At 34.4% G+C, this 236,907-nt stretch overlaps 12 protein-coding genes across 15 annotated transcripts; 5 read left to right on the top strand and 7 right to left on the bottom strand.

The window, feature by feature from the left end:
* Positions 1 to 16,245: 16,245 nt before the first annotated feature.
* On the top strand, positions 16,246 to 27,410 carry LOC142976595 (uncharacterized). 2 transcript variants are annotated; one of them, XM_076120032.1, is made up of 11 exons: positions 16,246 to 16,471; positions 18,228 to 18,315; positions 18,600 to 18,683; positions 18,962 to 19,256; positions 21,247 to 21,333; positions 21,669 to 21,998; positions 23,901 to 24,041; positions 24,425 to 24,518; positions 24,627 to 24,676; positions 25,107 to 25,243; positions 27,290 to 27,410. In XM_076120032.1, exons 1-11 carry the CDS (start codon positions 16,387 to 16,389, stop codon positions 27,396 to 27,398), a joined length of 1,500 nt encoding a protein of 499 aa, XP_075976147.1. In that variant the 5' UTR covers positions 16,246 to 16,386; the 3' UTR covers positions 27,399 to 27,410. The 2 variants fall into 2 exon arrangements, with proteins under 2 accessions (XP_075976147.1, XP_075976146.1); XM_076120031.1 differs by having other exon boundaries at positions 16,247 to 16,471; positions 18,225 to 18,315.
* Positions 27,411 to 91,765: 64,355 nt separating this feature from the next.
* Positions 91,766 to 96,284, bottom strand: LOC142976708 (uncharacterized). 2 transcript variants are annotated; one of them, XM_076120217.1, is made up of 6 exons: positions 96,080 to 96,284; positions 94,865 to 94,924; positions 93,968 to 94,057; positions 93,735 to 93,846; positions 92,489 to 92,537; positions 91,791 to 91,934 (listed from the first exon to the last, which is right to left on the bottom strand). In XM_076120217.1, exons 1-5 carry the CDS (start codon positions 96,174 to 96,176, stop codon positions 92,492 to 92,494), a joined length of 405 nt encoding a protein of 134 aa, XP_075976332.1. In that variant the 5' UTR covers positions 96,177 to 96,284; the 3' UTR covers positions 91,791 to 91,934; positions 92,489 to 92,491. The 2 variants fall into 2 exon arrangements, with proteins under 2 accessions (XP_075976333.1, XP_075976332.1); XM_076120218.1 differs by lacking the exon at positions 92,489 to 92,537 and having other exon boundaries at positions 91,766 to 91,934; positions 96,080 to 96,283.
* Positions 96,285 to 105,192: 8,908 nt separating this feature from the next.
* Positions 105,193 to 118,473, bottom strand: Tsp26A (Tetraspanin 26A). Its single transcript, XM_076119889.1, has 8 exons — positions 118,231 to 118,473; positions 117,325 to 117,445; positions 114,992 to 115,065; positions 113,357 to 113,431; positions 113,033 to 113,131; positions 111,397 to 111,576; positions 109,900 to 110,016; positions 105,193 to 109,478 (listed from the first exon to the last, which is right to left on the bottom strand). The coding sequence occupies exons 1-8, from the start codon at positions 118,318 to 118,320 to the stop codon at positions 109,410 to 109,412; spliced, it is 825 nt and encodes a 274-aa protein (XP_075976004.1). The 5' UTR covers positions 118,321 to 118,473; the 3' UTR covers positions 105,193 to 109,409.
* A 622-nt stretch (positions 118,474 to 119,095) lies between these two features.
* On the bottom strand, positions 119,096 to 126,517 carry LOC142976372 (prostasin-like). The gene is made up of 13 exons (XM_076119658.1): positions 125,922 to 126,517; positions 125,794 to 125,827; positions 125,164 to 125,329; positions 124,592 to 124,797; positions 124,201 to 124,403; positions 124,045 to 124,111; positions 123,914 to 123,958; positions 121,671 to 121,836; positions 121,271 to 121,479; positions 120,581 to 120,774; positions 120,226 to 120,283; positions 119,899 to 119,943; positions 119,096 to 119,241 (listed from the first exon to the last, which is right to left on the bottom strand). The coding sequence occupies exons 1-13, from the start codon at positions 125,961 to 125,963 to the stop codon at positions 119,165 to 119,167; spliced, it is 1,512 nt and encodes a 503-aa protein (XP_075975773.1). The 5' UTR covers positions 125,964 to 126,517; the 3' UTR covers positions 119,096 to 119,164.
* A 133-nt stretch (positions 126,518 to 126,650) lies between these two features.
* Positions 126,651 to 129,745, top strand: LOC142976371 (acyl-CoA Delta-9 desaturase-like). Its single transcript, XM_076119657.1, has 6 exons — positions 126,651 to 127,028; positions 127,318 to 127,448; positions 127,842 to 128,047; positions 128,424 to 128,609; positions 128,868 to 129,063; positions 129,346 to 129,745. The coding sequence occupies exons 1-6, from the start codon at positions 126,779 to 126,781 to the stop codon at positions 129,574 to 129,576; spliced, it is 1,200 nt and encodes a 399-aa protein (XP_075975772.1). The 5' UTR covers positions 126,651 to 126,778; the 3' UTR covers positions 129,577 to 129,745.
* A 2,012-nt stretch (positions 129,746 to 131,757) lies between these two features.
* Positions 131,758 to 145,546, bottom strand: LOC142976817 (transmembrane protease serine 9-like). The gene is made up of 14 exons (XM_076120385.1): positions 145,231 to 145,546; positions 144,704 to 144,785; positions 142,734 to 142,896; positions 141,827 to 142,032; positions 140,442 to 140,653; positions 139,827 to 139,884; positions 139,536 to 139,654; positions 138,490 to 138,561; positions 138,117 to 138,225; positions 136,377 to 136,539; positions 135,822 to 136,027; positions 133,312 to 133,517; positions 132,747 to 132,804; positions 131,758 to 131,964 (listed from the first exon to the last, which is right to left on the bottom strand). Exons 1-14 carry the CDS (start codon positions 145,297 to 145,299, stop codon positions 131,843 to 131,845), a joined length of 1,845 nt encoding a protein of 614 aa, XP_075976500.1. The 5' UTR covers positions 145,300 to 145,546; the 3' UTR covers positions 131,758 to 131,842.
* Positions 145,547 to 149,565: 4,019 nt separating this feature from the next.
* Positions 149,566 to 183,165, bottom strand: LOC142976816 (transmembrane protease serine 9-like). Its single transcript, XM_076120384.1, has 15 exons — positions 182,842 to 183,165; positions 174,345 to 174,471; positions 173,318 to 173,353; positions 170,324 to 170,486; positions 167,249 to 167,457; positions 166,731 to 166,891; positions 166,262 to 166,352; positions 165,716 to 165,834; positions 161,427 to 161,546; positions 159,854 to 159,968; positions 156,116 to 156,278; positions 152,235 to 152,440; positions 151,508 to 151,713; positions 150,982 to 151,042; positions 149,566 to 150,176 (listed from the first exon to the last, which is right to left on the bottom strand). Exons 1-15 carry the CDS (start codon positions 182,941 to 182,943, stop codon positions 150,055 to 150,057), a joined length of 2,001 nt encoding a protein of 666 aa, XP_075976499.1. The 5' UTR covers positions 182,944 to 183,165; the 3' UTR covers positions 149,566 to 150,054.
* A 6,612-nt stretch (positions 183,166 to 189,777) lies between these two features.
* LOC142976794 (heterogeneous nuclear ribonucleoprotein A1-like) lies at positions 189,778 to 192,692 on the bottom strand. Its single transcript, XM_076120363.1, has 6 exons — positions 192,499 to 192,692; positions 192,043 to 192,266; positions 191,542 to 191,786; positions 191,169 to 191,294; positions 190,780 to 191,086; positions 189,778 to 190,499 (listed from the first exon to the last, which is right to left on the bottom strand). The coding sequence occupies exons 1-5, from the start codon at positions 192,529 to 192,531 to the stop codon at positions 190,782 to 190,784; spliced, it is 933 nt and encodes a 310-aa protein (XP_075976478.1). The 5' UTR covers positions 192,532 to 192,692; the 3' UTR covers positions 189,778 to 190,499; positions 190,780 to 190,781.
* A 1,243-nt stretch (positions 192,693 to 193,935) lies between these two features.
* On the top strand, positions 193,936 to 198,593 carry LOC142976459 (heterogeneous nuclear ribonucleoprotein A1, A2/B1 homolog). 2 transcript variants are annotated; one of them, XM_076119837.1, is made up of 7 exons: positions 193,936 to 194,168; positions 194,873 to 195,096; positions 195,184 to 195,428; positions 195,706 to 195,891; positions 196,279 to 196,503; positions 196,932 to 197,064; positions 197,598 to 198,593. In XM_076119837.1, exons 1-6 carry the CDS (start codon positions 194,139 to 194,141, stop codon positions 197,045 to 197,047), a joined length of 1,026 nt encoding a protein of 341 aa, XP_075975952.1. In that variant the 5' UTR covers positions 193,936 to 194,138; the 3' UTR covers positions 197,048 to 197,064; positions 197,598 to 198,593. The 2 variants fall into 2 exon arrangements, with proteins under 2 accessions (XP_075975952.1, XP_075975951.1); XM_076119836.1 differs by having other exon boundaries at positions 193,937 to 194,168; positions 196,920 to 197,064.
* Positions 198,594 to 199,487: 894 nt separating this feature from the next.
* Positions 199,488 to 212,052, bottom strand: LOC142976432 (homeobox protein rough-like). The gene is made up of 4 exons (XM_076119789.1): positions 211,127 to 212,052; positions 200,844 to 200,964; positions 200,331 to 200,444; positions 199,488 to 199,963 (listed from the first exon to the last, which is right to left on the bottom strand). Exons 1-4 carry the CDS (start codon positions 211,503 to 211,505, stop codon positions 199,852 to 199,854), a joined length of 726 nt encoding a protein of 241 aa, XP_075975904.1. The 5' UTR covers positions 211,506 to 212,052; the 3' UTR covers positions 199,488 to 199,851.
* A 197-nt stretch (positions 212,053 to 212,249) lies between these two features.
* LOC142976433 (uncharacterized) lies at positions 212,250 to 213,600 on the top strand. The gene is made up of 2 exons (XM_076119790.1): positions 212,250 to 212,565; positions 212,974 to 213,600. The coding sequence occupies exons 1-2, from the start codon at positions 212,418 to 212,420 to the stop codon at positions 213,453 to 213,455; spliced, it is 630 nt and encodes a 209-aa protein (XP_075975905.1). The 5' UTR covers positions 212,250 to 212,417; the 3' UTR covers positions 213,456 to 213,600.
* A 370-nt stretch (positions 213,601 to 213,970) lies between these two features.
* On the top strand, positions 213,971 to 222,101 carry Mpi (mannose phosphate isomerase). Its single transcript, XM_076119991.1, has 7 exons — positions 213,971 to 214,251; positions 214,363 to 214,692; positions 215,584 to 215,725; positions 216,314 to 216,490; positions 216,860 to 217,027; positions 219,779 to 219,981; positions 221,044 to 222,101. The coding sequence occupies exons 2-7, from the start codon at positions 214,375 to 214,377 to the stop codon at positions 221,245 to 221,247; spliced, it is 1,212 nt and encodes a 403-aa protein (XP_075976106.1). The 5' UTR covers positions 213,971 to 214,251; positions 214,363 to 214,374; the 3' UTR covers positions 221,248 to 222,101.
* The last annotated feature ends 14,806 nt before the right edge of the window (positions 222,102 to 236,907 follow it).

Genomic DNA, 236,907 nt, shown 5'->3' with positions numbered 1-236,907 from the left:
CTTATACAATACATGACATGTAAGATAATAACAGTAAAAAATCTTAGTATTTCTTAAAGATTTAGTATTAGTTAGAATTCCTTATAACGTTAAGAGGTCTATGACTTTTGGTGATTCTCGAAACTTCGTCTGCCGAATGCGTATCATCTCTGGCTTGTATAGGTAAAATGTAACGAAGTGTTGATTCATAAAAGGAATGAGGCATTTTTGAATATAATATTTCATTCTCCCGAATATTTTGACATTAGCAGATTTTCATGTTTATTCGATCGATCAAAAAGGGTTTTCAAAGGGGTAAGTTCTGCTTATCAAGACGAAACAAACAATTGGAAACACATTATAATCAAGTACACTACAAATAATGCCAATTTGAAACTGTCATGATATACTATAATATTATATTAAATTGTGCCTTCAAAATAAATAAAAATACCCAACCATTCGTACCCAAAACAAAACAAGAAACCAATAATAAACTCGGTCAGTCCAAAGTCCTTAAAAAGGAGGGCATAAAAGTCTATAAATCGTTGGGCCATCAATTTACATGCTAATACAGTGTCGGGCTGGCCCAGACAAGTGAGTGACAAGGCCACAACTTTACTACCGTTGGGTCACATAAAAGGACCTACGGGTATTAAGACGTTTTATCTTTTTTCGCCAAACCATCTTCTTTAGCAATGCGATGCATCATTCAGAGGGATATTCACGTCACGTCATTTTGTGGTGGATGTTCTTATTGATGTTTTTATACAGTAAGTTAAGATATAAAAATAATATATGATAAATTTTCGAGGTATATGTATGTAATAATTTTCAGAATATGCATCTTCTTATACTTTCAATAAAGCTGTGCGTCCACTGCGCCCGAATCCGAGCATACTGACTTGACGGTTTGTATTAGTTTTTATAGCACTGCTTCCACTGGATTGGCATTTTAGAGTCATAGAAATTAATGCAAAGTAACAAGTGGCAAGTACGCTCCGTACGGTACGATTCTAACCCATAAGACGCGTAACTTTAATTGATTATTGATGCAAATGGCAGTTAATTACTAACCAGAACTACAACAATAATGCTTTAAAGAATATATAAGTCGTTTTGGTAACCACTTATATATCTAAATGTTTCCATCTTCGGTATTATGATTTAATTTTGCACATCCATAACCAAAATACTAAAGAATACCAAAACAAAATTATACAGTGGAGCCGCCGTAATCCAAAAGCTAAAATGCTTGCTCCCGTAACACTTAAACCCTTTCAGGCTGATCCTGTGAAGGGACGAGTGCCGAAGAACTTCACAATTTTGTACATTTATATTTCATCACGTTTCGAAAACTTCAACGTGAATTACAATCATTTGTCTGTTTAAAAGTTTGTACAAATTACGGTTATGTTTCACGGTTTCAGATAAATGTTATTGTGGCTTGTTTCGATCAGAAACATTTTAATGTTCGCGGAATGAGATTGGAATTTTAAAGGCATTTAAATTGGTTTTGTAACTTCGTGTTGAATAATTTCAGATATAAATATGTCGTTTAAAACATGATATTTACGCATATAATTGGTTTATTAATCACTGCAATTAAATACCTCAGTATGTTTGTATGTGTACACCCACACGAGTACTGGATTGATCTTAAATTCTTACAAACAATGGTCAATGTCGCTTTGGTTGTTTAATCAAATTTATACAAAACTGTGCTGTGAGACTCTCACTTTAATTTTGGTTCAAAATTAAAAAGTCGTAAGTATGTAGAAAACTTGCTTTATCTTTGTCCCTTTGGACGTAAAACAATGTTGATGTCGATGAGTTCGTTGTTATAAAGTTTGCGGATTATGATTCACACAGAGGTGCGATAGGTCAAAAACTTGTCTCAACAAGTTTGATGTAAGCTTGCACTTTGTTTATAGTTCCATCAGAATACGACAAATACATTGTGTCATACGAGGTTGTTATTTCATATGCTATTAATTATTTATTATTTTATAAATTTTTATCCTCTGTATTCAATCTATCGACTGGCAACCGGCTAGCTATCGAAAACAAATTAATCACAATCGGTTATGCGCCTCTAGCGGGCGAGGTAAACACTATCATAACTTTTAAACTCTCGCGTTGCATGTTTAATGTATAATAGAATACGGGAATTAACGCGAACACGCATTTTACCTTAAAATGCCTAACGTTTCGGCGCCGTGGTCCCAGGCAGACTGAGTCTGCCTGGGACCACGGCGAGTGCAACCTGCGCCGAAACGTTAGGCATTTTAAGGTAAAATGCGTGTTCGAGGTAAACACTATTTATGCAGTACGTTTTTAATGTCAAATCAAACTCTCGATACTCGAAAGTACCGATTGTACAGAATCGAGTTACAGATCTTTTCATCTGGGATCTTTAGCCCCACAATCGAAGGAAACCGCAATGCAGGTAGATATATGAAATTCTGACTCTGATCTTAAAACAAGTACTTAAACAAGTACCCGAAGTAAATGAAGTCGTAAACATAAAATAAAATATCTGTGAACATTTAATTAAGAAATGAATTCGTTGTTAAGTCACGTATGAGCAGTCGCAACACCAAGATTATGACAGTGCAGCTCTTCTAGAATAATCCTTTGCATTTCGTTTAATTAATTTAACGGGTCCTTGGACTGAAAAGTACTCGTTACAGTCGCTGAGTGAATTACGTACCGTCAGTGCGCGAGTAATGTGCGGTACACTCCGTACCAAGAAACTACGACGTATGTTCTAGGATTTCCTTTTTACAGCTGCAAATTCAAAGGAAACCCTGCTTTTGATGGGATTAAAGTTGCTTTTTTGTGACTTTTAGTGCCAGTTTTCTAGTTGCGTATTTGAAATTATATGATTACGTGTTTAGTGCTAAAAGCAAACATTTTTTGTGCGAGTGATCAGTAGCTCGCTTCTCTACAACTATCGACTACCGATAATCGGCTAGCTATCGATATATTTTAAACAAAAATCTGTTTAGCGCCTCTATCGGGCCCCCTAAGAACTATTTTGTTAGTACATTTTAAATGTCAAACTCTTGATACTCGATAACACCGATTGTAGAGAATCGGGCTGCAGAAAACTTTACCTATGTTTTCTGTCTCTCAAAGAACAGCGGTGTAAATTTACATGTTGTACTTATTCTTAGTCATGCAAAATAAAAAATGGCGTCGTTTAATTTCGTTTATAAGCACATTTTTGTGACACAAAATAAATCACAACACACAACCGAGAATATATTGTTCCCTTCATAAAACTTGAGCGTTTTAAAAAGATTTGTTTACATTTAATTTTAAAGGGGTCCTTGGCTTTAATTTTTCATTGTTTACTGAATATTGCCGGCTGAGTGTACCGAGCGGGAGTCACGTACTCTTGAGAATTTCACTTTCTTAACCCTTGCACATTTCTGCATAAATTTGTCGTCGTTGTGAACCAACTAAACACACTTCTACGGCTTGACACGACGGTACGTGACATGGGTACGGACTTGTATTTGCATTATTTGATTTGTCATAGTTCCCGGTCGGATATAGCCGGACGCTAGTTTTGCTGTAATCATTTCAAAGGAGAATTTCCTGTTTTAGGTGTAATAGAATTTTGTTGAGGGTTGAAAGTGAGGTTCGTGAATTGATACAATTTATAGCTTTGTTGGCTATTCAATTTGTATTACTTGAGGACAACCAGAGATTTTTTGTGAACTGTAACAATTTTTGTAGACATACGTATACATCCGTCTTAATTGCCAATCGTAACAAAAATAGTTTGCTTAGTTCTACAATTAAGTATGCGGTTTAGCCAGCGGATAAAATCAAGCTTTACCCAAATGAAATAAATGCCTATTCCAAAGAGGTAGACCACTAACCATACGATAGGAAGAAGAATAGATAAAGTCTCCCACATAGTTCTAAAGTGACTATAAAAATTATACAATAATTTACAATAACCTGTTCGTTATAAAAACTGCAGTAAAACGATAAGTGCATATTAATTATAACAAACTTACGCTATTAAGTACAGCCCCGAGGAAAGTTGTGAATACTTTCGTTTATTAAGAGTTCGCTATGAAATATGTTAACGAACAACTTTTATACAATTTATGGTATAAGTTTATTGAACAAGACTTAATGAAATCACATTAGCGTGTTATTTCCGCACGAGCGAGGAGGAAATAAATAAGAATTGTAATTATTACGCTGAGTATTTTTTAAACAACATCGTGATGAAAGAATGTTCATTTCATTCTTGCTATGCTTGTTATGTCTGCTGCTATATTATTTTTTTATACTTTTGACAGCTGAGAACTTTTTAAACTATTATTGATATTTGTTTTTTAAAAGAATTAATCACTTTTTATATCACCGACCGTTAGCGGCGCTAGCCCTAACTATAGCCACCTTTACACACACATTCTGTCGCGCATGAAACAACAATCGAATTCAAGGATGTTTAATAGGACAATTAAAAGGACAGAAAGACGAGACTTTGTTTTATGTACTAAAAATGCAAATATAAACAAGTAATCAAACTTTCCACCTATAACAATTAATGCAGCGTTCCTTATCGAGCTCATAATATGCTAATATCGAGCTGTTTGCACTGGCTCTGCGGGGACGAAGCCAACGTATAATTACACACCGGCTGTTTATTATTATGATCTGTTTGTATTAGATTTAGCACGTTTGCACTATAGTAAATATCGCTTCATTGATTCACGATATATAACATTGTTCGAGAACACGTTTCAGTCAAAATACTACTATAATGTAATTTAACATTCAAATCGCTTCATTGTTTAAGCCAAACAAATTATATTTATATATGGAAGTGTTTATGTTGCATGTTTTGTATAAGTTATTTTGCGACTAGAGTCAACTGGGTGTAGAGCGATTCTCTACAACTATCGATTATCGGCTAGCTATCGAGAAATGTTGTATTAAAATCTGATCAGCGCCTCTAACGGGCGTCGTGGGTACTATTTTGACAGCACATTCTTATTGTCACACTCTCAATACTCGAAAGTAACGACTTTACAGAATCGTTCTACTAATCAGCGCTTCCGGGGGCGCTATAAGAACTATTTTTGCAGTACATTTTAAATATCAAACGTTGATCGATACTCGCAATACCAACTGTAGAGAATCGCGCTACCTAAACGTACTTCTATAATATAATATGGGTTTTAGAACGGTCTCCTTGTTTTATTTAAATTAGTATCATAGTTTCTGTGTCACCGAATATACGTAACAATTACGTACAGTAGAAAATACTTAGAAGTAAGGTATTAACTACTAGGCGGTTGCTATGACATTTATAGTTAGGAGAAACTTTTGGGAGAGTTTTAAACTTATAGTCCACATAACTCGCCTAACGGGCTATCTTTAAAACTGAGAAATGTCCATAATAATATGTATCAAAATGTATCTTATGACTACGTCCTACCCAAAGGCAAACTGCAGTAAAATATAATGGACACTCGTATCAATCGTATAAATTGCTAATGCTTAACATTAATGTACTGAAACAAACAGTAAATATAGAAATATTGTTCGTACTAGTTTTACTTGCGTCTTCGCCCGCCAATCGCCAGGCGGGCGTAAGTCGTGAGAGGATTATTATTATGTTTTTAATGTTTGATTTTAGTACAAGAAACAAGTTGTGCTTAATACAATGGTTTTTACAATATAATTTACTGATACTTTCACTACTGAAGTTTTAAATTTACACCTGATGAATAGTTTATTGCTGTTTATTTAATGGTAATTTTGAAAAATAGAATAGATTGAGACGATTCATGGTATAACTAAAAAAACTGATTTACATATTCAAATAGTTCACACTTCTTTTAAATTTGCATTCAACTTATAATTGTAATTACACAGACCAATTAATTATCCTACGCTATTAGAAAATATCGCCATCTTAACTCGTATCACAAAATACCAACAGAAACATTCAAGAATGAAGCACAACCACTAAAATTTAACGCCAAGTCGATAAGCAGTAACTTGGTTTCAAGGATAACAAAAGCTTTTAACATAAATCCCTTAAATTTAACCATTGTACCAACCAACTCGGTACAAAGTATTCGAGATTCTAATAGGAAAGTTTCAATAACTTAACCGCGTAAAATTTAAACGGACGCCTCTAAATACATAAAGAAAATGTATTTTAAGATCAATTATAATTTAAAATCGTATTTAGGTGGTTTTGATCTGTTTAAGAATAGCTGAAACTAAATCATGACCTTACTTGTTTACATTTTTAATCAGAGTCTTAATTCAGAATATACCTACGTAGTTAGGAAAAGGTTATTAATAAGACTTACTACTGTGGGAAGAAAAACCAGCAGAAATTACTGAGTATCTTTTCGGAACATTTGAAACGAAAATAAAAAGAAACAAGAAAACAAAAACAGTTTTACAGCACTCAGTCAATAATCAACAGAAAACACAAAGAAACTTTCCATTCAAATAGCGGTAACAGAATTTCTATTTCCCGTCCCTGTATAATACAATAACACGAAAACTATTAAATTCAATATGAAAACTTTTCCTCGATCTTAAAAAGATACAGGAATTTTTCCCGTGTTATCTTTTTTGGGGTAGTCAAATATTTTTTTGCTGGGAACCCTTTAGAACGGCAATCGAATTCGGCACCCTCATATATTTTGCTTTATGCTGATCATGTCGGGTACTGTAAATACAGTCAATGATTTCACATGAAATGAAGAGGTGTGTCTTATGTACATTGTGCTATTATTTTGTTGCTTTTCTTAAAGAGGGTTGGCATTCATGGTTATAGAAAGTGTATTAAAGTGCGAATATAATAGCTTGAAAGAGATAGAGAGAAATACTTGATGGCTTTTAAGAGCAGTTTTATAAGTTTCTATAAACAATTTAAGCCCATTGCTACCCCACGGCGGGAAACGATCTATTACAAAAATGGAGTCTAACTACCGTCAAGGGTCATCTCCAAGTATTAGGGGGAGCCACCTTGAGTCAACCACGCTGCACAAGTAAGAGACACGTATTAGAAAAAACCTTACGAAGGAAATCTCATTTAACATATTCATTCAAGAGCGATACTATTGAGCTTCACATTAAGGCTCTCGATAATAATACGTCGGTTCTCGGAAACCTTATAGTTTAGTTTGTTATAATTATGGCCGATACAATTCGGACAAAGTATCGCCGCAAACACGTGTGATTTTGACATTCATTCTTGGAATAGGACACGTGTATCGTCTTTAGATTGTATTGAGAAGGTTTTGTCATCAATATTACAAATATTTTTTCCTTATAATAAGAGTCTGTTAGCATGACTTTGAAGCATTCTTTGGTTACGAATATTAAGCAGCCGGAATTTATATGATATCATTACCGTTTAAATGAAATGCACATTACATAAGACTGTTTTTCTAGATCTAAAGCCACTTAAAACTCGCAAAAAGAAATTAGTGTTAATGTCTTCGATATGTTTTCCTTGGCAGATTTACCTGAGCTCCTTATCATAACACAACCGCTTTTCTAATCATCTAAGTTAATATTGCAGTAGCCTACTTTTCTCTCTAAACCGTCTTATATAAACTTGGTCTCATCTCCTTATAAAAGTTGCAAATAGAATGACTGTATTGGGAGCAATGCAAAACTTCGACAAAATTATATAGCAGAGTTTCTGTTGTGGAATTACAAGTGCTATAAATTTGAATTGCCAAACACGTAACAAATTTTAATTATGAAAAACTTGAGAGTTGACACGAAGTTCCAACGATTTTACCTTGCGGAGAAATTTTAATTATAAGGGGCCGGGGAGCAGACCTATTTCTTTGAGTTTTGTGTTCCGAAGTTCATTGAGGAAATATATTAAAAAGAAATCGCACAAAATAATCAAAGTCCTTCATTTAATTATGTTTATCCTGTTTTATTAATAAATCTTTATTTCTTGTGTCCGTGGTGAATTTTGCGGAAGGTAATATAATATTTGAGATATTCTACGTGGCATTGAGCCAGTCTTCTGTATTATGACGCTGTATTTTAATATTTTGTTGTGTATTTTTCGTTTGTATATCAACGTATAGTAAGCTTTAGGAGATTTTTTCTTAGTGGTGGTTTTAAGACTGGTATAGATTTATCTCAAAATGCTTGCCTAAACAACTTTGACCTAGATTATATTTGAATAACTAAGAAGCAGCTAAAATAAACTAAATTCGGATTTTAAAGTCAGATTTATTCAATGGACGAAGAAACAATCGGTTTAGAAATAAACCTTCCCAAAATACTATTCCTAAATAAAGCTTCAATTCAACTTGTATAATTATTTAAACTGAAGTGTAGAGAATCGATTTAAAACACCTTTTACAGAGTCGATTGTCCCGATAATTACGTCTGGCCAAATTAATGGGTACCAAATTACAACATTGTTGTCAACTGATTGGATATTGGCTTACACAAAATAATGTATTTATGTAGATTGTTTAATACGTTTCGATACCTATTTGAGGAATGCGTTATAAAATTTTAACGGGTTATTCATTCATTAAAATGTTTAACGCGTGTGAGGGCGAATAAATACCTAGAATAATTATTTATAAGTGAATGCATCTCGTAATTTGATTATATTATGGGTCAGGTTCTCGGCTTATGGTTAAGTGTCGGATTTTCTATCTGATAGACAAAGTGACAGCAAGTGTATGAAAATAAAACTGCCATTGTATTATTTGCTAAGTTAACCAATGGATGGTTTTATATCCAGTTCCATAAAGGGATTTCTACGATGCAGTGATTATGTAAGCACTTTCAGGGCTGTTGATTTCGTTTTAGTAGTACAATGATATCTATATATCGTTGCTTATAAAAAATATATTTTTAAATCATAGGAATTAAAAGCCAATGGGATGTATTTCGACGATGATTTTTATTTCTTAACTACTGACTAGCCAGTATTGCATAAATGCAGTTTACCCGTAGGTACGTCCTCGCAAAAAAAAAGTTAATCGTTCCTTAATGCAGCCTGGAAAAAAATCCACCATCGTATCAAATAATCCCATTCTTGTACATTTCCACGAGATTTCACTCTGACCACATGTATTTTACACGTGGTCAAAGTTTCAAGGCGTTTTCAAGGGTTTCTGGTAAGGTGAATAATTAATTGCACGTGGCGATGAAGCAATTACACACTTAGTAGTACCAATTAAAGTTAACTTTTAATGGTGTTGGGGATACAATATGAATGATGATTTATTAATATAGCTTACATACTAGTTCCGTGATGCGGTTGCGCTAGCGTTACTTTGGAAAATAATCGTTGAAGCGGTTAAGTCGTGATGAAGTGACAAACGGACAAACAAACTAGAAAAAATCATAGTTATAATATTAGTATGGAAGCATAGATAGTTAGGAAGTATATTAGAATGGGTTTTGAGATTTTTTCCATGCTTCTAATTGAGGTTTACTTTAATTCAAAGAAAAACAATGTTCGATTAAATTTTGTACTTCTTCACGCAAGTCCATTGGCCTAGAAATTTCGTGAGAAGTAGAATAAAATACCGTAAGGCCATAAACAAACATTTTCGTTTGTTTACGATTTCACCACACTTCTTTTGTAAGAACTCTTGTTCTAGTATCGTAAAAATCTAGGTAAATCTTATTAAGAAAGTATTTTATTGGTAACTGACTATTCCACAGGCTTTTTATGGTTCCGTGCCCAAATGGTAAAATGGGACCCTGTTACTATGCCTCCGCTGTCTGTCTGTCTGTATGTCCCCAGACTGTATCTCATAAACCGTTATAACTAGAAAGCTGAAATTTTCACAAATGTTGTATTTCCATTGCCGCTATAACAACAAATACAAAAAAAATAAAAAGTATGTAATAAACGTGTCTTTTTCGTATTTTTTGACACGGAACCCTTCGAGCCCGGGTCCACCTCGCCTTTTGGCGGTTTTTTTACTATCTTGCTAGTATAATACCTGGTAATAAACTGCACCTAACACATCATTATTGGAACGCTATAAAACTTTTAACGTCTTTTTTACGTAGTTGTAAGTCTTCAATTACTTAGCGGATTACGACTGTGTTGGGTTTTCAATTAACACGAGTGAATTACTTCAATGGCTCTCCAGTTTTATACCCTTATTAATAGGAAATTCTTCTTACAAGTTATTATTGAACTAGCTGACCCGCGCAACTTCGCTTGCGTCACATAAGAGAGAATGGGTCAAAATTTTCCCCGTTTTTGTAACATTTTTCATTGCTACTCCGCTCCTATTGATCATATCGTGATGAAATATAGCCTATAGCCTTCCTCGATAAATGGACTATCTAACAGTGAAAGAATTTTTCAAATCAGACCAGTAGTTCCCGAGATTAGCGCGTTCAAACAAACAAACAATCAAACAAACAAACTCTTCAGCTTTATAATATTTTATTATTGAATTAGTTTCTGAGTGCGACCATGCATATACATATGAAGTAAGATTTTCCAGAGTCTCTTACGTTAAGCACCTTTACTATAATCAATTTAACCCATTAATATCCCACTGCTGGGCAAGGGTCTCCTCCCGCAATAAGAGAGGGGTTACGCTTTGTGCCAGCATAACCTTTAACACCGGATATTTTTCTTTTTTCGCAAAATTATTAAGGTTTTGATTTCTATGTGGGCCACATTGAAAACCTATCAGTGGTTTTGAAGATTGCAGTATAGAAAAGAGCTACACAAATCCACGCACTTATTTGTAGGAATATAGTTTAACTTTCGTATTTATAAAGTTACTGAAATACACGGTTTTGAAAAATCATATATCTAATGACATTGTAATGTGAGAAGATCCTTTTTAAAAGTTAAATACTCTATAACACTATATACTAAATCGTCTAGAAAAAAGCTTAATTCAATTTATTTGAATGTCTAAGTTAATTTAAATATGTCTGTCTAATGACTGAGATTAAAGGAATGAAATTAAAAGTTCCAAAAGTCATTTTAGTTTAAAATTTTTATGTTGAGTTAAAAGAAATGTGGCAGGCTTTATGAGAGTTTTGAAACTGCAGTCGTTTATTTGAAGTTGATTGCATTTATGGTCAAGTTAATGGAGCATCGCGATTTCTTTGAGTATTTTTCTTCAGTACTTGTTTGTCTTGTGAAAGTAAAAATGGGATTATCAAACCCTCAATTCATTTGCGTTAAGTACTATATACTAATTCATGAAGTAAATACTGATTTTCAAGAACGTTATAAGTAGTTTACCTCTAATTCGGAAGGTAGGGCTTATACTAGAAATACTCGAGAATACCTGGCAAAAAATTCTTGGCCAGTTTTATGAAAAAATTAAATTATGCTAGAGAAATAACACAATTTAAATCAGAACGTATTCTATTCTATAAAGTACAGTATTGTATGAGTCTTAAGCTGCTTAAAATACTCTCCGATAAATCTCACATAAAATAAATTATCTCGATCTAAACTAATCCAAACCATTTTGTAGCACATGCAACTCCTTTCCAATCTAATTTACTAAATGGTAACATAATCTAGCCGAAACCATATTAGAAAATTAAACCAAGCTAACTAAACCGAGCTCTTTTAACACAAAAACTAAAAACCACACTTCGTTCGCCAACATCTCGAGCCAAACTCATTTTAATTTACTCAAGCAAAAGAACAAATTACAAGTCGTATTTTAAGTTATATGGTGGCGTAAATGGCATGTGAATATTTCTGCGCTACATACGATCCTTTATAAGTGGAAACTTAATTAAATGCAATAAATTGTGAAGCTTACAAAGTACTACAATAGAGTTCACCATCAGGAAAGTGGTGGAATCGCCTTGAGAGGGCAATGAACTTGGTGAATGAGTTTTTAAAAATGCTTATTTAGGTCGTAATTTTTCTTCTACGGAAAATTAATTTGACTCTGCATTATAACAGCATTTGCTACTTAAGATTAACGATTTTAAACTCTCGTGACTTGTACACATAATATTATAATGTCTTAACGGGTTTTAGACTCAATTGAAATTATAGGAAAGGATACCTTACTTTAGATAACCCGAAGTTTCGATCAAATTGCATCGACCGTGGTCATGGGCTGATTTTATGTGGCTGCTAAGCGTCGTCTCCTTGTGGCGTGAGTTTCTACGCCTAACCATACTTGATTTGCGCTGAGTTTACTTCAAGAGTTAGCGTCAAGTAAATTAAATAATTTATTTTTTAATGGTCAATGAAAGTATAGTCAATGAGCTAAAACTTTTTATTTCAGTCTAAAGTCAAAATATTAACAAATATTTTAAGTTGAACACGGCTTACCAAGTTCGACGTTCTAAAAAATAAATTTCAAATGAACCATCTTAGACAAAATATATTTTCAAGCGACGATATCTCTTAGTTACATTATGTTATGTCTATCAGTTCTTGGAAAAACATCATTCATAACACAAACATGTAAGATCATAACCAGTTTGGCAGCTGAGGAAAAATAGCAATTTCTTTAATGGCACTAAAAGGCATTATAGTCGAAGAGCTTCCCTCACGAGACGACGTAACAAAGATTTGATTGATTACTGACATACGGGGAGTATAACTCTCTACCTATGTACAATTATGAGCAAAAATATGTACACACTCCCATTTTCAATCTCTTTATTAACATTATTTGTTTATATTTCACTTTTTATAGGAGTCATTCCTTTGTGATGAATGATTAACTATTCGTGAAACGGTAAAATAATTCCTAGTTTTTGTCTCCAAAACGATATCAGTACTGTTGTGTTATCATAGTTTAATTGTATGAACAATTCTTAAGAATTTTTGAACATGAGAGTACGTTTTTAAATGTAATATTGTACGCGTATTTATGCACGTGGCTGTACTTATACACGATACAGGGTGTTTCAGGAAACGCTATAGAGTATCAGATCAAAAGGAACCCTTCCGGTAAGGGCAGGGGTCGTGTCTTTGCGTCAATTATTTTGTTAACTGAATTGATTGGTTTAAGGGCTTTTGGGAGTACTGAAGGTTATTGAAGCTTTGCAAGAGGTTGACGAAGCTAGCACTCTTTTGATTTCAAACTAGTTAGAACTTCGTTATACAATAATGTTCCTTTTCAATTCTCTGATGAATCGTTGTGAGATTGAAGAGAAAAATCTTAGTAATGAAAAACTATCTTCAATTTACATCTAATGCGTCTGGTCTCCTTTCGTCAATTTGATTGTATGGGAATATAACAGAAAAAATGTATGATTATCAAAGGGAAATGGAATGTTTATTGTGCTTTCACGTTTTTATAAAGTATATTTAATAATCTACTCAGATGGCTCATATAAATTTTTCATATTTTCCATTGCTGACCAAAGGCCAAACTTCGCGGTCCAGAGCGATCTTTTTATCTTGTGGTATATGGCTTTCATTATAAGAAAAAAAAACCATTTCTTAATTCTAGTTTTTTGTGAAAGTACTAATATTCCTTTTATTTATTTATTTAAAATACCTAATGTATTACGTTACACATTGAGTAGAGAACTATTCGAAGACAGATAACAGTAAGCCAAGTTATTCAACGTAGTAGCGGGGGAAGTGTCAAAACTTTACGTATGACGATAAGCACCAACATTGTTCTGAACTTAAGCTAGCATTCCGACACATCGTGGGCGTTAACCTGACGAACAAAAACGAGTAACTGCAAGCCAAGTTTGAAGTTGCATCAACATTTCGCACTACATTGTTGAAACGTGTACAACGCGTAGACTATCTCAAGTTTGTTGTTACTTCGGGCTATTCGTTCAATTTTAAACATGAATAATGTTGTGCCGTTTTACGTCAAAAATTTATAAAAGCTGTGAAGTAAAGCTAAGTTTACGCGAAATCAATGAATAAATGATAAATAAAAAAACATACGCAGAACATATTGGTGGTGTCTAGCAAAAAAGGAATGGGCAAAAGAAGAAAAGTTCTGAGGTGCCTACTTACCCCTATTAGGAAACGGTGCGATTCATCGCATTATATCGTTCGGCCGTAGTCCGGAATCTAGCTTCCAGACTATGGTCGAAATTAGTAGCAGAATAATAACCAATTTTAGGTCCTGAAAACGTATGCTTACGTTCACTCTTGCCCCTAAAATATTTACAACCAAAACTAGAACAAGCATTCACATTTGCGTGCATCTTTCAAACAATACGCACAATACTCGAAAGACTTTGTGAGCACGTTCTCCTTAAAAACTACAACCGAACATTGTGGGACAGGCTGCTTAAAATTCCACAATGCGCTACGTACAATAAATTCAACTCGAGACTCTCGGGCGCAGTAAATTTCGTGCTTATTTTCTATAAATTATTTTAGTTAAGCGCACAGCCTCGTAGACGGGGAACAACGGCCATAGTTTTTATGTTTCGTTGTTTTAATGCGGAATTGTTCAAACGCTAAGCTGTTATGATGCATGGCTGGATTTTAAGTGTGATTGTGCATTTTTATTTATTTATTTTTATTTAATTCCGCCCATATTTACATTGTGCTATGTAAGAACGGACCGAAAACGTCCAGTTGCTCTGTTATTATTATCACGATTGTTCATTTGAGTAACTTAAAAATATAAATTGCCCTCATAGATCGAATCTTTTAATGTATGTTATTACCGTTGTAAATAGTTATAAATAAATATAACGAAATTATGGTTGTAATAATATATTTTTTTAATACATGTAAGGAAACAGTCTGTAAATTAGAGTCAAAGAATTGTGACACGACAAAATGAAAACACCTACAAGTTATAGCAGAAAACTAATGAAATTAACGGGGAATTATGGGAATACCACCTACAAAGAAATGGTCGTTTCTATGACCAATTATTTCCCTCACCACTGTGTTAATCGCCGCAGTCGACCACAGTGAAACAGAAACGCGAAATTTTTCAAAAATTTCCAGTAAATAAAATTTGTGATACAGTAGCGCTTCACAATTTTCTCTTTTTGTAAAATTATCCCCGAACGAATGATAAAGCATGACCTCTGACCGCTTAACAAAGGGGTTCCGTATAAATGATATATTCGTAAAGACATTAAGCAATTTTTATACATTTTCCTGGTGCGTGTGTGGTTATTACAAATTTATTTCACTCGAAAACAGAAAATTTATGGCTTCCCTTATCAATTGAGGGAATTGTATCCGGTGATCAAAGTATTATTTCTCATAATTTATACACGTTAAAAAATAAAAATACATTTGTTTTTATTTATTTCTGCGCGTTGGTGATAAGTCAGTAGGTTGAAAATAAATAGCCACTAATTTTATTTGGCCGTCCATTAATATGATTAAAAAAATAAGTCGTAAACATTCAAATTTGTATTAGAATCCTGACCTGACGGCTTCCATAGCACAGTGGTTAAGGTGATTGCCACGCCACTACCAGTGCGTCGAGGGATTCGATTCCTACACGGAACAAATTTACGATCCTCAAATGGTTGTTTGTACCTTGTGTCGATTGATCATACCACCGTATACAGAACTTATCTTTGAAAAAAACCAATCGCATTGACAGTAAACGCCTAATGTTATATCAATCCATATAAAGAGAAATATTCAAATAATATTCTAGCTACAATAGCATGTGAAAATACTAAGTACTACAAAATACTAGTTACGTACGTATCTGTGACGTAAGTATCTGTGAACACAAAATGCCGTCTAGTAATTCCAGCAATATTTCGCGGACGCACTCGACCGAGTCTCCAAGCTACTTCAGTGGCTCCCTCTAGCTTATTTGACTTGGGAAGGCTGCATTGTGACTCGAGCATAAAGGTTCCACAACTTCTTTCATTTAAAACATGCGCATTAAGTTTCTAGGAAAGTTTTTTATCAGATTATACCTACTTTTTTACTACGGTTTTATAAAATGTTGACTGGTCTTTTTATGTTTTATGTAAGAATTACTGATTAGATTGTAATGAGAATGAGATATTATTTATTAAAATGTTTTTCTTAATTAATGGTATTAGCAATTATCAAATAAACTGGATTTTTGGCACTACTAAAAGTATGAGTAAGACAACAACACTAGCAACATATGACTAAAATTCGACTATAAAAAACTTTGAATGTTCGAGCTATAACCATAGACATAGACGTAGGCATATTTTTCATTTTCAATACCAAAGTAAAGCTTACTTGCTCGTAAATATTAATTACATAACTGAAATAATTGTTTTTAAAATTACAAAGATAAGAACATTTACGCAGAAGTGAACAGCCATACCTACACAACGAAGCGTAGTATTCACACAAATTATGTATTACGAAGTCACAGATTTCTTATTCAAGTTCAACAAGGCGTGTCGGCTTATCGATTTAATTAAACGTAAGAGTAATATCGATATGAAAGTAACATCGGGATGATTTTTGCGCATATTGTGCTGGTCGTGCACGCGTTAGTGAAATTCAATTATGTTTATTTCATACAAGCGCAAGAGGAGGAAGGTAAGATAATATAATCAAAGAAGTAGGTAAGATAATAAAAGAAAGCATATATGCTTAATATCTGGTATTATCAAGTTTCGAAATTATTTATATACTTGCTTGTATTGTCGTTATCGAATATTGTAAATTGGTTTGCTTGATGTTTTCGCGCAGGTTAGCCTGACCGTACTGTGTATTCGGCGTTAAAAAGTGAAACAATCTGGAAAGCAATTGGCCACTTTAATTCCAGTATATTAGGTGCTTCAATGGGGAAACAGTCCGTGTTTCTATCAACACTTTCTATTAGCTGCAGTGAAGCAAATCTTAAGCGAATATTTTAAAAATTATAAGTATTTTTACAAATATGAAAAGCCATTTAACATTGCTTAAAGTCAAGGTTGAGTCCCAGTGTGTCTGATTCCCACGAAGTTAATATTGCATGATCCACTGATGGTTGTTTCCGAGTGCTTGTGATTGATGTCCGTGATTTGAGTTTGTAAAGTCCCCAGCGACATAAGATTCACACGCTACATATACATACACGAGTACTTTGTAGAAATTGCCTTTACGCCTTATTCCCATGGGTACAGACCGTGGATACCAGAAAACGGGACTTGCTATCGCTGCAAATGTATTTTGCATCATTCACATTTATTCACCTTGTCATACTTACATTCTGAACATCACCGGTATGATCTGTGTACGTTTCATTATGATGGGGAGAGCCGCTCATAGCCAGTCATGCTCACCGGTCGGTAAACGATCTGTGGGTTAAGCAACCGGTGGCGCGGTCATTTTATAGATGGGTGACCGCATAGTGGTATTTGAGCTGGGCGTCTCCGTGTTTCGGAGGGCACGTAAAAAGTCGGTCCCGGATGTTGCCAGTTAAGATAACAGTCGTTAAGCCTCGTCAAAGGCCTTTCGGGCAGCTTGAACAACTTTGACACTAGGTTGAACACTAACCATACGATAGATAGATTGGCACTCATAGCCGATAGCTGCTTTGCCAGTCGGTAAGCTATCAGTGATTTAAGCAGCTCTTGATGGCAGCACGGGTATCCTATGGCATACACATAGCATCCCATATCATATGACAGTTGGATAGACGTTTGGTGACATATAGATTGGGACAAAAAAATTGGTCCCGGTTGTAATATGAAAACAGAAGTGAGGTCATGTCAAAAATCTTTGCATGACTTGAACAACTTGGACACAAGGTTAACCACTAACCATGCTTTCATGGTATGCAGAAATATGTACCCATTCAACTAAAATAACGGTATTAGTACAGCAAACTACTAAATAGATGCATAATTAGGTATTTTGTATTCTGGTATCTATCGGTATGAGTTGGTCAATTTATCATAATCAGCTCGGCCGCTCGATCGTACGAACGTACACTTTCATAGAGAGCGAATATCACACTGATGATAATGATATTCATTACGCGTTCGTTACCGTTCGGTATAACACTTTGCAGACAAGTACCTTTACCCTATTTACCGTGATGTTGAATAATAATGACTTTACGGACGTTATTTTACTATTTTTCTGAGATATTATTATTAACAGAAAATTCATTCCATTTGCATCTTCCTCCAGAAGATAAATATCGTGATGTAAAGTGCATACCTGAGAACTCTTCAAGATTAATCTTTTAGAGAAACCAAAATAACAGCTCACGTTGTGGACTAAGGAACTAATCTTAATATTTTATTACGGGAGAAGACTCTTACCCACAGCAATGTCTTGTTACGTGTTTGTTTTCCTCCAGTAGATCTTCCAATAGCGGTGGCAGTGGAAAAATCGGGCGCAGCAACTTTACCACCACGGAAAGATGTCCAGCAGAGAATTGCTTTAATTGAGTAAGTACTGTTCAAACATCTAATAACAACTGTCAGAGTTCCTCTTGATTAAGCTATCTTACACTTATTTAGTAGCACAAATCTCTACTGCCGGTATTGTATCGAAAATAGTTCTTACGGAGCCCGCAAGAGGCGCTGATCATATTTTCGTGCAAAATTGCTCAATACCCAGCCTTACCCAGCCCTTGTCAGTGGGCGATAGTAGTAGAGAATCGAACTACAGTAGGAGAGAGAGATGTCATATGATTTACGTTATTTAATATTTCAATGTTACATTTTTGCAGCGTCTCTTTCACAGACGGTACTAAAAGAATATGTACGGGTGCAATTATTCACGATGTCGCAGTTCTCACAGCTGGACATTGTTTGTAAGTATTCTTACATAATAATATCATAGGACTGTTAAAAATAAAAGAATAAAGATTTGATCCCATAAGAGCTAATAAAGAAATATTCTTATATAGATAATAGAAGCTCGTAAAATGCGGTACGATGGTTACCTAAATATTGAATCCTAGTAAAAAAAGTATAGTGTTGAAAACTGCAAATAGATTGCAAATCGGGTTCTTGAATTACCGGTACCTAAAGAAATTGATATTCAATCACAAATATGTAACGATTTGAAATCAATTGATTTTTCTTTCAGTTTAACAGTCGGCCATTCCCATATACTACCAGAAATGACGACAACCTTCGTAGTGGTAGGCACCAGACAGATGTTCGAATCAGGCTACGAGCAATACTTACCTATTGAGAGAATCGTGACTCATCCAGACCTCAGTGGTTGGAGAGCCGATCTCGCAATAGTTCATACATTTGCCAGTATGGTGGTTGACAATGTGGGTGCTGTGCTACCAATGGCTACTGAAGGAATAGCATCTACCGTGGAAACCAATGTGACAATCTTCAGTTGGGGTACTATGGAAAATACTGATTATTATGTAAGTCACCTTTTAATATTACACACGGAAGAGTGATGTTTATCACTTGGATATATAACCTTGTTATTGGCCTATCTCTTGCAAACATTTATTACTGATATCAAATAGCGTTTTGTTTTTTGCCTATCATCAACTTACTATATCGATGGTTCTTAAAATTAGAGTCAGTAATTTGCATTCACTTATCGATGATGGACGATCAGTTTAACAACTTTGTGGAATCAGTTCTTGTATGATAATTACGAGTTGTGTTTGAACTGAACGTCTTCGTAATTCAAAGGGCATGGACTAAGTCGGTCTAGGATATGTCCAAAGAAACCTTCGTATTGCTTAAACTACTTTTATTTAAATCCACTAAGCACACTTCTTACTAGTCCATTCAAAACTTTTTAATATTCGCGTTGCATGTTTCTAACATAATGCTTGACGTTTCGAGGCAGTCAGTTAGCCTGCAGCCACGGCCAGTGTAACTTGTCCATCCTTGGGACTTATTGTCCATTCAAAACTTTTACATTTTCGCGTTGCATGTTTCTTATATAATGCTCAACGTTTCGAGGCAGTCAGTCATCCTGCAGCCACGGCCAGTGTAACATGTCCATCCTTCGATCTCGTACTCTATCACAACATACTTTCATTACAAAGTTCTTGACTTGTCACTGACCAGAGTTATCTTAGCAAGTTAACTGTTAACGACATGCCGTTACTTGTTCAACGTTACAGTGTAGAAATCGTTAAATATTTTATTGTAGTCACTAAAGTAGTGTCACTATAATCTGAAACTACTTCACTGGTATAAAAATATAATAGATTTTTGACCTAGCATACTTTGTAATAGGAGAAAAATTATAGACGAATCTATTTCGAGTATTCATTTAGAATAGAGACAATGTAATTAATATTTTCTACGTCTGCACACATCATTGGCGTGATAAATAAATTAAAGAATCTACTAAAACGTTAATGACGTTTAGTCTCTGCCTATCCCTATGTGAAAAAGGCGTGATTTTACTTATGTACACATGAATAAGAAACATTCAGATTTTGACGGGACTTTCACAAGTGATATGTTAATGAATGTAAACTGCGGAACAGCTAGTTGTCATCATAAAAAGATTATGACTTTAAAGCGAAACGTTTCCGCATAATTGTGTATAGTTACGAAGCAACTAAAACATTAAGCTAATAATTATTAATTAGTTTCAAAAAAATAATTTCTTTCATTTCATATGAAATTTTATAAAGTTCCACCCAGTATGCCAAATACAATATGTATCGTTTAAAGCCACATAACAAGTGGGGCTTAAGATCACAATAGGGAGCAGGTCGTGACAGGCCGCTTAGCCTCCGATAGCTAACCCATTTCATCCGCTTGACAAATAGAACCTTCTTACAAAGAAAATAAAAGTAGATACATGAGTTAGCTTGTTATTGTATACCATTTATGTTTTGCAAATTGTACTAAAAACATTTAAAGGTCCAGACATATGATCATTTGCAGGTTCTTATTCCCTTTAAAAATGAAACTAAATAATTTATTCATTCAGGTCAAATATTGACTTATGATAGTTGTTACAACTACTAAAACTACCTTTAGCTTGAATAGAGGTAAATTTTTATGACTTGCAAGATAGCTTTAAACTATTATACTCTATAGGAACAAAGTTTTAATGTATGCTGGCTAAGAACCCGTTGAATGCACAGACATACATAAGATAATTTAGAAAAAAATATACACTGATTACCTCATAAATAACTGTGTCTGGCTAGGCGGTCGGCTTTACTGTAGCACTGACAGTCATATTTTTGAGATCCACAGGAAAATTTACCTTACCTGATAGAATTTAACATCGCGAATTTTATTCTTAATCGAAGATATATCTAAAACTAAAATTTCTATTAATTTCCATCCATATTAAATTTATTGTCTCGTCTATTTTCACAATAATTTAGTTTTTGATGTCAAATTCTGAGAGAGAACTTTTATTTTAAGAGCACTTCCAAAAAGCCTTATGGTAAGGAAAAACCAAGATATGACAGCGGAGAGATTCTTCCCAAATTCGAAGAAAAAGAAGAAACGGTAAGAATTTTCATACATTTGTGTATTTCCATATTCTTATCCCTACATTTATTTTCTTCGTCCTACCTTGAATCTGCCTCTACTATTCTCTACAAATAGATAATGGAGTGTACACCAATGTGTAATTTGGTTTCAAAGGCGCTAATTCAACGACATGATACTTTTGAAATAAAAAGTTTATAAAATTCTTTTTACACGCAAAAATCGCATTTGCTACAAGCACTGCAACTGTTATCTTAAATACTATCCTTTGTAGCCGTAGGTAAGTAAATAAGTTTAGTATAAAATCATAATAAATCGGTTGCGAAACTATCTTAACTAACATTTTTTTTCAGTCATCACCTGACCGATTTCACCCTCTTTTATCGGACGACGACGATGATGATGACGAAGACTTTAGCAAGCCAAAATCAAAGCACGGAACCACCCACAGAGCAAAACGCATGAAAAAACGGCCTCACAAGGCATTTGAAAGTCGAGGCGCCACTAAAAGGATACTAATGAAGGGTCGGTATAAAGAAGTAAATTCCTTTGAGGAGGAACTCGAAGACACGGAAAAACCTCAGGAGTTGTACCGATACCCTGTGCCTGTGTACCATTCGAGGTCAGAAACGAAAAGCAAGTTAAAGAGCAGATACTTGGCGAAAGCGAAGAAACCACAAGTGGTGAGTATTGACAAAGAATTTCAAGCAAGGTTCTGTAACGCGATTCTCGACAGTCTGCGCTATCGAGTATCGAGAGTTTGACGTTTTATTCATCGCAAAAATAGTTACTGCGGCGCCCACAGGAGGCGCTGATCAGATTTTCATAGAGAATTTTTCGATAGTTAGGCGGTTGTCGACAGTCGATGATATGAAGTTGTTCAGCTACTTTTGGAGCTGACTGTACTAAGGCATTCTGAACATTTCTTAAGACTAATTGATCAACGTAAACTCGGGATGCTTGTAATTTTGTAATGGACTATAGGTACTCGTTAGTTGGTACCATATTGGTAGCAAACAATAAAATAAAAGGTATCATATTCTCATCTTCGAAATAACATCGGCTCATTGTTGTAAGTTATGATAACCACAAAATTTCAAATCAAAGTAGTATTTAACCTAGCTTTTATATATGTTAGCGTAATATCAGCTATTAGTCCCTTTATAGGAGTAACGTGTTCAGTATCAGTTTCTGATTTAAACTCTAAACACATGAAAGGTCTATGAATAAATTAATACACGTCTAGACTGCTTAACTAGTCTAGCCATATGACCATGAATTTGAAATTGTAAATTCAATTTTTACTTACAAACAGGGACACAGTAAAATAACGAACAAAATCTTGGTGATTGGATTAACTATAAAAGTGTTGGATAACTCTAATCACAGTCAAGTGATAGATGCAATTATATTTATCGAAAATAACGCTCGTTTAGCTAATAAATATTTATAACGTCACACTTTATAGTATACTTTTCATAACAAACAAGATATTAAAAGTATTTTTGTAGGAAATGTGGAATCGATGATTAAAAATCTGATAGCTGGTACTAAAAAAAAAAAAAAAATAATAACAATTTTGAAAACTTTAAGGGCTTATATCAATAGTAGTGTAGCTGTAACACATCGTAATACTAAAGTCTAGTTTCACGGCCTAAGTGTCAAGCAATTTATTTAGTGTTAAATCAGCTTTTTGTAAAAGCAAAATAATTTGAAAAGCAATTGCTGAACAGCAGCGCAACCCAATTGTTAGTAGGTGATTTTAAAAGGCCGTCAGCAATATCGTGCTTCAATCGCGAAATAAAAACGGCCGTGGCGTGATAAAAACTCATGACAATAACACGACACTAATTGGATCTTTCTCGTTATAGTTATTACTACAATTCATTGTTTTTTTCTCTCTTTTTTCCCTTAATTGCTGTTTCAATTAGTTGATATTGTTCGAATTGCGGCCGCGAAGTGCTATGTTGCGTTTTTTCTATCAGAACAACACTTGTTGGGTGGAAAAAATGCGCTGACGTTTATTGGAGTGTTAGAGTGTTGTACAGGCATCTGTTGTTTTAACAATTGGTAAAAATATCAAATAAAGCAATATTTTTTTTTTTTTAAAAGACAACTCCCGCACTAAGAATTGCTCTTGTGTCGCGGGGACTTTTACAAACATACAAACAACGGACACAAAGCACAACCAGACCCGAAACAACTATTTGTGGATCGCACAAATAATTGCTCCGTGTGGGAATCGAACCCACGACCTCCCGACGCAGTAGTGTTGGCGTGGTGACCTAAACCACTGCGCCACGGAGGCAGTCAATTACTTTAACAAACGGTAGACGCTGAGAGGCGATTTCCTACCACTATCGAATTCTGATCAGCGCCCAGCGTGTTACGGAAGAACAATGTTTTCAAGTGCGTTTTAAATATCAAACTCGAGATACTATGAACAATTCGACCCCAGTGTGATAAAGCTTAAATAGCTAGCCAATAATACAATAAAGAATCAAGTTTTTTATAGTTTAATAAGACAACAATGCTTCATTGCATAAAATCATAATTTAAATAAATATCCACATTTCCTTTCGCAGGGCAACTTTTCGAAAACGATTAGCGTAATACATGAAACGCCTGAAAAAAGTCCTGGTAACAATTCAAAACGATGCGCCAAGCACGAGACAACTGCAAGAGTGAAGTTCTTTGGTATTTGGCGTAGACAACTCGGAGGAAAGGTATATTTACTCTTTATCTTAGAAATATGGCTACAGAATATAAATCAATTTTAAATAACGCCTAAAATATTTTTGTCGCTACGATACATGTTATACCAGACCATGTTATAGACCAAGACCGCTATACTTGATCGGAATTTATTACATCTCACTTGAACCGAAAGAAATAAAAAAAAATATATACAAAATTTATACCTAGACCCGAATTGTTTGGATTCTATCATCTATTACTGAATCCTACCTATATTTGTTGCGCACAGTAATTGAACTTTAACCACTGCACTACGGTCATAGTAGACGGCTGGCACAGGAACTTGATAAAGCAGAATTTTCTACTATATAGATCTATTAAACTTTAATACTTAAATATCAGAAAATTTCAGCCAGCAAATAAACTGACCGTCGAGAAATTCACACTAGTGAACTCCCTTACGTGCAAAAGAGTTATTGAAAAAGTTCACGGCGGAGTTGAAATAAGTAAGTACCTTAATGTAATGTTACTTTAGCATACATTTTAGTTATGAGACCTACAAAAAAGTAGCTCTCGGAATAGTCCCAATTTTGGTATTTTCTTCTCTTTTTCAGACAGCAAAGAGATTATTTGCTTCATCAGCGAAATGCATTACGTTACTGAGGTAAGTTCCAACACATTAATGTATTTTCTTCCATTTCTATTAAAATCAGCAAACTTATGGAACCTTCTGATATAAGGAACTGAAACTAAAATATTTATCTATGAATTACACAAATTTCCATCCGCATCGCTAGGAAATCGCCAGATAAAACACTTATTACCAATGTTGGCTTAACTCACTCTTAAAACGAGTGATCTTGAACTTGCGATGCATATATTTATTTATTTAATAAATCAGAAAATCTATCTTAACATCTTTCTTTTGTATATAGTTAAATAATAAATGTAAATTAAAAATAATAATAATGAAAAATGAAGATGTAAATATTTTAAATTATGGTAAAAAAACAACATGTTGATCACTTAGAAACACTAACATATTAAGTAATTGATCTATTTCATATTAATAATACTGCACTATTACTTGACAGTCAGACATAGGAGCTCCAGCGGTTCTTCGCGGACACTTAGTGGGAATAACAGTGGGCAGTTTTGTACACGAGAGTGATCATATTGCCGTCGCTGTGAAAGTCAGCCACTACTGCGACTGGATATTGGAGAATATACTGTAAGTACAGTTTGTAGACAGTACACATTTTTGTCTTTCTACCAGCTTTTTGAAGATGGATTAAATTAGATCTCGTTTCTAAACTTCCCAAATATTATAGTAAGCAATTAATTTTATAACATCTACACCACAATCTTCGATAGAAATACTACACAGTTTGAATTACTACATAAAAGCTTTATCCAGTTACGAACTCAATCAAAGAGCTAATTTGATAAACAACATGCACGATAATGTCGTCTGACCAGAATTTGCGTATTTGTAGTCATGCAGTTAAATTTCTATTTCCCATCCCTATAAAAGAAGCTTAGACTTCAATGTAGGTTGAAACATGAATATACCGAAATATACAACAAGATAAATCTAGTGAAGCCTATTTCACCCTAGGGTTTGGATAAAACCTAAAAGATATCTTAATCCGTTCTAGAGTACCCAAGAGCATATTTTCTCGAGTAGCACTGAAGAGCTATCGCAAATCTAGACCCATTTTATATATATCCGACAGTTTAAATGTATAAATAACAACACATCTTGGTTATAAGTATGAATGTGCATGAAAGTTTTTTGCAGATAGGTTTTCTTGCAAATTAATATTTCACAGACCTTCTTTCTCTTCCTATTTTTTTATGATTTTAACGTTATAAATTGAAAGAAAAACATGACAAATAGGAATGTCGAAATCGAGATTATAAGTCGCTGTTTTTATTATATTCCCTCTCGCTTAGCAACAAGGTATGACTTTATGTATGTGCATATGCATGCACCAACGTATACAGTTCCACTTTTCGCATTTCGTTAGCTAGTCTAACGCAAATCCGTGCCACATACGACTAACGGTACAGTGAAAGCAAATTGCATAGCCGAACGTTTCAAAGAAACAGTTATCAACACTATAAACACATTCAGAGCCGTACAAAAAGCACTACCCTCTACAAACATTACTATTTGCACAATCCCGTCAACATAACAAAATAAACGGCACTAAAAAGAAGATCGTTTCAAAGTGACTCGCTGTTTACCGTCACATAATTTTATTTCCGCCTCCCCTGTAGCGTGTTTTCATGAAAAATGTCGGGGCATAGCATTCGACGTCATAGTTACCGGCAAAAGCTGGATTTACCATGACATGAGCGGATGAATCGACCCAACCGTGCTGAGTAACGTCGATAGAACGACCGTATTTCGAATGATCCGAGCAAATGTTGCGATTTTTTCGGATTCTATCCTTATCTGTCAATAAAACGGAGATTGTACCAATCGATAAATGTATTTCAGCTTACAAAACGTGATTGCTACAGCAATACATTGCAGAATCACTGAGAGCTAAAGTCGAAAATGTTCACTGCTTTAATAGGTCTCTCTACCTCTACTATGTACTTACTTTAGCGTTACTTAGGTATATTTAGACACTGTAAGTGTCCCATATTAATAAAGGAGTAATAACTTGTTCTTAAGTCATTGCTCACTAAAAAACATCCCACGAGTGTTAGAGTATCTATCTACGTTTTGTATTGCATAATACATAAACACTACATAAAAGAACGACGATCACATCCTTTGTCGAACATTTGTTTACAAGTCTCTCGTTCATGCATTTCGGCAACGTTACGCTCCACTTTTTAAAATTTTAAACGACGTAACAGCATGTTATTCTGTCACATATTTCCGATGGAAAATGGGCACTGAAAAGCAAAAATACGCTCCCCAATGTAGTTACTGACTACAATAGTGCCGGTGGTTATCACGGAGACGCTGTCAATTACAGGTATTGTATATTGTTCCACTTTCAAGCTATTATGCTTTAAAAATTCTCCTAATTCTGAGGTGAAATTCGACCTGTTTTCGTATACTCCGGTATAATAGCTCGTTGGAAAGATTAAGGGCAGTATGAGAGTAGAGAATTGTTATGTATATATGTTTAGAACTACAGCTTTTACATTGTTGTTTTTTTTATTACTTTCCATTTACGTGTCTTTGCGACCAAGTTGAAACACTATGCTCAATATTTAAGTTCCAATTTTAATATTACTTGTTTTTTATCCACAGGCCTTTAAACCCAAATTTCGTCTGTGTGTCAAAAGATCCCCTTCGTGCTGGCAGCATCGAAAATCTAAACCCGTTAAGAAGTAAGAGGAAAAGAAAGAGATTATTATAATTTTTTCATAAATTTGTCTTTTATTATTTAAATTCCCTCTTTGAGACAATTTGCTTTGGGATTATTAGCTTTATATCCACATTTTTGGTAGTTGCTAAGACTGAAAGATTCCTTGTGCCCACAACTAGTATGAATATCATGTATCTAAGTTTACAACAAGTGTGCATCAAATTGATGGTCTTTACTCAGTAAACAATTATGGTGATTATTATCAAACCATAAACTTTTCCAGAACTACTACTTGTTATGTGCTAATGTAGTCTAAACAGCATTTTTTTAGTTTTCCATAACGATTTATACCTCTAGCTAGGTAGTGCGATCAATGATTCACAAGTACACTGCTATAGTTTAAATTTTCGATTGAACAATTAGCTCAACGTAATAGGTGAGCCATTTTAGCCAGGTTTAGTTTCATCATAGCCAATTTGCTTTAAGTGCACACTGTTCAGTGTCCCACTATCCAATATAACCATGCAAATAAGCTCCCGTAATAAGATTTATTGCGACAAGCTAATCCATTAAAATCCGATTTGTATGTTCAGAGAATAAAAAGCTTGATAAAATTCGCCTCGTAAAATGTACGAACATCGGCTCAATGTATTTTGTAAAAATAATTCCCAAATAAGTTTGTTACTGAAAATCGAAATTTTGTTTACCGGAGGGGCGATATCCTATCGCTACCGAGGAGCATGTAGTTATCGTAAAACCTTATGTAAAATACTGATCAGCGCCCCTGGCGTATTCCGCAAGAACTAAAGCTTTCAAGTCATTTTGAATCGCCCTTCACATTCGCTACTTGATAGTACTGAATGTAGGATATTGAGAACTTTTATGATACATAATGATACCTGTCGAATAGGTGTCGAGAAAATAAAAAGAATATCAGCATCAGTGTATCGTACAAGGACTCAATCATGTAATGCAATATTTTAATAACTACTCGATGCAATACAAATGCGAATGAGACTTCCGATTTTTGTAAATCAAAATTGATAAGTTTCACTTGAGACCTAATGAGAAAGTATAACTGTAAATACTTAAAAACTATAGTATAACTCTAAAACAATATTAACCTTTAGTTAAATAATGTAGAATCTACTGTATTCATGTTCTGTATTGTAAAGAAACAATAGCAAATATAAAATGTTGTTAAAGCATTTTAAACAATAACAGCTTCCTAGAATTAGGAGGTTGACATATTTTTGGTTCAATGAACCAGTGTAGTAAAAACGCTTTTGTTGAAAACAGTAGGGTTAAATTGGTAGCAAAATAAATGATAAAAGGGTTTCCCTTTTTGCCTAACCTATAATTCAGGTCAGATCAGAAATAAAATGATTTTTCTTTTACCGCTGGCATAACACAGATGTTTTTAATATGATCGAGTAACGAACACACTACTGTGTTCGTTACTCGATCATATTAAAAACATGAATTTGAACAATACAAATAACATCCCACAAATAAACTGTTACTCTCTAGGATCCATGACAGGAATATCATAAACAGCTAGTATGACTATTGATTATACAGAGACGATATTTTATACATTATTTCAACAATCAAAATCATTGAAAGAAACCAGTATAGTGAGTTTCATTACAGATGTTATCGAGTAATGATAGTTTGCCATTTAGAAACTTTTAAAATTATCGTTTGTACTGCCTCCACTAGGTGTGCTTATCAGTTTTTCATATATTTGTCGATAGCAAGCCGATTGTCAACAGACAATTATACCAATAAATCGATCAGAATTACCTTTTTACTCCAACAATTATTTAATAAAGTTGTAAAAAAGTAAATGCAAGCAAACTCCGGGGTACAAACAGGTCGTATTCGTATGTTGTAAACACAGCAGTACGTGTCGTGATGTGGAGCTATTCCAAGTCCTATGTCATTTCCTGTCTAGACCGATACATGGCGGATCGATACTGAGCCTTTTCTACGCTTCAGGCGTTACACACGACTCCTGTTCGTGCTATCTTGGATTTATGTGGTAGGCGTATTTCTATCAAGCATGAAGTGCGAAGGAATTTATGGAGAAAGACAATGTATGCGTTCATTGAACGAAAACTTGATTTTAGTTTCCTACTAATATTTTAAATGTGAAAGTTTGTGAGGATGGATGGATGTATGTTTGTTACTTTTTCACGAAGATACTACTGGACAGATTTGGATGATATTTACTTCAAATATAGTTTGTAACCTGGATTAAAACAAAGGATAATTTTTACCCCCGGAAATCTTTTCACGCGGACGAAGTCGCGGGTAGAATCTAGTTCATAATATATGTGACATGGCATAACGCAGAATTTACTAAAATTTATTAGATGTACATAATATTATTTTGATAATTTAAATAACTCTTTATTTATCTCTATATTTCTGTCTCAGAAATTAGATAAAAGGTAATTTGCGAATACAAAAAAGCGCCTGTAACTATTTACTTGATTAAAAACAAAGATTACTTTTAAAAACGAAATGGCTCAAAGAAATTATCTTATTTTTAAAATTTAAACCAACCAATGGAATGAGACCTTTGGGATCTAAAAAGAAACTCATAAATGTATAAACAGTTCTTAGACTTCTTAATAATATTACAATACCTAAGATCTAAGAAAACGCATAAGCGTCTTTACGAATAGCTTTTTTATTCAAGTATCTCTCTAGTGCCTAATTCTTAGAAATCGAGATTAAAGAAAAATGGAATGGTTACTATTTGAAAACAGACCTCGACTAAGCGCTATACAATAAATCGATAGTTTAGTGCGGGGAGCCGTATCGGCAGTATCACTAATACCGCAGTATTGTGGTCGGATAATAATCGTTGCATTGTCGCCGACCGGGGCTATGATCTCGGATTACCAGAGCAATTCCCGGCGCTGAACCCGAGCTCATCTCCAGAGCTCCATACGCTGTATAAACTCTATACAATTACATCGTCGTATATCGATGGCCGCTCGCTAATCTGTTAAGCTGCGATCGTGAGAGATACACCTAATATGGGGTATTTACAGTATAATTAGTGGACTCGCCTCCCGCCTGATTAGGTGGAAATAGATTGATGTAGAGAATAAACCAATTCAACACATAGCTAGCGAGGGATTATCGATATCTACGAGTATTAATGGCACCGATTTGGGGTGGGCGTAACATTTTATTGGTGTTTTTCGTACGTTCGTTTCCTTCTGTTTTCCTAGTTGGGTATATGTGAATTTATTTCCGTGTTAGTTATGTGAGTTATATGTACTGTCTTTATTTTGGTAGTATATTTACGTGGGCTTATTATACTAATATAAATATTAGTTACATACAATAAATTTTCCGTTATGAGGGATAAAGAAGTCTCTTTCAAATTACAATATACCTATTTATTTTATTGTAATTTCGAGTAGGTTTGATAGATTTCTAAACTTTTATTTTCACAGCTATAACAGTTATGTTGTTATATCGAACAGTAACTAGTTCAATATAACAACATAAGCAAGAATAAACATGTACTACTCACATAGGTACAACAGAATATTCGCAATATAGAACAAAATATGAAGCATGTACGTGAATGTACAGTCGATAACAGCAAATAACCTGTCCGGCCTAGAGCGATATCTACTTAAGGCGTGTTCCAGGCAAAGCGTCCGCCAGGTACAGACAAGCACAAAAATATTCACCAGAGCGTGTGTATATAGTTTTCTTTGAAAACGGTGAAAGGCGTTAGAAAATTGTTGAATATTTCTAAGCTCAGTGCACAAAGTAGAATGTTAAAATTTCAGTGGCGTTATTATTTTTGTATGTTATGTGTGTAATGAATTCGTTGTATATTTTAGTTGGTTGGCGTGTTTTAAATCAAAAGATAAACGAGGGTTGGGGTAAAAGATAGGTAAACTTTTTTAGGGAAAAAATATTTTTGTACTTGATAAATTCTTACGTATAGTTATGCGCCACTAATTCCTTCGACACGTTAATTTACGTTCTCTAGTCTCTACCTGCCCCTATGAAACAATGGCGTGATTTTATGCACATAATATGTATGTTCATTAATGTATGTTTGAGTAGACACACCTACTTATTTGCCCTATTTTAAAAACCTAAATATTCCACTCAAAAACCAACAAGCCTTTTATACAAGTTAGATAAAACTAATTGATTTGTTTAGATGTATTTCACGGAATACATTAAAACTACACGAATTAGATCAGTACTGAACTCGGGGGATCAAACGTGAAAGTTCAAGTAACTAATTTACTCTATCCCAACAAAAGTTGTGTATCGACCTTCGATTATCGGTTGCAGTACTTCAAAGCGTATATTTTTCTAGTTGTGTTGGAGCGGGAAAATGCTCCCCTATTAGGCCCTTGCGCTGTGAACGAAAGATTAGGATCACATATCTACTGACAGTCGGATAGACCGGCAAAGGTTTGACGTAGATGGCTAGAAAATGCTATATCGCTGAAAAAGCATAGGAGCGTAAGATCTTTAAATGTTAAAAATACGCTTTCTGATAAGCATTTTACACGTAGGCACGTCTCAGAGCAAAACTTTAACATAAATATATAATTACCTATATATTTTTGGGCTTTGGTTTGGCCATGTTACATTCGGCACCCAATTTTAATCAATGTGGATTAAGATTAATATTAAATCAATTTTGCATTGGGATCATTAAACAAAACTAAAAAACGTTATAAATAATTTTGAATATAATTAGACAAAAATACCATCACAATAAAACATTGCAAAAGGAAGTCTTTAGATTTAACCAACACGTTCCGAATTATCGGATATAATTCGGAACGTGTTGGTTAAATCTAAAGACTTAGATTTAACCAACACGTTCCGAATTATCGCAGTAAGTACAATTACATTTAATTCGTTACATCGTCATGAGTCTATGGTCAAGCCATTAGTTTCCAAGGATGTTTGCACCCGCTCGCTAATGGTTCGGTTTACTTGCAATATATAGCAAGGCTAGCTTTTATTGCGCGCTGGGATTATTTAAACAGGCGGCGGCGGAGGGCCTCATAATTTGATCTCCAGCGCATTCGCTATGTAACGAGATGTTGGACTGGATCTAAGCTGTGATTTAAATTGTCCTTATTTAACCAAAAAAGTTATTGGAGCTGAATATTATTCTCTGGGCGGGGATAGCAGAGTGGTGTGTGCTTCCACGCAAATTGTTAAGGGAAGGACAACATCATTATAAACTTTTGCGTGCCTTAGATTTTACTTCATAGATCTTGAAGGGATACAAAGCCTCTAATGCGCATTCAGGCAGCATGGTGCACTCAAGACCTAACTCGTCCCACATTCCAAGAAAAGACCCTACGCTCAGCATGGGGCTACTACTAACTAGAATATATATTCAATTTTCATCATACCTACATTATTCTTTGAACTTGTATATTAGCATTCATATTCCCAACTTCCAGAAAGCCATAAGGAAATATAAAATTCGCGCCATAAAACTCAATCATGAACTATTAAACATCATTTCCGCCATAAAGAGCCATATTCAAACGCAAAAACGACATCACAGTATAAAAATATATCATATTAACACAAACTTTTCCTATTTAATACAGCCTCGGGCGAGTTGCGAACTCCCTCCATTTACTTGCTCTTGAATTACCATTTGTGAGACAATACTCCAAAATATGGTGGAACTTTTATTTAAACGTCAGAGGCAAGCGTCTGAGCTGATCTTTGTTAAGATTACATGGCTGACAAACTTCTTGTACGGACTTTAATTTGTACATCCGCTTTGTTTATTACTTTCTTAGTTTGGAAAATAAGCGGATTAATACTGAACAAGGCTTTTTTACCAAATGTAATTGAAGAATACGGGCAGTGTTATTAGCTAACTCTATTAGCAGCTAGCTGCATGGCTCATTGTTATATAGCCTATATCACGTTGCAGTTAAAAGCACGGGTATTATGTGTTATTCTGGTTAGGTAGCAAAGTTTCATAAAAATCTGTTTAGTAGGTTTGACGCTATTGAGTAAAATACATGCGAAACTTCCGCATTAATAATAATATTATGTATCGGAGTATTTTAGAAATAAAAGAACTAAGCTTTAACTTAAGCTTTCTTTAAAATAAAAACGTAACAGTCTAGGGAATAATCCTAGCACTATGTCACCCACTCTCAGTACTATTTCTAAGATTCAACTAGAATTTCAGCGTTCTAACGTCTCGAGGGTTAGAATAACTTTTTAAAGAATACAAGGAAAGTCAATTATGGGAAGACGGAGTAGCGCTCTCCACAAACAAGCCGCTGCGACTTACCATCGAACCTTCGAGAAAATACTTCTAAACACTGGAACTTTTAGAACACTTTTAACAAAAACAAAACAGTAAAAAATGCCTAAGCTCTGTAATAAGGAGTTTGGAACTTTTTGAATATTTTTTAGTTGAAAACTTTAGGTAAACATTTAACACTTTTTGTCTAAAGTATGGTGGATCTAATACTTTTATTTTTTCGTATCTACAATACAAACAAGCCATGAAATACTGAGCGTTCGTTATTAAAAATTCTTGGAAAAAGTTTATGAAACACGTAATAGGCACTGATCAAAATTCTGCATAAAACCGCTGTATAGTTTTTCAGTTGCTTGTCCATATTTAGTATGTTCTATTTTAATGTATGTTAACTAATATGTTTTTGCTGAATCTGCATTTAATTGTATAATCGCGATTTTCTACAGTCGTTGGTACTGTAGAGAACAGACTGTCGGGCCTGACATTTAATATGTACTAAAGAAATAGTTTCTACTACGCACGCTAGAGGCGCTCATCAGATTTTTAAACAATCTCTCGATAGCTAGCCGGTTGCTGAAAATCGATAATGGTAGAAAATCGCGGTACTGAGTACTAATTTAATATTCAATAACATCCAGTCACAGATATTTCATAACAGAACTAAATAATACAAATAGTCCACCACAACTGCAGCAGATTCAATTCCGATTAAAAACACTCGCGTGTCGTCCTCTCCGTCGGGTTAATCTTTCTCTGCCACTGAAAAGTAACATTACTAGTAGAAGCAGATAGTTAAACCTATTATTCCCGCGGCGAACGCGTTCATTTCCCATCTCTGGCTCCGATAAAATAAATTGACCTCTGCTTTAAAGATCTAGTTAATTACTTTTCTATTAAATGCAATTGGTGGCGCTGAATCTGCGGGCTATTATACCAATTTAGATTTTGTTCATTTAATACGTGTGGTGGAAAATTATGTTATTTAATCGGTTGGTATATTAATAAGTAGCGGACGCCCGCGACTTCGGCAGAGTGGTAGTTCTCCCGTTCTTCAAAAAATATTTAAGTATAGCTATATATGTATCGCCTAGACTTACTAGCTATATAATACGTATGTTATGTATATAATAGCACTATCTGTAAGTGTGAGTCTATGTTGTATGATTGCTTTTTTAAGAACAATGGTAAATACAGCTCGCAGAAACGTGGACACGCCCATTTTTCTTTGCCTCTGAGCATATCATAAGTATTTTTTGTAACATTTCTCGTTGCTACTCCGTTCCAATTGGTCGCAGCGTGATGATATATAGCCTATAGCCTTTCTCAATAAATAGGCTATCTAACACTGAAAGAATTTTTCAAATCGGATCAGTAGTTACTGAGATTAGCGCGTTCAAACAAATAAACTCTTCAGCTTTATAATATTAGTATAGATTATAATGCTAAAGCTGTTCGATCAATTAACGCTGTAAATAAACTATCATTGACCCAGATTCAAACCAATTTCATATGCGAAAGGTTATCAAGGTGATAGTAAACCCGCTCCATGTATTTAAAACTCATGAAAGGGTGGTTTCATTTCATTCTGGTCCGTTGAAGCTTGTCATTAATAAATTGGTAAACTGTGTACGTTTCAATTTTCTGCTCCGATACCTCACTGTGGTTTGCGTGTAGGAAAATATCGTGTTAATTTAATGAAGGTATAATCTGCTGCGGTTCAATAATTGAAGTGAAGTCTTATCGACCAATCAGATTGCAATGTTTTGTACCCAATAATTTACTGTCTTTGGGACAATTTGAAGTAAATATTATTTAGAATTTTAAATTTATAAGCTGACTTGTGCGTGAAACGTTGTCCCAGCGAAATTGATACCGAAATTTGAGTGTAATACTATTTATTCTGCACAGCAGTGCGTGGGCACGAATGATAAGTAGCACGATTATATACTACTATCGAATGTCGACAACCGGTTAGCTATCAAGAAATTTTGATTGAAATTCTGATCAGTGCCTCTAGCGGCCGCCGTAGGTACTATTTTTGCAGAACATTTTAAACGTCAAAGCCTGGATACTCGATTGTAAAGAATCGCGCTTACATTCAATTCCACTACTACTACAGCTATTTACATCTATACTTATTACTTATTACTTATAATATTATAAAGCTGAAGAGTTTGTTTGTTTGATTGTTTGTTTGTTTGTTTGTTTGTTTGAACGCGCTAATCTCAGGAACTACTGGTCCGATTTGAAAAATTTTTTCAGTGTTAGATAGCCTATTTATCGAGGAAGGCTATAGGCTATATAACATCACGCTACAGTCATTAGGAGTGGAGTAGCAACGAAAAATGTTACAAAAACGGGGAAAATGTTGACCCATTCTCTTAAGTGACGCAAGCGAAGTTGCGCGGGTCAGCTAGTATAATATATACGGATACCTAGGTACTATAATGCATACTAGTTTAAAACTACATATAAAGTTAAAACGTTACATAACACAAAGAAACCACATTGCAACAGAACCTTTGACAAGAGTCACGCCTAAATAAAAACCGACTCATACCAGAAAGATCTGACACGTAAAGAAAACATTTCGCTGAACGATACCGACTGGGGATGCTGGGAAAGTGTGTCACAATTGTATCACAGATATAGAGACATACACCGAAATATAACAAATATCAAAGTCATTTTCATAAGAATATTCTGATAGTAGTAGTAACATTGGCAATGACATACGCACAGTGAGAATAATCTAGTTGATATCAATTCAATTAAAACGATTTTTTTTCCACGTTTTTAAAGCATGTTCAAGTATAAAATAGTCGCAATATACAGTTTATGTTATTTGGGTTATGAACATTAAACTTTATTTCAGGGATATTTTGGATGTCATTGCCTTTTAAGTTCGCAATAACGCAGAAAGAAAATCAGTCGATAGTATTGAGCCCCGAGAATTTGACATTTAAAATGTATTTTAAGAAATGTTCATAAGGCACCGGCTAGAGGCGCTAATCAAATTCTCATACAAAAAGATTCGATAGCTAGCCGGTTGCCAATAGACGATAATGGTAGATAATCGAGCTACAGCAGTGAACTTTTACATTGCCCGGTAGATTATCGAAGTTCTACCGATAGGAACCATCAAAAATTATCTTATATTTTAGCATAATATTACCTTATATTGTCAACTTTGGATATTTTTCCACTGTTCATATTATTTGCAGTATCCAGCTGCCTCAATATCATTGTTACCCCCAGAGGCGGAAACAAATACGTAGCACTAGAACAAAGGTTGAAGGTAAAATCAAAACGTGGCGCGAGTTCTCAGTCACGCGCGTACCATTGCGCCGTTTAAAACGTCAGGAGACAGACGTGGACTCGTTAATCAATCCCAGATGCATTGCAGCAGAAAATATCGATACTTATTTACGAAGAGTTAGAATAAAGCTGGAAGCTGGAAACCCGAGGTGTTAAATCCTTTGTTTTCGAGTGCAGATTTTGGAGCAGGTTATAGAGGTTGATGGATATATTTTATGACTGTTATAAGAGAGTAAGATCCCAGAGCTGCCAGACCTACGTCATTTTAGCAAAGCTGAAACTTTGAGGATTGTTAGTATAAAGGGTCTGTTAAGAGGTATGCACATCCACTACCTTGAAAGCGGGGCCGTTTCTGAGGTAGCGCGGAGTGAAGGTGCGTAAAAAACGACCCAACCCACGTTATAGTAGCAAAGTTGGTTTTCAGATATGTTATTAATGATATTATGTAGAATTAAAATTGACTATTGCCAGACCGTTTCCCGGGGCCATTACTTCTGCCAGACGCCTTAAATGTTATAAAAAAATGAGGTCAACTACGTCATAGTAGCAAGCCTAAATTTTATAGATGTTATTAAAGGTACAATTTTAAGACCCCCTGTATGCGGACAGACCATTCCGCAGGGCCCTTCGTCCCCTAGACGCCATTAAACTTTCCCTATGAGTGCGAGAGTAAGAGCCTTATTCATACGCATAAATGAAAAACAATTGAATTAAAAAAATAAAAATTGAAAAATTATTGAATACTAACTGACCCGCGCATCTTTGCTTGCGTCACTTAAGAGAAATAGGTCAAAATGTTACATAAACGGGTTATGTAACATTTTTCACTGGTACTCTGCTCCTATTGGTCGTAGCGTGATGATATATAGCTTATAGCTTTTCTCAATAAATAGGCTATCCAACAGTAAAATATTTTTTTATTCGCACCAGTAGTTCCTGAGATTAGCGCGTTCCCACAAACAAACAAACTTCTCAGCTTTATAAAATTAGTATAGATTAAAAGTACTTGGAATGTTTAGGAAGATAAGTAACATTATTTTGGGAATTATTTTAAAAATAGATATGGTTTACACTATTCACAAAAATTATGAAAAAAAAATTGTAGTCATTCATCATCATCATCATTATCTGAGCTCTTACTTCCCTCATCAAATTGAATATTTAAATCATCTCCACCATCGTCTTCATTGTTACTTGAATTCTCTGTAAAAAAAAATGTAGGTAATGATGTTGAAAACAGTTACAAGTAGGTATATTGAAATAATTTATAGTTAAAATAAAATACCTAATTCGTTTTCAAGTGATTCGCTTACGAAACTTGGCAATTGGTCACCATCAAACCACTTAAAATGATAATGGTTATCCTTTAGAACCCACCCTTTATTTGCTGGGCTTAAAATGCTAGGACGCTTTATATGAGCATAACCGTGCCCAGTAACGGGATTACTCCAGACACCCGCAATATAATTTGCTCGTCGAAATTGTTGAAGCAATTCAGATTTACAAGGAGGTAAATTACTTGCGTCGAATTTTTTAACATTTGCCGGTGGAATTTCTCATTCACATCGCCGACTGTATACGTGTTAATGAAAAGTTGTAGCCGTGCAGCATCTACATCAATTAATCCGGGAACATTATATAACTCGCAGATAAATTTTTGAATTACATCAAATATATTTTGTTCCTTCGCTTTATCAATAGATAATTCAACTTCTCCGAATTGAACAAAAGCTTCTTGATATTCTGGCGATTTCTTTAAGATTTTAAATGGTCTGAGCTGAATTGATGTAGATGCTGCACGGCTACAACTTTTCATTAACAGTCTGGAGTAATGCTCATATAAAGCGTCCTAGCATTTTAAGCCCAGCAAATAAAGGGTGGGTTCTAAAGGATAACCATTATCATTTTAAGTGGTTTGATGGTGACCAATTGCCAAGTTTCGTAAGCGAATCACTTGAAAACGAATTAGGTATTTTATTTTAACTATAAATTATTTCAATATACCTACTTGTAACTGTTTTCAACATCATTACCTACATTTTTTTTTACAGAGAATTCAAGTAACAATGAAGACGATGGTGGAGATGATTTAAATATTCAATTTGATGAGGGAAGTAAGAGCTCAGATAATGATGATGATGATGAATGACTACAATTTTTTTTTCATAATTTTTGTGAATAGTGTAAACCATATCTATTTTTAAAATAATTCCCAAAATAATGTTACTTATCTTCCTAAACATTCCAAGTACTTTTAATCTATACTAATTTTATAAAGCTGAGAAGTTTGTTTGTTTGTGTGAACGCGCTAATCTCAGGAACTACTGGTGCGAATAAAAAAATATTTTACTGTTGGATAGCCTATTTATTGAGAAAAGCTATAAGCTATATATCATCACGCTACGACCAATAGGAGCAGAGTACCAGTGAAAAATGTTACATAACCCGTTTATGTAACATTTTGACCTATTTCTCTTAAGTGACGCAAGCAAAGATGCGCGGGTCAGTTAGTATTCAATAATTTTTCAATTTTTATTTTTTTAATTCAATTGTTTTTCATTTATCTATACTAATATTATAAAGCTGAAGAGTTTGTTTGTTTGTTTGTTTGTTTGTTTGTTTGTTTGTTTGAACGCGCTAATCTCAGGAACTACTGGTCCAATTTGAAAAATTCTTTCAGTGTTAGATAGCCCATTTATCGAGGAAGGTTATAGGCTATATATCATCACGGTACGACCAATAGGAGCAGAGAAGCAATAAAAAATGTTACAAAAACAGGGAAAATTTTGACCCATTCTCTTATGTGACGCAAGCGAAGCTGCGCGGGTCAGCTAGTGCGTATGAATAAGGCTCTTACTCTCGCACTCATAGGGAAAGTTTAATGGCGTCTAGGGGACGAAGGGCCCTGCGGAATGGTCTGTCCGCATACAGGGGGTCTTAAAATTGTACCTTTAATAACATCTATAAAATTTAGGCTTGCTACTATGACGTAGCTGACCTCATTTTTTTATAACATTTAAGGCGTCTGGCAGAAGTAATGGCCCCGGGAAACGGTCTGGCAATAGTCAATTTTAATTCTACATAATATCATTAATAACATATCTGAAAACCAACTTTGCTACTATAACGTGGGTTGGGTCGTTTTTTACGCACCTTCACTCCGCGCTACCTCAGAAACGGCCCCGCTTTCAAGGTAGTGGATGTGCATACCTCTTAACAGACCCTTTATACTAACAATCCTCAAAGTTTCAGCTTTGCTAAAATGACGTAGGTCTGGCAGCTCTGGGATCTTGGTCCATTAGTGATGACATAATCTTAGAACTGTTTTTTTGTTATGGCGGAGGTTTTTCTTGATACATTTAATTATAAGAATGATTATGAGGTTAAGTAAATGTCTAACTTTTTAAGAAGAAGGCAGAGGGATTTTAAAACTTACTAACTTAATACGGCAATAGTTAAGAAAAAATACAGCTATCGATTTAGGTTCAATACTGAAGGCATGACATGAATAACAAAATACTGATGTTTTAATAACACGTGCAAAAAGAACACACACAAAAATACTTCGAAAAACCAAACTTTTCAATTCTTGGAACACAACATCCATTCCAATAAATCTACGATAATATTAAAATGAAAACACCAAACTCGTATCCAATCGGCACCAGAAATAAACCAATTGCTTTCATACACCTACATCATACATCCTCACGTACTTCAATATGATGACTAGCAAGCCGACGATCACTTTTAAACGGATTTTATTCTTTTAAAAAGACAACTCCCGCACTAAGAATTGCCCTTGCCCTTGCCTACACACAACAGACACAAAGCACAACCAGACCCGAAACAATTAGTTGTGCGATCTACAAATAATTGTGGGAATCGAAACCAACGACCTCTCGACGCAATGGTATTGGCGTGGTGACCTAAACCACTGCGCCACGGACGCAGTCATATAGAAATAAACCAATCGCTTTCAACCTACATCATACAACCTTATGTACTTCAATATGATCACAAGCGAGCCGACGGACACCTTTATACGGAATATGTAAGCAAAGCGCGATATCCTTGCACCTACATATAGGCCGGATATTGAAGAGAGAGTGCACCACATACATCTCCGCTAGTAGAAGGATCTTGGAAATTGCCAACCTCACGTGCCGGATATGTACAACAGATTTAGAAAAGGAATATGTGAGACATATTTTTGCAGAGACATCGCATCTTGTAGTTTTCTTTTTATAGCTATATTTTCCATCCAATAATCATTAGCATCGAAAATATAGCGGTATGGCGAATTTTAATTCGCGAAATATAGAAGTTAGGTAAGAATAAACAATTATTTTACTATTCCATCTAATTTGATAAGATTGAACAGTAAAATCATTGTTTATTCTTACCTAACTCCTAACTACAATATTCCATCTCCTTCCTATCCCGTGACTATATTGCATATTTTTCGGAAAAATCGCGTGGAGCTTTCAATAAACGGAGGTTTTAACTTTCATTTATCAAAGTGTGTTATGTACTACACTGGTATGCGACAATCTCTACAACAGAAGGTAATATCAAAGCAACTAAAACCACATTCGTAACGTGACCTAACAACAATCTTGGAAAATCGAAAATGTGAGTGTATTTTCTAATCGGAACGGAAAACAAAAAACTAGAACGTACTTCCTGACCCAGTAGCTTAGCGCTACGTCGACTAAATAAAGAATCATACTTTTGCTGAACACCGAATTTTTGCGAAAGCCCAATTTTTCCCCGATATAGAAAATGTTCAGTTAACAAACGTACGGAAACGTGAAATCTCTTCGTTTTTCTAATTCTTCCAATTGAGGGAGCAGCAAGCCGAATGTTTTTCAAATTAAAAACGCACTAGATTGGTTAGCTGTAGATACGAGTTCGTGTATCGCAAATTGGAGCGACACAAGCTTCGCAAAATGTTTGCACTGTCACAGGCAAACAGTTCACAGAGGGTGTATAATAAAAATGTAAATTGGCAAAGCAAAGCGGTCTGGAATAGCACGTTCAATGCACGCCGGGGCTCTGTAAATCTATTCATAAATTACCGCAGTACCGCTTATCTGCACGCAATATATTTGGATAGAAAAGTTCGTAACTTCACCGTATTTAAATAATTATGGTTTTACCTGCAGCCATAAAGAAGTATAAATTGTTTGTACTATGTTTTTAAATAAGTCTACTTTTTGTTTGCGTGTCTATTGCTGTTTCTTGTTTTATGCGAGGTACGTGCCACTGCGAAACGAGTTTATGAGATAAGTAGCTAGTTTTTTCACTAAACATTGCTGTAAATAGATACCTTCGCAAAGTAACGATTGAAAAAGGTTTACTTTTATTTGTGCCTTTACATAATTAAAACGTTTCAAAGAGAAAGCATTAACTGTTTAGGATTTATTGCAGAGGTTGGCATCGTTTTTTATTTACAGTTTTATAATTTTAACCCTCTTCATAGAACGGACAGAAAGAAGCAATTTTATTACGTATACATTATTTATATTTATTTAACAGCTGTTACTTTAATTATGAACACTAGGGTCGAATTTTTAATGTAATAATTGCATCTTAGTTCCCAACTAGCACTTGGCTAGCGTAATGGACTCATTACTTGTCCAGCCATGAGACAGTATGGGGTTATATTTTTTTTATTAATTGCATCTGTCTATCTTACTTCTACAAAATGTTCCGTTGATTATGACTTCTAAACAAAAACTTCAAGCAACTCTTTAAGTAAGAAACAAGACATAGAAGAGCTTCATATGTAACAGACGTTCGGGAACAAAGTTAATAGTGATGAGCAACAAGAATATATTGGCACAGTTTGATACACAAAGTACTAGAAACTTGTACAGCTACTAAGTTCTTAAGATATCAAGCAAAGCATTTGGCTTGCTTTCTTTCTTCGTGACCTTCACTCAAACAACGCTGTAAGATTATTAATATTAAGCAGTGACAGCCGACTGGTATAAGTTGGCACCTTCCACACAAATGGTCGACGGCTTGAGCCCGAGGCAACACACTTAAGACTTTTCGAAGTTATGTGTATATTGAAAATAATTATCATTTGCTCTAACGGTGAAAGAAAACCTCGTGATGAAATCTTGTATGGCCAAGTGCGGGCTGGCGACTTGACATGCCCTCAATAAATGTATTAAACAAATTTTAGGCATGCATGGCTTCATCACAACGTTTTCCTTCACTGTTAGAGCAAGCAATCATTATTTCTAATACACACTTAACTGCGAAAAGCCTTCTTGGTGTACTGCCTCGGATTCGAGTTATCGACCACTTGCTTGGGAGGTTCCTAAATTAAAATATTTTCAAAGTGCAATAACATGTTTCCGTCAATTTACTAGCAATGAAAGAAAAAGTTCGCGAGGTCGAGAAAGTTGAGAACCTTTTTCTGTGTACCAGAATTTCTAAAACATAGCCTTTGTGCAAAGTTTCAGATCAGTAAGTTAACCTCTTTTTAACTACTTCGCTAACTTTGATAGCCATGTTTCATAGAATATTTTGTTCGTATTTTTTATAGGAGATTGATAGTACTGAAAATAAAAAATATTTTTCACTTGATCAAGTTCATTTAGTAGGTACCTACTACTTACTGTATATTGTATAGACAGCGGCGAAATTGTAAGTAGATCTTGCAACGTTCTAGGTACAAGATTCCACATTCGAATCCCAGATATTATTGCTCGGTAACAGAGAAACACACAATAGCATAATATTTGGTTGTTATTATTACCTACAAATCAAAATATGGGTGTATTAAAACACTCTGTCTACTCCTTCAGGAAAAACAAGCACGAAATTATAACAAAAGCAATCAAAAATATGACAAAAACATAATTTCACAATCCTTTAATCCGTCCTACGGGTGTTTAAAATCTCAGCTAAATTAGAAAATAGCCAATCAGATTTTTTTAAATTACCCTCCAAATTTTCTTGTCTCGCTAAAATTAATTTTCGTAACACGGAAAACGTCGGCCCCGACTAATCAATGTCATATTAAAATACAATTTTGGAAACATTGAGGTGCCTTTTGTAACGGTCGGCGTAATTTTGTTAAATCTTAGGCTTGCTACACACATATTCGGTTCGGCACGTTCGGTTAGGCAATGTTTACCGAACCACAAAACCGACTCGAAGCAGTTACTGCACTTGTTCGGTTTCTGCTGATCGGATAGTTCCTTTAAGTCCAATTGTCACAATGTAGCTTAATCATTCAGTCGCGGCGATATCAAGCCGCATTTTTCCCGAACATTCATCTTCATATATTTGGTTTTGCCGCCCAGCTAGACCAATTGGTCCCGAACCGAATATGTGTAAAGCAAGCCTTATGATTGCGTTAAAATAACCATTTGGTAGACTCTCTGTATTCGATTCATATCGACGAAACAACTTTATTTTAGTTGGTAATAAAGTTAAGTGAAATGAATGAATTCAATATTGATGTTTTTTGTGAATTACTTGTATTCGTTCGTTTGGTGAATGGTATATTTTATTTGATCTTTTATTTGAAGTGTTGTTTATTGAAATATATATGAAGCTTTACAATAGTCGTAGATATTTACTTTATAAAAGTAAATGAATGAAATGTTTCGCCAACTCCTGATAAGTAAAATGATCTTGTTTTTTTTGCAGGTAAAACAATTCAAGACTACTTTAACTAACTACTACGTTAGTATAATAAAGCATGTTTTTAAGATTTCTTCTTTTTCTAGATAGAATAAGACGATTGCCAATAAAAAAAATGCCAAGTTATTTCCGTTGCCTGCATCATTCTACTGCTGAGCAAAAGCCCACGTAAACTATAACTCGTCCAATTTATTTTACACATCAAAGCTTACAAAAAGTAATATGAAACTGTGTAAAGCTCGTCATATGCAAATTGTAACAGTAAGCCTAGCGCGATGGGATAAACCCGACCGCACTGCAACGTTATAGAGCGTGCATTACTCGTGTACCGCATAAATTCAATTGTTATTCAACGATACAACACGTACTGCGATTCTAGATGAATAACAATATTCTTCTGTTTCAATTTGACTGATAACTTATGTGACTGTGAATTTTCTGTTTACGCTCAGAACCTTTCAGAGTCGTGGTTTCGAATAGCTATTAAGAAACTTTGTATGACAAACTGAATTTATTTGTTAAATATCTTTTGTTGGTTATGACAAAAGTCATTAGGCAATGTCAAAGGCATTTCAGGTGATTAGCAACTTTGACACTAGTTTAACCACTGGGTATTCGAGAAAATAAATACGTATGAACAGAAAATAAAGTTATCATATTTTCTTCCCACGAACCTGTTTTGGCCACTAAAAGAAATATCCGTAAATGCCAATAAAGGGCCACAGAGTGTCGTTACACCATGATAAATGAGGCATTCAATTGGCCAGCAAAACGTCAATCTGAACCGGGTCCAACTGGCCAGCGATCCCTTTTCAATTATACGACATACTCGCCTTTTAGCGACAAAACTGTTAGAGACGCGAGTGCGAAGATCCATGTGAATACAGGTACCTACTTATATGTTTTTATTATAGACCATAAGATATATTTATTTATATTTAATTTCTTAGGCAACTGCTCTATTAAAAACCAAGTAAATGATTGACATAAGTTTTAAGTAGAAATCAACTTTTAAAATATTTCCATCCAAGTTCGATGATCTTGATTCAAGATTTTCATGTAACAATAAAACGATAGAGCCAACAACAATATTCTCGTACTTCAGACTGCTATAAAACGAAGAGAATAAAATGTAACTCGTATAAAAATGTCCTGTCTATCAATATTCGCGACTGTATGGATTTACATAAATCATTGTAAATTGAGAAAGCGTATATTCCTTTCAAATAAAATTCTGAGTATTGAAGCCTATGAAATAATTTCGAAGATCTCGGCTTGTTTATATTTTCTAATTTCATTTCTTTGAAGTATCTTCTTACATTGAATCAATAAATATAATATCAAGGAGATTGGTAATCAACGTAGACGCGTAATGCGATACTTTATAATTTTAGGGAGGTTTTCCATAACATCAATTTGGTATCTTACCTACGCGTAAAGGGAAGGCGTATCGACGTAAGAATCAAAAGTGCCTACACATTTTAGAAGAAAATGGTTGCTTTCATATAAAGTCAGAAAAACTTTGTCCTAATTTATGGGCAACAGTGTTTTTTGGGCTGTTATTAATAATTTATTTTAAAGTAAATTACGTGCTTATCCACCTCAAACGAAATTTGGTCTCCAAAATTAGCAAATAGATATGAATTTTGCTCAGGAAACGCATATTTTTCATATGAAATATACAAATTTCGATTAGTGTGCAAGAAGCGGAAAATGGTCTCGTCTCCCGTTAGTTTGGCATGCAACGCGTTGGCAGGTAAACTCAGGTAATATAAATGTAAATTTACTAAAAGAAACGCAGCCAGAGGTGGCAACGCCAATCGTACTGGCAACGTGCAGCGCATCAGATTCTCTACCTAGACTTCCCTTGAATAAAAATACTGTAGGAATATTAAAAATCAAAAATTTATTGTAACGTAACATTTTTAGAAGAAAATCAGAAAATACTTCGGATTGTATGTGCGTGATCTGAGTGACGTAATTGAAATGCATTTTAGTATACCTTCTTAAAATATTTACTGCTCTTCGATCGTGTAGTTTTGATTCAGCAAACCTAAATAGATTTGAATCAAACTTAGTTCAATAATCCATTTCCATATAATTATAGACAGGTACGAAACACTCTTTCTCTTGTCCCCGTTTGATTTCTGGATGTACAGTTATCTATTCGTAGTGAAATATCACTGAACATTGTTAATTCTGTTCGCAACAATGCTGTGAGATTACAGATGACAAATAAAGAAATATATTATACACTATATTGTATTCGAACTAGCCTTTCTTGTTGCAATACACAACATAGTTAGTTTGTTCGACACGTGCGCACGTCTCGCGGGCGTAAACTTTAATAAGCTGGACAGATATGGTGCATTAGTTTCAGTTAGAGCGGCAAATGGACTCGGACTGTCCTGATGTACCAAGGACATACTGATTGTGACTACATCACGATGTTTAACAAAGCTAGAATGATTACATAGAAGATGATGGCTTTCACTGCCCGTAGAAAAACTGCTTTCCTTCCTCGGAAAAAGCCTGGTCTAAGAAGATGTGGAATGGATGATATACCGGCAGTTAATCAGCTCCATTAGTTAGTCACTTTGTTACCATATCCAAAATAGTTTGACGGAAAAACATTGTTCTTATAAACATACTTATTTTCTTCTAACCGTCATGTTAATAGCTAATGTTATAGCATATAATATATATGTGTGCTTTAAAAACTAGAAATATTTCTATATATACCACAACCATGTCAACGCACAAGGCCACAGGCATAACTATGTAACCAAACGTCAACGAAGAAAAATCTTTCTTAGAGAAACGTAACCAAACTCACAATATCAAACACAAGACTTCACTACCTGATTGTTCACAATTAATAAGAAATAAGATCCTTTGACTTGGCATCCCTAAAGCCGGCCCTTAAAGTAAGGTTTCTGTAACTTGACGAGTTGATCATTAGTGGTAGTGACCCAATTATAGATGTTTCGTGCTTACACCTGTTATTTAGGTCAGCGTTTTCTTTTGATAAACTTAAATAGCACTGCGCCACGGCGGTGATGAACTGAGCCACGAACGAAGTGCTTTAAATCTACATGACGCAAACTTAATCATATGCAATATATATAAATATAGGCCAATGATGATGATGAACTTATATAAATAAATATATCATTGACCAACTCGCACACGGTTATTTCTTTCCAACCTAAGCAGAGCTTGAACTATCGCGCTATCAAGTATTTTCTGAGACAAATATAAAATGACGAGGGCTTCATAACAATATTTTCTACCCAAAATCTCTGGATTTGGAGTCCAAAGGGACTATTTCTATGTCAGGTGACTAATTTTACTCAATCATTTTAAAACTAGCACTCAATTTAATAATAGCTTTTGTAGTTATGTACAGATAATTACTTCGTTTTTTTTTATAAAAGCCTTACAAAGCCTGCGTCCCACATTTTATATTTATAGGAGAGGTCATATTTCTCAAAAATTCTGATTACACTCTTAAACTTATAAGTGCTCCTCATCCTACGCGGTTTATTTATAAAAATAAAATAAGTTATCAAATTCGTAATGTGATCCAAAACTGAAAGATATTTTTTCCAAAGATTATTTTTATTTTTGAACGCACATCCCACTTGTTGACAAAACTTTGGTAATCCAATTGATCATCCCACACAAATAAGTCATAATTAGATAAAAAGCTTTCGGACATTTTAAAAGTAAATCACCTTGTCAAATAGCAATTATATCTTGTAAAATTTTCTCTATCATTTTTATATTTATCCCTATCAATTCTTGAAGCATTTCAAATAATTTCTTGAGACAGTGGGTTTATAAAAACAAAAGGCTCTTAATCTGTGCGGCGTTTAAAAGTATTATTAGAAGCGTTATATCAACTTTCTAATCCATCATATATAGAGCCACAGTAGGCCACAACATGGCGCTGCGTAAACGCATCGCTAACAATCTTGCAGTATAGTAGCTCGATTCTCTACCACTATTCGACTACCGACAACTGGCTAGCTATAAAAAAAAATCATTTGAATATCATAGACGCGGGAAGTGAATTTACTTTATACTATGTAGTGATGCGTTTTGAACAGAAATAGAGAGAAAGGGAAAACCGCGATACATATTTTCATCATAAATGACTGTAAGATCCACCACAGCGACAGCATGTCTTAGAAAGCACAACCAGTCACTACAGATTTGCAAAACAAATTCAAAGGGTACACGTACAAAGGGCCGAGACATAAATCATTCTGACCCGATGACGTTGACGACTAACGAGCTATTAACGCGACAGTATCTGAACACAATTAATTTGCTGTGTACAAGTTTTTCCAACGTTTTAGAAAGCTTGCCGAGTTTGTAATTTGTTGATGTCCCTTGAGGTGGAAGTAAATGTTGTTTTATGTTTCACTAATATGTAAATGGACCCTCCATATATTATGGTTTGGTAATTAATAATGTTTTGGGTTAAATATTTCTACTGCCCTTTCTCTTTGTACACAGTAATTGCCTTCTACGGATTTGTTAAGGAGCCTAAACAACGCACTAATGGCTGCTTGAAGTTATGTGTACGTTACAAAATAATGACTACCTGTTTTATTGGTAAAAATATCTTGCTTAGTTCTTGAAACAGTTCCTTGGATGGAGGATGTAAGCTAAGTCTACAACCGATTTTCAGGTTGGTGGCTTCTCCTCTCTTTGGGATCCCCATCCAGCATTGGAACAGTTGTGGACTAAATAAACCTTGTCGATCACTAAAATAAGTGACAATAATAACATTTCATTGCGACGTTTCCAAGTATCGTAATTTCTCCGAAAGAAACATTAGTGTTGTATTTTTCATTAGTCTTAATAAACTGATCACAAAATGCGGGAGGCATTAATATCAATTCTTCGTTGCTCGCCGTGGCCCCTTTCGCGGAAACCTCGGACCTCGGGAAATACAAATTGAAATCGGTAGACAGGTAAAAAAACAGTAGGCCCCGTTTTACCACTTCTGATTAAGTAACGGTTAGTTTATTAGTTGGAATTTTGACAGTTGTTATCACACAGTTTATGTTATTTATCATTTTTAGCAAAAGTCATCCGAAACTGGCTCTAATTTTTATACCTTAACTGCAAATGTAATGCAACGATTCGAATTTAGACGTCACATTCCATTTAACAAACATGCTTATTTTGTACCTTAGAACAACAGTTTATGTTAATAGGTGATAATATATAGGCCTTCAAGAAGTCTATCACGCTAAATTTCTTCTAAATAACCCTAAATATCATACAAACCATCTGTGTTTCATCATACCGATAAAAACTTACAGCCTTCATTATTTATTTTCTACTTTCCCCCGAGCTCTCATAGCGAACAAATAATAATATGTAACATAATTATAAATTTAAATAACTCATGTATGAATGAGTCCGACTCGTGTTCATCATAATTTTATTTGCATCACGCAAACATAATTATTTGGCGCGGAAATCCCGTGTGACAGAGTTTGACACTTCAATATTTTTGAATAAAGAATGTTTTGCTTGTTTTTCTATAGGCCGCGTTTACAAAGGTTGTTTGTATAGGTTGTAAAAATATGTATTTTATTGTTTATTTTAGAATTAACACGTGTCGTTATAAGTAAATAAGAGTTATTTAGTATTATTTCAATGTGAAATTGTGTTCTATACGAGTTTTATAGAATGTAAATTGTGTATTCAATCAAAATCAAAATCAAATCATTTATTCATATAGGTCAAATGCTGACACTTATGATAGTCAATGATACAAAGAGTGAATTTACCGCCAGTTCGGAAGGTAAGGCCAATGAGAAGAGCTGGCAAGAAACTCCTGGCCACTATTTTAAGAATATAATTATGTCTGGTATAAATCATTGATTACGTAAGGAGCCGCTACCAACACGACCGAAAACACTTTGATCATAACATAAATTAAATTAAATCAATATATTCAGGTGCTAGTAAGCACGATAACAAGTGTATTGGAAGCATGATGGGAGCATCTACCTACACAATGATAGTATTGCAATCATAAGAGGCATCTCAAGAGCATACTATGGCACAATGAATTATGTTGATTTATATGTATTTTCTTAAACATTTTGGCAAACTCGCCATAACCAGGACGTCCAGTCACCCCAAGCAGCACCCGTTCACGAGTATGACGCATGGACCAGCCATCACCCCCTTCGCACATATTAGAGGGAAGAAGGTGACCCGGCACACGATATTTTTATTTTAATAATAGGCCCGCAACCATTGAACATTGTTAATGATAAAACGCGGGTGTATTTCATATATCTCTGCCTTCACCTTCTGCCTAATATAATGTATAATGTAAGAGTACGATATTTATGTATGTATGTATTTTTTTTAAGTATTTGACTGCCTCCGTGGCGCAGTGGTTTAGGTCACCACGCCGATACCACTGCGTCGGGAGGTCGTGGGTTCGATTCCCAAACGGAGCAATTATTTGTGCGATCCACAAATAATTGCTTCGGGTCTGGTTGTGCTTTGTGTCCGTTGTTTGTATGTTTGTAAAAGTCCCCGCGACACAAGAGCAATTCTTAGTGCGGGAGTTGTCTTTTAAAAAAAAAAAAAAAAAAAAAAAAAAAAAAAAAAAAAAAAAAAAATGACCCTGATAGAGTAGGCTTATATTTAATCTGTTACAGTGCAATAAAACGAAATTCAATCAACCTAGTTACTTAGTCCTAAATCTAGTTAAGAGTAAGTAGAAAGAGTAAAGAAAAAAAATCTAGGCACCACGTCCACAGATACACTCTCAATGTTGGAAATAAGTTAAACTTATTACTCTTAGTTTAGAACTCCATATTTACCCGTTAGTTACTCATACGCTCATATTTTAATTAATACGAACGAACAACTTAACCCAATATTTTATACGTTACGGCTACATTCTCATCTTTGCATTTAATTAACAACTCGAGGTAAACAGAATTGCAAACGATTTATAACGCCCTCTGTTGACGTATAACAAAACTATAATTATGTTTGTGAAACTAATTCAATTGGAAACAGAATGAGGTTTTATTTATGCATCATTTATGGCGCAGTGCCGATAAAAGTCGAATGAAACAGCCCCGAGAGAACGATTTTTAACAAGAATAAGAATATCGAAGTTGTATTTTATTCAATGTCTATTACTAAAATATAATTTAAAACTTAAAGTGCAATGTCCTGGCTAAATCGATACCTAAGAGGCTCTATAATTTTCTTCTATGTTACACCAATTTATATTTCGTGCGATCCACATGTAGTTATTTTCAAACAAAGTTTGCTTCTATAAGAATGGCCTTTGAGCTTCAAAAATCTTTTTTTAAAAGCTAATTAATTGTTGTTTAAAGAAACAGTTAGTGTATTAGCTAAAATTGTATATTATTGAAGATTAATTACTACCACACAGCACAATAAAAAAGATAAGGCTCCGTTTCAGCTTAGAATGAATTATTTCGATAGTATCAGCATATTTTAAAAACGAAGCTTTCCACAGTATACCTAAGTGATGTTTTTGATAACGCACATAAGTTACTAAAAATATAAAACTAAAATGTGATATGTTATTTTCTTCGACGCAATCCTTTCGGAGATAATGTGAAGCTTTTTACTAACAAAATATACTTAATATATCTATACTAATAAACGTACTTATTATTGGCATGAAAGTTAGTGAGGTTGTATGTACATATTTTTGTTATTCAATTGCGTCGTAACTTCTCAACAGATGTTGGTGTAATTTGGTACACAGATAGTTTTTATACCCTAGATTAACAGTTAACACTTAGGATATTTTTACCCCGGGAAATCTATCCACGGCGATGAAGTCGCGGACAGAAAGCTAGTATTAAAAAAACACGAAATTTCGTATGTTTTTATTTACTGACGTTTGTTACTCAATCAAACCACACTACAGGTGGTGGTGGGTGACAATTTACAGCATTGATTAACACATAAGATAGCTTTTACCCTGAAAAATCTTTTCACACAAATAAAGTCGTGGACAGAAGCTTATCTATCATATCATCGAACTGAACTAGATAAAATATATACCTATTAAAACTTTTATATCAAGCCATTTCGATACTACACAGCTCCTGCAAAGAATTACTGTCAGAGGTCGTAAAAATGACTTTGATACTTGTTTGAAATAGAAAATCCCTTTTATGTTTAATTGTTGCTAAAATACGATGTTATTCTACTGTCTAGACTTTCACTTTAGTCTGTTTTCTAGGCCTTGGGATTTGAATTGTATATACAGGTAATATTATTTGGTATGAAAATAAATTTAAAACAATTTTTTACTTTAAACTATTTTTTAAAGTGATTACCTCCGTACCGCCGTCGACAGTGTAACCGACTGCTGATCATTAAGTCTCAGCTTCGATTCCCAGTTCGGGCAAAAAGTACTATTGGCTTTTTCTATTTGATATTAGAACAATATTATTTCTTAACAAATATCACTATTACCTAACAACTACTACTACTGTATATCTATTTAAAACATCAAACATCATTTGCTTGTTCATACACGTACGTATGTACGTGTATGAAACTGTGCCAAGAGACGTTCGATATTACAAGAAAGCAATACAGTTTCACTTAACCATACTTCAAAATTCAACTCAGTTTCTCAAAGGTGCTAGCGGCGGAGTGTTGAGATGCCTTGAATATCGCACACAGCAATCTAGAACAATGCATAAAATATGTATTACCGCGGTCTAAAACAACTGCAGACTTTATTCCACTACACTTATGCACAAACTTGTACGATAAAAGAAAATTATGTTTAGTACATGGCCCATTCGGAAGTATTCGGAACTGTTCGTTTATGCATTCAGACTAAGACAATGTTATAAACTTTAGAGAGCTCGTTGAGCACTTTCACGGAGTTAAGCGGAATGAACGCGAACACTATTTGATTTCAACGGAATTGAAAATTTTGTTCGCAATTGTACTTTGCTTTGCTGTATAATACAAAGAGTAATTAAAAGTTAACCGTTCGATTGTATTGAATAACCGAATTGGAGTTCACAGGGAACAATTTAGATCTATTTAACAATAGTTCGGCGAGATGAAGTCGCCGATAGTAGAAAGCAAATAAATTTGCAATCACTGTTTTAGTAAGTCACGCAATCATAACGTGTTCTCGTCTACGTAAAATATGTTTAGACAAAAATATGAGATGTAAAACTTCCTTTTTTTATAATTGCGATAATCGCAAATCCACTTTTAAATAAGCCTATACCTAAGATTGTTATTACTTAATATTATTTCTTGATCGAAAATATTAATTCCTTCTTCTTAAATCTTTGAGACTTAGTACATTTTATGTATACGTGCAGTAGTCTGACACTGACCATGCGGTAGGGATTCTATAAATTCACCTAAATAACCCAGTCAAAAGGCAACTGAATTAGCGTATGAAAACCAGGCAATCAAGGCTTCACACTCGACATGTTCTGCTTTTCATTCGTGCCTGAAGTGTCCTTTCATAGTGCCACTGGTTTAATATTATCATAGCAAGGATGCCAGGCCACATCGAATTGAAATATTTTACTTGCTTAACCTTTAAGAGTTGATTTCATTTGAACAGATTTTTGTTTCAGAGATGATATAGCAAAATGCATGTGGTTTTAAAAAGTATATTGAAGAAGAGCTCGAATTAAAGTCTTGTGACTGTCTTTAAATATTTCGATAATCAGCATGACATTTGACGATTACAACTACCATGAAGACGCTGTAAAGAAGAAAGCATATATTTACAGTTTTAATAATATTAGTAAGACGGTCAAACCGAATCACCAAACATATAGTCAGTACATTTTGTGTATGAAATAAAACAATAATATAACGATAACAATCATTACGAAAGTATATTTTGAAATTTTCCTATTTCCACTAACAATAACTTTGATTACACTCCAGAATTTTACAACTTCCAACAGACACTCGAACAGTATCTTCAACAATATTCCAATTCGCGATGCAAAAAACTTTCAGATGAAAAACAACAGAGGTTTTTCGAACGGTAAAAGTTGGCATCTTGTTAGGAAGCTTAATCAGTTTCGATAGGATAATATCGTGAGTGCCTTGTTGAAGTCAGACCACGTTATTCCGTGCTGGATATTTAGCAGACACTGTCAGTACCGATATTTCTGGCTATTCACTTAAGGTTTTTTGGTTCTTTGAAAGGAATCGATTGTTTATCTGGTGTTATGTGAGGCATTATACACGAATATGGGCACATCTAAGTATATTCAAAGGGTCTGTTTCTCTTGTAAGAGCCAGTTTATGATGAAGACACAGTGTACATGTCAACATTAAGAGCAAGGTACATGACTTACGTTGATCGCGCGTTTACAATTGCATATAAAACACATTCAAACCAAACTATAGCGAATTAGAATGTCCTACACATACTAACTTACTATAGTTTTAGTCGATTGATAGAAAAACTGTCTCTTAATCGTGGCATCTTCTTAATAAGCTTGATAAGTTTCGATAGGATAATATCGTGAGTGCCTTGTTGAAGTCAGACCACGTTATTCCGTGCCGGAGGTTTCGCAGACACTGTCAGTACGGATATTTCTGGCTATTCACTTAAGGTTTTTTGGCTTCTCACTCTATAAAATTCCTAGTAATTCATTGTTTAGCTGGTGTGATGTTGGTCATTCTAAACGAATATGAGTTAATATATGATGTGTATATCCAAAAGGTCTGTTACTAATGTGAGTAAAGACCAGCTATGTGATGTTTTTAAGTCGCTGTGTAGGTGACAACATTAAGAGCCCGTTCACATGACTAGCGTTGAACGCGCGTTAACAATTACATATATTTTAACTAAACTAACGCTAGTTAGCATGTTTACGGCCTGAATAAAAGGCTTGTAGTTGTATATTATATTGTGCCAAAACTCGCGTTCAACGCTTGTCATTTAAACGGGCTAATTATAATAGCCGACGATAGAAAAACTGGCTTTTAATCGTGGCATCTTGTTAGGAAGCTTAATCAGTTTCGATAGGATAATATCGTGAGTGCCTTGTTGAAGTCAGACCACGTTATTCCGTGCCGGAGGTTTCGCAGACTCTGTCAGTACGGATATTTCTGGCTATTCACTTAACGTTTTTTGGCTTCTAACTCTATAAAGTTGCTAGTAATTCATTTTTTAGCTGGTGTGATGTAGGTCATTCTAAACGAATATGTGTTAATATATGATGTGTATATCCAAAAGGTATGTTACTAATGTGAGTAAAGACCAGCTATGTGATGTTTTTTAAGTCGCTGTGTAGGTGACAACATTAAGACGCCGGAACACGACTAGCGTTTTTACAATTACATACATTTTAACTACATATACTAACGCATGTTAGCATGTGTACGGCCTGAATAAAATGTTTGTAGTTGTAAATGAATATTATAATGAATGTTGCCAAAGCTTGCGTTCAACACTTGTCATTTAGGGCTCTAACAGTTTAGCCGACGATAAAAAAACTGTCTTTTAATCATAACATCTTGTTAGGAAGCTTAATCAGTTTCGATAGGATAATATCGTGAGTGCCTTGTTGAAACCAGACTATTGTATTCCGTGCCGGAGGTTTCGCAGACACTGTCAGTATGAATATTTCTGGCTATTCGCTTAGGTTTTTTGGCTCCTCATGTTACGAAGTTGAAAGTAATTGATTGTTTAGCTAGCGTTTTGTTTGCAGGTGTTTGCAGTTGTTTGCAGGTGTTATTTAAGTGTTTTATGTTAGTATAACGGAATTGTCTTGTTGTCAATTTTATCTAAGCGCTAATTACGTGGTGATTTAAAAGTCACAGTAAAAATGACCACATTAATTATTCTGAAGTATGATAGAAAAACTGGTTTTTAAACTTGGTATATTTTCATCATTCATTTTCATACACAAAAATATATGATTGCCTGTCAATATGTGGGGGTTGACTTTTCTAGCAATGTAAAGATTGACTTCTGCGTGTAAACCACCGTTAGTAAAGACTCAGGTGCTCAAATGTTGTGGATAGCGTTTTCGTATGACGTAGTTGTTTGAACTACCATTAAAATAATTAAAAAGTTCGATTTAATTATAAATAGCATACCTAATATTTGTATTAGTAATTGAAATGAGCATGAATGCATATAGCATGCGTTCACCAAAAAGGCATTAATTTAGCTTAATACGTATCGGAACAGATTAAACTCATTTGATGAACTATTTTCTGTCGGAATATTTTAATTAAAACAGAATAAAACATAAAATTTAACTCGCTTTAGGCTGTGGAGGTGAGGAAAGCTTTGTTACTACGTACGGTAAACATAAAAGTATCTATCTATCCTATTACATTAGGGTTTATAGAACATAGCAATATCGTTATCCTAAATCAACGAATAAAAAGAACATTATAATTATAAGTATCTCTCCCAAACGAAATTGAAACTTAGTCTCGGCAAATAATTTCTCTAATTTGATTCTATTTCGTTGAAAATTAATAAGGGACGTGCGTCGGCTACAAATTTCCTCCGGCAGCATGACGACTCCCTCAATTTGTTCACCAGTTCCAAATTATTGCGCCTTATTAATTATCGCGGTTAAATAATTATAACGTGCCGCCAGAAACTTTCCTACCAAATTACAAGACTCGGCCAAGAAATGAAATAATTAGACTCAGATAAATTAACCACACGATGTCAGCCACTACAGTTTCGCCAGAGTTAAGTAAATAGTTGGCCGCCCACCGTCCAGTATCTTTATTAGACCAAAATAACGGAAAAGTGCCATTCACGGACGCGGCTCACGTTCTTAGTATTAATTTTGGGTTTATTGAATAATACGTGACCCACATAAGCAATCTGTACACACTACACTTGATAGAGGTTCCACAAAATTGCGTCCACTCAAGTGGATTGGGTCACTTATTCCTAATAGAAGGTGTTTCCCGACCTGAAGACCTTTTTTCGAAGGTCTAGTTACATAATCACTGTCCGTTTTAAGTGTCGACGTACTGGAATTATATCAGTTGAGCAATCGGGGAATCAATAAACTAACAATGATAGCGGTGTCTGACCCCTTTAAGGAGACAGAGAGTACGTCCAAAACAACTCAGTGTAATGTAAAAAATTCCAATGAGGGTCTTCGAACTTCGCCCGTCGTGTTCTTAATGACGTTAAGCGTCCTCAAACGCGACAGGGTTAAAAGCTTGTTTCGTGAAAGCGTACCTAATGTCAAATAACAACGAGGGCTCTTCGTGAGAGATGAAAAAGTAAATTGTGAGGCTGGTGGCGGCGGCGCCCATTTACTGTACAACTTGTGAAAACTCGCAGCAAACGGCGGGACAAGCGGCTTTTAACGACGTCTGACGATCGACAAGCGTCGCTCGCACCCCACGCCCCCTTCACACCCCTTCTCACCCTACAGTTTATAATACTAATTTTATCACGTTTATTTACCATAACAACTAAACCATAATTATTGTCACTACCAATATTACGTCATATTCAATTACCTTTATGTTAAAATTTTAAATGAAAATTGATACAGTATGGCTGTTGTATTAATTAAAATGAAACCCACATTTAGTCTAATAACAAACAAATAAAGCTCGGAATTTGAATGCCTCACTAATTATATTAATTGCACACATTCAATCAGTACTGTTGATTGAATACTGAATAGTGCTCTTTAAACCAATACCTATATTATTATTTCAATTAATATGCGTGAAGTGTCTAATTTAGTATTCAGTTTTACTGAAATAATATCGTATTTCGACCATATGTTAAACCAATGATAAATTGATAAATTTTATATGATAATATGCTATAAAACAGAAAATTAAGCCACTTGAATAATACTTGAACAAAAATCACTGTCATAATTGTCAAAAATAAATGTATTACTGACCCGGACCACTGCACACAGTCTTTATCAGAATTCTTAAAATAAACAATTCACCTGAAATCCCATTTTGTAACAAATAGTAAAGATTAATTCTATCTATTTGTATGAGTAGCACAACCCACTTGAAATCAATTTTCCCAACGACAAGGTCACATCATAATGTCATTTACAAAATAGTTCTTTATCACTTGGCCCTTAAATTCTCTTTACTCATTCTGTGTACGGAACCCAAAATGAGCGTCATCGAATTGAGTGGCTCACGTTCCCTGTATCAATTTGTAGGTACGTGCTCGAGATGGCAATAGTGGTGGCATTCGGTCCCAAATTAGAGCCGTATTCTTTCGACTTACAGTAATGATCGCCATTTAATTAAACTAATGAGGTGTGTGTAAAGGTTTTATTAATTTTGGTTAGAACCCACTAATAGGGGGTCCTTAATTGACGGTTTGCTGTTTGTAACTTCGATATATTGGAGTGATTTCACCTCGATTGTGCTATAAAATACTTGTGAATTGAATTGGGGAAATGTTTGTTAATGTACTTTATTGGGAGCGATTGGGATCATGGGGAAATTGGTCAATTAGGAAAGGAGGGAAATATTTATGGTGTTGTATTTAAGCCATTAAAGGCATTTGAGTAACACAATCGCCAATGGAAAATCTGTGAAAAACAAGAATTTTTGTTAATAATGGGGCTTATTCTATTTTTGATTCGAATTAAAAATGTTGGTATGTTTGTTTATTTTCAATATTGACTGGTAAATAAAGTCCAAGCAATAGTCAGTTATCAGCATTTATAATCAAAGAAATCTACAGCAAAACATCTTACAAATCGGTTGAACTTCTAAAGGTCTGACGTTAAGCAAAGTTATTCGATAATAATCTCGCATTCTTGAACCTGGAACAATGCTGGAACCTTACAAGGAAGATAAGGAACTTTCCAGCCTCTGATATAAACTTTAAAAGCTATGATTCAAAGAAAATGGCCGCGGCCACAAAGACAGCGCAATAAACATGAATCTTGATAATATTATGGCGAATGGTGACTCGGTAGTAATGCGACCTTAAATTTGAATTAAGATAGCTTTTTGTTTTTTTTTTTACTGTAGGGCGATTTTTTGAGTAGGTAAAATTAATTATCAAAAGTTATGATTAATACAAAATTGATCGATAGTTAGCTGGTTGTCAATAGTCGGCACGATATTGCACCTCTGTGGCACGATTTTATATGTGGAATCGGTCTTATCGGCTTTTGATATATTTTTTTTCTTTATTTAGAAGGTAGCTTACATCTAAATACATATTAAACTCGCCAAACATACATATTATGTTTATAGCCAAATTGTTGTTGTAGTCGAATAAAAAAACGTTCCCCTGAAAAAGTACCTAATGCTAAGGTGTAATGTGCTAGTTGAACCATAAGTTTACTCTTCGTAGTTACAATCTCACTAGAATGTTTTTAACTTTTCAGAGTACAAACATTAACTTGCGATCCAAACTCCCTTAAGAAAAATCGATTAAACTGTCTATAGGGAAAAGATGGATAAACATTCTCTAGACGTCTGGTATACTTCCTGCGAGACGAGGGCTCAATCGACTTATCTTCGGTATTATTCCCCGAATTACCAGTATATACCTATTAATACTACATAAGGCTGATTTCCATAAAATAATCCGGTAAATAGATACCTGAAATTTAAAAAAATACATAGTAAAGCTTCCACAGATTTGTTAAGCCTTTAAAAAATATGAAGCAAATAAAAAACTAGAATAAATTTGCCTTTAAGATACTCTAGTACAAATAACTCTAATCACACAACACCCACTTAACTTAAACGTCAGAAAATAAAGATTTCACAAACAAACGTTTCTTACATAGAATACGTCGCGACGTGATATTTAATGTAACAAAACGTAGAATGAACAGTGAACAGTCTGTCGTAATAATCTGTCACGAGACGGACTTAAAATGCATGAGATTCAGCTGTGCAGACAGCGGTCATGCATGCAAATTTGCAACTGCTAATATTATAAAGGACTGTTTTAATTCATAAATGTTATGTGACTTTTATGATGGCTGTGGAGTTTTGTACAGTATTTGTAGTAGTAAAGCGTCACAAATAGAGAATGTTTTAGGCGATATGATTTTTATCTGAAAATATAAATTGAGTACGAGCGCTTACATGCACTTTGAGTAAAAAAAATGCTTGATTTTCTAAAAATAAGTACCCTTCGTTTCATTCTAGGTCTTTAAGTATATCGATGCACAATTTCTCAAAATCGGTTTGTATTTAGCTTAGAAATATATTTCCCGTACATTTTTAGAAAAGTCTAAAACCAAATCTTTCTCTGTACGAGCATCATTGGTACGAATGATAAGTCAGTCTAGGGAACCCAATAAAATATAATTCACACCCACCAAGTGTACCCCACCCTTTAACTTAAGTATGTACATAACAGTACAGCAAACGCTAATTAATCAAGCGGCTATCTCCGTATGTGAAAGTTTCAGATATTAATGTCGTAATTACCGTTAGATGGCGCTGCAGTTCGCGGCCTAAATGTGAATATCTGGTTGAACGAGGTGGCAATTAATATTGCTTTCTGACATTATTCACATTAATTTAACTTAACAGTACAGAGAGGCTAAATGGCGGGAAGAAGCCTCTTAAGGGCTTGCGCGAACTGGCACAGTTCGTAACGCTGCCGCTGTGATTTTAGGGACGCTAGCCAAATTGTAGTTGAATTATTCAAAGTTCTGTCATTTGCGTAGGGAAAATTGGCTCGTGGTACAAGGGGTGACATGTGAAAAGATACATGCTTGAGAAATTACTATCTGCTATAGTTTTATAGTCTTTATTCTTATACATACATACACACAATCTCGCCTTTTTTGCATAAGGGTCAGCAGAAACAAAAAAAACGCCATTTGGGTTGATCGTCACAAACTTCCTTTGCTTCACATCTATACATATATTCTCATACAGTCATTATAAGATCAACATTGTTGTAAAATATCTATGTATGTACAGATAAAACAAGGCAAAGCCAAATAACTACTCGAAATAGGAATAATCGTTGACAATAAATATAAAGATATAAACCGAAAAATTAACTCTGTTTAATAAAAGTAAGAGCGAATATTATTTGTCATTTCGGAGACTTCGTGAAGCGCATTTCAAATAACAGTACTCAAGAGGAATGTAACAATTATTGGTTCCAGTAAACTCTATCAAGCGAATCAGAATATTGAGCAAGTTCGACCACCTCAATGTACCCAAAGCTTTAACCAAGGAGGCAGGATGTGATTAATCGTTGTCTCATTCTAAACGTGATTCCGGTTATAATGGGCAGCCATATTGAGAAACATAACAGCAACGGCAGACTTCAACATGATTAAATACAGAACATTTTGTGTTTAACAAGTATTTACTAAGCACGAATATTGTAGAACTAATTTGTTGAAAATACTGACTATTTACCCTACCTGTTACAGTAGTAATTAGTCAGTTGAATAATTAGCATGTTTTTGGTTTATTTAGTAGTTATTTTATCAGTGAATAGAATAATATAATGTTGTTTTACATTCAATGTACAAGGCTGATTAGTGTTCATGTAATTTTAGCTTGGATTAGTTTTAGTGTTCAATGAACAGATACGAAACAGTAAAAAAAAGATTTTTTAATTAGTCGATGATTGTATTTGAAGGATACTCTAGAATAACAGCAATTAAGCTTTCTTTAAAAGGCCGAAATTAAAATATCCTAGGTGGTGCTAGATGGTGAGGATTGTTTTATAGTCCAACAACATATGTAGAAGAGAGCCTTGTATGCAGATTGCGGCTGGCAATCTAATCCGACGAAGGATTTAGCAAATACTCAGAACTCTTTCAAAAACTTTTTAAAATGTGATGAATTTATCTTGATTAACCGTGCATACCAAAGATCTCTAACTTAATTGTTGAATGTAATTGACTATAATGTTACCAGTTGTATAAAAAATAATGAACTTAAGTCTTAAAACATTTTCGCAAGTTTTTTAAAGCTAAAGCAAACCATTGAGTAGTGTGCCATTTTGGATTCAAATAGGTAAAAACCATAATCCAAATATAGCTAAATCTAATATGAAACCTAATGTCATTAGTGCTCATTTATAGTTCAGCCACAAATTTGCTAAAACTGTTAGCGGTGGCAAAGAGTTTTTGTCGTACAAAATGCGAAGTACGATTGAACTGAAATCAACGTTCCTATTTTAATGAGTCGCTGTCTGACGGCCATTTTGCGAATTAATTAAAAACAGCGGTTTCGCTAGTTGCGACGTTTTAGTTTCGAAACTTCATATGGCGTGGCTTCATTTAACTGTTGTGGAATAGTGTTCGGAAAGTTTTCTTTGCGGTTTTAGTATTTATTTAATTTTTAATTTGATGCTTTTAAATAAAGGTTTATTTCTCGTTCATTTGCTGTCGGTGCTTTTTTCCGGATTGATAAATTGTTGCATATGTAAATAATAAGTAATTAAGTACTCTTATCGGAAAAAGGCGAGATATATTATGTATGTATGTATAAATAAGTGAATTTGATTTGCCAATACTTGTTTAAATTCATAGCACAATGTTTGTTAAATTTATCTGTAAAATTGTTTTTAGAATTAATTTAATAGTTTTGGAAGTTTTCATTTTCTTCATGAAAAGTGCAGTCCCACAAAAGTTTATTTCTTGCATACATCAATAAAGCTGTCTCCTTTGCTACTGCACTGCATTAAAAATAACGCTTTGTGTTACAATCACTTCTAAAAAACATCTATTTACCTATTTACCTTTTTTCAACTTACGATGAAAAAACCCGTAAGGCCTAATCTAGTAGGCATCTAAACTCGGTCACTGTTGGCGAGCAAACTTTATAGTACTTTATACACTAAGCTAACATTAGCTCGCACAAAGTTGGCTAACGATAACAAATTCAACTCACCGCTCAGTATCGGGACTGAGGCTTTGAATGTGCTCTGTCATTTATCTGTTCTATACTACAGATATAGGTACCTTTATCAGAATGAGAACGAGTGCCTTTACCTGAACTGTGCTGGAGATTGCGTGTATCTGCTTAAATACATATTTTACTGTAATTAAAAAAATTCAAAAAAAATATTATGTCTGTTTGGCAGTTCTAATAGTCTTTACAAATAGCTTGACTAATGCATCTTTTTGGCTCAATTGTATATTATATTATTAAATAAAATAAAATAGTTTGACTTGACCTAGGCAAAAATCGTATCCAAATACTTAAGTTAAAATAAATAAATTTTAATGTCAGAAACACTACAAAAAACAAATCCAAAATAAGGAATCGCTATTACTAAACAAACTATTTCAAATGTCAGCGTCCAATTCTAAAAATAAACAACCCATTTTTATCAAAAGCACTTACCATAAAACCTACGTCAGAAATGTATTCAAAACATTCAATAACTGGCAGGAAGTGACGTCATCACGAATAAAAAGGTGCACGAAACGTTGACCTATAAAAATCCGTGTCAAAGTTTTCCTCAAAACATTTACGCAAGACAAACAAACATCCATTATGCCGTGACAGAGCATGTTGAATAATTTCATCGTTTTCAAAAACTATAAAGTTGTGGACAGACTGCACGAACATAGTTGCATGTGTAAAGATTGTTCCGCACTGAGGAACACGAGCTTACGAAGTTAGTGTTTGTTTATCACATTTTCAATATCTGAAAAAGCCAGAAAGCTTATATTATTACCCTTTTATTCATTAAAACATATGAAGTTATGAAAGGCTTATAAATAATTTTGTTTCTTTCACTCCTTAGCAAAATGAAAAAAAGAAAACATACCGTGGTATATGTTTTCTTTTTTTCATTTTGCAGTTTCTTAACTAAAATAGGTTTATAGTGTGTTTATGAATAAGAGGGCTAGGTTTTAATAAAAATTAAGCTTGCTCCTTTACACATATCACATCTTTAGTTAGTTTTAACGCGATCACAAGGGTATCTACCCCTCATACGCTGAAAAATAATGTTGATATTTGTAATGTACGATTGTCAATTCTACATTTTAAATCACTGATACTGAAAATTTGGCTCATAAAAAAATGCTTAATGTATCTTATCGCTAATTCGTAATCAAATAATGTGTTTTACAAAAAAGTGGAAACCTAAGAGGATGAGAAAGAATGAAAAATTGTAAAAGAATAAAGCCGCGCGAGTCCACCAGTATTTTATATACTAAACTAGGTAAATATTCAACAGCTAGTTTCCAAGAATATATAAGTATTTTAACATATTCTAAACGTGTTTGTTTACATTAAACAAACAAAATAATGAGTCTAAAGTCATAGTGTAACACAAAAGAGGCAAAATTTCTGCTCTGCTAAGCTCTACGACATTTGACACCAATTTCGCGGAAGAGGTTATTTTACTAGGATAAAAGTACAGTTTGAAAATTATTTTCTTTACACTTTGGAAAGGAAAAACTGTTCAGGTGTAATATTTGCTAAGTATTTATTGACACTGCCTAAAGGTTAAACAATTATAATATTCTCTTTTTTTTTCAGTAGACGCCTCTGCTTAGTTTCATTCGAGAAGTAGTTTCTTGTGGTTAGCTTAACAACAAGTCGGGCTATGATTTTAAGTAATCTCAGCAAATATTTTTGAATTAATTATTTTTCACGTTTTTAGTGTTAGATATTAGTGTCACACCTAATTGTTATTACAACGAATCGTAATACAACTATTGTATTAGAACTTATTGTAATTCAAAAAATTATCATTTTCAAATATATTATGTCGTCAGTATTAAAATACTTAAAAACTACATCCCTATTTTAGAATTATCTACATGCCTTCCTTTTTATACAATTTATCAAGCTGCAACATTTTGTCGTAAAATACAAAATTTCTGTAATATATTTAAATAATATAAAATCCGGTAAGTTGGGTAAACAGATTGAATGCATTGGTTACTGTTGTGTTCTCGTGGGAAATCTGCGCGATCCGATCGTCTATACCCCGACTCATATTTCTGCATTACGTGCCTATGCGTTATTTGCGAAATTCGACTAATGCACATATAAACTAAACTTTCATACTTTACGAGCTTTGCTAGTTAATTTCCATTTTGATTTACTGCTTAACTTTATTATAGGGATGTTATGGAGTAACCGAAACTATCGGATATCCTATATTATTTTACATCCGTATCCGTCTTGATAGCAGTATAATGTATTAATATATCCGTATTCTTACCCGTATTCGGAGTTTCGTTTTCATAACATCCCTTACTTATACCAGTATAGAAAGTGTTGTACAAATACGGTACGCCCAAAAAAACAGTGAACAAAGAATTTTTTAGTTATGTATTTTAGATGCAAGTGCACACAACCATAGCATAACAATATTAAATGCTGGTATGAAAAAAACTTCCTAATAGATATTACTTTAAATTGGAAATGCTTACAATCTCGGTAAATAACATACCTTCATATGTTATGATAGTCTACTTCTTCTCAAAGGTTTTTGAGTTAAGCTTAACTTCGAGGTAAAACCATGCTTTTCTTTTACTATATCAATAACGCAAAGAAAAATATACTATAAAACAACTTAACAGCATAAAATTATGGACATTATTGAACAATAAAGCTGAATTAAATCAACGAAAATCGTCAATTATCAGGTTTTAATAACGACAACAGTACTTCCACTGATTCAATTCCCAACACGACCGAAATGCAAGTTATCTCAATAATATTTATTACGATTGTTAACTGCGTGATTCAATTCGGCAGCGTTAATTTAATCCATACTTCCATACTGATATCACAAATATGAACGTGAAAGTTTGTCCGTCTGTCACGGTTATACGGCTAATCCACTGCACACATTTTGATACAATTTATCATTGATGCTAATCTTATAAATTCATTTTCTTGCTAACTAACGTCAAGAGTTCTTATTATTTGTACAGTGTTTTGTCTTTAACCCTCATATACAGTTTCCAAATTGATTGAAAATGACATAACACTGTATAACTAATCACAGCTTACACGATCTTTATTAGTTAAACATTAGTATTAGTATTTTTATTGGAGAGCTGAAGTCAAACATATGCAAGACTATTTTCAAGTATTACCTTTTATAAAGCAGGCATAGGAGATATAAGTTCGCAAATAGGCGAAACCAGATAAATCATTTAGTATAATAACATGTTAATGGAACACTACCCCGAGGCCCACGTCATTATTTTGCTTTGAAAATACCGAATGTTGCGACAGACGGTTTTAGCAAACATATCGTAATTATGTTCGTGGAAACCCACGTATCAAAGGATTGCGATTATAGCTACTAATAGGGTACTTGAACTAACAAATATTTGTATAACTTTCAGGCATTTCCTAGAACGATTAAGCGATTTAGATACATTTATAATGAACTCTAACGATACTTCCTTGTTCCTTCATATACAGACTATATACACGTGTAATACAAGTGATTTTGTTTTTCTGGTTACAGATGTACGTTTTCGACGAATTTGGCTACGTGCTAATGTTATACTGCGAAAGAAATGTTTAAATTAAAAATTGCTAACATGCATTTCATTCATTACATTACATATTTGTTTTTTTTTTTTTTTCTTTTTTGAAATGCTATCACATTGACATAAGTCATCCAAATCATTTCAGCAATTGCTGTGACAAAACGGTATTGATTTCACATCCAACATTAGTATTGATTGTGCCATTTTTTTCTTTTAATCTTAACGATATTTTTAGCCAAATTCAACTCAAAACATAAGTAATCTAATGCTCTGGATGCTCCCACTAACCCTTCCTGCCAAAGACAGTGGGACGTGCCGCTCTGCACCAAGGTAAGGCAGTCCCTTCTGGACAGCACTTCCACTGCCGCAGAGCGCGCGCGCCTTCTGGCTGTGGGTGAGTGGGAATCGGGTTTATGGCTGCAGGCTCTCCCGTCGTCCAATGTAGGGACTATGTTGGACGACGCCACCTTCCGACTTGCTGCCTGCCTCCGTGTAGGGGCACCTTGTGTATCTCCGCACCGCTGTCATTGCGGTGTACTAGTTGACAACCTCGGACATCACGGCCTCTCCTGTAGTAGGAGCGCCGGCCGCATTTCACGTCATTGCAGCTTAAATGACATAATTCGTCGTGCTCTTGTCACCGCCGGCGTGCCAGCTGTTCTTGAACCTAATGGGCTGGCACGTGACGATGGCAAGAGACCTGATGGTATGTCGTTGCTACCTTGGAAGATGGGTAGGCCTTTGGTATGGGACGCAACTTGCGTCGATACCCTTGCGCCATCACATCTTCCTAGCACGTCGATTTGCTCCGGCGCTGCTGCTGCAGCTGCAGAGTCCCTCAAACGGCGCAAATATGCAAATCTTATTGGTGATTGCATATTTGAGCCGTTCGGAGTTGAGACGATGGGGTCGTGGGGTCCGAGTGCAAAAAAAAAATTCTTTGATATCTCTCGCCGAATAGTCAGCACGACACGTGACCAGAGGGCTGGCCTTTAATTAGGGCAAAGAATAAGCATTGCCATTCAACGTGGCAATGCTGCCAGCCTTCTGGGCACGTTACCCGGGGACGGCGATGCGGAGATATTTTATGATGCCTTATTTTAGTTTTATTTATGTTTAGTTCCTTTATTATTATTTTTTTTTTTCGTTTGTACATATAAAATTAAATTTAATGTATTAATTTAATGTTTAGTTTCAGTTTATTTATAACAAAATAAAAAATAAGTAATCTAATCCCACATATCACAAACATGATGACATTAAAATTCCTGCATATCCGTACACATGAAATAGTAAATTGTTGCTACAATTTCATCCTGCCACGTTACACGTTAGAACACAATACACTATACAGCCAGTATTCATGTAATGATGTTTCTGTTATCTATGCATACCTTATATGTGTACATGTTATTTAAGCTAGGTTACTATGTTTACACATATGTATAATCAGTTTGTGTTTGTAAAACAGATTATGCTGCTAAAAGGATATTTACAGAACTATTCCATCCTATTGTTACTCGTTATACTTACTTTTTATTCGATACTTCTTCATAATTAAATAAACTGCTTTTTATTTACGATAGTTTGAAGTAATATAACTACCAAAAGAATATTTAAAATGGTTTTAGCTGTTTTATAGATTCACCCCGTACAAACTAATAAGTCAAGTTCTCTATAATATTAGTACCAATAGCAGTAAATATTAAGTAGTAACAAGAAAATATTTATCACAGGAATTTCTAATGACCTATTATTTATAATAGACCATCTCCAGTTTAATTAGTTGCGTTTCTATTGAATCGGATAATTGTAACTAACAGTAGATGTATAATAACCAAACCTCAGTAAACCCATATTTTCGTAGCAAAAGATGAATCAAAGACAAACTGGCTCTACACAGGAAAAGTAGGGAACAGGAGTTAGTATAAAAGATACGTATAATCTGACTTGAAGTAATGTCGAACATAGTATACTTGAGATCCTAGCTGGAATATTCTCTTCACTTAATGAATGTTTATTTAAGACTGTAATAATAGTGTGGGAGACCGAGACGGTTGGACTCAGTACCGTTACAAGTACAGGTAGATCTTACATAATATACCTACGTCATGTAGTAGGTAACTTATGTATTTTGAGGTGTGTACTGTAACATCTTTTGTACAAAACTTGGAATTAAAGTATTATCAAATTGATAAAGTATTCTACGGTTTTATGCGGTTAAATTATAATATTTATCAAATTTTACCATTACACTGTCATTATTACGATTTTTGGAAGTCATATTTTTCTTCAAGACGAATTTAATAAACTTTTGTATATAACATATTTATTCGTTTAAGCACAAAAAATATTTTGTTAATATTGTAAACGTTATTTTAGTTAATACCTCAATACACACAGAAAAAGACGTATTCGTGAGTTGCTTTACGTAGCTTAATTATGTTTAACTAGCATTACAAAAATTCCATGAAACATCTACCTTTAGGCAGCCGCTTCATATTTAAAACATAATATTTTCATAGTATATTTCATCACGTACTCCCCGAAATATCCCAAGTTTGACCGAATAATTCACAATTCGCCCGTGTGCCGGTGCATGAGATATTTTTAAATTACATTTTCGCAGACGTGCATCTCGTTTGTGCATCTTGAACGAACTTCCTAGTTGTTTGTATTCATTTTGAAAAGTTTCACGAGCATTATTGCATGTCTGGTAAAGAAAAACAATGCTTTTATCATAAACAGTCGCGTTTCATTTAAGTTTTAGCCATTAACATGACAATGTGGATGGTTGTTGCGTGTTCTTTATTTTATGCCGCAACTTAGTGGCTATGTACGAGAAGCGTTTGCGTGGTGGCGGTGGACGCAATGTTTGGTCACAGATTGCACACAGCTAAGTATTTTTATATAACTCCTTCACGAGTCATGGGCGCAGAAAAGAACTTTTCTGTTGATATTTCTATCAGGAATTTTGTATTATTAAAATAGATGTACTTTAAGTGAAAACTTTAAAAGTCATAGCACGGATGAATCCCAAAATCTTAATCACTTTATTGGTTATCAGCGAAAACCACATAAATACCTTTTGATTTTCGCTTTGACATAAAATCAAACACAGGTTTTAAACGGCATCAGATCCTAAGAAACCACATTACCATAATTTACATACTAAAACAAACAAAAGCAAGTACCAGCATTATCTAAAAAAAGCTCAAAATTAATTTCCTTGGACGTCCACGTCGCAGCGTCACGTGCACCAACAAAATTTGGAACTGTAATGAGAATAATAAATTTTGAGCCAAAAATAAATCATTGTAAGTATTATGAAGAAAAAATGCCGGTGTGAAAATGTCCGGGCACTGTTTATGGCATAACCCTCTGTGTGTCGGAAAAGTAATTCTATTTACATAAAAATGCGTGGAAACGGTACTTTTGTTACGGTAACGTTGTTTAGGGGTTAATTACTATTGTTTTGTAGGCGTGTTGATTAGTGTTGTAGAGGCGTGTTCTGGATATGTTACAAATTATGATGTGTAACCGATTTTTTTTGTACTCGTACAAAAGTCTGCCATTAATACGGTACAAGCTATTGCCTCCGGCATATGTGTTTCTTTTAGCAAAAGTTACCTACGTCTTTTCAAAGGAATTCGGATAAAGTTGTAGTTCATTTCCTGGATTGAAATGTTCTGCCTAATTTGGTTTTCATTGGGTTAATAGTTTAGCCGTGAAAACGTTACAGATAGGCAATATTCCTTTCGCATTCATGGAAAAGCGTTTCAGATACTTGTGTAACGCGATTCTCTACCGTTCGTTCTATCGAGTAAGAGTTTGACATTTAAATGTTCTACTAAATAGTACCTACGGCACCCGCTGGAGGCGCTGATCAGTTAACACAATATATTATATGAAACCTTTCGACAGCTAGCCGGTTGTCTATAGAATCGTGGTACTGAATTTGGAATGTTAGTATGAATGGATGAACATGAACATAATGGCATTCATGTTTTAACTTAACGTACTGGCAACAAACCAAGATTGTGTATAGCCTAGATTATGTTAGTAGTTGCACATAACATGCCTCCATCTCAAATCTATTTCTATTGTTGTGTGTACGCGAACAAAACTAAGAGAGCTGATATTAGAAGCACACAATAGGTTGTAAGATGTGGCGGACAAAACACTACGGCGGCGCGGCTACAACTGTACGTGTTCCACTCAGTTTAAAGTGTCCGAACAAAGGCTTACAAGTTGTTAGTTTTAAAAGTAAGTAACTTGGTCGACGTTGTTCAATGGTCGTGTAGAAATATTGTGAAGAAAGGAGTATTGAAGATATTATAGAAACGGGATGGTTGAAAAGAACAATATTTAGATGAGAATTTGTATTTTTGTTTCGGTTTGCTTGACATTTTTGTATGCATACTGTCACTACTAAAAATAAGAGAGTGAACATTTTCCTAACAACACTTTCACAAACATATAATGTATTGCGTAATTAAAATTAATCTGGTAATTAGCTCATAATAATATAGTTTTGGGTACAAATGAAAAACCAGTTCATATTAGACTAGAAAAATATAATTCATCAACCTGAAAAACGAACTTAAATTTTTTACACTATTATCAGACGGAATAATCCCAAAAACAAAAGGAAAAATAATAATATAGCCTCATAACTTGGGACTGTAAAGTAAGCCTACACTACTGGGAAGGACCTAGACTGTTGATCCACTAATATTATAGTAGGAACTTTGAATAAATTACTTGTATTCCGGGAAAATTATCCTAAACAAATTCTCAGATACCTTAGTAAGAAGAAATATGGTGGTCTCAGTTGTCTATTTACTCATTATTTCAAGTCCACGGCTTAAAGGAACAAACCTTTATTAATTACACTCATAAGATTACTTTACAGTCACGCACCTAAGTAAATAATACGGATAGTGTTGAGAATGAAGAAATTCTAAATTGTTTAATACATTCAATGATTCTTGTCTTCTTATATTTTATAATTATAACAAATTGATATTACTAAGAAAATATTTCTACATAATAAGGACCTCTCCCACGATTGGAAGGAGGCCCTTGCCCAGCGGTGGGACAGAAAGGGTTTCTAAAAAACCCTTGACAAGGAATTCAGAAAAAAAAACTTAATTTAATGAACATTACATAAACTTCATTGTACCATTTTCATCACGACCGTAAACTCTCAAAATAATTTAAAAATTTAATTCAATAATAGTTACCTACTTAACAAATATAGCAAAATGAATTTAATAAGAAACGTACCAAATACTACAAAAACTGCAACTTCTTCAATCGCGTTGTTTGAATTCGAAAACATTTTACAAAAAATATTTGTAGCGAAGCGGAGGTCCTCTCTCCTCAATCCACTCTGATTGAGTAACGAGCCAGGAACAGAGTACAGTTCAATCAAATAAAGTTTGTGTCGCGGTAGCCAAGATGGTAGTGAATTTCTAAAAAAAAGTCGAATATTTGAAAAAGAATAACCTTGCGCGTTGCTCGACTGTTATTAAAATTTGACACTAGTTTAGGCATAAAAAAAATAACTTAGAATAAGTAGTAAAACATATTCGGTGGCCTTACCATAAGAGTACCATTAAGGAATTCATTATTTTATTTTGACGTAATAAAAGGACGAACAAATAAACACACTTGCATGATAAAATTAATATTATAGTTAATAGGGAAGTATGGTTTGCTTGACATTTTGACACTGGTTGCGAATGTCGTGGTCACAAGCTGTCTGTAATCAATAACGAAACTTTAATTGGCTTAAAATAAAAAAACATGAATCGCTTTAATTCTAGTGATATATTTAATAACATTTTAAACAAATATTTCTAAGATTTTTTAACTACATTTGATAGAAATAACAAAAATAGACTAGACAATGGAAACTAGATCATTTCTGCCGTTTATTTTTCCAAGAATAATTTATCTAAAATAGATCTACAGACATCGAAACGGGACAGACTGTACTTCATTTTAGCGAAAAAAAGGTTCAATGAAGGTTCTATCTAGGTTCTATCGAGCTCTTTAATTCAATTTCCCTTAATTTGCCAGTTACGTCTGACAAACGTTATCAGTTTAGTCCAGTTTATTGAGGGCAAGGGAAGAATTCGCTAGCGTTTCGTGTTGTTCGATATGTACCTGTACCGCTGATGGTAAAGGACATAAGTATATTATTTTGTTCTATTTAAAAAAATGCTTAATAAAGTTTGTGTTGGCAAATACTTAAGCTATTAAAATAACGATGTTCTCTGTGTAAAAAAGCGCGACTGTGCTAAAATAGTATGAAAAGTTTTTAACGAATTCATAACAATTCTGGGCAAATGCCGAAAGGGCCCCCATATCTCTACTTTGTTATATACTAATATCTTAAACTCTCTAGATAGAACTTTAGCATTAAAATCACCAATTTCGAGCATAAAAACAATAAAATAAATTATTAGTAAGCCATGGGCTCATTCTATGAGCATCAAAGGATTTAAACACTTTGAAACCCTTAATCAAATCTTACGCCTCCTCAAAAATACACTTTTGAACATAAACCGTTTTCCCACTAAAACCTAAACCCACCGTTATTGTGTTACGTCGGTAGTAACGCTACTGGCGTGTTACCTATCACGTTGTTATCATATTAATGAGGATGACGCCTCATATTTCGTGATAGACCCGCCATTACGTGACGCAGGCTGCTTATAATGGGCTATACACCTTCATATATTCTGCTCTAAATAACTGAAGATCTACGGTCTATGGTACCGGTGTCACAGTTTCTGAGATAATTCATTATGTGTTTATAGAATTCTATAAGGTAATACTAGGTTTACATAATTTGGACGTGGACTAATTTCAGTTGATTCATTTCGTTCATATCATGTTATGATTTTCTAGACTTAAGAGACTCATTATTATAATATTTTCCGAACAAAATGCACGTTCTTATTTTGCTATAACCATAGAGAAACTAGAATCGAATTGACTCCTTGTAGCTGTATCTATTTGAACTTACTATTTCCCTTTAAAGATCAATTACTTTGTAAGCGTTAGTTAACTCTACGTAGCAATCAATTTATCGGCAAGAATCAGTAATTTTTTCGACTTTTAGTTATTTAACAATGGACGTTTTATATATTCTTTGATTGTATTACCTAATAAATCGAAGTAACTTCAAAAATATTCCCAAAGGAGTTCTAATAAAGTTACACGCAAGGTACGAGAAAGTTGCGAGTATTTTTTAAATTAAATTTTTCCCGTACATAAGTCTGGGCGGATGTACGACGCAGGGAAATCCCAGCGCGCCGTGTTCCGTGGATCCCAGGTCTCTCGGCCTGCATGATACGCCCCTACGCTCACGGAATTTCATTTAATACTTCTACTTTTTTACTGAGCTCTTTTAAACAAGAGATCAGATCGGGATTCTTTGTAAAATAGTCTCTAATGAAATCCTGAAGTATTAGCTACTTTCGAAGAACTCGAACTTGTTGTTACAAAGTGTAATAATGAATTCTTGTAAATTGTACGTGATAAGATATTTTTGATAAATTGCGAAATTGTGTGTTTCGCGAATTCTTAGAAGAAAATAAGTACTGACTTTAGAAAACGATTTATTTGGACACTTGATTAATAACTTGTTATAAGCCATTTCTTAATCGGCTTTTGATCTCCCGTTTTTGCTTATAGTAATATCGTACGTTAATACTAATTCACCGTAAAAGCAAACAGCTCGCAGTACTTTGCCATCAGCACAAATTGCCACATGATTTAATGACAAGTAAGCCCTTCTCCCATTACGATACGCCCGCGCGACTCTAGTCTCGGAGACTAGTCGCCACGAAGTATCTCACATACATTTGTATGGAGACTACCAGTATCGTAATGTGAGAGTCTCCATACAAATGTATGTGAGATACTTCGTGGCGACTAGTCTCCGAGACTAGAGTCGCGCGGGTGTATCGTAATGGGAGAAGGGCTTTAGCGTGTAATTATCATATAGAAAACTCCCTGAAATAATAAATTCGCAATATCCACGTTTTACAACAGTTTTATTTTGAAATTATACATTTACATAAACTGAAACAATTTAATATCTTACGTTTCATTCAAGAAAACAATTTGAGAGCGCAACCGACATCCAAGTCGACATTTTAATATCAAGATTTTAGAATAAACTTTACATCTGTCCATAAACATGATGGCGTCTTCAGCGTTTTATGAGTAGCTACATTTTAGTATTTGGCGAAGGATACTCTTTCCATTTATTTTGTCCAGATTTCGTGAAGCATTAAATTGGGTTTGCGGATGGCCGCAGATGTCTTCGAGAGAATTTCCCGGGCTCCGGAAACATATGCCCGACCCTCGCGGATTTGAATAGGCCTCCGCCCCTCCACCCCCCACCCCGCTGGCTCTCGAGACGGTTTTGTCTATTATAAAATTGCGATGCATGAAATATTTTCGTCGTGAATGTCTCGCTGTGTGATTTCGGGAGTCAACACATTGTTTAACAAGGTTGAAATATGTTCCCGGGATTTTTAGAAAGAATGGAACACATTTATTTTTTTTAGGGTTATGGAAGAACATTACTTGCATGGAAACTTTCATTGAAATTGACACATATAAGAATGCTTGGATATAATTTAAACTTTCTAAAGCTAGCATAAAGAGGGTTTTTAACACACATACACCAGGTATATACAGAACTAATAGTCAATTAGTTTAAGTTCTAATAACCAAGCTACTTTCCCACTACCTCTCAATCCTAAGCTTCTTTCCTCAATCTTTAAATTACACAAAGCCTTTTATAAAAACCTAAAACATTTAACTGTAAAAAGCATGTTGTTAAATCACATTACAGTTCTAGCATTTACAAACTCTTAGCAAGCGTCCCTTCATTAACAGCATTTGTTGTTCTCATTAATACGCTAGTTACAGCTCCTGCTTGCAACTGTCTGCAATTCTCTCTCATAATTACCTACTTTGCCTGCTTTGTAGGCGCGAATTAAAAGTAAGTCTCAACTATTGTCTTTAAGCTGTGTCTTTGAAGTTTTGTGATGTTTTCGTTTCTAATTAGAGAATGCAGTTTAAGTAAAGTCTTAAATAAGAATAGGTAAAACGGTAAATATTATTTAGTGAGCAAATGTTATGGAACATACTTTCTAAATCTTCTCCTACTAAAAAGTTGAAAATGAGGACTTGAATAGTAGTGCAATTCTGTATAGTCTGTACTGTCGAGTATCGAGAGTTTGTCATATAAAATGTACTGTCAAAATAGTTCTTACGGAGCCCGGTAGAGGCGCTTAACAGATTTACGCGGGAAATTTCTCCATAGCTAGCCGGTTGTTGGTAGACTATAGCAGTAGGAACGAGCTACGGTATCTTGAATTAATTTTACAAACATAACTAACTTTAAACAAACAAACATCACCTGCCCCTCATTACGTCACCACACCAAAGACGTTATTCTCTCAATTAACCCGCCTATCTCAGTTATAGTTCAGTTCGGTCAGACGTCTGCCGCGACCGCTAATCTTGTACATTTCGTACTTGTAATGGAACATTTGGGGCACTCAGTCCTTCACCGCGAACAGGTAATACGACCACAACTGTCGTCTGCTGAATTGCATGGTTTGTATTTAGAGGTCGACTATCTGTTTCGTTAGTACAGTTCGTTAGGCTTGTGGTGTTTCAGCAGACAACATAAATTACTTTTGTTATTGTCTGAATTAATTATATTATTCAAATTCTGAAATTATTAGGAAAAATACTCATTCATACATCATATTATTATTATCACGCCTGTTATACCCGAAGTGTAAAAATCAGTCAGTCTAACACAATCCATGCCTATTATTTTCCAATAACACCTTCCTGTGACGCATGAATTAATAATTTTCTTTCTTTCTTCTTTCTGATAATTAGTGATTTACGATGTATTTAAATATAAACAATTCTGCGTATGAAAAATAAAACTACGGCACCGTCGTAACTAAATAATATTAATTTTATCTGTAAATACACCACTATACTGAATCAAACACACGAACCTATACTAATATAATGGAATTAAGAAAACCTGATATGATTAGCGGATACAATAAAAAAGATACCCAATTCCTAATTAATTATATTATCAATCATTACTCCGATCCGCAAACTACACAAACATCACACAAGCCACTCAATAAGTCAGATCAATCCGCCATTACAAGTTTGTTCTCAAACACCAAGAGAATGGAACAAAGCAAGTATTTCAACCACGTCTTATGTCCGAGACACTCGCATTGTTTCTCCACTCAAATCATTGTTAACTAACTCCGTTGAATACCGATTTGAAGCAATAGAGTACGGGTGAAGCCGGTATTGTTTAGATATTGAAGTTGTTTGTTTATTTTAACGTGTGCTTTTGATAAATTTACTTGTTAGATAAAAATTAAGCTGCACTAAACGTAAAATTCATAAGAACTGTTTTAATTTTTGTGTGGTTGGCCTCTTTCTCTCTCTCCTTCTCTATCTTTCTCTATCTCTCCTTCTCCCTTTCTCTCTCTATCTCTCTTTCTCGCTCTCTCTCTCTCTCTGTCACTTCTTCTGGCTATTCGTCTCCCATGGTGGGATCAGCCTTCCTTATGCCTCTGCCTCTACAACACCATATCCTTGACCTCATTCTCCTCAATCTATAAAAGTCATCATATTTGAACACTAAATAATTTAAAAAATATTATAATTATTAATCTGAGGTGTATCCTTATAATCGACAACTAGTACCTACTAATAAATCACATTTATAAAATCTACAAAACAATGAAAGTTGCTATCAATGTTTTAGTTGCTGAAAACACGAAAGAATATTGAATAATATGCCTCTTACAAATGCAAATACGCAAGCAGAATTTAACTTAACGCGTTGGTTTAATTCATATAAACTAAATTAAAACAAACCGCATTAACGAAATAAAAACAGTCAATAGATTTCAATAAACGTTTCTCTACTTATCATTAAAGTCTTTCAAAATAATATACTCTTTATTTTAAAATACTTTACATATAAAACCGCTTTAGAATTTCATTAAAATTCCAATGAAATAAAAAAATAACGTAACCAATTCACTTAAACTTTAGATAAATAGATCTAATTCGATTAAAATGGATTCATTTTATTACAATCTTGATTTTAGTCTTTGATTTCATTATGAAACTGCTATAACTTGGATTATCTTGAAAGTTTCAGTTCGAATCTGATTATATAATAAGATAGGTCAATTATAAAGTTTTAACAGACGGCATATAACCTATATTACTAGGTATATATTATTAAGTATGCGGTTACGTACAGAAAAGTGTAACCTTCAACATTATTCATCATTATATATAAGGACTTTGCTTGATATTTCGGCGCGGGCGTGGTCACCAAAGGATTGTCTCGGAGATGACAGTGACTTTTGCACGTAAAGTCTTATCTGTAGACTATATAACTCGTGCATTTTTAATATAAAATAAAATAATCACAGTAACTTTAAACTTTCTGTCATCATCAACTAATGCTAGCCTTTTATAACTCGATTATAAACGCTTATTTACAGTAACAACACGGTCAAACACCGCCCACGACTTTAAAAAAACCCAGACATTTCAAAAAACTTCGTATCGAGACTTTTTATTAGCATCGTAAAGACAAAAGTATTTACCATTTTAATGTAAGTACAGACATCTCTCCCATCTCATTCAGCACTTAAAGGCTGAAATAATTTCAGGCTAAATTCGACTTCAGTGCGGGTACAAAACCTCATTTATTAAAGGATTTTGATATCCAGAATTCCAGATGTGCGCTTCGCTTGCAGCCTAAAGGCAACATCGGGTTACTTTACCCTCAAAAGGAATATTTCGTTAGTTTGCCCAGAACGGTATTATTCTCTCGGGGCAAAAGTGTTTCATTCGACTTTCATCGGGCCCTCTAATGCTTAAATAAAACCTCTCTGTGTTTCGAATTGAATTGGTCTCACAAACATAATTATAGTTTTGTTATACGTCAACAGAGGGCATTATAAATCGTTGGTAATTCTGTTTACCTCGAGTTGTTAATTAAATACAAAGATGAGAATGTAGCCGTAACGTATGAGATATTGGGCTGTTAAGGTTTTCAGTGAAAATACTGAATATAAGAGAGACCACATTTAGTACTGAATTTTAGACCAACAAATAAAAAACATAGGATTGGAGAGATAATTTTAAAGACAATATTTTTTCGAACAATTTTCCATCTATATACATAAGTGTACTATGTATGTGATAAGCAGGACTGAGACACCACAACATTTTCGCCATAAAGCTCTTTAAATTAAAAGAATTCCTACAGCATCTTTTAAATATATCATAAAATTCTTCAAAAAAGCAAGAACCGAACATGCTCTTTACACAAAGACAAGAACATTCTAGAAATCTAGCGCAAGTATGTGCTCGCATGTTTTGTTTGGAGCCGTGACGGCGCGTCGCTTTGACGTTAATTCTTTGAACAACACAAAGCGTGTTTGTTGGGTGATAGAATCAAAGGGTTTCATGCTATAATATGTATGTTTACTTTGCTATAGTTTGTTGAAGTTATATAACTTAATCATGTGTGTTATTAGGACAATTTTGAAACATTGTTGAGGAGGTTATATTTAGAATTTAATGGAGGGTTTGATGCAAGATTGCGCAATGTTAAAGTGTTAGATTATTACTATTATGTCTCGTTATAAAATACTAGATCCGGTGTTAGTAATTGCATCATCATTTGGATTATATTAAGGTATCAAAGTGTGTTATGATTTGATCCCAATGATGTGTTATAGGCAATGAAAAATTTAAAATATCGTAAAATTCTGGGAGTAAAACCTAATTTTGAATCTAATACAAAGTTTAAACTTAATTCGTTTTTATTAATGAAATCAATATTCGTGCACATTGTAACTGTAGTTGTTGTTAACTGTAGTATTTCTTATTTTAATTTTTATTCACTTGCTTTACAAAGCATTTAAAGGTTTTAACAATATTTTATTAACCTGAGGTCTGTAAATAACTTTGGTGGCAACACAACCGAACATTGGAAGGTAATTTTATCACATAACCACAATATAATATGATTGTGTTGAAGATTACGTGAAGCAAGCAGGTAAAATCAAAGCAAATACACTCACTGTTTGGCTCGACTGTGGTTTTCTATAGGGCTGCCAAATAAAGGTGAAGCAAAGTGAAAATTATAATACACAGCATTTTGACCGCGTGAAAAGAATTGCCGGGGTATTCCCGTGTTCAACCCGGTTGTAAACTAACTACATACAAATATTACTAAAATCTGGATGTTAGAGTACTTTTGGTGTGACTGACTAACAAACATTCATCCAAACATACAAACATTCCAAAATCCGCATTTGTAATATTAGCACAATATTAATCTCATGTTATTTCTACAAGCATGGTAAAAATATTATGCAAAATATAAAGTTTTCTCAGAAAAACATTAATCCTACAAACATTGACATTTAATTTGCAACCTATTAAACGCTTTGGTCTACACGTACACTATAAAATTTGCAAAGATGTTAAATCCAACAAAGATTGACAATAACAAGCCATTTTTCGACAATCGACAGTAGGATAAAATCACCTCTATATAGGAAGGTAACAGCCCTATTAGTAGTGGTATTTAAACACGTCTCGTTCCGTCTCTCAGCGCTAGTGTCCTTCACTGGGACACTAGCACATGTTTTCTTAAGGAAGTGTACACGTACCGCACATGTTAACCAAGCTTTGCATACAAACTCTGCTACAATTATTTATTCAATTCATTCTCGTAACGCTACTTTAGTATTTAAATGTTTGTAGTTTAATGTAAAATATATAATATAAGAAAATGGTATAAGGAAAAGGTTTTTGGGGCCCTTTACAATAATTCAAAATAACGAATACCATGTAACCAGTAGCCACAAAGTCAATTAATATTTTCATGTATAGGGATCAAACCGATGACCTCTGATCGCATTGGTAGCTGTATAGAGATCTCTTTAACCGTTACACCATAAATCTTGTCAACTTAAACTTTATTTTGTGCCCTAGTTAAAATACAAGAAAAATTAAAATATTGTATGGAAGAAAAACGTTTTATATAGTAATCAGTAATCGTCTGTCAAAATTACTTATTATTCATCAATACAACTTTGTAAAGTCCTAAACAGATTTTTAATATGTTTTTTTAATTAACAACAATACAATAAATAACAAAAATAATTCATAAATATCTCCACTTTACTTCATTATCTAAGCTCCAAAATTAGAACGAAGAGAATATATAACATTTTGGGTATAAAAATATAATTCCCGAGAACATGCAAGCACTAGATTTGCACTATGGTGATTTTAACCTTCAGCCTGTTATTGCAGCGTGTGTTTTTAGGCTTCACGTGGGAGTTAGAAGTTTACTAAAATAATACCTTCTATTTGACAGCCTCTAGTTTGAAACGCTGCGGGATTTTAAATGACGCATGAGATGTATATTTTTTTATATTTGACACACGTATTACATTTACATTATGCTACTTTTATGAAAAGATTATTTTTTACTTTGGTATAAATAACTGTCAAAATGTTTGTGATAAGTAAACGAAATTAAATAAATAAAATAATATTGGTATTATTATTGTCCAAAATGATCTCCTAAGTAAAGTAAAACCCGTTTTCTAAGAAATTTTGTCACCTTCACTTGACTCGATTACAACGGAGGTAACCTTAAAGATTATCTAATGGAATCCGCGAAATTTCTTAAACTTAATTTTATAATATTTTAGAATGTATGAGATAAATAACAGCCACAGCCTTCAGGCAAACGATTGAGATATAAAAGCCGGTACCATTTCATTATGTTTTGAGCACAAAACTAAGTTGGAACGACATTCGCCTAAAGCCTTATATGTCTTTCGCTGTTGTAAGTATCACGCGGTTTACACAATCGATCCCTAGATGCCTTAACTTCAACACTATCGCGTGCAAAAGCTGTAACAAACGTTGATAATGTTGTCCGCGCTCGCTCAGGGGAATGCACGGAATAGGCCATTTGCTAGGACGGCTTCGACAACGTGACAATATTCCCAAGAATGTGCCCAATAATGGGGAATCACGATGAGCCTCGACGTCGAGTATTGATTCCAGAATACGTGCCCCGCTTTATGTGAATGGCCGTCGAGTTAATTTCTATTTTCGCCGACGAAAATGCTTTTTGAACGTGACAGTGGTGGTTACTGGGAGTTTACGAGCGCAACAGAGCTTACGGTACTTTAGAGATGACCATTTTAATAAATTATCATTTAATAGCCGTAGTCTTGTTAAATTAATGTTATTTTGTACGAGCGTGACTCCCTAAATCCACGACGTACAAAATTGCAATATCAAATGTAACTTCTATTTTGGGTAAGTTTATTTGCGTTTCGAGAAATGCATTTCGTATTCATAGCTTAGTCGTACACTCTAGAAAATTGACATTTGAATATTCTGTTAGTAGATTATGACGTTGGTATTTTGGCTCAATTTATAAGAGAAAAATATATTATAGATTACTTTAAGTGACGATTTTAAAAGCAAGATTTGCTACGCGCCTAGGCTCTACGTCAATGCTACGACGCAGCTTCTACGAGGTGCTACGCTGTAATCATACGACACTAAACCATGACGTTAGCTTTAAAGACTTTAATATCACGGGCTGACCCCGTGGATACAATACTATATTGAGTCACAAAAAATGTCGTTTAACTTTAGTACGACTCCAGACACCCTAAAACGGGAGAGGCCACGATTTATTTGATGTCACGTCGTTATGTATTTTATAACGGAGATTTCGCGAATTTTAAGACCTCAACAGATGACCTAAAATTATGCCCACAGCAACGCTTATAAAACTGCCTGTCATTAAATTGTACGGCTGTGGAGATAGGGTTGGTACTCGCTTTTGGTATTATGAAAGTTAATTATAAGCTTGTACACTCGTTTTGAAATGTACATAAAATGTCACGTGTGATCGGTTACCATTAATTTGTTTTTGTGGTGTGGTAATATAATATTTATGGTAATTCATATTATTTATAATATTAATTTAGATTGTTTAAAGTTCCTCTTTTATCACTTTTTCTGATGGTGACAAAGATAAAACACAGATGTCTCTACATGCCGTAGCTATAACTGTAGTTAATTTAAATCCACACAATACCCAAACCAAAAAAAATACAATTTGGAAATTAATTATTTTCATCAAGGAAAAAATACATAATTGAGAATTAACGTACTTAACTTCCTTATAAACCACAAACACCCAAATTCAACACCATTTTCTAACTTGACAGCCCTACTTATAACAGCATGCTAGTGTGTGTAAAATGTATGTATGTGTGCGTAATGCGGGCGTATTTTAATTGAGGCACAATTATGTTTGGCGGTCTTTTGTACGAGGAGGCGAGAAGTCACGGCGCAGAACAATAGAAGAATCGTCCCGCTTATCATTTCACAGGCTGTTTTGTGAACCTTCTAAGAAGACAAGATTTACAAGAGGCTTGTTAAATGACTCTATACCCTATTTTGAGTGCTTCAGAGGTTTAATGTGCTTTATAATGTCGGTCGTCATGCTGCAGGCTTTGGTTTAAGAGTTAGTTTAAATTTTATGTGAATCGCTTCTGCTATTCGAAATTATAACTAGAGTAATTTCGACTTTCTTCATGCCATACTCTCGATTAGCGAGCATTTGTCATTTAAAATAACTTCAAAATAAATAGTTCTGGCAGAATACGCTAGGGGCACTGAAAAGCTTTACAAACAAAATTTCTCGATAGTTGATAGTGGCTAGAAATGTTCCTTTAGATGCTCGGACTGTATAATAAAGTGAAACGAACTAGGAATATCATAAAGGCTCAATATTAGAATTCTAGGAAGCCCTTGAAATGTTGATATTAGTTTATGGAGAGTGTTTGGGTAGAAAAGTATAGGTACTCTTGATTTATTTTCCATCGTGTTAGAATAAAAACAAATTATATAAAAATTAACAAAAAAAAACTATTTAATTGCTACCCTTCTGCTAGGCAACACAATGAAATAGAAAGGGTGAGATTTTAAGTCTACCAAGCTCCTTGCTAGCCAATCTGGGTTAGGGACTGAACCGATGTAAAATTCATATTTCGATACAAAAAGTTGCCTAAGTTTAATTGATCCTGGTATCAAGCCGGTAATACCTACGCATATTTTCATATTTTAAATATTGGGCTCTTAGCATTCAGGTTATTAATTGGCTGTCTATATCGCAACTTGAGCCTATTACCTTCCGAGAACTGAACCAACAAAATTTAAATTGCTTTTTAGATGATTCCGATACACCTCGTTTATTGCTTACAAAGTCAATATTTTACGTAGTTACTTTTTATATGCATACGTAGATATTTATTGCGGATATTATACCAATATTTTGGTAATCAGATAGATAAGGATTCCTTGTTTATGGGATTACATTTGTTTTCTTGTATGGTATAAGATTACGCTATGGGAAGGTAATAAGTTTTGGAGATTATCATCAAAGGCAAATATTTTCAAAGTACTTACTGAAATAGATTTATAGCGTATTTTTTTGTTTTGGATCACAATTTTTTCTCTTTTGTTACATGCTTGACAGTAAAAATCTTTAAAAAAATCTTTCAGTGGAACACGCAAGGGACGGGACTCAGTTTTCCATACAGCATTTGTCGAGACCCAATAGTGGTAAAAAGTTGTACCTCAATTAACAAATTAAGCTTTTCCAATTTCTTAAATTGATCATGTCATTGCTGCAAAGTTAAACAGAAACAAGACAAGAAAATAACGTTTCAGAGTTCCGTGTTCTGTAAAGCATAACATCAAGAAATGAGAAAAGTGAAACATGTACACTTCATGTACAAGATAGTAAACAGTTGCTGAAATTTATATATTTTGAGATAAGCATCAAATATTTACTCGTATCTAATTTTACTAGTTCAATCTCTAAAATTACATTATTTAAATCAATAAATAAAATAAAACTTTAAACTCAAATATCATAACTACATCAATATTCGTCTCGAGCATTTTGCATAGTATAACAATAACTCGGCTTCAACTGAATTATAAAACAGTTTATTTAAAGTCTAGATTCGAACTAAATTAATATTGAGGGCATTGAACTCATGGCAGTTCTGTTGAAAGTGTTAAAGACCTATACGAATACATTACAAAGCTCGTGATGTTGACGTGACGGGAAAATTAAAAAGTTGTAAAATGACGTGAAAACTAAAATGGGCAGGCAATGCATCTTGGTGTATTTTTTTTCAATGACGTCGTTGTTGTTACTCGACATAACTAATCATCTTGCTGATATTATAACGTAAAACTGTTCAGTAGTTGCAGGGGTTATCCCTTACTAATGGCAAAAAAACTGTTCCCTATTTATATACTCTTGTAAATGTAGATATTTTCTTTTTAGCTTGAGTTTCGTTTAAGTTCAATTTTTCAACTTAAGTTTCGAAATCGTTTTTTTAATCTATTATCGTTAAATTTGGTTAAAATAAAAGAAAAATCTAGTTTAAAACCCGAGGTTTTAGAGTTAAATCCAATAGTTTCACAACTGCGTCTGAATTCAACAATGTTGTTCGTTCAAACAGTTGCGAAATTGTGAATTGAAGTCTCACTATTCGCGCAATGTCTAACAAAGTCATTACCCTCGTTTCACAGAATTTTACTGTAGTGCTGTATGTACAAAAACAGAATGTAATTATAAAACGATTTGAACACTGGCGCAATTAAAACAAACATTTTGAAAACGAAATCCCGACTCTAAATGGGATTTAATTTTGAAACACTCAGATGTTTCACACATTAAATTCTCTCGTAAACTTTTAAATTATTTCATGTATTTTTTCATTACAGTGAACTTTGTAGCTTTATACTAAAGAAAGTCTTTAAAAATGGCTACAAAAAGGTTTTTTGAAGATCTACGGCTTAAAGCTGTCTCCTAATAATATCTTGGTACGATATAAAAAGAATTTGAAACTACAATATCGAAAACGAAGTTATTTATCGATAATAATGGCGTCTGGAATTACAAAGCAATATCAGTGAATGTAGATCTAAAGTAAAATATATTAAAGAAAAAGATCGTTTTTTAAATTTAAGAAATATGTAGGTACCAATTAAATGTCCTCTTGTAGCTTAATAGTTTGTAATAAAAATTAAAACAAGTTAGAAAATTCACGCGTTTAAAATACGTACAGTAAAAACTGTATCATAAGAAACCGTTAAGTAAAGTATTTTTTACACATACGCATATACACTTATTAGGTCGGGGAAAAAGTCTTTTCGCATTATAGTATGTATGAACTTGTAATAAAATCTCTTTGGCTTCAGGAATCACAAATGAGTAGGTACACGGTTCATTAGGTTTCGTTCAGTAAGCTCGTGAGGTAATATTATATTATTTGACAACAATCAACTTCCTCTTCAATAACAGCACCACTTTTTTCACCAAGTAAGTATATCTTTGGAGTTAAACGCTTGATACCGAAGGATGTTTCCTAAGTTTACATAAAAGATATATACATATGCAATTACCAGTTGAATGTAAACACTGGTATGCTACAGTTTGCTCGTGTTACGTTTATAGTCACAATAAAACGGCCAGCTATAAAACTTTAGGTTTACGCCGTTTGCTTCTGGTTTACAAGCGGTCCTTAACATAATGAGGTTTGTTTTCCATTGGGAGTTTAAGATACGTTAAGATTTTTATTTTATTTGTACTTTTGGGCGAAGGGTGTATTACTAATTATTTTGTTTGGTTCGACAGCTGTACATTCTTTCGACTCCGTAAAGAGATTTTTAGATAACAATACCGATATAAGGCTGCCCAGTAAATTATTATTGCTATCAAATAAATGATTTGAGAACTTCACAGTATTTAGCACTTTTGCATATACAAAAGAACTGTATAGTTTTCAGAAATTAGATGACAATGAGCTTTCAATCGATTCTGTTCTCTACTCAACGTCCCAAAAGTTACTTTTTTAATTGATAAAAATGATATTGGGGACTATTTATAAATGCTTATAAGGTCATCGCAAGAAGAGATCTAAAAGGACACGGTACAATTACACTTTTTAAAACTTTAAATATATATGTAGGTACCTACGTAATAATAAATGTACGTGCGAACTCAATAACACGAAGCTCACTATTCTAGGTAATATAAATACACACTATTCACAGTCTTGTAACCGTTTCGCTAGCGGTAACCTAATTATCGACGACAATATCAGGGAAGGAGAGTAGTTGGTATCAACCGTTTAATATTAATTATGTATTATCTGTTTGCAAAACCGATATCAGTGCGGTGAAAGCTGCATCTCTAACGACTATAACATATTTGAACATGATGCCTAAGCATCTTTCTATTATTATTGTGTAGGCAATTATCCCCAAATATTAGATACTTAGGTGAATTTAATGTTTATTATTTAAATCGAAGTTTTTGTAAAGATACCTTATCAAAGGAGTCAGATATCGACTGATCCTAATAAGTACGCCGTGGCCGACTTATAAGGTTTTTACACTGAATCGCTTTTTCTTTTCATTTTATAGGTCATTCGGCACATTGTTCGTATCTAACATCTTTATTTTCCTAAAGCGAATAGGTTTGCCGATATAATCTCGCACAATAGCTAAAAAAACACGTCTGGAACACAGACGGAACGCCGCAAAAACTTTCACAGACGGCTTTGCGCTAATATCGAGAACAAAACTAAACCTGTTGGCACTCACATATCTGAAACAAATAAGCGATATAACAGAAAAAAAACAAATGTGCACATATAACGAAATTGAATTTCATTGAAAAGATCCGGACAAAGATTTTGCAGATTCCCCGGGGCCGGATTTAGAGAAATGCTTAAAGTGGCTTACGGTCCGCGATTGCGTGCGATAGGCAAATCCCACGTTCGTCTTCGGAGCAATATAAAATGGCCCTAAATACGGACATATCGGCTGTTGTTACACGCCTGGGACCCGCGAAAGCGTCTGATTTTTATGTATTCAATTATGGATCCGCTGTGCCTTCCGCGCGGACCCGTGACGGGTTGGCGTCTGCGCACACCGTACGGTCCGAAAACTTTGAAGCTTTATAAAAAAAACTTTTCGATTGCTACTCCAGTTACTGAAGTCCCAAGGCGCTCATGATATGACTTGCTTAGGGCTGTCAACATGGTGAATATTAAGACGACATGTGGAAAAAGGACACGTTATAAAAATACTGCAAGCATCTAATTGGTCATGTAAGAACTAATGAATACACTTGTAAAAAATGTCTATCTTTTATAAATATCGCTTTATCCAGTACTGTAGTCAAACCCTTGGATTGACATCCGTTGAAACTAATTTCCATAACCCGTAGGTTTCAAGGATACGCGTTTCTTTACTCTCGAACGAAATCTCAGTCTGGATTTATTAAAAAACGTTTTACTTTCAAATAGATGTCTTGAAAAGGGTTCTCTCGCGTCAAGTGATGCTCATGTGTAATGCATAATGTTAAGAAGTCATATGAACGGATATTATATTTACATGTTCTGCTACAGATGAATACCAATCGAAGATTATTCATAGAATAACGTGTCTCATTTTAACTGTAATCAGTAGCAAATCTGTTGACTGTACTGTAACGCAACACTCTACCATAATCAGCTATCGAGAAGTTTTGTATCGCCTCAAACGGGCGTAGTAAGGTATTATTTTTGCAGCACGTTCTAAATGTCAAACTCTCGATACTCGATAGTACCGACTGTACTGGACTGAGAATCGCGATATAGTTAATATACGAAGACAATTTTTTGATAAAAATAACTAATCTTTAAGTCTGAGCTATAACTTTTCATCTTTAATTCTCCATTTAATAACTTTAATACATATCTTAGAACTCATCACGTGAACAACGAAGAATTGCAACGAGCAATAAAAACACAATGGAACATTAAATAGTTTCATTTCAGCACTCGTAAAAATAAAAAGGCGTACGAGTTACAAATTACGAGGACGAATTTTCTTGCGAGCTGCCATTAGCATTCTTCCCACATGACTTTAAGTTAAACGCTACCTAAAATTCCTTCATGTTTAAAGGAAATTCTTCAAAAGAATTAAAAGAGTTATGATGGCCATTAATCGTTGTAATACGTACGTGGCCTGAAATTAATTAATATTTAACCGTGTATGAAATAATTCTATGGCAGAGAATTTGCTATCGCTTTGTTCAGGTGGGTCCCACATAAATTACGGCTAAAATATTAATCGCTTTTGTGGTCTCAGCTATAAATAGGTTATCTCATAATTCTGTTACAGCCCTTGGTCCGTTGGCTGCATTTGAAGAATAAGATTATTCCGGTATTATTATCCTCTGAGCTTGGACTGTCTCGGATCGTTTGCGTGGGCACTGGATAAGATTGTGTTATGATTCCATTATAATTAGGCATACTGATGTTGTAAGAGGAAATTTGGTTATTATAAACGTATTTTTAGACGGTTTATTTATTATGTTTTAATGTTATTTATAGCAGGTAGTCTAGTTTCTTCTATGTACCTGTTCACAACACTTCTATGTGTGTGTTAAATTTACATAAACTTGGTCGTAATCTTAAATCTTTTGATTGCTTTTGTATCAGATACAATATAATACACGAACATATTGTGTTCTGTGATTCTGAAAGTATACGACGTAATGGGTTAAATTTTAAAATCCATCTATTCCTAGCATGGGGATTGCACATTAAAATAATTCTGCAACCAGAAACTCGTGTTGTCATTATCCTCTTTATTACTATACATAAAATTACTCTTCTCTAGTAAATTTAATATTAAAGAAGGCATGTGCTCATATCAAATCGTAAACTTTTTAATTCTAACTTCATGAGTCATGAGTGTCTAAGTCTGCAGCTTTTATGACTCAGGGTGTCAGTATTCTAGACCAAATAAACCAGGCTTTTATTAGAGCAGAGGATGTTAATATTATTATTGCTCTGATGTATTTTCATGGTAATTACTTTAGGAATAAATGAAGCATTGCCCACTATTATATCCTTATTTGTTTTATGTTCACATTTTCATACCATAAACACGAAAGTCTGTCTAACTGTGACGCTTTAACGGCTAAACGACTGAGCCGATTTTAGTGGAAGAAAGTTCAAAACCCGTCCAAACAAAGGCTAATTTTCTGTAATTGTATAATTAACATTTCATTTTTTGCATAAATAAGTAAAATGCACTGCTAGGCAGTTACAAACTCGGCCAGTTCACTGCTGAATATCAAAACCATTCTACCATCTTTGGCCTTTTAATCAGATATCAAAAACATAATGATAAATCCATTTCAATACAAGAAATAAAAGAAACAAATCAAAATCATATCTCAAGGAAATAATGAGCAGAATGATTACAGGCTGAATCAGAACTCAATGATTGAAAACAATATCTTGAGCACTCGTTTTTACAAGCTTTCATCTCCCAACAGTTTTGTTTTTAATAGGAACCGACCAAGTGTAAGTCGGACCCGCGCACGATGTGTTCCGTAATATAATTTCTAATAGAAGATTATGTATGTTGTATATGAGCCTCCTTTAATATTTAATTTATTGTTACCTTAATAATAAAACAAGCAAATATTTTGTGAAAATTTTAACCGTTATCGCTATTTATACTAAGAAATCGTATTTTTTTTTTAATTTTCACTATTCTTTGTTGTGGCAGCAACGGAAATAAATAATTTCAGCTTCCTAGCTATAACTAACTAATAGGTTTATAAGATAAAAGCCGACAGCGGAGGCTTAGTAATAGGGTTCTAAGCTGCTTTTACCGCTTAGGTACGGAACCCTAAAATTGAGATCGAAATTAGTCTGAAGGGCGAAATTTTGATTGTTCCGTTATGTTCTTTAAGTTTCGTATTATTTGCTTCGAAGGAAATAACTTTTAGTATTAGATTGAAAGTAAACATCGTTATAAATTAGAAAATTCTGTTAACGATCGCTTAACTTTGTAGACGTTGTTTTCGTTAGTCTGTCGATTTGGCGAATGGAAATATGCCGTTTAGGTTCATCATTTTAATATAAAATATTATTATCATGCTTTATCGCTCTTAACCAAATTATTTGCCAAATAAGAAGTGAAACTAATGTCAGAAATACAGCTACTGATTGTTCAATTAAATGACAGTAGCCCGCTCCACAGCCGGTGTTTGCGTTTAAAATGTACTAAATGACTTAAGGTTAAGGCTAAGGTCACTGACCAGGTTTCATACCAAATTTTTCAGTAGCTAGCCGGTTGTAGGAGTATATTTTTTAACCTTTACGAAACTAAAAAGATTTACTTAATGCTTTTTTAAAACATGCCAGACTAAATTTCACGTTTGGATTACGCATTTACTAAACAGTTGCTGCTGTCTGAAATAAGTACTACCCAAACAAAAAGCCTTTTTATCTCTCGTATGTTCTCATTCTAAAGCTTTTCAATAAAGATTTAATTAAATTAGGACCGTACAAGAAAATAACTGCTAACAAAACCAACTTTTTATTCTTTCGAACATTTATTCACTTTACATCGTCGAAATAATCTGAGGCTACATTTACATGTTTTATAATAGGCATATACCTTTTGTCTAAGTTACAGATACATATATATACTGTTATATATTATTATTCCAGAGGCTCCACGTCGTCTCCCGAAGGGCTTTCAGTACTGAAACAAATAAATTATAACATTTTAGGTTGTATTTTTAGTAATACGACCTTGCTAACCTTGCCTGAATACGCTTTAAATAAATTAGGTATTTGTAGACCAGACTATCGTTTGATAAAGGATATTGTATTCTCATTAATGTTTGTTACATTACGCATGGAAAAACTAGGTCCTTAATTACAAATAAAAGTTATAAATACTACGTAATATATACTTATATATTTTCATATCTAAATTACTTTATTCCAGGAATAATTTCGCTGTTTTCTACAGATCTATTGTCTTTTATCTGTCAAATCGAGCTTATAATTCCTCGAAAAAATATATTTGATGACCAAAAACTAGTCTTTCTAATTTAAATACATAAATATTAGTATTGGATTAACATTAACCTCGAAATGAAATCATAAAAAAATGTAAATAAAAATCTTAAAAATATAATCAAATAAACCATATCTTAACGACACATACACATTCAACACGACATAAAAGCACAATAACAAACAAAAAGACACAAAATCATACATTTTAAAGGAGAAAAGTAACAAAATTACCTATCACCACCTTCCCCTTTTGCCGTACGGACAATAGTGTCCTTCATCCCTGCAATACATGATAACATGGTCTCATGAAACTATTGAATAATAAACTAACTTCAAAACTGGTTTAAGGAAAATTGTTTTTTTTTTCGGTAAATACAAGCAATGTGATGGTTATAGGATATAAACTATTATAGTATATGTAATTAACGTAAAAGAAACCTTTTTTTTAATATTGGCATGATAATGACTTATGTTATAAATTAAGACAGAAGGTCCTTTAAGTAGAGACTAAATAGATTAATCGACTTGATATTATAATATAATGATCTCACAACTTTTTACAGCAGAGAGACTAAACTGCGAGCCTTGGGATTTTTACAGAATGTTTTTGATGGCATTTCTTTTACGCTAAGCTTATGAATACTCATAAGCTTATCAACAAACAACCTTGAAAAAACATCCGATAAATGTGCTATCAAATATCAGTCTTGAAACCGGGCTTTTACCATGAGAACGCACTATTCGCGAAACAATTGATCGGTATTCAAGACTTTTAAATAGTTACACCTTAATAAAAAAAATATCAAGCTAACAAAAATGTTCATTCAAGATTCTACTCCATTTAACTAAAGATGAGACAAATCACAGTACAACCACAACAAGTCTTATCAACAAATCGAAACAGATACTGATAGCGCTCCAACTATCAAATGGGAGCTAAATATCGATGTAACAAGAGCGGTAAGTCGGTTGAGTGAGGACTGACTTGTTGAGTGCGATAACAATGCACTAGAACGGGAGACGCCGACCAACTTACTCCAGTCTGTTCGAACGCAAATACGTAGTGTAAGCACCCTATGCAAGGATTCACTGGAGCGGACTTGTATTTACATCATGAATTGGAAGTTTTCAATGAACCACTATTTTCAAAAAAGGGGGAAATTATAGATCACCTTTGTTATATAAGGCTTTTAATTGGTTCTCGCACAAAATTTCTATGATCACCCAATTCTTAAACTCTGCCAGTCTGCTAAATTTGCTATTAAGCGATTATCGTTAGTAAAGTTAACCGGACAGTATTTTTTTACAAGAATACCTACACATAAATATAACTACAATTGCCACTGTAAAATGACTGGAACTTAGAACGAAATGTACTATTTCGATAAGAACTATAAAAAATGGCGTTTGTTATAGTAAAACAGATATGCAATTATAAGTGTAACATTGTCATATTGTGATAGTTTTATATGCTTACGCGTAATAAGGGTGCTTTCCCTGCATGATGAGCGAGATGGCAGTCTTAGAGCTTCTCTTTCCTAACCCCTCACCGGCGTCGTCGGCCCAAAACTCTTTACTTAAGAGATGATCTGTGAACAATAATTAAATTAAGTTCGTTTCAACATTTTGAGCAAATTTTAGCATTCGTTTATGAAATAATTGTATTAAACAATCTTAGTCGGATATACGTGAATGGTTAATTTTCCTTACTCTTAAATGCGTTTCCTGTTCTTTTCCTGTACTCCTGCTCAACTGCGGGCAGCAGACCAGGGTATAACTGCAAGGGAGCTCGGTAGAAATCTGAAAATATTTTTTAAAAAGATACGTTACAGTATCTAAATAATTTTAGACAGACCTGTATAAGTTAATTTACCGTTTTCCTGTTTGTTAAGTAAAGCAGTTTCTTTACTCTAGTCAAAAATATGTATATATTTTTTTAAATAAACACGTTTCGTACCTATTAAACCTAATTCTTGTATCTAAATAACAAATACGTTGCCAACATGTTGATATAATATTTATTGCTAGCTTACAAAAATCTTTCATACATAACTTAATAATATATTTACAACCTTTTTATAACAGCCTCTTTGGTAAACACCATCTACACAAAAGCAAGCAAAACATTCTTTATTCAAATATTGAAGTGTCAAACTCGCTCTGTCACATGGGATTTACGCGGCAAATAACTGTGTGTGGTGCAAATAAAATTATAATCTTTTATGTACAGACTGAATAGGCTTATTTTGGGCATAAATTGTGGTTGCTATGCAAGTTGTAACTTTCAATCTCTTTACTAACGTAAAGTCTGTACTATCGTTTAAAAGTATTCGCTATTACGGCTTCGTTTTACCAAAAAGGTAGACATGTGAGTAGAAGACCTTTTTTTCTTTATACTAATGGATATAAGTACATGAAATTGATAAGACGTAGGTTATTCACAACATCCGATAAACTAAGCAGCTTTAATAATGTTTGTAAATATATGTACTTAGATCTTTTTTTTTTCGATGTTAGCATTCAAAATATTATGCCAATAAAGACTGTAAAAAAATAAAGCAAACCATAATATAACATAATAATAAATAAAATATGTTTTTTACTCACACAACAGACGCTCTGCTGATGCAGGATCTTCGACATCGTCGGAGCGCGCTCGCAGATAATCTATAATTACACAAACATCATTATTATAACAATAATATAACGAACAACAAAAAGCCTGTTCAGATAGAAGCATTATTGGCTACCACCTGTAGTAGCTAACTATTCCTACTGTTTACACCAAAGCATATCCTGCTAACGCTTACCCGAACGGTATCACATACATAGTAACGAAATCGCTCTAGTCACAGAACTTTTCGTCCGAGGTCTAAAGGATAACGCTTCTATTAGGCCATCATATCATACGGTATGTTCACACGGAGTGGTGTCTTACTATGTCGGACTTGATTTTTTGTAGGATCCAGGTCAGTGGCAATTGTATTTCTATGGAACATTCAGTTTTAGATTCGGTTTTAGGATCTTAAAACGTAAGACACGGTTTCGTAGCGATAAGTATCAAGTGCATAATTGCATACGTAGAAAAGTCACGACAGCGAAAAACGCTGAACTCTGAGTAGATCTTTGTTGCATATCTAGATATAATAGTAAGTTCTTTTCCACTGCCTACCTAAATATAAAGCTTGTATTTTCGAAAAATTAACGTGACTAATGTAATAGTCAATACTTTCAATGAATAAAAAGGTCAGACATGTATCCATCAAAGTAACACGTCTATGAAACATTTCACGCTATTCGCCTTAGGAATGAAATGAAGATATTAAAAATTCATAAATAAGAGTATTTTTTATTTCGAATTCTCTTTCACATTAAGATGGTAAAAGGCTATCTTTGAAAACAAAGTAAGCGTTCTTTCTTTCTTTATATTGAGAATTAAAGTTGGTAATCTAAATTAAGTTGAAAATGAAAACTGAAGGTCAAATATGAAAAAAATATATCATCCACTTGCTTTTTAAACGATTGATTGACATGAAAACGTCCAATACTGAAAGAAAATCTACACTCAGGTTTTTGATTATAATATTCACTCTTATTTTAATTACAACCAACAGCCAAGCTTAAAGTCTAAACTAAACTACCTTATATTCTGACTGAACACCGAACTACTAAAATGGAAGTAAATTCCTTTACTTATCTGCCCAAAAGTTCCTTAATACTACTTCTATCAAGTAAAAACACAGTAAAACTCCAAGAGAGATCAATACAAAAACCCATAATCTATCTAAATACATCAGCAGAACAAAATAAACAATATAATACCTTTGTACAAATTGAAGCCGTCTTTCCCGAGGTCCGAGGTTTTCGCTAAAGGGGCCACGGCGAGCAGCGCAAGAATTGATATTAATGCCTCCCGCATTTTTGTGATCGGTTTATTAAGACTAATGAGTTAGCTGGACATAAGGGCTCGATGGAGGCTTATGGACGATGCGGCGCAACTGCCTGGTTGTACCGAGTTTCCCCTTTTTATAATCTTTTTCCGATGTGGATAAGGGTTGATGTTCAGTGGTAAGAGTGGTGGAGAGAGGTGGTTCGATTCTGAGCTGTTTTTATTATATTCTGTATGTTTTTATCTAGCCCTAAACTTATTAGGGCGTCAAAGACAATTACATTGAATCAGAAAGCTACGTCAATGGGTCACAATTTCGCAAATAAAAGTTTACTTCAGTGATGAAGGAAAAGGCGAAATTTAACTTTTTGAATCTACTTTTAAACTATCTTTACAAAATTAGACTTCACCTAATAGTTGATTTTGTAAGCTTATTTCTCTACACTAATAGAAAGGTCAGTTATAATTTTCCGCGTATAAAAATTATATTCACCAACTATTTTACCAATGTGTAACTTTTATCAAAAGGAAATGTTATATTTAAAAGTAAAGCTACCTGAAAGAAAAATATCATTTATATAAAACTGGCAATGAAGTGTCGTGGAAAGGGCCAGTACCTGCCATATCATGCAACTGAATAACTTCTGTAAGCTGTCCCGTTTTCCCGGAGCTTTCAGTTGGTATTCATGTAAACCGGTACAGTGTTTATAAAACTCTATAAAACTTTATCAAGAGTAAACACTATATAAACGTGCTTTATAACTGTATGTTTTTATACAATTTTATGAACTGAAATTAATATATTTATAAGTTTTCCACCTATATAGATACACCAAAGCTTCGTAAGAAATAGAATATTGTATCCAAACAAAAGTTATCATATATTCCATGTCTAAATTCGTCAGAATTCCCGTCTTCGCAGATGATATATCAATTCCTTTGCAAGAGAAATACATACATCAAAACACGTCCCATTTACTCTCACTCAACATTATAAAGACATCAATGTAAAAGGCGATCAGGAAACATTCATGCAAGGCTCATAAATATTCACGTCCCGTATTCATATCCCGGGAGCGGCACATCCCTAGTGCGTCCGTCGACGGCACTGCGGGGCGTCGCGACCGACAATCTTATGCAAATGACGCTCGAGACAGAGCCCAGATATTTTTTATAATATAACAACGATTGTTGCGATTCTAAAAGCCTGCGAATGAAGGATACCAAAGGCTCTATTTACGCAAAAGGTTATCGTATAAAAATAGAACGCTTTACGAATAGTCGCTACTGATTCAATGGATTTACATACAGTTACATACAGTGTTTGTTGTTATGTTACGTTATGTAATATTTATGCGTCGATATGTTTGATAATAGGATGAATTTTAAGACTAACCCGATATTTGATTGGAAAACGCAAAGATAATAGTCAAAAATAAATAAGTAGCATTAGTCTTATTCTAATATTTAAGCTACTAGTAGAAATCCAAGGTTGTTTGCAAACGCACATTTACAATTATCTGTTTCGGGAAAAGTACAATAATATAATGGGATGACTAGGATTGTCCATCTTATCATTTCACGATCCTAGTTAGCTCGTCTTACTATGTACGTCGTCAAAATCCATTATCCATTTTTAGTAATACTTATAACTAACTAGTCAGTATAAATGTGGATTGCAACACTTTGGCTTCCATTTCCACGTCACCCCACTGCAACATAATACTGAAAATAAAGCCAAGAAATAAAGCGAACATCAAAAATAGGATATTATGAGCGAGTATTACTATACTGTTGAAAATTGCTCCAGCTCTGAACGTTTACATTTATTGTTATGATCACAAAATGTTGCGCTGCAACGAGCTAGTCGAATTTTTAATGAAATTCTATTCAAGTATAATCAAAATGGCGACTTATTCTGTGGTAAGACGGAGAAATAGAAACATATTCGTAAACATGGATATACATTTATTAATGCTATTCTTGTTTGCTTATTCTTCTGCTGCAACAAAACAAACCTATTCAGTTATTTTTACTTTAAGACAAATTAAGATCTATCCTGCACCACAGCTTAATTGGTCATACAGGTCCTTCTAGTACTCAAACAGATTCATGCCCGGTTTCTGGTTGCATTTAGCGGTAGTTTATCTATTCAATAACGTTTAAACTCATAACTAATTTAAAATCTGATGTTCGTAACTATCCATGTTAATGTTTATAACTAATTGTGTGAGAGATAAATAAGTTTTTGTATTTTCTTACACAAATAAACTATCCTAGCTTTGTTTGTGTAAGAAAATACAAAAACGGGCTATAACAAATAAAAAAATATAGTGTCTATCTATGTATAACTATATTTTCTACATCTCTCAAAGATAATTATAATTATGCTTGCGAACTACAGTCGTCTACGAAATACGTTTACAAATTATTACACCTTACTAAAGTAAACGTTATACCTATTTACGTTTAGAAATAAACAGGCACTTCAGCAATATTTTGCAAGCTATTTTACAAACAAGCCCGCAAAGCAACATTTCCATTTAAGCTTAGTGTTAACGAGGTTTTGAGCTTAAACCTCGCGCGTATACTGGCTCTGACCCAAGATTAGGCAAGAAGTAATGTGAGTTTTCCACTTTGAATTAGATATTCACAGTTAGTTATGTCTAAGTAGCTCGAGAAATAGGTACCCAATAACGTGGCTATTTGCATAATGTAGTATTTTTTTACCATCGAAGACGTACAATTGTGGACGATTTTTTCGTAAGATTATTCTAGGGTAAAAAACTACTTAGGCTTCCTAGACTAATGTTGTTAATGTAGTCATAATTCTAGTTGTTACTTTGCAAAGATGAACTGCTGAATCAGTTCAATATTTGGTAGAGTGATAGAAACTTAGACACGGATATGTGCTCAATGCTCATTATTTACCATAAATTAATAATTTAACTTATAAAATACAAAAAAGTTTCACTTCAAAAACCTGTACCTACAGACCGCCAAACTATTTCAATTTTCCAAAACTAAAAGTACCCAGGACTTACGGAATAACAACCTGTAATTAGTAAAATCGAACAAACATAAAATTATTTCGTCGTTATATTTCTGCTTGTCTCTAGAGAAAACCCCTGAACCATTTTCTAACTACCACCTAAATGAAAATATATTTACGTATTCTTCTGTGTAACAAACACATCGTTTTATTTCAATCCTAATAAGTTAGACAATGAAGCTTGTTTGAGTCGAACGTACCATAATACGAAGATATTCATAAAACAGAATTACGTGGGAAGCACAACACACCCTTATGTGCCATTCAAGTACTGAAACTTAGTCTTCTCGGTGTCAGACCCAATTACGAGTAAATTGGATAATGCAAACTAATCTCCGCATGACCCCGACTTTAGCAATCAGTTTCATCGACTTAGTAACCCGAGCCAAGTAAACTAACTAGATTTTTCCTATCTCCCCAGCTTTTGTTACAAAGTAATCGAATTATTGAATTTTACAGCGCATTCACTACACGAAAAGGTCTTGATCTTATTTTTGTAATGGCTTCAAGACGTCTCTCGAAATAAGAAACCCTAAATAATCTTGACAAAAAGAAACGTAGAGAGAAACCTTTTAGTACCCACATGTCTGCTGAATCGGGTATTTTTCCTCGCAATGGTATTTTGAGAACGAATAATTTCAAAACGTTTCATCTTTAAATAGCAAGACGGAACGAAAATGGCCGGATTTTTGTCGACACTTCAAGCAGAGGCTTTCAGCAAATGAGCGACGGCCTCCAGCGCTTCGAGCGACACGGACAAAGGAGCCCTTCTCGCGTCCTCAGGTCTTACACACAGACCAGCGCAACTTGAACCGCCGAGCTACGAACCCCTCATGCAAAACAACAACTCACTACATAAGGCCACGGCTCTGTATAAATTAGTCAGAAGTGAAGTAAAATTCTCGACGTTCCGTTGCACATTTCAGTTGAACTCAGTGTATCCCGTAATTGTACATACTTACTTAGTATTATGCTTATGTTGCTTAAACCATATTATGCATTATATTTTAGACGACGATTTACATTTTGCACTGTTTTAAAGTTAATATGTTCTACGTGAAGTGTCAAATCAATGTTGATATTGACAACAACGAGCCATGATCGGTGCACATTTAGTATTGTGCTTTTAAAATTAGGTTCAACAAAGTTCAACAAAGAAATATGTATTCAATTTCAGTTAAACGTCTGTTCAACCGATCATTAGTAAAACGTTATTTGTTTCCACCTCAAGGGACATCAACAAATTACAAACTCGGCAACTCTAAAACGTTGGAAAAACTTGTACACAGCAAATTAATTGTGTTCAGATACTGTCGCGTTAATAGCTCGTTAGTCGTCAACGTCATCGGGTCAGAATGATTTATGTCTCGGCCCTTTGTACGTGTACCCTTTGACGACAACGCCACCCATTTGTATAAGCTTTTGACTGGGATACGTTCCTCTTAGGCCGACTGTTTGCGGCTGAATATTGGCGACTCATTAAACGCAGATTCATTAAATTCGTTCTAGGCAAAAGATCTTTTTGTTTGCCGTAACGAATGATCTTGAATAAGTCAAATTCTTCTTCAATCTGTAGAAGATTGCAACAAGACTGACTATGAGAGGTTTACAAGGCAGATTTTCTGCTTGATGTCAACGTGCCTTTATTGCTTATTTATAGAATGATTGATTTCTTCAAAAATATTTATCAATCAAGTTTTTGTGTATGTTTTTAAGTAAATATAAAGAGATGTATTTTTAACACTCGCAATGATAAGTAAGTTCGTAAGTTTGTCTCTAAACATGAAGCCTTATAAGAAATGGATGGACAGACATTGTGAAGATACAGATTAATTGAAAGAGCTAAAATGGGCCCTTTCGAAATGGAAGATAAGAAAGAATGTTTGCTCTTTTGTCATTAGTGAAACAATTAATGGAACAGACTAAAGGGCAATTATCGATACAGTTGTACCACATCAACAACAACGAAAATGCAATACACAAAAAAATCAATAAATTATAATTTTATTGTCTTATTTATGTGAGCATACCTAGATAGAGCCTGAAAGACAAACAATACATAATCAATGTCTTATTCCACATACATAGTTACATCTAGAACTTTCCACATACTTACGTATACGTGTATACAGTCACGTAAATACGCAGGCTTGCGTGTACGTACATCGTACAAGTAACAAATGACGCGCGATGTGACACGTCACACGGCGCAACGTCAGCCTCACACGGAATCCGATACGACAAGCCGGTAATCGAATTTCGTGTGAGTGAAATCTCGTATTTTTATTGCAGTGTTTTTTGGTTTCCTTAATTGGATGCTTTGGATTGTTTCATCTTTTGAACAGATGTACAAAGTTTTTGACCATTTTGTAGTGAGTTTAATAACTTAGGCTTTGTACTACTTATCGTGCTGAACATTTAATAAGGTTTAATGAAGCCTACCTAGGTTTGTAGCTACCTAGAGGGCGAAAAGAGAGAAGAATAAAATAATTACTGATTTGTTACTACTAATAATACTCTGTGTTCAATTTATCCTAAACACTACTAAGAAAGCAAAAAAGAAGTATTTAGTTTAATTAAACGAAGCTACAGATTATCTCGATTCTAAGAAGACAGTCGACGTCCTGTCTCGACTCGTATAAGATAGATTACTTTCATAAAATCTAATAAAAAAATAAATTGAAAAGGTCCGATGAGAGTTCGCTGACGTTCACTAATTGGATGGTAAAGACTTAAAGACCCGAGAAACTGATGCGGTTTTCATTGATTCACTAAAGATGAAATTGCATTTGCAATGTTACTTTAGATTTAAGTAAATCTGCTGTTCTTACTTGGTTACTGTGTTATTTTTTATTGTTATGATAATAGGTTATTAAATAAGTATTTAGTAGAGACTGTTGTTTACTATCAGCCTACGTCGCGTCGCTTTACTGTTGAACAAAAGCTCTCCTCCCTTTAATTCTTGTCCGTTTAGCGTTGCTATTACAATAAGTACTAAATCAATAAAAGACCCTATATAAGTAATTGTTTTATAAATTTTACAAGCCACGTTAACTTTCCGAGATACCTACCTATTTGTCACAAGGAAAGTGACTAAGCAATACCATATTTTAAGGCACAATGACGGGTAGACTTACGACCGGTAAATCTTCTATTAGTGGACTACAATGAAGGAATTGTGCATAACGAAATAATACCGATTCTAACTACTTATTTTTATACGTAATATTTCACTTTGATATTACTCAGTATCAAAGTAAAACATATTTAATTAAACAACGTCTTCCATACTTTCTACTTCTAAAACTTGCATGAAAAGTTTTTAGTTCAGTTAGGGAAAGCGGCGACCCAAATAACTGATGTACGACGAAACATTTGTAATTGGGTCACTGCGAACTAATGATCAGGCCGACAACTTAAACCTTATTTTGAGGGACTCTAATCTATTTTGTTTAAGGTACGACTAATGTGGTATGTAGCATTCTACTTTGAAAAGTAAGTTAATAAAGAGTATTTTGAACCGAATTTTGAACACTTTTTCATAGTGACTTTATAGTTATCACGACTGAAGGGCTGATTTCATACATTTAATTTTATATGTTCTGCTACTCACTTAAATCACGTCAATCAAGTTATCCGAAATGTTTGCTGTTCCAGAGCCCACTTACGCACTTACTTCACAGTACCTAAAACCCTGTTTTCTTAAAAAAGAAGAATAAACAAAATACCATAATGAGTTTTAAAAACTGACTTCAAAACCTCTTAGATTCAGAACATTAAAGGCATTAAGTTTGGGTTCCAGACTAACCTAAGGCAGAAAGCGCGAGTTTGGTTTTGTTTCGAGCCCAGACGATAGTCTAGTTTCTATAAAAAGACATTACATAAGGTACCTGCGGGTATTAAGGCCTGTCGGGTAATAAGGCCTAAATAACAAAAAACGTACTTAAAACAGTAGTTGACGATCAAGATTACTGTCACACAAGCTCAGAGAGTATACGAGTCGCTGCAAAGTGGCGGACACACTCTTGCACCTCTCCCCCCGGAAATGTCATCGAAATCATTCAGAAGTGCGGTTCAGCAGCACGAATTATAAAAATTGACTCCAGTAAAACGTAAGTTGTTTAGAAAATATCATATTTACAAACCTGTATTGACTGTCCGCTTATTAATTAAGGTATGCTTGTCCGTAGATTACCGTTTTAAGCGACTTGTACTTTATAAAAATTATATTATTATTATTTTCTGTAAATAGGTGGTTGGCGGATATTAAGGCCTATAAAATTTTACAATAGGCCTTATTATACTCCTGCTTTTTTAACTGCTATATAAGTAGGAGCGTGTATTAAAAATGTTTGTTAGCGGGTAGTATATACGTGGTTTATATTTTAAAATTATTTATTATTGTTTTCAGTGCTTACAGTCACGATGCCTCCCAAACGATCATTGTGGTCAGAAGGCGATCTGACAAAAATTAATCACAAAAAAAAAATATCGCTACTGTCATGCCTGCAAAGAATATTGAATGGATGATACAATGAGGCAATGTTCGCGATGCTCCAAGTGGTACCACGAAGATTGTGTCGGTTTGACTGCAGAATATACTGATGATTTTCAATGTCCTGATGGATGCGAATAAGGACAATTTATTTCATTTATTAAGACTACTATGCTTTCTATTGCCTTATGTTAATGATTATTGATGTCAAGAATACTAATTTACTTAGTTTAAGTTGATTTTTGAATAGTTTATAGTATAGGCCTTTTTACCCTACCCTATTATAATAAGGCCTAAAGACAGCGTTTTTTTAAAAGTGATATAATGTTTTAGTTTTAAGCTTGAGAAGCCATTTTTTGTTTAAACTCGGTAGTAATATAAGTACATGACTGATTATTATAAAAACTGGTTGATTATATTGGATATTCTTCATTTTATTACAAATCTCCCTTAGCTAGGCCTTAATACCCGCGGGTACCTTACATCGTAAACATATCTTTAACGTGATGTAGTCACAATCAGTATGACCTTGGTAGATCAGGACGAGTCCGAGTCCATTTGCCGCTCTAACTGAAACAAATGCACCATATCTGTCCAGCTTATTAAAGTTTACGCCCGCGAGACGTGCGCACGTGTCGAACAAACTAACTATGTTGTGTATTGCAAGAAAGGTTGACTTTAACGGACAGTAAATTCTGATTACTTAGCGGTTGGGTCAAACCTAAAACAGCAATCAAGTTCAATTTAACTTTGGGTGTCTTTATACGGCCAGTTCAAGGGTATCTTGCTAGCAAATGTTTTGAACACGGTAGGAATTCTGAGAATATCGGTTGGGAAATTCTGTATGATGGAGTTCGTTTTCAAGGAAAAGGCTGGGGTATAACTACGTTGCCACTTGTAGTTTCAGTCTTAATTAATTGTTCCTATAACATTTCCAGGTGACACGTGTAGGCTGTTTGATTTCCTTGTCCCTTCTCATAATTCCTACTTATATTATAAATAGCTGACCCGCGCAACTTCGCTTGCGTCACATAAGAAAAAATTGGTCATAATTTTGCCGGTTTTTGTAACATTTTTCGTTGCTACTCTGCTGCTTACGGCCGTAGCGTGATGTTATATAGCCTATAGCCTTAACTAACTAATAGATTATAATATTAGTATAGATAGGTACGAAAGTTTGTGCGGATTGATGTTATGTGTGTTTGCTGCTCTTCCACACAAAACTAGTTTAGTACGCGGATTTACCCCGCAATCTAACTAGAATCATCGTGGTGTACCTACTTGGACGAAGCCAGAATCACAACTAAGTTTCAGGATTTTAGATATTCTGGCATTGCAACAAGTACCTATCCCTCGGATTTGAATAAATTTCCCTGAGTGAAAGTCTGGCATACTTGCGCAAGTAACTTGATACTCATAGTATGCATGCAATGTAGGTAGGTACTAAGAAATATAATGTAAATACGAAATAAATTTAAAGATAGGAAATTAAAAGAAAATTCCTTGTACATACTTATATTTCCATACAAAATATCAATTTTAAGTCATTTTATTTTAATATTACATAAACACTAATCTACTTAATAAATACAAGGACATTTTATATCTGGTGTCATAAACCCACACCAGACGCGTCAATACTTTAAACGTTTCATTACAAAATTTCAAAACGAATACTATCAATTTTATTATGTCAAATTTCTGAACGAATAAAAAAAATGTGTATACTTTTTTTTACAAAATAAATACATTAAGCACCTGACATTAAAACGCTGCCAGAATATTAAAAATAATACAATATTTTAAAAAAATGCGATGTTATTATGAATTTGTTAATAAAACAAAATTTGGACATAATTTCTTAAGGACTAGTTTTCTATACTGTAAATGAACAGACTTAAAATAAATGTGGCAACTTAAAAATAAGATTGGGCACATTATTGCATTATTAGATAACTTAAATACTATCTTAAACTATTACAATAGGTCGAATAAGTATTTACAAAGATTTTTTTTAAATAAAATAAAATTAGTCACATTTTTTACCAGATCAGAATAGCATAATGCTTAAAATATAATATAAAATAAAATAATACTTTTGCTTTCGGGTTAATATATAAAGCTAGTTTACTAAATAATCCGCTAGAGGCGCTGACCATTCTACACTTACCACAATCTTATGTTCATTTATTTATTCATGGTCTTATTTATGGCCAGATTACTTTATTCTTTCATATATTTGGGATTAATTTGTCAGATAGGTAACCCAATACTTATCAGCAAGTTCTAAGGGGGGGCATTTAATTTCAGATCAAAATATAGTAAAATAAAACATCTTTGTAAATACATATCCGATCAGCGCTATAAAAATATTAGTTAACATACGCAGTTACAATGTACTATAAGCACAAGCAGTTTGTTAAACGATTGTATAATTATAATTTCTATTCAATTTCTCTATATAAAGCAACAATTTTGTAAGGCAGTGATGTCTATGACTAATAAATAAATACAGGCTTTTTTTAATACTGATCTACAACTATAGTTCAAAGAATTACTTACTCTATGATCTAAAATCTGTCTCATATAAAAAAAATATCAAATATAAAAAGTTTCTTTATATTGTGATAAAAATGATATCGCGATTGTTCAGTTATCAATCTTTTGTCTAGCAACGAGACAGGCTAGAAAACCATACTGAAATGATTCATTAAAAGTTCAGACAAGACAGATCTTTGTAGTTGTAGAATAGTATACACATAATATAGTTATAAGTATTTAGTTATTTCAGGCACATAAACGCTTATATTCACGATTCGAATTCCATTACGACAAAATCTTAGCATAACCTCTTAGTACTATGAAAAAGTCAATACGGATTCTTGTTTCATTTAAGACAATGTTGGAGATTCTACGGCTAGTCGAGATCAATGACCTTTCTAAAACAAAATCTTTTTCGTTTATATAAAGCTTTAAATGTCCTGTCCACTGCAAAGGTATCGCCTATTTGGAATTAGAAAGAATAAGTTCAAAATTTTGCCGTAATGGAGTCCGTATCGCAACTTGTAAAGTGTAAATATAAAAGGAATGTTGATGATTCAGTTTCGAGATTACTATGTTTGCATGAGGAACATATACTTAATAACACTATAAAACCTACCCTACAGCTACAATATTAAATAAAATATATACTTCTGCATATCATTTGTGCATAATAAATCCTCAAAAAGACTTAACAAATACAAAGCTTCCATTACATAATAATATCTACTCTATAAAAGAAATACTTTTTAATAATGATTAAGTAAAATCATTTAATGTATAATAATATTTTTTTGTCTTCTAAATGAGTATTACTTATCACTAATTTGAGTTAATAGTAAAGTATTCTAATACAAATTACAATTTGAGGTGGGGTTGTGAAACAAGCGGTAACTGATCATAATGTTTAAAGCTTAAAACACAACGAGTATGATACAATGGCTCAAAGCAAACTTACACTTAAATCCTTATTATTAAAGTACTTCTATCATCGGAGTTTGATCATTTGTAAAGGTCATACAAAATGTTTACAAACTTTCAAAATTGTTATAGAACCGTCAAAATATTAAGATTAAATAAACAACATCTTTCACCGCTTGTTTCAACCTAACCTCAAAATATTGTCAGCCATTATTCTCCTGCTGCTTTCGCACAACCCTAACAGCGCTTACATGCCACTTAAAGCACACGTCGTCCTACACTTAATACAAATGTCCTACACAATAGGGTCGTCACTTCAGCACCATGTTAAAAAATAAAAGTTATTCAGATCTTTATGCATGACGACCCACAACAGTAAGGTATAACATTTTAAATAGCTGATTTCACGAACAAACTTATTAATCTTCTAATACTTGTATATTTCAATACTAAATTCATCTCACAGCTCCCAATAAGGCTAATTGGCCAATTTGAACACATCGCTTGAGAGTACAGTTAGCTTTAACGATATTAGCCTACATTTGACACAGTTTAAAACCACTTTCGAATATGATAATGGATTGCAAATACGGCGAACGATGATTCATGGATACGCCTTAAGTAGGCTTTGGCATTTGTTTTTAAAATATGAATGAATATTGTTGGAAAACAAAGCATTTTTATGGTAAAAGTGAAATTTTTTACTTTCATTTTTTTATTGTTTTGACGTTCAATTTTAGTCGCGCACTATAATGAATAGTACAAAATATTTTCTGTGACCAACATATTTAATCAATGTAGCGTATACTTTGTTACAATTAGTATGGTATAGTTAACAATTCCCCAAAATATATTACTTTTTCATATGAAATAATATTTGTTGACAAAATTAATCCTTTTTTTTGTTGTCTATAAGCCTATGATAGTTTTAGTGCTAATATGTCAAAGCTAACTGCATCAATTGGACATACACATTGGATAATTCTATAAAGTATCAACATCATTAATGTTATTTACAGGAAAGTTAGAAGGTTTGTTCAAATGAGTATTGAAGGTTGACAGAGTGCCAATAGATTTGAAGGAAGATTTCAAGCCAAAGGGATAGTAAGATGAGCACTTGTGGTGTATAACAGTGTATAAATAATATCTGCACGACATAAACGCTAATCTATATTGGAAGCCATACACGTTAAGATTTGAATGATAGTTTTAACCGTACACGCATAACCAACACAGGTACCAAGTTTCATACGCCGTCCATAGCCAGTTGCGCTCACCGGTCGGTGAACGATTTGTGAGTAACCGAACCTTGGCGCGGTAATTACATAGATGGGTAACATAGTGGTATTCGAACTGAGTGTCTTCGTGCTTCAGAGGGCACGTAAAAAGTCCCCATTGTTGTCAATTAAGATATCAGTCGTTAAGTCACTTCAAAGGCTTTCGGGCGACTTGAACAACTTTGAAACTAGGTTGACCACTAACCATCCGGTAAGAAAAAAATCGAGTTTTTATATATCATATAAACACTAAGGTTTGCTAGGCGGTTATGAATGAAAGGTTAACTATCATGCTAACTCTAACCTGTATGGCGTCTTTAATGCAAATAAATGCATTTTTGTATAGTTTATGTACTGATTTACTTTGACGGCCTGTTTCATCACTTATCCATAATTGAGGGTAGATTTTAATACTATTTATAGGTCAAATGTTTAGGATGTGTTGTAAGTGGTGAAACAGGCCTTTAATAATGAATACTGTATTTGATCTTAACAATGTTTGTATAATAGTTTAATATTGAATGTGTACAGTACAACTACTATTATATCTCTTCACTCGCTCTCGTTAGCAAAGGTTCAAAATCATAGAAAAATCTTGTAAAATATTAAGTTTTGTGATGTAAACGTATTGTGATTTTTTGTGTAGTATTATTTGTGATAAGACTTCGCTTAATATTATTTTCTTTCTACTCCAGTCATTGAAATCATTAAAAAATATTATCGCGTCAATAACTTCAGTTACCGATTCAGTTCGAATAAATTATAAAATTGCTTTGATATAATTTTACTTTAGTTATTTCAGTAGTTGTACTGTCAATAAAAATAAGAAATAATAAAGTAAATACTTGGTCTAGTGAGCGCGTAGAACCGTGTATACGTGGTGTGGGACGTTAGGTGCGTGTGCGTGTGCGTGCGCGTGTGTGCGGGCGGCGCGCGCGTGACGTCACACGTCACACGGCGGCAGGAGAGGCTGATTGTCAGTGCCACTTCGCCTTCTGCGCGAATATGTCCGCGCGCAAGTTCTGCGCGAAGCAGATGCCCAGGATCTGTTGGGAAAAAGCGTCATAATCACATTTTTTGTTTGGTTTTTATATTTACTGTTGTACCACAAGAATCAGCAAACTAGGATGTTGGAAGTCAATTTCACAGCTGCGTATGCATATACTTTAATGCTGATCTTTGATACACATTATCGTTAATAGATTACCTGTGTAATAGTATAGCAAAGGTGGAGTTGGCAATAATAATTAAGATTGGCTTGGTAAAGTCACTGTGAAAGTAAAATTTTAGTTATCTTTAACACTTTTAGGGAAGAGAACAAAATCTGAATTTGAGATAACTGATTCTTGTAGCTGTTTTCAAAAGTACAAAAAACACATGCAAATTATAAAGCATCGTTGAAATCAAACAAATACAATTAATTCACATACAGTAACAAATACAGTGCATCTACAAACAAAAACTTACTTGTGCAAAAGCGGTACAAACAGCGGACGTGGCTACGATCAATAGGTTGTGATCAAACCATTCCTCAGCTGCCTCTAAACACCCCTTGTCATATATTATCTTTGCTTTATCAAAATTCTAGAACAAAAAGAAACGAAAAACATCAACAATGCTACTACGTGCTTTGTAAGACTGTCGCACAACTTCATATTTTTAACGCCAACACCAACAAAAAAGAAAAAATAAGAGATTTTCTTTCGTTTGTTTGGTCGCTCTTGTCCCTTACCGTTACTGGAAGCGTTTAAACGAATTTCGAGTCAAATTCCTTACGAATTTGGCTACTAGGGTATTTAGAAGGTTTTTTAATATCACGCTATTTTCAAAAGCGTAGTAGGTAATCACTTTAGACAGAGTGAAACTGAATTTAGTTAATGATGAGTCGTTGATGTGTGCGGCAGTCTTTATTTATACACAATGGTGTCTTCACAAAATTACTGCTGGTGCAAATCTATCAATACACAATACAATCTATTGAGTAGGTATATGTAACTTAAATTTTATTGATTTCCAATCGGGTTTTACTTTATGTATCTGCTATTGAAAGGGCAGTAAATATGTTACTTACATATTTATTGCCCTGAATGGGGCATAACATATAGCACCCCTTTAGTACATAATAAGTGTGAACATAAAAACTTCGAATGTTCGAAAAACTGTCTCCCACAAATATACGCATTAATACGTGTTCAAAAAGAACCTTTTAAAGCTCACAGACACTCGCAAAACCGTGCAAGATTTTGTTTAATTATGCATCTGTGGTTTCAAACGTTTAAAAGATTCTATACAAATCACATATTTTGCCAGCACTCTGCCAGCAATCTATTGGAATTTTTAACTACGTTATAAGTTACATACACCCACTCATTTCAAAACACAATACAAAATACAGCGGCTATCATGTAAGTCGATGGACCTTCAAGGCTAAAGGTCCCAGCACGGCGGCAGCTACAGGCGTGAAGTGTCTCTGCAGCCAGTCCTCGGCCGCCGCCACGCACCCGCGCTCGTGGATCACGCGCTCGCTCAATTGCTATATTATTATACAATTCAATATATACTACGCATATTATTGGGCTTTAACTGCCCCTATGGGGCATCAGTAGTGCACACACTGCCGCGCAAATAATCGGGTTCGAAACCCGTGATGTACTAAAAGGTTATGTTTCAAGAAATTCTCAGTAATTGCCCGGACTAATGTAGAAGAGGTAGCAGACTTCTGTACTTTAAAGGGCACTAAAGCCGTCGTTCCTGCGCCTGATTTCTCACGCACCCGTAACCCTTCCGATCGGGCTATGGTAGTAAACAAATAGAATATGTACCGGTGCACACATTGTGTAAGTTAGTTTCAATGCAACTGCACTGCTGGGCAAGGGACTCGTCCCGAACGTTGAAGGAGTTAAACCTATTATTTGCAAAAAAAACAGTCAGTACCATACTAACAAAAAGCAATTTTGTACTTACATAGGAAGGTTTCCTGACATCATATCCGCACTGCTTATTACGTATAATATCTTGCGGCTTGCTGCGACAACAGCTGAACGGTACACCGCAGGCTTCACGCGAGCCCACCGCGCCGCTCGAACAATTGAAGTACGCATTACGATCCCAGTCGCGAGGACCTTCTACACCACAACATTGTAACTGAAAAGAATAAAAAGGAGTTTAAGGGAACGTTCATATCTTATGATATCGATACAAATGCTTAAGTTTTGTAAACCAATCTTAATTGTAGCATCTAAGGTTTTGTAACTTTATTTAATATTCAAAAAGAACACTGTACTATTTAGCAATAAGTAATACGTGGAAACGTTGTGGGTTGTACATTCATTTATATTGTATCTAACTGTGCACACTGTATAACATTTAAGGTACAATTGTTTGTTTCCCAAATAAAATAAAATAAAATAAAATATCTGACGGAAGATGCGTCGGGCGTAACTTAATTTGTATGGGCTTCGCACCGTCGGCGACGCATCATCGGTTGAGTGTGAACGGTCGAGCGGTTTTCTAAATATTTGTCTGTTCTGGCGTTGCGCGACCGATAATACGCGACGTATGTTCAGTCAGATAGGTATGAACCTTTTCTAAATATATCAAAATGTTACATACTAAGGATATACTTTTTAGGAAGATACTAACGCATGTGTGCAAAAAGCATGAAATTTTTAATTATGCTCTAAAGTATTTATACGAGTCAAGAATACATAACAATGATAGAATTGCCAGTGGTCTACCGGCTCGCAAGCCTAACTTTAAGATAAGATAAGAATGTTGGGAGTTGCTAAAAGTTGTCAAAAGTTCACTATTTTCGGTACTAAACTGTGTACATATATACATCAAAACGTAATAAAATAAAGGGACTTCCCTTGCATTTTTAAGCAGTTAAAATCTTAGCTTACTTATCTAATATTCTAAGGTAGCCAAAATCTTTATCCGGCTAGTAAGGTTTAAAGCAATGTTTAAATTCGTGATAATAGGTATATTGGTTTTGTCTTTAAGCATAAGCAGTGATAAATAACCCCTTCCCTACACTACAATATTTACATGACATCAAAATTTAAAACGCTATTTTGAAATAAAAACAAAACAATGCCTACGCGTTTTCACCACATTTTTAACACAGATAAAAGCCCTGACTAAATAAATTCTGGACGGTATTATCTTATCAAGTTCAGTTGGCATTGACTCAATTATTTAGTTGGTTTAACCTTTAGAATACTATTTGAATTATTCACAGGTTTAAATAGAACGAGCAAATGCACTGAAAATGTGTCAAACAACCACTTTTTAGTGATTCACAATTCTTTAAACTTTCTGATGTTGTGTTTTAAAATCGTTGATTCATAAAATTTTTGGAATTCCCTTTGACTAATTTTTCCGAAACTTATTTAAGTGACTAGCAGACTGGGTTGACTTCGACCGGGTATAGTACGATTTTATCCTGTTCATTCCATATGAACGTCCCGTCAGTTACAAACATATTCAAAATAGAATTATCCAGTTTAATTATTTTAGTCTTAAGTTATGGACGTACATACTTTTCGATGATTAATTTTGATTAATATAAATGTGGAATAAGTTAAGAAATGTTATTTACCCAGTCTTCTTGTATCCAATCAATGAGATTCTGTTGATCGGGGTCCTCTCTGTAGTGTGTGATGAACGTTTGGAAGCCAGTAGTTGCTTGTTGTTTGATCTAAGAAACCAAACCAGTTTAATAGTAAATATTTACCCTCTTATTCATAAAAATATATGAAGTTATGAAAGGCTTATAAAGCTTTAACTAAAATAGGTTTATAGTGTGTTTATGAATAAGAGGGTTAGTGTTAGGAACAATAAAATTATGGACAAAAAATTAAAAAGTAGTAATTTAATTTTTTTAGAAAATGTAAGGATTTAGATAGTTGTGAATAATATTTACCCAGTCTTTAAAGACGAAGAACAGTATGCCCGTCGTCATTTCAGCCAGCAACAGCAAAGCAAGGAAAACTGCATACTGCAAAAATAAAAACAGTCTTTAATTAATACAATAAGTTTGCAATTAAGGAACATACTTAGTCAACTTTTACATGGTGCCTAAAGGGCGATTACGAAGCAACGGAAAGAAAACTTGAAAAATAAGAGAGTGTAGAGCAGTGGTTCCCAACCAGTGGTCTGCGGGAGTCATAATATGGTCCGCTAAAGATTTTAAAATTTAAAATTTTCAGGATGATTACCACACTTTATTTTTAATATACTTACATAGTGGTCCCCGCTAACAAGAATAATAAGTGGTCCCGGACTAGGAAAAGGTTGGGTACCCCTGGTGTAGAGTAATGTTGACAATAAGAAAAATACAGGCAAATTCATGCATTTTTCTTGCCAAGTTCCTTCCATACATATCTAGTAATCACCATAACTTACCATTCACCGTATATAACGAGTCTACCAGTCAGATACCATGTTAATTACGAGAACAAACATTAGACAATGTTAATGCTTTGTCGTAAAACAAACCAGCCGTGACAACTACGCTATGGCCTTGAATCAAACCCTACTGTCACAGATAATAACGGATATCATGGCACAAAACAATCATTTCACAAATTAGGTACTTCTTTGTTAGAATAATAGCAGTAAATATTGTTAATTGTTCTCTTTGTTAAACTTAAATTTACACCACTCGTATTTAACATGGGTAAATAAAAAAAAAGATTAGCTTGAACAGTTTTTATACTAGTTTTCAGCATCTAAATGCTGAAAACCTAAATGAAAAAAAAATGTTTAGGGACTGTACCTAAGCATTTTTTTTTTCATTTAGGTATAGTTTTGTTTCTTTTAACTCCCTATCTATAACTACTGTTTCCATGTCAAATTTGGTCATAATTGTCTCAGCGGTTTTGAAGTGAAAGCGTTTAAGTTTAGCGTTAGACATTTCAGAATAGTATAGATTCTCTTAAAAACTTCATTTTCAAATTATGTTTATGTATTTCCACTCCATTTTGTTAATGCTGTATAACATATCCTATCAAATTAATTTTATCTAAAAACCGCAGCGTACAGCACAATAATCTAAACAAGGAAACCATGGGACAAAATGTAAAGCTTTATAACTACGAAACAAATGGTAAATTTGTGATAACCCGATAACTTTTATCGATTCGAGGAAATTATTATAACTAACAAACCTGGCAAACACGATACTGTCCGAAATACTATAGTATTGATCATCATAATTCCAATAACTTAAAACCTCCATGAATTACACGCTTTAATAATTCAAAATGGATAATTGGCGCATAAAATCGTATAAATATTCGTAGTAGTTTCCGAGACTATCAAAAACAGATATTTCTATAGGCAGGCACAGCCGGGATCTTTGTTTGTTTACTATGTACTGCGATCCACCACAATATTCTTCCACCTTTATACCATACTTCGATAGTCTGGTTCGAATGAACAAAATTAGGTACATTCCTTATAAATAAAGTAATATTTCATGCTATATTTTAAAGGTTCTTTGTTCGGCTGAAATGTGGTTAGCTTGTACTAAATGATGCACAAAGGAAATACTTACGCATGCAAGCAGGCAAGTGTTCTCACGCAGTGCGCCCACGCATCCCGTGAAACCAATTATGAATGTGATCGTGCCTGCAATCAAACAAAACAAAATTATACCTTCATCTTCATCACTAATCCCCGGTTTCTTTAGGTAGGTACATTTAGCGGTAGGTTAACTATTCAATAGCGCTATATGAGTTAAACCGCCTACCGCTAAATGTACCTACTTACTTCCGAAACCGGGCAATAAGTCTTACTAATATTATATTTAGGTATGCGAAAGTTTGTGAGGTTGAACATGTTTGAAACTCTTTCACGTCGAAATTATGGTATATTCCCGGTGTCCACCCCCTGCTTGTCCACCCCGGGTGGACAGAGACACAAATCTTTTAAAAAGTTCTCAGTGTCCACCCCTGGGGGACAGTGAGAATTAATTTTAAATTACTCCCGCTGGCCACCCGGGGTGGACAAAGACACGAGTTTCATATTACTACTCTCGATGTTCACCGCCGGTGGACAAGCCACTGCTTCAATAAACATTCTCAATGTCCACGCTTGCTGGAATTGGGTGTAAATAATTATAACAAAATTGTCCCCAAAACAGTCCCCATTGATAAGTCCCATTCGCATGTCGTGAATAAAATGATCACTTAAAATATATATTTTTTACGTTTATTGTTATAACTTATACCTTGGTTTAATAAGTGCCGCAACTTAGGGTCAATCAACATTATATGGGAAAAGACACAATAGATATACTTCTATTTACCCTAGAGATGTTGATAATATGATTAAACTATATACCTACTTAATTAATTTTGTTATAATTATTTACACCCAATTCCAGCAAGCGTGGACATTGAGAATGTTTATTTAAGCAGTGGCTTTGTCCACCGGCGGTGAACATCGAGAGTGGTAATATAAAACTCGTGTCTTTGTCCACCCGGGGTGGCCAGCGGGAATAATTTAAAATTAATTCTCACTGTCCCCCAGGGGTGGACACTGAGAACTTTTTAAAAGATTTGTCTCTCTGTCCACCCAGGGTGGACAAGCAGGGGGTGGACACCGGGAATATACCGAAATTATTGATCTGATATAGATGAAATTTGGTACCACAGATAGTTTAGCACACACATGATGATTTAAGCCTCCGGAATACTTCGAAATCTACAAACATTTTAACGATCCATTATAATAATCTACGAATACAAATGAACTAGGTATTATTTATTCTATGATATGTAAGTGCCTATTTACTCGATAGTGTGTTTTTAAATGCAAACCTTCTGATTTAAAACCACCTATTATTCTGTTATCAAGCTGCTACCGATATTTTTTCACGGAAAATTGATTAACACTCGTGCTGGTATATTTTCCAATAGTAACTTAAAACAACCAAATTATAAACTACCTACTAATTACGCCTGCTTCTTTACATCTACCAAGTAGGTATATATAAAGTAGGATCAAATAAAAAAAAAACTGATTGGACCCGCTATTTTCGCATAATTTGTTCCAACATAATTATATAGGTACTATTTAAGTAAGTAGAATTGGCCGAAAAATACAAAGCTTTTCAACTGATGCTTAGTGTACATTTTTTTATGTTAAATGTGTAACAAAGAAATGTTCATGGTACATAAATCAGATGTTTTAAATAAAGATAAGCTTATTGTGACTTTTCATTCAACCACACTATACATGACATGGGATGGGTTAAGCATTTGTTTATAGAAAGACAGATTCATCTTTCACAGGGATAGATGCAATAAAAATTGTACATTACAGAGAGACCATAAAAATGTGAAATGACACACACATCCATAAGTATCAGTATATAAAAACTTAATACTTATTTTGTTTATCATTATAATAATAATATTTTATTTAATATCTAGTAATAAACTATATAAAAACTTATTATCTATCATTAGTCTATTCACAGCAATCTTTTATTTGTTTTTTTAATGAAAGCTAAAGGATGAATATGTTAAGTGTAAAGGATTGTAATAATGACTTACTGCAATTATAATTACTAGTTAATGCATCCCTCTAATGGCTTAATAGGTATTTTAATATTTCTAGCTAGTTTAGAGCATCAGCATCGGTTGAAATAATGAAGGCTAATTTTATTTTAATTAAATTAGGTAAATGTGTGTAATACTGCCAATTATTATCGTGATTGCATATAAAAATTGGTGATATCCGGTTATTAATACTTCAGGAAAACACTACCATTTTGTGGTACCTACTTACTATGCAGGTAGATAAAACTCTTAAGTCCTATAAAAATACAAAACTCAAGGATAATAATCTTTATTATCTAATGAGAATGACCATTATACTCACCCACACATATTAATATGAACGCTGGATCTAACGCAATGTTTGTGAGACGGGATAAATTGTTGAAGGTGTCCTTCTCTGTCCATGCCCATATGCCCACAGCTAACACAATTAGCCCGAGGAACTGCAACGTGAGAATAAACTTGTAAACCATAGTACATAGAACAATAACATTTTATGAAGAAATAATTGACGCAATAGTTTTATTGTCTTAAAACTTTGTGACCGATTTCCACCTTGACCTTAAAGTTTCTAGAAATATGTAATTGAGTATTAAAAAGTTATCAATAGGTATTTTTGTGAGTCATTTTCCTCTCAAATTTGTGTAGCGAATTTCGATTGCTTTATTTAATTGTGTGTTTTATCGTAACATTTGTATTTAAATATCAAAAATAATATAGCTCATCAAATCAAATAATTGCAAGTATGTAGCCATAATAATGAATGAAAAAACAAATTCATTAATTTTAAATTAGTCAAACAAGATAATAAAAACTTTATGTAAATAAACAAAGTATTGGTTTAAGTAGTTTGTATACTTGTGCGATGTTTCAAGGCTACTTTATTATTAGGCTATTATGATCGAATCTTAGCAACATTGAGCAGGATGTGGGCAGTTCTACACTACTGTTATAGTAATTATACCTCTAACTGGTATTGAAGCATAAGGTGACCCAAATTGCTCGACAGATGAGATGAAACCGATACTCAATGATTAATTGCAACTCTACAAGATGCATCGCGAGCACGTACAGTTCCTACGTGAGCTTTTACCAATACCCATATTGAACAATGCTAAACACGACAAAATAAAATATTTTACATCGTTCCAAACAAGTTTTAATGTCATTAATACAATCAATATGTAAATTATGAACTTATAAAGGCAATAAATTCGTCTTCACTTACCCAGAACAACACATTAACACCAAAAATAACATATTTTAAGCAACAGCTGACTTCGCTGGTGTCTCGTCGATATTTCCTAATACTAGGCATTTTCTTTGCTATCACATAATCATGTCACTGTAATAATAAACAAGGAGTGCACTACATTTATTCTATTCAAACTAAAATCTAATAAACCTAGCAACTAGGCCAAACATCGGCCAAATCAACGAGAGCGAGCGGAGTGAACGACCGTCAAACAAAAGAAAGGAATAATAGTGATATAAAATTAGATGTTGATTACAAAATGTTCAGAATGCGAATTCTAAACGTCAAAGTACGTAGAGAAACCACGTGTGTGAAAGAGGAAGCAACAACGTTGTGTCATGCATTAGTATTTGGTCGTATTATAGACGAAGGAATAACGTTCGGAAACGATAAGCTATAATGTAATTTGAATTAGGACTGACAAACAAAGAAATGAAGTTCATAAATTCACAAAATTTTGTTTAATATATATCTTATTTTCAAACCTTAAAGAATGCCCTTTCTTTACTTATTTGGAGTGCCACGTTTCAATTAATTGATTGGCGCGAAAATTCAAATGGAATGAATGCTGCTCGTATTTTTTTAAATATTTAACGCATGACTCTGCCACAGCTAAAATATTTCTACCTATTAATAATAGATAAATAATAAGTTCGTCAATTAATCTAGGCAAAGGTCATTAAGCTGTTGTTTGTTGCCAAAAAAAGAATTCTTTCTTTCTTCTTCTACCTTAATTCAGTGATTGGTTAGGTTTGTATATCTATATCTAACCGTTTTTTCTTTTTTAACAATATCAGACTTTCACAATTATTAGGAAAATAGGGAAATAAAACGACTGTTGTTACCTTAATGTTACAGTATTTATACACAATTTACTTAATACACAAATTAAATATCAACCACCATGTTAGTTCTTGCATCTGATTCCGTCGGCAGAGTGGCGCATGATCCAGTCGATGTAATTACTAACTTTCGTGTAAACTCCTGAAAAAAAACGAATTATTTAGTGGACTTTACATATTTTTACTAATTTATAGGTAGGCATATTGGGAATGGTATATAACAATACCGCGCTATAAAATATAAGTATTAGCAATGATCGAGTACCTAATTCAGGTCCTAAAAAATATGGGGGAGTAATAATAAATGGCATCTCTGAAGGTCATACTTTTTTAATACAAGGCCGGACTTTACTTAAAACCCAATTGATTCGGGATAATCTAGAGATTCTGGAGGACATAAAGCTATCCAAGAGAAGAGGTCATTGAGAAAAACGATATCACTTATTTACGCTTGATTTAGGGAATCGGTTGAAGTATAAGGGGAGGGAGCAGACCCCGACCATGGTCTAATTTAATTGAATAAACGTCTTTGACATTGTACCTAAGTAATTAAAACAATGAAAATTTATTCCGCAATTTAACCTAATTAAAAGGTCATTTGGGTTTTACAACTTTACTATTCAGCCGAATTATTTCAATAAAATAAATATTAAATCAAGGTTAGTGTGATTCATTCCTGAATTGAATGTGATTATATGTAAACAAACTCAGTTCATTGCTACTGCTATTATTATGTGCAATAGGCAGGAGCATTATGTAGATATGCTAATAGACAAGAATATAAAAGAGGATAACTTACCAGGATACCTGGGGTCAGCACATCCAATTCCCCACGAGACCACTCCTGTAAAATATCTTTTATTATTTTCTTATTTAGGTATTCGATGTTATTGGTGTTACTTTGGTCTACCTACATATCAACCGATTTTTTGTTTCACTGGTGTAAAAAAAAAAGATCAAGCAATGATTGATATTTAAAATAATCTGAATTACCTACTAAAATATTGTACAATATATGCTTCAGGTGTTTAAAGAAAAGGTTTTATAATTGTTTTACAATAAGAAAATCTAATTTCATTGACGCAACACGACTATAAAAACCTATTGAAGAAACATGACACTATACCTGCTTGTACATATTTTCCTTCAGGCTGCAATACTAATAATGGCCCTCCGCTGTCACCCTGTAGAAAGAAAAAAATGAGTTTTGATAAAAATGAACACAAAATATACGTGAAATAAAGTAACAAATATTTTTTACCAGGTTTGAGAAAAGGCATAATGGGTCTGGCATGTTCCGAACAAAAGTTTGGAACCTTTGAACTGAACTGCACTCGTGTTTTCAACACTACTTCTCTTTCGCTCTATGTAGAAATAACATATATTGAAGCAAACATTCTATGACAACAAACTTCCTATCTTAGTTCAGACTAACGCAATCCCTAAGCGTTAAACATAAAAATACATGTCACCAAAATTACCTGACACCCGTCTTTTCCTTTTGAGAAAGCACACATCATGGTAGGCTTCAAATGCTGCGATAACTGAGACTTCATACACTCTTCATCAGATAGGATTCCGAGACTGGCTTTGAGAAGAACTTTGGATGATGATTTCTCAACTCCAACGCGGCCCCATCCGACTATTGTTCCCACTCTACTAGTAAAATCTTCACCTGCAATGAAGCAAGAATTACATTTATATACTTCCATCAAATACACACGCTCCTCACGCTAAGTAGTTTAAAAATAAACATATTCTGTTTGATGCTTTGTTTGTCTTGTCCGTATCCCACGTTAAGTGGTAGTCTTTCTCAAAAATATGTTGTCAAAGGTATGTTTTTACTTGCACGATTGCATGACGTCAACTCTCCCTGGAAACTCTACTTGAAACTTTGTAATAAACTTCGTTTGGGGTTGCTAATTTATCCAATACTCATTCGTTCTAGCACGAAGCACGTAGTGATCCTAATGCAATTTACAGATACGTATTGATTCATTGGCACGTTTCCAAGATCTAGAGGTATAGACAGACATTATTCCGCCTTTCGAAAAACTAATCGATACACAGATCCAGGCCCTTTCTCTAAGAAAACTTTCAGCATCAAAATACTATGGGACATCGACGCTGAATTTTATGGTAAAAAACCTTATAAAATGGTACATACTTACCCACTTCAGGCAAACATATCGGCACAATAGTGTCACTGAACTTAACAGGGATGTTCAATGTAGCGATCGCGATATCATTCTCGTCTCTCACTGCAGTTGATGTGAAAGCCTCGTGGATTACAACCGATGATATGTTCCGTTTTTCTACGTTCTTCAAGTTGTCCATATTATCTAGTCCTATTAGTACCTCCATTACTTTGAAGTTGTCCCTGAAAACATATAATTCATAGAATAATGCCACACATAAGTTAAAAAAAATCTGGTTACAATAAGTACAAGCTCTGCTAACTTTTGATCCATATTACCATGTGTTGTCATTTGTCCAAAGATTTTACTCGTTATCGTTATAAAAATGCTCCATGAATTGGCTTTTACTTTTAAAAAAACTTCCACCTCTTACCATTTAAAACAATGTCCAGCACTAAGTATGTGCTTAGTGGTGATCATAGCTCCTCCACAATGCATCCGATCGTTTTTCAAGATGGCCACCGTCCATGGGAACGAATGTGGTACAGCTCGTCTTCCTCCTACTATCCTCATTGATACTGTTGTTGGTCGCCCACATTCTGCTCAACATTACAAAAGTTTTAATGCACAATATTCGATAACTATAGTAGGAGTCCCTCAGGGCAGTGATCGAAGACCTAAAATAGTCTTTAATTCTGAAACTTTAATTATAGCTCTTATTTTTAAACAAGACTGTCAATCTATTCGAATTTTTAACGTCATGTCAGAGCTGAGAGGGAACGTATGAAATGAAATCTCGAAAACATTTACGCCTCCAATTTGCGTTTGACAAATCTGTTACAGTACATAACACACATGCGCGCTAGTTCTGCTCGCGTTTTAATCATTCGCAACACATATTATTCGGAGATTTATGATCAATGATAGCAAATGACGTCACTAGTGTTACGCAATATCCGTACTTAAAGGGTAAGAAACTTATTTTATTCAAAACTATATATGCAAAAAGTGTGGCTGATGTATCTCCAGAATAATAAAGTAACTAAGCCTTGATTTATTTTATCGACTTTAATTATAAATGCATGTGTTGGGGTATTAAATGTTACTTGTACCAATAGTAATTAATAAAGAACTTGTTTATGCTTGCAGAATGCATGCAGGCAGAATTGCACATGCATGTAATTTAGCTATTGACAACCATAATAACTTAATTAAGGACTAAGTAGGTAATCTTAATTCGACATAGAGTCATAGAACAGGTTACTTTTTACTATAAGTATTTCAGATAAATAAACATCAAAAATATAAAACTGAACGAAAGAGTACTTTCGAGTACTTTTTAATGACCAATTTATTTGAACAAGTAATGTGAAAGCGATTCGAAAAGTGCAATAATTAAGAATATGTGAAACCCAGATCGGTCAGCAAGGTAACTGTACAACAATCAAAACGGGTTCGAGTGTCACACGTGCACAAGTCCTGGACACAACGGTGTTATCTGCACACGTGTTGCATGCAAGACGAAGCGCATCGACTATTCCTTACCTACGATTCATTTCCATACTGATTGTACGCCAAACGTTCACGATCTCGGCAACATGTCACACGGAAACATTATGACCATTTAGAATTACAATCTTGTCAACCGCATATAATCTATTCCAGCAATTTGTGTACGCTGAACGAAATTTAAATCGATTCGTTTCAGTTCTACATATTAGTTTTGTGATATCAACATTATATTTTCCCGTCATTCGTTTGTTTAGTTTTTTGTTTTGGTTAATTATATTATTTATCGGTTAATTTGTCTTTATAATAATTGGTAATAAGCAGTTCAACTTACGGCACTCGACTGTATTCTCCGTCACCACCTAAAACATTGTCACTCTGTGATAACGCGTTTTATGTAAACAGTAATTAATGATCGATAATTTGGTATCATTATACAGACCTGACCGATCCCAACTAACAAGTAAATAGTGCTTATTATGGTGAACATTTCAGTATGCATGTTCGGCACTGCACTCACTCATAGCCACTACCACACCACTGTTTTCCGCAACTGATGTTTGCTTATTTACGCTCTACACGGATTTAAAACGAAGAAATTATCCACGCGATAATATCCTTGTAAATTGAACACACTGAAGGCTGTAAATTCTTTCTTGCATGTTAGAATTACTGTATCTAGCATAATTAAACTAAAATGCCACCCATTACCGACAAGCTCTTGACAATTCTATTACAGCTGTGTGGTGATTTCATTGATTGGTATTTCAAACATCTTATCAAACATCGTAAATAATTTCAAGTTTGTAATATCCTCTCGTTTCAATTTATTTCTGCGACCAATTTACCTATTTTCTTATCGGTACACGTTTTGCTTACACAAAAAACGTGAAAATATTAAAGACATTAACGTGACAAAGTGTGGTAGCACAATAAATAGACAAGTATTTACTCCGTTTAATATACAGATTTTTCCAAATTTATTATTCATAAAAACAGTTTATTCTATAATTTACAAACAGTAGATTCCGCCTCTGGTTTGTTGCTTGATCCAACTTATGTATTTTGATACTATAGTGTAGACCCCTGCAGACGACAAAACTACTATTAGTAAAGTAATGATTTTCAAAGCAAGAGATAATAAAACTATTTTGGTTTTTGAATAACCTGGATAATCCGGCATCGCACAGTCTATACCCCAGGAAACAATACCTGAATAAACCAAAAACATTATTTTCGTTAACAATAAATAATAACATAACTCATAAACTTAGAAATATGAGTATTTTATTACGTACCAACTTGATACCATTTTTTATTGAAAGTTTTTCGGTGCGTAGAAAACAATGGTCCGCCGCTGTCACCCTGGAGAAAAGCAACGAAGATTTCATCAAAACAATGTTCACACACACGATTGGAGATTCAATGAGCAGTGATGAAAATTATCATTTTACCTGGCAAGCATCTTTCCCGAGACTATAAGCACACATCATAGTGTCTGGAACGAGGTTATCTCTGTAGATAGCTGATTTTCTACATCTATCACTGGTTACAATCTGCACTTTAGTTTCAAGCAAGTACCTTGAGGAGGTCAGCGCTCCTTGTCTAGTTTTACCCCAACCAGCCACAGTTAAAGGTATTGTTCTAAAATCGAAGTCTGAAAAATAAAACATTCATTCATTCATTATAAACAGCCATTGTATTTTTTATTAAAACTTTAAATGATTTATGTTTTTTTAAATATTAAAAAGGTAAACGAATTTGACAGCGCTAAGGTCGCGACTAAAAATCCTAGCGATCGATAAATACTTTGTATTCTTCTTTTCAAAAACGGAATACACTTACTGTTATCAGGCAGGCATATTGGTCGGACTTTGTCAGAAAACCGCAGTTTTTTATCCAGCGTCAGAACAGCTATGTCATTGATGTCTCTGACTGCATTAGACGTGAAGTGAGGATGTTTGATGCCGTTGGTCACTTTCATAGTCAAGTATGTGGAGTCCAAACGGTCATGCATACCCACGAGGACTGTCAGGTCACGGTAGTGGACGCTGAGGAATGTATTGAGATTAGTTTACATTACAGATATCTAAGGGCCATTGCTCGAACATGTTGATTATTTACTTGTCAATATTATACCATCAACTCGATTACTTTTGAGACACATTTCAGGATTTCAATTTATTATCAATAGCAAACTACAACATCATTGGAAAAAATATAGTGATGCTGAGCAATATGCATAGTGCAGGAGCACAACACTATATGGAATATTTTCTTTTTTTATCTGTTTTGTAGGACATCTACTAAATGACTGTTATAAAGATGTTTAATGAACCAATAAGTACCTTAAAAACAAATAATGGAACGAAAGAAAAGTAACGAAAAATGCGTAAAATCATAAAAAAATCACTGACCCAAAAGTAATACAATGTCCAGCAGTAAGTATATGCGCATCCGTGATTATAGCTCCACCGCAGTGCAGCTTAGGGCCCAGCATGAGGGACACGAGCCATGGGTACTGGTGAGGCTGTACCGTTGTACCGCCCACGATGCGCCGGTTGTACCCCGCGATACCGCATTCTGGGAACATCGACCTTGGACATGAATATTAGGGGACCACGAAGAGTAAAGCTTAAGTACCCCAAAAGAGTATGACTAGTTTCCATACAATACTTGGGTAAAATTCCAGGTATTTCCAATTTCAAACCTCCTAATCAAACGAATCATGATTTGATCATTAAAATTTTACTCAGTTACAATATTTTCAAGTTCTGTTCTTGTATTTTTATGAGCATATATTTTTTAAATAGGTACCTACAGAGTGAGTGACTATTTATGTTATGTAAAGTCATACACGTTATTATCAGCTGTTACCTAGCAGTGGAAATTTTCTGAGGATTTTGTTAACATTAAAAACAACTGTAGATTGCATTCCAATTATAAACAAACAAGATCTTTGGTCATAAAAAGTGCGATTGTGTTAGAAATGTAATTTAAATCAAATATCTAAAAGTTTAAATCGAATAAATAATTGAAATACTTGCCGCAGGAGGCATTTATAGTCTGCTCTCCATTAACCTGAAACAATCAAATTATTACATATTTCTGATATTTTTCTGAAAATGTCTGCCGCTAATACTCATGTTTATAGACAATATTTAAGGGCTCTTACCGAGATTATGACGATGCCAAGTACGAACCATATCTGTATCATTTTATGGGCGTACTTTGTTGGTAAAGAGATTTGGAAAATTCCATCATCATCGATATAGTAATGATTCGTTGCCAATAAATTTTGTTAGTATCGATACATAAGAAATTAATTAAATTTCAGTTTGTTCTAAGCTCAATCGTGCGTGGTTTATCGGAGGGACTTAATTGGGTTTACATTTTTCATTAAATATGCAAGTAGTCTTATGGAAAATACGCCAAAATTAAATTAAGATTAGCTACGAATTTCATCGACCATACTTTTGCTAAAATTACTTTTTAATAATAATATGTTAGGGTTTTGAACTTGAAAAATATACTGCTATTAAATCAATGATTTATGATTACTTGGATAACACAGATGTTAGTTATAATTTGATCGAGTACATAGAGTAAAAAAATTAAGTAATTGTAGAAGATCACAAAGCGTATCCAAAAATTTTAGTAAAAATGCTTGATTAATTTTCTGAATATTGACGAACATACGATTATGTATTACTTAAATTAATATTTATGCAAAACCCTTTTATAATTGTTTGCGTCTTTTTTATCCCGTAGATAATAAACAATAAAAAAAATATCAATATTGCGACAAGTAGCTGGTATTTCACATAACAATGATGTACCTATCACACATTTGTAAATGCCTCCTAAGATTACAAAACAATCAGAGTTCAATCTCCTTGAGTAGGTACGATACATTACCTAAATGCAGAGGACACCTTGACGCACCGCGTATAAAATAATGACGCCTCAAACTCGAACGATCATTACTGAAAACGCACCAGTCTAAGACAAAGTACAATTACTTCATAAAACATGACAGCCAGTGACACTCGGTACAAAGAGACTGGTGCAAGTGAAAAAATTAATAGAAAAATGGAAGAGTTTTGTGATATTAAAAAGAAAAAAGAAACGCTGGTCACTAAATATATAGGAACTGATTATTCTTATAAACATGAAGTAGTGTGGCAAAATGCTATAGGATTTTTGATTCTACATATTCTTGCTTTGTGGGGCTTTTATGTGTTGGTCACTGGAGGAGTGAGTCTCAAATCTTTTGTGTGGTGTAAGTACTTTCGTTATTTTTATTCTATCTTCCACATACTGATAAACCACGAGTCCCCATTCAAAATGTGCGAGGACTTAATCCACCACGCTGATCTTGTGCGGTTTGAAAACATCGTACCTATATTTGTCAGAAATATCTCCCAAATTTTTCCTGCAATATTCTTTTCCTTTGATGTTCATTATAGCAATTAATAAATTATTGTTTTTATGTACTTCATTAAATTAGATGAGGAGTGTTTTATATGTATAATAATTAAATGTTTTTAAACGTAATGTAATAATTTCAGCGTTACTCGTAATGTTGACTGCATCAGAAGGCATCACAATCGGTGCTCATCGATACTATACGCACAAATCTTTTAAAGCAACTCCACTCTTAAGAGCAATACTTTTAACTCTGCAGACAGTAGCTGGCCAGGTATAATATTTTAGTTTTTTTATTTGAAAGAAACCACGTTCTCGATTTTCTTTTTATTTTTCATCCGTGTTATAAAACAATCAATTTATTTAAATTAAACTATCAATTAAGGATGGATATTTGAGAACATCAAGTAATGTGAGAATAATTCAATTAAGTAATTATATTTAAGTACATGAATTTGTTTGGACAATTCTGATTCTGGTTCATAAAACGTATATTTAAAATTGTTCCTATTAACCCGTCCCCACCTTCTAAAGTGTTGAATCAAAACCATATTACACTTTTTATTATTTTCAATCTACTTTCATAACCAAATCAAAAATAACTTGTCCTTATAGTGCTGTACCAATAAAAAAACCTACAGTGAAATAACCTACATATTTTTACCAGAATTCAATGTTCATCTGGTGTCGGGACCACCGTCTGCACCATCGCTTCTCTGACACGGATGCTGACCCTCACAACGCTAAGCGTGGCTTCTTCTTCTCACATATCGGATGGCTCATGACGAGGAAACATCCCTACGTCATCGAACTCGGCAGAAGAATTGATCTGAGTGACTTACAAGCGGATTGGATGGTTATGTTCCAAAAGAAGTATGTGGAAACTACTTTAATACTATATTGAGAAGTCTGAATTTAATTTGTGCTGGACTTTTAACGTTTCTCTCTATTGAAAGATAGAAAGAAAACGTGTAATACTGATAAGCCCTTCATATAAAAATAGTGATTATTATCTTTTTGAAACCCGTTTTTTCTGAAACCTTTATTAGATTTTGTCATTGCCGTGGCTATAATGTCGTGCTCTGAACTTTTTGAACGAAAAACTGTTTTGAAGTTTGATTTCGTCCTAAGTTCAACAAAGCTCAGGTCTGATTGAGTTCCCATAAAAATATGATCAACTGTATTGGTGAAACCACTATTAAAACATTTAAATCTTAAGGATTAAGTACTAATTATCCATTTCTTTCAGATACTACTACCCTCTATATGTCCTCCTCGCTATTTTGATCCCTGTGTGGGTGCCAGTACATTTCTTCGGTGAAACCTGGTGGAACTCTCTACTGGTCTGCTACTTCGCTCGATACGTATTCCAGCTGAACGGAACTTGGCTAGTTAATAGTGCTGCTCATCTTTATGGAACTAGGCCTTACGACCAGTAAGTATACGTAAATAATACCATACTGGCATTTCATTCTGTATTAAAATATATTCTCTCTTTCTAAAGTCTCTTGTCAGAGAAATGTTTGAAAACCACAAAAACACTATCAAGTAAACTATATATGATTTCACTATCACGAATAAAATCAATGATAATAGAATGTCGTGTAGAGACACTACATAATGAACAGCCACTAAATGTATGTTTTACAAATTGATGTATGTTCCACATACTCACCTTTACTTATTTATTTAGAAACCTCCAGCCAGTGGAGTCATGGTTCGTATCGCTGCTGAGTTTGGGCGAGGGCTGGCACAACTACCATCACGCATTCCCCTGGGACTACAAGGCAGCTGAACTGTCCATGCACTTCAACCAATCCGCTACGATTATCAGATTCCTTGAGAGGATCGGACTTGCTTACGATCTGAAGGTTGCTTCACCAGAACTGGTAAGTTTACAGACTTCACAATTGCCTTAAAAGCCAGTTTAAAATCTAGTAAAATTGCGAAGTGTTTTCATTTTTTGCTTTTGGTAGACTTAATCTATAGTCATTATGAAAGCATAAAAATTGTAAAAAAATATATAAAACTGGAATTTGTCTGAAGTAAGTAAAAGTAGACTATCATTGTCAGAGGTAGCGCCCCAATTTGATCTGAGTAACCTAGAAATTACATTCATACTTAATTAGATTATTTGACATGCCCTTCTACTACTTACCACCATCTTAAAGGTCGCCAGTCGTATCAAAAGAACGGGAGACGGCAGTCATTACGCCATGGGTAATGATGAAGCACGTGCTGCAGTCACCGCTTCAATTGGTCCAGTACATCCTCTGAACCCGTTATACAACACCACACTTAAAGCTCCTGACGCCATCTTGAAACCTGGAGGACTTCCCCTCTACCATGAAAAAGATATTCTCAACGATGACGTCGCGAGAAGGAACACAAGTCAAGCTTAAATTGTTGTATTATTTTTTTAGTATCACGGTATGGTGTCTTCTAATGTAATGATGATGAACTGAGTGTAAAGAGATTTAGAGGTTAAGATTGTTGTTAAATTCGTCTGAATGACGGGATGTATTGTAAATATAGTCAATGTGATATTATTTAAGTGATAAATATAGACAATTCAATATATTATTATCTTTTCAATTTTATTCAATGCCTTCACCTAATTCTTTGCCTTCGCAGACCTACAATATTCTAAATCGTTGATATAACTTCTGCTTGTTATATTGTTTTATTTGTTCATAATCGTCATATTATTCTTTTAAATCTTTCCAATAATTAATTAAATGATTTCGATCAATGCCTCTGTAACAATGGAAGTGCATATAAAAGTTCAAGTTTACAATTACCCAAACACAGAATAAAATTACTCGGAACAATACGTGTTCCCTTCAGACTGTTGACCTGACGTCTCCGAATACTGACCATTTTAAGGACATATTTGTTAATCAACGTCTGATGTGTAAGGGGGTAAGGACTAGTGTGTCAATAGACTATTTGATTTTGAGTAACGCAACTAGCGCAGAAATCATTCATTTTTTTTCCATGAGGTCTGATTTTCTGTTTGAACAAAATTGTGATAAAACTGATGGACTCCAAATCCTGATATAGCCTTACCCTCAGCACGCATTTGTTATAAAACTGCTTGCCCTTTACAATAAACTAAACAATCAACTTTAAACCATCTTTAGCTCCACCTAATTGCAATCGAATCGAAATGCATTGCTACTTACAATCTCATCAAACTCAATATTGAAATTCAGAGACCTATTATGAGACCTTGACCTATTAGAATTCTACAAAAAATCAAGTTCATGAATGAACTAATAATTTCCTAATTAGCTTACAATAGTTTGTCAATTTAACTATTTCATACATACAGTTTAATACATTATTAACATACAAAAGGAAAGTTCAAGTTTGTTTAATTGCTTGGAAAACACCTTTTATTAGAACAATACACCTAAAAATAGTAGTAGTATTGCGAAAAATTTGAGTTCAAGGTCTTTGTTAAATATTTAATCGACGATATTTTGTTAAAATAAGTTTTTTTCTCAAGTTAAATTCCGTCCTACATAGATCACCTCAGCTCTCTTCTCAGAATAAAAGAAGAAATGCCGTAAGTCCAATACAAGTCCATTATAGCCAAATACGAGTGGCCTATAGACAGATGAATATGAAAAATACGTACCTTATTGTGAATTATTATGTCAGAGGAAGCTGCACTTTCGAAGATCCGTATTATTTTTTAGAGATAATAAATAATTGAGTACCAGATCTAAAAGTAAGGCGTGTCCTTAGTATTTAGATGTCTATACTGCCTATAGTATGCAATCTTAAACGCACATACTTGTGGTAAACCTTATTAAGACCATCGGAAAATGACTCAAAATAAAGATTTTGCCTTCAGTTATTCATACAGCTTTACCGCAACAGAGCAATTTCGCAAGAGTTATTTCATAATCTTACAAAATGATAGGTAGACGTTGCCCTTAAGAATTGTGGTTACCAACGTAGTTATCTTAGTCTAGAACTTGTAACGTTTTGGATTCACCAGATAATTTGTTTTTACAATTATTATTGTTTATACTTCACACTTATATGCTTCGAATAATTTATTATAGAAGTAATTATTGGCGGCAAAAGAAGGGCGGGGACGTTCAGCTGTACGCTTGGTAGAAGCTGATGATGACTTGCATAGTTGAGATTGGCACAGCCTACGAATTCACCTGTGGTGGGTGTCATAGTCACAGAAAATAATGTCATATTGGGCCATTTGGCTACGCAAAAATGACATTAAGTTATTTTTTTTACAATATATAAAACAGAACACTTAAGTCAGTGTTTGTAAATGAAGTGTGAGAAATATTTTTAGTAAGTTACGCCTAATGAAGTTTTAATTAAGCGAACGATGCATAGCTTACAACAAATAGCCTGTGAGACGAAATGATTTTAATAAACTATAATAATTACGGTTATTTAAAATTATTATACATGAACCGAGAGTATAAAACTAAAAATAAAAGTCTACATCCGGATGATTAGTTTTGAAATGAGAGCGTTTAAGAAAAACGTTTGATATGGAAATGATTATAACTATAAAAGGTTGTTCCATTACAAACAAAGAAGCATTCAATAAATAAATATATTTCTCAAAATAACATGAATCTGTCTTAATAATAATAGGGTATAAAATTCAATAAATTACATTTAAGTTTAGGCGGAACAAAAGCAGCCGGATTTTGTATTAGTTCGAATCCAGTCAAGATATTTAGTGACTCTGGTGTACACGCCCGGGTAGCCGACACGACCGCAGCCGATTCCCCAAGATACCACACCTGTAAAAAGGTTCAGACTTTTATTAGGAAGAAATACACATAGGTATAGGTCTCATCTATACTAATATAATAAAGCTGAAGAGTTTGTTTGTTTGTTTGTTTGTTTGTTTGTTTGAACGCGCTAATCTCAGGAACTACGTGTCCGATTTGAAAAATTCTTTCAGTGTTAGATAGTCCATTTATCTAGAAAGGCTATAGGCTATTTAACATCAAGCTACAGCAATTAGGAGCGGAGTACCAACGAAAAATGTTACAAAAACGGGGAGAATTATGAACCATTCTCTCTTCGGTGACGCAAGCGAAGTTGCGCGGGTCAGCTAGTTGTAAATAAAATCTGCATCGCATACCAGTACTTTGCAATTAAGTAGTCAAATTGAAAAACATCAGAACATGTTTTGTTACAAAACATTAGATAGTATGAAGTTAATCATTAAAACATAGGCATAATAGCTCCCAACCCACACTTGGCCAGCGTGGTGGACTCAAGGCCTAATCCCTCCCTCATTACGGGAGGAGACCCTTGCCCAGCAGTAGGTTTTTTTTTTTTTTTTTAATAACCATGAAACCTAATCTCACAGGGTCTAGACTAGACTTTAGAAAACCAAGAAACTGCTCTACCTATCTTTAATAGTTGTGCCTTACGATCTTTTCTGTTAGTCCCACATTAAAATTCTGCAGAGGTACCGCAAGACAACGCTCCCGTCTGTACCGTAATAACTACCTACTTGGTACATTTTCCTGTCAAAATATAGTATAGTAGTAAGTAAGTATTGTATACTGACCTAACTGTTCATGTCGTTTGTCACTTCGTTCCGCTGACAATGGGCCTCCACTGTCTCCCTGGAACATAACACAAACATAAGTTAATGTACTCACAACTTTACTTAAATAAAAGATAGTGATTGAAAGATCGTGTAATACATTTTATGTGAATTAAACAAATGGAGACTTACTATCTTCTATTGACTTAAACTCTGGAATATTTCTTTAATAGACTGAGTGAGACAGAGACTAATAATTCAAATAACCAAATCCACTATTGACATAGTGGATTTGGTTATTTGAAAAAAATATTCATCAGGAGCTAAACATCTTCTGGAACATGTTTATATCTTTGTCCATAAGAACTGCTAGATAGGGATCTAAAATATCTCTCAAAAGAACCGTCCATTTGACCTTCATTGCTTGTTGTAGGACAAGTATATATTGTCGTAGGACAAGCAATGATTAAGAATTAAAAACGAGACAAAGCCATGCAGGATGAGAACCAATACTCGTTAACGCCTCATTTCCCGAGACCCTGCTATATTTATTTTCTCTTAAACACTTCTTACTCGATCACTTTACCTGACAAGTATCTTTCTTCCCTTCACTCATATACCCGGCACAGAGCATGGTCTCGCTGATCATATTCGCGGTATACTTCCCCGACTTGCAAGCTTTGTTGCTTAAGACTGGCAGCTCGACTTCTCTCAGGTAACAGGAGTGGTTCTTCCCCTCGCCCATCGTGCCCCAGCCAGCTGCTATCGCGTGGACTCCTTCGTAGGTTTTATCTAAGAACATAATGCAAGCAAGACTGCGGGCTTATCATGTATCTCAGCGTTCAACTAGCGTACGTCAAATTGATAGCCACTATTCAATACATATCTTCTTCGACGTACCGTGTATATCACTATTAAAAAAGATAACAATGTAGTTTAGTGGCTTTGAAATAGTTGTCTACTGAGATACGTGATAGCCCTGGTCTCACTACGTGTTTACTCAGAAATATGTTAGCAGGTGTTTGAACAAGATCTCATACATTTGCTACCACTTTATTCAAATTGTTTAAATTGTCTTTATGTTAATCATAATATTAGTAAGATGCAGAAAATCAAACTATTTTAAAAAGATTATTCGGTTTGACAATTACGTATTATAATAATGTATTTGGTACAGATTTTACTTTTTCTAAATATGTAATACAGGCTAAGAAAATGTAATCAATTCGGAAAAGTCATGCTAAGAATACATCATATAAAAGGGGTACCGTTTAAAATGGACGTCAGTATTTTTGGTTTTGGATACAATTTAATAAATAATATATCATCACTACGCACTGCTGCGTTTTATCTTCGAAACATTTTATCTTAAAAAGTATCCTTCGCGTCTCGTGCAAAATGGCGTGACGGTCGGTTATTTTTAAAATCGTAAATATTAAAAAACAAAAATAACAATAACATCTCATACTCATTAATATTCACGTGACCTAATATTGGGTGAGCACTATAACAATACTGTATTGTAGTATTAAAAGTTCGCCCCTTAAGGGCCTCTGCGAGCAATAACCGGAGGAAGAATTTTTTTGTGTATTTTTCGGGAAAAATTAAATAATGAAAAATTGTGCATTATGTATTTTTTCATTAAAAATTCAAAACCCGTGACTGTTTTCAAACGTGGTTAAATATGTTTTCAGATAGTTATCAATTAACTCGAGCATAACGCATACTGAACTAAGTAATTTGAATTCATATATTAAAATTGACATTTAGTGTGTTCGTTTGTAGGACCTACTATAAAAAATGCTTGAACTGATTTTTATTCATTTTTTTATTAGAAAATGGATAAACCTGTTATCCATAATAAATACAGTCTGTTAAAGAAGGTAGTGGCAGAGAAATACAAGTTTTCACCAAGCCGCTGTCACTGAACGGGAAGAAGTTTGCTTCCCATATGGAACTATTTTATTAGTGTGATTCACGACTCGTTTTGTAACACCTTTTATTAGTTGTTAGTAACTGTCACATATCTCCAACCCGCACTTGGCCAGCGTGATGGACTCAAGTCTTTACCCCTCCCTCATTTGGGAGGAGACTCTTGCCCTGCAGTGGGACAGTAATGAGTTTAAAAAAAAAGAAATTCCTCTTACAAGACCAAATCGTAGTGCAGGAGCTGATTTCTTATAAGAGACACAAGCAAATTCGTGAACAATAACTAGTTAAGAATACATTTTTGAACACAAAAATTAACACTACCTACTCATTCAAATACATTATTATATTTTTAGTTAAATATTAAAATCATGAACTAACTGTTTTGGTAATTAGCACTTATACTCTAAATATTATCTATGCATACAGTACTTATTTAAAAAACAAATAAAACTAAAAGTCACTGGCCATTTGCATTGCATTATGAAGCTGGTAAGAAATACTTGAATTAAGAGTTCAACGTACGAAAAAAATGCATTCAACATATTTACCGTTTTAAGGGTACATTATTTATATGAACTACAGCAGAAAATTAATGCTCGATGAAACTGTCTGTCTACTGAAGCAAATTGAAGTAGATATGGGGTACCTAATATGACCCAAAGTAAGTGTCGAAAGTACTAATTATATTTATGTGCTCAGTTCAGGCTAATAACCCTAGATCAGTGAAATTAATTAGCACAAACACTGGATCGATAATCACAATATAGGCAGCTGTCCCATGAGAATAAAGCGCAGTCTAGAGGGGCTATTGTCTATCTCAGTTGAAAACTATATGAAAGCTACAACGCTATGCATTGCTCTTTTCCTGAAATTATAGTGATCAATACAATACGTTAATGCAGCAATGTACTACACAATAGTTATCAAATTGACGTACTTTGTCAACTGAGATACACAATACGCACAGTGTAGCGCAGTTCTGTACAGTCCATACTGTCGAGTATCGATAATTTGACATTTAAAATGTACTGCTAAAATAGTTCCTTGGACGACCTTCAGAGGCGCTGATCAGATTATCATACAAAATTTCTCGATGACAGGTCGGTTGTCGGTAGTCGATACTAGTAGTGAATTACTGGTCTTTACGGTTGGGAATAAACTTACGATCATTCGTCGGCAAGCACACAGGTTTAACAGTGTCCGTTATTGGTACCACGCTATTCATTTTTAGCACAGCTATGTCGTCGTTGAAGTTGGCGAAGGTAAAGTTCTTAGAGACAACTTGTATGATATAGCGCGTCACTGGACGATGGGTGTTATTGCAGCGGTTGTGCTCTCCCAAGGTTACTCGCACCATGAACCACATGAACCTGAGGAATTGAAAATTATATTATTTCAAGAGAAGAAGGGATAAGGATAAATACTTTAAAAATTACGAGAAATGATCTTTATTGGATAAACTTTGATTTGTTGCAGTGTGCGTTCTGATGGTCTATATTAATGAGAGGTCGTGAATGCTAGTATCGCGCGCGGTCGGTTCGGTCTATTATCTCGGCCTAGCAATCCCACAATCCCAGATCCAATCCCACATGCAGTTAACAAGCAAATCGGCAATTGACTTTTATTCAAATGTGTGAGACATTTGAATAAAAGTCAATTGCCGACTAATAAAATCGTCTCTAGTATTTTACAGATACTTAGTTACAGTTTCTAACTTACGTTTTAACACAGTGTGCAGCAGTGAGGACGTATCGATCATTGATGAGCGAACCCCCGCAGTAGAACTTGTTATGGTACGACAGTCTCGCTACCCAGGGAAACTCGTTCACAGCTGTCTCCACTCCACCCACGATACGGGACGCTTCGTTACGTTCACCACAACCTGGAAATCACACAGAAATTAGTATTTTGTGCACGTACTCTCCCATTACTGGACTAACAGTTGCACGATTCTGTACTATCGAGAGTTTGACTTCAAAAATCTACTCTAAAATAAGTCCTCACGGTGCCTGATAGAGACGTTGATCAGAATTTCATGCAACATTTTCTCATAGCTACCCTATTGTCGATAGTGGCAGAAAATCGCGCAACAGCTCGATAAAATAATAGAACAACTAATTGTTGGACTAATGCCTGAAGGATAGAAAAGAGCTATATATATATATATATATATATATACGCTGATCAAGTGCGATTTCAAGTGCCACACTAAGATTGTTTAAAGATATTCCTCATTTCCTTTCCTTTCCTTATATCGGGGATGAACCTTCAATGTCTTGCGTGGGATGCAGCTAACGGTAAAAACTCATTTATCACTAACTAACTAATCGAAATATTTTGTTAACATATTATACCGTTTAAATTATCATCAATAAGGATAAAAGTCTTTAAATATGTTTGAAAAGACAAAATGTTTTCGAATAATAAATGGGTTTTATTTAAACTGTTTTAAATGCTAAATATGAGGGGCATGTAGAGTAGAATTAGGTATATTAATCTTAATTAAGTAAAGAAAGCAAACACTTATTAATCTATGACAAATTATAGCTAAAAAATATTTATAGCCTTAATTAATTTCGGTAAAAGTTAATACTTATATCCTGCCCAGTTTTTAGTATTAATAGTAGAGTAACGCGCAAAAAATGACATAGCCATACATATAATTAAGACACTGTCAAATTTTCGATCTAATTTTTAGACTGTAGTTAATTTACTTGCAGCCGCTTTGTTATTATATTACGTGACATTAGCAAGTTTGAAAATGTGAGATTGAGATTTATGTTATATTTAATACGAGTACACAAACGCCAGTGTACAACCAAAAGCAAAAATATATACACATTGTCACACACAACAGTTTATTAACTTCTTATGTATTTACTTTTGTCTAATAAAATAATTAAATAAATATTTTTATACAAAAGAGGACTATTTAAAATCTGACATTCTATAAAAACATACTTTGCTCGTGACTGTACTCTACGTGTTCATCGGCTTATATAGGCTTGTTTTTTATTAAAACTTTAGTACCGTTACTACTTAGCGCTTTTGTTTGAACCCTGATCTCTGACGCATCATGTGACTCAACGAACAAAAGTTTTTACTGTTTCCAACGGGCTTCGGCAGTGGGTCGTGATGTTCGCACTTTAGAGCGGATCATAAAATCAATGATGATATGATCAATTTTATTACTAACTTACGCTATACCGCGAGTTTGATTATCATGAAAGTATGTGGGAATTCCTAAAACGTCTTGAGCAGAGCCAAAGATGATGTAAGGGTTTAAGTATTTTTAAACTGTTATCTTACGTTTCGACTTATTTAAAACCAAAAGGAAAAAAAAAATCGCGAGAAAAATAAAACAAGTTTCAGAAAGAGTGTCATTGTCTCAATAAAAGGCTTTACATTAGGGCTTCATAGGCTTAGACTACAGTAAAAAGATAAATTCTGTATACATACGGCAATTACACTTGCGGCTATAAAATTCACCATCATCAGGCATTGGCTCGGTAGCTGCTGCTTCTGTAGTTGACTCTGTCGTTGTTTCTGTACCATTTTGTACACCCTCCTTAAAATAAAGTATAGATTCACCGTCATTTGTCCAAATAACAAAATAATTCTTAAATAATAACTTTGACATTAAACGATTGTCTATTTTTCTATAGACAATCGCGTATTCGTGTTAAACTTTCAAGTTTTGCATCAAAAATTAGCATAAAAATAACAAAGTCTTCTTATTCATTAAAGCTACAATTTTCTTAACAAATCTGTCATAAAAGCTCGTGACAGAAAATCTTGCCGCAAAATCAAAATAGTATTAAATTAAACTTACCTCACAATTAACAATGTACACACTAATCACAATGACCAACACGATTTTCCACATGCTTTCCATCAATTTGCACTAACAAATCAATTCGTATACCACAGGTGCATCTAACCAGGTTAGGCGTGGACCGACAACGGGACACTGAGGGAGGAATGGGGACGTTGCACCCATACAACTGGCTTCATAAACTTGAACCACTACTATGTTGTACACTAACATTTACATCATACATAACACTACACTTACTAAGCTAGATCCTGGATCCCATTTCACTATTCATTGCTGAGAAACTAGGAGAATATTAATAATATTGTGTACCTGAAACGCAATGGACAGGTCAGCAAATAAAATTTGCATTTAGATAGGATGCGAATCAAAATTGCATTAGATAGGTATCGCAAACCAGATTTTCGTGTTAAACTATTAAGTTTAAGTAGCGAATAAAGCTTAATGAAAATATAATACTACCGTTACAAACTATACTAATATTTCCTTAGTCATGATTTATTTGATTACTTCCAAAATGAGCGAAAATAAAAACTTGATTAATTTAATATCCTAAAACCAATTTCAATATCAACACAGCGGGCTATCATTATAAAAAAATGATTGATACTTATTTAAAAGTTATAAAAACAAACTGCAGGTTTAGTAAAAAATATTATTTATTGCATTTCGTTCACATTCTTTGACTACGACGAAAAGCGAGGTATTAATGCCATAAAATTAATTGGTATATTATTGCTACTCGAATTAAATTCGGAGATGCCGCGACTTGAATACGCTACAACACTTGTATAAGTAATAATTATCACAAATGCTTAATATTATAAACTAATTTGTTTATCCGTCAACTACTCGATATCTTATAGAGAAAAGGCCAGTTTTACAGCTTATAAATACGTGTCAGGTAACCTCGGGATAAGATGACAACCAACGTATGAATACAACTCAAAATTCCATAATATGAAACTATGTGCTATTTATCCACTAGTGGTAGAACTTGGCTTCAGTGACGAATAAACTCAAGTTACAATGGCAAGATTTCAGTACTTGCAGTAACAGGCGTCGGCAGTGTTATCTTTGATCCAGTCCAGATATCTGGTAACTCTTGTGTACACTCCTGGATACCCTTTTCTTGCACAGCCGTAGCCCCATGACACGATGCCTGGAAAGACATATTATTATGTAGAGTATTAATATCTAATTAACAATTATACGTACAATATCGATGTTTTCTGATACATTTAGTAAGTTAAGACTCAAATTCATGAGCGAGAGAAAAATGGAGATCAAAATAACAACCTATTTGTTTTGAAATAGCCAATAAGGAGCCTTACCTATCAAGTCATACATATGCTCTTCATTCTCCGCAACCAAAGGACCGCCGCTGTCTCCCTGAAAAATAATGGCTGGTAAATAAATATAATTTCAAAAAAATATATATAGGGGTACCTATCTTATATTGATTCTATTGAATAATCCTGACATGAAAATCAATCAGCCAATTTTAATTACTGTTTGTGGACCAACTTTGACCTTTCATTTGGAGCGATTCTAAAATATATTCATATTAATTTTCATATTTTCGTGTTGCATATAATAATATCATATTATCTAAATTGCAAGTCAAAGGCCCCTGAATCGTTTAACTCTAGTAGTAGTGGTAAACTAGTCTAGCCACTAAACGAATGTAAGGAAAAAATAATCACCCAAATATTGGTGTAATCTTATATGCGAATACAGATATTAAATGCGAAAATAACTTCGTCTCCTCTCTTGTCTCATTTTGGAAATGTCTTTTAACCAATTTTAATTTAAAAAAATCATGGATGACATCATATTCCGAAAAAGGACATAAGATTCTTTTTCAAAAACTACTAACGGAGCAAAACATAGAAATAAACGATGTAAATAGAGCCAAGTAAACCAAAATACCTTCTTTTAAACCTTACCGTGCAAGCATCTTTATGCGCAGTCTCAGGGTATCCAGCACACATCATAACATCTTTGATCTTAGTAGCGTTGTATTTAGTATTACGACAGGCTTCATTGCTAAGTACTGGCAGTTCGGCTTCTAAGAGAGTGCACGACCATTTGCCGGTCTCGTTGACAGCTCCCCAGCCTGCTACCGTTGCCATTGTGTCCGTGTAGAGGTTTTCTGGAACTGAGTAAAAATAATAAGGTCAAAGTTTGTATGAAGTTGAGAATATTTTTGAGGTGGAATCTAGACATAAAATCGGAAAGCTTAAAAAATAAAATAGGGAATCGAAAATAAATTAACATCCCCAGATATTCTCTAGTCAAACGAAACTCTGGCTTAAACAAAAAGTGTTTGGCTCGCATCCAATTAGAATTTCTTCTTACATACGAGTAAATGTATGTGGCCACATTCGCATATAAAGCCTTAAAATGAAAAAAAAGTTCACGTTAATATTTTATTCGTTCCTAATTTATTTAACTCATCGGTCATTATTCAATTATAAGTTATAAAACCTACCCAAAAAAGTCGTTTCATCGTAAAAAGTTGGTGCTGTAAAAGAAGTTATAAAAAGAGGAAAACTTTCATGGAAATAAATGTGCTTGGAATATATTTAACGACTGTGTATTAAGCAATAAATGTGTTAGGGACTAAGGGACCCTAAGTTATTTGCAATAAAACATTGTTCGAGAAAACGTCGGCCTCTTTAGATTTATTAAACACGGTCTCAAAACCAAAAAGCGGTAGTTTTTTGTTATATTCCTTTTTCGGTGCAAATCATGTCCCTTTCAATTAATAAAAGATTTATTTTGCCCTGATGCAGGTTAGCAAAACGCAATAGAGGCGATGAACCATATTTTTGCCTTTGATCATAAAAATATTGCAGATGTAACCCCTCCTGTTCATGTCGATGGTATTCAAAAAACCCTTCATTAAAATTCAATAAATGCTAATAAGATTTTAATATTTTCAAAAACTTATTAGCGTAACTCACGAGCATCGATCCTAATCGATCGATTATGCAAAATAGTTTAATTTTTCATAAACTTCTGTCTTTAGGACCATCATATGGTTATGGTACTCCTGTTTTAATATATTCGGTACATATACCTACCACTAACACACATTTTTAATGTGTTGTTGCTCATGAAGTCAAGACGAACTGAGAACTAATGCAGTACCTTCTCAACTAACAGCCTAGTGAATAAACTAGAATAACTAGTGAATAACTCTAAGCAACTCATAAGTATTATGTTATCTTTGTCACTTTGACGTGCAACATAGAAACAGAACTACTTGTGAGCATCACTTAAAATTTATTGTAATTATAATTATTCAAATGTGTATGTATAAACATACCTTTCCTAGTCGGTAGACAAACAGGCCGTACTGCATGCGAGTACTCAACAGGGCTGCTTAACCTTAACAGCGCGATATCATTACTTAGAACATCCAGGGTAAAGTTATGAGCGATCACCTTTACCACATATCTGGTGGCTGCGATTTGGGTCCGATCACATCGGTCGTGTTCGCCGAATGTCACTCGAAACATGTACCACATGAAACTGAAAAAAAATTGTGAAGAAATTTTGAAAAACAATAACTAAAAGTAAAATTATTCTAGACAGTACAGTAGCGTCAGAAATTGATTTACTACTGCAACTAAATTCCTAAGTAATTTTGCAACCATAATGTTCGTTGACTATATCAATAAAATACATATTTTGAAACAATAAAGAACGATTGAAAATGTAACGTTGTATACATATTTCTGACGCTGACTGTACTCAGTAATTTTCCCGAAAGTTGTCTATCTGGACCAAAAAGTAAAGTTTTGTTAGTGACACGATAGCTGGCGTACTAAAATACAAATACTCAGTTTAACTAGAAATAAAATATATATATGTAGTTTATTGCCTTTCGATAGGTTTTAAACAAAATTATTTTTTCATATAATGTGAAATATTTTGGAAGTAGCATCAGAAATCGGAATTTCTCTTAATAGAACCTAAGCACGTATTCTCGGATGCATCGGAATAACATTTTGTATGCGGCTGTTAGTCAGTCAATTTCTCGGAAAGGATGCAAAGTTTTTGTCATCAAATACAACAAATAAGGAAAAGTACCAAAATAAAGTGAAAACTGATAAACAGATGGTAATTTTTTGGCTCTATCAACTATCGAGAACATCAGTTATCCTTAAAGAAGTACTAAAAATGAGTCAATCTCCCCAAATCTTTTAAGTTATTTCTTCCAAGGCACTCACCCTTTCATGCAATGTGCTGCAGTGACGACGTATCTATCGTTGATGAGCGAGGCTGCACATCCGAAGGACTTCTGGTAAATGACCCGAGCAAGCCATGGGAATGCATTGACACTGGAGCCTATCCCACCTACTACTCGCCCTTCTTCATTACGCTCGCCACATGCTAAAAAGATAAAAACAATGATATAATGAAATCTCAAAATCAATATGGCCTGGAATAAACCCATAATAAGTGTGACTTTACTAAGATAAGACAAGCTTGTAATAGTTATAGCAGATCGAGCGACTGTCATTTACGTTGTCAATAAAAATATTCAAGATACTCAGTCTCTTAATACCTGCACCGAAGAAACAACTGGCAGAGCTCAAGGCAGATTCGAAAAAGAGCATAAATTTTCTTGAAAGGTGATGACCAATTCATACAAAATCGAGTTGTGTAGGATTGTAAAAATTGCTTTGATCCTAATAATAAATTGATATCGGTCAACAAAATAATGCACTTCATAAATAAGAATACAATGGACATCGAAATAATTTTGGTTATCATTATTATAAATATTCAACACAAAAGGAAACCTCCTAAAACGGTCGCATTATTGACCCATTCTGATCCTCACAATTTGTTAGTTCGAGGGCGAATCTTTGTCAAGCAGATGATGCCACACGCATTCCGGGTATAGTATCAATTACCATACAAGATGATTTATTTAAACATCGAGACAACTTTACTTGACTTTGAAACCAAAAGTTGACAGTAAACATTGATCGACTCCCTTTTAGGTCTGGAATTTAATCATCGTCTCCATTGAACTCTCTTATACTTAACTAGCTGACCCGCGCAACTTCGCTTGCGACACATAAAAGAGAATGGGTCATAGTTTCCCCCGTTTTTGTAACATTTCACTGGTACTCTGCTCCTATTGGTAGTAGCGTGAGGCAGGTTATAGGCTATATATGATATATAGCCTATAACCTTCCTCGATAAATGGACTATCTAACCCTTAAAGAATTTTTCAAATCGGACCGGTAGTTTATGAGATTAGCGCGTTCAAACAAACAAACTCTTCAGCTTTATAATATTAGTATAGTATAGAAGTATAGATTAGTATAGATTATAATATTAGTATAGATTTCTGTGGTAAATATACTTTCAATTCCATGGGGTAATATTAAAGCAAAAGCATTTGAAACCCCTACTAAAATTCTGTATCCACCGAAGAACTTTCCGCCTAACTAATAAACTTGTCTTCATCATTATACAGTAGTAATGTCCTGTCCTCACCTTCCTGACCCTTTAGGGAAAACCACACATAAAGTTCTTAACATTATGTTTTCCAATTACTTGAGGCACTTGCAAACGTAACTGTCGAGTCTCGGATTAAACTTGAGTGTTTGCTAAAAGCTTGTAATATGAAAGAATAACATTTGAAGTGGTGAAGAGCCTTAAGATTTGCAAGATACTTTAAGTGTTGGTATAGGAGGTAAAACTGTGTCTTTCAAGACTTTGGACATTCATCTTATTTTCAGCAAAAAATATTGTAACTTGATACTTTATATGATATCCTTGTATCTAACCGAACAGCAAGTTTTGAATCTTTTGCGACAATCTGCAGCGATCATCGATTGTTTAGTACCATACTATGTATTTTATGACAAATAATGGGTAAAATTAGATTCACTTTTGGTTTCTGAAAAAAGTGAAAAGGCAGATTTATTGATTTATTGTTGGCACGATTGCCAAAAGATCTGTGTAGCCACGGAAATTGTCAGATTACGGCATATCAAACTGAATAAGTGTGTACAAAATAACTATTGACTAAGAATCATAATTCTGGAGTAAGTTTGATAAGTAATGTAACAAAAAGGACAATATGCACTCGTAATCTGTCCGTAATACTATTTATTTAATCATTATTATAATTAAGTATCATTACAGATAAATATGGTTCTTATTAAAAGATGAAACTTACCGCAGTCTTCACATTCCCGTAATGCTCTCTTCATAAGTTTAGAAGGATGCTGGAAAGACCCTTCTGATATCACTAAACTGTCCTATGAAAAAGATAATTAATTGAATCATGATGAATTGATAGGCACTGAAAAATTCCAAAATTGTTACTCGATATTTTGTGTTTAAAACGCACAGTCACATTTTTTTTCAAATTCATTATAAATTCGAAAATTTAAGCTTATCTATTATTTTATTTAAATAAGTATACTATAAAATATATAAAAAAAGGAAAATAACACAGGGACATGGGAGTTTATATTAGACAACTTTTTTTAAAGATTGCGACGTTTCATGGCCGCTAGAATCAATTTGCCATCTATTTTTATCAACAAATTACTATACCTGTTGAAATGTCGCACTAGTACATAAATTATGTAAATCAGTGTTATCTAATTACATATACCGATCAGTATCACTCGCGTGGGAGGCACTACCGTTTAGAATTCAAATCGAAATACTGTCAACTATTACTGTTACTTCACCTACCTTATTAAGAGAGTGCGGACTGCTACCGACCAACGCACATAGAAAACAAAACACAACACACAACAACATTGTCAAACAAAATATTTCAAAACACAAACACTTTTACAAATTTTTGCAACAAATTATTTTAAAAACTCTCTTTAGAAAGTTGCATGTGTTTAAGGTTCAATGTTTTTGATACACTAAGTCATGTCTTCGATCTCAACGCACTTTATGGGTACAGAGACTTTAAAATGTTGCTCGGACGCACTCAAAATTTAATATTGAATTTCGATTTTTTAAACCGGGCCGGTATTACGGATTGTTGTCCGTTATATCCGACTGGCTACCATGAAGTAGCCACTTTCTTATTAAAATAGTTAATATAGATTGGGGTTTTGGTTATATTCTAATGAATGGAGGCGTCATTTTAGCGTTCCGAGGGCTTTGCGAATGAGCGCTTTATTTGGCAATGACCTCCGCGGTCATTGACACAACTCACATCTACCGCTAATCGCGAGATGATTTTGAATCTTATTCCTATAGTAATAGAGTCACGGTTACCTGTGTAACTCCAGATGCAATTATGCTGCAATACAGACTAATAAATATGGGTTCGCTCCCTTCGTATCGATATGATTGCATTCGATTATGTGTGCTTTTAAAAGAGTGCCGAATTTTTAATTACAACGCTGAAATAAAATGTCCCTTGAATAAATTACAATGCCTAATTATTTGATTAAAAATTGTAAATTTTATTGGGCTGTGGAATTCAGACACGTTACCATAATGTTAACATTTTTATGTATTGTTTAATGTTACAGATTTAATTTTTAAAACTCGAAATTGTTACAACTCGTTTTTGTTCAACTTGGTTTTAACTCTTGCTCTCTGTATTTGTTTCATGCTTCTCTAAATATTTAGTCGCGTGATAGCCGTAGTAGGAAGATTACACTGCCTTCGTCAGTACTATTAGTGCTTAGTACAAATAGAAGGTTGATATGCCTGAATACCTGAGTATTAGATCGATTAAATCAACCATATTGATCATACACACGATTTACCGATCAATCTTTTTCTACCAACTGCAGCAACTTACCGCTCTTAAAACAATTTGATTTGAATTTATGGCACTGTGCCAGTAGTTCTAGAAATCGATGATTAACATAACTCTTTTCTTACCTAGAGTTAAGCCTATAAAGAATTTTAAACAAGGTAATTTAAGTAATTTATTACTCAGATACACTATTTGCTCAAATATGAATTGTAGGACTAATTGAATACACGCATGTAAATCTAAAATTAAGCTTACACCCAAAAGACAACTAAAATTCATCTGAAAAAAATCTGGAAATTAGTAATTTCACGTTACTTAAGAAATAACATCCCTCTTAGTTTCGGCGGGTGTAAATATTACACAAGCTTTATATTATTTTAAAATTCCTTTACCACTCATCTATTACGAGCTACAAAACGGTTGTTTGTTCTAGGCTCATAGATAAAGCACTATCTAGGTTTCTAACGGTACTCTCATACATTCTGATCTATCTTTTAATTACGTTCATATATCCTATCCTACTAATATTATAAATGCGAATGATGTCTGCATGTGTGTTTGTTACTCTTTCACGAAAAAAGTACTGCACAAACTTCAATTAAATTTGGTACACCGATAGCTTATAACCTGGAATAGCACATTAGAAACTTTAACTTTAGAACTTTTTGCCTGAAAATCTTTTCAGGCGGACGAAGTCGTGGGCAGAAGCTAATTCTAATATATTGTTGTATCCAGCATACAGCTTAGCGTTATTCTACGGTATCATAATAAAGATCATGTTAGGAATGAAAATATCAAAAAAGTAAAAGTTTTCCGAATAGCCAACAAAATCGTGACATGAATAATAAAAATGAACTGGCAAACTCAAACGCACGTCACGTTAAAAAAAATAACGGTGTTTCCGAGAAAAACCTAATTAACACCGATGGAATCCGATTAGATCTTATATGCGTGTCGAAACGATCCTTACTTGAAATAATTATTTAAACCATTATAATTATTCGCACGTTTTATTGACCAGTTGTAAAATATTCCCACCTGCTTACTTAAGTATGTTAAGTTATCTTTGCTTTTATATTTTCTTAAGAAATCTTGACCGGAGGCAACCACTTTTACTTCTTCTTCTTCTTGTATGGTTAGTGGTCAACCTAGTGTCAAAGTTATTCAAGCCGCCCGAAGGCCTTTGACGTGGCTTAACGACTGTTATCCTAAGTTTCATCAAAGGAAAGTATTCTGACATAGACATCCAGTTTTTAAATCCTCCTAAGTAGACTCGGGGAGAACTCTAAATATTATCTACTCCATTATACTCACAATAGAATCCTCATCAGTATAAGTAACTAGCTGAATGCCTTCGACTTTTCTCTTGGTTGTATTAATCCGTAGCCATATATTCTCGAACTTCTGATTGTATTGTCATCCTTACCTGCCATTCATATCTTGAAACATGGTAAAGTCAGGTTTACTATTATATTTGACTATTGTTTTTAAAGTGGTCCGTTCCTCCATTTAATCAGTGGAACACAAATTTACTTAGAAAACTCCTTAGCTCGTCGCAGTAGCAAACTGTCAAAGAGACACTTCGCAAAATGTTTAGTGAAAGTTAAAAGTGTTTTATGTATTTTTGAAGAAAAAACGCAAGTATGTCACCTACTTCATCTATTTACTAAAGACTCTACTGATGTAAATGAGTGCTTGTATATACTAAATAAACTTTGGTCATTAATATTTGCAGAAAGAAATATCTTGACATTGTTTGATTGGTGGCGCCAGACCAAAACTTTTCGATGGTTGGAATCTATGTTTAAGGCATTCACGCTGCAAAAAATAAACTTTAAGCAAAGCAATAAATGCCAAAGTGCAGCAGACACACTGTTGAGTATTCAGTTTATAATTAAATTCAGGATTATTAAATAATAATTTTCTAACAGTTTTGTTGCGATGCGACACCTAACCCGCACCTGTATAACTAGAGTCATAAATGAAGCTCTCCCTTTCTTTCTGCGGACATATAAGGACCTGCGTACCCAATAGCGGAAACTTGGGGTTAAGAAATGGATGGAAAATCAGACAAAAAAACGCTAGAAATACTCGTATGATGTATATGTTACTGTAAAAGCCCGAACGGTGGTAAATCCTAAGATTTTCCGGTATAACCTAAGATTTACCAACTCGCAATGGTAAAAGTCCGAATAATTCTTTTACTTCGAACTTTTACCTATATTCACTTGATGATATCGAGAGGTCGCCGGAGCCCCGCTTCGCGGGGCTCCTCCTTCTGGGTGGTTAAAAAAAAATAACCACGAAGGCTAAGGTGGGAGCTTCGCTTCGCTCGCTCCCACCTTAGCCTTCTCACCTAACCTACCCATGTCGCTATGCCCAAAACTCCTTCTTTATAACTATGTCACAGTATATAATTATACCGTGAAATAGTTATAAACATAGTTATGAAGGAGATTTTTTTTATATATCGTAACATAGTTTTTAAACTCTGGCTTGTTCGGACTTTTACCATTGAGAGTTGGTAAATCTTAGGTTTTACCGGAAAATCTTAGGATTTACCACAGTTCGGGCTTTTACAGTAACATATATACTCTTTTGTTATGTATATTAAACTACTGCAACCTAATATTACATAACACAGTAACGTCATGTATTTTAATTACTACAGTAGTAGTGGAAGTATTACTGCATTAATTAAAATATTATGTTGCTGTTACTAATTATTATAATATTTAAATGCATTACGTAGTGGAAAGTTATATAATTTACAATTTTCTATGACGTCTGAAGCATAATGCATTACCGATTTGGATGCATTGCAGTTATGTTCGTTTGACAAAGTATTCGAAACATGAAGGGTTTTGTATTCTTTATCTAATATACTTGCGTATGTATAAAAAAATGTACTATTAAAAAAGAGTGGCTGAGAATTTTTTGCCAGCTTTTTAGTCCTACCTTCTGAAGTGACGATATCAGTTTTTTGTATCTGTCAGTATTAAGTGTTATTAAATAGGAATTGGAAATAATATAAAACCTAGTTCATAAATGTGTTTTTGAATCATATCTGACCTTCGGGAATGGGCCTTGTTAGTCCAGCACGCTGGCCATAAAAATGTGTTAAACTTTTTTAAGGTATACAAGTTTTCCGTTTCAATATTTTACTTAACTTCGTAAAGTCTTAGGTGTGTTGCTCGGGTTCGAACCGGCGACTGTGAGATGTCTTGTACCACTCGGCTATCATCATTTTTTCTTCGGTTACAAGACTTGTGAAAAGGTGCACAAAGAAAACATATTGCGAGTTACATCTGAGGTACTTTATTGGTTTATAATTCGTACAAAATATAAAATATTCTATGAACTATATTTAACCTGTACGTTTATGGCAAAAGGCGTATGACATAATCCCATGACTTAAACACTTGTCCGAACAAGTTTTAAACCGATTCTAAAACTAATTATACGTATAATTCATATTTTTGTACCTATATTTACTTTTCAATTCCGATAAAATAAATTAACATAAATATTTTCTTACGAATATTTTTTTCAATAAATATGAGTCAAAACAATAAATACTCTGTAATTTCCTTCCAAATATTTGGTCATCAATTACTTAAAATTACACTACTTTCTAAAATACACTAAATTAGATCAAAAATCAACGCCATCTATGGACACTAGTTCACAACAGTGATGTTTGCTGGACGGCATAGATGCCGTTTGTCTTACTATCCTAAAATCGCAGAGAATAAATGCATATTAGTTTATTCTGAAGTGCAATTGCTCTAATCAGTGCAATAGCATCCATCTTGGGTGTTTTCACGTATCCAGTCCAGGTAGTTGGTGACTCTCGTGTAAACGCCTGGGTAGCCGACTCTTGCGCAACCGTTGCCCCATGACACGACACCTGCGAATTGTACATCAGTTAGAAAGTGTATTTAAATTTATTTACAAATGAATGCAAGATGAATTTGTACGACGTAATTTAGTGATTTTCTAATACTTAGTGTATGTACGGCGACTAAGTAATAAGGTAATCGCGTGTAAAGGTGATGGAGGAAAATGGGAAGGCGTTCATGTATTGACAACTTGCTGTTAAGTTTTATGGCTATCGCTTTCTCAAGAATATCTTACGTCTATTATTATAGGCTCCAAATGAAGTACATTATTCAGAAGAGGAAGAGTAAGTCAGGCAAAGTAAAATTGATCGTGACTTAGAACTTTGAGCTACTGTCAAGTTTATTATCACCAACAAACATAAAAATATTCTCATTCTGCTTTTACTGATTACTCATATAATATGATTAAATCAGATAAAAAAATATTCAATGTGTACTCGTATAAGGTTCATACAAAACGTTCATACGTTGTTTTATTTTTTCCAATTGATTCGAAATTAAAATGTTTACAGAGTTAAACATTATATCAGGCACTCATTTATTTAAAAAAAAATGAAAATATGACGTCACTATGTAGTTTTGTATACTAAAATGTATTTTTGACATTTCTTTAAGGATAGCTGTTTTTACTGGTAGTCAACAACCCAATACAGAATAATCTGAAATAATTTCCCAGGCTTGAAGAAATGCTATCAACCAAATTGCTGGTTGTTACAACTCACAGCAACATTGTTAGAAAACAGACAGGCTAGAGTACAGCAAGACAGAATTGAGCATAAATTAGAATATTTTGAATATATCTGTATTCATTACCGATCAGCTCGTAACGTTTGTCGTACTTTCTCTCGGTGATAAGTGGACCGCCGCTGTCTCCCTGAAAACAATGATAAGATATGATTACCATAAAGCTGTTCAAACTCCTAGGCGTAAGCACGAAACTAGGCAATCAAAAGTCAACAACGAGTATATCTTATAAACCAAACAGGATTATTTCATTGTCATCTGAAAACAACATTGCACTATTTTTTGTAACGGATAATAAAAAATATCTTTTGCTGTTCGTCACTTCCCTACTTTTAATTTCTGGTCCACAGCCCCTATCCACAACTGGGAATCGAAACTATTTTATTATTTTGCGCAGGATAGTTGAACACTCAAAATAATTATGTTAATAAATTATTGTTTCGGAAATCAAAACAATCTGAATTCAGGATAATCACGATCTTTGAACACCATCGTGCATTATCAATTTCATTATTTCTAAAGGACAGAATTTATATAATCATGAATTAAAGAAACATTATTGCACAATAACATAACTAAGTACATCTTCGTTTACCTGGCAAGAATCCTTCTGACCAGTCTTAGGGTACCCAGCACACAGCATGTTATCTGTAATCATGGAAGCAGTATACTTGGTGTTGCGACATTCTTGGTTGCTGATCACCGGCACCTCGACTTCTTGAAGAGTACAGGAGACTTTGCCTTCTTCTGTCAATGTTCCCCAACCCGAGGCTACAGCTTTGACACCCACGTAGAGGTTTTCTGTGAAACATTTTGAAAAACGGTTATTTATAGAAGGAAATAATAAGTCTCTTTAGTTGAATCTCATTTGGGTTCTAAAATAAGGAATTGGTGAAGTGGTCTGTGGTTCAGCGACATAATGCTATGAGAGATCATTTCACATTCCGTATTAAGTCAATAACAATTTTCTTTCAATTTAAAACATGAAGGAATTCTACGGGACTGATTTTTAAAAAGACAATGAGTCTCTCAGGTCCTGTCTTTCTTGCACGAATAACATTGTACTCATATCATTAAAATTTGTGTTTATTCGCAAACCTTAATTAGTGTACCAGTCAGTTATTTTTCATAAGCCTCCCAGCCTCATTCATGAGAAGGCCAGGGTACCTTACCGGGTACCGGGTCTATAGGACCGGAATAATCATCAGTTATCATGAAATGTTGCACACTAAAAATTACTTTATAAATAGGTACAGCTACTGCTAAGGTTATTTAGATCTTTTAGGGGACTTTTTCATTAGACTTATTGTTTCTATACTCACTATCATTATCTGGCAAACAGATAGGCTTGATGGTCTCCGAAATAGGTACTCTATCGTTAAGCCTCAGCAGGGCTATATCGTTGTCGAAGTTGGACAGAGTGAACTTGTTCGCGATGGCGCGGAGGACGAACCTCGTCTCTGGCCTGGTGGTCGAGTTGCAGCGGTTGTGCTCCCCGAATGTTACCTTTATCATGAACCACATGAAGCTGAAAATAATAAAAAGTGTAAGTATTAGACCAGGGGCATAACCGTTTCATACGAGATGGGAGTATAACTATCGTGGTAAGTTTTAGGTACAAACAGATAACTTATTTTTGGGTATAGAACCTAATAATCCCGTGCCAAATGTTAGCCATATGGGGATCTACTTAATAAATTTTCCACGGACTTGGACGCCAACAAAAAAAACGTTTTCTTTGTAACCTAAAAGAATACGTGTAATAGAAGTGTTTCTAAACATAAGGTTTACTAATTTTTCGTAGCTAGAAACTACTGCCTTGAGCTTTTCCACTACGAATATAATGTACGTATAGTCTATAGTAAGTCGTATAAAATGTATGCCAATTGAAAATATTCAGAACGTCCCAAAAAGAGATTAATTTTAATAATTAAAATTCAGACACCAAATTCGTCAAAAAGATACATATCTAACGAAAACATCATTAACTTGTTAAAATATTTTATTATAAAAATTAGCCGAGAATGGCCAAAATAAAAATATTTTCTGCCTTTTTCACGGACATTAAATTTTAATCTAGATTTTACCACCGGCATTATACAAAAACAAGAACATAAATTCTGTTAAAATTGATAGTTTCAACATCAGTCTAAAAACAAGAATGACGCATTCGATCCCAATTTCGAAGGATCACACCGGCAAATCTTTATGATGGGTGCACAAACAACTTTAAAATGTTTCCTTACTGCGCAGTATCGAAAAGGGATTTATTTTTGTTTGATTTTTGATCATACATAATGCTCTATATAAGATTTCAATGTCAGGAACATGTATAAGACCAAATCACGTCTTTATAAAACAAGGAACTCAACTTTCGAATACAGTGAAAGATCATTACATTCAAATAATTTGGAATAAAGCCATTACCGTGACGTAAAGTGAATTCTCTCGGCAGGTACCTATTGTATAACCGATTGTATCGTTTCCTCGTCAATTGTTCAACGCCTATAACGAAGTCAAGTTTGTGTCGACATTGAGCGAAAGTGACACTCAGTGTTTTGGCGGGCCACGGTCATGAATACTATTAATGTCCCTCATTTACGCTTTCACTTGCGTACATTTGTCCCCTAGCTACTGTCATCTAACAATATACCATTGTGAACTGAGACATAATTATGCATGTAGATGTCTTTTGAACTCTCCGATACTGCGCATTAGCGTTCATCCGAGAATGCGCTTTATACCTGCAAAGATTAAGCTGTCGACCTAAGTGCTTAAAATGGTCATTTATCGAGGATAATGAACTTTAAGTTCGGAGCCTGCTTCTGGGCCGGTTTCAAGGTGAACGTACTTATCAATACTGATTGGAATTCACAATTTCGTGGCACGAATTTATTTCGGACTTGTTTGCCAATTCTTAGGTTATCGGACCCGTATACGATGATTAACGATGTCACCTGCACTTTGAAACAGTCGATTGATATTAGTCATAAAAGCTATAAAGAGCAATCAGATCTCCAGATACAGTATTAGCACGCAAATATATCGCAAATTTTATAGCTTTATACAAACAGAACGAAAGAGAAAAATATGACACCGGTAGGTATGTTATTGAGCAATGATTTCCCAATAATTCATCATCATTAATTTGTCATTAACCTACATGTATGTGTCAATAGCCTCTGACAATATCTATTGTTAATGTGAAACAAAACGTTCACGTCATAAAGTCGCTTCTATTAGCCTTAATGATGGATAAGTTCGCGATAATTCGATCTGTTTGGATCTCCTTAGGAACTGTGTTTGAGGTGTAAGCATGTGTAAGGCTGTTCGTGTCAACATCCTGTCAAGTGCTTTGTTCAAACACACGTAGATCTTCTACAAATACATGTGCGCTTCTGTACTAGCTAAACATGTCAATATAAAAAATACCAAGTCAAATAGTAAGGCTCGCAAAAACGTTTAGATCTTTTTAAAGATCGACGAGAAATCGCATTACTTTTACCAAAATACTTTTTTGTTCGGTAGTTTTTGTACAGTATCCGCTATGTATCTACGCATTACTTTTACTGATTTTCGAAAATATCGACGTAATTAGAAAACTGGATCTATCTGTAGGAATAAACTTGATAGATAAATGAGAAATGATACAAAGTTACAAAATGGTAAAGTTGTAACGAACTAAATGCATCAACCAAACTAACAATAAGAAAGTTAATATTTTCAACTACTAAGGTATGAGTGCAACCTCTTCCAAATGTCTTGAAAATCTTTGGATATTTTCCAAATCCACCAGATTTCAAACATGCCCAGTAATTTAAATTCTCATGAAGAATTCAAATCGTGCAACTTCAATAGTTTCTCAACGATAACTTTCCAAATTTTCTTACATCTGCATTGGCTTTATCCACCGACGTACTTCAATCGTTAGGTAACTGCCTTTTTAGAAGACTCATAGAAATGAAAGACAGGATCTTTATGTGGTAACAATAACACAACATAATTATTCCTCTAATCTAGTTATCTGTTTTTGATAAATATATAGGTACATATATCCTTAAGTACATATTTGAAGTGAAGAAGAAGAAATAGTTTATTTTCCTTACGGAAGCAACGATAATTGTAAGGTCTAGCAAAGAAATAGACGGCACCTATAGGCCTGCAGGCCACCTGTCAGTTTCCTAACCCGACCGCAGAGTCTTGAGGTTTCTCGGACCATTAACTATCATGATCATAGACTTTCCTAAACGTTTTAACCAAAAGTCTATTCGTAACTAAGTGGTACCCGTTTTAACGTTAGTATGTATTTAAGTTAATAGAGCCTGTGATTAGAAAAAGGTATTTAAAACTACAAGGAAGGTAGGCTCAATATCAGAAACTTATAATTAATGCATGATGTGATATAGAGTTTCTTGTTCATTCAATATTTTCCGCGTTTTAGAAGAATATTCTAAACAAAACTAACGAACAATTTGAAACATAGCAGATTACGTTCGTAATAGTATGCAATATAAAGGTCCCTCTCATTTCATTAAAAAAATGTTATTAATTTCCTTCTTATCCCAATACCTAATTAGGTCGGTTATTATAGAATTTCGCAAAACGGGTAAAACATTTTCACAAACGGGCACAATATCCATTAGCATGTAGTCATAACAAATCAACAGTTTTTGAAAATATCAAAGCGCAACGAACTCAGTTCATTAGATGAAGGTTGACATTTTTCGAGTAGATAAACATGATATTTATAGCATTCATATGGTCCAAAAAGAGTTATTGATTTATAAAATATGGGCATCAGATGTTGGAGACTTCGTTTAAAGCATTTTATCACCCTGAGATTTAGAAAACCAAGGGAATATGTCAACAAATGCTAGCATGCGTAATTAACGGATTAAATAATTTTTGGGTTAATGAAGAAAAATTCGAAGATATGAGTACATCAAACATTTTAAAACTCAAGTACATGGAGCTCAATATGGTTAATTCCCAGTTAAGATCCTTATTACAATATTTTTAAGGTTTCCTATCAGAAATTAAAGCAAAAGCCAAGGCGTGGAGGCGTAAGTTACGCCGCGTAACTAAATCTCTGAAATATTGGCTAAATAGGTACTTTTTATGCGATTGAAATGCTAATACCCTTAAGCAAAATCCTCAATTGAGCAATAAAATATACTATATTTAAGAGGGAAAGTATCCTCACCCTTTAACACAATGTGCAGCCGTCAGGACATATCTATCGTTGATCAGCATGCCGCCGCAGTAGAACCTCTTGAAGTACGTCAGCCGAGCCATCCAGGGGAACTCGTTGACGCTTGCCTCCTCACCCCCCACGATACGAGACACCTCGTTCCTTTCACCGCATTCTGAAACGATAGCGTTAATGTGTTAAACGACTTATTACTTAGAAATGAATAACTTGCTAACTGCTAAATGATTAACTGACTAACGAAGATGAACCATTAAATTCACAAAAAAAAAGTAACAAATGGATGCTGACAAGCCAGGGTTAAGCTAGGGAACAGATTTCCCTGTTCATGTGGTGACAAAACAAGCGAAGCCAGATGATTTCGCTTGATATGTAGCAATATTGCGCATTTACGTCTGAAGCGATAATCTAATTGTAGCACGTCGAGCGAAGTCCAGCAAATGTACTACATCACCTGACATCTCTGGCAATACGTGTCGCAGGACATTTATCCCTTAGGTTTTCTTTGGCTTTGCGCTTTAAGGGGTGGACTATGTCCTACCCAATCCTACATGACTTTGTCGCTTATAAAGTAAGAGAAACATAAGTCTTTAGAATTTTCAAATAAAATATCCTTTTTTTTATTTCGCGCGAGTTTCCATGGTTCATCTTTTAATGGCTACATTTCAGTGGCTAATGGTAAGTTAAGCGGTTTTAACTAAAGTAATGAGGAAAATGGTTAGTGATTCCGATAACGAAAGTGACTAGACCGGAGTCATGAGAAAAGTTATTTACAAACTGGATACCTCTATAAGATCTGGAAACTTGTATCGGGATTATAATCCCAACGTCATTACTCTGATTGGATGAAATAATTTACGAATGATCGCTTTATTTTACCTTATAAAAGTGCATTTCAATTTGCAATTTGGCGATAGATCTTTAAATAGTTTTGCGGTTCGTTTCTGTTTTCTTTTGCAATACATGTCAACCTTGTGCAGGACTAAATGAGGATTACGACTTCACTATAACCTGATTTACATTCCCCTACACGTTTAGGAAAACCAAGTATATCTTTGGAAGAGAAACAAAGATAAAACAAAGCGGACCCGTAATCGGTTACCGTTTGCTACTGCTACGAGGAAAACTATCATGTCTACCTTTCAATCAACAAAAAACATTTTAACATACTACGATACGTATCAAAACATTTTAATTCCATGTTATTAGGGATCATAAACTTAATTTTACTCATGACCTAGACATACTAAGTGACCAAGTGACCCCAGAGGAGTCAAATTATCTTCATTAAAACATAATTACAGAACTTAAGTAAGGGAAAGTAGATCTTTAACTAAGTATTGACTGACAACACATTGAAAGATTGACCAAAACATATAGAAAAAAGTACGGATTAGAAACCATCAATTACTAAAGATTCATCCATCAATCTATCAACCAGTCTATCAATTAGTATATACAAATTATAGAGCACGATTTACGACCATGATCTAGCATAATGTTAGATTTTCGGATAGTATTTTCCTGATCAAATGCTTTTAGAGACACATGCTTCTGTTTTGTAGTGTAAAAATTGAGTAGAGACCTACAAATTTTACTCATTTTATCACGTGTCATGGAACATTTGAAACATTATGTTAATCAAATATTGGAATGCTTGAAATAAAGAGGTGTATTTCAAGATTAACCCGTAACCCGTAACCCGTAATGTAGGAACCGAATTCACAACAACTGTTATAATATCATTGGCCTGTGTCCATCTATTGCAGATGATTCAGGTGGCGTCAGATAGAGGAATATTTGTTACAAAGTAACATCTTCGTTCGTGGCTTAAAAGACCTATGCGGGAGTGACAGCCGCGACCGCAGTTTTGGCAGATGAAAGAGCCTGGGGTCGATGGGGGATTTGAAGCGCGTAAATGTCGCTGCTCTCGTTTATGTGCTAAGTGGTTGAGCCAGGTGTTGTCATGAGTAGAGACGCCATCAGCTAGAGCCTTTTTCCATCTTTCACGATCCTCAGCCTGGCTCTCCCAGGTCGAGCGATCAATTGCAAATGATGTCATGTCACGCTTGGTGCTATCCTTGAAACGCAATACCGGACGGCCGACAGGTCTTTTAGCATCAGCAATTTCCCCGAGAGATATTTTTTTGGGTAAGCGAGAAACGTCCATCCGGTGCACATGTCCCAGCCAACGTAGGCGCCTTTGCTTTAGAGTTGCCATGATACTGGGCAGTTTGGCAGTAGCTAGTACTTCGCCATTTGTAATTTTGTCTTCCCACGTAATACCCAATATTTTACGCAGACATCGCATGTGGAAGTTATTCAGCTTTCGTTCTTGTTTGGCGTACGATGTCCACGTTTCGGCTCCGTATAATAATATGCTCAGGACGCACGTTTGATAGACCAACATTTTAGTGCGGTTTGTGAGGTGTTTGTTATTCCACACTCTCGTACTTAATTTTCCAAACATCGTGGAAGCTTTGCCTATACGGATGTTTACTTCATCGTCGAGAGAGACATTGTTTGAGACATTACAGCCTAGGTAGCAGAAATTATCCACGACCTCCAGAGGTGTACCGTTCAAGAAGATGGTCGGTTTTATTGAAACACCCTGTGCCATGACTACTGTTTTTTTAACATTGATAGACATGGAGAACAGACTGCAAGCATTAACAAATTTGTTATAATATACCTAGTTAACATTATGGCGATATTAGTATTGTGACTCACATTCCATCGCCTTTTTTCTTGCAAATTTAGTAATCGTTAAATAAACAACAAAACTTCCTAAAAAAATCAAGGAAAGTAATTAACAACTCTACTGTACTACTAATCAAACTAAACGAGTTCTATATATTTTGACGAAAGAGCCTATGTAACAAAATTTCAAGAACTTATCAGAATCACCCGTTGAATCATGTCCATTTGCATTAGTTAATATACATTTACCTCGTTATTTTACGTAATTAGCTCTGCACTGCATCATTAATGTACAAACTCTTACTTTTGACTCAGAGTTTTTCTCAGAAGTTACCTTTGTCACTTGGAATATAAAAAAGCTCGTTTAATTAATTAGTTACTAAGCAGAAAGGCAGGCTTTGTTAGTTTTAGCTTATGTTATGACGCATTAAGAACAAAATTTGCTTTTCGCGTTTTATCGAGCTTTCGACGTGAAAAGTCTTGTTAAATTTGGCAAAGTTTGACAAAAGTAACACATTACACAGCATTATGGATCTTGCCTTGGATTGATACGAAATTAGTTTCTTTTGACTAATTAAGTTGATCAATTGGCAAAGTAAAAATACTTACAGGTAGTATATATTATTACATTGCACTAAAATTGGAAGAGTTACGTCTCGTGGTCGTTTCCACATTTGCATTCTCTTTCGCATTTGCCCTTCTAAACAAACCATATTTTATATATATTTAAGTCAGAATCATGCTTGTGCATCTAAACGAAGTACATTCTACATTCCGGCAATAACTCCTTTCGGAGTGCATCGTGCTTTGGCAGGTATGAAGTACAACAAGAGTCCAGATGCGGACAGTATAACCACTGATTCACTTCAAAGTTGGAGAATCAGTTCTTCTTCCTCATGTTTCCAATCTATTTACTTCAATATTAAAACAGATCCATTTCCAATACATTTTTGACATTTTGATATAATACTTTTTCACAAAAAACACGATAAATCTGTAATAATAATATAGAAAATACAAGTCGTTACTAACTGCAGCTACATGTGGTCCGAGGCAGGTTGGCTTCCATCAGCGGCGGCCGGTTGCCCCATACTCCTCCGAAGATGTTCTTTGAGAGCACCGCACGTGTGTCACGCACCTCATCACCCTGGTTACAACATAACAAGGAACATAAATAAATATTATTTTCGCTTCGAGATACGGGAATTTAGACTAATGGTCGGTAGTATCACCATTTGCTCTGCACACCATAGGTTTGAAGGCGACTTGTCACCTTTCAAGAAAGATATTTATGATGATTGATCATTGAATTCTCAGGATCAGGATTCTGTAGGCACCTCGTCGTTAGATCCATGTGACTCTGTTTACTGTTTACTCCTAATCTTCTACTACTACTAATCAATCATGTTTCGTTAACATGGATAATAACTATTATTGATTGAAAAAAAAAACAGTTTAATTTTGATAGTCTTCTTCTACTTAAATTACTTTTGGACAGTTTAGGATACTTCGTCTTCTGACCGAACAACGGGAAGTTACGTAGGACTACCTAGCCCACCTGCTTTACTTTTATGTAGCAAATAAATCTATTGTTTAATCTATCCAAATTACTAATTTCGTGGCAGTCGTTTTAACACTTGTTTAAAGAAAATTTGATGTAACATGGCACCCATATACAGTTTACTTCTTTTGTTAGAGCACGCGGCCTCAATTTCACATTTATTTTAAATGTAAATCGTATTTGTAGCTTTGTCACCAAGACATTGACATTGTTTATTGATAGGAAGAACGCGAAACAGTTAATTTTAGAGCCAGTATAAGAGAAGCAATTTCATGGCGTTTTTATATATTCAAACGTAGGTAAACTATGTAAAGTATTACAAAATAGTAAGGGCCAGTTTGACAGTCTATATTTAAGTGCCAGATAAGTTATCTGCCAAAACAAAGTGACCGTAAATGAATGCTGTAACTGTTAAAATTCCATCTGACAAGCTATCTGGTAGACCGTGACCAGGCCTTAGCACAAGTTAACTGATATATTCAAGCTTTTTGAAAGAAATTTGGTAGAATTTCGAATCTAAAAGTATAGACTTAGTCGTGCGACATATTTTGTATTAAAAAAATACTTTCTATTGGTGTAGATAAATACGCCACGCTTTAGTATCTGGTTCCGATAATACAGTTATTTACCGTTCTAATATTATAGGCAAAGTTAGAAGTCGGAAGGATATTTTATAAAAAATATTATGACGCATCTTGTTATTCAAACTGGCACCTATGCAAGATGAAGTTCAGAGCGTTAGAAAAAATAATTTAGAACGCGTTATAAATAAAAACATTATCTTTACATCCACTAATATTACAGTAATAGGAAATATTATATCACCTTTTTTTTATATAAATACACTTACGGTAATATGGAAACAGAATTAATATTCCGCAAACCGGTATGCGTAATATAGCAACGGGACACTATATAAAAAAGTAAGCAAATTACGGTTTATATTAGGAAAAGTTTTATTAAAATCAACAAACATACCTAGAACAATCAAAGGATATCAAAAAGTATAAGGATAGTAAAACGAAAGTAAATAATGCTACCAACCTCAGAACAAGTGAAAGTCAAAGTCACAACCACCAAAATAAATAAACACTTCCACATTCTGAATCTGGTTTTTAAAAAATAAACAAAAAAGAAAAAAAATGTAAATTCAAAATATCGAATTCAGATTTTGGCGCTCAACGGGCGCATGGTCTGGCGCGCTCACAAACGGACACACACTGAGATGCGCTCCGTCCACCACGTTCAAACAACGACGTGTTTTGGATACGTCAATCCAACCCCACTAGTCCAATAGCATCTTTATGTCTTATTCATACGATAGGAAACTAATCAAGCACAATGTCAGAACACTAATTTATTATGGCCCTGATATGGAAAAGGGATCGCACGCGGTCGGCAGGCACATAATTACTAACGTAAATTATCTTCGCGATAAATGTCCTAATAATTTTTGAGTCGTATATTTTCTGTTGCCTGGACGTTTAGGTCAGGCACCTTTTGTTTTTTACAGAAACCACAATGTTTAGATAGTTGTATATCCTTATTTGTGGACTGATGTCATGAACCTCTTGAACAAGTCAGCACGCATCAATCTGACAAAGTTTCGTTTCCACGTGCTTCTTTGTTGTCATACAGACCTAATAAATTAGCTGTCAGTACTTCAATACTTATTCGAATCAATTGTATTTTGATTCTACTGAAGATCAAATAGGATGCGAGTGCATTGAGCATGGCCCTATAAATCGTGTACGGTGCAAGAGTTTAACATAAAAAGTATATAAGTCTCTGCAAATAACAGTTGTATCTGCTTAAGCGCATATCAATATTCTACACTTGATGTCCAAGAGTTGACCAATTACTAATTCAAGTAACGGTACCGTTATTATTGGAACAGCTTTTTGTGCGAACAATTTTGTTGATCTAGAATTACGTGTCGTGTACCGAAGCTACATACTTAACACAATACGCACAAAAAATAAGACCAAATTGAATTTTGTTTTCGTGGAAGGAGGACTAAATCCTTAATACATAAAAAACATCAGTATTGTGATGAAGCTATAAGTTGGTTGAATATCTTTTATAAAATAAGCTTTTATCGTTAGCTTTATGGCACGATCTGGGGGCAAATAAATAATCAACTTAAAACAAGACCAAACATCGTTGTATTCAATCCTCTTATAGTGTTAAATCATATTTTAAATGGTGAACATCGTTTGAGAGATTTACATTATTTCAATATATTACTGTTTTTATCAAGAATACCTACTTAACGTCTTAACGTAAACCTAAGTTATTAATTCCTGAAAAAGTAAAAATCATCACAAACGGGACGGTAACAGTAAATTTCAAAACGTGATTAAAAAAAAATTAAGTAACTGAATTTTCCGCTAAAAAATACCTTCAATTAATATGAAGAAATATCGTTCACTGTAAAAAAAAAGTAGGCTTTATTCGACCTAATATAGTTTGTAGCGTAAAAGACAATAAAATTGACCGGCTGGCAGGTTGGCTGCGTTTTGGCGGCGACCGGTCGCGGGCGAAAGTGACACTTTCCAACTAGCAGCGTCACATTGGTTGTCTTTTTGCACATTCACTCGCTGCGTACATCTAAAGAGCTTTAATTATGTTAGTGTTTGCGAATGGGTGCGATATAACTCAACCGTCACGTGGTGTGCTACGTTTAAGAATGCTGGCACGTAATGAGGTTCTTATGCCGCTTTTTTCTAGTAATGACAAAAGAAGCTTTTTCATATTAAAAGTACTAGAGTTCCTTTTTTTGCATTTCATAGAATGTTACAGCATCCGCTTATTTAAGCGTAAAATAACCTGTGGTTAGGACTTATGACAGCCGTTTACACTTTAGGTATATGGAAGCAGAGAAAAATGTCGCCTATATTAAATTTCGGCACTGTAACAATCGATGTAACCATATTTCTGCATTGCATCATTAAGCACTTATGCCCTTAGAAATTTCATCATTTCATCTAAGCACACGTGGGATTCCACAAATCTGCTTGTGTAAAGATTTGGTAAAAAAAATATTCAGATTTTGGCTTACAATAAATTACCTTTCACATAAACAGACCTAAGATAAAGCTTATGTTTTAAAAATCAGGTCACTGGCGCCATATCTTCTTATTTTCCTGTTCCAAATGTTCTCGTACCTAAAAAAACTAAGCTGCGGTTTTCCTTAATTTACAACTCAGTCGCATCACATAAATATACCGGGTAATAAAATGGCCCCAACACCTCAGGATTGTGATAAAAATAAAATTTTGAAATATTCTTTTAAAACTGTTTAATGTTTAAGAGCACCTCTATAACAATTTAAGGGTAGTAACATTACAATAAAATTCCAACATCACAAATAATAAATATTGCTACATTAAAATATGAATAAGGTATAAAATATAATTTACATTCGACTTTAAGTAATAAAGATTAAATTAATAAATTAGGTACTAATGTTTATAACAATTTTATCGTGACAGGGATCACAGTTGTAGCCTAAAGAGCGTTTTTTAAGAACTAGATTAAAACTAAATTCAACACTGATTTACGGCTACATTTGATCTGTTTGTACAGAATCATTAGTATTTTCAGAATAAGTCACAAAAACGGCGGGATTCTACACTTAAAATGACTATAGACAACTTTACGGGATTGTAAAAAATACGGTTAAGAAATAAGTAATAATTTAAAGAGAATAAATTTAAAATGTGGTGTATATAGATTAATAAATAAACTGAAATCAAGTGTAGCGGTAACCCACTGTCAGTACCTACAATAAATACAAAATACATTGTTTTAAAATTAAAGTAATTCAATAAAATAATTTGTTTGTTATCCTTTCAGGCATAAACATGCTTCGCACTTATTAAAAACATGTTACAGCTTCCTTGAAACTGATAACAGAAATAAAATTTAAAGATTAAAATAAATTATTTTTATGTACAACAATGAACACTTAGGCAGTAGTAAAATTGTCTTAAATTCTAATGGTAATCTGCACCACCGGCCTGTCCGAAGATATTTAAAATTAAAAACTTAAAATAAGTATAACGAGGTTAATTCGTAAAATATTAAAATTAAATAATATAATAACATTAATAACTTGATATTCTAACTGTCAACTCTTTGTCACCGTTTGGCACGAAAATGGACATAAAAAATATGAGATTTGAGAAATTTACGATGTATTATTACTATTTAACTTATACGAACTGAACTAAAGCCCATCGGGTATTTTTAGTGGAGAAAAAGGTTTTTAAAATTTGAAAGATATTTTTAACAGTCAAAAAACCAATGAATATGTCTAAAAGTTTTAAAATCTGCATAATTGCCTTAGGCTGGTGTAGGCTTAACTTAATAAAAAAAACTCTGTTTTTTGGAACTCTACGGATTTAGTTTCTAACTTTGTGAAGTTATATTATTATTACTTTGATAAAGTAAGCTCGTATAAAAAACCGAATTCAACATCACTTTCAAGTAAGGTTTTTGAGAACTAAAGGTTACCTTCACAATTTATTGATTGAGCAACAAATATCAGACATGATTAGGGGCAAGGACTCAAATTGTATTGTTTTATTTTTCATTGACTATGTAGTTACCTCATTATATCAATTTTTGTAATTCACAAATCCATTATTAAATAAATTATTTTAGCCTTACCTAAGTTTTATAAAACACACACCTCTTATATTTATTTTAAAATTATTATATGTATAGATAAAAAGAAAATATGCAGAGTAAAGAAAAAGTTGAATTTTGAGTGATCCAGTGATAACATAAGAAAAAAAATGTTTAACACTTTGTTGTGAAATAGATTTTTTAAGAAAAAGACGCATTTAAATATTATTGAACATAGTTGTAAGACAACAAACAGTACTATCATTTAGGAAAAGAAAAACTACGAACTAGCGTACATGCACATGTGAAATCTATCATACTACGAGTATTGTTTCAGATTTGGCTCTCAATATTAAACATTAAAGAAATATTAAGCATTCATATACATTTGAACATATTTTACTTGGCACTAAAACCTTTAACATAAAATATATTTACAATAATTTAGGAGATTCCTTCGTTTTTGTATTTTACAACTAAACTTATCTTTCTTAAATAAAGATACAGTTCTACACTAGCGACATCTATATTTGATCAGGTTTCTCAGATCGTTTATATTTACAATTCGTTAGGTAAACCCTAAACATAGATGTACAATAAAATATTAATTCTAGTCGAATATCGAATAGTATACCTATATACATCAATACTTCGAAGTCAGAACCTCAATTTTTCCTTGAACGCAGTTATGTTTTGTTTTAGTTGCCGCAAAGACAGGAGTCTCTGAGATTGGCACGAAGCCAGGGTAGATACCGTGTGATCCTTGTGTACACGCCCGGATAACCAGGTCGTCCGCAACCGACACCCCATGACACGATACCTAGAAAATAATAAAATTATTTAATACCATTTCCAAATATTATCGATACTTTCGTATTACTTGCATACTCATTCAGCGTTGGCTATCTGAACATACTCGAATAAAGCTGTACATTCGTAAAAGGTTAAAATTACTAATGCATTTTCCATAAAACATCCCAAAAACAACCAAAATCCGGCTGCAACGATGGTGATAGAAAAGTGTCCGTCAGTATCTTACTTTCAGTCGAGCGACATCTATCGGCAAAGCAAAACACTTGGGGGTTCTACAAGCGGCTACGAGATGCCGCTTTCTTAATCAAAGACTGAATTTTATAATGGAAGCCTTAGCCCACATTTGACACTCTTTTCGAGTTAAGAATGCATGAGATACAAAATCCACGATTTAAATAATCAAACTAATCTAATTTCTGTTTCTGGCTACTTACCAACAATTTGGAACTTATCGCCCTGTTGTATGAGCAACGGACCTCCGCTGTCACCCTGACAGGAATCAGTTGACGCCCTGCCGGCACATATCTGAAATAACAAAAGAAATATATAAGTAAGTAGGTAAAACACATCAAAGTATTATATATGACTCTACATAATAACACGCGGATTAATTAAGCACAGCCACATTGTTTAAATTGCTTCAATCGTTAAGAGTTTCTCGGAATTAAAAACATTCCACTAATAATTTCAGACATCACTACTTCGTGGAAAAAATATTGCCGTAAATCATTAACATTAACATTAGCAGACATCAAAATATTTTGATATTCACAGAATAGCCCTATTGTACTGCAGTTAGGTTATTGAAAACGCAATCGACACTTGCACCTGTTCAATTTGTGTGGGAATTTCTGAACTTGCCCACAACAAATTTAGTTTATAAGTCTTATTAAAAGTACTGACCATATTGTTGGTAATACGTGACGCTCGATACTTCATCCCTCGGCACTGGTTCAGCGACAGGATGGGTACTCGTACTTCCTGCACGATGGCGGGCAGCTGACCTCCCTCCGATGTTCGACCCCAACCTACCACGACGCCTTCCTTACCGGATGGGTCAATCGCTGGAACAACAAAAATGTTTCATGATCTTTTTGCACAATAACCTACGAGAAACGTGGATAAATTTTCATTATTTAAAAAAAATGCATCTTCTATTACTGAGTTCTTTTTATTAATAGATAGAAGCTTAAACATCACTGTTTACAGTTCTAACCATCGATTAACAGTTGCACAAAACTTTATGTTTAGGCTCAAAAAACGAAACGTAATTACTTCTGTACAAAAACGGCTTTAAAAAAAAGAGAAAAGTAAAAACCCTCTCAACATTTTGAAGCTCCCCAATTGCATATCGATTGTCGAAAAGACCTGCGTCCAGTTGACCATAAAAGCGAAAAAAGCAGTTAACTGTGTATACTTACAAGCAGGCGGTAGGCACACTGGCTTGATAATTCTAGAGAAGTTCACAGGTTTCCTTAGTTTCAGCAGCGCGATATCATTGTTATAGGAGTCAGGGTCGAAGCTGCGGTGACGAACGATGGCTGTCACCGCTCGCATGATGGCCGCACTCTCCGTAGTTATCGTCTGGTCATGGTCACCCAGGATCACACGGATTTTAGACCGCTTAAGTCTGAAATTTAGAAAAGAAGGTTTAGTTTTTCAGTTAATTTCCTCCTAAACCTTGACCAGTTCTACCCTGATACCCATCGTACCAATATAATGCCACCAAAAACATTCTGTAAAAATCTCAAGTCTCGCAGCTCAGTCTTTCTGGCGTAAAAAGTAGTGAGATCTATATAATACCAAGTCGATTAATCTATTTCATCTCTACTTAAAGGACCTTCTGTCTTAAGTTATTACATAAGTTATTATCATGCCAATATTTAAAATATTTTACGTTTAAAACAAATACACCGACCTGGCCATCGCATGATTTGTACGTATTACACTACACAGCACGACGAGAAGTTAATGCTCCTGAAATTTTGCGATGCGATGACCAAGTCGATCTATTTGTTTTAAACGTAAAATATTTTTAATATTGGCATGATAATAACTTATGTAATAACTTAAGACAGAAGGTCCTTTAAGTAGAGATGAAATAGATTAATCGACTTGGTATTATATAGATCTCACTACTTTTTACGCCAGAAAGACTGAGCTGCGAGACTTGAGATTTTTACAGAATGTTTTTGGTGGCATCTCACTTCTTTTTGTAGAACGAACATAAGTCCAATTTGTATGGAAAGACGTTTTTTCTTATAATTCAACATATTTTCCTATGGGAATGTTGTTCAGTTTCATGGGCTAAACACCCTTACCCACCTTATATCCCCTCCCGTTATGCCTCATATAGTATGTACCTATCTACACCTATTATTTATTATTTTCTACAGTAATAATGATTCTTAACTGCAAATGTAATCTTGTAATCTTATACATTTATATGGGATTACAAAGTTAATGTTGCAGTTAGTGTATTTAGAAAACTGGACCGAAATTAGAAAATATTGAATTTTTCCCATGATTAAGACACTAAACCCTATTTGTATTCTAAATTTTAAGCTTCTAAGTCTGCTAGAAGTACCTTAGACTTTTGATGATCGGTGAGTCAGTGAGTCAGTGAATCAGTGAATCAGTGAATCAGTGAGTGACAAAATTCAAAATTTTAACAAGTTGTCATTTTTAAACTACTGGTTCAAATCGACTGAAATTTTAAATATACCGTGTTTATGCAATGAATAATTAGTTGCTGAAAATTCAGGCTTCTTGTTTTATCCACAACGACATTATAGGGGAGTCGAAAATAGCCCGAATTGCTTCGAGAAAAGGATGTTACGGCCGTGCCGCTTTTTTTTGCTCGACTTGCGGGGGCACTTCCGTGCCCCCAGATTCTTTTGAAACAGTCCAACTGGCATATTATAACATTGGTGCCAATTCAACCCAAGAAAGGGTATGTATTCATTATGCATGATAAAAAATCGTTAACGTCAATAACAAAGCAATTACCTGTCTGCAAGTCAACCCAAATCAATAAATTGTGAATTCATTTTATATTTATCGTATAAGGTTTGGAGTTGAGTAGTTTCGTATATATTGTATTAGAAACTTAATTAAGAAGGAAGCCTCTTGTATAGGTAGAAATTAAAGCAAGTCAAATTCATATAATAAATGGACCAGTATTCTAAATAACGGCTTTGTTACAATGCCAGTTAGATGATATAAATCCTTCATGTTCTCATTGTAAGAAAGATTAATGAAAATGGTATAAAGTATTTATTACATGACTGCCTTTGTGGCACAGTTGTTGTTAGTTGTTTGGGTTTGATTCCCAGACGGAACATTTTTTTCTGCGATCTACAAATAATTATATGTTTGTAAAAGTTCCTACGACACAAGGGCAATCCTTTGTGCAGGAGTTGTTACTTATAAAAACAGAAAATATGCAATTGAATAATGAATATATCCATTGCATATGAAAAGTGCGTAAATTTAACATTGAACATGAATATTCGAACACCGGAAAATGAGGGATAGTTGTATAATAAAAAGAAGTTAAATATGAATTATCGCAATGCAACATTGCGTGTGAATCGCGAGTCGTGCGCCGCATATGTGCTGCCTTCCACATAGCGACCAATCAAATTATATAACGTTCAAATTCAGTAATATTTGATATTTTCCTTTAAGAATTGGCTTACCAGTAGCAATTCTCTACCAGTATCGACTATGAAATACCGGCTAGCTATTGAAGATGTAAAAGCATTAACATGAAATCTGATCAGCGCCTCTAGCGGGCGCTATGGGAACTAATTTTGTAAAATGTCATGTGTTTTCTTAAATGTCAAAATCGCGATACTCAATAGTACCGACTGTAGAATCGTGCTACAGGCTATCATCTATGAGGTGTCGTTCAATCGTCCAATTGCTTAAACAGTAAGCCAGTATGCTTTATTGCCTGTAGTGCTCTACAGGCAATAAAATAATTCTCAACAGTGTTCGGTCACGCGATTGTTACGTTAATACTAATACTCAATTAGTTTTATAACATTTGCACTTCTTGTGACTCTCATCAACGTTTCAATTTAAAGATCATTATTTTTTTATCTACAGATTATAACGAGATTTAAGTGAGTCTTTCAGCACATCGTTCTGTGAGAACCAAATGATTTTTATTCGAATTAGATTTTCTCTATTTTGGCAGACTCTATATAGATAGTTCAAAACGGGATTTTTGAAGGAATTTCGGATCATTTTTTTTTTAGATCGTGGGGAATTATCATAATACGATGAGAACTGGAGGAGTGACCGCAATACCGCGAGTCAAAATATTCGGTAAATTGGTATGATACTAATAAAAGAATCACATAGAAGAACCAATATTAAACAAAGTTTGACGGCAAAAGCTTGTATGAAATGCGTGCATACATAATAACTTTTACTAAAGTTATCGCCACATCCATTATTTACAATTTACTAGATTAAAGCACACTTACTTCCTGACACAATGAGCAGCCGTGAGCACATATTCCTTGGTCAGCAGCGAGGCTCCACAATGAAACTGTCCATCGTAGACCAGCCTCGCCATCCACGGGTATCTGTTGGTGCCCGCCGGAACCCCACCCACGATACGATTCTCCTGATTCGACCCGCCGCACTCTAGAAAGTGAACGCAGTTTGTTGAACCATGATTGCTGTACTAGCAAATTTCCTGTTTTGTACGATCGCGATCTGGGTGCACTTGTTAACTCTTTACAAAAAGCTGTTGGTCTTTATTGAAAATGTTGAATACGTAATTAATCTCTGAACTTTTGATAGAAATGTTTTACGTTAATATCTTAATGTTGGTATTCAAATATGGCAACATTATGTGAGATAATGTCACATAATTCCCACTTTTATAAAAGCATTCGAATCTTTTTGGAAAACGTTGAATTCGTAATTGGATTCTGCTTTTTTAAAACGATGTTTCACTTTACTGAAATTTAAATATGGCAACTTTTTGTGAGACAATTTTGAAAGCTTTCCCTCTTTTTCTAATAAGGGATTTTTTTTCTTTTACTATATTGGTCCAAGTAATAAGTAATTCTGATTAGAGCAAGGAACCTCTCTCTATTTTTTGGTGGTATATTTGGTTAGTGGTTAACAGTATACTTACCTACAAAAATATAACAAGGTACATAAACATAATGTTATTAAAGTTACGGTAACTTAATATTACTGGTGCGAATAAGGTAACAAGCGTGAAGGTGAAATTATCTACGAAGACCAACTAAGTTAATAACAGGTTTGTATATAAGAATATATTACAATTAAATATACCCTTAATAGTAAAATATACGTTTAAATTATAGGTACATAAATAATTTATATATACAATATCAATACATATACAATTTCACAATCGCATGTTAACAAATCTACATTAATAAATTATCTAAACAGTTAGCAGACACACAAAACTGATAAAAAAACATATATACGTATGTGATTCCCTGTGCTGAATGTGAGGTAAGATATAAAAAGTTTAATATGACTATTTTCCTCAGTTACCTTCAGTAATTTGTTATTTATTACTAGGTTAAAAAAAAGTCAATATAACATCAGTGATCTCTAAAATTGACATACTCAGAGAGTACAGTAATGATACTTACACAAACTTTTGTATATTATGTCTTTGTCATTTGCATTTGCTTACGATTTTAAGAAAAAAAGTTGTACATTTCTGGACAGAATCCTTTTTTTCATCTGTTGCCATTTATTCCACACTGTTTCCAATTTTAAACTTGTATCGTAAACCATTCCGTAGTGGCCAGTATGACAGGAACGGGAAATAACAGTGTGGAGCATGAAACGAGTAGAAGCAGTTATAGCAGTTACTGTTAATAGCAGGCCGATCCGACGGAGATCGAGTCCATTACACTTTCACTGTGATGTGAGGTTCAACGCACACTCGAGTACTCGTGAACAGCTGTTTGTGTAAACATATAAGACTGAATGCTAGGAGTGCGGAGATAAATGCTGAATATGGGAGAATTACTATGGTGACTACTTTTTGTATAGGTTTTAAAGAGATATGTGTCAGTCTGAAACTCGTATAGTTTTCTCTAAACTCTTGTCTTCCGATTTTTGGCATTTAGGGATGATTATTGCCCATGCAATTATTTGAATATACCTACAAGATGTCGTTTATTAAAATACGTCTACATTGCTATGTGTCTGGAAAATCTTTAGCTTTTTTAAACCTCCATAAGGCAAGTCTGATACAAAAGTATCGGAGACACAAGCCACTTTAAAAAAATCCTACATTTTAAATAAACGCCAATTATTCATTAACTATTAATTAAAACTGACCTGACTTGCTAGAAAGCCTTAGAAAATGGGTAAAACAGGCAATAAACTCCATAAGCAACATGTTTAAGTGCAAGTATCCAGTAGATAGTAATTAGAAGCCAGTTAGCACCGGACTTCCCGAACAACTGGAGTTAATACCTAGCGTTCAATAACCTTTAACAAGACTATAACGAGCTAACCTAACAAGTTGCCGAGCGATATTTTATTATTATATTTCTGTGCTATGTACTTTACTAACCCCCGGTTTCTGATTACATATAGTGGTAGTTTATCTATTTAATAGCGGATTTTTTAATGAGTTTTAACGCTATTGAACAGATAAACTACCGCTAAATGCACCTCAGAAACCGGAGGTTATAAAACTATTGAAACAGACTTGATTTTCTTTGGGTATACGTTCTCTATATAAATCCAAAGTAAGTAAGTAAGAAAGTAAAATTTTCATTTTTTTTGTTGTTGTTATAAACAAAATATGTAACGTTCTATATTAGTTACATAAGTACAGATCATGCTGAATTGTTATTATCTAACTAGATTAACTAGATTTATAAATACCTAATACATGCTAAACTCATCGGTCGTAATAAATTTTCAAATGTTACGTTCAGTGGGCAGAATAGTTATACATTTTAGGTTTTTATAGAGTTTTATGTTTCCTAACAATATACGAGTATAAGTATAATGCGTATTTTTTGTTACAATATAACATACACAAATAATTATTAAGTTCTATACACATATACACAATACATAAAAATACACACAACTAAAGAAATATTATTAACAATTGACAATAATCTATACGAATAAGTTACGGTTTCACCGCGTCTGGATAAATGAGAGATTCTTAAAGACTTTACAAATTATTGTCGCCAATGTAATCATCAGATAGTAACCTTTACAGTCCCACTGCTGGGCAAGGGTCCCTTCCCGTACGAGGGAGGGGTTAGGCCATTTATCCATTAGAAACAATTATATATCCAGAAAAAGAATTATATATCCAGAAGTGGTAAAACCGATGCAGATTACATCAAATAAAACCCTTTCCAACTAACACAAACGTATATTCTACATAAATAATTCTACAAAAATATATTACAGAGGAGATCTACATTGGGTGCTGTACTGTAACTTACCCATCTTTCTAGGGAGTGGGTTTGCCCTGCCGCACTCTAAAACGTGAATGTGAACATTAGAATTGCTTGAAAACTTACAGTGTCTAGTTGCTATATATACTGTGCTTACTACTAAATGAACATTGTGTAAAAATTTGCTGAAAAAGATTTAAAAAATCCTTCGAACTTGTGTGGTTCAGTCGATTTTTTGCTCATATTTGCTCATATTTCGATATTTTATTGGTGTTTTGCTGTTCAGTTTTGCATTTCTTTTTCAAAATCTTAGATTTTTATCAATATTTAATCATTCTGGTTTGAAACCATCATTGATAAGCACTCTTTGCAGAAAAGTTGACCTAGATATAAACACCAATAGAATTTCGGGCAGCGAACTTCCGATACATGGTCTAACGCCCTATGAACTTGGGGTAAAGAACCATGAAAGTAGAAACTCGATCCATTGCACTTTGCAGAAGGTGTGGTGAAACAAACTAATTAAAATATGCCAAGTTTACATAACTGGTAGAACGCTACTGCATTATATTAAGTCAAGTCTTAATATTATCTAGATGTCATAAATCTGAAGTTTCACTCGAAATTTTTTAGATAAACTTCTTGTGTTTGTCACCATTATCTTTCATCAAAATAACTTATTCACATTAACACTTCTCTTGTATTGGATGTGATATAATGCTTAACAGTTTTGTAAAATAAATAAATAACAGACATTTTCTAACGTTTGACAATCCTAAAAAATTTCTTTCCAGAATCTTGCATCAAAAAAATCCGAATTAGACTCATAGCTATTGAGATCGAAATCATGATTTGTAATATGAGAAATAGACTGTTCTTAACTTTAGACTTTCGATTGAACAAAAAAATGGGTACAGCGTGCAGTTTTTTGCATACTGAAAGTGCCCGTGCCATTGAGTTCGATCTCATACGTCATCAAACACTCAAGATACGACAGCTAAAAATCGAAAAATTTGACAGTGTATCGTGCATAGACTAAAAGTAGTAAGTACATATTCCCATGCATTTTACTTACCGCACGAACATTGCTTCACCTGGTTGTCGTCATCATCGTCCTCGACGCTCTGCTCCTCCAAGATGGGGACTTCCAAGCCGAATATAGCATCGAACAGGAACCTTTGAGTTCTGTTGCCTGACGACACCTGGAATTGAGAAAATGCCTTATTAAATAAAATAACTTTTTTAACTTTTACATTTTCATACCAAGTGATCTGCAGCTCTTTGTTCTTAAGTATAAAAGTAGTACAACGCTAAAAGGCCGGTAATAAAATCGTATTTTTTATGGACGAAACATAACGCTTCTCTCATGTTTACAATTGGTTAGTTCCAATAATCTTTTTGATTATGAACAGTGAACGACGTTGCCTTGTAACCAAACAATTATGGCTTTTTCTTTATCGAAAGATAGGTTATTGAATCCTACCATAAGTTGTTAACTGACTAAACTACTTACAGCACAGTTTAAATTCTCGAACTGCAATGAAAAGCAACTATCCATCAGTATACCACAACGAAACCTTACACGTACGACGGTATCAGTTAAACTAGTCATGTCATTCCGATCCTAATCCAAGGTGAGGAAAGTAACATCGGAATTCGAACTAATACGCTACCAGAATTAATTTCCATTCAATGACTTGGAGATTTAAGTGTCTTGTAAAAGCATTACTATTTTATAAAATACTTTCGTGGGCTTCTTGTGGATCCATACAAAAGAAATAAAGACCTGTTTCAACAATATTTTTTTTGCTAAGTCATCATCTCTTTATAATCGCAAATAGACACAATGCAAACACAATTACACCCATAATCATGCTAATACATAGTCGTATGTGCTATTCGGGTATGTCATAACAAGTTTTATGTAGCCGGACAATTTGCGTGTCTCAATCGGAAGTAGGTAATCGTGCTAAATTACTTAAACGCCGCATGCAAATTGGCATGTTAACTTTTATGTTTTATTACATCATGAGCATACAAAAATGATGGTTCCGTCGGAAATGCACTTATGTAAGTTTTGTTTACCATTTTAGCGTTGGCAACGCGGTTTACTTTCGCGGCGCGAGCACGCCATGGTTGCGCAATCTCGATGTTAATTGGCAACTAATGTCAATGTTGCTTTCACAATCTTAACAGCACTGTTCCGGTATGTTATTATCCTTTTTTTCCATTTTGATTTCAGCTTCACTTCACTTTCTCATCTCACGGCGTGACGGGTAATTTGTAATGTTAAGAAGCCATTAGTACTCGTGAATGTAAAATGTTTGATTGATTGATTAATTGTATTAATCATATTTGGTAAAACGAAATCAAAATCAAATTATTATCCCATTACGGTGGTTATTAAGAAACGAAAATCAAATCTCTAACGGATATGCTTTTAAAAATGGTAACATTTAATTCCTTTTATAGTTGCAACACCGAATTGGGATTCCCCGGCCATAAGTGTTGAGTTGAAGTGTGTCAGTGGTCAATACCATACAGGGTAGTCGGGAGCCGGTATGTACGAATGTCATTCGAGTGGTTGACAGACGAATGCGCAATGATAGTTACGTACTTTCCCTTGTGTGACCTACTCATATAATCACAATGACGTAAGACTTGTCCACACTGTTAGCTAACAGTATATTGTGACGTAACTGTTGCTTATGAGGCTAAGGTTGGCGATGTGCCATGTGTACGCCGCTTATAAGGTCATCTATGTCATGTAGGAAGTTAGATAATAATTGTATTGAGTCTGTTTCATAATGGGTATCGATCAAGCTATGATGTGGGTGACTCATTGCTGTGAAGACTTGAAGGGGACAATGTCCTCGACGGACATCACAAGGCAGAATTTCACAATGTTAGATGTGAAAATTGTAATTAACTAATCTTAATTCTTAATCCAACAGTAATTATATTTTTGTGACACAGTTAAACCATGTTCTTGTCTTATAAAGAGAGGATTTAGGCATTGACTATTTGGGTCCACCACGCTTGCTCGGCTATATAAATATATCGTAAACATAACAATTAAATGATTCTTATTTACCTAGTTTTAAAAACAATTAAGGAACTAGATATTTATTTCACGCAACGTACAAAAAATAATTAATAAGCAGAATCAAGACACTAATTATAACCCAAAGCCTTTGATTTATTTCTTTTATCAGTCATATAAATCGTGATTATATCAGAAACATAGCTTTCATAAAAAATGTTTCTTTGATTAATTGGTCAAGGCTTATTCGATATGAAACCTAGAAATCATATTCTACATTTGTGCCTGAAAGTACCGTGACCCGCTTTAAATTGAATAGAATGAGATGTCGCAAGTAATGGCAGGTGACCATGACTGAGATTACGAGTATACTTGGTGAGTCTGAAGTTCAAGGTGCCCAGGGTCGAGGGATATTGGAACTGTGACAATAACACGTTGCTTAATAACACGCCCAATTAAGTTACGACGTGTCTTAGTTCGAGAAGGCACTTGAACATGGAAGGTTTCAGCTAAGAAACGTAGAGTGCCGCTAATTGTTTTACTAAATTTTATATTTTTTTAAACTTCTATAATATGAACTACATCGATGATTCTTTAGGAAAAGAGGTTTTAGATTGACAATAAGACATTTTAAGGTTTAATAGAAGATCGGAAAACGCTAAAACAATACATTTTTCATAAAATATATATTCGATGTCTTAAAATTCCTTGCATTTTCACTACCTAAACGAATAAAAGTCAATTTCCCGAAACTTCTTGAAGGCAACCTCGGCTGATTTAAGCCCGAGAGCATCAACAAAGCCTATGAACGGAGTCATTCAGCTATTATGAATAAGCAAGCCTGCTCTTGAAAACGTTCAACAATGACAGTTTGATAACAAAAGCCACGCAGCGAGCGTTGAAAGGAAACCTAACTATGTACTCGTTGCTAACAACGTTAACGATCTATTTCCTCCACTTGACATACAAGTGGATGATAATAACGTAAGTACGTATTTCATTCATAATTGTACACCGAGATATTTTCACTTGTAAAAGTAAGTCGATGTATTGTTAAGTGTTTTCAAAACATTTGAGAGTAAGCACATAAGAGCACCAATTCTACAGAGTTCTAAGCTCAAAAGTTTTTTAGTCAGAGATTTTTTTAAAAACAAACTTATTAACTTTAGCACTTTTTGATACACAGCATCAAGATGTGTCCATATCCATCTATTGCAGATGCTTCAGGTGGCGTCAAATAAAGAGATACCTCTAGCGAAGAAATGTCTTCGTTCGTGGCTACAAAGTCACAACCGCAACCGCATTTTTGGCAGATAGAAGAGGCATTGACCAACACCAATTTCGCTCTTAATATTGAATTTAGGTAATATAGGTACTTAGTTCAATTAGCTAGACCGGTGGTTCCCAACTGGTGGTCCGCGAAATCAAAATGTGGTCCGCGAGTGACTTTAAAATTTGAAATTTTCAGGATGATTAATACACTATACCTTTAATATACTAACATAATGGTCCCTGCTAACAAGAATAATATAAAAATGGCCCCGGACTAAGAAAAGGTTGGGAACCCCTCAGCTAGACGATGATGACTTCTAATTTAGGTATTAAAAACAAATTTTGGAGGTAAACGTTTTTTCTTTCATGCTACAACAAATACTAGCAAGTACTAGCAACTATGACAAACACGGTAGATAGTATCGAAAGTTAGTAATCGCTCTGTTAAGCATGTCACCAAAACATTTAAAGGCACGCTTTTGATTGTCATCGCGTCACAGAGTGATTCACGGTTGATCACCTCCATTTTCACTTGATTCGCTTTTATTGTGTATTATATCTGTAAATTCGTAAGGTCAGCAAGTAAACTACTTTCCAAAGTATGATTGCGGTGCCTTTCACGAGGTAATTGTTGCAGTGCTCTCGATTTTGTTATCCGTAGTCGTTTATCAAACGTAAGAAAGTAAAGCTGGGCGATATATTTCCAACTGGATTTATAATCGGCTGTAAATAAGGGAAATAGAAATGGTATTATCTGTTCGCTTTTGGATCAGATATTCTAAATTACGATAAGCTATTTATAAATACAACTTCATGTTGTAAGTTTGTTGTTTTCTTAGATATTCGTATTGTTTAATGCCCGGTTTCTGAGGACATATAGAAGTAGTTTATCTATTCAATACCGTTTTTTTATATGAGTATTCGCTATTGCATAGATAAACTACCGCTAATTGAACTCAGAAACCGGGGGTTAGTGCTTTAATTTGTCAGCTCAATAAGCTGTTATATCTATAGAGAAATCTATTTAAAACAAAATGTTATTTTGATTTAAGTTGATCATTATGTAGTTAGTTAAATAACTAAAGTAGGTAGGTACCTACATAATAATGTTATATGAAATGTTAAAACGAATAACCTAACTATCGGAAGTATAATGCAAGTATAATAGTAAATGATATGTACTTATGTTATGTACAAAACAGTTATGTAGAGGAAATATTATGCAAAATTGGACGTAGTTAAGCAGAAAGGACTCAATCCACACTTTGACCACAATGGAGTTAAGTATGCAATCATTCTCCTGTGGGTCAAATATATAAAGTAGTGAAATCCCTATTTTTAAAATGTACATGAAAACTTTTTTTCCTACTACCTCGACTCAACCCACAGTATCAAGAGTGTCAAAATGTACCCTCAGGAGAGTACAAAGAAAAGATCCAGAGAAAAGTCAAAATGTGGATTGGATCCTTTCTGCTTATCTACGACCAATTATCGGTACTATTTGAGCGAAAGTTGATTGTTCAATAAAATATTATTTTACCTTATAACACATAACGAACATTATGAACGTTGTAACAATAGGCAATAACTGTTTGCATAATATGATAATAATATAAAGTTATGACAGTAATACGCAACCAGAGTGAAGGATCTTAACTTGAATTAAATTTGTAATGATTTAGTACCTACCTAGATATTAAAATGATTCTCTAAGTATAGATTTTGTCGGCAGGCATAACACCTTAATTCCAATATACTACACCAAGAGGTGCCTATCGTTTTTATTGAACTCATACTACACATTTGTTTGCAAAAAACACAGAATTACGCTTTTGGTTATTCAAATGCTCAATTCTTTAACATATTATTATCAGACAGAATCTAACATAACGAAATAAATAAATCAACGAATGTCAATGTTTCTGTGAATATAGGAAGGTATGCATAATGTTATATTGATCGCACGCTTGATTTATTACATGTCATATCTGACTCATTAGAATTTCTTAATCATAAAGACTTGAAGAAATTAACGCAATCAGTCTACAGTCTTGGAAGCTTTAAAAGTTGCTTAAAAAATTGGGTTTTACCTCTTACAAAAGCACTGACGAATAAGTTGCAGTAAGTATTTCTTACTAATTTGCTGTAACTTTTCATTTTGTAATGTACCTACCTACCTACTTAATTTTTGTCGTTCATAATTACCTGCAGCTAAACATAGTTGGTTTTATTTTTCATTATCATCATAATATTTCAACCAGATTAAACTTAGGGAACATAAAAAATTTGATATGTAAACACCACAAAAAAACCTGTTTGCCTATATCTTTTTAAAACTAATATCTGTCAGGCTAGTCTAGAATAAAGTGTGTTAGGCACACGGTTGTCCAAAAGATTTAGGCATTTGGTCTGGACTGACACCATTGAACTTAAATCTACTGCCTAACAGCCAGTATTATGTGTGGAGGTCGTGTTAAAGAAAGCCTAAATTCCACAATGGTTACTCTTTCCTCCCTTACAAAAAAGCCTAATGTGACAGTCATTGCTCTAATAATGTAAAATTCACACGGTTTCACTATTGGTACAGTTCCTGTCATCGCAAAAATAATTATGTATTCCTTCGTATTATTGCCGTCTCTTGGTGTTACAAAGGCAATTTTAGTGTGATTAATGTATTTAGTCCAATTTTCTGATAATTTTAATGTAAAACGGAAGCTCCAACACGAAAATTACACGTTACTTATATAATAATGGCTACTGAGACGTAATCGGGGAAAGTAGAACATTTCCGCAGCATCTGATATTAAGTTTTTTCAAATATATCTGCACGGCAACGTCCTGTACTTTTCCGTGCGCTAGATAGGTACTTCTAGTCTAAATGAATCTGCTTCTAAATCTTATCTTATATTTACTGTCTCCTTTACATATAAATACCTTGTTTTTACGTGATTTATCGCATAAGGATATTACCTACTTTACTTTAGCTTAAAAGTTGTTGAATAAGCATGTCGATTATAAAATATTCATATTATTCATGTTCATTAATGTATTTAGTTCATGTTATAAATTAAAAACATAATCTTGTTTATAAATATCTTCGTGGTTAATAAATGAAGCTATATGTAGATGGATAATAAAGACAACTGGCCTGGCCCATTTCTGTATAACGCTTTCCGGAAACTTGGCAAACGATGATGAATTAAACACTTGTCTAATACATAATTTAATGTATCATTATACATTAAATCATTACTCTCGTTTACCCTTTATCTTCGTCTTTGCAATATATTAACTGCAGCTGAGGATTGTATACATATATATGGCCTGTAAGATCCCTTATTAGTAGCAAAGGTTGCAGCGACGCGTAACTTTAGAATTTTCTTTAGCATTTTCTGAATACGTCTAAAAGAAAATTCGCTTTTCGCTTTAACAATTGATCATTGTCGTAAGATATTTCAGTAGCGTGATTCTCTGAAATTAATAAATTAGTTTTCTAATCACCTTAATTATTAGTACTACAATTTGAGAGCAGTCAAGGTACACGCTAAAAGACTAATTCTCAAGAACTACTTTTGCAAATAGTGGTCTAAATATCCTCCTGTTTTTGTTACAGCTGTCAATTATTTAATTTTAATTATTGTTGTCAATTATTTTCCAATCGAAATCTCCTATACGTATATAGGTGCATCATTGAGAATGGACTTATCTATTCTTGAAAAAGATGCACACCACAGCTTATCTAAGGTAAGGCTTTGAAAATTTGAAAACGTTCGTGTCATGATGATGGCAATGAAAACCAATTGAATGATAAATGCGTACAAATTGATTATGATATTAGACGAGTAATGTATCTCATTGATGCAACAGATTATGGTAATTTTATGATTGTGTCTATTAAACCACTTTACTTATCTATACTAATATTATAAAGCTGAAGAGTTTGTTTGTTTGTTTGATTGTTTGTTTGTTTGTTTGTTTGTTTGAACGCGCTAATCTCAGGAACTACTGATCCGATTTGAAAAATTATTTCAGTGTTAGATAGCCCATTTATCGAGGAAGGTTATAGGCTATATATCATCACGCTACGACCAATAGGAGCAGAGTACGAGTAAAAAATGTTACAAAAACGGGGAAAAATTTCAACGTGAACGTGACGCAAGCGAAGTTGCGCGGGTCAGCTAGTCGTAGATATAATGCTTCCAATTCACTTGTAACTACGTATTATCTCACTGCTGGTCAAATGCCTCCCAGATCTTTTCCTCATCGTCCCTACTGTCTCCTTTAGGTGCATATTGTGGTATTTTCTTAAGTTATATAGCTAAGCTGAAGAACAAATTAACCAAACTACTTCAGGTAATAATTATCTTTATGTTGATATAATGAAATATTTTGATTGTTCTTTTAACTGACACAGTCTTTTGTCTTTCTTTAGTCGACTTGATTTTTAAGACTGATTTCATTAAGTATCAGAAAGAGTTGTTTAATGTTTTGAAGTTTCATATTATTTTTTGGTAACTTTAACAAAACAAATTATATGATCTGGTTAAGACCGCAGCATGATCTTAAGTTATATTTTATGTGTAAAATATGATCAGGTAGTGCTGCCTACCTATGTACTAGAAACGCTGAACACGTCAATGTACTCGAGGTGTTCAGGAAGTAAGACTGCGAGTAGCATGGACTGGTTTTAGAAAACTAAGTATGAGGAAAACGTTCCAACATCCTGTTTATGAATTTTCTTAAAGTGAATCTTGTCTCACTTTCCCTGCAAGGGACATTCAACTGTGTAGGAAGCATCTCAAAACAGAGCTGTAATAACATTATCAAGTTGGCAGTTTGAGACTTTGAGTAATGTCGTAAGTAAATTCAACACGAAAAACTGTCAAATTTTAGTGTGAAACAAGTAAATCTAAATAAAAAAACAGTTGAGTATGAATCAAGCCTGATATTTTCAACATTAGCACGCAGCGTTAATAAGTCAGTTCAGTATGGATTATGATTATGACGTAGTTAACCATGGAAACATCATTACGCTATGATTCTTTTTAACAAATGTTAACGGTAGTCTTTGAACAAAAGCATTGGTAAACAAACAATCGATTTACCTAAGCGCTACCCGCCGCGAGCAACAAATGCAATAAGACAAGACGCCTGATGAAAGTAAAAGTGCATGCAAGTCATTGCACCGGAGCACATGCATCTATGACCGATAGCGCTACGATTAACCTAGCCGTACATTGTTAAACCTCGTACTTACATGGTTGTCATGAACAGCAGCATCCGGTGAACTGATCTCCCTGGCAGACGTATTCAGTACAAGGATCACGTATATTATGGTCACAATACTCCATTGGCACATTTTGGGTATCCTGGTTCGAGAGCGTGACGTTATCAATGTTGCGCACCGCTATTTATTTGCGCGGCATCTCCGCGCTCAGCGCGTTCACTGGCAAATTCGGCGTCAGCGATTCAAAGGCATTATTTCGCAAACGGACCGCCCATGAAACGCCGGCCGAGTGTCGGCCGCGGCCGCGCGGATTCCACCGAGTGCCGTCGAGCAGGGGTCTTCGGCCACCACCAAGCGTACTTTCTCTCCACGCCAAAAACCTATTGCTGAGAATCAGCCCCCACTAGCGCCCTCGCTACAATGCATCCATACTACATCGCACGTGCATTTAACTCTTTTATTTACAAAGAACCAGGTATGCTGTTTCATTCCCTTGCATTAAAATATTAAAATGGATCTTGTACCTACAATAATAAATTCTGCCAAGTACCTACATAGATAACTACAAAAAAATCCTTTTAAGTAGATGGACATCTGATTTAGACAATTCTATACCTATATTTATATATTTTGAATTGCTGATAAACTACATATATCCTACTTACCAGGCAGATATCTATATAAAATGTTCAGACCATATGTCTGAAACTCTGAACATTTTATATGGATAATAAGTTTTTCAGAGGTAAGAAGACTTTTAGCCACGAAATCTTTCTAGGCCATTTTACCTAACCGAAAAAGACTTAGTTCTAACATTGGGAATTTTTCAAAAAATATCGCGTTTTCCTTAATTGAATGATCGCGCAGCCGCTATGTACTACCTGAATTCCGCAAGTAAAAGCTACAAAAACGTGCAACAGACAATAAAATAAAAACGTAACATCTGTGGGAATCAACGGCGGATAACGTTGGATTTTCCACACTGATAAAAATGAAAGTGAAATCAACAGTGGCGTCGTTTCCGTACTACGATCGACGCGCTTGCGCAGGCCTACCACCGACGTAATCGTGACGTCGACTTAAACTTGGAGCTGAGACGGGACGTCGTGAACTTTCAATATCGTGCAAGCTACAATTTGACTGTATGAGATCCCTGATATTCACGTTCGTTTAATTAAAGCAGCTATCTTCATCTTGCCTTTTACTTTGTGGTGTATGTTGTAAATTGGTGTATCAACTTATTTACATACATAAGTAGGTCTGTACAGTAGTTTATAGGATTGTGGTTAGATCGCATAAATAGTGGGCTAGTGTTTTTACTTCAAATCTACCTTTATTGAAGGTGTGAATGTGACTCCCTACTTTGTTTGGATGTTTTGAGAATCAGCTGACATAAGTATAAATTAATGTAATATATAAAAAGACAAGTATGTACCTACTATGAAACTGTATACATTATTATGATGCATCTTTATATCATGTTGTTTTATATTTAACTATTTAGGTAGGTAGGTACCTACTATCACTAACCTGTCTGAAGAGATTTAGAAATATTCATTAATTCGTTACATTGTTACTTTTATTATAAGAATCGACAATACAATAGGATATTGTAACTCACTTAGACTCATTAGCATGTTAAGATTAATAGAATTCTATGAATAACTAGATGACCCGCGCAACTTCGCTTGCGTCACATAAGAAAGAGAGAAAAAAAAAATCCCCGTTTTTGTAACATTTTTCGTTGCTACTCCGCTCCTAATGGCCGTAGCGTGATGTTATATAGCCTAAAGCCTTCCTCGATAAATGTTCCATCTAACACTGAAAGAATTTTTCAAATCGGACCAGTAGTTCCTGAGATTAGCGCGTTCAAACAAACAAACAAACAAACTCTTCAGCTTTATAATATTAGTATAGATTAATGTACCTACTTTGTATATAGGTACACTATTAGGTAGGTATATTTGAAAAAAGGTAAGTTTATAACACTTTGTAGGCTTTATAGATTTAAATAGGTAAAAGGTAGGTGAAAATACACTCCTGAGTTTTGTTGTGCAAACAACAACCAAAAACTACGGAACATAAACAGCCATCCCAAGAATACTGGGAAATTTAAAAAATACGTCATTTTAGACTAGTGCCTTTTACTTGTAAGAAATTTATAGCAAGTAAATGCTTTGCTATTAAATATTTGACAGGCGCGACTCAGATAAAAATATGGTGAATGCCATACTTGGCTAGGTACCACTTAAATGCGAGTTTAGTACGTTCGACAAAATAGGTTCCTGGCTATATTTTATTAGGCCTCTTATCCACCCTGCAACATGTTATAGATCTCAGTCCTTAATAACAACGTTGTCTACAAGTATACCTACTTGTTGTCCATCTAAGCATTGATCAGTCATCTATAACAAATTTCATCGATGTGTCAAAATCTAATGAAAAAAACTTGCAAATTCCAACTCCACTTGATAAAGAAGTGATACTCAACTGTACGCTAGCCCGCGTATGGCTGTATAACAAATTACTAGTCACGCATAATTTAATTGTATCAGCTGTCTCTGTCAATTGTATCAACTTTTGATTAATAGGCAACATCGAAGGCCGTTCTGCAATGCTGTTCTAAATCTTAGGTACCTACCAAAATTATTATATAAATTCTTAAATCGTAATGCTTGTAGACCCAGCGCATATAACCAATAAATTAATCCTGCAGCAATACGGCATTTTACCGGTAACTCAAATTACGATTTTTCACATTTCTCCGCTGGGCATACGCACACGTACTAAACAATATGTATCACAACGATTCAACATTTATGCTTTCGTCCAGCTATGTTGGAAATGATTTAAGTACCTACCTACTTACCCCTAAAAAAAGCTGACAGGTACCTCCTACATGCCTGTACTACACACACCGCACCGAAACATCAAACAATAAAATGTGTAGGTACTCATTCCAATAATTGCTTTTACGTAGGTATATAGATACCTACATAAATGTTATCTTTTTTACATCGATCTTTTAATGCAATCCTATTCTTCGCGACGTTCGAAAAAAGGGTAAGGGCATAATAAAATTATAGGGGTGCGGCCAGACAGCCCGCAGGGGTCAACGACTTTTCATGAGTCACTGACCTCCAGACGTTAGCAGAAACTACTCTTAAAAAAGGCAAAACTAGGTATGTATTACCCTATTGAAAAACTTTAGTCTGCTAATGCGTCTAATATATCCTGAATAACAACCGTAGGAACGGATCAGCGTTCTTCCGTACTCGTATATTCGATGGCAAAACTTAGTCCGCAGGAAGGCAGAAGTGAGTGAGAGTCGGGACTCGCGTACGAAGGGTACCGTACCATTTAAATCAAAAAAATATGAAACCAACAAAAAAGTTTACGAAAAACACACGTTTATTGTATGGGAACCCTCCTCAACATTATTTTTCCTATTAATATTATACCGTATGTACTTTCGAATGAAACACGTAATCCTACTGATATTATAAATACGAATTTGTGAGAGAATGTACGTATGTATGGATGTGTTTCTCTTTCACGCAAATACTACTGAACCGATTACGATGAAATTTGGTACTTAAGTAGCTGAAGACCTGAAGAAAATAACACATAGGCTCCATTTTATCCCAGAGTTCCCGAGGTATCGGGATTTACACGGGAAGGGTTTCCACGCGGACGAAGTCTAGCTATAACGGTTAAGAGATAGCCTGCAGATGTACGTACCTACGGACGCACGCGGGAACAAGACAAACAGCGGAGGCTTAGTTATAGGTTTGTTAAACTTTTAGGTACCTACTTTTGTCACTAAAAACGTAGGGTCCCAACACAGCCATGTAAGAACTAGGTAGGTAGGTCCCTACTTTTGTTTCTAACGCAGCAGCTGACAAAAAATTAGCAGGTTCTTTTTATAAATAAAAGGCCAACATATTTAATGAAAATGTTTATTTTCAAAATAAATAATACGATAGAATACTGTTAATGCACTGATAGGGATAAAACTTCATGTTTATTCAAACAACTTACCTGTAGATGAATTACTTCGCAGATCGTTAAGACCAGGATTCCAGGGGCCGAAACAAGTTCCAAGGTCGAAAATACTGATTTTACTGACCAAAAATTCAAAAATACTGACTAAATACTGACTATTTCTTAACCGTTTTTTGAATGGTGTGAAATAAAAAAAAATACAGTCGAATTGAGAAGTCAAAATCCTTTTTTGAAGTCGGTAAAAAAGCCTTTTTTCGGTTATTGGTCTCCACCATCCCCATAGTCAACCAGCACCGCCTTTTTATTGTGTTAAAACGCTTTGTTAGTAACGTTTTAAATCAGGTCTTAAGAATTTTCAATCAGGTCTTACGAATTTTCAATCAGGTCTTACGAATTTTCAATCAGGTCTTACGAATTTTCAATCAGGTCTTACGAATTTTCAATCAAGTCTTAAGAATTTTCAATCAAGTCTTAAGAATTTTCAATCAAGTCTAAAGAATTTTCAATCAAGTCTTAAGAATTTTCAATCAGATCTTACGAACTTTCAATCAGGTCTTACGAATTTTCAATCAGGTCTTACGAATCTTTGATCAGGTCACTTGTCCTGACGCGAGTTTAGAAGTTCCAAAAAACCAATTCCGAAAAAAGTGCGCAACGGCGCTTAAGAATTTTCACTTCAAAAATATTGATTTCAAAAAAATAGTACATTTTAATTTGCTATTCTTCAATACATGTATACAACGTGTCCCAAAACTCAACGTCAAAACGAAAACCTGAGCTAGGCCGAGTTGTGTTGGCTCTCAAAAAATAATTTAAAAAAATCTATCCCGTGTAGTTTAAAAATGACAACCATTTTTGTAAAATTGCCACCCTCTGATGAGTTAAGTCTACTGTGGCATCAAATGACTTCTTTTCTAGTTCTTTTTTTATGTGGAGTATTCTTAAGTAACGCTCCTACAAAATTCAATTCATTATTTGCACACAACTTCATTGGAATATCAAAAAATATCCCTTTTATGGCGAACTATGCCGTGAAAATAATTTCATCACTCAACTTTGACAGTCTGCCCTGAAAAATTATTGTACTACGCTTTTTCGGCATGTACCTCCAAAAGTTGGCGCATTTAATGGGCTTTCGAAAATGGTATACCACTTACTAAATTATTTCATAGACGATGAGAAAATAAAAAAATCTTAAGATAGTCGTTAAATTTAACGTATTATTAGTTCGTCATAAAATTTTGGGAAAGTTTTGCAAACACCAATGTGCAAATAATGAATTGAATTTTGTAGGAGCGTTACTTAAGAATACTCCACATAAAAAAAGAACTAGAAAAGAAGTCATTTGTTGCCACAGTAGACTAAACTCATCAGAGGGTGGCAATTTCACAAAAATGGTTGTCATTTTTAAACTACACGAGATAGATTTTTTAAAATTATTTTTTGAGAGCCAACACAACGGCCTAGCTCAGGTTTTTGTTCTGACGTTGAGTTTTGGGACACGTTGTATGTTACGTAGATCATCCACATAATATCGAGCATCCATAGCAACCCTCTGATATAATTACTGGGCAAATCGAGAATGTAAGATTGGCCAACAGCAGAGGAAAACAAAAAAAAAATCGTTGAGTTTGGAAAAATACTGACTATACTGACCGATTTACGAAAATACTGACTTTTACTGACCAGGTCCAAAAATACTGACTTTTACTGACTTTACTGACCTGTTTCGGCCCCTGGGATTCCCCAGAAGTTCATCATGGAAATAAAATTAAATGATTAGAAATGAAAACAGGTTTGGACAGTCTCGAAAAATCAAAGAAAATAAAATAAAAATTAAAAAAACAAGTGTAGGAAATGATGAATGAATTGGGTAAAATGATAGAATGTTGTGATTTCGGTCGGTGGATAGAAGTTTCTTGAAGTAGAGTAGTAACATAGGTAGGTACCATGAACAGAAATGAATTCATGTAATAATAAAAATCATATCGGAAGTATATAACTATAAAGGTACCTTGACGATCTATATAACCCGCTGCTTGAAGTACTATTACCTTCTAAATTCTACATACACAAATAAGTAGACGACCAAGATAATGTGGATATTATTACATGCCTGCTAATATCGTCATTTTAGCGCGCGATACGATCCGATAACCTCGTGCGTATACAGCAACGTGTCATCAACCCCAAAAAGAAGCTATCTGTATTATGCGTCAAAGATAATTTGTTTGTTTGATAGATGCCAACAATAATTATGAGGCGATTGTTATGTTTCGTCCGTACTACGTTCCCCTGTAACTGGTCTTGATCCTCTGTATTTTTTTTGATAGAATAATAGACTATTTCCACACCTATACCCTATAATACATAAACAAGTCTATCTTAATCCTACATATTTCTTCTAGAAAATACTGTATACCTACCTAAAAACAGAAGCTCTTTATATATAGGTATAAAATATATTTCAGAATTTAAAGATAGTTACAACTTTTCGAAACCGTAGGTGACGGTACATATTATTATGATAAGGCTGGTACCCAGATAGGTCAGCGAGTATCGGAATTCTTTGAAAAAATTTTCCAACTCACCATTGTCAACTACAATGATTACGAGTTAGCTCTCTACTGACGTATACTAGTTACCTACTTCTAGTCAATTATACATAACAGTATAGACATCTTGTCCTGTTCTGATGAATCCTCATTACCATTTTCTATCACTTGTCATTACAATGAAGGGTGACGTCACCTTTTACTTACAACTTGTACCGTTTTCACATAACGGTTTATAAAAAACCGCTACACCAGAGCAAGATAGGCCCAAACATAACGGCTATTTTGGCAGCGATATTTGGCCAAACTCGATTGGAACAAAATTCCTTTCACATTACGCGTAGATACAAATATACGGTACTAATAATAATTTTATAGGGATCATAAGAACAATATATAAAAGAACTAAAAGGTCACAAATATTTTATTACAAATAAATCTTAACTACAGCTTTACCTAAAATAAATGCGCCAGCAGTAACAGTATAGTGAGGAGTCATCTCATTATACAGTATCTACATCGATTTCATGTAGTAGCTGGCAATAAAAAAAAATAAAAGGAATATTTACAGATAATTCTAAGGAAACAAACCTACTGTTTTGTATTAAGTTTATTTATACATTATAATAACCTAAAAGTTCATAATTCTATACCTAATTTTTCATATAACAGCTATTTGAGAACTTAATACTGAGTAAGGTCAGGAAATAAAAATAATTATGATTTAAACTTCAAAATCTATGTCAACTAAACTCTGATCTCGTTCACCTAGCGTCTATATGAGGGATTCTTACAGAATTATCCTAAAATTGTACTTAAGTCGTAAAAAAAAGTAACTAATTCTCATTTTTACATAGCTATATCCTTAAAAGTATGTCACGAATAAGTACCTAAGTACTACAATAAATAGAAGACCATCTTACAATTCAGTACACATATTAAAAATATTCTAATCATAATCTTCTAAAAGATAAAGAGTCAAGAGCTCCGGCTACAATTATAGGTTTCCTGACGCCTTCTCCTAGGTGGTCTCGCGGGTGGACCATGAGGTGTGTAACTAGTGCTCCGGAGCGTACTGCCTACACTAGCACGGTTAACACTGCTTTACTAGTGTACTTAGCACGAAACCTAGAGATTGAAAAAACCTTTGATCAGACATACAAGTAAAAAACACTATCAAATATAGGCTACCTTCATAGCATTAATCACTGGAACTAACAGCAGTATTGTGATTACTAGTCTGAGACTATCATGTCCTATGCTTAATTAATGCTATGTAGTGCTCACAATAACCTGAACCAAGAGAAATCCACACAACTTCCTAATGGTGGTAGTGGGAATGTTACTAAGTTCATGAATTCTTGTGTGAAGTTAGAAGTGATTAAGGCAATGTTGAGATCTTACTTACGTTTAGAATCGGCCTCCTCGACCTCCCTGGCTACCGCCATAGTTGTTGCTGCCGTAGCCACCGCCGCCGCCGCCGCCACCACCCTGGTTCATGTTGTAGGGCTGGGCGCGGTTGTTACCATATTGTTGGTTCCTAGTTGGGCCACCACTGTAGCCTTGTTGGTTATAATTACCAAAATCTTGGTTACCCCAGCCTCCACGGCCATTGCCTCCTCCATAACCACCTCCTTGGTTACCACCCCAACCTCCTTGGTTGTTATCCCAAGGATTGGAGTTATTCCACCCACCCTGATTGTTTCCATACCCTCCTGGAAACCATTTAAATAAAACGTAGATTCTACCTTTAATTTGTTCAGCTCCTATGTGTATAAAGATTAAATGTCTACTTACCACCATTGCCCCAGTTGTCATTCCTGCCTTGGCCTTGTCTACCTCCTCCCCTTTGTTCAGGACCATCCTTAGGAAGGGCTTTCTTGACATCTAGTTGTTTGCCATTAATCTTGTGGGGACCATTCACTAGAAAAAAACAACCAGTTATTATCAGCATGTAACTTAAAACGTAAAAATAACAAAATAATTCAAATCATAAATGTTTGTTGACTTGCGTACCAGATCTTCCATTATTATTGAAGTCAGGTATAGCTTAAATCAATAGTTTAATATCCACAATCAGAGAAGCCAGATCTTGACACTTAAAGTTCAGCTCTGGGGCAAAATTGTGGGAAACATACCTACTCATAAGCAAAAAATAACAGATACTCACGGCACACTTTATCAACTGGGTCATAGTCATCGAATTCTACGAATCCAAAGCCACGCTTCTTTCCGGTGCCCTTGTCTGTGACAATGCTGACATTTTGTACATTGCCGTAGCTAGAGAAGTACTCTCTTAGCTGTTCTTCATCATGGTCGTCTTTAATGCCGCCAATGAATAATTTCTTAACAGTAGCGCCAGCCTCGGGATTTTTGATATCCTGTCTCGCTACAGCACGTTTTGTCTCTACAACACTGTCGAAAGGAAGAAACAATATTAGCCAAAGTAAAAAATAACACGTGTTTAGTTCCATTCAATTAGCAGTAGGTTGGAGGTAGTTATATACATGTTGACTCCACCGAAAATGCCATGTGTACAAAAACCACGAGACATTCACCAAGTAGTGTCGTTCAGTCTCCGCAGCATAAAACGGTATAAAAACGAAGTACTAGTTTTTACACAGCTGGACTGCAGTGTTAATCATAATGAATGTAAGGAAATACAACTAACCGGCCATCGATGCGGTGTGGTCTGTTATTTTGTGCATCATCAACCATGTGCGCCTTGGAGTAGGTGATAAAACCAAAGCCACGCGATCTCTTCGTCTTGGGGTCCTTCATGACCACAACGTCGACAATTTCTCCCCATTTCTCAAAATGGGACTTCAGAGACTCATCTGTAGTCCTATAGTTCAGGCCACCAATGAATATTTTACGGTGCACCTCGGGTTCATCCTGTAAGTAGGGCACGGCGTCAACAAAATGGCGGAGGAGGGCGTCGCGCTACCGACAGCGTCGGTAGCATAAAAATCGATATTTACATTAACTCAATAATTCACTAGCTACTTTTCGAAACAGAGCCCTTAGCGGAACACTTCATTATTAAGTACATCAAAAAATATAATGAAAACCAAAATAAAACAAAAAAAAAAATAAAGTATACAGGCAAAAGTAGGTAGGTACTTACAAAACCATCATCTCCATTTTGCTGCGGCCTCATGTTAGCAATTTTTACTGAGTTTATTGAACTTTAGTTAAACGATTACGAACCGGTAGCGGTTCACCTTTTTGGACGCAAGTGTAGATTGGTAATGAAACACAATCACGACAGCACGACCGTACTCGACCGACGCCACGCCAAAAAGGAGGAAAGGGAAATGGGAGGGAAATATCGAGCTCAAAATTCATAGTTCTGAAACAAGTTTTCAAGTTTGAAACGTTGTCTTTTTAGACATTAAATGTAGTTCACTTAAACGCACCTAATAGCATTTATTGTTATTAACCACTATAATAAAAGGGTTTTTAGAATCAAAATAATCAAGGTATTTTCTGAAAATGCTACTACTGAATATGAGATTCTGCTAGATCGAGAGCATATCACAAAAAGTCTACGTAAGCAGTTGGGCACTCTGCTTTCATTTGTCATTCAAAATGAACACGTACCTACGTACAAGGGTCGGGGCTATTGCTAATTCTAATAAATAATGAACACTGAGTAAAACGTACAGACTAAAGACTACGAAAAACCAAATTTAATATTCATCATCTTTTAAGCAAAGCTTTACGACAGGTGCCACCCAAACACAAAAATATTATTATAAAAATTTTATAAGTAAAAAATCTATTGCAAATAAAAATTTTAGTTTTATTGACATTGGTTTTGTTTGATTACTTACATGGAAGTAATAATAATTACTTAACATTTATTCCTACCGCCAAATTAATAGGTAGGTACGCTATACGGAGTGCATACAAACAAGATACATATAGGTAGTACATAACACATTATAAACTTAAAGATAAAATGTTGATAAGTAAGTTATACAATACATTTTGTGAGCGTTTTTGTGTAATTTATTAAAAAGTTGTAAAATAGGTGATGAAAGTGAACGAAATGTGGCATTTTTGGAAGCTAAAAGTATGAAACTTTATGGTTCTGGTCCGATAGACTTTTCGACACGGTGTTTATCTTTCCGATTGTAATACATACTATCACTAGCTGACCCGGCAAACGTTGCTTTGCCATATAGACTATAATAAAATACCTATTCAAAAATAGGGATTGGTGGTGAAAGAGTAATTTTGTGTTCTGTGTAAGTATTTTTAATGCCACATTACAAAAAGAAAATAACGAAAATTTCACCAAAAAAATAAAAAAAACACTTTTAGTGTGAATAAACCTAACCCTATGTTAGCCGCTTCTCAGACTTACTGAATAAAATTTGTTTAAAATCGTTAAAGCCGTTTCGGAAGAGTAAGGTACCTAACTAACATTTGATGTGGAAATTTTATATTTAGTTATGATCGTACCGTAGAAAAATAGGGTTAAACATTTTCATAAAAGCTAAAGTATCCCTGGCTAAAATATTATTTCAAATGTCGCAACATTAGTTTGCACTCAGCCAGTCATCCATTAATTCTGCTAAGCTGTCAAGTTAGTCAAACTTTTTTGTTTGATTGCTTTGTAATTTGTATTTTGCCGTACCTAATTATTTCTGGAATTACATAGAATTGGCAAGCAATACGAAGCTATTCGTTTATATTTACTAAAATTAACAATTATTTTGATAAGAGTTGATCTGTAAATCCGTAATTGTGGCTGAAGATATGAAACCTAGCGGAGGCGGTGATGACTATGTAAGTAAATGACAAATTATTTCAATTCTTTAGTCAAAATTACCTATATATATCAGTAATATTAACTAAATTATATAGTTTTAAATTTTAATGTATATTTAATCATATTTTTTTATGTGCATGTAGTTACAATTGGGGCTTGACAGTCGTCATCGTGGCAAATCGAAATTTTCTTTCACGGAATACGTCACGTTATCGAGTGTATTACTTTTTTTATAGAGTTGTAACTAATCACATTAATTTTCGCTTGTAATGCTGCAGCGATAAAACAATCTTGAAAGAAAATTACCAATCCGAAATTGATTAAAAATAAAGCAAGCTAAGAAACCTATTATCAATCATGAAATGATCTCAAGTTTTCTCCTGTTGTCCATATCATATCAAATATATTTTTCAAAGTGGAACTTCTATTTTCCATAATTATGTCTTTGATGTTATGGCCTTATTAATAAACATTCAAAGTCTACCCATTGTAAAATACATGACTGTATACTTCTAATAGATCTAGAATGAATTTCATAGCTTACTAGATTGATACAACATTTACTTAGAAGAGTCTTAGTAGAAATAAATCATAGATTCTTCTTTGGTAATATTGTATAGCTTGAAGTCTAGACATAAGAAATTGTAATATCTTCTTTCATCAATTTTGATATTAAGAGGCAATTACAATTTGATGAACCCATTAATTTATTTTGTTACAGGAGGAGCCAGAGCATCTTCGAAAGTTATTTATAGGAGGCCTGGACTACCGAACTAATGATTCCTCACTAAAAGAATTTTATGAGCAATGGGGGGAAATTGTGGATGTTGTGGTTATGAAGGACCCTCAGACAAAAAGGTCAAGGGGGTTTGGCTTTATCACATATTCACGGGCTCATATGGTAGACGATGCGCAGAAAAACAGGCCACACAAAATTGATGGAAGGTTATTATTTAACAATCCTTTTTGTATACGCATTGAATGGTTTTCTGACTATGCAAAATGTTGTTATATTTTGTCTATCTATTGTAGGGTTGTGGAACCAAAGCGTGCTGTACCGAGGGAAGAGATAAAGCGGCCAGATGCTGCTGCAACTGTCAAGAAGTTGTTTGTGGGAGGTTTAAAACAGGAAATAGAGGAGGAAGACTTAAAAGAGTATTTTAGCTCATATGGTAATATTATATCAGTGAGCTTAGTGACTGAGAAAGATACTGGCAAGAAGAGAGGCTTTGGATTTGTTGAGTTTGATGACTATGATCCAGTGGATAGAATATGTTGTAAGTTAGATCATTCATCTACACTTCTTTACTAATATAACTGACTGGTATTCTATAGATTAGTATACTTAGCTTACTTTTAACTACCAGCTTGTTTTCAATGTTAGCCAAGATTCTAATTCCCAATCTTATGTCACACTGCAAACTACAGAAACAGGACATTCAATACAAATATGAATGAACATTATCATTTCAATTTCAAAACAAATATTCAGTCATCACTCTTGAAGTCTTCATTAAGATTGGTAACACATATTTATATGTATTTTCCTTGCAGTACATCCCAACCACAAAGTAAAAGGTCATCGGCTAGATGTTAAAAAGGCGTTATCAAAGTCTGAGATGGCGGGTGGCGGCGGCGGCGGGGGTGGCAGCGGCGGCGGTGGCGGCAGGCGCGGTGGCGGTCGCGGCGGAGGCGGCGGCGGATGGGGAAACAGGCAAAATCAAGACTGGGGTAACTCTGGTATGTTATTAATCTAGACATCCAAAACATGTTCATTCTGTTTTAATGTGCTCATAAAGAGTTTAATTCTGTTAATGTACTAATTTCTGTAAATATTACTAGTGAACTATGGAAGTAATGGTATGGAAGTAAATAGTACTATGGAAGTAGAGTTATCACTTTAAACTGCAGGGCAAGTTAGTAAAATAACAAGTACATTTGAAAATGATTCTAGTATGATGTGTCACAAAGTGGAATAATGCCAACACTATTTACAATGAGACCGAAATAACAATGTCTTTACAACAATAGTCAATATTTTACATAAGATTAAGGCCAGCTGTCAGCAATCCAGTTTGAATTTTATAATCTTAGACATAATATATGAAAATCATATGCATTTTTCAGATGGAGGTGGCTACAATTCGGGGTATGGACAAGGAGGATGGGGCAACCAGAATCCATGGGACTCCAACAATTCTGGAGGCAACTGGGGCAACCAAGGGTATGGGGACCAAGGTGGATGGAATCAGTCATCAAATAACTTCGGCAGTGGATATCAGCAGGGTTATGGCGGCGGTCCAATGCGACCCAACTACAATACGACGCGAACACAACCTTATAACAACTCAGGTTGGTTATCTTAGTGGCTTTGAAGACTAAAATTTTAGATAAATTATTATAATAGAATACCATTGTTGATTTATCATTATTATTATGCTGATATAATATATGATTTTGATTTATTACTAAAATATTTAAATGCTAAACAAGACTGCCTTTTGCAACAGAAAATCATAATTCATTTGTTAAAAGTTTTATAAGTGGGTCAAAGTGTTATTGACCCATGATTGTTGTTGAAATTTTCCATAATAAGTCAGGGGCAATGACCCTTGACAGCTGTATCTATTGTACATAAAATATGGCTGGACTACACAATAGTTTGAGTGCCTACAATATGTTGCCTTTTGTAATTTGGTAATAAAAATATTTTTCGATGTTTAATAACTAAATTAAATAATCTTAGAAAATGTCTAACCAAGTGTTAGTTGACAATACAGGTGGTGGCGGCGGCGGCTACGGCAGCGGCGGCGGTAACGGCGGTGGCAACAACAGCGGCGGCGGAGGCTACAACATGGGCAACGCTCCACAGACCGCCAACCAGCGCCGGTTCTAAACCACTACGGTCCTCTTGTGAGTACCTTGCCTTATTGTTGTTCCTATGTGCTTCCATACTTCAGTTCACTAGATGTTTAGTTCCTTGTGAAAAACTGAACTAGTCATTTTTGGTTGTCATTTTTATTAAAAATTTATATAAGCAGTCATCTAAAAGACAATGGCTTTACCTCCCCACATAATGACATCATAATGCTACTAACTTTGTTGATTCTGTGACAAAAGTAATGAAACCTAATAAAGATGTGACTACAATAAAATAGGTATGAATCTGCAGTGTGGGAGCACTGTTACGTAATGTTACTACTAATTTATACATTGTTGTTACAGCTCTTTTCATATATTTTTTTGGTGAACTTTTATTATAAACCATACATATAACTAAACAAAAATTGTTCAACACCAACAATCATACTCACCAACGATTCGGCTTACACGATTAGAAAAAACAGACAAAATTTTCAAAATTATTACAGACTGGTGCAAATTCAATGGTGTTGACATTTTAATAAAGTATGGTGTGTACTTACGAAAGTTTTTTGAATGCGTAGGTCTCAAGTTGCGCTTAGTTGAAGCTAGGCAGGCAGACGATAGAGTAGAGACGAGGTAGGCCACGAGTCAGCTAGCTAGTGAGGGACAAGCGGACTTAGTGAAGCGACTGCATTACATAGTCATTTTACAATTTTTTTTCCTCCTTCAATTAAGGTTTGTTCACAATAAGGTACTGTGTAGGCACTAGTTTCTTTTTCTATTAATTGTTAGTCGTTTAGCACCCAATCACAGTTTTTACATTTCCAATTATCACATTTTTTAATTAATTTCCGCACGGCTATGTGTTAGTCAGGTCATGCAACTTATCAACTTATAAATTATAACTTTGTCCAAGTCCTGTGGGACGATACTGTAAAAGCTGTGGCATAAGATTAATATTTGAGTTTTTAGTCATTAAGTGAGGAGATTTATATTATTTCTGTTAATAATTTAATGTTATATTATAGTTTATAATTTTATTGCGATTCGTTCTCAATTAGATAGACATAGCTATACATTCCAAAATTAATTAAATTAATTTGAACTGAAAAAGTTGTGTTAAAATAAATTGTTATGATTGTGATTTTATGACTAAAACAGATTTATAAAATATATTCCGATCCAATCTTGATGTTAGCAATAGGATTTAATCTTGATTAATTTGTTGAAAGAAAATAAATACGTGTTTCCGTCTAAATATTGTAGCCTAGTCAATGAAATGGAAAGTTAAATATATGACATAGCAAATTATAATATAGGTATTCTATCTAATTCAACTGTATGAATTATAATAAGCATTATAATAGATAATCAAATACATGTTTTAAAGAGATACTTTATTCTTCTTATATTTAAGTTAATTTTACTAGAGTTATGAATGTTCTTATTTTGTGTGCAAAAAAAATTAAATAAATACTGTTTTCCATGGACTGTTCTACACGTGCCGAGCCTTCCTCCGTGGAATAGGCCATGGTAAGTTGACTCTATCCAGATTAAAATAAAAACTATACAATAATTTATATCACTTTTATTTCAACATCCCTCTCTCCTAATATATTCTAGACAGTTACTTATTTACACTATTTTTCATTACACATAGAATAATTTTAAATACATCATTAGGAACATCGAATAATATTGATGTAGGACTTATTATGTTATCTCAGATAAAAACTATTTACATAGTATTCATGAAAACGTAATAAAACATTCAGAATACTTTTCGTTCTTAAGTTTTGTTTATGTATCTTTATAGATAAATAACTAGGTCAATTAGTAGTTGATATCATTCATATTATTATCATCTTAGTTTAAGAATAACAATACACAGCTTAACGGATAGCTAAAGGTATAAGATTTTAAATTTATGTCTTCCTATAATAATACAATATTATTATGTAGGAGAAATACAAAATAGGTTAAGTACTACATTCATACTTCACTTTATAAATAAACGCATCTTTTACTCATGAATTTAGATTCGTTACACGAAATCTGCTACAAAAAAAAGACTAGAATTTTCCATCAGAAATAACGACATCTGGTTCTTCAACACACCACATGCCCACCATATGATTTACCCACATTTAAGAATTATATAATAGTTAACTAAGTAAATAGGCCGTTTAAAATTAAATGTGTACTTAAATATAGCACAGTTTTGTATGACTGCTGTTAGCCACGTTTATTGACTAATTCCAACTCTTAATTTCAGCTATATTTACAGCGAGAAAGCGACATTTTGTTCAAACGGAATAAAAGCTTTGTCAGCGACTTCTGTTGATGACTCTAAGCTATTAGTATGACTACCTAATAGCAAAACCAGAATGCATTGTGTTATAAGATAAATTATTTCATTTTCAACGCAAATGTGTAATTACTACACTATACTAATATTAACTATTGTCCATTGCAAAACTTAACGCATCCGTTCACACAAATATACGGATGTAATTCTTAACTATAAGTACCGCAAATTATAGGTAACATTTAGAGTTTGTTCAAAATATCTAATTTACATCCTAGAGCAATAAAAAAGCTCACTAACAGTTAAAGTAAGTACTACAGTACACTACAACGACTTGCATTGTTTATCAAAATCATCATTGTTCTTTAATTTTTTGTTTCTTTGATTTGTGTAAAATTGATATCAAACATTTTATACATATTTACTGGCGGCCCCATAAGGTTTTCCGCCTCGGATCTCCGACTACCTTAGACCGCCACTGCGTCTTATTCAAAGCTTAGAAAAGTAAAATGAGTAATAATAAGGGTTTATTTGTCGTTCATCGGTGGGTGTGGTACTGGTAAGCAAGGGCAGGGCGGCGGAGTGCAGTACGCTGGAGCCAGCACTGACGGGAACAGGCCAGATGCCGCTGCTAGGTTTCTGTAGAGAAATTACGTTTTAAATTGATTAGTCAAACATTGTTTAGTCATCGTGATTATTACGCGTTTTGTTAGTCAACGGGTTGGAGTAATTTCCATGTAGGATATATTTTCAGTTAATTGCTTTACAATATTTTAATCAGATTCAAAGATTCAAGACAGCAAAGTAAAGCTATTTCTTGTAGGAATCGAACCTATGATACCAGGCGCAAAGATTTAGTTGCCTAGCAAATGACACACGCGCCTTAGTAAATATAGAGTGCATGAAAATTAACTTTAATTGAAATGCCCAGGTACGAAATAAAACAAATAGGTAGGTAGGTATATGTAATTAATTCAAAATGTAGGCAAATATTGTAATATGTCACCTGTACTGCTGATCTAGTTGTGCCTTTTCAATCCTTTTGTCCTTAGCTCTTCGATTTTGAAACCATATCTTCACCTGTGTTTCACTCAACGACAAAGCAGATGCTAGTTCACACCTGAAATAATATTTCCGTTTTATGACCTGATGTCATTGCACCTATTGTAGGTGAATAGGTGCTTTATACTCAAAATAATACCTAGAATACCTACATGAGTCATGCGTGAAACATATTTTTATTAAGCGAAGAAGAATGACACTTTATTTTTGTTTTAATTAGTAACAATCAATATTTATATTGTGCACACCGGTGCCTGCAATTTATGCGTTATCTCTTCAGTAGGTACCTATAACATGTTAATGCTAACATAACATATTTATTCCTATTGTTTCATGAATCAAATAAATTCATACGGTTCTCAGGGTACAATAAAGTAGCATTTGAGTGGTCCGTATAACTGTTAGCAAGTAAGTAGGTAGTACCAACCTACCAAAAATAATCTCAATAGCTACAAACCTTCGAGCCCTAGCCACGTATTCTCCTCTGGCATATTCCAGTTCGAGCCTCAGGGTTTGATGTGCGGAGAATGTAGTGCGTTGTCGACGTGGTCGACTCTCCTTGCGTCGTCTCCGAGCCACTAGAAACAAATAACAATGTAACCAATGGATTACAGCATTAGGAACATACTAGTCTACCTAGAATTTCTAGGTATCTGGGTAGACGAAAACCTTCTTAGTGGCTTATTCGCGCAGTTCAATAGTTTTATCAAAAATCTGTAGGTACCAATTAGGGACTAGGTCTCGTTTACTCGTAAAAATATATTATTAGGTATTGCAAGTACAAGTGAAGGGACCTTAAGTCATTGCAGGGAACGGCTTGAATCAACGGAAAAAACGTGAAAGGAGGCTGAAGAACCGCTCGGCTAGAGCAACTTAACTTTAGCATAAAAAAAGATGTCTTTTCTATGCTAAAGTGGCAATTCCGTCGCAAAATTTAAATTCCCACAGTCCTCGTCATCCGCAGTTCATACTCGCGATTAATTCCGTCACTTGCCGCAAAATGTATTCCCAACCAAACCGCGTTCCTATACCAACAAAAAACACTCCTATAAGGATTCCTCGCAATTCCTGTGTACTAACGTTAGGAGCCATGAGAAAGTTGTGCTTGTAAGAGCTCCGATTCCGTGCCATATTGTCCCGGAAGTGTCTAGAGCAGTGAAACCCTGCGACGGTGAATCACGATTATTTAATCACTCATAATTTTGCTATTCGATATTGTATGCCGCTTCGGGCTTATAGTCAAGTGTTTAGTTTCATACCAAACTTTTGAAGAGCTATTTATTATGCTTCTAATTAGATAATTTCATGTATAATGTGATTGAAGTACCTAATTGTTAATTGGATATGTGCATTATGTGTAATTCCTCTCTTATCTCAATCAATAAAAATTACTAATCTTGAACTAAATTTTTTTTAACCGCTTAACTTACCATTGCAAGAACATAAAATAAATACAACTTTTCCCACTGGTCAAACGTGTAGGTCAATCAGATATACCCTAATTTACAATATTCACACTAATTTCGAGCTATTTCACAAACCTTTATCCTATGTTCTTGTTCTTATACTCCTAACTATTGTTTGGATATCTGATAGAGCGTGCGAGAGTCCAGATTGAAGCACTTCGCAGGCAACATATGGCGCAGGGCGCGCAGGATCGGTGTCTGTTACAATAATGTCCGGTCAATTAGTGATTAATCACGAGCCACTGCTCAACCTTCCGTATCCTGTGATTTGTACCCAATCATGTTGAAATAAAGTGCTTGGATATGATTTCAACACAATTTTATGCTACACTAGTTTACTTTGTTTCTGATAGCTCAAAAGCCAGTTCTATAGATATATGCTTGTCACTAAGCATAACGTCTCTAGGCCGGTTAAAGTCGATTTGCGTTCAATTATTTAATCGGGTGACAAGGATAACAGGTAGGTATTTATGCCAATTTTCATATGAGAGGAACCTCATGATTCTTCAAAAACTAACCAAGAACAAATAAGTTGCAAAGAATCCCACATTACCTGCCTAAGTATAGCTTTATTATCTCATTCAACCTATTGTAATTATCCTGCTTCATCAAGTTATAAAAGAGCTCCATTTAAGCACATCTAACCAATTTTTGTTAAAGAAAATAACCGTGTTATTTCTATGAAGATAAAGGAATAGCTCGCATGACCTGTATCGTTAGTGGAGAATGCGTGTCAGATTGTTCTTATTCCATTTGTTTCCACTATTGAAGGAATCATCATTGTAGTTCCCAACTAATGAGGGGTATCAAATAGAGGTTTGTACAAAATACATTTTGAGAACAATCAAAGCAACCTTAATTAGACAAGCAGACTCGTATCGTACGAGGTAATCAGCAATAATAAGATCTTCTGCAAAATTAAATTCAGAAACAAATTAGTTTTAATTGTATCAATCTTACATTTTCATTACATAGGTACCTACCTTCTTTTAGCGCCACGTAAGTGCAGTTGTAGCTCTTACCTAGGTTAATTAGCACAGAAACCTACCGATATTACCTATGCGCTTATGGTTTGCAATGTTTGTTTGTATGCATGCTAATCTTATGAAGTGCAAAAGCCAGTTACAAGTGCCAGTTAGGAAAGACAAAGGTGGTAATGCGTTAACAGCCGTCAGAGGATAAGCAAATATTATATTCATGGATAGCATATTAATATCGGCCATATTAAGTTTAGAATACCTACTTACATATCTATGGATAAGATCTTCATGCTGTGTAGCACTTTGTACCTTAAGTTGGGTCTAAGTACACTCTACAGTCGTTTATTTTTAAGGAGGAGTTTCTAGGTGGTCTAGAAATATAAAAGCCTATCGATCATTGGTAAACCCATCTGTTTTTTAGGCATGCACCACTAACCACTCGATTGGAATGAGTTGAATACAAAACGCACGTGATTTTTATTAGTCAACTTAAGCCGCACTAAACACATAATCTAAGAGATAACAAATTCGTATAATTGAATACTTAGTAAACAGTGAGTATAAAAGGGTGGAGAAGGGTGAGAGTCGTCAGCTGTGTTCCCCCGCCATAAGTACGTATGTAATTGGAGCACAATGCCCGTATTATCTGACTGAGTGTTGTCACATCAATCGTCATGCGCTTAATCGAGTCGAAAGTAAGTGCCGTGTTAATAGCGGTTAGCCACGATGGCTTGCTAACAAGATTTAAATTTAGTAGGTATTATTACGTAGAATAAAACATGGAGAATAAGTAAAGGATCATCAAGACGTTTTAGAACGTTTTGGGTTATCTAAGCTCTTACAGTGCTATAGGGAACATTGAGTCTGTTTTAGCTGTTTTATGCTAAAAAATTCTTAAACAACTGTCACTAAGTTGACCACAGATTGCACAAAAGAAAAAATAACCTAGGTACTTACTGAAGTATAGAGACTCAAAAATGATAAAACATAATGTGTAGGTAATTGATGTTTGTTTGTTACCCATAGAGCTAAGTTTGAATAAAGCCATTACGCATAAGATTACTGATTTTTATCACACATTAATCTACTACAAAAATATTGGCATTGTAGTCTGTGATTAAAAATACAGATTGTGTTTAATCAACAATAAGTTGGTCTTAACAATACGCGTGTTAGGGCTGCACCCCATAATATTCATTACTATATAGAGATCCCCTAATTACGGGTGTATTCGACCGCTCACAAACTTTGAGATGAGAGTTCCACACCTGACTTGTTCGTGTTTTGTTTTGAATGCCTTCTCTCAGATATTGATATCACGATGCCGTCGCTTCACCGCATTTCAATTGAGCACAATACAGAAATCGCAGTGAAATTGTTTTCTTATTATTGTCGGTTTTTCCTCACCGTTCCACCTGCAGGAGTAGTGATGTGGAAAAGAAATGGACCGTTCTGATTTGAAAACGTTTTGATTACGATTGCCAATATTAAAAGCTAAGAAGACCATTCTCAAAGATAAGTTGGACCTGGTGTCCATGGCTGTACTAAGGTCTCAAAATAATGATAATGTCCGTCTTTAAAGAAGTTTAAGATAAGCATAAAATGCAAGAAGGAAAAAGAATACTTGAAGGAATAATGCAGCGTACTGAAAGAAGCAAATAATTATTCAGTTTCTAAAAAACTAGTGTTACTTATTCTGTTTTCTAAATCAAGTGATCTTTCAGTGTAATGTTATCCAATTCGAAATAAGCAGGTACCTACTTATCTACACGAAGCCTACTTATTTGATGTAACGTTTAAACACAAAATGGGCATAATAAATTGTAATATAATTTGTATAGAGCCGTGTTTATCCAAGAATCGATTGTCGCATTTGTGACAGGCTGATGAGCACCGCACCACAATCCGAGCTCAATACGTACCTCGGCCAAATGCGATGTGAAACGAGAACGATACAAATTGCGACTAATATAAATCGAAATGTTATATTGCCAGTTGGAGGATTGGGACACGTGCGAGTTCCCACGCCTGCCCGCCGATGTACGCAAAATTCTCAAATCTTTTCAACAATGAAGTTTTGAGTGTCCACGGTAGTGCTTTATTCTGTGTCGCAGTAAAAAATACGTTTTCGTTTTTAATAGTGATCGATTGAAAATGTAAGGTGCTTGCTCTATCTTGCTGTATTTGAATGATGTTTTTGTTAAAATTGCTGAGGTTTTTTTTTAATCTTTGAATTAGACCCTAACCTTTTTACTCTCTCTAGTTACCATTTCTATACTTCCAACTAGAAAAACCTGCTTTATTCATCGAAAGTTGAAAATGATAAACAAGATTTTCATCATCGGCCGACCGTATCGCTGAAACAAAGGCACGAATACAAATGTATATTCATTTAATCAGTTTCATGGACTGTTATTTCGCAATAGTTATTAGAGTCGAACAATGGATTTTATAGCGTAGCGGAACAGTGCCGACAATTTTAACACGAGAGCGGGTTCGAATGGGTGCCGGCACATCTCTATTGGCGGGCAGCGAGACGTGGTGTGGTAATCGCATCACAGCCAGTGTCGACGCCAGGCGCTGCCGCCCAGCTGTCCGCCCCCGCCTCCCTTCAGACATTTCACCAAAGCTTTTTCAGCGACGCGACAAACCATTATGATTCTATTTTCATGGCAATAAGACTCCCCACAGTAAAAGATTTTCACACTAATAAGTTTAAATGAAAATTGTTCCATTGTGATGGAGACAAAACAGGATTTTACTCTACATTGTCATTCTGGGGAAATGTTGAGTCTACTTTGATATTCTCGTAATGTTTTGGTGTAGATACTTATTCTACAGCGTTTCAGTGTGTTTAGACATTGTTTGTACCTGATAGGCAACAATGTAGACAATGCTATAATTATGGTCCCTTCTTTGTTAAAGACAAAGTTGTTTCAGATTATAAGTACCTACTACAAGTAAGTAAGTCAACTGAATATGTAACATTGCTAGACAGAGATTACTTCAGTAATCGTACTAAGTTCTTGCACGCGGGCATGTGGTATTAGGGGTCTAAGTATTATATGCTGAGCCATACTTGTTAATTCTGGTGATAATATTTTCGAACTACAAACCATATTCGACGACAAGTGAAAAGATTTTCATAAAAAATTGGCACAACCTTTGAATAAAGTGGTATCTCCTAACGTACCTACTACCTAGTAGTACGTACCCCGAGTTCTAGTGAACGAGATAAGGATTTTTACTTTGGAAAAATATGTTTACATTTTGTTTTCATTAAATCCATAAAGAGATGTCCGGCAGAGTTGTGTGAAAGGATTAGGGAAGGAGGTTCTGTACCGCGCAAAAGGCTTATCGGCGGACACCCTCTATTATATTCGAATATTTTTCTAGTGATATTTTATTTATACGAGTAAGCTGCAGATGTAAAGATATCTTTGATCTTTGAGACTCTTTATGAGACAGAGAAGAAAATAAAATTTTGCGCCATTTATTTTTATTAAATAAGGTCGTATTTTTCTTTTAAATGGCGATCCTTGGTAACGATAAATAATATATTGGACCAGACCGAGGGGTCGTGGAATCATAGTTTTTTATAGCATCATCATCATCATTGGTCTGTGTCCAGAGAGTTAGAGGAATATTTGTTACAAAGTAACATCTTCGTTCGTTTATAGCATAGCACAATGATAAAATACCTAGTTTCGCTTATACGAAATTCTACTCAATACATGGGTAGTTGTACAGTTTTTTTAATAAAACGAGCGTTACTACGTAGGTACGTAGGTATAGTTACGTACTAGGTAAGTAACTATACGCTCTGCGTCGGAGCGCACCTACGTAAGCCCTGCGGCTTTATTCGTAAAGACCGTCATGCACTGCGATACAAAATTTTCGTAGCCCTGAGCTTTGTGGAACACGTACCTACCGTATCACTTGCATTGGCAGATTGAGGGATTTTTAAGTATCTAACTACCTAGCAGTCGATAGTAGGCTTTCGGAAGTACTACAGAAAGAAAACGTTATGACGACATTAGTAAAATTACTTTTTTATTCCTATTAAGTTGATGTGTACCTACCTAATTAAAACGATTTACAAACGCATAAAAGATAAAAAATCATCCCTTAAAATAAAAAAGTTGTTTGTCAGTAAAAGTTTTTTTTTCAACAAAAGTTATACAAAGCTTAAATAGGTAGGTACCTACTATATTTATTACAAAATTGGTACTTAATTAGGCTTGGCCCGTACGAAACCCTGAAAAGGCTATAAACTTAGCCCGTAGCATTGGTCTCTACGTTTTACAAATCTGTACCTACTGAACATTTGCTACGTACAGAATCATAACATTTTTTTTCTATAAACTGAATCTTTTATCTGAGCACAGTCAACAAAAAATGATTGTTATGTACTCAGATTTTGTTCTTACCACACTGCAGACAGTGGTTAAGTTACGCCTGCCGTGATTGTTCTGTGGATGGGTGATCACCTTATACATATCGAGTTCCTGCGTGAATCGGAAGGTTCGTAAAATTGTGGGCCCTGGCTGTCATTTTTAAAGATCTTTGGCACTCGTTAACAATAGTCTGACAACCAGTCTTATCGAAGGGTTATAAACCAGGTCATTGGGTTGTGGAGGTCCAATAGGCAGTCCCACTACGTAAAATACTGATATTCAGCTGTCTTTGTCTGCTGCAAACACATCCTCACTTTCCGTGAACCATCTCAGTACACTACCACTACCCTTACTTCTTTATCATCCGAGTATCCGACTCTACCTCTGAGCAAAGACTATTGCTCATATACCACTATACCCACTTGCTCAATCTACTTATACTAATCTATACTAATACTAGCTGACCCGCGCAACTTCGCTTGCGTCACATGAGATGGATTTTTTTTTTAATTTTTTTGAGAGTCAACACAACTCGGCCTAGCTCAGGTTTTCGTTTTGACGTTGAGTTTTGGGACACGTTGTATATCATCACGCTACGACCAATAGGAGCAGAGTATCTACCAGTAAAAAATGTTACATAAACGGGGAAAAATTTCACCCATTCTCTCTAATGTGACGCAAACGAAGTTGCGCGGGACAGCTAGTGACTAATAGGTACCTACTTACCATTACGTATACCGTAAGATGGAGGCAATGGTGTAGTACATCCACGTTTTGCCATTGACAATGTTACCTACTGCCATTTAGCGGACACGTTACCAGAGTCCACGCTGCTATTGAGAAATTTTCTAATATAAATTAGAAAAGACCAATAGTACCTACCTACTGCCGTGGGACATGTATTGAACGAAAATCAAACCTGAGTCCCCATGATCAACAGTTACCTGTTACATAATATACTTACTATCGTCTACTTACTTAATTATTTATTTTTTAGCAATATATGAAATTAGCGGTCTAGACTTTTCTGGGTGCTACTAATGTCGCAGTATTCTTTTGTTGTGCCGTTTACTAACCTCACCCACGAAACTGTATTTAATAGCAGCTACATGAAATCGTTGCAAAGTTGACGTAATAGACGAAGGTATTTTCTCCCTTTCAGTTTTTTAAATTGTCGAAGCTGTAGGGACTTCTCTTCTACTCACTTCATCCCCTTGGCTCAGGCTTGAGGTGAGCATACAACATACATTTGGTCTGCCTAGCTGTTAACCGTTGCACGTACCTATATTCTCAGATCCTAGCACACATATTTTGACTCATGATTCAAATCATGTACCCTTCGCGCGTTTATTAAATAGTTGCGTAGCTGATTAGTGTAATTTAGTTGGGAAGGTACAAGATATCCCAATAAGACACACTTTTGAATTTGCTGTTTTTTTTCTTGTGAATGTGGCTGCTCTAAAATTATAGCCATATAGCTATAATGTATGATTGTTTCGTTCGAATAATGAAAAAGCATCGAAGAAAAAATAACACATTATCACTCTATAAAAGTAAGAACCCCATATATAATAAGTACGCCTTATACCTACGTATAAGCGGAAGTTTACTCGTTTCAAGTGCGCATTACTCTCGGTCAGTTGCGACTATTCGGAACTTGGTTTATTATTGTTAAGACTTCTCTAAAATACTTTTGGGGCTTTTGACCCCAAAGACTGTAACTCGTTAAGACGCTATAAAATCTTGCCTACCGCATCCATGCTAATCAAATAACCTGCCGCTTAAGTTTTTCTACCTCCGCACTATAATTATAATTAGGTAAATACCTACTCTTGCATCGCAGGAACTTTTGTAAAAAAAACTAGAATCTCGAAAAAAATTAAAACAAACGAGCAATGAGGAATTTTTTATGGAAACCATATCTTTCTTTTTAATAGAATTTTACATAGACTGTAGGCTGGCATTAACCAGGTTCATCCAAGTTTTGGTATAAATCACCAGTTATTTAAGTAATTTCATTGTTCGTAAGCCTGTGGATTAAAACGACCTAATTAAGGAAAACTATATTCAAGATTGTAATTTGCTCTACATTAAAGTTATCTTGGCAATAAAAAGATTTTAATAAAACTTAATATTGCATTAAATAATAATAATTGAAATAGTTATACAGGGTGTCCCAAAACTCAACGATAATCCGAGACAGGATGAAAGGCCAAGTCATACCGGTTATAGGAAAAAAAAAAAAAAAAAAAATCCATATCACTTAGTTCAGCAATAATAGACACTTTTCAAAAAGTTGAAATTCCACACCCTTGGTCGCATTTTCAAGTCCTGTGATCACCAATGTCACAATTTCGCTGTGTTTTTTTGAATTTCGTGATCTTCATTAAATATGCTATTAATCGTAAAACAAATTAATGCACAAAACATTGTTAATTTAATAAAAAAAGTTAAGTTTTAGTGAGTCATGGTTCACAAAAATATCGTTAGTTAACTTTGTCGCTTCATATTGAAAAAAAAATGTACTACACTACCCTTGGCAAGTTATTTCAAAAGTTGGCGCATTTAATCAAGATTTCAAAACGGTGCAACACTTGTCACTTTTCTTGCCATTCAAAATGTTATTTTTATTTGAACGACGAGTATCCTCGAAAATGGATCGAACGCAGTGGTACAATTGTATGGCGTCCTCGTTCCCGCGATCTAAATCCAGTAGATATTTTTTACTGGGAATGCGTAAAAGAAAAAGTCTATTCGAAATCAGTACAAAATCTATCAAAACTTCGCCAGAAAATTGACACAGCGTCAGAGGTAATAAATGCAAGGAATTTTGCTTGACTGGTGCAAAGGTCTTTTGTAAGGCGTTGCAGAGCCTGTATTCGTGCCAGAGGAAAACAATTTGGTATTACTTTAGTTTAAGGAGAATAATTAAATAAGAACGATGATTCGTTCATTCTTTTTTTTTATTATCATTACCTATTATGTTTATTACATTAAATATTGGTTATGGACTGACTCAATTACATCTTTACTAAAAATAATTGCTTTCCTCTGGCACGAATACAGGCTCTGCAACGGCGTACAAAAGATCTTTGCACCAGTCAAGCAAAATTCCTTGCATTTATTTCTTCTGACGCTGTGTCAATTTTCTGGCGAAGTTCTGATAGATTTTGTATTGATTTTGAATAGACTTTTTATTTTATACATTCCCAGTAAAAAATATCTACTGGATTTAGATCGCGGGGACGAGGACGCCATACAATTGTACGACTGCGTTCGATCCATTTTCGAGGATACTCGTCGTTCAAATAAAAATAACATTTTTAATGGCAAGAAAAGTGACAAGTGTTGCACCATTTTGAAATCTTGATTAAATGCGCCAACTTTTGAAATAACTTGCCAAGGGTAGTGTAGTACATTTTTTTTTCAATATGAAGCGTCAAAGTTAACTAACGATATTTTTGTGAATCATGACTCACTAAAACTTAACTTTTTTTATGAAATTAACAATGTTTTGTGCATAAATTTGTTTTACGATTAATAGCATATTTAATGAAGATCACGAAATTCAAAAAAACACAGCGAAATTGTGACATTGGTGATCACAGGACTTGAAAATGCGACCAAGGGTGTGGAATTTTAACTTTTTTGAAAAGTGTCTATTATTGCTAAACTGAGTGATATGGATTTATTTTTTATTTTTCCTAGAACCGGTATGACTTGGCCTTTCATCCTGTCTCGGATTATCGTTGAGTTATGGGACACCCTGTATATTAAGTTCTATGATGTTGTTTAACAACTTTTTTTGCTCAAGAATCGTCTTCATTAATATGTATATCGTTTAATTCATTTTACCACAGATGGTTATAACAATAATATACAGATAGTTGCACTTACAGAAAGCGGCCAGGCCAGCTCCAAATGCAAGTTGCTGGTGAGGCAGCAACATCGGTCGCGGGCAAAGCGGCAACGGCGGCGGCGACGGCCACATCGGCGGCGCTCTGGCCTGGACATCCAAAGGGCTCTCACTCTCTCCTATCTCTACATCCGAAGACGACTCGCTCTCAAACACATTCTCAACAACACTATTATTTTTGGGCTCCTCAAGATGCCCATATATTCTCGCAAAGAACTTTCGTGGAGATGACGGCCGCGGAGTCTGCACCGTACTCGCGGCCGTCTGATTATCCTCAACTTCTTCGCTCATCGTGATAATTAGCACACGTGTTACTCGGGTACAAGAGGTACTACTATTGAGAGTGTCAGGTGCATACATCCCCGAGGACCGAGGCCCCGCCCCTCGCGCTCTCCCTCTTTATCCCGACAAAAATATAGGGGAAAGGGTGGACCGCAGCCAATAACAGCGCCTGTTTTATTTTAACCCAGCCCTACAGGCGGGCTTTAAAGTGGGACAAAGTTGTTTTAGAACTTTGTGTTAAGTTGTTTTAACTAGAGGTCTTATTTTCTTCTCAATATCATATAAGAATATGGAAATTATTAATTAGGTGGCTCAAGTTTTGAATTTAGTGGCGACTAGGGAATGCAATCCCGACTCGAGATCGTCAACTCGAGATCCCTCGCGATCAGAAATATCAATCCCGCGGGATCCCGAGATTTTCGGGATCCCGTCTAGTTAGTAAAAATAATACAATTCGAACGGCTTGTTTAATGTAATATGTGTGTGATAGTGTGGTGAATGCAATAAATTATTATTTGAAAGAAAATAAAAGCCTTTATTTTTCAATATTACTAACAACGTAACATAATCAACAGGTGTAATAACATGAACATAATCAAAAAAGTAGGTGTAGCTCAAGGAGATCAAAATAAAAAGTAATCACATGGCATTTTGAAAGTAGCCTCTTAATAAACAAAGTGTATCAATAGTATGATCTTCTAATCGGCATCTTAAGTCTTTTGCAATGTAGCTAACTGCTGAAAATGCCCTCTCCGACAATCCCGAACGGGATCTCGTCATATTATGCTTCGGGATTGATCCCGAAAAAATACACGGGATCTCGCGAGATCGGGATCCCGCGAGATCGGGATTGCATTCACTAGTGGCGACACGAGGAGGTTTTACTTATAAAAAATAATTCTTATTCTCTTTGATGCAACGAAAAATGACGTTTTAAAAATGTCTAAAATGTTATGTGGTATTTCACGTCCCAGTCGGTAAACGGTTTCAATGTTTATCTATTTCGTAAGCATTGCCACAATGCATCGAAATGCTGCTGTGATAAGCGTCACGTGTATATTGCTGTGTCTCACATTTAACTATACATTCCCTCTACATAGAGACAGCTCCAAATGGAATTTTAATTTGTATGGAAATCGTAAGTGAAATCTAATTTTATTTTTAAAATATGATTAGGAGCTTGTAGGCGTTATAATCTCGGAACAAATATTTAAATTACTACCGTCGTCCTACTTACTACATTTTACGACCGTTATTGTGATCTCCACTTCGGCTGCAGTTTTGCATTGCTTTCACATTGACTGATGGATAACTCACGTTATTGATCAAACTTATTATCTACCTGCAGCCTCATGTCTAATTTTCTTTATAATCCATATAATATTATTGACAGTGATACTGACGCTGCGCTGCTTGGGTTGGTCTGTTGTTTCATAGTAAGATGTTAGTAGTAAGGCCAATGATGTCAGGAGGATAAAAATTTAAGTACCTACCTAACTAGGTACCTACTATTATATATTGTTACCTACTATTATTTTGATTACAGACTCTAGAGTTTGCGAGAAAGCAACGTATCATCAAAGGCTTGATCGTACCAAAAAGATGGCAAGTAATTTGGAAAATGCGTTAAAAAGAATAAAAAGCTCCACTCAAGATTTATCAAAAAATATACAGGCTCGTTTCAATACTGTGAAAAATGCCTTTACTGAAGAAGATCTTCGCCAATACGAGCAATTGGTAATAATGAAGAAGAATCCCTATCTTGATCTGAAAGAAATTGAGATTAAACTCAGTCCCACTGAAAAAAATACACGCCAAAGCTTACGGTTTGATACAGGGCCGCTAACACAGAATTTTATTGGTGATCCTAATGTTTGGGAACCAGTAGACGAAGGGCCTAACGTGGAAATTACTAACAGGGGTTTGACAGGTTTTGCAATACCTGCAAAAATAATCAAAAGTTCAAAAATCGCGGAAAATAGAAAGTTGGAAGATCCTAAATACACTAATGAATCTGATCAAAAGTGAACGCGAATAAGGCAGAAAGGTCTTCTTGATTATATTTAAAAGTTATTTAATGCGGAAAGAAATATTACAAAATAAATATACCTATTTAATTCAGTCTGTTTATTAGCTAGGTACTTACTTACCCATCTACGTTTATAAGTACACAAATTACCTATCACTAATAACTAATTTGCAATTTTATGTAGTAAAGAAAAGGAATATTATAAATCGGTGAGCAGATTTTTTAGTTTCTGAAAGCTAGGTATCTTTAATCAAGATAGAACATACCTGACAAAAACTTTATAATCATTGGAATTTAAGAATGCTATTGTAATAATCAATATTATAATGACATTGAATAAACATAGTTTATCCTATTTTTTTTTTAAATGTACAGAAATTTATTACAATAAAACTTAACTATATAACTTATACCTAACAATATGTAACAAAAGAACGTTAACAGCGACGACGTTAAATTCAATTTCTAAACGAAAGTTCGTACGTCATCATGAAAATCTTTTGACAATCAATGTCAAAGAAGTCATAGCTGTCAGACACTGTTTCAATTCAAATCGTCGATCAGTATATTTTTTTCTCGATAAAATTATAACCCACTATTAATTTTACGTCGTCATTTAACTGCTATGTCGGTTGTTAATGGAATCACCTCGACTAATTTATATCGATAACGCGGACAATTGATATTTAAATCACTCGGCCGGCTGATGATTTGACCATATTATAACTTTGTGTATACAGCTTAATAGATATCAATTGGCAATTTACAAGCTCAGAAGTAGTTGTATTTCATACCGTAAGTATATTTGTGTTGTCACATATCCATTAAAAATCACTAAAACAACTTGTAAATTTGTTTAAATATTTTAATCAAGTATTTCATCATTTTATTTTTACTATTTTGCAGTTTGTTTTCACGATGGAGTTACAATGCAAAGTCCAAAACTACGATTGGGGTAAACTGGGACTGGAGAGCACAGTAGCCCAGTTATTATCTAGTGCTCATCCAGACATCCAAATTGACCCGACAAAGCCTTATGCGGAGTTATGGATGGGTACCCATCCGAACGGACCTTCTTTGATCATAGAAAGAGGCGTCCTTCTCTCAGACTATATCAAAGACAACTTGGATGCTATTGGACCGGCAGTGAAAAGAAAGTTTGGTGTGGCCGTACCATTTTTATTGAAAATATTGTCTATAAGAAAAGCTTTATCTGTTCAAGCTCATCCCAAAAAGGTAAGTCAGTCTTATAATAATTATTTTCAATGATCACTAAAAGTTCATAGATAGTTTCACATTTGCTCAACTGTTTATTAGGTATCAAGTTAGTTATCAAATAATAATATATGACAAAGCTATTTTGGTATTACTTTATTACATCATTTTCAAACTAATGATGATTCATTGAGAACAATTATATTACTTTACCTGCATTTATGTAAAATATCTTTGATGTAAGGCCAAAGCTCACACATTCCGAGAAGAGACTTGCCTACCATTGGGATATTAATGAACTAAGATATTACAATTCTACAGTTTTTATACTAAATACAAACTCAGTAGTCATAAAAATAATAGGAATTTTCCCACATCTGATTAAACATTTATTTCTTAAAAATACATAGTCACCATTTATTTACTTAAGAGTTTAAAAGTACATGTCATTGTTGTCCTTATGTCACCTTAACTCATCATATTTGTAGGCAAAAAACTACAGCATGACTGGCCACTTTTTTTTTTCTTATAGAGATCAAAAACACAGACAAGTCTGGCCTGACATTTTTTTTATGTTATCCCTAAAATTGAGTTACATTTTCCTGTATGATAATAAAAAAAAAATTATAGAAGGAAAGTTTTATTATCACTATTTTTTTGCTATTACAATTAAATTTTTTAGTAGTTAATTAGTTAGTAGTTTTTTGCTATTAGTAAGGGGTGTCATTTGGCTGAGTTGGGGTGAAAAAGGAGTAGTTATATAGATTCAAAAGCTATCGTTTAACTATCATAGTATCATCCATAAACTTTGTTTACCAAAAAGGTTCAAGTGTTGGAGTTTCGTAAAAGTTAAGTAGGCATTTAGAATTTTGACCATAGATATTTAAACACATCATTTAATTATTATTTCAGGAGCATGCCGAGGAACTCCACAGACAGTTTCCGGACATGTACAAGGATCCTAACCATAAGCCTGAACTGGCTATAGCACTGACACCATTTGAAGCTCTCTGTGGATTCAGACCACTGGCACAGATACAGGGATACCTTCAAAGTTAGTATTGTTTTATGTAGGGAGAAATAGAAAAGATCTAGAGAATTTTTATTTTAATAATAGCTTGCACATGATTTATTGCTAAAAACAGCTGTCAATTAGTCTATTTTTTTTTTGAAGGAATAATTGGTATTTTACTACTACATTTCAGTTACACCTATGTATTATATAAAGAAAGATTTAAGGCCAGGTTCATGACTTGTGTATAAGTGCCAATAAAGTGAGAGCAAATGTATGAGAACAGTTGCCAAATTTACAACTGACCAACTAACCAATACCTATTTAGATATAATAAAACTCGAGTAAGAAATAGTTGATTACATTCTTTAAACATTTTAATCCCACTAATATTAGACATGCGAAAGTTTTTGAGAATTTATGTATGTATGGATGTTTGTTACTCTTTCACGGAAATACTATTGAACCGATTACGATGAAATTTGGCATATAGGTAGCTGAAGACCCAGAATAACACTACTATACTTTTTATCCTGGAATTCCCAAGGGATCTGGATTTTCACGGGAAGGGTTTCCACGAAGACCAAGTCGCGAGTGGGCTCTAGTTAATTATAATTTTATCAATTACAGAATTGCCCGAGCTAGCAGAAATGTTGAACAGACAGTGTGTGGACAGTCTGCTAGGGCATCGTGAGCAGGGGGACAGTGGACTCGTGCTTAAGCCTGTGTTTCACTCTCTTATGACCTGTGACAAGGCCGTAGTGGCTAGAACTTTAGTGGTCCTACTGGATAGATTGGACAAAGAAGGTAATATGTAACTCTAAAATCTTATAGTGAAATAAGTTTTTTCTGCTATGACAGTAGACTTCAGTAGAGTAGATCATAGTTATACTCAGGCCAAGACAAATGTGCTAACTATGTCATAATCAAAAGAATCGTAGGAATGACATGACTTATTTTGCACATTTTAAATGTAATTGAATGAAATTCGTTTTGAGCCATTTGGGTGCAGCAATTGAGGTAATATACTGCTGCTATATCCAGCTATTGTAAATTCCATTACTCAAAATTAAAGCAGTAGGTACACAAAGTTATTTTACGGTCAAAAAAGGATATACTTTGCATTTTGAGTATTACCACATAAAATACTTCCAACTATTATTTTTAATGTTACAGATGAATCAACTCAAGTGTCCCTGCTGTACCCATTAGTGAAGAGGTTGCATGCAGACTTCCCTGGCGACGTGGGCTGTTTGTCGCCATACTTCATGAACTACATGCAGTTACAGCCAGGACAAGCAATCTTCTTGAAGCCTAACTTGCCACATGCTTACTTAAGTGGAGGTAAGTGTCCTTTACCAAATACTTTCATTAATGTTAACAAGAGTTGCTGCAAGTTTCACGCAGGTTTTGACCCCCATTAACTATCAAGCCAGTAGCTGAGATCCGTAATAAAGATCTGGGGTTTCTCCCAAGCTTTCATCCATATAATTATATTCAACTAGTGGACTGGCCCGAATTCGTCCAGGTATAGTTATATTTTATCCACTTGATTTCATTTCCGTGGGACTTTTGATTTCAGTAATCCCACACATATAGTACCGGCAGGTACAAACATATTTAAAATATAATTATTTGATTTAGTTTAGTTGTTCAAAAGTTATACATACACTTTGGTGATTCATTTTTATTTATGTAGATTCGGCTTGGCTATGCCGACTACGTTTGTACCAAGTCTGACAAGCGGCGAAGCCTGTACTCCTAACCTTTCCTATTAATTAAAGTGTGACTAACAATAACATAAATTGATACTTTACTGATAAGAAATGAAAGTTAATTTAAACGACCATTACCTATTGAGCAATATTTACAAAGAAATTATCTTTAAATCTGACATTACTCATTCAAGATAACAACAATATATGCTTTTAAAGTATCTTATCAGCAAATCCACTATAAATGCACTTGTATTGCCCGATTATTGTTTGTTTTGTTGCACAGAATACAATGATAAGAACAATGTTCATTCTTTGAACTTCATTGACTCGTAATCTAAGTTAATCGTATATTAATGCTATACTTGTGTTTAGTTATCTTTGAGGTATGATATTAACAAACAATTAGATTGTTTTATTGTCTTTTTATTAGGATCATAATGATTTATTTATGCGATTAATGTTATCACTGTCAATATAAGATATGCTACAAATGAGATGATGACTAATCTGCTGTATAAATTCCCTTTCATTTCAAACTAACAAAATCTATCTAATAAATGTACTATATAGTCTATATACGAAATCAATAGAAGAATCTGTTGATAAAGTCGCTGTGTGGATCACAAAAAATAATTAGTGGTTTTTGATCTGACAAATCTATCTGTCGGTGTATTGAATACTGATAAGATCCCATGGCGACACAACATGAATTATTTCAATCATGCTGGGGCTACATTAGCGAGCGAAGATTCGTATGGTGTTGGCGCGACAAAAACATCGTGTTCGGGTATGGGCGATGTTCTTGTCTACATTAAGGCGGGCGAAGATTCGTGTCGAGTTGACGCGATGCATCGTGCCTTGTGCTGTTCAGTTTGTTGTGCGGAGACGTGAGCGGTAAATTAAAAATTGAGGAAATAGTGGCTTTGCATTATATTTAAAAATGAAATGCACGTCCGTCTCGCTTCAAAGTCTGGACGATACTGAATTGACGTAGATGTAGCCACCTAAGCGAATATTGGCGCGACAAATCCCTTTGATTCGCGTCAGTTTACCGACAGCTCCTCGATACTACATCGTATTCGCCCGAATACTAAGGTACCTGCGGGTATTAAGGCCTGTCGGGTAATAAGGCCTAAATCACAAAAAACGTACGAAATACAGTAGTTGACGATCAAGATTACTGTCACACAAGCTCAGAGCGTATACAAGTCGCTGCAAAGTGGCGGACGCACTCTAGCACTTCTCCTCCCGCAAATATCGTCGAAATCATTCAGAAATGCGGTTCAGCAGCACGAATTATAAAAATTGACTCTAGTAAAACGTAAGTTGTTTAGAAAATATCATATTTACAAACCTGTATTGACTGTCCGCTTATTAATTAATGTATGCTTGTCCGTAAATTACCGTTTTAAGAGACTTGTAGTTATAAAAAATATATTATTATTCTTTTCTGTAAATAGTTGGTTGGCGGATATTAAGGCCTATAAAATTTTACAATAGGCCTTATTATACTCCTATTTTTTTAACTGCTATATAAGTAGGAGCGTGTTTTTAAAATGTTTTTTAGTGGTAGTATATACGTAGTTTATATTTTCAATTTATATATTATTGTTTTTAGTGCTTACAGTCACGATGCCTCCCAAACGAGCATTGTGGTCAGAAGGCGATCTGACAAAAATAAATCACAAAAAAAAAATGATCGGTACTGTCATGCTTGCAAATAAGATAGAATGGATGATGCTATGAAGTAATGTTCGCGATGCTCTAAGTGGTACCACGAAGAATGTGTCGGTTTGACTGCAGAATATACTGATGATTTTCAATGTCCTGATGGATGCGAATAAGGACATTTTTTTAATTTATTAAGACTACTATGCTTTCTATTGCCTTATGTTAATGATTATTGATGTCAAGAATACTAATTTACTTAGTTTAAGTTGATTTTTGAATAGTTTATAGTATAGGCCTTTTTACCCTACCCTATTATAATAAGGCCTAAAGACAGCGTTTTTTTAAAAGTGATATAATGTTTTAGTTTTAAGCTTTAGAAGCTATTTTTTGTTTAAACTCGGTAGTAATATAAGTACATGACTGATTATTATAAAAACTGGTTGATTATATTGGATATTCTTCATTTTATTACAAATCTCCCTTAGCTAGGCCTTAATACCCGCGGGTACCTTACGCGATGACACGATGAACCCGGCCACATTCATCGCGTTAACACGAATATTCGCCATAGCCCGCTAATGTAGCCCCAGCATCAGAAAACAGCTTTATCGAGTTCTAAAATGTTCAACTAATACATTTCTAGCCTAAAAGGAAAACTACTAGCAAAATACTTTATAACAAACAATAAAAAACATTTTTCTTCCAGATTGTGTTGAATGCATGGCGTGTTCGGACAACGTGGTCCGCGCAGGCCTGACTCCCAAACACATCGACGTGCCGACCCTCGTGGACATGCTGGACTACAGCAGCTACGCGCTCGACCAGTTGCTGTTCAACCCTCAGTTAGAAGACGCTAATAGTTGCGTGTGGAGGCCGCCTGTGCCGGACTTTGCTGTAGTGAAGATTAGAGTAAGTTTTTAAACATGTTTGGTAAGCTTTGGTAAGAGAGAATATTGTTCATGAAATGAGTCTGTTGACAGTTACACTAGTCAACAAATCTTATTAGAAATATCATGTTATTATCTCATTTATCTTTTATCCAAATGAATGAAAGCGTTCGCCCGTATTTTAACGTACAGGTACCTCCCTATAAAGGTTTATAGAGGAACGTGCTGTCGTCTATGCTTGTGTTTGCAAGAATAAATCCGTTGCTCCAATAACTTTTAGTTTTACACACACAGAAATATACAGAGCTTTGATAGTTTTTTTGTTAGTGCAACCCTTTATGTTGAACATTAGAAGCGAAATATGCTGTGTGAAAAGAAACTTAATATTCAGTATGTATTTACCATAGTTTAAATTACTCTTAATTTCTTTTCTTTAGTTCGGATAGCGTTGATTTTCGTGATAAATATTACGTACAATTTATAAATTATTATATAATAATGTAATTAACCTATTTTTGTGGCTGACCTTATCTACTCAGCATTGATTACCGGACATTGAACTTTATCAGTCAAGGCTTACTTGTGTTCATGGTAATACCAACATTAATTGCTGCCTCAATAACTGTACTGTAAATTAGGTTAATATGACTCTTATTTATTATATTATTGACTTGTTCCAACTAATATTATAGGTTAATGATAATTACAATGATTACTCTTATAAATATTTTTTAGAAAGGTAATCGTTTAGAATTTAAAAAAAATACTTTTAATGTTAAATAAAATAATTGTTTAGAGAATATTTTTTGTGCTTCTGTGGATTTCAAAGGTGTTCTTTCGCTCTGTGTAATGCAGTGACTCAAACTCATCATAAGGAAGATTTATTCATGAATTTGGCTTACGAAGAACTTTATAAACATCGATGAAAGATTATTAGACTTGCGCAGGCAAAGTATTGGTTAACCATTGGTCGATTGCTATTTAACGATAATTCTGATCTTTGTTTATGTTGCATCATGTTCATATTTCAAGAACCAAACGATGAATGCAGCAAATATATAAATGTTTTTCATCTTTCTCCTAGGTGGAAGGTGACTCCTACAACACAGCGAACCGCTCAAGCCCCAGCCTCATCATCATCACAGCCGGCACTGGTTCAGTCTGCGACACAGAGCCGATACAAGTCCGGCCCGGTACTGTCGTGTTCCTCAAGGCGAGCAGACAATTGACCATCACACCCGCTGAAGGACAACATATCGAATTGTACCAGGCTATTTGTAATGTCTGATTGAGATTGTTGAAACTGCCGTTTGTTTGTAAGTGCTTTTCAGTCGCAAGGCATATTTTTTATGAAATTTTCTATGTTTTACAAAATCATAAAGTACCTATTTATGTAGGTACAGTCAAAATTACAATGAATTTGTTTACCGCCAGCTAACTACTCAAACGTCCAATGGAAGAATGTAAAATTGATGACAATTAATTAGCAATTACTTATGTGATGTGTAAAGTGTACTTCTAACGTACCTAAGTGATTCTTCTAAGATAATGTTCGTTAAAAACGTATTCTTTAATTTCCAGTTTAATGCACCTTCTATTGTTGCCCTAAGTTGTATTGTTTATTTATAATAATAAAAACCAAACGGCGGTTCTAAATTTTGTACAACGGCTATGAATAAGGCTATTTCTATAGTAAAAAGTAAATATGTATCCTACTAGTTACTAAGTGTATTTTCTCTAAATATTTTTGTAATTTACCAGTACCTATAAAATCATGTAATACTTTGTTTTTGTAAACTTCGAAAAAATATTGATTAAGAAACATTTTGCATATAATGAGTGTAATCTTTTCACCATATTGAATCTATGAGGCTAATTTTTGAATGCAATTAAATGTATGCAAATACTTTTTATAGCAACTAAAAGGGTTCCTAGTAAAATAAGAGTAACATTTTTAAAATTGTCGTTTATTTTGAGATCTAAAATTATGAAAGAATATTATCCTTTTTTGTTTGAATGGTTGCCAAAACATTTGCTCAAACAGAGTGCAATAAAAAAACATTTTTTGTTGATTATGTTTCAATAGTAACCCTAAGTAAGTGTGCTGTGCCTTTTATTTAGTAATAATAAATTGTTATACGCACATAATCGTTTTTTATTTGAACTAGTTACTGTACAATCTACACTCGTAGTACAAGAGGAAGACAATTTTCGTACAAAATTTCTCGATAGCTAGTTGGTTGTCGATATTCGATAGTTGTGCAGAATCGCGCTACAGTAGCGCGTACTTTCCACTATCGACTACCGGCAACTGGTTAGCTATCGATTAATTTCGCAGGAAAATCTGATCAGCGCCTCTAGCGGCTCCGTAGAAACTATTTCGGCAGTACATTTTGAATGTCAAGCTCAAGATATCGAGGTAAAGAATCGCTTCAGACTGACGTTTTTTTCACAACGCTGGGGGGATATCACGTATCTCAACTGACAATTATTTGGAATCCACTTTGTTTAACATTGTTTTCTCCCTTAGATCATAATGATTAACATGTTACTTCAAAGCAGCAATGTACTGAATAGTGACAATCAATATGACGTAAACTAACTGTCAACTGAGATACGTTATAAGCCCGCTGGTCTGTAAATACCTACCTTTAAAACTACCTTATTACCGTCATATCTATCTACCAAGTACTCTGAGATATCTACCCATTAAAAATTCGAAGCGGAAATACAATCATATTGATGTATACCTAACAGAAATTGATACAATAGTTGATAGATCCACGGAGTCTGAATGGATAATTAGCTCGCAACACTATTGAAAGAGTCAGCTAATTTCACGGTGCCTTACCGCGGTCGTCACCAACGGCTTGCCCAACGATCGGTAGCGCAGAAAACGAAAAAGAGATAGTTACCGAGAAGGAATTCACTTTTTAAGTCAGTAAAAAGTGTTTTATATCATCACTTCATTAAACACTTGTTGCGGCTAGTGATTTGAAACATTTAATTAATTTTAATCAATTCTTTGATGGGTAACTTTCGAGAAGATCGCATGAATGCCCGGAAAAAAGTTTTCAGAATAAGTACTTATGATTAGTTTTCTGTTCCATGCGCTAACGAGTGATAATTTAATTTCTGCTATTCCAAACCCGATGTGCCAAATCCCACATCCACGAAAGTAAGCACTTATTCTAATTTTACCTAGTTTCTTGCCATTAGACAGGATTTTTCCACTATCATGGTCACAAGAACGCGAGCAGATCATCTAAATAATCTCTTAATTTGGGTTTTAACGACGCGTAGATCCCAAGTCGACATTCAGAAGACCAAACATTGATGATTCAGCATTCCTATATTTAGGTAAGTAAGTAAACCGGCCAGAGCTGATGAACAGATAAATTCTAGACACGGTTAAGTACATCGATATCGTCCTTATAAAGTAGCGATACGCCTTATGAAGATGCGGTTGGTGTACGATTAGTTGCTAAGTTATTTTACTCGCTGACCGCTATTCTACGCTAAACATTGCACGTGACATTTTCAAAGCACCATACATTTAATTGTCTAATTCGGTATTTTTATAGGAATACTTACCAAAAGATCGTCGATTACCTATCATTTCTACAAATTTATGAACCTAATTATTAGCGTTTAGTCTGTTATGTAGGTAGAGCCTTAACCACGATCGCATTAGCTGTGAGGGCCCATAAATGTACTTACAAGTACGACACAAAATGGTGTACCTAGTGTCGTCAATTAAAATTAAGTGGTTCAAACAACATATAGATGATTAGTCTCAGCCATAGCCCACAGGTTTGAACCAGGCATGTTGTAATACGGTCGACAGCTGTCTTTCTCAATCATATAATTGTGTATTTCCACGAGAATAGAACGAAAATGGAAGTGTACTTATCGACCCATGTCGTTATTTCGACATTATGTCATTTATCTTAAACTGTTTACGTGTAAGACGTTTTTATAAGGACTTCTAACATTTAATCTAGTTCAAGTAATAGGCTAGCTAGTAGTGGCTAGAATTCCTTTTTTGCTTATACCAATATCTATACTTCTAAACTGAAGAAGAGTCTGTTTGTCTCAACACGCTTGTCTCAGGAACCACTGATTCGAATTGTACATTTCTTTTAGTGTTGAATAGTCCATTTATTAAAGCATCTTATAGGCTATAGTAACATTACGTCACTCTATGACCTAAATGTAAGAGAGAATAAAAATGTTATGAAAACGGGAAAACTAAACTAGCAGATGTAGTCGCAGGCAGGCGCTATTTAAATATAATTGTTATCGGATACGTGTCGATCAGGCATTTTATACGCCAAATCTTTTACCGGTATGCGGCATGTCACCGCATGTCATTATAACGGAAATAGAACAACACTTACTTATAAACGTGTATGGATATAGAATGCGTTTAAATAGATAGTAAGCATTCACCACATAGCTATAAAGGTGATAATAAAGTACTTAAATGATTTAATTTGTCGTGTGCTCTTAGAAAGGAGAATTGCGCTAAAGTGTTATGATACTATAACCTATATGTCTATCTCATTGTTACTATTTGTTACGACATAAGTCTGGTGCACGGATGACTGCAAATCAATTGCATTTTATTGTTGCTCCTAACAATGGACGGTCAGACTACAATTTGAAATGCTTAGCATGTAGTAAAGCTAGTATTTCAAGTGTCGTCGACTCTATAGTTATCTGTATGAAGAAATAACAGTTAAAATGATGAATAACGAGAAACAGAATCAGCACTTAAGATTCTGTTTTGATAAAGAAGACTATACCCTTCATTTAATCACAATTTCTTAGCTACTTAACTTTTACTGTACGAATACTCACTAAACCTTTGGAGTCAGCGCGGTAATGGTGCTCAGAAATCGAAACTGAGACTTCGGCAGTTGAAGGAGTTGTCTGATTTTTCAGATTCAGAGAAAAAAAAACTTTGAAATTCTTACCACTTTCTCTGAAATTGTCTATAATATTAGTAAAGGTATCCAAACAAATTACATAAGTAAGGCTGGTAGGAGGTATGTAGGTGTATATGACTTACCTTGAGGAAAAATATTTGATTTACTATCGCAATATTAGCAATTGGCGCTCTGGTTTAGTTTCAGAGATTTATTAAAGAAGCAATTATTAGTTACCTATTAGCACATTTAGTTTTTTACTAAATTGTGCGAAAAATTCTCATTAGTTACGATCAAATAGGCCGAGTGGCTATAATTAGTTAGTAGGCTGGTTTCATCAAACATTTCTTCATTCCGATTTATCATAGATTGATTCCGACAAAAGATAATTGGTCGTTGCATTTATACATCTTGAACATTTAATTTATCGCATTGTAGTCGTATTTACGCAATTGTAATTGGTGCTTACAGAAATAAAGTTTGTGGAATTTTAAGGATTGGATGGGGTAGTCATATAGTGATAATGAGTTGCTTTGTTTTGAGGTAGGTAAGATTACCAAGTCATAATGTGCGATGAAGTATTAGTTAGTAAAAGGACAAGGATTTGCTTCTAAGTCAGATCAAAGATCCTGATGGTCCTGAGTCCATAATGCGCTGTAAATTATTTCTTTAAGTTTATAAAAATAGGAATTGGGACAGGACTGACCACATTACCCTCATACACACGGGTAGATCGGCTCATATATCCGTCAACTGGGTGTCAGGGAATGGTCATCGCAAATGCGGGAAACCCCAACGAAGATGGCTGGATGACCTAGACGCATCCAAGGACTGTTCGGATCTTGGAGCCTATAGTGTGATTTGAAAGGAAAGGCGGGAGGCCTTTGCCTGGTAGGGTGTCCCGCTGCTGGGTAAAAAGGAAAAATTTAAACAATATCTTGGGCAAAGTTATTTGGAGTTCGTCTTGAGATCTTTAAAAGTTGTATTTCAGCAGAAAATGTTTTATACTAATAAGAATAAAAAAAAAAGACATTACGCAAACCGTTTGACTCTTAATAGTCTTACAATTTTCCAAGGTCCAGTCGTTTAAACATCATAGATTGTCATAATAATTTATTCAACTTAAATGGTACTTCAAAAGGGCTAACGCAACGAGACGTTAATTGAAGAAAATCATGTCACAATATATCTCCCGCCTATACTCATAAGGGCGTAAGTACACGTTTAAGTTAAGTAATTAATCTATTGGGATTGCGTCACGACCCACCTGCGGAATCAATTCGAGTGGTCCGGTTGACCCCCGGCAAATGCTTGCGGGTTAATTGCACTACTGAACTGTACCTTGTATTAAACCAAAGATTTATCATAGAGAATTAGCACAAGCCGTTGTCTACGGTTTCGCTCGGAAAACCTAGTTTATTTTTGCGAACTAAGGTAGGAACCTTTTTTCTCAAAATTTTGGTAAAGCAACACACGGAATATTGCTTAACCTGTAATGCCTACAAGCTATCATATAGCCAAATTCGATTTACGCATCGGTTCGACAATTGTCATGAAAGTTTTACCAATGGACAGTTCCTTTTACATGTTAAATTAGTATCTAGGTACTTACCTACTTATGTTTGTTGGTGTGTATGTGTTAGTTATTGCAATAAGATTTATTATAGAGTCCAATTTGATTACTTTAATCTTCGATTCTATTGTTGATCGATGGATTTAACAATATTTGAAGTTCATAGGTCAAATTGATTTTGCCGTATTGATCAATGTATAATCTGATTACAGACAAAGGAATACGGTAACAAATTGTATTGTTAGAAATACAATTCTGCTAATTGATCGTAGTTTTGTTCGTAGGACGACGTTAAGATTAATTGCTTACTTTATTAGTAATATAATTTATCCAGCTTTAGCTATCTTTTTTATTTTATGTTGCAGTTAAATCCAGAGTCTATAAAGTTCCTCGCTCAAGTATTCTGCCAACAAATTCTTAGTAATTGCTCGAAGCATGAAAGTTCTCCACCCTGCGTAAAAACTATCCGACTTTGTTGGTTTATCATCCCAAAAGGGGTGATAAAAGGAAGTGCCGCTGGTATGCCTGAATATTGTTGAGCAGAACATTACGAATGATCCCAATTTTCTAAGATATCTAGTAAGTACTATTGAGAAACGATTTGCGCAGTAGGCAATACAAAATTTATGGAAGTAAATGGAGTCTAATAAGTAAGATACAGAATGTGTAACGAAATGCAGCATGTGCGGGTTATTTAGCGTTGACACTATTTACGAGGTTCGCATGCTCGTAGCGTACGTGAGCGAGAGGTGGGCGAGCCTTGCGCATGCGCCGACATGCGTTTAATATACGAGTACATTATACGGGTATGTACCGTATGTACGCACTGCATCCGGCCAACCTGTCGCGCGGAGACGTAAGTCTAATGGACTTTAATAGTTTAATACATTGATTATGCCGTGAAGCAATAGTTTGGGTATCAGATCGATAAGTGAATGGCTAACGAAATGTTGCTTATTAAATGTTCACGACAGAACGGCAATTATTGCTCTTCAGATTGTTTCCTTACGAAAGTAATAGTTCAAGATATCTTTGTATATTGCAATACGACTGTTTACAGTACCTGAGTGGAAAATAGCATGGTAACGAGTCAAATCTTGTGAATTCTTTAGTACTCAGGGCAATTTTTTTAAATCCTAAGCAGTAAATTTTTTGATAATTAAGGTTTATTTAGAAAAAATCCGCAATTCGCAAATAAAATTTCGAATTAATTGGCACAAGTTCAGAAGTAGATATCAAATAAAAACACAAACCTTAAGTTAACTAGATAGTACAGAAACTTAAGCCTTCTGTAATGGGTACCTTCTCAGAGAAAACCGCTATAACACCGTTCAACTTGAAAAACGATTACCGATCTGCGAGTTACGACCACTAGGCCAAAGGCAGCCATTTGTCAATAAATCTGTCTAAAACTTGATCTCATATCTTTTGAAGGTGTTGCCGCCGTGAAATGTAGTCCATCAATCAAATAAGTACACTAGCGCAATACGTTGCTATACTATCCACGGCTCCCGGTATCACTCGCTTCGATCTACAGTTTGCGACACCCATGTGTTGGCGGTTCCTTATCCGATGGCGACTATTACTATTGCACGGGTCTCGTCTCATTTCCATATTATTTATCAACATGTGGAACGTGTGATTTTTGTATGGGAATATAATCAAATCTGTGTATCTTTTCCCGTAGTTTAGTATAGACAGATGTAGTGTAGTGGCGATGGAAACCATAAGTATAATCCAAGATAAGATTTTCTTTATTGTTGCTGCAAACTAAGATATCATTGAAGAAAATTTACTAAAGAAAATAGAAATTAAAATTTTTACTTTCGTTTCTATTTTCTTTAGTCAATTTCTTTGTAAATATTTTATCATCTCAATGAGTTTGTCAGATAGATCAATTTTGATTTCAATAATGTGATCTATAATCTATCAACGCACAAGGCTGTGCGTTGATAGATCACCCACCCCCCGGATCTGTTGGGCTGTTTGTCATGCCGGTAGATGTTATAACGTAAGCATCCGCTAGATTTTGATCAATTCTGCCCCCACGGGGTTAAAATAAGGCATGAAAGTTTGCATGAAAAATGTCTTAAGTCATAAACCACATAGCGGGCAAAAGCGTCGTAAATAAACCACAAACATTACGTCAGGTGTTTAAGGTCGAAAATTCTTACTGTCTGGTCAAAGTGAACCTTGTGTATATTCTTCCAGTGATTAATAGTGTTCCACGCATTGAGATGCATTGTGTGACCGGCGAGACGGCGCATGACGTACAGCCGTCAAGGATTGAATCTGATGACTTCCTTGTTGCACACCATTGATTGTATCAACTATGTAGATTAATGGTAGGATATCTCTATTGAAATTGTTGTGTGTTTATTTTGTTCTTTGTTCATAGTGGGAAATTAATGCGGATCGTGATTTTCCAATTATAAACACTTCTAGATATTGTGTACTGAGAAAAGTTTTTGTCTTGATTGCTATAAGACTTAGCTTACTTTCTATGATTTAGATAGGATGAATGCTTTATCCTTTTATCATAAATAGACTTCTTTTTTATAAAATAATAAGAGAAATCTCCAGTGATTTCGTGAGAAATTGTTTTCACTTGCTGCAACGGTGAAGGAAAACGTCTAGATTTCTTGAGGCATGCAGAATCCCCAACACGTACATGGCTAGCCTGTTGGACTTAAAGCCCTCCCTCGATTTCGGGGAGCGACCCTTCTCTAGCAGTGGATTAGCAATGGGTTAAAACCTCGAAAGATCGTGTTCAATTTATCAGACTTCAAGTCGACTGAAATATGATTAGATCTTTAACTTGTTGTACATAGGTAGGTACAGCATATTACAAACAACATATCAACGTAGACATAAAAGAAATGTACACCTCTCTTGTTCAATCAAAAGTGACAATTTGGCCTTACCTACATACAAGCCTTGGCCTTTACCACCAGTGCTAAAATCATTATCAATCTGAACAGGTCAGACCTCCTGGCCACTTTTGAAAGCTTATTATTTAATTAGCAAGGTATATACAGACATATATTTATGAGATAATACTGTATTGTGCGTTCAATACTATTGGTCCAGTGCGTGTCGAGGATTCAAGATGTTCAAATTGTATGATAAAATCGAAATTTGTTATACTTACATACCTTTACTAATTCAGATATATTACTATAGCTATTTCGAAACCATTTTTGTGACATACCGAAGCATTATCATCGGTGCGTAAGGATGCCGAAGGATCTTTTTTCCTTGCCGTTGCCGATAATAGCTTTCATTAACCAATGTCGGCCGCACTGTCACTGGATTAACTAAGTGCTTTAAGACACTACAGATTTCAGCCATACTATCAAGTTGGCAAATATCCATGATAGATTAATCCAGATACATAATATTATATTAAGTAGCTGACCTAATGACAACTAAAAAAAGCAATAATAATTAATAATAGTCGTAATGAAATATGATCATTGTCGCAGATTGGCAAATATCTTGCACTGATTAATGGTTTCGCGAAGGTCTTAACGCGTAGGTAAACTTGACAATTTGTACGACATGGTCTGATTCTTGATAATACTTTATGTAATGTGATTGTAGACATTATGGGTGTGTAAAACACGCCATTATAAATTGTAATGCGAGATTGACACATATAATCCTGTTGATCTTTATTAACAATCGTACCCTGAAGTCATTTGCTACGTGGTTGCCATAAGTGTAATAATAATGCCATAGGTTTATCTATTACTTTGAGTTTTATATATATGGATTTTATCGAGAAGGTAAGTTGAATATTAAAAAAAAAGGTTAACTTAAAATAGAAGGTCTTAACCTAAAATGTACCAAACAAAAGTGATGAGATGTAACGAAAGAGATGCTTCGTCGTTATTTTTCATAAACGATATATTCCGAAAGATGGGCTCAGTATCAGTATATTAAAATCTGTTCATAACTGACTCGACACTAAAAAGTAGTTATTTTGTTACCGCCCGATACTTACTTTATTTACTACAACCAAATCATTACTCAATTTATCACACCGACAATTTCTTTAGCAGTTCGCATTTGGAAATATGAAATAGTACCTGTTCCAGCGAATAGTTTTTATTATTGCGATTCTGGAACGGACGTCTAATCAATAAAAACCTATAATATCTTTAAAAAAGTTGTTTCTATATCTGTTTCAGCAACCAGTTTGTTGAACTGGGAATATGTTTGTATTAACTAAGTGCAAGTACCAAGACAAAAAAGACGTAAGACCCAGAACAGGGTGTGGACATAAAAAGCTGTGCCACTGCATCGTATTCCTCTAAAAGATCCATACAGATATTCAGGCGATTAAATTTTTTATTTATTACTATTAAGAACTTCTTAACGTTTTAGCGCAGATTAAACAGGCTGTGGGCGCAAACTGACTGAAATCTATTCCCTTTTAATATTAGGCAAGAAAAAGCCTTATCTGCGCCAGGTCCCTTGTTTAATCTGTCACTTTCACTCTCTTCTGTCTGGCTAGCGTCTGTGCGTGTGCGTCTATGGTTTAGTCAATTTTGGAATTTCAAGTCAGAATATATGGTATGGATCGTATGTAAGTACAAGTGTTGCTACTGATTGCGCAACTCCCGTCTAGCCTAACACGTGACTTATTGTTCAGCCGCACTGTTGAAACATTTGATTTATGAAGATGCACAATATTGTAGAACTAGCAATAAATATAAGCAATGGTCATTATGTTAGTGATTGATATGTACTTAAAACACTGGCTGATTTGAATACAAATCTTAAGTTCACTTTAGATAATAAATTAAAAAGAAGTCTTTTTTCTCAGCGCGGATGACATGACCACCTAATCAGCGACTTTGCAAGACACCACGAAAAGTATACTTTTTGAGTGCTACAAAATTATTAGGATTATTGAGATAATATCCTGGCACTAAAATTCACGGTAAGTTCTGAAAACAAGAACAGTTCCAAAATATTGGAACTGTTCTTGTTTTCCAATTGAAATTTCTTGCCTAAGATGCAGATCATAGACAAGAAATTTCAGATCAAATGGATAAAGTCCATAATAATATGTGTGAAAGTCTACTGACATTATCTCCCACATAAAACGAATGTAAAATTGTAAACATGATAAAATTTGTCAAGGCTGTCTCTTTAAGTCAACAGTAGATTTTATCCCTTCAACAATTGTGTAAGTTTGAATTTATCAAATAACTGAATCGTTACAACGTGTGACCCTGGCAGAACCACAATTTGACAGATGCGGTTATAAACCACTCATGCGCAGATCAATATCGAGACGAAACCTTAAGGGAATTATGATTATTATATATTGGGCGCGGCAAATCACGAAATGACCCTTTCGCGTGTTTACAAATAGATTAGGTGTCAATGGTGATTAAAATTCGTTATAATAATGATGTCTCGACGATGATGACTTTATTTAAAGCATATAACTTGTGTTCTACTTTGAAATGGTGAAAAGAGCACCAACCGTGCCCACCTTAAAATTTAACTAGTATCTCTGATTAATTAACCGACTAGGGCCCAATTCAGCACTTAATTTTATGTCCTAAAGCTCGAACATTAATTTATTTTGTTTCAAACGTAGATTAGATAGTTGTTCATATTTCTGTTTGCAGCTGGTCATAGGCATATATTACGGTTAGTTCGCCTTTCAAATAATCAAATGGTAATTTATTAGACAAAGTTAATGGTCTAAATTCATTAATAGTAACAGTGTATACGTCGTTAGAAATAAGTCTATAACAAATTTAAAACTGTAGCTCTAAACCTATTGGCAAAATAAAAGAAGCTGAAATCTTTGAAGCTTCTCATGCAATAAAAAATTGAACGTGGGAATACGTCCTTTTCGAAATCAATTACAAAAGTTAAAAAGCAACTTTCTAATCATGAAGACATACCTAATCCTAAAATGTATACGTCTATTTATTCAAAAACATGTTCATTACAGAATAGCAAACGCAAACGATACAACATACTTTGCCGTTCAACAATAAATCAATATATTATTGTTCCATAATAACATTCGTGAATAATTTTTCAAACGCAACACATTACCGTTGTTGCAGGTCATTAATAAGCTGAATATTGACTTATTAGGCAATTAGTCAAAGGCCATATGGTAGCATTCATACATGCCTTCATGGTCCGGGACCGCTCCGTGACCCGTTGATTTACGAAATGTAACACTTGGGCCGCCCACATGCGCCTGCGCAGGCCGAGTGACAATCAAATACATGTATGTTTAACTAATGGTCTATTATTATGAATATTTTATAATAGCTGTAGGTGGGAAATGATGGTAGATAGCGTTCATTAGTGTGGTTGGATGCTGCAGGAAAAAATTGCAACATGTAGAAATTTTTCAACCCGTTTTGTTCCCATCTATAATTTAAAAACTAAAATACATAGGTAGATAAGTTAGGTGTGAAACCTTAATCGTAATTGCTTAAAACAAGCATTTAATTTTAGTTTTACAATCGTTAGCTGCACCTCTGGTAGTGTTGTTTGTTACATTAAGATAAGCATCGAACGGCTTTACTTCACGCAATATCCAAAAGCAGTCATTATTCACTACATCGAAAATACATCTGCCTTGAAACTCAATAAAAATCCTTTTAGCCAGATATTTCAAGAACTTCCTGGATGAAGAAATACTCCGAATTCAACGACCTTAGTGAAAACGGAAACGCTCTGTTTTTGGTCATTCGACAATTCGCCAATTAATTGCAAAACAAAATGCAGTAACATTTTTGAGTAGTAGCTCTTGAAACCAGTAATTAAAGCACCATAATTGGTACTGTTTATCAACAAAAGTGGCCGAAACCAGATTAATCAAAATTTTAATATTTATTTAAAGTCAATGCAAAGTTCTTGAACGTGTTTTTTTGAGAAATTATTTTAAGAATACTTGACTGATATGCGGAATTAAAAATGACCTAGTTCAATGAAGAACGTTGACTGTCTCATAAATACATTCAATAAAGATTATCTTCTTAAAGCTTAAATCTAGTGATACTTCCACCTTTGTTCGTGTAAACTTTCATACATATCGTCATCACACAATGATCTTATGTTCGGATATAAAATTGCGTAAAAGTAGGTCACAATTAATTGACACAACATGATGTACTATTGCAGATATTATATTTCTAATGTGCTCATCTTACGAAAGTTTCGTGTTAGTTACTACATTATAAAAAGTATTTGATTTGATGCGTAACAGTGAAACGAAAATTCACGATCAGCTGCTCGCTGTCAGCTGAGCCCGTTGGTATGTTGCAATTGTTGCGGAATGTAGAATTCGAATTGTAGGTACAGTAAATAGCAGTCTTAAATTTTCAAATTTTATGTCCATTAATTACAGTAAAGCGTTAGAATCTCAATTTGAAGGTAACAGAAAGGCGTAGAGCGTCTATGCCATCCCCCCTAACGGATGCGCTCACGTCGACCTTCGCAGTCATATGACTCCGAAGCTTCGCCTATTGATCTACTTTTCACGTGCTCACTCAGTAAGTCAGTACGCAATTAAGTGCCCTTCAACGAGGCGCTCTAATCGCCGTGTGGAATCTCTTTTATTCGGCGCTCGTTACAGATAAGAATTTATCTTACACGAAGCGAGTGATTCAGTGTTTAGTCAACGGTATTTATTTGTTACCGCAACCGTCACAGACTTCTTTTTGCGTTTTGTAACGTTATGAAATAGAACGTCCGACGGTGAGGTAAATGGACATCTTTTGCGGTTGCCCATAGAGTTGGCATTTAGAGAAGTCCAGTGGGCTAAAAACGTTTAATGTTAATCACTTATCCGCTGACAAGTTCTTGTTGGCATTTGTTAGCTGACATTGAGCACGATATAATAACCTTTATTACACTTTTAATTCATCATTATCTAAGAAGTAATACGTTGAGATATGATCTTAAATAGAGCCTTCGGTTTATTCTAGTTGGTTGTATTTTAGAAGATATTTATCTGGCACTTGGGCAACGAATAATTCGACCATTTTGTTTTTGGTTGGTAACTTTATTAGGTTAAGAACACCTTAGTTGTGTAGTAATTGATATTCGCTATAAATCATTTGTATAACAAGTGTGTAGAGTGGTGTAAATGTCACGTAGTGTGGGTGTGAATAAATGTATGAACAAGCAACAAAGATCATTATCACAAGTTGTTAGTACGCTACACTTTCATTAGACTGTCTGAACTTTCAATTGAGATTTTAGTAGAGTTGTAAGACAGCAATAAATTAGCTTTATATTGTGTTTGTACTAAATCCGAATATAATAGTGCTTTATGAAACACTACGTATTTAGGCACCACCAAGTTTAGTTAGTTATTATAAGCAAAAATGATGGGGGCTTTTTTTTTTACTATAAAATATAGGTGGTTCTGGTGTCATTTTTGCAATAAATCGATTTTCATTTTTTTTTGAGTTGTGGCCCTTTTGTATTCAAGGAGCAATATGATGCTGGTATATGATTTCTACTAGTATTTGATAGATGAATTGAAGTTGGAAATGAACATACCGTTATCTATGTGAGAGATAAAAGCAGAAGAAAACCACGCATTTTACAGTGTTATCAAAAATATCTCCATATCCCGACTTCAAATCCTCTAAAATGAACTAGAATCAAACATTGCGTCTCTTAGTCTCTGCTACGAATAAACGATATCCGTCAAGTGACTATTTCAACGGATTAGCAAACAAGCTTCAACGATTGCGCGTCTATTGCCCCTAATCGTAATGGATACGCTCTGTTTTTTGTCCATTCACAGATAGACCGGTAAATACTAGCGAATGATTACAAACTCATTGTTACATTAGCACAGATCAAAACAAATCTAGTTTAAACAAATCATTTGGTGCAATCGCAATAGTTCGTGAGATCTCCAATATTATATCACTGTTATAGATTTGCACAATCATTTACTTTCCATTTCACGGTCGTATGATTTTTAGCACCTAGGTACCTGACAATCTAGACTACGGATATAGAATAGAAAGCGGTGATATTAATAACTGACAACTTTACGGTTACACTAAACTTAAACGTAATTAGTTAGTAAGTTTTTAAGCTTGGGAGATCGTTGAGTGATGTCTGCCCGACGTTTGAAGCCAACACCAGAAACTGTTCTAATTAAATTCAATAATAAAACGGTCCCTATGTTTATGAGCTATTTTCAAAGCACCGCAGGATCTCATAGTTACGTTTTACGTCTTAGTCACAAGGGAACTATACAACTCTTGCTTTTGAAGTACTGCTATTCATACATAGTAAGATATATCGTAACATAATGTATAACGTATATACTAGGTACAGCTGTATCGTATCGTTATCCAATTTGTATTAACATCAAACAAATTGACCAATTTAGATATTGCACAGTCGATAGCAATTTGAGCGAATATATCAGGAGAGTTGATGTTGAGTCGTGTCGCGTTTGAGTTCGCGTTTGATCTCTACATTCATTAAAAACTTCATACTTTTAAGTGTACTAGACTAACAACTGAATATACTAACATACATAATAATATGACTGTCTTATCACCTAAGAGAAACTCCTAGAATCCACGTTCTGGAGTTTAAATAAAATACTTATGTAATATTTCATTGGCGCAAACAGCTTAATTCGCTGCATTGAGAAAGTATTCTTTTCAACTACAACAAGTACTATGGTCACATTCTATGGTGGTCACAATTCCCCTAAAAAAACACCTTCATCGCAAATAATATTATGTTAAGGTGTTAAGGTTCAGTATAATTGGATATAATACAGAAGGAGCCAAAAGAACTAGCCTAGGATAATGATAAGTTATAATTTGTCCAACAGAAAGACAGCAAAATTACTTTGGCATTTACAAACACTTGGTATGTAAGTATAGATTCCATTCGCTTATTTGGTTATTCCGAAAGATACGATCACAAATTACGTAAATTGAGGAATGCAAATGAAGGAGAATGTAAAAATACCTACATGTTTGTTAAAGCTATTGATGTTGTATGTAGGTACATAACATGTTAAAGAGTTCGGCTCATTTTAATATGCATAAAGACGCCTACATCATTAATATGGGTAAATACGCCTTGGATGGACTAAATTACTAACGATTTAGGCACAGTTTGAACAAATATCAATATTGTAAAAGGCTTGCAAACCAATGCCAAATTTGATACATTTTTCTGTCCATGAATAATTTTTCTTCACGTTTTAAATATGTTTCACTTATTTTCAATAATTTCGTTTGTTCAATTTGTAATATTGCGGTAACCAAACAATAGTCCGAACTAATACTTTTGCGGTTTCAATAAACATACTTTTAAGTAAAATATCATTGCAAAAACATTACACGAAAGTTGTTTTAAAGCAATCACATTTTCTTTTCTTTTCGTTTCGATACAGATGACAATGTGT

The sequence above is a fragment of the Anticarsia gemmatalis genome, chromosome 11, assembly GCF_050436995.1.
Source record: "Anticarsia gemmatalis isolate Benzon Research Colony breed Stoneville strain chromosome 11, ilAntGemm2 primary, whole genome shotgun sequence".
Classification (NCBI taxonomy): domain Eukaryota; kingdom Metazoa; phylum Arthropoda; class Insecta; order Lepidoptera; family Erebidae; genus Anticarsia; species Anticarsia gemmatalis.
Note: the sequence above shows the minus strand (reverse complement) of the source record. Positions and strands in the feature narration are given on the sequence as shown.

What these genes read in the sequence shown, in the direction of transcription:
- LOC142976432 (XM_076119789.1), bottom strand. Translation starts at nt 211,505, where the DNA reads ATGTATGCACCTGACACTCTCAATAGTAGTACCTCTTGTACCCGAGTA. An exon ending in AGCTGGCCTGGCCGCTTTCT is followed by an intron (nt 200,965 to 211,126) that starts GTAAGTGCAACT and finishes ATTTGTTTCTAG; the next exon opens with TGGCTCGGAGACGACGCAAG. An exon ending in CAACTAGATCAGCAGTACAG is followed by an intron (nt 199,964 to 200,330) that starts GTGACATATTAC and finishes ATTTCTCTACAG; the next exon opens with AAACCTAGCAGCGGCATCTG.
- LOC142976459 (XM_076119836.1), top strand. Translation starts at nt 194,139, where the DNA reads ATGAAACCTAGCGGAGGCGGTGATGACTAT. An exon ending in CCACACAAAATTGATGGAAG is followed by an intron (nt 195,097 to 195,183) that starts GTTATTATTTAA and finishes TATCTATTGTAG; the next exon opens with GGTTGTGGAACCAAAGCGTG. An exon ending in TCCAGTGGATAGAATATGTT is followed by an intron (nt 195,429 to 195,705) that starts GTAAGTTAGATC and finishes TTTTCCTTGCAG; the next exon opens with TACATCCCAACCACAAAGTA.
- LOC142976794 (XM_076120363.1), bottom strand. Translation starts at nt 192,531, where the DNA reads ATGAGGCCGCAGCAAAATGGAGATGATGGTTTT. An exon ending in AAAATGGAGATGATGGTTTT is followed by an intron (nt 192,267 to 192,498) that starts GTAAGTACCTAC and finishes CCCTACTTACAG; the next exon opens with GATGAACCCGAGGTGCACCG. An exon ending in TGACAACTGGGGCAATGGTG is followed by an intron (nt 191,087 to 191,168) that starts GTAAGTAGACAT and finishes AATGGTTTCCAG; the next exon opens with GAGGGTATGGAAACAATCAG.
- LOC142976433 (XM_076119790.1), top strand. Translation starts at nt 212,418, where the DNA reads ATGTTTATCTATTTCGTAAGCATTGCCACAATGCATCGAAATGCTGCT. An exon ending in TTTTAATTTGTATGGAAATC is followed by an intron (nt 212,566 to 212,973) that starts GTAAGTGAAATC and finishes TTTTGATTACAG; the next exon opens with ACTCTAGAGTTTGCGAGAAA.
- Tsp26A (XM_076119889.1), bottom strand. Translation starts at nt 118,320, where the DNA reads ATGCCTAGTATTAGGAAATATCGACGAGACACCAGCGAAGTCAGCTGT. An exon ending in GTTCATATTAATATGTGTGG is followed by an intron (nt 115,066 to 117,324) that starts GTGAGTATAATG and finishes GTTTGATTGCAG; the next exon opens with GCACGATCACATTCATAATT. An exon ending in ATGTCAGGAAACCTTCCTAT is followed by an intron (nt 110,017 to 111,396) that starts GTAAGTACAAAA and finishes TTTTTGTTCTAG; the next exon opens with AATTTTGATAAAGCAAAGAT.
- LOC142976817 (XM_076120385.1), bottom strand. Translation starts at nt 145,299, where the DNA reads ATGTTGTTGTGTGTTGTGTTTTGTTTTCTATGTGCGTTGGTCGGTAGC. An exon ending in GCAGCACATTGCATGAAAGG is followed by an intron (nt 142,033 to 142,733) that starts GTGAGTGCCTTG and finishes ATTTTTTTTCAG; the next exon opens with TTTCATGTGGTACATGTTTC. An exon ending in ACGCCTGTTACTGCAAGTAC is followed by an intron (nt 138,562 to 139,535) that starts TGAAATCTTGCC and finishes TTGATTTGTTAG; the next exon opens with TGCAAATTGATGGAAAGCAT.
- LOC142976708 (XM_076120217.1), bottom strand. Translation starts at nt 96,176, where the DNA reads ATGCGGGAGGCATTAATATCAATTCTTGCGCTGCTCGCCGTGGCCCCT. An exon ending in CGGCTTCAATTTGTACAAAG is followed by an intron (nt 94,925 to 96,079) that starts GTATTATATTGT and finishes GTGTAATTATAG; the next exon opens with ATTATCTGCGAGCGCGCTCC. An exon ending in AACAGGAAACGCATTTAAGA is followed by an intron (nt 93,847 to 93,967) that starts GTAAGGAAAATT and finishes TATTGTTCACAG; the next exon opens with ATCATCTCTTAAGTAAAGAG.
- LOC142976371 (XM_076119657.1), top strand. Translation starts at nt 126,779, where the DNA reads ATGACAGCCAGTGACACTCGGTACAAAGAGACTGGTGCAAGTGAAAAA. An exon ending in TCTCAAATCTTTTGTGTGGT is followed by an intron (nt 127,029 to 127,317) that starts GTAAGTACTTTC and finishes TAATAATTTCAG; the next exon opens with CGTTACTCGTAATGTTGACT. An exon ending in TGCAGACAGTAGCTGGCCAG is followed by an intron (nt 127,449 to 127,841) that starts GTATAATATTTT and finishes TATTTTTACCAG; the next exon opens with AATTCAATGTTCATCTGGTG.
- LOC142976372 (XM_076119658.1), bottom strand. Translation starts at nt 125,963, where the DNA reads ATGATACAGATATGGTTCGTACTTGGCATCGTCATAATCTCG. An exon ending in GACTATAAATGCCTCCTGCG is followed by an intron (nt 125,330 to 125,793) that starts GCAAGTATTTCA and finishes CGATGTTCCCAG; the next exon opens with AATGCGGTATCGCGGGGTAC. An exon ending in TGCGATGCCGGATTATCCAG is followed by an intron (nt 121,837 to 123,913) that starts GTTATTCAAAAA and finishes AATGTTGAGCAG; the next exon opens with AATGTGGGCGACCAACAACA.
- LOC142976595 (XM_076120031.1), top strand. Translation starts at nt 16,387, where the DNA reads ATGATTTTTGCGCATATTGTGCTGGTCGTGCACGCGTTAGTGAAATTC. An exon ending in CTCACAGCTGGACATTGTTT is followed by an intron (nt 18,684 to 18,961) that starts GTAAGTATTCTT and finishes TTTTTCTTTCAG; the next exon opens with TTTAACAGTCGGCCATTCCC. An exon ending in AAATGCATTACGTTACTGAG is followed by an intron (nt 24,677 to 25,106) that starts GTAAGTTCCAAC and finishes ATTACTTGACAG; the next exon opens with TCAGACATAGGAGCTCCAGC.
- LOC142976816 (XM_076120384.1), bottom strand. Translation starts at nt 182,943, where the DNA reads ATGTGCCAATGGAGTATTGTGACCATAATATACGTGATCCTTGTACTG. An exon ending in CCCACTCCCTAGAAAGATGG is followed by an intron (nt 170,487 to 173,317) that starts GTAAGTTACAGT and finishes TTCACTTTCTAG; the next exon opens with AGTGCGGCGGGTCGAATCAG. An exon ending in AGTGTGCCTACCGCCTGCTT is followed by an intron (nt 166,892 to 167,248) that starts GTAAGTATACAC and finishes TTGTTGTTCCAG; the next exon opens with CGATTGACCCATCCGGTAAG.
- Mpi (XM_076119991.1), top strand. Translation starts at nt 214,375, where the DNA reads ATGGAGTTACAATGCAAAGTCCAAAACTACGATTGGGGTAAACTGGGA. An exon ending in TTCAAGCTCATCCCAAAAAG is followed by an intron (nt 214,693 to 215,583) that starts GTAAGTCAGTCT and finishes TTATTATTTCAG; the next exon opens with GAGCATGCCGAGGAACTCCA. An exon ending in GATACAGGGATACCTTCAAA is followed by an intron (nt 215,726 to 216,313) that starts GTTAGTATTGTT and finishes TATCAATTACAG; the next exon opens with AATTGCCCGAGCTAGCAGAA.